The following is a 212,511-nucleotide window of genomic DNA, read 5'->3' on the forward strand; positions in this document are numbered from 1 at the left end:
TCGACCCTCCACACAGTTAAGAAAGCCCACCAACGCCTCTAGTTTCTCAGGATGCTAAGGAAATTTGGCATGTCCGCTTCGCCTCTCACCAACTTTTACAGATGCACCATAGAAAGCACTCTTTCTGGTTGTATCACAGCTTGGTATGGCTCGTGCTCTGTCTAAGACCGCAAGAACCTACAAACATTTGTGAACGAAGCCCAGTCCATCATGTAAATCAGCCTCCCATCCCTTGATTCTGTCTACATTTCAAAGCAAAGCAGCTAGCATAATTAAGGACCCCACGCACCCCGGACATTCTCTCTTCCACCTTCTTCCGCCGGGAAAAAGATACAGAGGTGACACAGTAGCACAGTGGTTAGCACTGCTGCTTCACAGCTCCAAAGACCTGGGTTCAATTTCCGGCTTGGGTCACTGTCTGTGTGGAGTTTGCACATTCTCCTCGTGTAGGTTTCCTCCAGTTTCCTCCCACAGTCCAAAGATATGCGGGTTAGGTTGATTGGCCATGCTAAAATTGCCTTTAGTGTCCTGGGATGCGTAGGTTAGTGGGATTAGTGGGTAAAATATGTAGGGATATGGGGGGTAGGGCCTGGGTGGGATTGTGGTTGATGCAGACTCGATGGGCTGAATGGCCTCTTTCTGTGCTGTAGGGTTTCTAAGATTCTAAGAAGTCTGAGGTCATGTACCAAGTGACTCAAGAACAGCTTCTTCCCTGCTGCTTTGAATGGACCTACATCACATTAAGTTGATCTTTCTCAACACCCTAGCTATGGCTGTAACACTACATTCTGCACTCTCTCCTTTCCTTCTCTATGAACGGCATATTTTGCCTGTATAGCGCGCAAGAAACAATACTTTTTATTGTATACTAATACTTGTGACAATAATAAATCAAATCAAATACCAGAGGTAGTAGTAGAGGCAGGTACAATTTTATCTTTAAAAAGCATTTAGATGGTACGAAGGGTATAGAGGGATATGGGCCAAATACGGGCAATTGGGATTAGTTTAGGGGTTTAAAAAAAAAGGGCGGCATGGAGAAGTTGGGCCGAAGGGCCTGTTTCCATGCTGTAAACCTCTATGACTCTATAAATATGCACACCAGTCAGTACACCAAAGACAATGTCGATTCACTCAACTGCAAGTTTGGGATGGTTCCCATGATGTGCAAGACATGGGTTGGGGGTGGGTGGGACATAACCGGGGTCAAAGGTCACAGGCCTACCCCATTACGTCACCATCCTGTTGACAATCGCTTCCAAAACGTTCGGTTTTGAAACCGGCGCCGGGGGGGGGGGGGGCACCATTGCAAATCAACAGCAAAACATTCATCAGTTAACACCACCTTAAACCCTTTCAGCAAAGGACGGATACTCGATGCGTCCTTTGGATTCCCCCATCACCTTCTGAACGTCGACAACAGTTTTAAATCCAGCGCTGACCAACTACGTCGCTCCTTCGCGACGAAGCTGCAACTTCCCGGCGGGAGGGTGGAGTCCGGTTCGCTGGAACCGAGTGCGCAAGCGTCAATGGGGCGGGGAACGCATGACGTAGACGCCTGAGATAGACAGCCCGCTGATCCAATCGCTTGACGAAAGGCGTCACAGAAGGAGAAGGCGGAACATCCGGGGGCGAGGAAGGCAGGCAGGACTGTGAGGCGGGTGGAACGAAGCCCGGCCGTGACAGCTTCCGGTGTGCGCGCGCGCGGTGGGTTTCAGTTACAGACGGTGCATCAGGTATAGGAGCCGGGTCGGGCAGAGCAGAGTCGAGCAGTGAGGGAGGGGGGGCTTTGCGGAGGGGACACCTTGTCATGGTCTTCCTCTTTAACTCCTTTTCTTTAAAAAAAAGAATCTCTGCGCGTGTTTTTTTTAATGTAGTCCGTTCCTTATTCTTTATTTTCAAAGCACTTCAATGACAGGCTCTCTCTTTTTTTGAAGCTGATGTTTTATAGAAACTCTCTATTCAATGTAAGCAGCGTTTGAGCTCTTTCTGCATCCTGCTGAGTCATAAAGAAAGAGAAGGGGGAAAGAAAAGAGCCCAGTTACTGGCTGACAATTCACTCCACCGGCCCAGGCCTCGACATCACGGCCTATTTAGTCCCAGTCAGACAGTGGGGGGAAGGCTCTTTCTTTTTGTTTAGTTGAAAATCCCTGCCACACTGCTTTGCTCGACAGTGTCGTATCCTTTTGCCCTCGTCTGCTGTAGATGTAAACCACCTCGCGTCCTCCCCTGTTCTAGTAAGTTAGATGGATTTGGTTGCTGTTGTAACAGGCTCCCGGCCAGAGGTGTGGATTTGGTATACGGTGGGGTTATTGTGATTCCTTAGGGTTGAGGAGACCTCCAGATATCTGATGTGTCCTATATTGATTGTGCATATGTGTACAATTCGTATAGCCGACACGGTTGGCATTTAGAATGGCTTCCAGTTCAAATAAAGTGTATTTAAGACCCTGAGAAGAAAATAACTGTTGTGACCCTAATCCAGTGTCTTTCAGTGATTTAGCATGTGTGGTATAATTAAATTAGCATCAGATGTTGTAAATTTGCACTGTCATGCTAAACAATTGTTAGTTTCGTTTTCTGGGTGGGGGACATCATTCCAGTTGACACCACCATTGGGTAGTTTTTTGCTGGTTTAGTGCAAGACATGTAGCTTTGCAAGAGCTGATTTTTGAGGTGTGTTCTTTTATGATCTAGGTTAAAAATATTGATCGTGTTTGATTCATTGGCAATATAATTTCACATATAGGAGCTGTACTTCTGCTAGATGGGATAACGGACAGACATGTTCAGCTTTGAAGGCGAGTTCAAAACGCGGCCCAAGGTATCTCTTGGTGGAGCAAGCAGAAAGGTTAGTAATCGCTTGCTGTTAGGAGGAAGTTTTAACATGTACAATGAATGGATTTAATACAATTTTGAACATGATTTTTTTAAATAAATGCATTACGGTGATCAGATAATCCAAGCCATGGTGTGTTATCAAGTGGTAGCCATGATGTGGAGATGCCGGCGTTGGACTGGGGTGAACACAATAAGAAGTCTCACAACACCAGGTTAAAGTCCAACAGGTTTAAACCTGTTGGACTTTAACCTGGTGTTGTGAGACTTCTTACTGTATTATCAAGTGCCATTTGCATCAATTAATTCAGATGATATAAATAGTGAAGTTTGAGTAGCCCTGAATAATACTTCATGAACTTCCCACCAAAAAAATGAAGTGTATCTAAATAGTGCCTTTCACAAAACTGGGATATCCCAATGAAGTGCTTATTTGGACATCACGGAATCCCTACAGTGCAGAAGGAAGTCATTTGGCCCATCAAGCTTGCACCGACTCTTTGATAGTTTCCCCTGCCCTATGTCCATAACCACCAGGCACATTTACCATAATCTCCCTTAATTCATCTTGGGATACCAAGGGGCAATTTTTGCAAGGTCAATCCACCTAATCGCATCTTTTGGAGAAAACTGGAGCACCCGGCGGAAACCCATGCAGATACAGGGAGAATGTGCAAACTTCAGTCACCCAAGACCAGAATCGAACCAGTGTTTCCTACATTACAGCAGTGCTAACCACTATGCCACCTGCACTGCTGTAATGTAGGAAACACGGCAGCCAATTTCTGCCCAGCAAGCTCCCACAGACAGCTAATTTAATAATGGCCAGCTAATTTGTTTTTGAGATATTGGTTGAGGGATAAATGTTAACCAGGACAGTACATTGGTACCTACACTTTATAATGTGTACAAGAATGCATTTAATTTGAAGATACTTGAATGTGGAGAACAGTTAACTTCACATTTTACTGAATTGTGTACATAATTATTTTCAGTTTTTGTTACTGATTTGAAGAATGTTCAGTAAGTTTTGTTTGTGAAAATTGTAGTATCGTTCTTTCACTGATATCCCAGTTTTGTTGCAATATTCCAACAACTCAAAAACCATGGCTAGGCAAACTGATCTTTGCAAGAAAAACAGAAAATGCTAGAAAATCTCAGCAGGTCTGACAGTATCAGGGGTCAGAGCTCAGCTCTGATGAAGGGTCATCCTGACTCGAAATATTGGCTCTATTCTCTCTCCACAGATGCTGTCAGACCTGCTGAGAGTTTCCAGCATTTTCTGTTTTTGTTTCATATTCCAGCATCTGCAGTATCTTGCTGTGATCTTTGCAAGTGCTCTTTATATCTTTCAAAAATTAGTGTTGTCTCTAATGTGTTATGTGGTGGTAGAATTGTACACTTAAATAATTAGAATATTATGAGATGAGCTTGTTTGCCTAGTTAAGGGGAGAGTAGATGTTACTGTGCGTCAGGAGTATTGGCTAGTCTTTTTGTATGCATTATCCCTTCCACAAGTCACATAGGGCGGTACGATGGCATGGTGGTTAGCACTGCTGCCTCACAGCGCCAGGGACCTGGGTTCGATTCGCAGCTTGGGTCACTGTGTGGAGTCTGCACGTTCTCCCCGTGTCTGCGTCGGTTTCCTCCGGGTGCTCCGGTTTCCTCCCACAGTCTGAAAGACGTGCTGATTAGGTGCATTGACCCGAACAGGCGCCGGAGTGTGACGACTAGGGGAATTTCACAGTAACTTCATTGCAGTGACTTATGACAGACCTACCATCCCAGGAATCAGTCTGGTAAACCTTTGCTGCACTCCCTCTATACCAAGGGTGTCCTTCATCAGATAAGGGCACCAACACAGCATGCAGTATGCCAGGTGTGGCCTTGCCAATGCCCTATACAATTGCAGTAAAACTTCCCTTTTCCGTACTCAAATCCTTTCGCTGTAAAAAGCCAACATACCATTTGCCGCCTTTACTGCTTGCTGTACCTGCATGCTTATTTTCAGTGTCTAATATACAAAGACAACAAGGTCTCGCTGAGTATCCACCTCTCTCAATTTACACCCATTCAAATAATAATCTGTCTTCCTATTATTGCGACCAAAGTGGGTAACCTCACACTTATCCACATTATACTGCATTTGCTATGCGTATGCCCATTCACTCAGCCTATCCAAATCATGCTGAAGCATCTCTGCATCCTCCTCACAGCTCACCCTCCAACCCAACTGTATCATCTGCAAATTTGGAGATAATACATCTAGTTCCCTCTTCCAAATCATTAATATATAATGTTAACAGTTGGGGTCCTAGCACAGATTTCCGTGGTTATAAGACCTGTCTCATTTTAATTATGCTTTAGTTTGTTAATGCCTCATTTCCACCCCCCCCCCCCCCCCCAAATTTAAGATGGTTGCGAGATCTGCTTTGAAACTTTGAACAATTGATCCAAAAAATCAAGTCCAATAAGAATAAAGGTCTCCATTCATTATTAAGTCCTAACTTGAGGTGATTCTCTGCTTTTTCTATCTTTGCAACATATGTAGAGGACTTAGACTCCTCACTACTGGAAAAGGAGCACAAAGTCCTTCAGAACTGATATTTTGCTGTGGAATTTAGGTTTTCTCTTTTGTTTTGGTGGTTTTATTTCTCAAATCAGAATAGAAAATGCTGAAAATATTGAGCAGTGCCAAGCTGATCTCATGCAAGGAGGTGTAAAAGAGCCACTTCTAATGTGTTGTCTTACATTTTTAAGCTGGTGTATGAAGAGTAGGAAGACCGAGCTGGCTAAAGTGAACTGGGAAATTAGGTTAAGGGGTATGTCAGTAGAAAAGTAGTGGCAAACATTTAAGGGGATGTTTCATACAACTCAGCAAAGGTAGATTCCAGAAAGAAAGAAAGACTCCAGAAGGATGTGCCATCCGTGGCGGTGGCACAGCGGCAGGGACCTGGGTTCGATTCCCAGCTTGTGTCACTGTCTGTACTGAGTCTGCACGTTCTCCCCATATCTGCGTTGGTTTCCTCCCACCAGAGATGAGGGGTGTTGATTATGAGGAGAGACTGAGCAGATTGGGTTTGTATTCGTTGGAATTTAGAAGGCTGAGGGGGGATCTTATAGAGACCTATAAGATAATGAAGGGGCTGGATAGGGTAGAGATGGAGAGATTCTTTCCACTTAGAAAGGAAACTAGAACTAGAGGGCACAGCCTTAAAATAAAGGGGGGTCTGTTTAGGACAGAGTTGAGGAGGAACTTCTTCTCTCAGAGGGTGGTGAATCTCTGGAATTCTCCGCCCACTGAAGTGGTGGAGGCTACCTCGTTGAATATGTTTAAATCACGGATAAATGGATTCCTGATCGGTAAGGGAATTAGGGGTTATAGGGATCAGGCGGGTAAGTGGAACTGATCCACTTCAGATCAGCCATGATCTTATTGAATGGCGGGGCAGGCTCGAGGGGCTAGATGGCCTACTCCTGCTCCTATTTCTTATGTTCTTATGTTCTTACAATCCAAAAGATGTGCTGGTTAGGTGCATTGGCCATGCTAAATACGCCCTCTGTGTGCCTGAAAGAAAAAGATTGGACAGAATTTAAAATCCAGCCAAGAGTGGTTAGAAATTGAAGTGTGAGAAAGCGAGCTGGATACGTAGGAACCTTTGTTTAAAAAGAAAAAGAGTTAATAAAGTGAGCATTGGTCCTCCAGAGAGAGAATCTGGAGAATTATTAATGGGAAATAAGGAAATGTTGAACAGATATTTTGTCTATCTACATAGTAGAAGTCACAAATAGCATGCCAGAAGTACTCATAAATCAAGAGATGATCGCGAGGAAGGAACTTCTAATAGCAAATTTAAGCAGCGTCTTTCATAAAAGGAGGCGATAGGGCAGTTAACATAACATCTATCATAAGGAAAATGTGAGAATCGATTGTTAGGAGGCTATAGCAAGGCACTTGGAAAATCTGAATAAAATTAAGACAGTCAGCATGGTTTTGTGATGGGTAAATTATGTTTGACTAATTTATTAGAGTTCTTTAAGAAAATATCAAGCAAAAATGAAGGGGAACCTGTAAATGTAGTGTATTTGGATTTTCAAATGGCATTTGGGGTGGCACAGTGGTTAGCACTGCTGCCTCACAGCACCAGGGACCTGGGTTCAATTCCGGCCTCGGGTCACTGTTTGTGTGGAGTTTGCACATTTTTCCCATGTCCGCGTGGGTTTCCTCTGGTTTCCACCCACAGTCCAAAGATGTGCACATTAGATTGATTGGCCATGGTAAATTGCCCTTTAGTGTCATGGGGATTAGCAGGGTAAATATGTGGGGACACGGGCATAGGGCCTGAGTGGGATTGTTGTCAGTGCAGGGCCAATGGGCCGAATGGCCTCCTGCACTGTAGATATTCTGTGATTCATTTGATAAGGTGCTACATCAAATGTCACTACACAAACTAATAGCTCATGGTGTAGGGGGTAACATATTAGCATGGATAGGGAGTTGGTGAGCTAACACTTATACAACTGTGTTACAGAGGGGACTGGGTATCTTGCTACATGAATGGCAAAAAGTTAGGTTGCAGGTAAAGCAAGTGAGTAGGAAGGCAAATCGAAAGTCGACTTTATTGCAAAGAGAGTGGGATATACAAATAGGCAAGTTTTGCTGCAGTTGTACAGGGCATTGATGAGACCACTCTGGAAGACTGTACAGTTTGGTCTCATTACTTAAGAAAGGATATAATTGCATCAGTTCAGAGAATGTTCACTTGACTTTCTGAGATGAAGGATGAATGTGGTTATCTTATGAGGAAAGCTTGAACAGGTTGGACCTATAGCTGTTGGAGTTTAGCAGAATGAGAGATGATTTTATTGAAACATATAAAATCCTGAGGAGCCTTGACTGGTTGTTTCCCCATGTGGGAAAGACTAGAATTAGGAGGTGTCATTTAAGACACAGATGAGGAGAATTTATTTTCTCTTTAGTGTTGTTAGTCTGTGGAATTCTCTTCCCCCACAGAGCAGTGGAGGTAGGGTCATTGAATATTTTGAAGGCTGAGTTAGATGACAGAGTAGTCAGAGTGTGGGCAGTGGACAGGAGTGTAGAGCTAGGGCCATAATCAGATCAGCCATGATCTTATCAAATGGCAGAGCAGGCGGAATGGCCAACTTCTAATTTATATGTTCATATCTGTGTGTTTAATTCTAAACTAGTTAATTCCAAACTAATTCCTTTTACTGGGCATAAATTTGTGAACTATAGTGATGTTGGATAGTGGGAACATTGTTATGGACAAAACTAATATTTTCTAATTTTTCTGAAGGAAGAGAAAGCTTCACTGCTGCATCGAACGCAGGAAGAAAGGCGGAAACGTGAGGTAAAATAGAAATTTTATTCACGTTGATTTAAAACAAGAAATTGTGCACATTTGGTAATATCTTGTGCAGTGCACTTTTCCTGTTTAATTTTATAAAAGACCCTACTCCCTTAAAGTAACATTTTAGAATTAGTACATAATTTCAGATTTTGCAAAGTAATTTTTGTAATTGTTGTAACTGAGTGCAAAATAAAGTTGCTAAATGAACATTGGCATGGTAGCATTGCTGTGTGGGATTACAGGGTGGGGAGGGCCTGTCAGAGTCAGTGTAGATTCGATGGGCCAAATGGTCTCCTCTGTACTGTAGGGATTCTATGATTTCAAACTGTTTTAATGCAGCACAATATAGTGGGTTGTGCATAATGTAAAACAACTTGAAGCCAAAGGTAGAATAGATATTGTTGGACGTGGTCAATTAATGAATAAAGGCAATAACTTTCTACTTATCAATGTAAAGCCATGCTACTGCTAGGCAACTAAGTGAACCTTTCCAATTTTGACACACCATGCCATTACTGAGAGCTCACAGGTCAGATAGAGGCTGTAGGAAAGCAAGATAAACACTAAAGCACCTGGACTCTGTCCCAATGTGAACTTAACAGAAGCACCCACCCTTAACAGAAGCATACTCCCCCTCCACCCCCTCATTTGCTCATACCAACCACTTTATACTTTTCTTAAACAGTCTGCTCCAAATTATGAGCATTATTTTTGCTGTGGGCCCCACTTTATAAGAACTTTGAGCCAACAGTGGTTCAATCACTTGTCTTAATTTTAAAGGACATTGTGCGATCCAGCCTGACACTTCGGTCTCCCAACAAAAGTTTTAAAAATTTTTTCCCCCAACCCATCAACTCTTGAAAGTGATGGCTCATAGATTTTGGAGATGGCATTGACTCTCCAATACCTACCAGACAAAAGCCTTCTTTGAGTCTAAACTTGAATCGTAAAATAGTATCGATGTTCGCCGGACATTTGATTGAATGAGCAGAACTGGGACTTGATTATATTTCACCTCTGGTTCTTATAAACATTCGTACATTTCCCACCACTTTAGTTTTGGTTCTAAAGAGTGGCCGTGCATGGATAATTTTTTTTGTTTTGCATATCATTTTGTTTGAGTTACTGATTTTAAAATCCAGACACCAGCTTCCAATAAATGAACAGGTTAATGACTATAGCCTTGAGCATCATAAAATGCAGTTTTACGGCACTATTAAAGTGTTTGTCCTTGGTTTACTGAAGTGACCTGTGGCTTTAACGGAGCAATAAAGAGAGTTGCAGTTCCGTGAAGTATTTTTGATATTGTAGAATACAGTTCAGTTAAATAGATTGGCTACATTTTCATTTGCAAGATGTTCAAATCAAACTTTCAGTAGCTGAACCTGCACATTAAGGTGTCCACTTGCATCAGAAAAGCTTACTCGAACTGGCTAAGACTTATGTTTGCAATTGAATTAATAGAAGTTTAAATTATTTTCTTGCATCTTATTAAAATAATTTGTTACCAGTTTTAGCATGCATACCCCCTAACCCAAGTGTCTTATGTGTCTGATTAACATTTCATGAATTGGAAGACAGGTACACAATGGAAGGACAGAATCACAGGAATGTTACATCTCCGAGGAGGCTATTCAGCCCATTGTGTCAACACTGGCTTTCTGAGCAATTCACTTCTGCCATTCCCTGCTTTCTCCCCATAACCCTGCACATTGTTCCTTTTCAAATAACAGTCTAGTTCCCCTTTGAGCGCTTTAGTTGAACCTGCCTCCACTGCACTCTCAGGCAGTGCTTTTCAGACCTTAATCACTTGCTCCATGAAAAGGTTGTCTCTTGTATTGCTTTTGCTTCTTTTGCAAATTACTTGCAATCTGCGCCACCTCGTTTTCAATCACTTCATAAGTGGGAACGGTTTCTCCCTATCTGCTCTGTCTCGACACCTCATGATTTTGAATACCTTTATCAAATCTCCTCTTGGTCTCCTTTTCTTCAAAGCCTTTTTTCCGATTTGTCTTCATAACTGAAGTTGCTGATCCCAGAAACCATTCTCAAAACTTCTGCACTCTTTCCAGTTCCTTCAAATCTTTCCTAAAATGCAGCACCCAGAAGTGAACACCGTACTCCAACTGAGGCTGGACTGGTGCCTTATATAACACACACACACACACAACAAACAAAAACAGAAAATGCTGGGAAATCTCAGCAGGCCTGACAGCATCTGTGGAGAGGTGTCTCATGTAGTTGCCTGTTTCCATCAACTTGTCTTTTTGATGTTTTACATCAGGCTTTTTCAAAGTGGGGATTGCGACCCATGGGTGGGTTGTGGGCAGGTGTGAAATGGTTCGTGGTGTTCCTCAAAGATCGCCTGAGTTGAGTATCAAGAACTGTACATGCTACTCTAAATGCGGCCAAACCCCACTGCCTAAATGTTTTACTCCCTTGGAACAGTAGTCTCTGACCATAAGAGTCAACAGTGAACAGGTCAGTGTGCCTTGAACGTGCACTTGGTGCCAAGCACCCTGCATACACTTTTGGTGCGAATTCACTGGGAAACGAGCTTCTTTCACTTGCGAGCAAGACAAGAGGACTGTGGACATGGATCATTTCATTATGAGAAAGAGACAGCCAGAGACACTAATAAGCAGTGTATCTACTGGCCAGAACCTCACATTGGAATCCGCTGGAGAGAGCTGCTCCAGAGGGTCCACGACAGGACAGAGCAGTGTTACTATTAGCTCTGCACAAAGCGCCAGGGCTTCTGGTGAACAGCCTACAAAGAAGAAACTAAAACAGGGAACAAAGCGGTATAAAGATGATTTCTTGAGGTATGGTTTTGTTAATTGCACCATCGCAAATCAGGATGCAAAGCCCATCTGTGTTATATACAAGGAAATACTGGCGAATGAGAATTTAATACTGCAAAGCCATCTGAAGACTAAAATCGAGGAAAAAACTATTCAGTTTTTTAAAGGATGCAGCAAGAACTGAAATCATCTGCTCAAGTTCTTAGCAGAAATTTAACATTGAATGACAAAGCATGATTAGCCTCTTGCATGGTAGCTTATCGAGTAGCTAAAGAGAAAACGCCCCACACTGTTGCAAAGAGATTAATTCTCCCTGCAGCATTAGACATGGCCCACACGGTCCTAGATGAGAGGTCAGCTGTAAAGCTGAAGTGCATCCCACTAAGTGACAACACAGTGACTCGCTGAATTTGTGATTTGGTGAGAATTTAGAAGTACATCTTATTTCTCGTTTAATGTTAGTACGGGAATTCTCGATACAACTGGATGAAACTACAGACGTTGCAGATTGTGCAACCTTGCTAGTTTACATTAGGTATGTTTGGCTCAATTAATGTGCTGAAGATTTGCTGCGCTGCTTGATATTACCAACCAACACAACTGGCGCACAAATCTTTGTGGGCTCGACTGGGTTTTACTTGCAGAGAAATCACAAGTGATGGGGAGCCAACATGATTGGGAAAAACAGTGGAGTTAAAATAAGGATTAAGGAGGCAGCTGGTCAGGACATTGTTTGGAATCATTGCTTTATTCACTGCGAGGCATTGGCATCAAAAGGAATTACACCCGATCTTGAAGTGGTGTTGAAAGGAATTGTGAAAGTCGGGAATTTCATTAAAGGCAGCATATTCAATACCAGGTTTTTTGAGGCTCTCTGTTCCGAAATGGGGGCTGCACATACCTTCGTCTGGAAGAATAAATGTGTCTGTTGCCTGTTAAGGCGTCAGGTGCTTGGCAGAGTTTGCGAACAGAGGTATGAAAGGCACGCTTTCCTCCTTGAGAAACCATCCCTTCTGGCCGGTTTGTGTGCTGATGAATGTTGGATGCTAACCCTGTCATTTCTTGCAGATATTTTTTCAATTCTAAACAAACTGAACATAAAATTCCAGGGAAAGAATTGGTTTTGGCACTGGGAACAAATAGGTGCTTTCCGAAAGTCATTGAAAGTTTGGCAAATGCGAGTAAAAAGCCAAAACAACTACATATTCCCCACACTACTACAGCACATTGAAGAAAACAATGTTAGTAAAGCAACTGTCAATAGACTGATGAACCTTATTCAGTCACATCTGGTTGTGCTGATCATCAGTTTTTGTCCCTACTTTCCAGAGAAGTTTCAGATTTTAAAAAAGAAGAGGTGGGTGAAAAATCCTTTTGAGTTTGAGAGCCCAGAGTCGCTTATTAATTTACAGCTGACTTCAAATGAGGAGACTGAGCTGCTGCACCTGACTTGTGGCAGCACCTGTTAAGAACATGTTACAAGTCTATGATGTTGTCATCTTTCTGGAATAGCATCTTCCAGGAGTATCCAGTTCTGAGTAAAAGGACCGATTTGTTGCTGTTGTCCTTCATGATGACCTGTATGTGCGAGGTAGGATTTTTCGTTCTCACAAAGGTGAAGACAGCACAAAGAAGCCGGCTGGACTCTACACCTGATGTGCATGTTGTCCCCTCATCCTGTGAACCTGTTTGGAGTGAGATTGTGAGGACCAAGCAGACTCGCCTGTTGCATTAAAGGAAGTGGTGTGGGTCCCGAAGCTTGGCCATTTGGCAAAAGTGGAGGGAAATGTTTGAAAAGCAGTGTTCTACACTATCCTTCTCATAGATCACCAAAGTCTAACTCATTAATAAGGAAAAGCAAGGGTCCAAACACTGACCCCTGGTGAACTCTACTACAAACCTTTCTCCAGCTGAAAAAATCTCCATTAACCATACTCATTGCTTGCTGCCACTCGGTCAGTTCTGTATCCATCTTACTAATGTCCCTTTTATTCCGTGAGCCATAACTTTGCACACAAGTGTGTTGTATATACTATATCAAAGGCCTTTTGGGAATCCATGCACACCGCATCAACAGCATTGCCCTCGTCATACCTCTCTGTTACTTCTTCATAAAAATATTTGTTAAAAAATATGATTTTCCCTTAAATCCATGCTGACTTTAACTAACTAACCCATATTTATCCATGTGACTGTTAATTTTGTCCCGAATTATAGGGGGGTGATTTTCACAAAAGTGCTGAATTGGCAAGAAAGCTGGTCTAGATCATGACTGTTTTTTCAGTGCAGCTTCAGATCCGAATCTCCCCACACTGTGCAATGCAGAGGTCACAACGTGGATATCATTAAAAACCCAGGTGGCTGGGGCCTATTCGCGCCGGAGTTTGACAGCTCTGGAACTCTGCACATGCGCAGTGCCCCCAATCTCAGTCTCCCCGTTTGCTGGCCTCCCTCCAGACCGATCCCCAGGCAGGGTGGCAGCGAAACCCTTCCACTCCCACCAATCGCCACCTTGGCACTGCCTGATGGCCCAGTGAGCAGTGCCAAGGTGCCCCTTTGGCATGGGCACTTTGCCCCTTGAGCAGTGCCAGGGGGCACAGGCTGACATTGCCAGGCTGCCCATGCCCAGGGGGCACCACTCCCCGCACCGCCCAACCCCCTGGAGGCCCCAATTGCCCCCCCCTTCACTCCGGCGGGGTCTCCCGCTAGTTCCCCGAATGTGGGGAGCGACTCTAAACCCCGCCGAAGTGAAGTACTCCTGGTGGGGTGGGAGATGCTCTCAGGCCTTGCAAGTTACGTGCCAGGCCCAATAATGACATTTAAAATAGATTAAAAATACATTTAAAACAGATTAAAATTACTTCCCTGTCTTCCCGCCGGTTTCCAGTGCGGTCCCGATTGCGCTTGTTACCTGGTTCTGGGAGATGCGCATGCGTCGGAAAGCTTGTGCGAATCCCGCAAAATGGTCGACACGCGATTCTCCCGACCCGATCCGCCAGAAAATTTGCGGGTTGCGATGGGAGAATCACCCCTATAGTTTCTAGAAGTTTCCCCACCGCTGAAGTTAAACTGTCTGACCTGTAGTTGTTGGGCTTATTTTCATACCTTTCTTCGAACAAGGGTGTAATATTAGAAATTTTCCAGTCCTCTGAACTACCCCGAAGACTGGAAAGTTAAGGCCAGTGCCTCTGCAATTTCCACTTTCACTTCCCTCTATCCCTTGGATGCATCTCACCTGGTCCAGGTGCCTTATCAACTTAAGTTGAGAGAGTTTAACCAATACCGCCTCATCAGTTTTAAATTCTTCTAATGTCTGAAATACCACTTTTAACATGGCTGGGTAACATCATCTTCCTTGATATAAAGTATTCATTTGATACCTCAGCAATGCCTTCTTCCTTAATGTGTGAATCTTTTTTTTTGTCCCTAATCGACCCTATTTTTCCTTTTGTCACCTTTTTACTATTTATATGACTTTGGGGTCTTTGGGATTCTTTTATATTGGCAGCCAGTCTCTATTCATATTCCCTCTTTGCTTCTCTTATTTGCTTTTTCACCTTCCCTCTGATCTTTCTATATTCAATTGTATCTTTTACCTGACATTGTCATAAGCACAATTTTTCTTCTTTATCTTGGATCTCTTTTTTTGTCATACAGGGAGCTCTAGCTTTGTTTGCGCTAGCCTTTCCCTTCAAGGCACTGTACGTTGACTGCTCGAAATAGCCTATTACATAGTTACTATTTATCCAATAACCTTTGACTCCCAATCATTTTTATCCCATTGCAGTTGGCTTTTCTCCCAGTTAATTATTCTTGCTGTGGATTGTTCTTTGTCCTTTTCCACTATCACCCTAAATCTTGCAATACAATGATCACTGTTTCCTAAATGTTCTCCTTCTGTCACTTGATTCACATGGAACATTTGATTCCCAAGAACCAATGTCATCTTTCACTTTGAACTGTAAGCATACTGCTGTAGAAAACCTTCCTGAACACACTCTCGGAACTCTGCCCCTCTCCACTCTGCCCTTTACACTATCACTATCCCAGTCTATATTTGGATAATGAAAGTCCCTCAATTATTCTATAATTTTTGCACCTCTTAATTTCCTTACAAATTTCCTCTGCCTTATTCCTAATAGTTGGTGGTGTATGGACAATACTGGGCAATGTAAATGTACCTTTTTGTTCCTCAGCTCTAGGAGGTGGGATAGTCCTGAGAACGAAACAGATGAGAGAAAGGTGGTTGGGCAGATAGATCTTGGCCCAGAAAATTGAGATGTAGAATCCGTGTGTTTGGAGCCAAGAACGAACAGAAGGCAGAAAAATCTGCCATGGCTAGTTTATAGGTCTCCTAACAGTCGTCATTATTTTGTACAGTGTATAAGTGAGGAAATTAAGGAGCATATAACAAGGAAATTAAACAATTTTGTGAGACTTTAATCTTCTTATAGATTGGGCAAGCCAAATTGGCAAAAGGGCATGTTCATGGAATACATTTAACAAAAATAGGTTGAAGGACTAAGTTATTTTGGATCTCGTATTGCATAATGAGACATGGTTAACGAGGAACTTTCCTACATTAGATTAGGATTCAGAAGCCAGGCATCTGGCCCGAGTCCATGCAGACATTTCAGCTCCACTTGAGCCACCCCCAACTTTCATCCTCTAAATGCACCATCACAACCATTTATTCTTTGCTCCCTCGTATGCTTGTTCAGTTTCCCCTTAAATGCAACTCTTGTAGCGAGTTCCACATTTTCACCACTCTTTGGTGAAGAAGTTTCTTCTGAATCCCCTATTGGATTTCTTGTTGATAGACTCTGGTTTGCGTGTTCTCCCTGTGTCTGCGGGTTTCCTCCGGGTGCTCTGGGTTTCCTCCCACTGTCCAAAAGATGTGCTGGTTTGGTGCATTGGCCTGCTAGATTCTCCCTCGGTGCACCCAAACAGACACCTGAGTGTGGCGACGAGGGGATTTTCATAATTTCATTGCAATGTTAACTACTTGTGACAATCAGTGAACTTGAGTTCTGCCCTTCCCCACAACAGGAAACATTCTGTCTGTATTGTAAAGGATTCCCTGAGGAAGCGTGGTCATATTATAAGTTTGAGAGAGATGTGGTTAACTTCTGAAACTCAGATCTTTAAATTTTAACAGAGCAACAATGGAGGTAAGGCTCCAGTTGCCCTATGGCAGATTGGGAAATCAGATTGCAAGATATGGTAGATAAGCAATGATGAACATTTAAAGAAATAATTCACAATTTCATATCCATTCCATTGAGAAATAAAAACTCCACTGGAAAATTGATACACCCATGGCTTAATGGAGGTTAAAGATAGTACTAGAATTTAAAAAGGCGTTTTACAAGGTTGCCTGAAATTGAGAGGGTTTTTAAAATCAGTAAAGTTTTTGCAAAGATGTAAAAGGAGGAGATTAGTGAAGGTAAGAATGTCGTGGAGACAGATACGAGAAATTATAATGAGATTAAGAAAACAACAGAAATGTAATGATATATTTTGTGCCTGACATCACAGTGGAAAAACAGAAGTGGATTAGGAATCCATTTTATTGAGAGTACGGACTTTGAATAATTAATAGTTTAAAAGAAAAGTATTGGAAAATTAATGGAACTCCAAACGACAAATCTCCTGGACCTAATGGCCAACACCCTCAGCTTTTATCTGAGATGACTGCAGATAAATACAGTGCACTGGTTTCGATCTTCAGATTCTTGTGCATCACTGGGATATGGGGATGGGATGGGAAAGTAGAGTTGAGGTCGAAATTCGGTCATGATCTCATCGAATGGCAGATGACCGACTCCTCCAATTTACGTTCTTTATGCGAGTTATATTTTTGTTCCCTTTCTCACAATTGTCTCCGAGCTTGAGTAATTTTTAACAGCAAAATAGCAATTAAGTTTGTACTGAGCAAGGTAGGTTGGCCTATCTAGTTTCTTGTTCAGTCGAACTGCTTGCTGTGTGCTGGTGTTGCCAGCATTCGACTTGCAGATTTTGTGTAGCAAGTGGCAACCTAAAAATGAGTTTGGATTCTCAAAGCGCTGTTTGTTGGTGAGGTTCGTCATTATGATGGGGGAACTGGCAAGCTTTTACACCTGGCTGCTGTGTGTGACTTGCATGCTGGAAACCGCAATTGTGCACAACTAAACAGATATAACATCAGCCGCCAGTGGTGCTCTGTTGTAGGGTCCATACTGATCATTGTTTCACTTCAACTCCTTTTTACTTTCACAACTAAGACTTCCCCCAAAGAAGAACCCAATTGCAGTTGGTGAACAGGATTGGAAGTTGAACTCTGTTGGCTGAGTGTTCGTTCTACTTTACATGTGTTCTTTGAATGTTCTATTATAAGTATTTACTTCAGTCCCTAAAGATAATTAAACTGCTTATTGTGTTTGTGCTAGTCCCATGAGAAGTCAGTAGATCTATTCACTTTCTGATAGTTTCCAGGAATGTTTCTGGTAGATGAGAGTTGCTGTGCATTGTGAAAATAAGTTTTAACTGGATGCACTGGAGCACAAGTGAACCCACTACTAATGGAGGGTATGATTCAATATCACCCAAGCAAGAAAAAGGAAGGAAAAATCATGTTGAACTGTAAAACTTGGAGTTCCCAACAGATACTGCATGCAATATGCAGCTCCCCCGTCTCCTCTTGCCCCCAAACAACTAAAAACAATGCAATGAAAATTTTTAGTACATTGTTTTTTACAGCTTTAATCAAGCTGCAAATATATGCGCATGTGTCAATTGAGTTTCTTTCTTTCATTCATTCCAAAAGTGTGATGATTACGTGATGGTGCTCCAGTACTTTAATCACAGGATGTGGTCCCATTTATTTCGATGATGCTTAATCTGTTTTTAAAGAATTGAATGTTGAGAAAATGTAAAGCAGCAAAGTTTCTAGGATGGACTTGTTAAACTTTTATTTGTTTTCTCCAGGAAGAAAGACGAAGGCAGAGGAACGCAGTTATTATTCAGTCCTTCCTAAGGGGATATAGGGACAGGAAACAGCAAGTACGTAGGAGAAAATCATTTTTAAAATAAAATTTGCAAAGATTTGGATAGACGTGAAACTAATGAAGGGGTGCATTGAGAGCATTTACTAATTTTCATAGAGGTACTGCTGATTAAACTTATAATGGGTTTGTGAAGTTGGGCAAGAAAGTAAAATACTTGATTCAACTAGAATTTTTCTTGGAAATATTATTACAGTAAAAAAAGTGTTTGAGTCATCTGACACAAGCAACATACTGTGGATGCTGGAAATTTGAAATAAAATCAGAAAATGCTGGAAATACTCAGCTGGTCCAAAGATGTACAGGTTAGGTGGATTGGCCATGCTAAATTGTCCCTTCGTGTCAAGGGGAAGAGCTAGAGTAAATTCATGAGGTTATGGGGATAGGGCCTGGGTGGGATTGTGGTCGGTGCAAACTCGATAGGCTGAACGGCCTCTTTCTGTACGTAGGGGTTCTATCATTCTATGGTCTGGCAGCATTTGTGGAGAGAGAATAGAGATGGTGTTTTAGATCTGTGACCTTTCACCAGAACTCAGTTTCACTGACTTCTGATGAAAAGTTGCAGGCCTGAAACGTTTTCTCTCCACAGAGGCTGCAAGACCTGCTGAGTATTCCTAGCTTTTATTTTTGCTTTTTTATTGAGTCATCTTTTTCAGTTTAAATTTAAGTTTGTTGCAATAAGTAGCATTTTTACTGTAAGAATTGGCAACCCTCTATCAGGGGTGGCACAGTGTTTAGCACTGCTGCCTCACGTCGCCAGGGACCCAGGTTCAAATCTGGCTTCGGGAGGTTGTCTGTGTGGAGTTTGCACATTCTCCCCGTGTCTGTGTGGGTTTCCTCTGGATGCTCCGGTTTCCTCCCACACTCCAAAGATGTGCTGGTTAGGTTGACTGACCATACTAAATTGCCCCTTGGTGTCATGGTGATTAGCAGGATAGATAGTGGGGTTACGGGAATAGGGTCTGGGTGGCATTGTTGTCGGTGCAGGCTCAATAGGCCGAATGGCCTCCTTCTGTACTGTAGGGATTTTATGATAATAAGGGCTTTGAGTGCTTTTTAAACAAAAATCAAGAGGAGAGTGAATTTTTTCAATGGTTTTAAATAACGTGGAAACCAATTTTAACAAGGGATTTGTAATTGGGTGTGGATATGATCTTTGGATGTTGGAAAGAGGGAATGTATTGGATGTTGATTAGATACACTTGCAAAAAAGAATCCCTCTTATTATTTTAGAAAATTTAATTTTGATTTTTGTTTTATTTCCTTTTACAGCATATGATTCAGCGAAGTGAATTCGATCATTGTGTCTCCTTAGCCCAGCCAGGAGGAAATTTTTCTATCAGTGATGGACATAATTTGACTGTTTTAATAAGAAAACTCCTATTTTTTTACAAACAAAATGAAGATTTGGATAGATTGGTAAGAGAAGAAATTTGCCATTTGCAGTCAATTTCTTGACAGTTCAATTCCAAGTACGTGGAGCAGGACTTGATTTCCAGTCAAAAATGCAAGTTCTACGTCAGCTGTTTTACATGCTGTTCATGGCTATATCATCCCCCTTTGACTGTCCCACTGACTCTCCAAGGAGCAATGCAGGAATGGAGTTTACTACATCAAACAACCATGGCATCCCATTTAACTGAACAGTTCAAACAGGTTAAAAGTTGTTTCAAACCAGAATGCAGGTCACCAAATGTGTGAACCTTTTCCTAAATTGATATTCTCTGCTTGTTTATTAAAATTGTTATCTTTTTGATAAAAATTTGATCAAATTTTGTACTTTCACTCCGTGTAGACAGTGCTGGCGATGGGAAGATTCTTTGATTATCCATGTTCTTATTCAGCAGTCTCATTGGTTTCCTTGCCTGTTGATCTGATGTGCTCTCAATCATCTTTGATGCATTTGCTGGCTCTGAAAGAGCCCGAGCCTGACATAGTTGTAAAGTGAATTGTGTTAAATATCGAAATAAGGCTGTTGTTTTTATAAATTGTTCCATGCAAGATGTAAATTAACTTGAATTTTCCCCCTCTCTTTCAGACATGGATGTGTCAAAATTTGGTTAAGCATAGTGCTCAGTACGTGCAGCAGCTTGCTGATTCTAACAAACAAATATGTTTGTATCAAATAAAACGTTTATTGGGTTTATGTTGCAGGTAAGCAGTTTTTTATTGTATATTCACACTGATATGTGCTGTGAATGACATTAGAATTCGGAGCATGAAGGGGTGACCTTTATAATGGGGCATAGCCAAAGAACACTTTGATGAGCAAACATGCTAAATGGTTTTTTTTTCCTGTTGCTTCCCAATTGAATAGGCATTTTAACATTTATAAGTAGCAGGTAAAGGGTTTTTATATGAATGTGCTAAATGTTTGTATGTCAGTGTCACAGAGCAATTTTAATTACTGCTGTACTGGCTCGACATTGCTGCACTGCAGGACACTCCATGAAATACCAGTCCAGTGGGGACTAGAACTTTGTGCTGCAATTCTTTCCTTATTATGATTGCTTTCTTGTAATTTCTTGCTCTAATTGTAATTTAATCCACTGTTTTACTGATAGAGTAAGCATAAGTTGTTGTATTGCCAGGAAACATTGTCTTTTTAAAAATTGCATTTTAATCTGTCTTTTAAGTTTATTTTTGAGTGCTCTTCTCACCGTGCATTTTCTGACAGTCAAGAAGCCGACAATGTTCCACAACCAGGCTTTTGCTGTTTCCACTGAGTAACTTCATAGGGATAGGGCAGAAATGACCTCTGTTTGGGAAGACTTATCTTTGCTGGTGCTCCTCTTACTCTTTTAATTTGTTTGTCGACAAAAATGAAGAAGCCGCTCCTCCCACAATTAATAGCTACCCGGTGGCTGAACCACAATCAGGAACCTTATTGTGTTGTCATTATTGCAGAAGCACCATGTTGACGTACATTGTGGGAGTTTCAATCGGACCGTTCAACCTTATTTTTTTTTCTGGACAGTCACTTGTGAGTTTTCATGTGTGTTCTAACGTTGAAGCGACAACATTGAGTTTCTGTTCTTTGACCACAAAGATGGTGACCCTGTTGGTACGGTTCCCCAGCTCGGAGGTGGAACAGCCAATTTTTAGGAAGCCTCTTTTAGCCCCCTCCCCATTTATGGTGAGCAAATGGTATCTTGAAGGGGACTTTCAGTCACAGCCACTGCTGCGCAAAGACATCTCCGTTTTAACACAGGTATCCAACAATCTTCATGCATCTGTTGCCTGTGTACAGATTCTTGACAAGAGACCCATGACTTTGTTTAATATGGAGACCTTTGAACACCATCATTGTCCATGATCTTGACAGGTTGGTGGTCAGATTTCAGTGATGTCAAACAATGATGACCAGCACTACCTTGCTGCTGGAGCCTTCTTCCACCTTCGCAACTGGTGAGACATGCAGTCTTCCTTCACCTCTTCTGTTGTGTGAGGATCTTTTGGACCTCACTTTGCCTGGCACCCTCCTCTGACCTTGTTGACGTAGGTGGATCTATTGGGAGCAAGGAGCTCCTGACAACATTGCTCAAGGGATTGTCAGCATGCACAAGCTTCTCCTTGACGCCAAGTTGGTGATCCACAAAGAAAATCATCTAGTAGATCTAGTGCGGGAGACGCAAGGAGCACCATCACTTCCACGCTCCACCATTCTGATTTGGAATCAAATTGCAGCTATATCTTTGTTGTTGGGTCAAAATCCCGGAGCAACCCCCTACAGTTGAGTGGATGTGTCTTCACCATGTGGGCTATAGTGATTCAAGTAGGTGGCTTGCTGCTACCATATCATGCACTATTGGCTGAGCAATATGTGCTGGTCTTGCCAGTGATGCTCATATGCTAAGAACAAATAATAAACTTCAAAATACTGCTTTTTATTCTTGTTATCTCAAAAGGTTTGCTCTATTATTGGCATTATTTTGCCCTAATCCGTCTGGTTATTAAATATTACAAAGGTTGTCAAAATTAATTGATGGGAATGGTGGGGGAGAGCTAGAGGAAAGGGATGATAAATTGAAAGCTTTAAGCAGCATCTATATAGATTACCTGTGACTTCCCAATAATCTGCCAATAGGTGATGGTACTACTCCATGCATCACTAATTCATGTGCTGACCTGAACGTCTCATGTCATGCTGAATTAGTGCCTTTTGAGTTAAAGAGGTGTGAACTTCAGGGATTCTTTCTTCTGTCTCCCAATTTGCATTGATTTTCACAATATGATTGCAGGATGAAAAGAAGATCCAACTCTACATAGTTCGTATAGCTCACTTATACACACCTATCTAAGTTTACACTTGAAGAAAAGCCACTAATGTGAAGGGCTGCTGGTGCCTGGAGAGCTGCCCCTAGCAAAGAGTCAATATCATATGTGGAAAATCTGCTTTACAATTTAAATTATCATATAATTTCCTTCTCAGTTTCAGTATGTTTATTTGATGATGAAGAACTTATAATGCTGAAAATAAATGGTCAGTAATAATGCAAATATTTACAATTAATGTCAATTAATATAGTGAAGAAAGTAATAGCACAAGTTCATAATGGCAATAGGTGAGAACCTTCCGTAACTATACTCTTCAGAGTTGTCTTGATTTTGGGTCCTGTTCCTTTAGATAGGAAAACCTGGGAATCAGACATATGGACATGCCAATTAGGAGCAGGAGTAGGCAACTTAGCCCCTCGAGCCTGCTCCACCATTCAATGTGGTCGTGGCCGATCTGATTGCAACCTCTACCTCACATTCCTACCTACCCTTTCACCCCTTGTTCATTAGTAATCTATCTTGCTCTGGCTTAAAATTATTTAAATACTCTTGTGTTTCAATCCAGTCGCCTCTTACTCTTCTAAACTTGAATGAGTACAAGTTTAACCTTTCCTCGTTAGAGGACCCTCCCTTTCCTGCTATTAGTTCACTAAGCCTTCTTTGAACTGCCAAAGCATTTACACCTTTCCTTAAATAAGGAGACAAATACACATTAACAATCCCTGTGCACCGTACTCAAAATGTGGTCTCACCAATGCCCTGTACAATTGGAGCATAACCTCCTTACTTTTGTAATCCATTCCCCTCTCAATAAACAACATTCTATTAGATCTCCTAGTTAGCTTAACTTCTTTGTCGGGAAACGGCTAGAATGATAATTAAGGATAGGGTAACTGAACACCTTGAAACTATTCAGCTGATCAGAGACAGCAAGCATGAACCTGTAAAGGAAGGGTCATGCACAATGATTGTTTTTTGTGCAGGTGAATAAATTGGTGGACAGGAATGTTTATGGATGTTCTTTATATGGACCTCCTTCGACCAAGTCAAAGCCAAAGTTGAAACTCATGGAATTGAAGGCAAATTATTGACCTGGTTAGGAAGTTAGTTGAGCAGCAGGACACAGTAGGCATAATGGACAGATGTTTGAATTGGTAGATGTGAGAGTAGTGGTGTCCCATAGGGAAGTGGGTTGGTTCCTCAAAAATATTGAGTATATTATTGAAAACTTAAACAGTAGGGTAGAGAACTGCATAACCAAGCTTGCTGATGACACAAAGCCAGGTGATGTAAGCAATTTAGATGAAAGCAGAAAGTGATAGTATGTGAGGTTACCCATTTTGGCAGAAAAAATAGAAAGGCAGCATATTACCTAAATGGAAAGCAGATTCAAAATGGATCTGGGTGTCTATGTTCATGAATCACAGAAAGTCAGCGTGCAGGTGCAGCATGTAATGAAAAAGGCAAATGGCATGTTGGCATTTATTGCAAAGGGACTGGAGGATAAGAGGAGAGAGGTGTTGTTGCAATTGTATAGCGTGTTGGTGAAATCACATCTGGAGTATTGTGTCCAATTTTGGTCTCCTTATTTGAGGAAGGATATGGTGGCATTGGAGGCAGTTCAGAGGAACTGAATCACCAAATTGATTCCAGGGATGAAGGGGTTGACGTGTGTGGAGAGATTAAGCAGTTTGGGCCTATACTCAGTGGAGTTCAGAAGGATGAGAGGGGATCTGATTGAGGTATACAAAATTTTAAAAGGGATTGATAAAGTAAACATATATCAAATGTTTCCTCTTATGGGGCAATCTAGAACAAGAGGTCACAGGTATAGGTTGAGAGGCGATAGACTTAAAACTGAGATGAGGAGGAACTATTACTTGCAGAAGGTGGTGAATTTGTGGAACTCGCTGCCCCATAGCGCGGTGGAGTCTGAATTGTTTAATGGTTTCAAGGAGATAGATAGATATCTAATAAGGAAAGGAATAAAGGGATATGGGGAACAGGTGAGGAGCTGGATTTGAGACCAGGGAGAGATTGAATCAGGTTCGAAGGGCTGAATTTGCCTACTTCTGCTCCCAATTCCTATGTTCCGAAGTGAATGGGCAAAACTATGACCAATCAATTTCAATATAGACAAGTGCAAGGTAATCTATTTTGGATCTAAAAAGAGACATCAGAATGCTTTTGAAATGGTGAAAAGTGAGACAACGTCTAGGTCCAGACACTTGGGCCTCCGCATATGGATCATGAAAATGTCACGAACAGGTACAGAAAGTAATCAAGACAGTGCATGAAACACTGACAATTGCATTGAGAAGGCTGGGATACAACGGTTAGTAGTCATGATGCAACTATACAAAGCCCTGGTTAAGAAGGCTCTAAGCATTGTGATTGGTTCTGGGCAGCACAGCTGAGGAAGGATACATTGCACTTGGAGGAAGTGCAGCATGAATTTATATGAAGAATTATTTGGACTCCCAGTGTTGAGCTCTAAGAAGACAGTACACAAATACGGGTTGTATTCCCTGGAATTTGGTGATTATTTGATTGACGTTTTCCAGACATAAAGGGTAGATAGAGATAAACAAATTATTTATTTTTTAAAAATTTATTCTTTGGGATGTCGACACCAGTGGCGATGCCAGCATTTGTTGCCCATCCCTAATTGCTCTTGAACTGAGTAATTTGCCACACCATTTCAGAGGGCATTTCAGAGTCAACCACCTTGCTATGGATCTGGAGTCGCATGTAAGCAGGACCAGATAAAGATGGCTGATTTCTTTCGCTCGTGAACCAGATTGGTTTTTACCACAATCAGCAATGGTTTCATGGTCCCATTACTTTTCAATTTCAGATTATTGCTTGAATTCAAATTCCATCAGCTGCTGTGGTGGGATTTGTACCCTTCTTCCCTCAGAGCCTTAACTCGGGCCTCTGGATTACTAAATATAGAAATGTAGAAAATAGGAGCTGGAGTAGGCTATTCGGCCCTTCAAGCCTGCTCCATCATATAATGTGATCATGGCTGCTCCTCGGTCTCGATGGCATACTAGTCTAGTGACATCACCACTTCACCACCATATCCACCTTAACTATGGCTTAATTATGCTGGTTTGGTAGTTTAGGATTAGAGACCATAAAAGTTTTAGCCTGACCTTTCAGTTGGTAGTTACAGGTTAGAAACTATTCCACAAATTGGAGTTGATGGTGCATTAATTTTAAATCCGAGTGATTAGATTTCCTTTAACCCAAGATATTGGTGGGGCCATGGTTGGCCCATATAGAGTTAGGATGCCAATCATCTGGGATCTCATTGAGTGGTGAAATAGGCTTAAGGGCTAAATGGTCTACTCCTGTTCCTGTTGTGTCAATATCAGGCATTTTACAGTCTATTTTTTTTCGAGTAACAAACTTAATTTTTGGCTTCATAGGTTACTGAAGAGCTGCAACAATGAAAGTTTGAATGTTACTGTGCCTTTGAGGATGCTGGAGACCTTTTCCTCAGAGAAAACATATTTGCCTGTTGTACAGGATGCTAACATTGTAGCATCATTGGTTGAGCAAATTTTGCACTACATGGTTCAGAAAGGTTAGTGACTTCGAATAACACAAGAAAAATATTTTGGGAGTGCGCTTTAAAAAGTATCTAATAAACCAATGTCCTCTTAAATGTTTGGGTTCAATGTTAAAAATAATGATTGTACCTTTAACTATTTACCAAACCTACTGTGCTATTTTGGGTTCTAACATTTATGCATAGAATATAGCGTTGTCTGCATAATGCTCGGGATTGTTTTGTTGCTGCAGCCACTTAAACCCGGCCTACGGTGGCATGAATTCAGTCTATGATTTGCCTTTGTGTATGTCTATATTATTTTCATATCTTGATGTACCTTTTATACTATTACTGTGTCTTTTTCTTTAAGATCAGTATCGCAATTGTGTCAGGTTTGATGTATCAATGTGCTTCTCCAAAAATTGACTTTCAATTATAAAAAGAAGGCTACATTTATTCTCGATTATTAGAAATCAGAAGTTTACAATGGTCAATATCCAGTAGTGCGCTTTCTATGCACTTGTACAGTAAACCCAAAGTTACATTTTAATGTGCATTATTTTTACTCAACAATGTTCTTTTTGGAAAAGTTACTTTCAATACCATAGGGCAGAAACTCCTGTTGACAAAATTGATGCAAAAATGCTTCAATTGCCCATTATTTTCCTTGTGTGCTTTTCATTTTCTTTTATTAATAAAAATTGCCTTGGGATTAGGCTTGAGTAAACAACCAAAGTGGACATGGAGTACCCATCATGTCATATTACATCAATATCTGTGATCAGCTCTGAGGTCCTATTTGAAATCATAGAAACCCTACAGTGCAGAAGGAGGCCATTCGGCCCATCGAGTCTGCACCGACCACAAGCCCACCCAGGCCCTACCCCCACATATTTACCCGCTAATCCCTCTCACCTACACATCTTAGGACTCTAAGGGGCAATTTTTAACCTGGCCAATCAACCTAACCCACACATCTTTGGACTATGGGAGGAAACCGGAGCACCCGGAGGAAACCCACGCAGACACGAGGAGAATGTGCAAACTCCACACAGACAGTGACCCGAGCTGGGAATCGAACCCGGGACCCTGGAGCTGTGAAGCAGCAGTGCTAACCACTGCGCTACCGTGCTGTAACATTTTAGGGTAGATTTTATAAATGTACACTTCTCGTTTGGAGTTTCACATGCATTTTGGGAAAGAAGCTGATTAATTTTAATGGATTGAATCCATGGTACCATCTCCATTCAATCAGAGTCCACTTGCCAACCAGTCAGCACACTCTTCTCATGCAGTATCAATTGTTGTTCCCCCTTTACTATTGGTAATTTCTTGCAAGCTATCCTGATCTGATTTGATTTGATTTATTATTGTCACATATATTAGTATACAGTGAAAAGTATTGTTTCTTGCATACCGTTCATAGAGAATGAAAGGAGAGGGTGCAGAATGTAGTGTTACAGTTATAGCTAGGGTGTAGAGAAAGGTCAACTTAAGATAAGGTAGGTCCATTCAAAAGTCTGATGGCAGCAAGGAAAAGTCGGTTGGTGCTTGATCTCAGACTTTTGTATCTTTTTCCCAACGGAAGAAGGTGGAAGAGAATATGTCTGGGGGTCCTTGATTATGTTGGCTGCTTTTACGAGGCAGTGGGAAGTGTTAACAGTGTCATGGATGGGAGGCTGGTTTGCATGATGAGTGCAAAATGAAAAGCTTTGATGGCACGTCTCTATTTTTTCAGCAATATTTTACCAAATGTACTACCAAACGACTATTTGAACAACATTTTCCCACATCTGTTAACTGGTTATTTTCTTTTGTTGCAGGTTACTACAAATCACTTTACATGTTAATTAATCATAGGCTTCCATCAAGTTTAGAGTATTCCGATGCTTCACGTATTTCACGTGTTCCCCTTGCAATGACATTATTGGAGAATTTCCTGAAACCACTGCACTTTCAATATGCCTCCTGCCCAGAAGGTTCGAGGTAAGAAGCGCTAACATTTAAATTTCAAGTAAAGAATCAGAGCTTGATGATTACAAGAGATTACTTTTAACGTATTTTCATGCTGTGTTGGAGGCACTTGTCATGGTGCTTCACCTTGTGCTCCAGTGTAGTGTACCATGGTACAAGGGTTGCTGCTGATGAATTTTCTTTTTCCCCTGATGCAGCATAGTTCCTTTTTCAGTTATGGTAATGGGTGCACTGAAGCCAAACTGCATGCTTTTCCATCAGTTTAAGTTTATTTATTAGTGTCACAAGTCAGCTTACATTAACACTGCAATGAAGTTACTGTGAAAATCCTCTCATCGCCACACTCCGGCGCCTATTTGGGTACACTGAGGGAAAATTTAGCATGGCCAATGTACCTCAGCAGCACGTCTTTCAGACTGTGAGGAAACCAGAGCACCTGGAGGAAACCTACGCAGACACTAGAAGAGAATGTGCAGACTCTGCACAGACGGTGACCCAAGCCGGGAATTGAACCCAGGTCTCTGGTGCAGTGAGGCAGCAGTGCTAAGCACTCTGCCACCCATAGAGTCATTACTGATAACAGTTCATTTTCATTTATTTTTTTTATCTGCAATAGCAATAAAATAACTTGATTAGTATCGGCTCACATAATGTTTGACTACATAAAGCTCTCAATTTGAAGGAAACCATTGGCATCAGTTTCTCCATCTATCCACTCCCTACCCATGGCCTGGTGGTTTACTGTGCCTACCCAGTAGTATCACCCAGCAAGATCAAAGTGTGAATTGGTTGGGGAAATTTTAATGCTCATTAGAATTGATCCTTGCACCTCTAGGAAGGACAATTGGTCAGTAAAATTGGAAAAGATAGGACAAAACTAGATAAATATGTTTTCAGATATTTCCATCAGTTATTTAAAAATAAGGGATGGCTCATTTAAGACTCAGATGTGAAGAGCATTTTTCTGAGGATTGAGAGTCTTTGCAACTCTCTTAAAAGGCAGTGGGAGCAGATTCTGAATATTTTCCAAAATAGACGTAAATAGGTTCTTGATAGGGGGTTGGAAGGTTACTGGGTAGCCAGATCAGCTATGATCTTATTGAATGTAAGTGGGCTTGAAGGGCCAATTGGCCTGTTCCTAGTTTGACATTTGTACAACAGCTAGTTTATGCCCAGCATGCATAATGTTGTAGCAGACTCCTACAGTGCGTCTTTTGACTTGCCATGAAGGGTGGCACAGTAGTTAGCACTACTGCCTCAGCGCCAGGGACCTGGATTCGATTCCGGCCTTGGGTCACTGTCTGTGTGGGGTCTGCACGTTCTCCTCCTGTCTGCTTGGGTTCCCTCCGGGTGTTCTGGTTTCCTCCCACGGTCTGAAAGACATGCCAGTTAGGTGCATTGGTCATGCTAAATTCTCCCTCGGTGTACCCGAACAGGTGCTGGAGTGTGACAACTAAGGGATTTTCACAGTAACTTCATTGCAGTGTTAATGTAAACCGACTTGTGACATAAATAAACTTTGAATGAAGCCACAGAGCTCAGCTTATACGGATGTTGTATAAAACATCATATTTACTAATGGCATTAATATTACCAGAAGCATCCGTGGGCACAGCAGAGGCTGAGGGCAGACTTTTGTGTCCAACCATGATGTAGTTGCATTTGAGAGATTCTCCCTTGCCTCATTTGCATATATTTGGGGGGGGGGGGGGGGAAGTCATCAATGTTTTCTTAATTGTAGGTAACCTGTAAAGATTTGGTGTTACTGAATGAGGAGGTAACCCCCAAGGTGCTGAGGACAAATGTTAGCCCTGTGATACATTTGACTGTTTTGTCATTTAATTTTAAAGTAGTCTAGCAGAACTTTACTATTTTTGTTTAAAATTAATCTGGCATTTCTCCTAAAGGCAGTAATTGATGAGCAGGGATCCCCAGTGTGCTTTTAAATGATTCAGGGGCTTTTATTAGCTGAATTTTTTTTTAGACGAACTAAATTAATATTTTATTAGTGCTTTGGTTATTTTTGAAAAGTATTATCAGCTTAAAATTGGATGCAAATTGGAGCACTGTTCCAGTGAGGAAGAATCAGTAGGAGGAATCTTTAAAATTTCTCAGGTGTCAGGGCCAAGTCCAATTGCTGATCTTGCTGGTGTTGGCTGGTGGAACGGTGTTATAATCTTAAGGGAGTTGGCTAATTCAGAGCCCAATCCTGCATTTGCTGCCCAATTTGAGGGTGGTTGGTCACGTGCCCGAGATAGGCCTAATCAAAGGGCCTGCACCCCCACTGGGCGAGGTGGGTGTTGCTGAAACAGGAGTCTGCGAGGGGCAGCTCAAAAGGGAGATGCTGTCGGATGTGTACTGAAAATCTAAGACTAATGAATGCATTGCTGTCAGGGCCGTCATTGTGGAGCAGAACTCCCTCCACAGCTTGTTGTGTTACTCTCACCCCAGTTGCTCCAATTGGGGTTGAGAAGATGCATCAGTGGTCCCCGGGCCTGCCACTGGGACACCATCTCCAAGTAGCCACTGGGCTCATTCCATGTTAAGAAGATGTTGGAAGTGAGACCTTAAAATCATAGAATCCTGACAGTTAAGAAAGAGGTCATTTGGCCCATCGAACCTGCACCGACCATAATCCTACCCAGGCCAGATTCCCATAACCCCACACATTTACCCTGCTAATCCCCCTGACACGAAGGTTAATTTAGCATTCCCAATCAACCTAACCCGCACATCTTTGGATTGTGAGAGGAAACCAGAACACCTGGAGGAAACTCACGCAGGCATGGGGAGAAAGTGCAGACAGTGGCCCGAGGCTGGAATTGAACCTGTATCCCCGATGCTGTGAGGCAACAGTGCTAACCACTGTGCCACCGTGCTGCACCTTATTTGCCCGAATTGGCTGGCTGCCTCCAGCAAGATCCCACGAAGGCAGGAATGTGTTGGGAAGCCAACCTGACGCGCAACTTTCAAAAATTCACCACGTGCTGCCAAGCTCTCCATTGTCTCCGTTGGCCTGAGATTTTGTCCAGTATTTCTCTTTTATGCTGTGGTATGTAAAATAGTTTGTTTTGGGAAACGGCATTTTAACCAAGTGAAATAGAACTTAACAAAATTTTGTATAAAGAGTTTGACAATTTTGTGCCTGTGCTAGCTCTATATTAAAACAATTCAAAAATAATTCCACTGTCTTTCATAACCACTTGGCAGAAGTTTAGTTGTGACGTACAAATTTATCACTCCAAAGAAAAGTGAGAATGAGCAGTTTTAAATCTAAAACGAAGCACTTTACTCGAGGCGGCGTAGTTTCACTGTCGATCCTCTGATACCATGCCCCAGTAGCCAGACTTCTGTCAGTTGAGAGTCTAAACGGTGAGAGTTGAAGAGCCTATTTACGAGTGGGACTATGACAATTACACAGGTCCTATTTCACAACTGGTCTCCAAGCACAGACATTCATATCGTGGGTTAAAGATCAATTCAGGACTAAAGCTCCTTTGAGAGTTCCCTGGGAGTATGGCGATCTGCTGTCTTAATGTGGAGCAGCAGCCTTCCTAGTCTGGCTGATTTTTACATACAAGTTCAATTTCTTCGCTGAGCCATTGGGTAGTTCAGCAGGGTAAAAGCATAAGAGTACTTTTCTATTAAAATAAAAGCAAAATACTGCAGATGCAAGAGATCTGAAATGAAAACAAAGTACTGGAAAATCTCAGGAGCCTGCCAGCATCTGTGGAGAGAGAAACTGTTTTTGAGTTGAATACGACTCTTATTTGGAATACATGTTACTGTAAGTTATGAAAAGGTAGATTTTGTATAACTTGTCATTTTTGCAGTTTGTCGTCAGTGTGGTGAATATTACCTGGCAGATTTCTAAACATCAATATATTTTATCCATGCAGACATCAGGTTTTTGCTGCATTGGCAAAAGAATTTTTCACTGCACCATTCACAGACCAGATCTACAACTTCCTGGTTCCAGCACTGTCTGCAAGAATTTCCTTTCCTTATATACCTTTCTTGAGTGCATTGTTAACACCGAACGCAACCTCTTCAGTAGGACTCACTTTTACCAGGGATATGGCACCTTGGCTTCTGTACTTTGTTCTTGCTGTTGGAGAATCACAGATAGGTATGTAATTTTTCCATTGCTGGTTTATAGAATGCGTTGCAAGAACTATGTTGCAGTCACTTTGTACTGCACTCAATTTAAGTGCCCTAAGTGATTACTCATAAAAAACAAAAAAAAATGCCTCAAGTATGATTTTTTTTTTTGAAAATTCATTTGTGGGAAATGGATGTTGCTGGCTGACCAGCATTTATTGCCCATCCCTAGTTGCCCTTGATTGATGCAACTGAATGGCTTGCTAGGCCATTTCCGAGGACAGTTGAGAGTCAACCACATTGCTGTGGCTCTGGAGTCACATGTAGGCCAGATCAGGTAAGGATGGCAGATTTCCTTCCCTGAAGGGCATTAATGAACTAGGTGGGCTTTTCTGGCAATCGACAATGGTTTCATGGTCATCAGCAGATTCTTAATTCCAGATGCATTTTATTGAATTCAAATTCCACCATCTGCCCTGGCGGGAGTTGAACCCGGGTCCCCAGAGCTGAGTTTCTGGCCTAGCGATAATACCACTCGGTCATCTCATAGGCTATGGTCTTGAGGTTGGATGTCTTGGATTGCAAAATTCAAAAGTAGTTTAAAAAATATTTTTTCTTCATTGCATATTTGAAATGATTGGAATCAGGATCAAGATGTTATCCAAGTGACGTTCATACTGTGTTTTCCTTCTGTGTTGCTTGGCAGAGTAGAGTTATCTGGTGACTGAAGTGATATGTCAGAAGTTAGATAGTCTTATGAGCAACAGTTGTTGAACAGTACAGTTCTTGAGCAAATAATTGTTGCTATATCAAGTATTTAAGCATAGTTTTGCCACCTTATCATGGTGTACTTCTTTGCAAGCTCTGTTGTTACTGCTTTGTTGCTGTTTAATATTGTGTGTGTGTTTGTATAAGTCGACGGCAGTAACCTTTCTTGATTTTTTTTTCATCCCCTCAAAATTAGGGATTTTGTCTGAGGAAGGCATGCTTGTATACCTGAGGATGTTGCAGATTCTTTTGCCACAGTTACCAGTTTCACTAACTGGTTCAAATGGTAGAGAAATTGGTAGCGACTCAGAAAATGAAGAGGAGGAGGAGCACAAAATGTTTACCAGTAAGGTAAGAGAAAAAAACAATTGTTATGATACGTTGGCATACATGATGTGAATTGGTAGGCTATTCAGCCATGATCTTGTTGAATGGCGGGGCAGGCTCGAGGGGCTAGATGGCCTACTCCTGCTCCTATTTCTTATGTTCTTATGTAATCAATTGCAGTGGAAATGGTACCTTAGCCTGATTCTGTGCTAACCCAACATCTACATGGTTTTGCTTTCCAGCAGGGGTTGCTGCATAATGATCAAGCATTTCACCTACTCAAGCCAGTTGGGACAAAGTCTGTTGCATCGACCTAATTACTGCCCCACATGAGTTCTGCTATTTCAGCAGAAAATAAGGGATTGAAACTGTGTCCTTCCCACTGCCAGATAAATGTGCTGATACATAGCAAAGCTATTTGCATAACTGAGTTATACTGTGTCTAAACACCAAATAATTAAGTTTGAAATAGAGGCAGTAAATTACTTTAAGAAGAATTTAGATGCTTGAAGTAGAGGAATATTGAAGGTTACTGTCATGGAGGAGACAATGGCATAGTGATAATGTGACTGGACTCATCCAGAGACCTTGGCTAATGCCCTGGGAACATGAGTTCCAATCCCACCATGGCAATTGGTGGAGTTTGAATTCAATTGATGAATAAAGACTAATTAAAGACTAATCATAGAATCCCTACAGTGCAGGAGGAGGCCATTTGGCCCTTTGAGTCTGCACCGATTCTCTGACAGAGCATTTCACTCAGGCCTCATGCCCGTTGGCCAACATATAGATAGATAGGTTCTTGATTAGTAAGGGGATCAGGCGTTATGGGGAAAGGGCAGGAGAATGGGGATGAGAAAAATATCAGCCATGATTGAATGGTGGAGCAGATTCAATGGGCCGAGTGGCCTAATTCTGCTCCTATGTCTTATGGTCTTATATTTACTTTGCTAATTCCTGCTAACATATACATCTTGGGACACTAAGGGACAATTTATCATTGCCAATCCACCTAACCTACAAACCTTTTGACTGTTGGAGAAAATTGGAGCACCCGGAGGAAACTCACGCAGACACAGTGTGCAAACTTGACACACAGTCATCCAAGGTTGGAATTGAATCTGCGTCCCTGGCGCTGAGGCAGCAGTGCTAACCACTATGCCATTGTGTCACTAATGTCAATAATGATGCTACAAAACTATCATGAATTATCATGAAAGCCCACCTGGGTCACGAATATCCTTTCAGTGAAGGAAAAATCTGCCATCCTTGCATGGTCTGGCCTATATGTGACTCCAGCCCATTGGTTGATTCATAACTGCCTTCTGAAATGGCCTGGCAAGTTACTCCGTTCAAAGGTAATTAGGGATTGGCAACAAATGCTGGCCTTGCCAGCAATGTCCACACCCCATAAACAAATAAAAAACTAACAAAGTATAATTCGACCAGATCTGGCACAAGAGGAGATCGGTTTGTGTCAACATGATGGGCTTAAAGGTCTGTTTCTATGCTACAGCATTCTGATTCCATAAATTCAACTATGTTGGATTGGACCAATATTCAGTACTATGTTTCACTATTGTCAAATAGGCACTACCACTCTGGCTTGAACTTATTAAAAAAATAGTCAGAATTCATACACATGGCATTTAAAATTTTCTATTCGGGAAAATTCTTCAGTTTTAAGTAGCAATTGTTTTCAAGATTGGGCATTTCCCTTTCTTCCCGTTAGTTTAATTAAAAAAAAATGTAGTGTACATGTGTTTTCAAGTTTAACTTTGTTTTAGTAAAAAAAAAGTTCAGCAGGCACCAGACTTAATAGATTTCTTCAAATCCTTGGTCTTTAAATGTATGCAATTTTTCCACCTTGGTTACTTTGCAACAATTTTTACTGCCAACTCTTTTCTTTTCTCTCTCACTGTCAGTCACTTTAGTAACACTTTCAGCACAAACAAAAGTATGTTTTAAAATAAAATGCACTATATCCTGACATTTCTTAAATTTTAATGCTTTTTATTGCGAATGTACAATGTGTTTAATTTAGAATTTATAGAATGTTGATCTGTGCCAGAATTTTTTAAAAAATATTTTATTCTGTTCCAAGGGCGATGGTAGAATTTCTGTAGGTTTAATTACTGCAGAATGTTTGAAGAAACTGGACACTAAACAACAGACAAATGCCTTGCTAAACCTGGTATGGAAGGAATCTGTGAGTGAAGATGTTTTCACAATGATGGCATCCATCTGCCATACACTGATGGTGCAACACAGAATGATGGTTCCGAAAATAAGGTAAAGTGGGTCACCCGTGGGAGGTTTAAACTTGTTTGAGAATGATACTGGAAACTCTTATATACACATTTCCTGATAAGGGACAAATTTTCAGTAATAGTTGGAATAATCTTCAAAAAAGCTCAAATGTTCCCATGCAATAATCCTAGAGGGTGAAAGACAGTCTCTGAGGGCTTTATAAGTCAGGCAGACATATTAATGTATTTCATTAAACTGGCAAACCCTTCACAAAGCGTGACAGTCTAAAATGGTTTAGACATTGTAAACATGCATCGATTCACAATTTCCACTTTGATTTAAAGGTTTAGAAATTAATTTGAATGCTTTTTTTGAGATTCTAATGTTTCATACTGAGTTAAAACAGTTCAGTTATCTTCATAGTCTTCACTTCGAGAATAGTACGAATTAGCGGAAATAGTTAGACTTGGAGGCAGACAAAGCACATACTCGCCTTTATTTTCCCATAGCTTGTTTTCCCGGAACGAGTCGCTAGCCTGAAGCTTGAGGAGTACTCATCATGCATCGAGCATGGCTGACCAGGAGTCTCTCCTGCTCTTACCACTTGCCATAGGCATGTTTGTTAGATATTGCAGGTTGATTAAAGTTAAAATTTATTTATTAGTATCACAAGTAGGCTTATGTTAACACTGCAATGAAGTTACTGTGAAAATCCCTGAGTTGCCACAGTCCAATATCTGTTTGGGTACACTGAGGGAGAATTTAGCATAGTCAGTGCACATCTTTCGGACTGTGAGAGGAAACTGGAGCACCTGGAGGGAACCCATGCAGACATGGGGAGAACATGCAGACAGTGACCCAAGCTGGGAATGGAACCTGGGTCCCTGGTGCTGTGAAGCAGCAGTGCTAACCACTGTGCCACCATGCTGCCCTTTAATAGGCTGTCATATGAATGCCTTCTCTGGCCATAGTTGTACCAATGTTGTTCCTTCTACACAGCAAAAATTTTTGATGGGCTCACAATGTGTACAGTGGAGGTGGGGAAAACACCAACACACTCGCCCTCTGAGTATGAGCAGCTGCATGTCAGCACAATTCAGTGCCAGACCTTGTCTTGAGTTACAGTATCAACCAACCAGATATGAGAAAGATCTTGTCTGTGCATGTATCATATTGAAAGGCAAATTATTATTTCAGCATCATTTCCAAAATTCTGAAATCTCAATGTCGTTGTTCTTACTGTGGAAGAAGCTGGGGTTAAGAATTATTCTCTTGTCGATTTCAAAAGGCAGCTTTAGGGTGTTTTAAGAATAAACTGCCTCTGCCTTTTCTTTCCTGATTTCCATTATAATAAACTGCTTATTTCTGCAGCTTCTTAGTGTTGATCCTGACATTGTTAGCATTGAGAATCAAACCTGCATCCTATGTCTATACAATTTGCACCAAGTACTACTTAAAGTCTAGATACATGAAATTGGTCCTGAATTGAAGCAGAACTGAACTTGTCTTCACTTGAAAAGTAAAAATCTTCTGAAACTATCTACTATAATCCCATTTCCCTGCCCATTGCCATATCTTACTAAAGCTATCTTTAGAAATACTCATCCAATTCTCAACCTTGGTGTCACATTTGACCCTTAGGTAAGCTTCTGACCTTATTCGCACCATCACCAAAACTACCGATTTCCACTCTGATAGCACTGCCCAATTTTGCCCATCTCAGATTATCAGAGGAATTTCACAGTAACTTCATTGCAGTGTTAATGTAAGCCTGACTTGTGACTAATAAATAAACTTTACTTTTTACTTTTTTTTATCTGTTGCTGAAACCTTTAGTTATTGCTTTGTCACCTTCAGACTTGGCTATTGTAGTACAACCTGGCTGGCCTCCAACATTATGCTACCCATTAGTATGAGATCATCCAAAGCTGCTGCTTGTGTCTTAACTTGCACCAAGTGCTGTTCACCTATCGCCACTGTGCTTGCTGTACTACACTGGCTCCTGGTCAAGCTATGCCTTGATTTTAAAATTCTCTTCCTTGTTTTCAAATCCCTCCATGACCTCGCTCTGTCCTATCTGTGTATTCTCCTCCAGCAGAACAATCCTGAGATATCTTCTCTAATTCTGGCCTCCTGAGCATCACTGATTTTAATCTCTTCACTATTGGTGACTATGCCTTCCGTTACCTTGGCCCTAAGCTCTGGAATACCCTCCCTCCACCTTTTGGCATCATCCCTTTGGGACACCACTTAAAACTTTATTCTTTAACCAAAGTTTTGGTCATCTGCCCTAACACCCCTTCATGTGGCTTGCTTTGATTTATAATGCTCCTGTGTAGTGCCTTGGGTCATTTTATCACTTTACAGGCACTATATCAATATACGTTGTTTTGAGACTATTACAATGTTGGTAACCATGTTGTAGAGCATTTCATGTGTAAAGAAAAAATTCTCACTTTTCTGTTTGATCAGCTTTGAAGCTCTCTTCGTCTCGGTCATTGCTGCCACCCCCTGATATTAACTGTTGCCGCTTCTCTATGGGATCTCACTCTGCCACGTGCTGCTGGTAGCAATCTTTGATGGTTTATTAGAAATCCCCAGCACAGCAGTGGAAAATTTTCTAGGAGCTGGGAACAGTTGTGAGGGGGAAACGGGTGGCATTACAATGAATTCATTGCCCACTTCCAGTCTAATGATGTTTTCAAACTAGGCTCAATTTAAACAGTGAGCACTCCTGTCGGAAATAAATAGAAGCCTCATTGCTCTGTGTGGCTAGGATCCCAATACTATTTTGGTTGTCATTAAGACCCAACCCACTTTGGTAAAACTGCCCACTCTTTAATGGGTGCTAATGATGAGCTGGCTCAGAACAGTGTTGGTTAGAGGTTGCTGGAAGCCGATCTGGCAATTTTATCCAATTCATGATCACCTTTAGTTGCTCTCTGTTTTCTTCAAAGTTCATTGTTCTAATTCTCCTTGCCACCTTTTCTTTTAAATGTTCTATTGCAGGCCCATATATTTCAATTGTCTACTACCCTCCCAAAATGGCAAGCTCCCTATTGAGACTCAAAATTTGGAGACAGCTTGTCACGTCCATGTCTATGATGCCTGGTCATTAAAATTCTTGGACCTCTCAAACAATTGCTCTGCGCTCTAACTGCCATAGGGGTGCAGGTTCATAGTTCCCTGAAAGTGGAGTAACAGGTGGACATAATGGTGAAGAAGACATTCGGCATGCTTGGTTTCATTTGTCAGAACATTGAATACAGGAGTTGGGACGTCTTGTTGAAGTTGTACAAGGCATTGGTAAGGCCACACTTGGAATACTATGTACAGTTCTGGTCACCCCATTATAGAAAGGATTTTATTAAACGAGAAATAGTGGAGAAAAGATTTACTAGGATGCTACCGGGACTTAATGGTTTGAGTTATAAGGAGAGGCTGGATGGACTGGGATTTTTTTCCCTGGAGCGTAGGAGGCTTAGGGGTGATCTGAGAGATCTATAAAATAATGATGGGCATAGATTAGGTGATTAGTCAACATCTTTTCCCAAAGGTAGGGGAGTGCAAAGCTAGAGAGCATAGGTTTAAGGTGAGAGGGGAGAGATACAAAAGTGTCCAGAGGGGCAATGTTTTCACACACAGGGTGGTGAATGTCTGAGACGAGCTGCCAGAGGTAGTAGTAGAGGCAGGTACAATTTTGTCTTTTAAAAAGTATTTAGAGAGTTACATGGATAAGATGGGTATAGAGGGATATGGGCCAAACGTGGGCAATTGGGACTAGCTTAATGGTAAAAACTGGGTGGCATGGACAAGTTGGGCCGAAGGGGCTGTTTCCATGCTGTAAACCTCAGTGACTCTATATGTAGGACAAAGGCAAAACTTGAGATATTGATTCTTTTAATGCAATGTTGGGACAGGAATTCATGTTGATGAGGATAATGTGTCAGGGCTGAATAGTGATGCCTGATTCTGGAATGTGCTTGATTACTTTTGATTTCCTTGGGCATAGGGGAAGGGTGTTCTTGCCCAGGACTTTCCTTCAGGATCTTAAATAGGGTTAAGTGTAAAGTACACAGTGTAGTCGAGCTTGATAGGCTGACCCATTTTCATTCCATAGATCTTACACTCAGGGACATAAGTTCACCATAAATAAGTAAATCAACTTGCATAATTTTATTTATTAAGCATGATTATATTCAATATTTCTAAATTAGTGACTTTGAATTTACTATTTCCATATTGCAGATATTCAAAAATTCAACTTCTCATTTCCTGTATCTATCTTAGAAATCTTAGAAATCCTACAGCACAGAAAGAGGCCATTTGGCCCATTGAGTCTGCACCGACCACAATCCCACCCAGGCCCTACCCCCATATATTTACCCGCTAATCCCTCTAACCTACGCATCCCAGGACACTAAGGGCAATTTTTTTTTAGCATGGCCAATCAACCTAACCCGCACATCTTTGGACTGTGGGAGGAAACCGGAGCACCCGGAGAAAACCCAAGCAGACACGAGGAGAATGTGCAAACTCCACACAGACAGTGACCCAAGCCGGGAATCGAACCCAGGTCCCTGGAGCTGAGAGGCAGCAGTGCTAACCACTGTGCTACCGTGCCACTCTAAGATCTGTGCAACAGATTGTAGTTAAGGGTTAGGCGTCCTGGAGCAAATAGAACATAGTTTAAAAAATGCATTTGCAGATGTTTCTTGTCAATGTTGGCTTGGGAGAAATGGTTTCTTTTTGTTTCCCATTGAGGCAGTTGCAGAATTGTTGTCGTAAGCAATTCACCGGTATTTTGCATTGCTACATTTTGTGTAGTTTTGGTGACGTAAAATTTCTCAACTCACTAGTTCAATCTTCAATTAGCATTAGAATGAAACGTTGTACCAAAGTTGATTATATGCATGCTGTACTTATTAATAAAATATCTAGTTTGACTAGCTACTTCACTACTGTCATCAGCTCAGCAGCATTCATGGCTATTGGCTTGAGCTCTTCTCCAGGATTTGAGAATGTAATTTGGTTGAAAGTACAGTACTGGGAAAAAAAAACTGCTTTATTGAATGTGCTGCCTTTCAAATGAGATGTGAAATGGTGGATGTGTTTGTTTATTACAAGTGGTTGTAAAATATTCCATTTCACTGCTCAAAGAGAGGCAGCCTATTCAGGCCTTGTTCTCTCCCCACCCCCACCCATCATCTTGTAGATTGTACACATTCTGTTGCTGTGCGCTGGATGTTTGAGGTGTCAGCCGAGCAGGCGGCTTTGTCTGGGATGATACTGAGCTTCCCGAATGTAATTGTCACTGCGCTCATACAGTCAAGTGGAGAGTTTTCCACTGCACTCCTAACTTTTGCCTGAAAAGATGCTGGGCAGGTTTTGGGAAGTCAGGAGGTGAGTTAGTTGCCTCAAAATTCCCACCCTTAGACCTGTTCTTGTAGCCACAATATTTATAAGGCTAGTCCATTTAAACTTCTGGATAATAATGATCCCCAGCATGTTTGATAGTGTGGGGTTCAGCAATGTTAATGCAATTGGATGTTATGGAGAGGTGGTTAGGTTCTCTCTTGGAGATGGTCATTATCTGGCACTTGGGTGGTGCTAATGTTCCTTACCACTTATAAGTCTGATTGTCCAGGTCTTCCTGCAAGTGGATATGGACTGCTTCATTATATGAGGAGTTGCTAGTGAAACTAAAGGCATTGTAATCATCGGCAAAAATCCCCATTTCTGACCTTCTGATGGAGAAAAGAGAATTTGTGACAGCTGAGGATGGCAAACCCATGGGATGGGATTTTCTAGCCCTTCCCGTTGACTGGATCTTCCAGTCCCGTGGATTCCCTCGAGCAGGGTGGACGAGCTGTGCAAAATGCCATTGGCTATGGCAGGACTGGAAGATTCCACTGGAGGGGGTGGGGGGAAGACACTGCTCGATAGAAATCCTACAGTCCTGTCCTGGAGTTGAGATAATTGGCATCAAACAACCCAAACCATGGCCAGTGGAGAGAGCTTTCTCCCTGATTCCCACTGACTTCAATTTCGCTAGGGCTTCTTGATGCCACGGTCAAATGTTGCCTCGGTGTCAAGGGCAGTAACTGTAACCTCATCTCTGGAATTCAGCTTTTTTTAACCGATGTCTGAGTGGTCCTGGCAGAACTTGGCATCGGTGAGTATGATATTGAGAGTAGGTGCTACTTTATAGTGCTGTCAGTGACACTTTCCTTCACTTTGCTGATAACACTGATTGGGGTGGTAATTGGCCAGATTGGATTTGACTTTTCTGTGGACAGGAAGGGAATGTTTTGAGAGGCTTTTGAAAGTGAGTATGGAGGTGTCAAGGCAGAGAAGAGAATCTGAGAAGGCAGGGACATTGTGGCTGAAAGTACATCTATTGCTGCTGGAGAAAAAAGAGCAAGAATTAGCTGCATACTTTCGTCAGAGGAGTGGAAAGTGTTGGAAGGAGTGTTGATCTGGCGATAATCACTGCGTTAGGATCCAGCTGAAGCCATAGAGGAATTTAAAATCCCGAGCTGGAGAAACTTAAGCATAGTTTGAAACTTTACTAATTAGCAATCTTCATTAACCAAAAAAAAGACATCTTATTGACATGCCATTGTAGCCCTTAGAGTTCATTATTCCCTCATAAAGCAATTTGAATTGAAACTTTCTGCAGCAACGTTTCAGTGGTTAAATAATTACTGATTTAAATAATTACTGATTTTCTTTTGCAATGAGCAATCTTAAAATATTCTAAAGCGCAAATGTTTGCAATAAAAAAGATGTAGCTACTTATTCCGATCTTGTGTTGTACTTCATGCCATTCATTGCAAAACAGCAATGTAAATAATGCACTGAAAGCCTATTAGCTCTGTCTTAGTTTAGGAGTGTTTATAGCTGCCAGAGGAAGTAAGATGTCAGTGAAACTGTCAATGCTCGATTAAGATAATTAGCTTTTTGTGGACTAATTACATCAGGGCAGGATGTGAGGTTTCAGGAACATAGCTGCTGCTGAATTGGGATGTCTGCATTTATTGCTGCAAATAACCTGCCTCCCTGGGTAATAACTACTGATTTTAAATGCATCATCACACTGGTTGCGTTTACTAGTGAACTATTTGTAAAGGTGTTTACTGAAGTGAAGAAAGCAATGCCATGGCTGTAATTGTGTGAGCACAGCTGCCATTTCCTGTGTGGAATGCTTAGCTCTAAATCAGCAATTTTACTGAGATTCAGCACAGCAGAATGTCCTAAAATCATTCGTTAAAAGTTTATTTATTGGCTTTTGTTAATTGGCAGCGCTTCATGACATTTTTCAGGTTTAGACATTTTTTCCTCCTTTATTTGTACATCAAAATGTGTTAGACTTTATACAAATGAAAATCGTTTTTGCTAAGTCGGTCTTTCAGCTTTATTAGAATTGATTTGGCCATTTACTGATGCAGATGTTTCTGGTCCCAGAACAATTTGTCGTCATCTGTGTGATTTAGAAAAAGGACAGGATTTGCTGTGTATGTTTTTCCAGTCAACGTACAGAGTAATGAATAAACCTATGTAGTTCTAATTTATCCGATGGATTCTAATGTTACAGTCGCTAGAGTTGAGAAGGGTGAGAGGTGATCTCATTGAAGCATACAAAATTCTTAAATGCTCAACAGGGTAGATGCAGAAAGGGTGTTTCCCCTGGCTGGGATGGTGGATGGTGCAAGGTGGGTGGGTGGGGAGAGGGGTGGGGGGGTGGCTCTTGAACCAGGGGACACAGTCTCAAAATAGCACTGAGATGAGGAGGAATGTTTTCACTTGAGGAGTGAATCTTTGAAGTTCTCTACCCCAGAGGGTTGTGGAGCTTCAGTGACTGGTTACATTAAATACAGCTGTTGGCCTCCTCTGCATTTTGATGATACCTGCTCAATCCTGGCCTTGTATTGCCTCAACCGCAAGCTCTAGAATTCCCTCCTTGCACTTCTCCGCCTCTCTACCTCACTTTCCTCTTTAAAGGCACTTCTTAAAACCAATTTCTTTGACCAAGCTTTTGGTCTGACCTAATACCTCCTTGCGGTTTTATGTCATACTTTGTCTAATAATGCTTCTGTGAAGTGCTTTGGAATGTTTCTTTATTGTTATCATAGAATCTACGGTGCAGAAGGAGGCCATTTGGCCCATCGACCCTGCAACGACAAGAATCCCACCCAGGTCCCATCCCCATAACCCCATGTATTTGCCCTCCTAATCCCCCTGACACTAAGAGGCAATTTATCATGGCCAATCAACCTAACCTGCACATCTTTGGAGTGTGGGAGGAAACCGGAGCACCCGGAGGAAACCCACGTAGACATGGGGAGAATGTGCAGACTCCACACAGTCACCCAAGGCCAGAATTGAACCCGGGCCCCTGGCGCTGTGAGGCAGCAGTGCTGACCAGTGTGTCACTGTGCTCCCTATTTAAATTCCAGCAACTGCCGTGGTGGGATTTGAACCTGTGTCCATAGATCATTAGCCTGGGCCTCTGGATTACTACTCCAGTGACATAACCACTACACCACCATTTCCCCATTATGTTAAAGTTGCAATGTAAACATAAATTGTTGCGCATTTTAAGAGATCCTAAGGTTGAATTAGAATTTTGTCATTACCACTGAAATCATATTTAAATCCTTTTCAAGTTAAATTTTCCCAATGAACCGATGGGACGAACTTCTGTTTGCATCTTCACACGAGTCTAGGAAAGTATATCAGTGTGGGTAGAGACGAGCTGATTGGGTCAGGATGGGACAGAGAATTTATGCAGTAAAGTGCATCAGAGTCTGGGGTTCATGCAGGGTATAGTACTTTTAAAAGATTCAAGACATTTTATATGAAATTGCAGATACTCTCACAAAGATAGAAGAATTTGTGCCTCAAATAGAGATAAATGGTTTACATTTAATCACTGCTACAATGCCAAGGTTACAAAGTGACCAAGGTTGGGACATAAAGACTCCAGGGTAAACAGAATTTCTAAAAGACAGGCGGAATGGAAAAGAAGCAAGGGTAGTTCTGACCATGAACATTAACAAGCAAGGATCTTGGCTCAATCAGGCAGTAGAGTCAGTATGGGTGGAAATTAAGTATAGCAAGGCTTGGAACACACTGGTAGGAGTTGTTTACAGCCACCTAATGGAGGGCCTAACCTATATTATTGAACAGGGTATCAAACAGATTATTGGAGCTTGTAACAAAGGCAGTGTAATAATTGTGGGGGTTGTGAATCTTCATATAGACTGGACCAACCAAACTGGCAAAGGTATCTGGAAGATGAGGTTGTAGAATTCTTTAGTGATATTACTTCAGGAAGCTATATATTGCAAAAACAAGTAAGGGTAAGGCAAAGACTAATTAGTAATATTGTCGTATAAGATCCAGTGGAAAATGTTACTATCCATCCTTTTACTGTTGTGGTTGTAGAGGTTGATCTGTGAGTAGCAGTACCTACAGCAACTGACGTGGATCAATAATAATATCACAGTGGAAAACATCTTGGTAGTTGCAGTGCAGACTTGCAGTGGACTGAGAAGATTGAGCATGTGGACATTAGGAAAGAGGATGTGTTGGAGCTTTTGAAAAGCATCAAGTTAGATAAATCACCGGGACCCGGATGGGATGTACCCCAGGTTACTGTGGGAGGCGAGGGAAGAGATTGCTGAGCCTCTGGCGATGATCTTTGCGTCATCAATGGAGACGGGAGAGATTCTGGAGGATTGGAGGATTGCGGATGTGGTTCCGTTATTCAAGAAAGGGAGAAGGGATAGCCCAGGAAATTATAGACCAGTGAGTCTAACCTCAGTGGTTGGTAAGTTGATGGAGAAGATCCTGAGAGGCAGGATTTATGAACATCTGGAGAGGAATAGTATGATCAGAAATAGCCAGCACGGCTTTGTCCAAGGCAGATCATGCCGTACGAGCCTAATTGAATTTTTTGAAGATGTAACTAGACACATAGACGAGGGAAGAGCAGTAGATGTAGTTTATATGGATTTCAGCAAGGCGTTTGATGAGGTGCCCCATGCAAGGCTTATTGAGAAAGTGAAGGGGCATGGGATACAAGGGGACATAGCTTTGTGGATTCAGAACTGGCTTGCCCACAGAAGGCAAAGAGTGGTTGTAGATGGGTCTTTTTCAGCATGGAGGTCGGTCACCAGTGGAGTGCCCCAGGGATCTGTTCTGGGACTCTTGCTCTTTGTGATTTTTATAAATGACCTGGATGAGGAAGTGGAAGGATGGGTTGGCAAGTTTGCTGATGACACAAAGGTTGGTGGTGTTGTGGATAGTGTAGAGGGATGTCAGCAGTTGCAATGAGACATAGATAAGATGCAAGATTGGGCGGAGAAGTGGCACATGGACTTCAACCCAGATAAGTGTGTGGTGGTTCATTTTGGCAGGTCGAATGGGATGAAAGAATATAATATTAAGGGTAAGATGCTTGGCAGCGTGGAAGATCAGAAAGATCTTGGGGTCCGGGTTCATAGGACGCTCAAAGCAGCGTCGCAGGTAGAGGCTGTGGTTAAGAAGGCGTATGGAATACTGGCCTTCATTAATAGAGGAATTGAGTTTAGAAATCGGGAGATAATGCTGCAGCTGTATAGGACCCTGGTCAGACCCCACCTGGAGTACTGTGCCCAGTTCTGGTCACCTCATTACAGAAAGGATGTGGAAGCCATAGAAAGGGTGCAGAGGAGATTTGCAAGGATGTTGCCTGGATTAGGTGGCATGCCTTATGAGGATAGGTTGAGAGAGCTAGGTATTTTCTCCTTGGAGAAGCAAAGGATGAGAGGTGACTTGATAGAGATGTATAAGATGTTGAGAGGTATTGATTGATCGAGTGGATTCTCAGAGGCTTTTACCCAGGGCTGAAATGGTTGCCACACGAGGTCACAGGTTTAGGGTGCTGGGGAGTAGGTACAGAGGAGATGTTAGGGTAAGTTTTTCTCTCAGAGAGTGGTGGGTGCATGGAATCGGCTGCAGGTAGTGGTGGTGGCGGATTCGATAGGGTCTTTTAAGAGACTTGTGGAGAAGTTCATGGAAGTTAGTAAGATAGAGGGTTATAGGCAAGCCTAGTAGGTAGGGACAAGTTCGGCGCAACTTGTGGGCCGAAGGGCCTGTTTGTGCTGTAGCTTTTCTATGTTCTAATATTAGCCCAATGTTGACTGACCTTTTTTAAAGAACATGGCTCTTCTCCACATCTGGTTATTTTTTTTGTCCTCTGGTTTTCCAATGCCCTTCCTGCTGAATGTCTCCAGGCATTCTGGTCAACTGTGAAGACTTGCTATGCATCGGCACCAATCACAGACAACTTGAAGTCTTGCTTGCAGACATCCCTGTGCCACAAACATGGGCAACCTCGGCCTCATGCCAATAGGAAGCTCATAATGTGGCCGTCATCCATTTGGCTCTCAATCTGTTGGATCCATGCAACAGGAACTACTGACTGCTTCCATATTTGGCACTGTTACCAGGAGGTGCCCAATATTCATCTGAGGCAGCCAAGGTGATTATAGTATAATTGAATTCCATGTTTTGATCGGGAGGGAAATTTCTCTCCGTCTATTCCGTTCTGCATTCCCATCGAGACCAGATGAAGTTTTCAAAGTTTTAAATCAGCCTTTATTCAAGCTACAGCAGGGAAGTCTGTCTTCCACGAGGTGGTGTACAGACTTTCCGAGTGATTCATGTCATGAGCAATTATACCTTTGGTTATCATGCAAGTAATTTAGCAAGTGGGATTAGGTGGGCAGGTCAGGGTATTTTGTGCATCGGTGCAGACTCGATGGGCCGAAGGGTCTCTTCTGCACAGTAGTATTCTGTGATATACCAATCAGAAGTATCCATTTATTCTGAAGTCATTGATATCCTATTATAGCTAATAGTTCTAATTATTTATGTCAGGTGAATATAGTTAATCAGTTACAGCCTCTATATGTTTGTCTAATTATAATTAATTACTAATGAAGCACGTCTATATAGCTGCACTATCCACACCTGCTGTTATGGCTACCACCTTGTGTTTATCAGAGTTCCCATCCTCTTGCCCCTTGTTCAGCTCATTTGTGCAGCCAATCTGTAAGTGTGGAAACTGCACAGAAACACCAGCTTTCCAGGGAACTTGTTCTGGACTCAATTCACAGGGGAACTCTGCTGCACTGTGACTTCAACCCCTTCAAGTTTAAAAGTGACACCCTCAAATCACAAACAAACACATTAAACTTAAGCAAAGCCAATTGCATGCTTATGGTGGATTTGGTAAATAGACTAACAGGTATGGCGGTATATAAACATTTAAATAAATAATTCAAAATGTTCAGCAAAAATATGTTCCATTGAAAAACAAATTGAGTTTATATTCTTTGGAGTGGGAGACTTCAGTGTCCGGGTAACACCACTACATATCGATCTGGCTGAGTCCTAAAGATATAGCTGTTAGACTGGGTCTTTGGCAGACGGTGAGGGAGCTAACGAGAAGGAAAAACCATACTTAACCTCATCCTCACCAAGGCCCGACCCAACCCGGATTTCTCCTCAGAATTCCTCCAGATGGCCTACTGGTATTATCTCTAGATTATTAATTCAAAAACTCAGCTAATGTTCTGGGGACCTTGGTTCGAATCCTGCCACGGCAGATGGTGGAATTTGAATTCAATAAAAAAAATCTGGAATTAATAATTTACTGATGACCATGAAACCATTGCCGATTGTCAGAAAAAACCATCTGGTTCACTTTAGGGAAGGAAATCTGCTGTCCTTATCTGGTCTGGCCTATATGTGACTCCAGAGCGACAGCAATGTGGTTGACTCTCTCCTGCCCTCCAAGGGCAACTAGGGATGGGCAATAAATGCCCATGTCCCACGAATGAATAAAAATATGAGAGAGTTTCCAAACTCCACCAAACTCCACTTCCAAAACAAGCTTTAAAATCTTTCACAATAATACTTTCCATTAGCAGTTTGCATTCCAAAATCCAGTCTACGTTTTCAAATTGCTCTTTTAAACAAAGCTTCCATTCCACTTTTAACAGTGGATCCAGTAACCAGGTTTTACATCACCCCCTTTAGGATTTCTTTGTCCTGACTACTGTACAAACTATTTACGATTGCTTTACAACTCTCGATTCCCAGACACTCTATTTAAGTTGCATCAGAGGTTTGAGTTACCTCTGAAATCTGTTGTTCCACTTTAAATCTGGTTACTACAATTTGTCGCTTTAACTTGGAACACTTTGTTTACAATTCCTTGAATTCTTCTGAACAATATCTTGGTCTCTGTTTTTTTTAAACTTCAGAATGTCGCAAGACATTCTTTCTATCCCAATTTCCTGGTTATCTGGACAGTAACTGGTTCTTTGGGAAACCTGCCTCTTGTCTGTCTTGTCCAGTCTTTTTTGTGGCAGAGTTGAGAGATATTCGCTCCTTGATGTTTTTCTTAAACTGTAATATATCCAGCTAAAACTAAAACTTAAAAGCTGTTCTAGCTTACAAAGCCCCCAGTTGCTAAGCAATCGCTGCTAGTTTATTTAATCTTCACGCTGTACCCCTTTTACGCACAGTAGAATCACAGTTGGAACTGAACCAATTCCCACACAGGGATACCTTCGTCCAGCATGAATGTAACTGTAGGTTTTACCCTTCTGGGCACAGAAACCTTGAACCAAACTTGCTTAAAAAGGTACCTTATTTCTAATGTTTGACCATACAACAAAAATCCCTTAAAACTACCCCTGTTTTCCTAACACAATATAATAGGCAACGTGTCATTTTGAAAAGGCTAATTAATTGATAATCATCCCTAATCTCTCTCCTCTTGACCATAAGGATGGAGATGGGGGTAGATAGGTAGGAATGTTTGGGTTGGGAAATTTTAACCTGAAAAGAGTACCTTTATCAGGAAAAGAAACTGTTGTAGTTACCCACCTGTCTTTGTATAGTTGACGACGGACCTGTGCATTGCCAGCATTTTCTAATATTCACTCTCGATACATTGTTTTGATTTATTGTGCTGTATATAATACATACCAACTGTATTTTCAACAGTTACTGTTTCCTTTTGTGTTTTCTTGAGAATTGTTGTATGGCGCACAATGGTCTGTACTTTGGAAGTTTTTGTTTGCAACCGTTCTTAGGTTAAAAATTTCCAGCCTAAACCCTCCTGCATAGCCACCTCCCTCTCCATCTTTAAGGCCAAAGGGAGAGAGATTTATTGACCTTTTTCAAGACTACATGATGTCTATTATGTTGAGTTATGTTGAACATGTTAATTTTCAGGAACTAGTCTTGTGCTGTACTCGAGTTTCTTTTTGAAGCAAGGTGTGAAAGTGATATCCATTCAAAGGTCAAATGATTAAAGAATGTCTCTTGATAGGTGAGAAGAATCAAAATAGATGGTGTCTTTTGATGGTCTCTGTTGTTCTTGGCACATATTTATTATTCTAGTGTTAGATTAAAGCTGTTTATATATTGATCATCAGCTTCTGGCTCCCCTTACCGAGGTTTCCGCAACTCTTCGTGTTTGAACAGTAAAACAATCTGATTAGTTTGGCAATTCAGAATTTTCTTTGACAGACAACGCTTTGTTGTTTTAATCTAGTCATGACTATAAGGAGCTGAACAAGTGGTGTCAAGGACATGGTATAGGGTTTAGTGCAGAATGGGTGGTCAAAATCATTCTGCCTGATTTTCTTTTCATAGAGACATAGAAGATAGGAGCAGGATGAGGCCATTTGGCCCTTTGAACTTGTTCTGCCATTCATTACAATCATGGCTGATCATCCAACTGAATAGCCTAATCCTGCTTTTTTCCCATAACCTTTGATCCCATTCGCCCCAATTTGTGGAGATTTGCGGTTGTTTGACTTTAGCTATTATCCAGGACTAATTATACCCTGAAAAACTTTCACAGCAACTGACACTTGACTTCCTCAAACATGGCATGTGGCAGTCAGGTAATGTGAAGAAAGCCTAGTTCACTTTGTATGTTAGAAGATGACATTGTGCCACAACTTGTATTGTGTTTGTGATCTGGTCAATCCGTGTCTCTCGTTACTTTATATTGCACTTTGCACAGAGTGGGATGAGCAACATAACTGAAGTTTAACTTCAGGAGACCGCTGCTTTCTTAAGATCAAGTGTATAAATGTTGCCAAAATGTCTGATTTCAAGAATAAATTAGATTTAGCTCTTGGGGCTAAAGGGATCTAGGAATAGGGAGATGGGGGGCACGGAGGAGGATTGGGATATTGAATTCGATGATTAGCCATGATCAAAATATATGGCGGAGTAGGTTCGGAGGGCCGAATGGCCTACCCCTGCTTCTAATTTCTGTTTCCAAATTGTAAATTTGACTTTTAAGTGCCCTGAAATTGCATGACTGATGTATATTATGTATGCTGATTACATGTGGGTATGCTGTTGCACATCGGCAGACACATGGTTCTTGACAGAGGGTAGGTCGAGTTCCAGTAGCAAGGGAACCTCGACGACTGCGGATCTCCCTACTGGTGCAGCCTTCATCCGCCATCACAGCCATTGATACCGTATGAGTATCTTCTGCCTGATCTGGCATTGAGGACATGTTTTGGATTGTTCCTCCCCTCTGGCATTACCATCATGGGTGACCCTGCCAGGAGTTTAAGGCTCCCAATGGCATTGCTCTCGGGATCAACGGAACATTGAATCCTCTTCAGCACGGCAAGATGACAATCCAAGGAAAGGAAACATGTTAACAAAATGTCCCGCACTAGAGGAAGCTTCTATACAGACAAGCCTTGTGGCATCGGTGAGAGGTGACAGGGACAGGACCCGAGATCTGGAAATCCCTAGCTGTGGACCGGCACAGGCAGTGAAGTTTGATTCGGTCGTCTCACTCTTAGAATAGGAACAGGAATGCATTTTTTGCAGCTTTCTTCATGATTGAGTAGCCTTCTTCAGGATCCACTCTGCTCCCCCCGCGTGGGAAAGGTCTAGAAAGGATGCCCTAAAAACAGTCTGTCCTGTCTTCAATCTGACAGGAAAATTGCATCCAGCAGACTCATCCGCTTGCGGTCAGAAAATCAAAGTTAAACTCCCATTTCCAAACCTGGAATGTACAAACCCTCATGGGTAATAAGCAAAACAATTGACTGGGACGGAGAACTGCCCTTGTTGCAGGTGAACCCAGGCATTTCAACATTGACGTTGCTGTCCTGCAAGTGATCCGAAGGCCAGCTGAGGGAAGATGGCGGTGGTTACACCTTTTGGAGAGGAAAACCCGAGGATCAGCTCACTATCAAGATTGAATTCATCAACCAACTCTCGGAGCTCCCTGTTAGCATGAGTGCCTCGTGACTCTCCATCTACAACTTGCCAAGAATCAGAAGGCATTGGCCATGAGTGCCTATGCCCAACCTTTGATGCCAATAATGAGTCCAAAGGAGGCTTCCAGTCCACCCTGGAGACCATACACTGCAACATTTCCAAGGAAGATAAGATCACCCTCCTTGGCGGGTTTCAACATCAGAGTTGGAAAGGACTCTGAACTCTGGCAAGGAACTATCAGAAAGGAAGGAGTTGGGAATTGAAGTTTATTTTATTAGTGTCACAAGTAGGCTTCATTAGCACTGCAAATAAGTTACTGTGAAAATCCCCTAGTCGCCGCACACTGGCACCTGTTCTGGTACACTGAGGGACAATTTAGCATGGCCAATGTACCTATTCAGCCATCTTTCAGACTGGGAGGAAACTAGACTATTCGGAGGAAACCCATGCAGTCTTGGGGAGAATATGCAGACTCCGCACAGACAGTGACCCAAGCCGGGAATCGAACCCGGGTCCCTGGCACTGAGGGGCACCGTGCCGCCCTATAACTCCAACAGCGTTCTCCTGCTCGCCACTTGTGTGGAATACCATCATTAACACACTGTTCCACCAGAAAGATAAGCTCCAGACTAACTGGAGACATCCACGATCAAAGCATGATCGACTTTGTCATCGTCCGATCCCGAGACCAAATGGATGCCTTCATCACCAAAGCAGTGACCAGTGCGGATGACTGCTGGACAGACCACCTGCTCATCCACTCCTCTGTCCAGCATACACCTCCAGAAGCAGCAGAGGATGAAGAAACAACTCAGAAAAAAATCAACGTTGAGCAGCTTCAAGAGCCAAGCATACTGGTGAACTTCCAATATTGTCTTCTCCAAAATCTCAAGTGTTCATTCTAATGGAGTGGAGAAAAATTGGAAAGAGTTGAAGACAGCCATCATCTCAAGCTGTGTAGAAGCCCATTGGCTACAAGACTAAGAAACACCAAGACTGGTTTGATGAGACCGATCACATTTCGAATTGATTTGATTTATTATTGTCACATATATTAACATACAGTGAAAAGTATTGTTCCTTGCGCGCTATACAGACAAAACATACCATTCATAGAGAAGGAAACCGAGAGAGTGCAGAATGTAGTGTTACAGTCATAGCTAGGGTGTTGAGAAAGATCAACTAGATGCAAGATAAGTCCATTCAAAAGTCTGACGGCAGCAGGGAAGAAGCTGTTCTTGAGTCGGTTGGTACGTGACCTCAGACTTTTGTATCTTTTTCCCGAAGGAAGAAGGTGAAAGAGAGAATGTCCGGGGTGCGTGGGGTCCTTAATTATGCTGGCTGCTTTGCCAAGGCAGCGGGAAGTGTAGACAGAGCCAATGGACGCGAGGCTGGTTTGCGTGATGGATTGGGCTACGTTCACGACCTTTTGTAGATCCTTGCAGTCTTCAGCAGAGCAGGAGCCATACCAAGCTGTGATACAACCAGAAAGAATGCTTTCTATGGTGCATCTGTAAAAGTTGGTGAGTCATAGCTGACATACCAAATTTACTTGGTCTTCTGAGAAGGTAGAAACGTTGGGCTTTCTTAACTATAGAATCGGCATGGGGGGACCAGGACAGGCTATTGGTGAACTGGGCACCTAAAACGTTGAAGCTCTCGACCCTTTCAACTTCGTCCCCATTGATGTATGCAGGGACATGTTCTCCTTTGCACTTCCTGAAGTCGATGACAATCTCCTTCATCCGAGACCTCTTTGACAAGAAGAGGAGAGTTCCCTGTGCTTGGCAAAATGATGTAACCAGCAAAGCAAAGAGGAGAGCTCTCCAATCAGCAAAGGTGGAGGTACAAAGTAGAATGAGGGAAATCAAGAACCAATGGTGCACTGAGAAAGCTAAGGATCTGCAACTCCTCACCGACAAGCACGTCACCACGGGCTGCTTCAGTGCCACCAAGGCAATATCTGGGCCCAACACCCTGAGAACCCTCCTGAGAGACAGAGAAAACATCAGCCTTCGATGGAGAGAACACTTCAAAGAACTCCTAAACCATGATACTATCATAAATGAGGGCATGCTTGAAGAAATCCTCCAACTTCCCATCAGAGATTAACTTGGACTCCCACCAAGCGTGGACGAAGTTGAAACTGCGGTTAAACAGGAAAAATGGAAAATCTGCTGGAGTGAGCGGGATTCCAGCAAAGATTTTCAAACTTGGAGGAGATAAAATCACCCATCATTAGCTGCTCCTGAAAATATGGGGCAGAGAAGAAATTCCTGCTGATCTCAAGGATTCCGTCATCGCCACCATCTTCAAGAAAGCTGTGGGAACTATCAAGGAATCTCCATCATCGGGAAAATCATTGCCCGAGTCCTTTCTAACTGCCTTCATTCAGTCTCCGAACTAATCTTTCTGGAAAGCCAGTGTGACTTCTGACCAAACCGTGGAACAGTGGACATGATTTTCACTGCTCGACAACTTTGAGAAATGCCAGGAGCAGCATCAACCATTGTATATGGACTTCATCTATCTGACCAAGTACTTTGCCTCAGTCAGTCGGGAAGTGCAATGGAAGACCCTGTCAAAGGCTGGCTACCCATAGAAATTCATTTAACATTCTCTGACTCCACGACAAGATGTCTGCAACAGTCCTTCCCAACTGAATTAAGACAAACTCTCGAGGTCAGGGCTGGAGACGAGCAGAAATGTGTCATCACCTCCACCCTTTTCTCCATTTTCATCGCCACCATCCTTCACCTTGTCCAGAACAAACTTCCCAGTGTAGTGAATGTCATCTGCAGGATGGACGGAAAATTTTTCAACTTCAACTGATTTTTAAAAAAAAAATTTGATTTATTATTGTCACATGTATTATCATACAGTGAAAAGTATTGTTTCTTGCGTGCAATACAGATAAAGCCTACTGTTCATAAAGAAGGAAATGAGTGTGTGCAGAATGTAGTGTTACAATCATAGCTAGGGTGTAGAGAAAGATCAACTTAATGCAAGGTAAGTCCATTCAAAAGTCTGACAGCAGCAGGGAAGAAGCTGTTCTTGAGTTGGTTGGTACGTGACCTCAGACTTTTGTATCTTTTTCCTGACGGAAGAAGGTGGAAGAGAGAATGTCTGGGGTGCGTGGGGTCCTTAATTATGCTGGCTGTTTTGCTGAGGCAGCAGGAAGTGTAGACAGAGTCAATGGCTGGGAAGCTGTTTTGCATAATGAATTGGGCTACATTCACGACCTTTTGTAGTTCCTTGTGGTCTTGGGTGGTGCAGGAGCCATACCAAGCTGTGATACAAACGGAAAGATTGCTTTCTAAGGTGCATCTGTAAAAGTTGGTGAGAGTCGTAGCTGACATGCCAAATTTCCTTAGTCTTCTGAGAAAGTAGAGGCGTTGGTAAGCTTTTTAACTATAGTGTCGGCATGGGGGGACCAGGACAGGTTGTTGGTGATCTGGACACCAAAAAACTTGAATCTCTCGACCCTTTCTACTTCGTCCCCATTGATGTAGACAGGGGCATGTTCTCCTTTACGCTTCCTGAAGTCGATGACAATCTCCTTCATTTTGTTGACATTGAGGGAGAGATTATTGTTGCCGCACCAGTTCACTAGATTCTCTTATCTCATTCCTGTACTCTGTCTCGTCATTGTTTGAGATCCGACCCACTACGGTGGTGTAATTGGCAAACTTGAAAATCGAATTGGAGGGGAATTTGGCCACACAGTCATAGGTGTATAAGGAGTATAGTAGGGGGCTGAGAACACAGCCTTGTGGGGCACCGGTGTTGAGGATGATCCCGTACAAGGTGTTGTTGCCTATCCTTACTGATTATGGTCTGTGGCTTAGGAAGTTCAGGATCCAGTCGCAGAGGGAGGTGCCGAGGCACAGGCCACGGAGTTTGGAGATGAGTTTCGTGGGAATAATAGTGTTGAAGACTGAGCTGTAGTCAATAAATAGGAGTCTGATATAAGTAGGAGTCTGGTTGAAATCCAAGAAGAAAACGACATTGACACCGCTCGTGAAACTTCAGTATGTGGATGACATCACCATTTTGGCTCTCAGAAGGGAATCTCCAAGCCATGCTTGATACCTTCTTGGAAGCATACTGAAGAATTGGTCTCGCCCTCAACTTCAAGAAGACTCAAGTTGTTTACCAACCCAGTCCAGGGCAAGATTCAGTCTCTCCCTCCAAGAGCAGTACCATCACCGCTGTCTGAGACGCAATATCTGCAACAGTTGGGAAGACAGGCATACTAACATCAGCGTCCTTGAAGGAGCTAAGAGGCCATGATAATCTGAAACCAACTCTGTTCGACTGGCCACATACTTCGGATGTCAGAGTGTCGACTACCAAAGAAAATCTTTGCCCAGCTCAAGGAAGGCCGCTGAGGAAGAAGAGGACAAAGGAAGCTTTTCAAGGACACCCTGAAGGATTGGGGGCAGCAGGGTGGCACAGTGGTTAGCACTGCTGCCTCACAGCGCCAGGGACTCGGGTTTGATTCCCAGCTTGGGTCACTGACTATGTGGAGTTTGTACATTCTCCCTGTGTCTGCGTGGGTTTCCTCCGGGTGCTCCGGTTTCCTCCCACAGTCGAAAGATGTGTGGGTTAGGTGGGTTGGCCATGCCAAATTGCCCCTTAGTGTCAGGGGGACTAGCTAGGTAAATGCATGGGGTTATGGGGGTAGGGCCAGGGTAGGGTGGGCTTGTGGTCGGTGCAGACTCGATGGGCCGAATGAACTCCTGCACTGTAAGATTCTATGATTACCTCGAAATGCCACAAAGATGTCAATGTCTGGGAGACCCTTGCTCAGAAGAGACTTACTTGGAGGAACCTCCTGATTGAAGGGACACAATTCTTAGAAGGCACATTCTGAGAAAGCAGTATCAGTGATCTGGAGTCAATGGACTGAACCCACCTCATGGAAATACTTGCCAAGTGTGCAGTCAGTGATATGGCTCCAGGACCGGGTACGCAAAGACCCACCGAATCCATGACCAACGACACAGAGTTTCTTTGGTGGACAATGATATTTGTTAGCGAGTGATCATCGAAGAAAATGCTGATTTACAAGTGGTTTTTTTTTTTGAAAAATTGAATTAGATTCCATATAAGAAACAGGGATTTCATTAATCCTCAATGCAATGATTGCTTTTATTAATCTCTTTGTGCACTAATTTATTCTTTATGAATCAATTTGAGAAATTCCTGCAAAGATTGGACTGTTTATAGGTAAGTTATTGAAGCCTTAAAGAAAAATCTTTTTTCCACATTTCACTTAAGCCACCTGTGTTCCAAAGAAGTTTGTACTTTGCCAGCTGATTTTTAAAAGAAAGTTGCTTTCATTGGAGGAAAGGAAAGATTGAAATATTCAAGTGCAAACTGTGGTGAATCTTCCAAGACATTGATCAAGGAAATTTGTTGTTGCTGGCTAATAAAAATAGTGAGAGGAGCAAAATGAGGAAGTACTGAAATTTGTTATCTGAAATGTATGTTTTGGTTACAATGTGATAATGATGCATTTACAAAATGAAATTATAATTGGATGGTTAGGGAAGTCAAGAGGGTTTAAAGAAAACCATGCCATTCATTTCCTTGGGATGTGCCAAAGTGCTTCACAGTTGCTGAATTATTAAAGCTTGTGCTCTTGCATACCCCTCATGAAATTCCAAAGTTTAAATTCAATGCAACAAATACTTGCCAAATTTTATTTTTATTTGTTTTGATCCATTGTAGATTGTGTATTTGAACATTGTACTTTTATTGCCAGAACAATGATTTGCTGTTATCAGCCATTGCGTATTGCAAAGTAGCGTGTTGATAGTGTGCTTGTAAAAAAGGTTTTTAAATTTAGTCATTAAAAAAAAAATTATATGTTTCTTAAAATGTTTTTGGTTGCTTCCAGGCTTTTGTATAGTTTGGCTTTCAATGCAAGATTCATGCGACATCTTTGGAATTTGATCACGTCTGTAACAACCAAAATGATCACAGGGTAAGAACATTAGATATGCAGGTGCTGCTCTCTACATTGTTAAACATTTGCTGTTTATCAGTCATACTGATCAATTATCAGTTACGTCGCACAAGATTAACATGCATTTCTTATTTTGAGAATAGAATGGTTATGAGACTAAATGTATGGCAGTAAACAGTGGAAAACATTTACATTTTAAAATTAAAATTTTATTTATTAGTCACAAGTGTTGTGGGAAAAATCCACCAGTAGTCAGACTTCGAGATTCAGAAAATACGATTTATTAAACGGAGCTCCGTGGAGAAAAGCGCTATGTTCATAGAACACTTTTTTCAATTGTATACCGGGAGCGGTTCAATTTTATACCCTTTACAAAATGGGTAGACCGGTGATTCGAAGATTATCACATTTACAAGTATTTAACATTTCACGAATGGGTACATTTCCCCATATTTACAAGAATACAAACAGGTATAGACATTTAGCATTTTATGAATGGGTCTATCAATGGCTAGTTTCGTCTTGTGCGGGTGCTAATCGGTTCCCTCGCATTCATATTTCCCGCCTTCCTCTAGCATTAATCTAAGCTCTTTGTTTAGGGGTTTCCTTATCTTAAAGATGTTTCGACCCTTGGCTTTGGCTTCCTGAGGTGTTTGTTTGCTATGAATCACTGTCTGTACTTTGTAAGTGGTTTGTCTGTCAGGATTCTGGCTTGACGTTATTTCTGAAAAGCGGGAGCCTGTGGCTGTTTTTCTGGCTTCTTTCCCAGTTAACCCTGTGTGTGCCAGGCAGCCATTTCAGAGTGTGCTTTCTTGTGCTGCCATTTTAAAGTGTGCCCCCCTTGTATTTTCCCCTTACACAAGTAAGGCCTACATTAACACTGCAATGAAGTCACTGTGAAATTCCCCTAGTTGCCACACTCTGGTGCCTGTTCGGGTCAATGCACCCTAACCAGCATGTCTTTCAGAATGTGGGAGGAGACCGGAGGAAACCCACGCAGACACGGGGAGAACATGCAAACTCACACAGACAGTGACCCAAGCCGGGAATCGAACCCGGGTCCCTGGCGCTGTGAAGCAGCAGTGCTAACCACTGTGTTACCATGCCGAAAACTATTTCAAAATTTCCAACCAAAAAAACACAAGAAGAAATATCATTCCATGGCTTAAAACCGGAAAGTTAAGGATTGTATTGGATTAAAAGAAGAGGCTTATAATGTTGCATTGAAGGATAAGAGACTTTTAGAACTGAACAAGTTATGACAAAAAAATTGATGTTAGAATGAGAATAAACTAGCTAAGAATATAAAAAAACAAATTTAACAGCTTTTGCAAGTATATGGCAATGAGACTAACTAGTTATGTAAATGTTGGTCCTTCAGCGGCAGAAGAGAGATTCTTGCAATGAATGAGGAAATAGCAGAGGTATTGAATAAAAATCTAGACTGTTTTCACTGTGGAAGATGAAACAATGCATATCTAGAGGTTAATAAGGGTGAAGAGCTCAAGGTAATAAGATCAGCAATAATGGGGAAACTTAAGGTTCTATAAACAGGCAAATCTCCAGGACCTCATGACCTACATCCAAAGGCTCTGAAGGAGATAACTGCAGAGATAGTGCATGCACTAAATCATAAAATTAATCATGCAATTGTTCGAGGAAAGGGGCAATTTGGCCATTTGTGTCTGTGCTGGGCCTTCTGCAGGAGCAATTCACCTAGTGCCACTCACCTACCATTTCCATGTAGCCCTGCACATTTTTCTTTTTCAGATAATGGTCAAATATCCATTCGAATGCCTCAATTGAACCTCTTCCATAACACTGCATTCCAGATCCTAACCACTTGTTGCACAGTTTTTCCCTCTCGTGTCGTCATTGCTTCTTTTGCCAAGTCTGGGGCCTCTGATCGCGATCCTCCCACCAACGGGGAAGGTTTTTCCCTATCTTCTCTGTCCAGACTCATTGTGATTTTGAATATCTGGATCAAATCTCCTCTCAACCATCTCCTCTTCAAGGAGAATAGCCTGTGCTTTTCCAATCTATCTACTTAACTGTATTTCTTCATTCCTGGCGTTTTCTCTGCACCCTCTCTCATGCCTCCCTAAAGTGCGGTACCCAGATGGCGCCGGAGCAAGACGGCGACTTGCAAACTCTGCCCAGCACACCTTCTAATTCTATCTTTTACTCGTTCTATGCTTCTAAAACTTTATTCTAACTCTTTCTCTACATCCTAGCTACGACTGTAACACTACATTCTGCACTCTCTCCTTCCCTATGTACGGTATGCTTTGTTATCGAGCAAGACACAATACTTTTCACTGTATACTAATATATGTGACAGTAATAAATCAAATCAGGACTGAACACAATATTAGAATTGAAGATGAACTGTAACTTACTTTGTACTCACTGCCCCTATTTATAAAGCCAAGAATAATGTATGTTTTGTTAACTGCTCTCTCAGCCTGTCCTTTGACCGTACATTTTTACACAAAGTCACTCGGGCCCTTCTGCTCCTGAACCCCTTTTAGAATTGTATCTTTTATTTTATTGGGCCTGAGTTTCTACCAGAATGAATCACTGCATTACATTTGGTCTGTCACTTCTCCGCCGTTTCCACCAATTTGTCTATGTCCTTTTGAAGTTCTATGCTATACTCAATTTACAATGTTTTAGAGTTTCACGTTGCCTGCAAATTTTAACCTGTGTACTGTGCATATCAGGAAGAGCAGGTTCCTAATACCAAACCCTAGGGAACTTCTTATAAACTTTTCTCCCAGTCCTAAAAAAACCCAATCCTTTACCACTATTCTTTATTTCACTCGGCTAATTTTGTATCCATGTTACTGCAGTCCCTTTTATTCCTTGCGCAATAACTTTGCTCACAAGTCTGTTGTGTGGCACTTTATCAAAGGTCTTCTGGAAGTCCATGTACACTAGATCTGCATTACTGTCATCAACCCTTACTGTTACCTCATTTAAAAGCTCAAGCAGTTTAGTTAAACATGATTTTCCTTTAAGAAATGGTCATTAACACTTGTGGCTATTAATTTTGTCCTGGGTTATCATCAAAAGCTTTTAGAAATGTTAAACTGGCTTACCTGTAGTTGCTTGGAATTTTTGAACATTTGCAGTTCTCCAGATCTCTGGATCTGAAGAATTACAAATGAGTCTGGGGAAAATAATGACCAGTGGCCCCACACTTAGTTCCCTCAATATTCCTGAATGCATCACACCGATGCTGGTGTCTTACCAACTTTAAGTATAGACAGTCTAACCAATGCCATCTCCATATTTTAAATTCTTCTCGTGAGTGAATTAACACCTTTTTCACCATGGCCTGCATTACATCACCTTCCTTGATGCAAAGTATTCATTTAATATCTCAGTTGTGCCCGCTGCCGAAATGTGTAAATCCTTTTTTTTTTGGGTCCCTAATTTTTCCGACTCCTACCTCTTTTTAAATTATTTATATGCTGAGACTTTTGCATTCTCTCTTATGTTAGCTGTTGATCTGTTTTTATACTCTTTGCTTCTCTCATTTGCTTTTTCATTTTACCTCTGAACTTTTTCTATCAGCCAGGTTCTCGATTGTATTATGCATCTAATATGTCTTGAGTATACGTGATTTGATTTCTTATTGTCACATGTATTAACATAGTGAAAAGTATTGTTTCTTGCGAGCTATACAGACAAAGCATACCGTTCATAGAGAAGGAAAGGAGAGAGTACAGAATGTGGTGTTACAGTCATAGCTAGGATGTAGAGAAAGATCAACTTAATGAAAGATAGGTCCATTCAAAAGCCTGATGGCAGCAGAGTCGTAGCTGACATGCCAAATTTCCTTAGTCTTATGAGAAAGTAGAGTTGTTGGTGGGCTTTCTTAACTACAGTGTCGGCATGGGGGGACCAGGACAGGTTGTTGGTGATCTGGACACCTAAAAACTTGAAGCTTTCGACCCTTTCTACTTTGTCCCCGTTGATGCAGACAGGAGCATGTTCTTTCTCCTTTACGCTTCCTGAAGTCGATGACCATCTCCTTCGTTTTGTTGACATTGAGGGGAAGAGAGTATTGTCGCTGCACAAGTTCACTAGATTCTCTCTCTCATTCCCGTACTCTGTCTCGTCATTGTTTGAGAACCGACCCACTACGGTGGTATCATTGGCAAACTTGAAAATTGAATTGGAGGGGAATTTGACCACACAGTCATAGGTGTATAAGGAGTATAGTAGGGGGCTGAGAACACAGCCTTGTGGGGCACCGGTGTTGAGGATGATCGTGGAGGAGGTGTTGTTGCCTATCGTTACTGATTGTGGTCTATGAGTTAGAAAATTCAGGATCCAGTTGCAGAGGGAGGAGCCGAGGCCCAGGCCATGGAGTTTTCTACTTTTCTACTTCATAATCTATATACCTTTCATCATTCAGATAGCTTTACATTTGTTTGCTCTATCTTTCCTCTTTGTGGGAATATACCTTGACTGTAGTTGAATTATCTCTCCTCTTTAAAGGTTATCTGTTGTTCAATTACAATTTTGCCTGCTAACCTTTGATTCCAATTTATCTGGCCCATGTCCATTATTGCCCTATTGAAGTTGGCTACCGCCACCCACCCCCCACCCCCAAGTTGATTTTCCTTGCTCGTTTCCACAGCCAACCTAAACCTTATGATAGATTGATCATGTGCCCTAAATGCTCCCCTGCTGACGCATGATTTACTTGGCTCATCACACTCTCCAGAGCCAGGTCCAGCAGCGCCTCATTTCTCCTTGGATTGTAGACATGCTCCTGTCGGAAATTCTCCCAACACACTTTCAGAACTCTTGCTCTCTCTCTCCTTTACACTACTGATATCCTAGTCTATATTCAGACAATTAAAGCTTCCCGTTATAACTACTCTTTAATTCTTGCACTTGTCTGTAATTTCCTATCAAATTAGTTTTTCTGCATCTTTCCGTTGCTGGCCTATAGACTAAATCAAACAACTTAAATGCAGCTTTTTTGTTCCTTCGCTGCAGCCAAGTAGCATCTGTCCATGACCGTCAGGGATACTCACTCTCTCTTTTTCTCTCTCTCTCTCTCTCCCCCCCTCTTTCTCTCTCTCTCTCTCTCCCCCCCTCTTTCTCTCTCTCTCTCCCCCTCTTTCTCTCTCTCTCTCTCCCCCTCTTTCTCTCTCTCTCTCTCCCCCTCTTTCTCTCTCTCTCCCCCTCTTTCTCTCTCTCTCTCTCCCCCTCTTTCTCTCTCTCTTTCTCTCTCTCTCTCCCCTCTTTCTCTCTCTCTCTCTCCCCCCTCTTTCTCTCTCTCTCCCCCTCTTTCTCTCTCTCCCCCCTCTCTTTCTCTCTCTCTCTCCCCCTCTTTCTCTCTCTCTCTCCCCCTCTTTCTCTCTCTCTCTCCCCCTCTTTCTCTCTCTCTCTCTCCCCCTCTTTCTCTCTCTCTCTCCCCCTCTTTCTCTCTCTCTCTCCCCCTCTTTCTCTCTCTCTCTTTCTCTCTCTCTCTCCCCCTCTTTCTCTCTCTCTCTCTCTCCCCCTCTTTCTCTCTCTCTTTCTCTCTCTCTCTCCCCTCTTTCTCTCTCTCTCTCTCTCCCCCCTCTTTCTCTCTCTCTCCCCCTCTTTCTCTCTCTCCCCCCTCTTTTTCTCTCTCTCTCTCCCCCTCTTTCTCTCTCTCTCTCCCCCTCTTTCTCTCTCTCTCTCCCCCTCTTTCTCTCTCTCTCTCCCCCTCTTTCTCTCTCTCTCTCTCCCCCTCTTTCTCTCTCTCTCTCCCCCTCTTTCTCTCTCTCTCTCTCTCCCCCTCTTTCTCTCTCTCTCTCCCCCTCTTTCTCTCTCTCTCTCCCCCCTCTTTCTCTCTCTCTCCCCCTCTTTCTCTCCCCCCTCTTTTTCTCTGTCTCTCTCCCCCTCTTTCTCTCTCTCTCCCCCTCTTTCTCTCTCTCTCCTCTTTTTCTCTCTCTCTCTCTCTCTCTCCCCCTCTCTCCCCCTCTTTCTCTCTCTCTCTCCCCCTCTTTCTCTCTCTCTCTCTCTCTCCCCTCTTTCTCTCTCTCCCCCCCCCCCCCCCCTCTCAAGCTCTACAGTGTTTTCCCCAGTCAGTACTGCTAACTGTTTCTCACTTCTTTGCTTTGCTCTGTTTTGTGAACAGCCTCTGTCCAGAAATTTTGAATACCCCGTCTTCTCCTTTTGTGAGCCAGGCCTCCATTATCACCACAATATCATTGCTATCTCACCTTGAACTCTCCATTCTTTGCATCATTCCTCTCATTTACAAAGATGCACTGTAACCCAAATTAAAATTTTATTACTTTCGCTCATATGCTAAACGTACCTAATATTTTACTGTTTCCTATTCTAGTGCTATGTCTCTCTCTCAATATTCTGTGCACTTTGGTATTCCCTTTCATAAGGGAAATAGTGAGGTGCAGACTTTGACCTCTGGAATTTAATGTCATCCAAATATGATCTCAAGTTGCATGAAATTTGTCATCTCTTGCCATATTTGTGAAGCAACGGTTCTGTAAACCTGAATGGCAATGATTCACAAAGCTGTTCAGTTTTTTGGTCTGGATTGAAATTCATCTGGAATTGATCGGACTTTAATACATTCTCATCACTTAAAACTTGGGAGAAAAATGATTCTCTGAAATGCTAAATCATTGCTAACCATTTTAGGGATTCTTATTAAATCATCCACTCGTTGCCTTGGCATGCTCCCAGATTACCACATCTTCTGTTAATGGGAGCTCTGCCCTATTAATTAACATGTAATTTTATTCATTAAAAAATTCTCTGTCAAGTCTTCTGAATTGTATGGCACTGTGGATAAATTTAACTTGTAACCATTCTTTTTGATTGCTGTACATTCTGCCAAAGTTTGTGTCACCAGCCAGCTAGCTCTTTAGCTCTGTGTGCTTCATTTTATCAAGTTTATTTTAGGGATAGACACAAAAATGGGAGGGACTGTTTTCTCAGTGTTTTATAATCAGGTTATTGGCATAATTATTGCTTTCTCTAACAGAATGTGAGTGGATTTCAATATGTATAAGGTACTTAATGGAATTTTTATACTGGGAATGTTTGTGTAAATGGCTGACTTGGCTGAACGATAATTAAATGCCTATTCTGTGGTGTTTCCATATTAGAAGAATTTGAACAAGAATGTTTGGTCAAAACAACTCAAAACTGAAGGAACAAATCTGAGGAGAGAGGTCACATAACACATCTTTGTTGTTGGAAGCCACCTTGAAGAGGTTGAATCTGTATTGATTCCCCACACAATCTCCCCCCCACCCCCAAGCCCACATTTGCATAATCTTCCATTTTAATGAGTATAAAATTCAGCCATCAGTCTTTGGTAGAAATTCTGAAAACACATTTTCTTGGGCACAAAAGTAGTTTGTGTGCCTCACTCTGACCTGTTTATATTTGGTCAAATTATGGGAGATTTATCGCTGAAGTATCATCCACCATTTATTTGATGCAGGTTTATATAAATTGCATGTAAAATACTGAAAAGCGTTTGGCTATTTACTGAAATTACACTATTAATGCTATGTTTCTGTGCATCTAAGGTCTATGGTGTCATTGCTTCAGCTGATATCACGAGGATCTCCAATGTCACTTGAGGACTCGCATCGGATCATACCTCTCTTTTACCTCTTCAGTTCCCTCTTCAGCCATTCTCTTATTTCAGTACATGACAATGAATTCTTTGGAGAACAGACTCAAGGAGGTAACCTCTATAATTGCTGCTTTTTTGTGTTGGATACTCCATGTCTGCTACTTCAGTGCTGAACTGCTATACAAAATATTTTCACAAGTACATTGATATGAACAGATTTTTTTTAGATTAACTTCATAACTACACTGTTTCTTCCTCGTTATTGGTGTCAATTCTGGTGAATATTTGGGAGACACTGAAGCCAATGTTATTTTTAAAAAAAATTAATTAATGGGATGTGGGCATAGTTGGCCAGACCAGCATTTATTGTCCATCCTTAGCTGCCCTTCAGAAGGTGATGGTGAGCTGTCTTCTTGCACTGCTGCTAGTGTTTAATTAAGATCCTTTTAAGATTAAACTGGGGAGTGAACTTCAAACTGTCCCTGGTGGTGGCTGCTGTCAAAGGTGCCTTGGTGAATTGCTGCAATGTATTGCATAGATGGTATGCACACTGCATTGCTGGTTGAGGGTATATATGTTTAAGGAGGTGGATAGAGTGCTAATGACGTGGGCTGCTCTGTCCTGGGTGCTATCAAGCTGCTTGTGTTGTTGGAGCTGCACTCATCCAGGCAACTGGGGAGAATATTCCATCACACATCTAACTTGTGCCTTGTAGATGGTGGACAGAGTTTGTAGAATTGAGGTAGGTTACTCGCTGCAGAATGTCCTGCCTCTGACTTGAGCTCCAAGAAACAGTATTTATATGGCTGGCCCAATTAGGTTTTTGGTCAGTGATGGATTTCCACCACCCTCCCCTCCAGAATCCTGATAGTTGATTCATTGATGGTAATACTTGATGGTGAAGCAATTGAATGTCAGGCGGAGATGGTTAGTTTCTCTTGTTGGACATGGTCCACATCTTATGTGCCATTTATCAGGCCAAGGCCTTTTGCCTAGGTCTTACTGCATGAGGGCACAGAGTGCTATGCTATCTGAGGAGCTGCAATTGGTACTGAAGATTGCACAGGCATCAGTGAGGATCCCTACTCTTGACCTTAGACAACAGCTAATGATGTTTGGGTGTACGTCACTACACCGAAGGGCTCCTCAGTCCTGGGCCTGAGATGCTGGACCTTCAACAATCATAATCATCATCTTTTGTGCTAGATATGACTCCAATCTGTTTTCTCCCTGGAGAGTTTTCGGAGAGCTTTCCTTCCGAATCCCAATTACTTCAGTTTGTCAGGGCTCCCTGATGCTACACGCCGTCAAATCAGGAAAGCGATTTTTCAGGTTATACAAATTGAATTGAATAATTCTGAAAGGAATAAAAAGTGAGAAATATCTGCAGGCAGTTGTCCTAAAAACGTAATTTGAAGTAGGCTTGTTTGCTGAAATCAAAAATGTAGGGATGCTTCACCGTAATTCTGCATTTCTGTCGTCTTAGGTGTGGGTCAGCAACCGCCAACAATGATGCCGTTCACTTTAAGAGAGTTAGTGACGTTATCCCGTTGTCTTCGGGATGCTTGCCTTGGCATAATTCATCTGGCATATCCAGAAACCAAGCCAGAAGTTCGGGAGGAGTACATGGTAGCGTTTAAGAGTATTGGTGTCCGAACCAATACAGAAATGCAACAACGGATAGAATCTGAAAGAAAAAGATGGATTCAGCTTTTTAAGGTAGGGTGTGTTGGGGAGTAGAAATTCATAAACCATACTTCCTACCTGTTTAAATCGCAGTTTTCAGTTTATTCTCAGTCGAATATTAAACCCAACAAATAATTTGAAATTAGCGTTAAAGGGTTTTATTTTGTCTCCGAATGGACTCCTCATGAAATTATTTACTGACGGTACAACTGTTAATATGCTGCACCATTGAATGCTGGTTCTTTACAGTCTCTAATCTGTTGGTATTGTGTCCAAGAGCAAAGTGTCTTCATTCCGAAAGGTGGGGGGGGGGGGGGAAACATAGAAATTGGAAGCAGGCGTAGGCCATTCGGCCCTTCGAGCCTGCTGCGCCATTCATTTTGATCATGGCTGATCATCGAGTTCAATATTGATGAAATTGAAAGGGTGATCTGACTTTTGTTTCTAATTTATATCCTGTGCTAACCAATTACAGAGCAAGATTGGCTGAAGGTGGGAAGTCCCTAATTAAGAAATGAAATATGTTTGTGTGAGATACAGACTTAAACTTTAGGAACAGGTGTTGTCCACTTGCCTATTATGTAATTTGAGTAGATCATGGATACTCTGCATCTTAACTCCATTTACCCACCTTTGTTCCATAAATAGTAATCAACTTTTGAATTGACCCTGAGTGCTATTATTGCATCCATGGTGCATGCATGTTATAGTCGGTGGCACTGAACAATTCTATTTTACTGCCGCAAAATACAATCTATTGAGATTTTATGTTTTGATTTGGAGATTAGAACATGATGGAATATTTAACTATTCATAGTTTGTTTTTCCACCGCTCTATTGGTGCATTCATCAGGTATCGTTATGAAATTGCGTATCACATCCAACCTGTTCAGAAATTCTACACAGTGGTTTATTGACAGCCTGGAGATCAAAAGCTGTGTTCATATTGTAAATTTTAAATTATTTTTTGCACATGTTAAAGAACATTTCTTTTGTGCAATTAACCTTTGTTGGAATAATCTGTTTTCTGTAATATTCATATGATTTTGTGCACTATAGGATAAATCTTCATGATACATAAAAAGTGATAAAATTTAAGCTTCCTACATTTAAACTAAATGTATGAGACTTTAAAATTGAAGAACCTAATTTGAGATTAGGCTTTCTAAAATGTGCATCCACTTGGTGTAGATGAAATAATAATTTAACAGTTGCTTTGCACACAGTCAGACCTCACAAACCACAATGAATGCCTAAATAATCAGTTTTTGGTAGTGGTTATCAAGATAGGAATGTTGGTTACGATATCCCTGAGTTGCTTCAACTCGTCCCTTGGAATCTTTAATTTCCATCAGTCAACAAATCCTTGGTTTGATATATCACCTGGAGAATGACATCTTTGCCAATGTATCGCTTCCTCCGTAGTACACATGTCAACACAGACTGTGTGTTCAAGTTCTGAAATAATATCTATTAATCTTTGCTTCCTTTAAATTAAATTACATTAATATATTTTGATTTTGGGATAAAACCACATATTAGAGTCACAGAGCCATACAGCACGGAAACAGGCCCTTCAGCCCAACCAGTCCATGCCACTCATCGTGCCCTCCTAGCTAGTCCCAAATGCCCACGTTTAGCTCATATCCTCTAATCCTTTCCCATCCATGTACCTATCCAAATACTTTTTAAATGTTGCTATTATACCCGCCTCAATCACTTTCTCTGGCAGCTTATTCCATCGATGCACCACCCTGTTTTTATTCTGCTCATTGTCATAGTTGTTTATGAATGGCAATTTTAAAATTCCTTTTACTTTATATACAAAACACGTTCGCAGCCGTGTTAAATTTGTTGTGATACAAGGAAACAAAAAGGTAGGAAAGAGAAAACCACCACCAAAGCAGATATTGACAACAACCTGTGGAGGAGGCGTGGAACTGACCATGCCCCAACCCAAAGAGCTGAAGTGAGGAGAGAGAGTCTGAAATACAGAAGAACTGAAGTTTGAAGAGAGGGAAAATCTAAAATTGAAATGTTTTAAATATATTATTGGTTTGGCTAATGCTACGCACTAAAGGGCTAGAAATTTTGATATCAGTTCTTAGTTACAGGGCATTGCTCTTGAACCAAAGGGTGGGTCAGGTGAAAACAGATTTTCAGCTGCTACCTGTGGTCTTCACTCGCTTCACTGATGCTGTTTCTGGAATGTTGAGACCAGACAGAATCATTTACCCAGACATGCTTCCAGCGTGTTCCTTTTCAGATTTCCTCTCAATTTTAATGCCAGCAATGCAATATGTAAAGTGTAAACTGGAATGAGACAGGTCTGTGATAGATCCAGTCTGTGGCCATTTGCACAGAATCCCCATTCAAATGTTTTGAGCCACCTCTTTCATCCTGAACCCATTGATGCAGGCAAAATATTGTACAAAACAAACAAATATATAATGACAGAAACATCCTCGGGCATGCCACCCTTCATATAGAAGAATTTCCTGTGTATCTTTATTCTGGATGGCAGTTGCGTTTATTTTGATGACGGTTGTGTTTGTGATAGCTGCAAATCAGGTCATTGTACCTGAGCATCCACTCTTGCCAATGGCTGGATGACTTACTTGCTTTGCTCTTCCAAAACTAACCAGTATTTCCATGGAGGGTTTAAGTTGTAAGGACCCTTGAACACCAAGGAAGCCTCTCTGCTTTGTTACAGATTCTTTTTTGATATTCATTACTGATGAAATACACTTGTCTAAAGTAAATTCAAGAAAAATGATAAGAAAAGTCGCATTAATGAAGGAAGAGGCCTTGAGAGGAAGATTACAATTGATCAAATCCATTGGATTAGGTTGGTCAGTGGATAATATCAGTTAGAACATCAGTGATATCTAGGATAACGTCCCTGGCAGTGTGGACTGATGTGAATACATCATTACCATTGATATTACGCATATGGCGGTGGCTTTCAGGCTGTTTTGCATTGAACCAAGTTCAAATTTCTCTCTGGGTTAACCTGGCTAACAACTGCGAGATTCAATGTCTTTTTTTTCTTAACACATGCTTGAAGAAGATTAAAATAATGCTTCTCCTCCTGCTCTGGTTGAGACCACGTAACTCAACATAGACCAAGGAACATTGCTGGCCCCTGTGTTTCATTCAACTCAGTGCTTGAACTTGTTGATTCACTGTTTGTCTGAGCTTTTTTTCAACTCCATATAAGAGCTGTGATAGAGTAGATCACAAACAAATTGTGTGGCTTGAGTTGAATGAATCATAGTCGCTGAAGTGAGGTAGCAGAAATACTTTCCTATAAGAAATTGAGCACACCCTGCCTTTTAGATACATGTTCTATCTACAAAACAGAATATGCATTTTATAATCTGAATCCAGATTATAAAGAATTATAGAGAATGTTTCAGTTGGATGAGGATTGTAGGATAATCAGTAATTTAATTCAAGAAAAGATGAGTAGTATATAGTAATAAAAGAAGCAGCCACCTCATTGTTGGATTCTATAATGCTAGCTGTAAATGTTACAATAAATGTGTGACTTTTCATTGGAAAGTGCATTGTAAATGACGTGGAGCAGGAAACAGAAAAGTCATCCAAAGCTGTTCGCTTAAAGTAAGCATAAAGGAAATGCATTTCCCAAATTGAATATTAGATTTATAGTTTTATTTCCCAGTGACCCATAACACACTAATGTTCAGTGCAAGTCATCAACTATCTCTCTCTGATTCCTTTATCACTTCTTTTGTCGGATCAGAACAAAGCTATCTATTTAATTGAAAGAAGTTAATTGAATGAAAATGATCAACTAAGCTTGTATTAATATTGCTAATGGAAGATTCTGCTTGGCCATGTTTGGAAAGAGATGTCATGCTGGAGTTTTGCAGGCACCCATTAATGCCTGCACTTAACCTGATGGGCTAATTAAGGAATGCTTATTCATTCTACAAGTCAGGGATAGCTGCTATTCAAACCAATCAGCTTATTCTTTATAATGTATTGCACTTAAAGAAAGCTGTTAGTGCTGGCAGGGATAGTAACTGATGATGTTTTGATTGAGATGAATATAGTGTTAATATATTAGTAAATTAAAAATTATAATTGGGAAAGCTGGTGAATCATTGGCAAAATAACTTCTTGTTTTTGACTAATTTTAGTCAATTTATTTGTAGTAATTAAGTCAGGGTTCAATTTGAATTACAGCTGCTTCTGAACCTAATGCTGCTTTTTGCTCGGGAACAGGTTGTTCTTTTAAATTTTATAATCAGCTTGGAGATCATTTGGACAGGATCCTGGTACTCGCTGTAAATGTGGATCATTCATGTTGTTTTTGCAGAGATGCTGCAATTCACTTGTTAATTGATGTGGTCAGGGCTTTACAGACAATTTGGGACATTTGTCATTTTTAATAAGGTAATATCCAAATCTGAATCAATTAGCGTATTAGTGCATTATTATTCGTTCCATCCAGATTGAAGTACATCTTTTTTTTAAATATAATTATTCTGACCATAACTAGTCCCTGTTTGGCAAGGTATTTGAGTTACCCTTGAAGGAGTTTTAATACAGTGGTTTGTTCTTTAAGAAGAGTTCACAATTGAAATCCTATTAATTTGTGACAGTACTTTTCAAATATGTCACAAATTATCTTTTTGTTGGAAATAGTCAAAACCAACATAGTTTTTGGAAGTTGAAGCCGACATGCTTTCAAGTTTTTTTTTTCATTTTAGGTTGGATTGATCGAATATAATTTTGTTATAATTTAAGCATTCTATTTGTAGTACATGATAATTAATCACGCAAGATGGTCATGAGTACATGATTGGTTCTGTATTTCAATTTCTGCTCAATGCGAGACTGTTGACCTTACTGGAGAAAGAAAACAAGCACCATGTATTTTTAGTTTATTTTGCAGGCCAATTGATGCGTACATTGGCTGACGGGCACCATCTGAACAACTGGAGCTCATTCAGCATTATGCCAGTAAAACTACTCTCCAGCATGATGCTGCATGCTTGCTTAACCCAAAGGTGGTAGCATATTTTTGATGCATACTGTTTTGGGAATGTCGGTGAATGTTACGCACAGAGATATTTTACCAAAAGTGACTGAACTCCTAAATTAAAAGATTGTGTAATCTTTTAATTGTATCAAGAGGATTGAAATACCTTTCTGTAAACAGCACAATTCTACAATCTATGCACAGCAGGCACTGTGGAGCAATTGTTCCCTAATGACTGTGCTGCAGCTTTATGTAAAAAAAATAGATACTCTAGGAGTGAGTGAGATTCAGTGTGCAGGTTTGGATATTTTTTATCAGCAGTGCTCTAATGAATAAAGTAGTAAAATTCTATGTGGGCTTTTAAAACTCTGTCTGTGCTCATCATTAATTGCTACCATCATAGCTTGAATTTTAAAAAAATCTATTTGTGGGACATGGGTGTTGCTGGCTGGCCAGCATTTATTACCCATCCCTAGTTACCCTCAAAGGTGGTGGTGAGCTGCCTTCTTGAAACACTGAGACTTTGTAGCGAGTGGCTTGCTTGGCCATTTCAGAGGGCAGCTGAGATTCAACCACATTGCTGCAACTCTGGAGTCACATGTAGGCCAGACTAGGTAAGGACGGCAGCTTTCCTTCTCGAAAAACCAGATGGGTTTTTCCGACACTTGACAATGGTTTCATGGTCACCAGTAGATTCTTAATTCCAGATAGTTTTAATTGAATTCAAATTCCACCAGCTGCCATGGCGGGATTCAAACCCGGGTCCCCAGAACATTAGCTGGGTTTTCTGGATTAATAGTCCAGCAATAGTACCACTAGGCCATCGCCTCCCTTTTTTTTTTTGCTGCTTTCCCCGACCCTTGCCCTTGGGGCACAAATCTTGGGGTACAGGTCCACAGAGACCAGGAGGCTTTTGGTACTTTGACAAAGTACCTACTTGTCATACCTGAGGCTCGTGTCGTCTGGCTGTTTGTTCACAAAGTAATGCCTTGTCTTGTCCTCACCCGATTCTCCAGCAGGGGTCACTGGATACTAATCAGCAGTGGGAATTTGTTCTTGGGACGTGGATAATGCTGGCAAGGAAGCATTGATTACCAACAGTCTGTCACCCTGCAAAGGTGATGGGCCGCCTTAAACTATTGAAGCCATTGTGCCGCTGATCTTCCCATGATGATGTTTGGGTTTTGACCGTTACTCTGCTTTTTCCCGCTTCCCATTACAGTTTCAGCTTCAGCTTCTGTGATGTCAGTCTAAAATAAACTGATGCTGCATAATCTGTTAATCAAAATAATCGATGTGTTCAAACTTAGCTGTGCTCTTCAGCAAAATATTTTTGTTTTGTGAGTATGTCATGATCTAACTAAAATGCCTTTTCAGCTGCAGCATCAAAAGGACTTAAAGGCCATGTGGGGTACAAACTGTTCATATTTCGTATTTTTCCAGTTTAACTGTGATGAAAAGAACAAAGAAAGTACAGCACAGGAACAAGCTAACCAGTGACAAGCTAACTTTTTGATTTGTTCATTCGTTCTCTTTTAATGTTGGGGTTCTCAGACAATTAATGCAATACCTCTGATACCCCCTTTTTCTAATAAATTGACACTTCTCCAAGCCTGTGCCGATCATGATTTCCTAACTAAACTCAAAAAAAACCTTCTGCCCTTACTTGGTCTGTATCCCTCTATTCCCTCCCTATTCATGTGCCCATTCAGAGGCCTCTTAAAACTAATCATGCTGGCATGTGCCCTAGAATGCCTTGACAAAAATATCAAGAATAGATCTGACCTTGCGAACATCTAACTAACCTTTCATTTTCTATAATAAGTGACTGATGGATTTACCTTGATTATTGTGTTGAAATTACACTTTAGGAATACTACCCAAGTAATATGAGTGCCATATTGCAATATTTACATTGCAAATCTGTTCATTGAGATGGTGGAGCTTAAAATTGATGTAGGGTAGAAACTGCTATGTACAAAAATGACTTTTAAATTAATTTTGAAAGTTACCTACCCTCATGGGTCACCGGACACATGGATTGATACTAAACAATGCACACATTTGAAAATGTCAAGTTTGGTTTCCGGTCTCCGTAAAATTAGAGATCTAAGCCATAGCAGGTTCAACAATTAACCTCAATATTACTTAACTGGATATGCAGAAAATAATTTTTTTTTTGGTTTTTGGGAAGGATGAGTTTGAATATTTGATGATTAGGAACTGTCTTTGGTTGTGATACTTTGGGCAAGGGGGGAGTGTAAGACATGAACGAAAACCATTTGGGTGAGGTACCAGAAGTGGCTGGTGAGTGTTGAATTATTCCTGGCAAGTCTTTTGTAAAAACTGAGAAAAAAGATAATTGATACTGACAAGTTAGCTTGAAGTGATTTTGTGTACAACATAATCTTGGACTACATTGTATTCACAATCAGCCCTCTCAGCACTCTGGTGTTGTCATGCATTCTTAACTTAATTAATTTGTTCCTTGTAATCAGATTTTACTTTTGTGCACTTCATGATGGAAAACACCAGTCATCTGGAGTAATGAGAATTGTGCAAGTGAAATCAGCGTCAAGTTCCCTGTGCACAAAACAGAATACTGCACAATGCTATTACTTAAGTCATGTGTTTGTTTATTTCACTTAGGTGATCTCCAATTTAGTGAAAATGTTAAAGTCAAGGGACACAAGACGGCAGTTTTGTCCTCCTGATCACTGGCTTTCTGACCAAGTTAATATCCGAGCCGATAAGGTGCGTGTTTTTCATCTGAATGTACAAGAGGTGAAGGGACATCCTGGAATACAATTTGAGATTTCTTGTTAAACAGTTCTTATCCATTACTTCAGAGCATAATTAACAATGTATAATCGAGTGATTTCAACACTATCAGCCTGTTGCTTGAAGGTCAAAGTCCGACATCTGTGACTCACGCTTTCTAGTTCTCTAATGGAAACGGTACCTGGTACTGAGGGCTGCAATTCTTCCCACTTGACTCCAGCTAACCTTACAAACCAATGCTTTGATTGGCAGCCTGGTTTTAGCTGCACATTCAATTGCCATTTACTGAGGAGGGTTCCAGACTTCCACCTGTGTTTCTTAATTTCACTCCTGATAAGTTTGGCTCCAAATTTTAGTCATGATGTGGAAATGCCGGCATTGGACTGGGGTAAACACAGTAAAGAGTCTAACAACACCAGGTTAAAGTCCAAAAGAGAGCAGATTTCCACTCCATCTGACGAAGGAGCAGCGCTCCGAAAGCTAGTGGCGTTTGCTACCAAATAAACCTGTTGGACTTTAACCTGGTGTTGTTAGACTCCTTACTGTCCAAATTTTAGACCATTCTCCCAGTCTTGGATCCAGTTAGCTGAAATATTTTCTCTCTCTCGTACCCTATCTAATTCTCTTAATATCTTCATCAAATCACTCTAACTGTTTGAATCGCAGGATGTACAAGTTTGGCTTGTGTAATCTCTCATAATTTAACCCACGAAGTCCAGCTATCATTCTGGTAAATCTGGTGAGAGTGATTATCCTTGACATTAAGGTAGCGTGTGGCATCAAAGAGCATTGGCATAATTAAAGTCAATGGGAATGAGGAGGAAAATGCTCCACTGGTTGGAGTCGTACACATAGGAAGATAGTTGTGATTGTTGGAAGCAAATAATTTCGGCCTGAGGTCATTGCTTCAGGAGTTCCAGTGGTATTCTAGGCCCAACCAATATCAGGTGCTTGATCAATGACTTTCCCTCCATTATAAAATCAGAAGTGGAATGCTTGTTGATGATTTCAGTATTCAGTAACATTTACAGCTACTTGAGTGTGGAAGCAGTCCATGCCAGCATGTGGCAGGGCCTGGACAAATTTCAGACTTGGGCTGATAAGTGGCAAATGACAATGAACAAGTGCGAGACAATAAGTACCTCCAACAAAAGATAATTTAACCATCTCCACTTGACATTCAACACATTATTGTTGCTGAATCACCGATCATGAACATCCCAGGGTTTAGCATTGTCCAAAAACTTAATGGACTAGCAATATAATAACAGTTTCTACAAGAGCAGGTCAGAGGATGAGAATTCTGCAGCGAGTAACTTAGCTCCTGACTCCCCAAAGTCAGCCACCACAAAATAGGCACAATTCGGAAGTATGGTGGAATACTCTATGGTTTCCAGAAGCGACATGCAGGCATCCACTCTCCGCAAATAAAAGGAATATGTTCAAGCCTTGCACCTTTTTTGAATTGACTGATAGCATAAGGAGCCTATAGTTTCCTGTTGCTTTCTCTATGGCAGCGTTTCAGCCAATCAGAGTCAACTTGCCAACCCATCAGCACCCTTTTCTCCTGCAGCATGAACTGCTGTGATCATTTGAAATTTCGCACTTCTGCATTTGTCCTGATGAGTGTAAGAAGAAAAACTTTGGCAACATGTCTCTTTTTCAGTAATATTAAGTTCTGTACTACCAAGCGACAAACATGACTGGTCTTTTTAAAATCAATGGTTGCTGCTTCTAACCATTTAAAAAAAGTTAATTTTAGTGTCTTACTACCATAGATTCAACGTTAACAGGCTTGTAATTAACTTGATTAGTTCTGTTCTTTTTAAAATGGCTAAGACCATAAGAAATAGGAGCAGGAGTAGGCCATTCAGCCCATTGAGACTGCTCCGCCATTTAATGAGCTCATAACTGATTGGTTGTGATGATCCTCAACTCCACTTTTCTGCTTTATCCCTGTAACCCTTGATTTCCTTACTGATTAAAAACCTGTCTATCTCTGCCTTGAGCATACTTAACGACCCAGCCTCTAAAACCCTCTACGGTAAAGAATTCCACAGATTCGCTACCCTCAGACTGGGAAAGTACTACATCTGTCTTAAATGGGTGACCCTTTACTCTTAGATTATGCCCTCTGCTCTTAGACTTTCCAACTAAGGGAAACAACCTCACAGCATATTTCCCCTGTCAAGTCCCCTGAGAATCCTATAGGTCTAAATAAGGTCACCTCTCATTCTTCTAAACTCCACTCAGCACAGGCCCAATCTACTCAACCTCTCATAAAAATCGTACGATGGTTTAATCCACTTTCTAGTTCTCTCACATGTGGATACTTTCAGTATAATTTCAGGAGCCATGACAATTTCCTCTCTCGGGATCAGGATCCAGCCCTTTTGGCTGTGATGCATTGTTTCCACACGTGTTAGCCACTCAGCTGACCAGAAAAGAATGCTACATAGCGAGATCATACTGTGTAATGTAGGTGGAGGTTGCGCAAGCTAAAAAAATCTTAAAATACACTCAAATTAATGCATTACTTACCTTAATTGCTTTCATTTTGCAGTCACTTCAGTTGTCAATACTGAATTGATTATTTGAAGTGCCATTTTGTTCTTATTAGACAAACTGATTTCTTGAAATGCTGTGAGACATTTAAAACATATCAATTGTGAAGTTATTGTTTCAAAATCCACTGAAGTTGGAAGACTGATGGTTACTTATTGTCAGCATCTCTTACTATTAGGTCACACAGCTCTATGTGCCCTCAGCTAGACATGTCTGGAGGATGCGTCGAATGGGAAGGATAGGACCATTGCAATCAACACTAGATGGTAATTGCTTTTCTTTTACTTACGTTAATTTATGTTGTCAGTATCTCCTTTAAATGAAGAAGTTTATTGCAAAATTCACTGTTTAGTCAATGCAAGCCTGCAGCAAATGCTGTCACTTGTTATCAAAAGGAAATGGTGGAGGTGATTGAGTAGGAAATGGCGCAATTCTTTCTGTACAAAATTGAAAGATGACTGACGTGACTTAATCATGAAGGATGTTGAAATAACTAGGCTGAGGTTAAAGGAAGCAAATGGAGCTGCACAAATGTTTGGTCACTACGGAGCACCAGTGAATAATGCAAATACCTTTCCGAACTTTATATCTAAAATGTAACCCGATGGAAACAACAATAATCAAAGAAAATTGTATTTAACTAGTGCTTTGGTCAGACCATACTTTGATGTACAGTAAAGTCCTGCCATTTGCTGGAGTTACTTTCTTGGGAAGCTTCACAAATATGTTTTATAATGACAGTCAATTATATAGGTTCCGTCCATCCCAAAATTTGATGTGTAAAGAATAAAACACAATGAAAACAATGTTTTTAGTAAATATAAAGAGCCCTGTTGTTTAACAAAAAAAGAAATATAAATTAGTCACATTTACCCTTCTAATGCTCTCCACCAAAATGTGGCTTGTTGGTGGAAGTTCACTTGAAGGTGAGGATGGAGGAATGGGTGAGATGGCTGGTTTAAATGTAGAAGTGGCAGCAGATTTTTTTTTTAAAGTGTTAATTTTGACTTTTGGTTTTAAGTTCTCGGGAAGGAACAATAGCAGTGTCAATCACTCTACAAAAGACAGTGCTTCCTTCCATGTTTGCGTCATAGCCCTGTATTCAGTTCTGACTATTGTGACTCAGACATTAAGCTGTGGAGGCAATGCAAAGAAAAATCATGGAATTGGTCCCTATTCTTAGGAGTTAATTAAGATTTGCAAAACTGCGTACTTCAGCCTCCAAAGTATGTAGTTAAGTGAGGAACTTGTGATTGTTTCTAAGATAGTAAATCTGGAAAATTGTCAGGGCCTAACAGGAAGAAAAGAGTGGGTGGTTAAGGTAGCCGAAGACTAATTTATTGTGCTGCTGAACCACCACTCCTGTTTTTGTAGATCGATATTACTCAAACGGAATTTTATAAACTATTCTTAAAACTACTTCTCTATCTTGGCATCCATAATTTTCTGATTATACCTCTGTGGCACTTTGGAATTTCCTTGTACACTCAAAAACACTGTGTATCAATGCAAGCTATTCTTCACATAGCAAGTGATTGGCATATGGAGGGGCTATGGGAATGGAGTTTAAACCTTTGGAATCATGTAGGAGAGAGTTTAATGCTGTAATAGTGGAGCTGCTGAATTTTGCCTCAATGGATAGGTTGTGGGCCAACAGGGTTTCCTTGCCATACTGATTTTTGTTCTTGCTGAGCAAAAATGTCCAGTTTTGATCTGTCCATTTATTATTATAAAGGCCTTCTGATTAGCCTGATTAAAAATTATATCCCTTTGATTTAAAGATACGCAATTAGTGAAATGTAGATAAGCAAAAAAATTCTTGAATTTAATTGCTTTATAATGGACAAAAATATAGTAAATATTAATATTGCCAAACATGAAATAAAAGCAAATTACTGCAGATGCTGGAATCTGAAACCAAATTATTATTATTTTATTATATTACAATTATTAATATTGCCACATATACCTTCAACCAGTACAAATATAGGGCAAAAAAACTTATTTTAAGATGCTAATTGTGTGCCTAATTGTTCTGCAAAATGTTACTCAGTTTTCCTCAAATTTTACTTTCATTTTTAGCTGCATTGGGTAAGTTTCTGTGAGTATACTCCAGATTCTGAAATACTTTTGAGGGTAACTATGCTTTTAATATTAAATGACTTGAATTTTGAATCTAGTTCAGTGAGCAGTACAGTGTGAACCAAGCAGATAACAATGTGTGTATGATTTGTTTAATGCCACTTGACTCCATATGGAATAAACCCAATTAGTGTGAAGGTCCTGTTGAAGCACATATGGCTGTGTTTGTTTGGCCTTTTTCATTTACTTAAATGGCAGCCACTAGAATGATAAATAGACTGCATTGACTAGTGTAGAGCGTATTTCTCGTAAAAGATAGAAACTTGATGGAGAAATGCAGATAAAATTGACTAATTGAGCAGAATAATTGAGCTCTAGTAGCAGGATAGTGGTTTAGCTTTGCTGTACAGGCAATTTTTGTTTAAATGCCTTTAACCCTTTGTGAGAGGACAGCTAAAGTTGGATTAATGAAAAATATCTACCTGCTAACTAATTTTCTGGATTTTGTAATCCATGTCCATATTGTAATTATATCTTTATTCTTACATAGTGCATAGCATCAACTGGAAGGTGTAAGTTTATAAGTTGGGGGCGGTGGGGGGATACAGAATTAAAATATAATTTCTTCTCTTGAAGTAGCTTCCATAGATTTGGCAATACTTTCATACACAAATGGCATTAATGACTCCATGCCTGGCTATAAATCCCTTTATCTGCATCAAGTAATCATGTAAGCCTTTAATTTCCAACTTTTAGGTGAGGAATAGTGGATGATGTGCTTGGCTCTGTATAATGCTATTTTGCTTATTCTCAGTACTGTATATAGAAAATGAAGTTTCTAAGGCAGATTAGTTGCACTATCCTGAAGTGATGGGCCCCCTGAGTTTAGATCCCATTCTTGGCCTGGTCATAATCAAGGACACCACACATCCCGGACATACTTTCTTCCACCACCTTCCGTCGGGAGTAAAATACAAAAATCTGAGATCATGTACCAACTGACTCAAGAACAGCTTCTTCCCTGCTTCATCAGCCTTTTGAATGGATCGACCTTGCATTAAGTTGATCTTTCTCTACACTCTAGCTATGATTGTAATACCACATTCTGCACTCTCTTCTCGATGAATGGTATGCTTTGTATAGCGCGCAAGAAACCATGCTTTTCACTGTGTACTAATACATGTGACAAATCAAATTAAACAATGACATTCTCTGAAGGAAACAGGCTAGGTTGGGGTGTATGTGACTCAGAAAAGTCATTTATTTACCTCCGAATTGTCATTCTTTCCCCTCCAACAACTGCAGACTTTCTTGAAAGCTCCAGACTCAGTCCTGGACCTTTCGTGATTTCAAGACTTCTATTAAATCTCTTCTCAACCTTCTCTTATCCAAGAACAGGAGTCGCAACTTCTCCAGTATTTCTACATTGCGGAAGTTCCTCATCCCTGGGACTGTTCTTGTGAATCTCTCCACTGCTTTTACATCCTTCCGAAAATGTGGTTCCCAGAACTGCCCACTGTTGAGATATACAGCACAGAAACATGCCCTTCGGCTCAACTTGTCCATGCCGACTAGGTTTCCTAAACTGAACTGGTCCCACTTGCCTGTGTTTGGCCCATATCCCTCTAAACTTTTCCTATCCATGTACCTGTCCAAGTGTCTTTTAAATGTTGTAGTGAATAAGGCATATGGCATGCTTGCCTTTATAGGAAGGGGCATAGAGTATAAAAGTTGGGGTCTGATGTTGCAGTTGTATAGAAAGTTGGTTCGGCCGCATTTTGAATACTGCGCCCAGTTCTGGTCGCCACACTACCAGAAGGACATGGAGGCTTTAGAGAGAATGCAGAGGAGGTTACCAGGATGTTGCCTGGTATGGAAGGGCTTAGTTATGAGGAGAGATTGGGTAAACTGGGGTTGTTCTCACTGGAAAGACGGAGGATGAGGGGTGACCTAATAGAGGTGTATAAAATTATGAAAGGCATAGATAGGGTGAACGGTGGGAAGCTTTTTCCCAGGTCGGTGGTGACGTTCACGAGGGGTCATAGGTTCAAGGTGAGGGGGGGGGGGAGGTTTAACACGGATATCAGAAGGATGTATTTTACACAGAGGGTGGTGAGGGCCTGGAATGCGCTGCCGGGCAAGGTGGTGGAGGCAGACACACTGGGAACGTTTAAGACTTATCTAGATAGCCACATGAATGGAGTGGGAATGGAGGGATACAAAAGAATGGTCTAGTTTGGACCAGGGAGCGGCGCGGGCTTGGAGGGCCGAAGGGCCTGTTCCTGTGCTGTATTGTTCTTTGTTCTTTGTTTGTACCTGCCTCTACCACCTCTCCTGGCAGCTCATTCCATATACGCACCAGTCTCTGTGAAAAGGTTGCCCATCAGCTCCCTTTTAAATCTTCCCCTCTCACCGTAAACATATGCCCTCTAGTTTTGGACACTCCTAACCTGGGGAAAAGACTGTGGCTATTCACCTTATCCATGCCCCTCATGATTTTATAAACCTCTGTAAGGTCACCCCTAATCCTCCTACGTTCCAGGGAAAAAGGTTCCAGCCTATCCAGCCTCTCCTTCTAATTCAAATCTTCCAGTCCCAGTAACATCCTTGTAAATCTTTTTTGCACCCTTTCCAGTTTAATAACATCCTTCCTTTAGCGGGGCGACCAGAATTGTACACAGTAGTCCAAATGTGACCGTACCAATGTCTTGTACAGTTGTAACATAATGTCCCAACTCCTGTACTCAATGCTCCAACCAATGAAGGCAAGTGTGCCAAATGCCATCTTCATCATCCTGTCTACCTGTGATGCCATTTTCAAGGAGCTATGTACCTTCACCCTCATTCTCTCTGTTCGACAACACTCCTCAGGGTCCTACCATTAACTGTGTAAGTCCTGCCCAAGATTGTCTTACCAAAATGCAACACCTCACGTTTATCTGAATTAAACGCCACCTGTCATTCCTCAGCCCCACTGGCCCAGTTGATCACGATCCGTTGTAGTTTCAGATAACCTCTTCACTGTCCGCTGACTATTTCTAATCAGTCCTTGCCTTTCCAAATGCATGTAGATCCAGTCTCTCCGAATCCCCTCCAGCAGCTACAGACTTGCTTGAAAGTTCAACATCAGCGTCGGATGTTATTCCAAGAGTCTCAGTAGAAATAAGAAAGACAGTTAGTGTCAGCACTACTTCAGATGCTCTGTAACAACTATTTCTTCTGATGCTGTGGTAATTTCCTTGGATGTGATGTGGCATTTTCTCTTGTACTGCAACATGTTCACTTTTTCTTTTGTACCATTTCTCATGTGTAAATCCCTCTGTGGCTCGAGAGTGCTCTAAATGCTTGTAGCTGGGACTTGAATTCAGTGTTCTCTTAGGTAGTTAGACTTCGACAACTCTGCTCAACTTGAAGCATTTCTAAGGTGCTCTTCAGCCGTAGAAGCTCTGTAGTTTGTGACTCTGTTTCTTTACTGAAATAAATTTGAAATGCTTCTGTGACTTGATGAGATTGAAGTGTGGGTTGCAGCTTACAATTGTGCAAATTAATAACCACTGAACTTCCATTATTGGTTTGATCCAATTTGAAGTTGAGGGTCTCATTCTCCCTGGATAACTTTTTGCTGGCTGCTTGCAGTTGTTTTTGTACATCATTGATGGGCTCAATGGAGTAAATGGACAACCACTTTCTGACATTCTTCAACAAAAGGATGGTTCTCCTCAAAAGAAACAACACAATCATTGACAGTAGAGTCAGAGTGTAGTAAGTTCCAGGATCCTCCTTTTCCAACAGTTCCTCTGCCTCTGCAGGAGCTTTATTCTTTGGCACTCCTGCCTGAAAGAGCAAATTAAAGTCTAGAATCTCATTTAGCAGCTGGTCTCTGCCATTATTAGTTCATCTAGCCTGTCTCCAAGATCTGCAATCTCTTCCAGCGATCCTAGGAATGGTGTTTCTTCAATAAAAACTGGCTCTGAGTAATGAGTCGTATCCAATTTCTGCTGTGGCTGGAGAGAAAAGAGAAGATTCAAAGCTACACATGCTTAACTGTTTAGCAAGGCTATACTGCTGATTTAGATGTACAGAGTGTATCAATGATCTTTCTCCTATTTTAGCAAAGGATGCACTTGGAAGTTGCTTAGAGGAAGGTTGCAGCATTATGTAGTTCAGCCATGAAAATCTGTCAGATAATGCTGAGATGACCACTGGCTATTCATTCCCCACTCACCACCACCAGAATGTTCTACAGCTGCTCTGAGACATCCTTGACTCTAGCGCCATGAAGGCACCATATAATTCCGGAGTCTCATTTGCAGCCACAGAAACATCGATCTTACAATTGAATCCCCTATTAATATTGCATTCCCACACTTCTTAATTCTCCCGTGCAGCAGAGCCAACCATAGTGCAACAAATATGGCTGTTGCTGCTTTCCCCTGAGAGGCCACCTCCACCCCCCCCAACCCCCATCTGGAGTTCCAAGCTGTAAGCCAGCACTTAGTTTTCTCACTGCACCCTCGTACCGGTTTCAATCTCCCAACTGCCCCTCTGCTCGCCCTGTTTTCAATCTTCCAGCTCTGCTCTCAGTCTCACTCTATCTCGCACTCCTTTGTCCTCCTAGCTCCTCTTTCACTCTCCTTGAGGTGCTGCTGATTGCCTGTGCCGATGTCCTTGTCTCGCACTTCCTTCCAAAGGAGGAGGGAAAGAAGCAGCACACCTGTGCACCAATTTCAATTTCCCATCAAGTGCAGCAGCAGATGATCTGATGAAAGCTCCCAATCTGACGAAGGTGACTTCTCCTGAAGAAGGAGCAGTGCTCCGAAAGCTTGTGATTTCAAATCAACCTGCTGGACTATAACCTGGTGTTGTGTGACCTCTCACCTTGTCCACCCCAGTCCAACACCGGCATGTCCACATCATGGCAACCTGAAATGTTAACTCTGCTTTTCTCTCCAGAGATGCTGGCTGATCTGATGAGTTTTTCCAGTAATTTCTATTATCATTTCATACTTTCAGTGTCTACAATATTTTGCTTTTGTGCTGGTACTGGTGGTTGAGTTGATTGGAGGCTTGTGTATGCAATCTACTTAGAATTTTCTGTGAGTAGTTGTTGCATGTTCCTGGTTATCTGATCCGTTGTTTGGGCGAGTTCGAATCTGCTATCTTATCCACTTCAACAAAAAAACCCCTCAAAAACAGTTTCGCGCCTGTCGGGCAAATGGGCAGGGCTTAAATCACCCGAATGCTGGCTGAAAGCAACAGAGGGAGCAATTGTGCATGTGCAGGTCTCTAGCATCAGAGGCCTGTCATTCTGCTGTCAGCCAGCCTCAAGCAACGCCCCCCCCCCCCCCAACTCCCCAGCTATGTGGGGGCCCGCAGCCTATTGAGGACCCCCTCCCCAGCCCAGACCAATCTACCATGGCCAGCCCTGATCACCCCACTACCCTCCTCCCACACATTCCTAATGCAGAGGGGCAGCAGGTCACCCCCCCCCCCCCCCCCCCCCGGCCCCCCACCAACCGGTCACCTTGCTCTGGCCCCTCCTTGCACCTGACCTCCCTAGGGAGCCTCAATGGCTTCCAGTTCTGCTGGCGAGGCCATCACGATAGGTCCCCGTTGCTGGGGACCAGCTATGATTCTCGTCGGAGAGAACCTCTCGCGGCTAGGCCGCAAAAGCAAGTGAACCTGGACGATTCTGTCCCGGGCTCATTAAATCAAAGCTAAATATATTCAAATTTGATGTTTTAAAAAAAAAATTATTCAGCCTCGTGCCGGAAATGGACGCGAGGCTGATTGCGCCGAGTATCTGGTGCCAAAAGATTGCAAGAGGCAAGGATTCGAGCGCGAACCTGATTTCTTGGCTCTCTTGCGAACTTACCAGCTCGCCATGCCCACCGACGGGGTGGGGGTGCAACAGTAAAATCGCCCCCACACAGTCCTATAGCACTTTCCATGACCTCAGCATATCCAAAGTGCTTTACAATGTGAAGAACTTTTATAATCATTGTTATAATGTATGAAGTACAAGTGGGTATGCATGTATAGGTGTGTGATTATGTGCCATGTGGCAGTTGAATATTCCTGCATAACTTGTGTATTGCTTAAAAGGACTTTTTTTTTTGTTGAAGCTTTTCGTCGCAAGAATACAATGCGAGGGAAGTCAGCAAATTTATACTGTATGAGAAGAGTGCTGATTGATTGGTGGAGGTGTTGCAATGTAGAATGCACCGGTTGATGGTGGCTGACTATTAACTGCCAAGAATTGTTTGAAATTTAAGCCAGGCAGCTTGACACTGGTCAAGGTATGGCTCTGAGGAATAATGCCAGCAACTGGTGCTTAAGCAGACCCTGTGTATTAATATGTAGCTTCCAGTACATTCAAATGTGCCATACAGCGAGCCCGATGATGATCTTAAGTTGGTTCCAACGCAATTCTTAGTACACTGAGGATTGCTGAGTAAATGTTGCAGAATCGCAATTCATGTTGGACAATGTGTTTTGAGTTTTGCAGGCACTGACTGATTGGCAGTCTCTACCTTGTCTGTTCATCTCTACCAATCAGAGTCCATTTGCCAAACATTCAGCACTCCCTTCTCGTACTATATAAATGTGTTGATTTCCCTTGCATTGTATTGTTGCGGATGTCCCGATGAGTGCAAGATGAAGAGCTTCAACAAAACATACAGCAATGCTGAAATTCGGTACTACAAACAAGGATTTATTCCTGCATATCTGGCTCCCTCACTGCCAGATTTCTGTGCTACATATTTTGGAATTTAATAATGAAATATTGGCTATTGTCTTTTTTTTCTCTGTATTTTTTCAGTTGGGCAGGAGCCAGCTCAGTTATCAGTATCTGAAGAACGTCATCTTGCCATTCTAACTGAACTGCCTTTTGTCGTTCCGTTTGAAGAACGTGTTAAGGTAAATACTATTCTGCTGCAAAGTCTACCTTCAAGGAACGATAAATATTGTCTATAACTGCCTGATGCATTCATGACATTTTACTAACCACTGTTTTATGCATGCTTATTATTTAAAATCTGTAACGCCCCCACAGTAGTGTAAGAAAGGAGTTGTGTAAGAAAAGGGAGAACCAGCCGTGGATAACGAAGGAAATAAAGGAGAGTATTAAAATAAAAACAGCTGCGTACAGAGTGGCCAAAAATAGTGGAGAAACAAGTGATTGGGAAAAATTTAAGAAACAACAAAGAGAGACTAAGAAAGCGATAAAGAAAGGAAGGATAGACTATGAAGCTAGGCTAGCAATTAATATAAAAAATGATAGTAAAAGTTTTTATAAATATATAAAAAGGAATAGAGTGGCTAGAGTGAATGTTGGACCCTTGGAGGACGAGAGGGGGGAGTTAATAGTGGGAAATGAGGATATGGCTGAGTCTTTAAATAAGTTTTTTGTGTCGGTCTTCACGGTGGAGGACACAAATAGTTTGCCAAATATTAACGATAGAGGGTTGGCAGCAGGAGAAATACTTAATACGATTAATGTTACCAGAGAGGCAGTGCTGGGTAGACTAATGGGACTGAAGGTGGACAAGTCCCCGGGTCCGGATGGAATGCATCCCAGGGTATTGAAAGAAATGTCAGAGGTAATAGTGGATGCGTTAGTGATTATTTATCAAAACTCGTTGCATTCTGGGGTAGTGCCGGTTGATTGGAAAACGGCTAATGTTACGCCGCTGTTTAAAAAAGGAAGGAGACAAAAGGCGGGTAACTATAGGCCGGTCAGCTTAACGTCTGTAGTAGGGAAAATGCTGGAATCCATTATTAAAGAGGAGATAGCAGGGCATCTGGATAGAAATGGTTCGATCAATCAGACGCAGCATGGATTCATGAGGGGAAAGTCGTGCTTGACGAACATGTTGGATTTTTATGAAGATGTGACTAGGGCGGTTGATGGAGGAGAACCGGTGGATGCGGTGTTTTTGGATTTCCAAAAGGCGTTTGATAAGGTGCCCCATAAAAGGCTGCTGAAGAAGATTAGGGCACACGGAGTTGGGGGTAGTGTGTTAAAGTGGATTGGGGACTGGCTATCCGACAGGAAGCAAAGAGTCGGAATAAATGGGTGTTTTTCCGGTTGGAGGAAGGTAACTAGTGGCGTGCCGCAGGGATCGGTACTCGGGCCGCAACTGTTTACCATTTATATAGATGATCTGGAGGAGGGGACGGAGTGTAGGGTAACGAAGTTTGCAGACGACACAAAGATAAGTGGAAAAGTGAATCGTGTGGAGGACGGAGAAGATCTGCAGAGAGATTTGGACAGGCTGAGTGAGTGGGCGAGGATATGGCAAATGGAGTATAACGTTGATAAATGCGAGGTTATACACTTTGGAGGAAATAATAACAAATGGGATTACTATCTCAATGGAAACAAATTAAAACATGCTACCGTGCAAAGGGACCTGGGGGTCCTTGTGCATGAGACGCAAAAGCCCAGTCTGCAGGTACAACAGGTGATCAAGAAGGCAAATGGGATGTTGGCCTATATTGCGAGGGGGATAGAATATAAAAGCAGGGATGTTTTGATGCACCTGTACAGGGCATTGGTGAGGCCGCAGCTGGAATACTGTGTGCAGTTTTGGTCCCCTTATATGAGGAAGGATATATTGGCATTGGAGGGAGTGCAGAGAAGGTTCACCAGGTTGATACCGGAGATGAGGGGTTTGGATTATGAGGAGAGGCTGAGGAGATTGGGTTTGTACTCGTTGGAGTTTAGAAGGATGAGGGGGGATCTTATGGAGACTTATAAGATAATGCGGGGGCTGGATAGGGTGGAGGCGGAGAGATTCTTTCCACTTAGTAAGGAAGTTAAAACTAGAGGACACAGCCTCAAAATAAAGGGGGGTCGGTTTAAGACAGAGTTGAGGAGGAACTTCTTCTCCCAGAGGGTGGTGAATCTCTGGAATTCTCTGCCCACTGAGGTGGTGGAGGCTACCTCGCTGAATATGTTTAAAGCGCGGATGGACGGATTCCTGAGCGGTAAGGGAATTAAGGGTTATGGGGATCAGGCGGGTAAGTGGTACTGATCCACGTCAGATCAGCCATGATCTTATTGAATGGCGGGGCAGGCTCGAGGGGCTAGATGGCCTACTCCTGCTCCTATTTCTTATGTTCTTATGTGTGCAAACAGATGAAACTTACTAATCTGGCAGATGAAACAGATTTGTGGATATTCTTTAGCTCATAAGTCATATATGTTGAAGTTTCTACTGTTACAAAAAGTTATAATAAAAATATGAGCAGTTTAAAGTGAAGTGCTATGTAAGCGTTAATGTCCATTGTTCAGATAAACTCTGATTCTGGAAATGTTGTAAGTTGTGTTATTTCAGCATTAATGTACCGTAGAATCATAGAAACTCTACAGCGTAGAAAGAGGGTATTTGGCCCATCGAGTCTGTACAGACTCTCCAACACAACATTTTACCCAGGCCCATCCCCTTCCCCCTCACCCTAACCCCACACATTTACCCCATTAGTCCTACATACCTTGGGACACTAAAGGGCAAATTAGCACAGCCAATCTGTCTAATCTGCACATTATAGACTGTGGGAGAAGACCAATGCACCTGGAGGAAACCGGAACAGATATGGGGAGAGCATGCAAATTCCACACAGTCAGCCAAGGCTGGAATCGAATCCAGTTCCCTGGCGCTGAGGCAGCAGTGCCAACCACTGTGCGTGCCACTGTGGAAAACTAGATGACCGACTAAATAGTTTAGGAACTTCTGGTTGCATATAAATTATACGGGTAAAATTAATTCAAAAATTAATATGCCAATATTGATTATTTGGCAGTTTTTTTGTCAGTTTGATTTAATCTTACCTACAGTGATTTCTTTTTAAGATCTTCCAAAGATTGATCTTTGCCGACAAACAGGAAGTACAAGGGGAGGGGCCGTTTTTAGATGGAATCAATGTCACAATTCGACGCAACTATATCTATGAAGATGCATATGACAAGCTGTCACCTGAAAATGGTAGGTGATGTGGAGAGTGACACCTTTTTCATTTGCATTTCTATAAAATATATTCAGCTGTCTCTATTTAACTTCAACAATTATTTTTGTCAGAGTTGAATGCACCATGTTGAAAAAGTGCCGCAATTTCCTCTTGTCTTTATTAAATATAAAAATAGTGAACATGATCTGTTGATGTAAGCTTTTGATAACAATTTTATTTTTATTTTTCCAAGGCATTGCAAAATAATTTTTACTTTGTATTAGTTTAAAAAGTACTGGTGCAGGTTAGGTTCTGAGTTGTGCATCCTGTGCAATGCTTTAAGTTACAACCTCATAAGAATAGTTCTGGTCCTAAAGGACATAGCTGTTAGACTGGGTATGTGGCAGATGGTGAGGGGATCAACAAGAGAGAAAGATATTCTTGACCTCATCCTGATCAACTTGCCCTCTGCAGATGCATCTGCTCATGAGTGACCACCATCCAATCCTTGAGACAAAGTCCCACCTTCACATTGAGGATACCCTTCAGTGTGTTGTGTGGCACTACCAACAGGATACACTTCAAACAGAACTAGCAACTCAAGATTGGGAAGCCATGAGGAGGCCCTGACAGTATTCCGGCAATAGTACTGAAAACTTGTGCTCCAGAACTTGCTGCTCCCTTGCCAAGCTGTTCTGTACAACTACAACGCTGGCAATTCGCCAGCAATTTGGACTATATCTATATAGTTCAACACAGCATTAAGCAAGTAATTATTGGAGCTTGTAAGAAAGGCATCTACAGCACTGGCATCTACCTGGCAGTGTAGAAAACCCAGGTATGTCCTGTGTACAAAAGCTGGATAAATATCCTGTATACAAAAAGCCAGATAAATCCAACCTGACCAATCACCACCCCATCAGTCTATTCTTGATCACCAGTAAAGTGAGGGAAGGGGGGTCACCAACAGCGCTATCAAGCGGCACTGGCTTAGCCATAAACTGCTCACTGATACTTAGTTAGGCTTCCATCACAGTCTTTGGGCTCCTAAACTCATTACAGCCCTGGTGCAAACATGGGCAGAAGTGCTGAACTCCAGAAGTGAGAGTGACAAAGAACAAAGAACAGTACAGCACAGGAAACAGGCCCTTCGGCCCTCCAAGCCTGTGCCGCTCCTTGGTCCAACTAGACCAATCGTTTATATCCCTCCATTCCCAGGCTGCTCATGCGACTATCCAGGTAAGTCTTAAACGATGTCAGCGTGCCTGCCTCCACCACCCTACTTGGCAGCGCATTCCAGGCCCCCACCACCCTCTGTGTAAAAAACATCCCTCTAATATCTGAGTTATACTTCGCCCCTCTCACCTTGAGCCCGTGACCCCTCGTGAACATCACTTCTGATCTGGGAAAAAGCTTCCCACCGTTCACCCTATCTATCCCCTTCATAATCTTGTACACCTCTATTAGATCTCCCCTCATTCTCCGTCTTTCCAGGGAGAACAACCCCAGTTTACCCAATCTCTCCTCATAGCTAAGACCCTCCATACCAGGCAACATCCTGGTAAACCTTCTCTGCACTCTCTCTAACGCCTCCACGTCCTTCTGGTAGTGCGGCGACCAGAACTAGACGCAGTACTCCAAATGTGGCCTAACCAGCGTTCTATACAGCTGCATCATCAGACTCCAGCTTTTATACTCTATACCCCGTCCTATAAAGGCAAGCATACCATATGCCTTCTTCACCACCTTCTCCACCTGTGTTGCCACCTTCAAGGATTTGTGGACTTGCACACCTGGATCCCTCCTGATGACTCTGCCATTTATTGTATAACTCCTCCCTACATTATTTCTTCCAAAATGCATCACTTCGCATTTATCCGGATTAAACTCCATCTGCCACCTCTCTGCCCAATTTTCCAGCCTATCTATAATCCTGCTGTATTGCCCGACAATGCTCTTCGCTATGCGCAAGTCCAGCCTTGACTACCCTTGACATCAAGCACATTTGACTGAGTATGGCTTCAAGGAGCCCGAATAAAACTGGAGTCAGTGGGAATCGGGGAAAATTCTGTGCTGGTTGGAGTCATGCCTTACATAAAGTAAGATGGTTATGGTTGTTGGAGGACAATCTCCTCCGTTCCACAGTATTACTGCAGGAGTTCCTGAGGGCAATGTCCTTTAGCTGCTTCATCAATGACCTTTCATCCATCATAAAGTCAGAGGTTAGGATATTTACTGATTGCACAATGTTTACCATTCACAACTTCGTAGATACTGAAGTGGTCCATGTCCAAATGCAGGCTTGGGATGGCAAGTATCATTGGCACCACGCAAGTGCCAGGCAATGACTATCTCCAGCAAAGGATCTAATCATTGCTCCATGACATTCAATGGCATTGCCATCACTGAATCCCCCACGAGCAGCATATGGAGGCTACCATTGATCTGAAATTGAATTGGACTAGCCATAGAAAGACTCTGGCAACAAGAGCAGGTGAGAAGCTAAGAATTCTGCAGTAAGTAACTCATTCCCTGACTCCCGAAAGTCATCTGCATGGGACAAGAGTGTGATGGAATACTCTCCATTTACCTGGATGAGTGCAGCTCCAACAACACTCAAGAAGCTCAACATATCCTGAGCAAAGCAGTCCACTTGATTGGCACCCCATCCATAAACATTCACTCCCTCCACCACTGACAGTGGCAGCAAGATGCACTGCGGGAACTCTCCAAGGCTGCTGAGACAGCAGTTTCCTAACCCATGACTGCTGTAATCTAGAAGGGCGAGGGCAACAGACAAGTAGGAACGCCACTTGAAAATTTCACTCCAAGTCACCCACCATCCTAACTTGGAAATATATCGCTGATCCTTAACCTGGATTTAGCTGGATCAAAATCCTGGAATGGGTGGCACAGTGGTTAGCACTGCTGCCTCACAGTGCCAGGGACCGGGGTTCAATTCTGATCTTGGATGCCTGTATGGAGTTTGCACGTTCTCCCTGTGTCTGCGTGGGTTTCCTCCAAGTGCTCTGGTTTCCTCCCACAATCCAAAGACGTGCATGTTAGGTGGATTGACCATGCTAAATTGTCCCTTAGTGCCCAGAGATGTGCAAGTTAGGTGCATTAGCCATGGTAAATGTGCGAGGTTATGGAGATAGGATGGAGGGGAGACGTTTGGGTGTGATGCTTTTTCAGAGAGTCGGTGTAGACCCATTGGGTCAAATGGCCTCTTCCTGCACAAGAAGGATTCTATAATTAACACCTTCCTAACAGCATGATGGATATACCTACACCACATGGACTCAAGAAAGCAGCTCACCACTACCTTCTCAAGGGCACTAAAGGATGGGCAGTAAATGCTGGCCTAGTGAGCGACGCCCACATCCCATGAATGAATTTTTTAAAAGTTATTGCAATTCCCTGCAAAAACTGCCAAACCGTGGCTCGCTTTGTTTGTTGAACTTGCACGATTAGAAACTCTTTTCAGACACAGCTAGTCCATTTTAAACTCGATGATAGTAATGTATTAATATGACCCTCCTGGTCATGGCAAGATTAGTTTAGACTGAGGAAAATGTCAGCAAATGGCAAGATGACATTAAAGGTGTAGAATGGGCATATGATTGACAAATGAATGTCAACATAAATAAGAGGGAATTACTTTTTGCTGAGGTATTAAGAATCCAAATAGGATAGAGAAGCAAAGGGATCCAGGAGAAAAATATTGAAATCAAAGCAAACGAAGTATGAGGGTTTATTTCTAGAAGGATTAGAATTCAAAAGTAGACAAATTATGCTGAACCTATATCAAACATTCGTCAGTTCTGGTTGCCATATTATACAAAGGAAAGGCTGCAAAAATAGATTTATATGATACCAGAATCATAGAAACCCTACAGTGCAGAAAGAGGCCATTTGGCCCATCGAGTCTGCACCGACCACAATCCCACCCAGGCCCTACCCCCATATCCCTACATATTTACCCACTAATCCCTCTAACCTACACATCTCAGGACATTAAGGGGCAATTTTAGCACAGCCAATCAACCTAACCCGCACATCTTTGGACTGTGGGAGGAAACCGGAGCACCCGGAGGAAACCCACGCAGACACGAGGACAATGTGCAAACTCCACACAGACAGTGACCCAAGCCGGGAATCGAACCCAGGTCCCTGGAGCTGTGAAGCAGCAGTGCTAACCACTGTGCTACCGTACCGCCCACTGTGATGCCTATCAGGAAAGGTTGACAGGCTTGCTCTTTGTCGTGCAAGGAGAAAGCTGAGGGATTACCGAATGGAGACCTTGAAAATTATGGAAAGATTTGATGAGGTACATGCGCGCGCACGCACTTTCTGCTAGTGGCCGTCAGTATATGATAGGGAATAGAATTAGAGGGGGAGGTGGAGCAGTGGAATTGTCACTAGACTACTAATCCAAAGACCCAGGGTAATGTTCTGGGACCCGGGTTACCCAGTGCTGGTAGTCCACAGCAGATGGTGAAATTTAAATTCAATATAACATTAAAATCTGTAATTAAGAGTCTTATCACCACCATGATAGGGCGGCACGGTAGCACAGTGGTTAGCACTGCTGCTTCACAGCTCCAGGGACCTGGGTTCGATTCCCGGCTCGGGTCACTGTCTGTGTGGAGTTTGCACATTCTCCCCGTGTCTGCGTGGGTTTCCTCCAGGTGCTCCGGTTTCCTCCCACAGTCCAAAGATGTGCGGGTTAGGTTGATTGGCCATGCTAAAATTGCCCCTTAGTGTCCCGGGATGCATAGGTTAGAGGGATTAGCGGGTAAAATATGTAGGGATATGGGGGTAGGGCCTGGGTTGCATTGTGGTCGGTGCAGACTCGATGGGCCAAATGGCCTCTTTCTGCACTGTAGGGTTTCTATTCTATGATTCTATGAAACCATTGTTGATTATTGTAAAAACCCATCCGGTTCACTAATGTCCTTTAGGGAAGGAAATGTGCCATCCTTACCTGGTCTGGCCTACAAGTGAATCCAGACCCACAGCAATGTGGTTGACTCCTAAAGGCCCTCTGGAATGGCCCAGCAAGCCATTCAGTTCAAAGGCAATTGGAGATGGGCAATAAATACTTGCCTAACCAATGACGCCCACATCCCATGAAAGAATTTAAAAAAGAATGTTGAGAAGATGGAACTGCAGCACAGATTGTAGTTGAAGGGAAAGGAAAATGCAGTTGAAAGAAATCTAGATCAGATGAGGGAGAAGGGAACCTTCAGTTATGCTGATGTTGCTTAGATAAGGAAAGAGAAGTTTAAGTGGAACATAAATGCTGACATTGGACTAGTTGGGCTGAATGGTTTGTTTCTTTATGACGTGTATTAAAAATAAATTTAATATGATTCCAGATTAATAGGTTTGATCAGCCAGAAAATTAAAATTGCCTCAATTAATCAGCATTGCTTATAAACATGTTTTTGGAACTGTACCCTGAACAGCAGGTTCCTTACTGAAAAGTATTATTAAACTGTTTCGCACCCTTTCTCTTATTGAACCAAATGGTCTGCCGATGATAAATTTGCTTCTGAGCCTGTGGTTTTTGTCTAATGATGTGGCAAAGTTATTTTTAACCCAATTGACTTCTGTACAAATAATTTATTATCATTCACTGACACCTGTACTGCTACTATATAGTTTATGAAAAACGGAGTTGAAAACGTACATTAGTTAAGGTTATGTACAAGGTCCTTGCACACTATTGCCGGAATTCTACTGCCCCGCCCACCACGGAATTGGAGCAGGCGAGGGGCGGACAACGGTAATGTCTGTTGACGTCTGGCGGGAATTTCCGGTTTGGCTCGAGCGAGGCCATAGAATCCCGCCCATATATAGCTCTCATCAGTCAGGTAATTCAGGTCAGCGTGGTTACTGGTACATGTTCAAAAGGGCCTTGCTGAACAATTTAGAACACATTTCTCAAGTAAAAAACTATAGAAATGATCCCTAAAAGCTCATAGCAGCAAAGTTTAGAACTGCTGTAGCCAGTATTCAGACTCAGTTGTTTTGAATTTAATGGAATAAACATTATTTGTAAAATAGAATTATTAAAAGTTTATGTGGCGGCACCCCATCACTGTTTTAACAGATGGTGCATCATGATGGTGATGACTAATAGCCATTTGTAGCATTTTCTAAGTTGCATAATTGAAATAAAATAAGGGCAGTAGACTATTAAACGTAGAAAATGAATGACTTGCTGTGGAGCTAAGAACATAAGAACTCGGAGCAGGAGTAGGCCATCCAGCCCCTCGAGCCTGCTCCGCCATTCAATAAGATCATGGCTGATCTTTTTGTGGACTCAGCTCCACTTACCCGCCCGCTCACCATAACCCTTAATTCCTTTACTGTCCAAAAATTTATCTATCCTTGCCTTAAAAACATTCAATGAGGTAGCCTCAACTGCTTCACTGAGCAGGGAATTCCACAGATTCACAACCCTTTGTGTGAAGAAGTTCCTTCTCAACTCGGTCCTAAATCTGCTTCCCCTTATTTTGAGGCCATGCTCCCTAGTTCTAGTTTCACCCGCCAGTGGAAACAACTTCCCTGCTTCTATCTTATCTATTCCCTTCATAATCTTATATGTTTCTAGAAGATCGTCCCTCATTCTTCTGAATTCCAATGAGTATAGACCCAGTCTACTCAGTCTCTTCTCATAAGCCAATCCCCTCAACTCTGGAATCAACCTAGTGAATCTCCTTTGCATCCCCTCCAGTGCCAGTATATCCTTTCTCAAGTAAGGAGACCAAAACTGTACACAGTACTCCAGGTGTGGCCTCACTAGCATCTTATACAGCTGCAACATAACCTCGCTGTTTTTAAACTCCATCCCTCTAACAATGAAGGACAAAATTCCATTTGCCTTCTTAATTACCTGCTGCATCTGCAAACCAACTGCTTGTGATTCTTGCACAAGGACACCCAGGTCCCTCTGCACAGCAGCATACTGCAATTTTTTGCTATTTAAATAATAGTCCATTTTGCTGTTATTCCGACCAAAATGGATGACCTCACATTTACCAACATTGTACTCCATCTGCCAGACCCTCACCCACTCACTTAGACTATCTATATCCCTTTGCAGACTTTCAGCGTCCTCTGCACACTTTGCTCTGCCACTCAATGTCATCTGCAAATTTTGACACATTACACTTGGTCCCCAACTCCAAATCATCTATGTAAATCGTAAACAATTGCGGTCCCAACACTGATCCCTGAGGCACACCAGATCACTGATCGCCAACCAGAAAAACACCCATTTACCTCCACTCTTTGCTTTCTGTTAGTTATCCAATCCTCTATCCATGCTAATATATTACCCGTAACACCGTGCACCTTTATCTTATGCAGCAGTCTTTGGTGCAACATCTTGTCAAATGCCTTCTGGAAATCCAGATACATCACATCCACAGGTTCCCCATCGTTCACTGCACATGTAATGTTCTCAAAGAATTCCACCAGATTAGTCAAATATGACCTTCCCTTCATGAACCCATGCTGTGTCTTACCAGTGGGACAATTTATATCCGGATGTCTCGCTATTTCTTCCTTGATGATAGATTCAAGCATTTTCCCTTCTACAGAAGCCTATAGTTACCCGCCTTTTGTCTACCTCATTTTTTAAACAGTGGCGTCACATTTGCTGTTTTCCAATCTGTGGGAACCAACCAGAGTCCAGCGAATTTTGGTAAATTACCACTAGTGGCATTTGCTATTTACCCCGCCATCTCTTTTAGTACCCTGGGATGCATTCCATCAGGACCAGGAGACTTGTCTACCTTTAGCCCCATTAGCTTGCCCAACACTACCTCTTTCATGATAATAGTTTCTAGGTCCTCACCTGCCATACCCTTCCTGTCATCAATTTTTGGCATGTTATTTGTGTTTTCCACTGTGAAGACCGACACAAAATACCTGTTCAATGCCTCAGCCATTTTCTCATTTCCAGTTACTGCATCCCTCTTCTCACCCTCTAAAGGACCAATGTTTGCTTTAGCCACTCTTTTTCGTTTTATATATTTGTAGAAACTGATCCATTCAATGGTTTTAATCTTGCAGTAAAGGCCTGATAAGTTTTATGTCATGACAGAATGTCATGGCATAGTGGCACAGTGGTGAGCACTGTTGCCCCACAGCTCCAGGAACCCAGGTTCGATTCCCGGCTTGGGTCACTGTCTGTTTGAAGCCTGCACGTTCTCCCCGTGTCTGTGCGGGTTTCCTCCGGGTGCTCCACTTTCCTCCCACAGACCGAAAGACGCGTTGGTTAGGTGCTAAATTCTCCCTCTCTGTACCTGAACAGGCGCCGGTGTATGGGTGACCAAGGGATTTTCACAGCAGCTTCATTGCAGTGTTAATATAAGCCTACTTGTGACACTGATAAAATAAACTTTAAACTTAAAACTTTATGACAGTCTTTGATAGAAAATGCTTCAGAGTTCTGTTTGAAGCAAAAGTAATATGTTTCAATGGATTCTGTCCCTTTTCTGTCATAGGAACTGCTGTGATTTTATTTATTTTGATACCTTTTACATTTTGGCTGCTGGGCTATTTTTGGTGACACCCAATTTGTGTGGGTGTTTAATTTTGTCCTGGGATGTATGCCATTCCATCTGCATGACATATCCCACTCTTGTTGCTAGTCCTCGCCTTCGAGTTCCTCCATGACCTCCTATTTCCTGTATCTCTGCATGTAACTATTTTTCCTCTATTCCAACTCTGAATACTTTAAATCTTTCCCTCAATGCAGTTTCAGATTCAGCCACTGCCTTGGCCCAATATTTAAACTCTCCCTGTAAGCACCCTTTCCTTCAGGAGGCTGCTTAATAAATGCCTCTTTGATCATGTCCTTTTTTCCAGTTATTGTTGTGTATATGACTCCACTGTTTTGGAGTGCTTTGATAATCAATTTGTACAGTTAAATGAACTAAATAAATCTGAGTTCTTGTACTTTGTACATTTAATGCTGAGTGATACACGTCTTGTGAATTGTGCTTGGTTCATCAGTTCCAGTTGTCCCTATTACTATGTCGGCAATCAGTGATGGACGTAATCTTCACTCTGCTGAAACTGAAATACTCTGTGCTGAAACTGTCCAGATTTTGGTGGACAAACTGCAGTTGTATTGATGGGCATTTTCATTGTATGCAAATTTTACATGGCCACGGTTGTATTCTACAATCCCAGTAGCAATATTGTACAACTAAAGTTATTTAGTATATTTATGTCTATCTCTAGCTTATTCAGAAAGTGTGAAACGTTTTTGAAGTGGGAAATAAGCCAATTATCTCATCAGCTGTTTTCTACAATGTTTTCAAATATAGGTCCTGTGAAGTGTTTGAGATTAGAATTTCAAAATGAAACAGGATAGATGTCAAGAAGGTGTTTTAACTTGCGTGGAGTCCAAAATTAGGAATCATCAATAATAGGATGATTATCAGTAAATCCAGTTAGTAATTCTGGAGAAACCTCTTTATAATCCTTATTGTGGTGAGAACACAAAACCTGCTACCACATGGAATGGTTGAGGTCATTAGCATAGATGCACTTTAGGGCAAGTTCATTAAGTACAGTCCATGAATAGAAAAGACTCAAATGACATGTTGATGAGGTGAGATTAAGGAAGATGGAAGGAGGCTCATGTGGAGCAAAGGCACAAACGTAGACTTAATAAATAAACTGGAAATCATAGAAACCCTACACTGAGGAAGGAGGCCATTTGGCCCATCGAGTCTGCACCAACTCTCTGACAGAGCATCTTGCCTAGGCCCTCTCCCTCACCCTATCCCTGTAACCCCATACATTTACCATGGATAATCCATTCAACCTACACACCTTGAGGCACTAAGGGACAATTTAGAAAGACCAATCCACCTAATCTGCATATATTTGCATTGTGGAAGGAAACCGGAGCACCCGGAGGAAACCCACACAGACACGGGGAGAACATGCAAACTCTGCACAGTCACCCAAGGCCGGAATTGAACCGGGTCTCTAGCGCTGAGGCAGCAGTGCCAACCACTATGCTGCCATGCCGTCCATGCTCAGCAGGTTTGGCAGCACCTGGGGAGAGCAAAACAGACTTGGTATTTCATGTTATTTACCTTTTTTCAGAATTGGGGAAAAATTAGAGATGTAATAGGTTTTTAGCAGGTGTGAGAGAACGAAAGAGAAGCTTTGTAATAGTTGTGAGGCAGGAGGGATTAAATGAGAGAAGAACTGGTGCAAGGCAAAAGGGAATGGGATAAGTGAAGAGACCAGTGAAGTCTAGATGTGAAGGGCAGAATCATGAAGGAAAGAAAATGGGGGCAGACTTGACTTCCTGAAATTGTTGAACTCAATTGAGTCCTGAGGGTGGAACACAGCAGGAGGTGGAGGCCAGACTGAAAATACGGTGAAGAATTCAAATGACCGTCAACTTGAAACTTGGGACCAGGCTTGCTGTTTCTTTGTCTGCAAGTTGCTTGATACACTATGCGTTTCTAGCATTTTCTATTTTTATTTCAGATTTCTGGCATCTACGATATTTTGCTTTTGTGTAGACATAGACCTGTTGGGTCTAATGGCCTAATTCTGTGCTATAAATTCAATGGAATTACAACTGGTTCAGCACTCTTAACCGGTAATCTTGTACCACAAGATCAACAGCTGTGGTGCTCATCTCATATTTACATCTGGGGAAACTTAATTCTATTAAAGAAGTGGGGAGCTTAAAATTAGTGCATTTTATTACTCACTGTTACAGTCTGCTGCTCTAATTTCTCATATCTTTGGAGCAATTCTTAGTTTTCAAGCCAACAACTATTAGTATTCCTTCTTCCTACAATATACTCAACGATGATTGTATATTGGAAGGCAAATGATTTGTGGAAAGTGAGTTTTATTGCGCAGTTTCATTCAGAAAGTAGCACTTTTGCACCCTTTGGGACCTTTTATGCAAAACTCTACTCTGGCAGCAAATCAAACTGTCTGCGCTAAGTAGAAATTCATTGGGTTTGTAGAAAAAAATAAGTGCTGCAAAAGAAATCACTTGCTGTAATCCTAATTGAAATGTGATAGCCAGGATAAGTCAAAAGAATCTGCCCCATGGAGCGAATAAGTGGGGGAAAGAAACGAGAGCAGGAAAATATCCGTCGGCCCATCCTGATAGAATCGTATGCTGATCATGCACTCCCGCCTCATGCATCCTTGATCCTTGCTTAAGAATCACTATTTGCAGTTAATGATTGCAGGAGAGAATTTTTTTAATCAATTATTTTGAATGTGAAATCACAATCGTTTTAAGAGAAATCTACCTGTTTCTAAGTCAGGCTTTCAGAGCAAAGACAATAATGTGCCACCCTCAACACTTTGTCTTTCTGTGCAAATTTAGCTCAACCTGGCCATCAGCCAGATAAACTCGCAGCTAACGGCAATTCATTTTGAAAGGGCCTTTCACAAGCCTCTTTGGTGAACAGTAGCTGATTTCTGAAGGATTTTATTTTGTTTTAAATGAGGCACATTGAACACTTGCTCATGACTTCAACAGAAGAACCTAGCCCAGGTTTTGCAGTCAACCACATTCACCACTGACACCACATAAAGCTGCCCAGCAAGATGTCACGGGCTCTGTGGCATCGATTTTTCCTAATTTCTTCTGGCACCATCCATAGGGAATTTCTTGTGGAAGCAATCAAGCAGGCTGCACAGCCAATCCGATTGAATTCAGATAGTAAACTAAGAACTAAATAGCATTGATTATCATTCACGTTTTAATCATTTTACAGGATGTGCACTAAAGATTAGTGTGCATAAGACTAAGGCAGGTTGAAATAGCCAAAATGTTGAAAAAGGTATTGTTTAATTTTTATTTTAATAATTGGTAGAACATTTTTATCATGGAATGGAGAGCAAAACAGCCCTGCTGCTGCTACACTTGTAGCTGCTCCTACTGCTGTAAGTATGTCATGTCAGTCTGTCTGGGCCACCCTCTCACATCCACTGTTGCTTGTCTACAATGCCGTAACGTCTAGCATCCAACTACGCCTAGATCAATCCCTGCTGCCGTCCACTTTGTCCTCTAGAAAAGATATCTTTAGATTTTCAGCTCTGATAAAATGGCCCAAATGCTGACATTTTCTTTTCTGGATATTACTTTTTAGAGTTATTTTTCTTTTTCAAGCACCCCTTCACTGGTCTTTTGGTCTACGTGTGGAATTTTAAGCATACATCTTCACATCCACATTTCAAAGACTGCCGTCTTTTCTTCCACAGATCTTTACATATTGTCCGGGTTTCTGAGGCATGCAGGAAACTGGAGATAATGTAGCATCTTATGAGTTTTTTCCTTATTACAATCTTGAATTTTCTTTTTAACACATCCTTCATCTTCACAAAATTGCTTCTGGCTACCTCTTCCTTCCTCCTCCTTTTGGCACCGCATTTATCGTCTTCAGTTATCATTTGTCCTAAATAAATAAACTTAACTACTTGTTCCAATATCGCACCCATCCACTTCAATCTTCACTCTTTCTTCTAATGTGTAACTACTATTGTTCTTGGTTTTCATACTCGATCCATATTCTAAACGTCTCGATTTTTATTTGATCTGGGTCTCTTCTGATTCTGCAAGAAGCACTGTGTTGTCAACGTACCACAAGTTTGTTTTTGCCAGTTTTTAATCTCCAGAAGTACATCTAATTGTCTGAATATTTGTTCTGTTTAAGATTGAGTAAATTTGGCAACATATTATTGTACTCCTCTCTTGATCTCTTCTGGTTACTCGAAAAAAGACATCTATCCTTTCACGGACTTGTTTGCAGCAGCAATCAGGCCTGGAAGATATGTCCATTTTGCCATGCCCACAAATAGGGGACTTGCATTTGTCAGATATCAGTCTGAGCTCCACTACAGCCCTTGCTGTCTTGCAGCTCGGAACTCCAAAATCAAGTCTTGCAACCCCACTGGGGTCCAATCCAGAGTTTGGGAAAACTCTGTTCTAACCTGCTGCTTGCTATTTGGTCCCAATATATGTTCTGGATAAATCAACTTTACTGGCAATGGCACATTTCAGCACCACATCTATTAGCTTTTGGTGATTAAAATGAGTGAACACTTTTCATAGTCTTCTAAGAATATGTAAATTTCTTCTAGATATTCTCTTTCATTCTGATTCCAGATCTAAGAACAGACTACGTTTCACCAGTTTCTGCTTCAAATGTGTTGTTTCTTTCTGTTATGATTTTCAAGATCACTTTAATGAGGTGACTTATAGTTCTAAAATGATTACACTCCATTGCTTGAGGTTTCTTAGGTAACTTGATGAATAATGAATGTCTCAAGAAACATGGAATATATTCTTTGTTATTTTTTTAAGAATAAATTTCTGTTATTGCTTCTAATTCTGTTTTTCCAAGGGCTTTTAGATGTTCATTTGTTACTTCATCTCTGCCTGGAGCTTTTCCTCATCAGCTCATTGTGCTCATCAGCTTCAAGGCATTCTTTATCTCTGAAATCATAATGTTTAATCCCTCATTTGACTCTATCTTAAGGACCCCCTCCATTTGAATCATTAGACAATTCACTATATTCTGTCCAGCTTTATGCTACCGCATCCCTTAGTCTGAAAGGCGTGCATTGGCCATGCTAAATTCTCCCTTGGTGTACCCACATAGGTGCCAGAGTGTGGCAACTAGGGGACTTTCACAGTAACTTCAATGCAGCGTTAATGTAAGCCTACTTGTGACAATAATAAATAAACTTTCAAACAATATTTTACCATCCTTGCCTATTATGCATTCATTCTATGCATCTGTTGTTATCGCTTTCTTTCTGTCTGTTAAAAATTTCACCTTCTGGTGCACAACACTCATTTTGTGATTTCTTACTAGTTCCAATAGTTTGTCTCGCATCTCGTTATACTATTTCCCTTTAGCCTGCCTACACAGACTCTTTATTTTCTTTTCAATTTTGGCATACTTAGTTTTTTTTTGCTTTCTCCTTTCTGTCATCATTGCTGGTATCTCATTTTTTTCCTATTTTTTCCCACTTTGGGAATGTTTCCTTTGCAGCATATCGTGAACTCACTTTTATGTTTTCCATTCGCTTTCTAATTCTTGTTCTGAAACTGCTGTTTTTACTGTTTCCTGAAAATTAAGATGAATCTGAAAATATCAAGAAAGGCAAAGATGTGTGACCATTTAGACCTTGACATGAGAACAAGTAGAGAGGCATTCACTTTTAAAATAAAAAATGTGCAGGATTGTGGAAACTGAACAAAGTGGTTTCACAACAAGAAATGGAAAGCCAAGACATTCCAGGCACCTAAACGTAAAGATTGTTCACACAATTATGACATGGGACTTCATTAAAACCCATTTATACCGTACAACATCAGGTTAAAGTCTAACAGGTTTACTTGGAATCACGAGCTTTCAGAGTGCTGCTCCTTCATCAGGTGAGTCCTGGTGTTGCGACTTCTTACTGTGCCCACTCCAGTCCAATGCCGGCATCCCCACATCACATTTGCACCTCTTTCAGCAAAACTTAACTTTTACAATGTATTTTACTGTGAGAAAAGTGTGTAAAAAAAAAAAGTTGAAGTTTACATCTGCAGGTAAAATACCGTGGATGCTGGAATCTGAAACAAAAACAGAAAATGCTCGAGAAACTCAGCAGGTCTGACAGCAACTGTGGAGAGAGAATAGAGCTAATGTTTCGAGTGAAGGATCATCCAGACTCGAAATGTTGGCTCTCTCCACAGATGCTGTCAGACCTGCTGAGTTTGTCCAGCATTTTCTATCTTTGTTGTTGAAGTTTACAACTGATCACTGATTGCAGCTGGGGAGACTGCTTGAATACACCCTGTGGAGAGGCAAGTTATTGCTGACAGCAGCTTCATCATAGTTCTGCATTTAGCTGTGCATGTGCAGACACCAGAAGTTGTCAGTTCTACACAGTGACGACCGTAACCGCTAAAACTGTTGCCTGTGGCCTATGTTCTGCGTTGTAAAAATAACAATTTAGTGCAATATTTGTTGAAAAATAAACTTTTCCCCCTCTTTTCCAGAATCTGACCTGAGAAAAAGAATACGTGTTCACTTATTAAATGCACATGGTTTAGATGAAGCTGGAATTGATGGTGGAGGAATATTCCGCGAATTTCTTAATGAACTGCTCAAGACTGGGTTTAACCCAAACCAGGGATTTTTTAAAACAACAAATGAAGGGCTTCTGTATCCGAATCCTGCAGCAAAAATGTTGGTTGGCGATCACTTCACCAGACATTACTACTTTCTAGGAAGGATGTTGGGAAAGGTGAGAATTGAATTCTTTAAATATCAAATGTCTTGACTAATGAGCATTATGTTCAGAAACAGTTGGAAGAAGGTTAAAAAATACTCTCCTTTATTCAAGCTAGCTTTAAGAAGTGTTTGTTTGCCACAAGGTGTTTGACTTGGAATCCATGCATTGGTGGAGAGGGGAAGCGATGGTACGATAGAGCTGAGTGCCATCAAACTACCTGTGAAAGCTAATGCTGTGCTTTCAGAAGACATTGAGAAATAGGAGGCAGCCAAAAATAGATCCTTGGGGAGCACAGAAAGGGAAGAAGAGTAACAATTGCAAGTGCCACTTTGACTACGGTTAGGTAGGTAGAAATGGGAAGTGCAGTTATAAGTGAATTGGGTAGGTTTTCTTTCGGGGACGGATACGGAAAGAGGTACGTTTGGAACATGGCAGGAGTGGAGAGTGATGCAAGAGAGTGATTAGAAATGGGTTTATCTGTTGTTGATATGATGGGACCAGCAAGACCACGTGAGATGGCATGGTCAAAGGGAAGACCATGAATATGGGCTGGGCGGTTTGTGGAGGTAGAGATATTGGGAGGATGAGAGGACCGTAAACTCGGGAGAGAAAACCGGGTGAGTTGAGCTGGAGGTTGAACTCACTGAAGATAAGTAATTTGGTGCAGAGTCTGAAGGAGGAAAGCACTGAAGATATCTTGGTGAGAGAAGTATTATTGTACTTGGGAGGTCAGTCAAGAATGACGGGTTGGGACAAAGTGGAATGTTTAAAGCAGGAGTAAAGCACCAGAAGTGTAGGGGCTCATTGCTGCTTTGTATAGTTCTCAAATTGGGAAATCTGCAAGGAAATCATTTCCAGGGTTTTCAGTTATCAATTCACAAATCAGTCAGATTCAGTTAGTATGTTTGAATGTGGTACATTTATTACCGTTTGTTGTATTCAGTGACTTGATGCATACACACCAATAGTCAATCTGTTGTCTAATCGATGCAGTATAGTGTGATGACACAACATTTGGTCAACATTGTTCCACTGGAATCTATTTCCTTTCTTTAATTATACATTTTTTCCTGTGTGATCTTACTTTTTGGGCACAAAATGCAATATTTGTCATACTAAATTTCATTCAACTGCTAATTTGTTTGGAATTTTTTGAATAGATTTAATTTTGGCAGAGTAATTTTAGATGTGGATCTAGGATCTGAATCAAAGGGCTACTTTCATAGTATGTCACTGGATAGAATTTATTAGGAAGTGGAGGACATTTTTTTATTCTTTCGTGGGAAATGGGTGTTTCTGGCTGGCCAGCATTTATTGCCCATCCCAAGTTGCGTGAGGGTAGTTGAGAGTCAACCACGTTGCTGTGGCTCTGGAGTCACATGTAGGCCAGACCAGGTAAGGACAGCAGATTTCCTACCCTAAAGGACATTAGTGAACTAGATGGGTTTTTCCGACAATCGATAATGGTTTCATGGTCATCAGTAGATTCTTAATTCCAGATTTTTTTTTACTGAATTCAAATTCCACCATCTGCCGTGGCGGGATTCGAACCCAGGCCCCCAGAAGTTTCTGGATTAATAGTCTAGCGATAATACCACTAGGCCATCACCTCCCCTTAAAGCAGAAGTGTAGTTCATCCTTCTTTCTGGCTAAATAAATCTCATGTAAAATATATTTTGTTGTACGGTGACTTGGATTTTAATGAAGCATCTGTAGTACTTGTGTTTTAATTTTGCTTTCCTTGTTGAAAATGACTGTAGTATGGACCAAGTTAAATGCATACATAGGTGTTAAATGGAATGATCCGAGCATTGTTCAAACAATCTTGAGGCTTGCTGGACCATTCAGGGGGCATTTAAGAGTCAACCACATTTCTGTAGGTCTGGAGTCACATGTAGGCCAGACCAGGTAAGGATGGCAGATTTCCTTCCCTACAGGACATTAGTGAACGAGATCGGTTTTTATGACAATCAACATTGATTTCATGGTCATCAGTAGACTTTTAATTCCAGAATTTTCTTATTGAATTCTAATTCCACCATCTGCTGTGGTGCGATTTGAACCTGGGTGTCCAGAACATTACCCTGGGTCTCTGGATTACTAGTCCAGTGACAATGCTATTATGACACTGCACCCCCGCCCCCACCCCCCAAAAACCTTTGTAACTGAGCCCTATCACACAATCCTTTAACATACAACAAGAACTTATAGTACCTTTTAATGTAAAATATGTTGCAAACTGCTTCATGGAAAAATTCATTCTAGTTTAATTCTCTCATCTTTTTAAAAAAAAGACTGGAATGTTAGCTACATGGTTTGCAAATGTTTCTTTGGTGCTAATGTACTCAAATAAAAAGTGGGGTGAAATCTTACCATTGAATATGTTTGTTCCTAATACAAGATTAGTATTGAGGTGTAGCTTCCATCTGTAGAAAATATCACGATGAATGGGCTGAATGGCCTCCTTCTTTACTCCCTTATTGTACATGAATATATACAGTCCGAGATGCAAGCGTTTTATGAAGTACTTGTTTTGAGGCAAAGATGATTAGTTTTGTAAACTGTTTATTGAATTGTCACATTTTAAGGTGGCCAATGCAGCATCCAAGCATTTTATGTTTAGCTTTACGAGATTGAACCCTGTCTGCATCACATTTTCATTCTATCAGTAATGCCTGATTTATTTCCAAGTATTTACTTAGCCAGCTGCTTTAAAGCTGTGACAGGCAGCAAGTTGCAAAGTCATCTATAACAGAACTAATTATGTTTTGATTACAATTGTAAATGGGATGTGGCTAGCAAATACTGTACATATTCTTAAGTCTACGGCCAAAAAATGCCTTTTAGGGAGATATTGATTGCTATCTATATTTATTGGGGCATAATGAATTCAAATTTTCTTTAATGTCTGTGTAGTGATTGTTTAGTGTGATTCAGTGCTCTAAGGTCTTTATAGCCATCTTAACAGAAGGGATTACCTCATGTCGCTGGTCACTTCTCAATTAAACTTTCCATTAGGAGATGATTCTTGATTCTGTTTGTGTAGTGATTGCATTTTGTTGGCTTTAAATCAAGCAGCCAGACAGAGCATAAATAAGCAGTCAAAATATGTGGTAATGGCATTTTGATCTGTTTCACAGTTAGAGAGAACTTAAGGTTATCTCAGTTGATTTATCTTGTAATACTTATTAAGGTAAACTCCACTTTTGCATGTGGCTCATCTTTGTAATGCCTAATCAGCTTGTTTTAATACAAGTTTCTAATGAGCTTGCATTTGTATTCATTGACCTTATTGTAGGATATAGCATCAAAGCAAAGAAAATGACTTGCGTGTATTCTATGCCTTTCACCACTGCCGGAAGTCCCGAAGTGGTTCACAGCCATTGAACAACTTTTGAATTTTATTCATTTCTTGCAATGTAGCACCAATTAGAGACAAGCTTGATTTTCTAAGATGCAGATATGAAAATATTCAATTGTTGCTGCTAATGTAAGGTTGTCTTTCTGCAAATTGTGTAAATTATGGAGAACAAAAAATGAATTTTGGACTATGCTTTTTGTTTTTCCATGCGAGGAAATGGGAATGGGTAAACCTTTAGTCCAATATTTTTAATGCAAACCCGGCGTCCATAAATTACTTCTGAAAATTATCAGGTTTTTTTGTGATTTAGCAATCTCTGCTACCTCATCTCCTGGTGTCACCTCGAGCTGATCTTCTCTCTTGTGATTATTCTCTGATTGTTGCCAGTCTGATTAGTGCCCATGCTTCAGCTCCCCTTGCAGCACTCCGCAGTGTAAAGGCTGCAGCACTGCGCTGATCCAGAGAGAGATCACTGCAGAAAATAGGCAGTTGTCAAAAATGGCTGGAGTGAAAGAAAAGCACTTGGAACATCAAGAGAATAATGAAGTGCAAGAAAAAGTATGAAAGTGAAGTCAGAAGACTTGAGGCAATGGAATAAGTTAAGAGAAAACAGAGAGGCAACAGATGGAAGCATAATGTAACATAGAAATTGGGAATGAGCACACAATGTGAACGTATCCTCTGACGGGGAAGAATAACAGCAAAACAGTAACTGATGCTGAGGAACAAAATCAGAGTAACAAACGCTAAGAATAACGGAGACATCGGGTGGGGGGGGGCATGGGGGAACAACAATCAGTCATCAGTTAATTGGTGCATTCTCCATAGCAACGCTTCTGCCATTTAGAGTCCACTTGACAACCAGTTGGCACACTCTTCTCATGAAATTTCCTTTATATTTGTGAATTATCCTGATGGGTGCAAGACGAAAAGCTTCAACAATACTTTCAGTAATACTCAAGTTCTGTACTACCAAACAATTACATTCTTCCTTGGGTACTCTGGCACACGTACACGCTAGGTGAGACAGATTACAGTCAGACTTGGTAACCCTGTTTCACCAACAAGCCAGGTGATCAGCCCTAGTTCAATGAAGAGTATACTGGGTGTTGTAAGCATATGTTGGAAAGAAGACCCAACCCAATGAAGCTACAATGGGGCTACGAGTAGTCTGAGCACCAAAAGTGTAGGCTCTAAACTGATCTAAGTGCTCCCATGATCAGCAGATCAGACCAAGCTTTGTTCTGTGTCATATCCAGTTTTTTTTCCTACTTAGTGTTTCAAGAATATGCTTCTTGTATTTTCTCGTTTCTTTTCTCTTCATACATTTTCCTTTTGTGTCTCACATTTACAGGCGACACATCAGTACAAGTTGCATGATATTTTTAACTTGTCTTTGCCCTGTCTCCTTCTATAGAATGAAGACACCCTTTTTTCCCATGCTGACTATAGTCCAAGAACAGGATTATCAAATCAGTATTGCATATTTAAGGGACAGGAATCTGTTGAGGATTCACTCCTGCTACAATGGAAACTGATGCAATTCACCCTATTCTACAGGGATTCCTCTATTTATTTTTGAGGCTTAACGTGGGTTATGTGAAATGAGAGCAGGTGTAGGCCATTCGGCCCATTGAGCTTGCTCCGCCATTCATTTATACCATGGCGGATGTGTCTGTTTCAAATTCCACATTCCCATCTACTCCAATAACCTTACATTCTTGATGAACAAGGGAATCAATCTACCTCTGCCTTAAAAGTATTTCATGACCTTGCCTCCTCCATCTTCTGATTCTCCTCCATTCTCCTAATTTCTGGCCTAAAAGGATGACCCCTAATTTTAAAACAATGCACCCTAAACAATGCCTTCTGGAAAACATAGACTGCAGTGATTGAAGAATGCAGCCCACCACCACTTTGGGGCAATTCCAGTCTAATGGAATTGTTCCAGAATCCAGCAAATTATGGAAAACTAACACCAATGCATCTACTACCTCATTAACCATCTCTTTCTAGACCTTAGGATGAAGTCCATCAATACCCAGAGACTTGTTAGCCTGCAGCTCCACTAGCTTGCTCAGTACAACTCTCTAGTAATTGTAATTTCATCAAGTTCCTTGGTCCTTTCTACCTTCTAATTTATAACTATTACTGGGATTTTTTTGTACCCACTTATTGCAATGGCAGAAGCAAAATATTTGTTCATTTCATATGCCAATTCCTTATTATCTGCTATTAGCCTCCACTGAGTGGACCACACAGTTGCACAACGGCCTCGGGCAAGACTAGGGGAGGTAGGATCTTCTAATTCGGGTCCCTGGTGCTATGAGGCAGCAGTGCTTGCCACTGTGCTGTCCCTGGGTTGCTTTGGTGTCCAAAAGCCCCCATATCCCACAGCTGCAAATAATACCTGTCCTGCCATTCTGTTACTTAGTTAACTCAATTTAATTTACTTAATTAACTTAGAATAATTCTGTGTATGTTACAGTTTACTGTGCTTTTTGAATGCAAGTACCACTGACATCAAAAATAATTTGCCTCAAATTAGTTTGTTATTTTTAATTATAGATCTACTTTAACTCCCATTCCAAAGCTGGTTATTAAGAGCTTACACTGCGTGCTTACTGGCCAGTCAATTTACTAGTTTCCTTTCACAGTTGTTTCTTCATTGCTGACTCACAGCAGCTGAAATGGTACGCTGCTCAACTCCCGGCTCTCACAGGTCTGCTCCGACTCCCAGGAAGGTAGGCTTCACTCAAACCCACCCACCTCCCCCTGAGCTTTATTTACAGGCATTTCTCGGCTCCGGACTGTCTCCTGCAAGTCTTTTCCGACTTCCAGGAAGAAATGTAATAGTGAAGGATGCAAACTGATGATGGGGGGAAGATATTGAGGGTGGGTGGGTATGAGGACCTCTGAAATTCCGACTAGGTCATCAATGGCCATGGGTCAAAGCTGAAGCTACTCCGTGGACGGTTCTGTTTAAAATCAACATTACTTGCCTGAATTTCACATCTTGTCCAAGAGATGGCATCTCCTCAATAGTGTGCTGAACTGCTGGTTTATGTGATTCCGAATCCAGAGGCATGTACTATCAGTGAACTAAGCTGAGGCACCACAAACAATGGATTGAAGAATGAGCCTCCTGGTGTGTGACTGCTACTGATTCAAGCATTGCGGGAGCTTCCCATAGGGATAATTTTGAAAGTTTTTATATATAGCTGGACACACAGCCATTCTAAAGACATTCCTCAAAAAGCTGATGTATGATGTAACATGGTTCCAAAATGGATTGGCACTAAATTACAGATTTGTAATTTGCAATATTGATTTGTTTCTCAAAAATTCAAATTTCCAGCTATCAAGGTTAAAAGCATTTGCGTGTATTGACGTAAAAACTCATCATGGAAATCAAATGTCCAAACTATGAAAGGTTGAAAATGGTAATCAGTGCATGAAGTAATATATCAAAGGCTTTTTATTGCAGACATTTAGTTTATAAATATCTCAAATTCAGAATCCAGAAGTGACTCCCCCAGAAGATTATTAACACATGGCATTTATTATTGAACCCTATACTTATTTCTCAATCTGGCCCTTTTGTGTTTGTGAAGATTGTCCATTTCTGAATCCACATTTTCATAATGCATAAGTATGCAATCAGTGGGGTTCTGGGCCATTCTTTAAGTTTATTTATTAGTGTCACAAGTAGGCTTACATTAACACTGCAATTGTGTCTGCGTGGGTTTCCTCCGGGTGCTCCGGTTTCCTCTCGCATTCTGAAAGACGTGCTGGTTAGGTGCATTGACCCAAACAGGCGCCGGACTGTGGTGACTAGGGGAATTTCATAGTAACTTAATTGCAGTGTTAATGTAAGCCTTCCTTGTGACTAGTAAATAAACTTTAACTTTTAAGTTACTGTGAAAATCCCTAGTCGCCACATACTGGTGCCTGTTCGGGCACACTGTGGGAGAATTTAGCACGGCCAATGCAGCTAATCAGCACGTCCTTCAGACTGTGGGAGGAAACCGGAGCACCCAGAGGAAACCCACACAGACACTAGGAGAACGTGCAGACCCCACACAGACAGTGACCCAAGCCGGGAATTGATCCGGGTCCCTGACGCTGTGTGCCACCCCTTTAGAAAGAATGAACAACTGAGAAGGAAGAAGCTGTTGGTCCTCAGTCTCTCAAAGCTCTTCATGCATTGAATTATTTGTTGGATAACACTGTTACACAGGCAAATGCCAGTAACTCGACAATGAGACGTGGTTATGGGAATGAACTAGTAACCCAAAGGTTGTAAGTTGCAATTTCATAAGAACAAGTAGGTTAAATCTAGTATTAGACTTTCTTTCAGGGAAGGTATCCCACCACCTCTGTTTGTCTGATCTGTGCTGGACTCTACGTGGTTGAATTCTAATGCTCCCGAAAGTGACCTGGACAGTCACTCAGTGGGAGTAGGATGAGCAATAAATTTAACCTTGTTGGTATTGCCCATCTCCCATGAACAAATAAATAAATGACACAATATTAATTAAACACCTACCGTCAACCAGCATAGCATAACTCACTGCTTTATTTGAAAAAGAACAAAGAATAATACAGCACAGGAACAGGCCCTTCGGCCCTCCAAGCCTGCGCCGCTCCCTGGTCCAAACTAGACATTCTTTTGTATCTCTCCATTCCCACTCCGTTCATATGGCTAAAAGTGGGGCTCGTCCGGGATCTACTGCTTGTAGACATTTAACCAGGACGACCTGTTTACTTATTCTATTGGTGATATGGCAGTAACAGACACATCCACGTACTCTGGTGATTACTCTTAGGACCAAAGGGTATGGCGAGAAAGCGGGAGTGGGATACTGAAAGTGCACAATCAGCCATGATCATGTTGAATGGTGGTGCAGGCTTGAATGGCCGACTCCAGCACCTATTTTTTATGTTTCTATCACTACTCTTGTGCAAGCAAAAACAGCTATTTAAATGGCCAGTTTGCAAAAAGACCAGTGGCATATTAGAAAAGTAAAGGTTGGTGTGGCACTCTTAATCTAGATTATAAAATCATGCCCTGGTGAGTTAAAAGCCACAATTTTCTGCTTTAGATGCAAGGTGTTGCCACCTGACCAAAATTGATAGCATTGAAACAACTCAGTTTGTGTAGGAGTGAGCGCTGATGCTGGTTTCTGTCAGCATTGCCTCAGGAATTACAGAACTGAATGGAAGATCTCTCTCGGTAGTCACAGTTGTACAGATCAGAAAAGGTCAATCGGCCCATCAAGTCTGCACCAACAGTAGCTGCCATTAAAGCCACACTAATCTCATTTTCAGCCCTTGTCCCATATCCTTGAATGTTATGACACTCTGGAGTGAACATCTCTGCCAGAAGAAAGACTGAACAGGGCAAGGGAGCAACAAAGAGTTAGACACAGTCCAGATAACCAGGAAATTGGGACATAAAGAATGTATGAAGAGAGAACAGACACCAAGGTATTATTCAGGAGAATTCAAGGGGAAAAGTAAAAGATGTTCTGAGTTAGAGACAGCTGCAGTAACCAGATTTAAAGTGGTAAAGCAGACTTCAGAGCCAAATCAAAAGTTTGCCATCTTAATAGAGTCTGGGAATTGATGGTTGAAGCAATTATAAGCAGTTTGTACAACACTCAAGACACACAAATCCTAAACCTGGGTACTGGATTCATTATTAAAAGTGGCGCAGAAGCTTTGTTTAAAAGAACCATTTGAAAATCCTGGACTGGATTTTCAGAATGCAAACCGCTCGTTGAAAGCATGATTGTGTGTATTTATTAAGGAAAGGGGGAGTAAAGGAGTATTGCATCATTATTCAATTTTTCCATGTTTTAATAAATATTTTTCCGTGTTAAAATTAATTAGCAGTCCTGTGACCCTTTTCCACGTTTTCTAACATAAAGTAGAGGTTATGGTCTTTTGAATCAGGATTTCATTTTGGGATCTTCCCGTCCAGTTATAATACCAATTGGGAGCGTAACATCTTGAAATTCTCTGGGGATCAAGGGATAAGATGGGGGGAGGTGGGATCAGGGTATTCAATTTGATGATCAGCCATGATCATACTGGATGGCGGAGCAGGCTAATAAGGGCTGAATGGCCGACTCCTTCTATTTTCTATGCATGTAACACATACATAGAAACATGTCTGTTGCTGTAGATCGGAGACTGATCATGTGATTCTTAGTGATGTGTAAGGTTTTCTTTTGTATTAAATTGCTAGGTATGTACAGTGACTTTTGCTATATTGCTCTTTTCCCCCTTATGCTTGTGTTCTTTGGTGTCTCACTGTGCTTTTAGATTTCTAAGATGGCAGCTGATGGGAGATATTTTATTTTCCTTTCACTCCCTGTGAGGAAGCACCTGCTGTCTGCCTGGCAGCACCCCGTCAAAACACATTTCAAAAATCACTTTGCATGGAATTTTCCTGTTTATAATAAAACCACTTTTATGTACTCGCCTGCCACAGTTGCTTCATGCTCAGTAACCCATGTTCAGCAATCTAATGTAGGTTTGAAATTTCAAATTCAAAGTAATCATCTTTGAATCTTATTCTCCCCTTTCAGCTACTATCGTAACATTGAAAATATGGCTGATATGAAACCATTGCATCCTCATTCACTCTTACTCTGAGCTGCTAAATTGATTCATAGGAATTAAAGATCCCATTTCATGTAAAATGTGAGCTTTCTGTAGTCAGTTTGCTGCCATAGAGTCTGAGGTTTACAGCATGGAAACAGGCCCATTGGCCCAACTTGTCCATGCCGCCCTTTTTTTTAAAACCCCGAAGCTAGTCCCAATTGTCCGTATTTGGCCCATATCTCTCTATACCCAGAATATTACCTTTGCTTCGAAATTTTTTTGGTGAGAATAATTCCAACTCCATTCTATTCTCATAGTGAAGTCTCCACACGAGTTACATAATTCCTATTTTAAAAACACAGGCCTTAAATAAAAAAGAGTGGCACAGTGGTTAGCACTGTTGCCTCACAGCATCAGGGATCCAGGTTTAATTTCGGCCTTGGTGACTGCGTGGAGTTTGCACGTTCTCCCTGTGTCTGTAGGGTTTCCTCCCACAGTCCAAAGATGTGTGGACTAGGTTGATTGTGCTAAATTGCCCCTTACTGTCAAGGGAATTAGCAAGGCTAATACGTGGGGTTACGGGGATAGAGCCTGGGTGGGATTGTTGTCAGTGCAGGCTTGATGAGCTGAATGGTCTCCTTCTGCACTGTAGGGATTCTATGGAACTATTCAATTTTTTAAAAATATTTTGTTACATATGTTTTTATTTAAAAATCTTGCCACCATTCTTATCTGCATTTAATGCATTTCTTTCAAGGTTATACCAGCTTCTCTTCACCTGTATTTGACTCTTTGAGAACAATTTATCGTTTCCTGCACAAACAGGTTACCCAATAACTTTCTCCTGTTTAAGTCAAAGTATTCATTTGGCAGCGGTATTATATTTTATAGCATGTGTTGTGAAGGTGAGTGTTTATGCAAAGTATAGTTCCGATTGATGACCAACGAAAAGTAGGCATTTGGTTCTTTATTGATTCTTGATGCCATAAGTTACTAAATCTATTTGGCAGCTTTTGATATTGTTCACATTTATTTTCCAGATTGCGCCGCCATTTGCATTAATTGCACAGCACTTACTTGTATTAAAAAGGTTTCCTGCATAATGAATCAATTTTAGCTCAATCATTTTGGCATAATTTTGGGCAGTAAATATACCCGTAAAACACAGATCCTTGAAATATATCTTGAAGCTTTCCTTAACATTGGTGCAGCTTCATAACTGGATTAGGTCAAAGAATTTGCATATTCAGTAAGTCAATTTGCATCATGCAAAAAGACCTATCAACATTATATTTGTTGATTAATTTATACAAGCCTTGATATATAAGGTGACATGGATAACCTAAAATACATTTTAAATTATATTCAAATACGTGTACCGCGTTTAAATTATTTGTAGTGCAGGCAGGGGTGGTGATGCAAAAGTAACAACTCAAAATTAAAAGTAAATTAGAATTTGGTTTTCCTGATTTGATTTATTATTGTCATGTGTATTAGTATGCAGTGAAAAGTATTGTTTCTTGTGAGCTATACTGACAAAGCATACCCTACATAGAGAAGGAAAGGAGAAGGTGCAGAATGTAGTGTTACAGTCATAGCTAGGGTGTAGAGAAAGATCAACTTAATACAAGGTAGGCCCATTCAAAAGTCAAATGGCAGCAGGGAAGAAGCTGTTCTTGAGTTGATTGGTATGTGACCTCAGACTTTTGTATCTTTTTCCTACTTGTTTTAAGTGTGATAAATTGCATTTCATATGATTTTGGCCTATTGGTGTGCATTACAAATTGCTCTAAGGAGTGCAGGGAAATGAGAAATTAATGAATTTCTGATTTTAAAAAAAAAGACTGCAGAACATGGTTATATTTGGTTCAGTGCAAACATTTGCTCTTATACGTGGTCTAAGAATTTTTTTTTTAGGAGAGTTGACCATTAACTGCCTCAGGTATACATGTATGGTAACATAACCTGTGGGTGTAACAGCGGTATCCCTTTGTGATCTGGCCCAGATAGTCATGAACGTGTACCTCCACTTCATCTGGAGTGTCTGCTTACATTACGTGTGCTGGGATGGTGCATAAACCCTTGACTTTCTGACAGACATGGTGTTACTACTGAGCCAAGGTTGGCACTTGTGATTAGGAAAGTCAATTTTAGACCACACTTTTAAGCATGCTACATTCAAAGGAATGTGAATATAAAGATGGACTCAAACAATTAGAATGGCTTTGGAGCGCTAACATCTTTGTTTTAACTCAGTTCAAGTAACATTTTATTTAATAAATCAAAGTTTTATGAATGCTTGAGTTTCTGACATGTGGAAATGTTCATAATATTGGAAAAAAGTATACATTTAAAATTACATGGGTGCGTTAAATTGGTCAAACCTACTTTATGGGTGGCACTGCTCCCTCACAGCACCAGGGACCTGGGTTCAATTCCGCCTTTGGTAACTGTGCGGAGTTTGCACGTTTGCCCTGTGGGTTCTCCTGTGTGGGTTTCCTCTGGGTGCTCCACACTCCAAAGATGTGCGGGTTAGGTTAATTGCCCCTTAGTGTCAGGGTGTCAGCAGGGTAAATTCGTGGGGTTACTGGGATAGGGCCTGGGTGGGATTGTTGCCGGTGCAGGCTCGATGGACTGAATGGCCTCCTTTTGCACTGCACGGATCCTATGCGCAGCATTTGTATTCAAGTTTTTTTACAATATAAGCTTATAGTATTAAATCATTCAATTTGCTCTTTGACAGTGTACCATCCAGTTAATGGAGAGCACTATTCCATGAGTAGTCTTTATAACTCTTGTCTCGACTGTTCTGCATTCTGGTTGTTGTCTGCACCTGCATCGCTGGCACTTGCATCATTGTGCAACATGCCTTGCACTTCTTAGTCACTTTAGCCACCAGTCTTATCTGTATACGTTTTATTGTCTTTGGTTTGTGTCACAATTTAATTTTTTAACACAGAGTGTTTCAGTCAGCGAGATATATGTGAGAGTGTAACTAGCTTCATGTTATAGGGAAATTGTTTTTAAAATATTTTGATCCACTGATATTTAAGTGAAATTGTACTATAAAATTGGAAGTCTGGGTATTGGTTTTCATCATACGTGTAACATTGTCAGATAAAACTTTAGCTTCAGTTTTGGTCTCATGACCTCTGTGATGCACCCCAGTGCAAAAGAAGATTGAATATAAGAGTGGAAGCGAGTTATTTCTAATGCTCCATTGAGAATCAAAGGAAAGTCGATTTATTGCCTAATTCTCTGCTGTTTATTGCAGGCCCTATATGAAAACATGTTGGTCGAACTTCCTTTTGCCAGTTTCTTCCTGTCCAAGCTCTTGGGCACGAGTGCTGATGTTGACATTCATCACCTTGCTTCATTGGATCCTGAAATGTACAAAAATCTGCTCTTTCTAAAGAGCTACGAAGGTGATGTTGAAGAACTTGGACTCAATTTCACAGTGGTAAACAATGAGCTTGGAGAGGCACAGGTTGGTCCTGCAGGTTTTCTGAATCGCAGTTAATAATTAATTGAATGATCTGATTGCCGGATAGATTAAACAGATATAGCACACTTGTGGCAGTGATCTTTGTACAATTCTTTGCTGGACACACAGTTTTATTGACCATTTCAGTTGTATGAGGTGTGAATGAAAGGGTTGTATATCTGACCCAGTGTAACTGTGTACGAAACATAGCAATTAACTATTTCTATCTTTTTCTAGTTTTATTGGGGTCCTTTTCCACTGTCATAAAGGCTGTTAATTTCAGTCTTGGCTATGTTGTTTGAATTGAGGGCTGTGTTTCCTTAGTATGGTTGTAACCTGTTTATTACCATACCTGTTTGCTTAGCTCTATCTATGTTATTAACTTCTCTTTATATATGTTTTATGAAGTCATTTTAACATTATTTAAAAATAATAATTTGAGCACAGAATGATTGCCATTTACACTGTGGTGTTAGTCGATCATAAGTTGGCATAAAGCAAGCTTCAGTATCCTAGACCTAGGTACCTCTTGAATCAAGAATAAAACAAATGATTTCAACTTCGTGACATCAACATTTTGTCTTTCTTTCCCTTGGCTTCAAATAAAATCATTATTTCACTGGTATTGTCCTAACATCCGTAATAAAAACAGCTAACCTTTCAACTAGTTTCCACAGGCAGTGTTTAACACAGCAATATGAGGCTTTACTGTTTGAATAGATCTGTAATTACTGTGGCACTGACCTTTGACATTTGCAATTTGTAATTCGCAGTGTATGTGTTGAGTGAAGGATATTATGGTCAGAGATTTTCTTCACGACTTCCAAGTAAACATGCCTGCTGAATTTAACAGAGGAAAAAACTGAAATTCCTGAATCCAACTTCTATTGATGTAGATTTTAAATTGAAACTAAATGAATGCTGTTCAGCATTATTGTTATTGCTATACACAATTATTACTATAACTGTAGCCGTGGATGGCATGGTAACACAGTGATTAGCACTGCTGCCTCACAGTGCCAGGGACCTGAGTTCGATTCCTGGCTTGGGTCACTGTCTATGCAGAGTCTGCACGTTCTCCCCGTGTCTGCGCGGGTTTCCTCCGGGTGCTCCTGTTTCCTCCCACAGTCCGAGCGACGTGCTGGTTAGGTTCATAGGCCATGCTAAAGTCTCCTTCAGTGTACCCGAACAGGTGCTGGAGTGTGGTGACTCAGGGATTTTCACAATAACTTCATTGCAGTGTTAATGTAAGCCTAATGTGACATTAATAAAATAAATTTTAAACTTTAAATAGGGCATTTTAAATATGTACTTTAATGCAAAAATGTAATCCCCCTTGCAAAATGTTTTATTGCAACTGCTGGCACTTATAAAGACAATTAAAAACAGCACCTTAATAAAATATAACTATTTCCTAATTGATTATTGTGCTCTTTCAAGGCAACTGAAAATCTTTATTGGTTACTTCTTTTAGGCTAGATGAGTTATTCCTCCATCGTTCCCATGTGCATTCCCATACGCAGCCAATAATACTTTAAAGAAAATGTTGGAAAATCTCAGCAGGTCTGACAGCATTTGTGGAGAGAGAATAGAACCAATGTTTCAAGTCTGGATGACCCTTCCTCTGAGCTCTGACGATGGGTCATCCAGACTTGCAATGTTGGCCCTATTCTCTCTCTGCAGATGCCGTCAGACCTGCTGAGTCTCCCCAGCATTTTCTTTGAGTCCAGCATCCACATTTTGATTGTGTGTGCTCCCATACTTGCTTTTACTTGCAAAATATGTTGTTTCAAACTTGCATTAATTTGAATTTGCTACTGTTCATCATTACATTGATCTATTTGTGTAGTCTTAGTTTTTTACAATCATCTTGGTTGCATTCCAAATCCTCTACTTTTCTTTCATCAGTCCATTTCAAAGTGCTCTTCTTGCCATTGCTTTGTCATTCCCTCCCTTTCTGACTATAGTGTTGTCCCAGCATTAAGAGATTACTAACTCAAAATTATTTATTTTGCAGAACAATGATACAAAAAGTAGACAATTTAAAACGCAAGATTCATATTTGACAATTTAAGTGAAATTTAAGTATCTTATATCAATCAAATGAATAGGGTAAATTAATCTTTCAAAATAAATTACATCAGTACCACTGTGTTCTTCCATAAGCATTCCTATCACAAGTTATTTAAGTATGTATCAAGGGAGATTTTTCTCTCCAGCATATGGAGCAAATGTTTGACCTGTAAAATGACTTTTAATTATTCTTTGTGCGATAATAGGAGACAGGAATCTTTTTGAATCATGGGTGTTTGCAATGTGTCTTTCACGCAGCCGAGTATAGATACGTTTAGGGATGCTTCTTCTGAAAGAAGCCTAGTTACCACCCCCTGCTGGTCTGGTCTACGTATGTCCCATACTACGTTGCTGACTCCCTCTGACCCTCCACCATGATATCTTAGAGAAACTAGCAATATCCCCAGGCAGAGGCATGTAAAATAGATGCAGTAAGTAGTCTCACAATACCAGGTTGAAGTCCAACAGATTTATTTGGTAGCATGAGCTTTCGGAGCATTGCCCCTTCATCAGGTGAGTCAAAAATAGATGAGTCTGTAAAATAGATGATTAGTGAATTGCTGGAATTTTCTATCCCAGAGCGCCGTGGAAGTTCTGTCATTGAAAATATTCAAGTCCCATCGATAGATTTATAGGTATTCATTACATCAGGGGATATGGGGATAGCATGGGAAAATATTGAGGTAGACAATCAGCCATGATCTAGTGGCAGGCTTGAGGGGCTGAATGGTCTATTCCTGCTACTATGTTCCTAAGCTCTGCACCACCCCAATTTTTAACTGCATAGAATTTTTAATTTTACTCGTCTTCTGAGATGATAGTTAACTTGATATTAAAACTGCTATCAAGGGAGATAATTGGCCTTGATGGCTGCCAGAAACATTGTTTCAATAATTGAATGTTTCTACTTAAAGTTGAGATTTTGTTATGCAAAATTTCCTAGGAAAATATTTTTCAAATGTGTGCGCACAGGTAATTTCTCTGTCCCAATCAAAGGGAAAAATGAAGCTTTCATGATATTTTTTGTGATAACATTTGACATACTTTAACCCTCCACTGAGGCCTTTGTATAGCAGGAAAGATTAAATGTCAGAATTCTGTGGAGGGGCTTGAGAGAGCTGGTGTTAAGGTAGAGCTGGGTGGTGTTAGCGTACATGTTAAAATTGACGGTGTATTTTCAGGTGGTTACTGGGCGTAGGAGACAGCCAAGTATAAATCTTTGCGGGAACACCAGGGGTAAGGATGTGCGAGTGAGAAGAGAAGTCATGCAGGTGACTCTCCTGTTATGACTGGATGGCTAAGAATGGAAACAGGAGTACAATACCACCTAGTTGAACAATACTGGGAAGGTATTGGAGAAGGGAGCGGAGGTAAACTGTTCTGTCAAAGGCAGCGGATTGGTTGTGAAGGCTGACGAGGGAAAGTTTACTTAGTTGTGGAAGATTCCATTTGTGCCTTTGACATTGACTTGGATAAGAGCCATTTCATAGAGTCATAGAGGTTTACAGCATGGAAACAGGCCCATCAGCCCAACTTGTCCATGCCGCCCTTTTTTTTTAAACCCCTAAACTAATCCCAATTGTCCGCATTTGGCCCATATCCCTCTATACCCATCTTACCCATGTAACTGTCTAAACGCTTTTTAAAAGACAAAATTGTACCTGCCTCTACTACTACCTCTGGCAGCTTGTTCCAGACACTCATCACCCTATGAAAAAATTGCCCCTCTGAACCCTTTTGCATCTCTCCCCTCTCACCTTAAACCTATGCCCTCTAGTTTTAGACTCCCCTACCTTTGGGAAAAGATATTGACTATATGGATGATCTATGTTCCTCATTATTTTATAATCCTCTAAGATCACCCCTCAGCCTTCTATGCTCCAGAGAAGAAAGTTCCAGCCTCTCCTTCTTCTAACTCAAACCATCAAGCCCTGGTAGCATCCTAGTAAATCTCTTCTCCACTCTTTCTCATTTAATAATATTTCTATAATAGTGACCAGAACTGTACACGGTATTCCAAGTGTGACCTTACCAATGTTTTATACAACTTCAACAAAACGTCCCAGCTTCTGTATTCAATGTTCTGACCAATGAAACCAAGCATACTGAATGCCTTCTTCACCACTCTGTCTACCTGTGACTCCACTTTCAAGGAACTATGAACATATACCCCTAGATCTCTTTGTTCTGTAACTCTCCCAAACGCCCTACCATTAACTAAGTTCTGTCCTGATTCAATCTACCAAAATGAATCACCTCGCATTTATCTAAATTAAATCTAATCTGCCATTTCAGTACTGTAAGGAAGGAAGGGAAAACCTGATTGGAACGTTTCAATCGTGGAACTGGGAAAGACTAAGGGAAACTGTTGCTGCAAACTTCAATGTCCCTGGGTGAAAATCCTGGAGCTCCCTTCCTAATAGCATTGTGGGTGTTCCTACAGCATATGGACTGTAGTGTTTAAGAAGATGGCTCACCACCACCTTCTCTACCGCAATTAGTGATGGGCAATAAAATGCTGGCCTACCAAGGGACGTGCAAATAAAAAAAACATTTAACAAATGGGTACGATAGATATTGGACAATTTGAGATTGATGTTAAAAAAATTAAGTTTATTTATTAGTCACGAGTAGGCCTACATTAACACTGCAATGAAGTTACTGTGAAAATCCCCTAGTCGCCACACTCTGGCACCTATTTGTGTACACGGAGGGAGAATTTGGCATGGCCTAACGTGCACATCTTTGGACGGTGGGAGGAAACCGGGGGAAACATGAAGGAAACCCTGGCAGACACGGGGAGAACGTGCCAACTCCACACACACTGACCCAAGCCAGGAATTGAACCCGGGTCCCTGGTGCTGTGAGGCAGCAGCGCTAACCACTGTGCCACCCGAGATTTCCAGATATTGGAGATCAGAGGGACTCCAGTGGTAACTTCTGCGACTATTTGTTCCTAAAATGTTTATTGAGTCAGTTAAAACATTGCTTCAGTATTCTGACGGAGAACCTTTTGTATGTTAGGTGGTGGAGCTGAAGCTCGGTGGAAAGGATATTCCCGTTACCAGCGCAAACAGGATAGCTTACATCCATCTTGTTGCGGACTACAGGCTTAACAAGCAGATCCGACCACACTGCCTTGCATTCCGACAAGGTGTGGCTAATGTTGTGAACCTGGAGTGGCTGAGGATGTTTGACCAACAAGAGCTTCAGGTAAACCAACCACAACCTTTCTGTCGTTCGGTAACTTTGTCTTGTCTTTTTACCTACTGTTACAGGTCAGGTTGGATACTTCAAGGTGTTCTGTGAAGCTCGCCTGACCTGTAACATTTTGAATTTGGCTAGGATGAGCACAAGAGGTTACACTTCAGGTGTGATTCAACTGACCCACAAGGAGCTTTCATCAAAAACAAAGTTTAATTATTAATATTGTTGACATGTATAGTAAGACAGTTAGCAAGAACTTTTAACAATTACAAACAAGAAGCATAACAATCACAATAATGTATAACTCTTAAGGAAATATCTCTAATGTGTTCCAACCAAACCAACATCCAATACACAAAACCCTCCAAATAAGCACAATATAGCATAGGTTAATGCCCACTTGTTACAGGAATCCAACCTCCTGGGTTGAATGCTAAAAAGCCATTGTGAAGAAACTCAGAAGAGGTTGTAGCCTAATCTGTTTCCCAAAACATAGCTTCCTTCAGGCAGGATGGCAAAAAGCCTCTCCTTCAGCTAACTGATAGCTTCAGAACCAAACAAAGAGAAGAACAGAGGGAGAGAGAAACTGCTTCTTAGCTTGTTGCTAAACTGCTTCCAAACTGAAAACCCCAAAGGAAATAAACCCTATCACCTGACTGCCACAAATGAAACTGAAAGCCCTGTCACCTGACTGCCACAGCTTAGCTCCACCCCAATGACATTGCTGAAGCTGTAAGCTGCATGATTTTAAAAAAACCTTTCTTAAAAGTACACTCACATGACACCACACCACCAGAAATATGTTTTTTTTATCAAATGCACATTCACTTATGATGGACGGAACTTGTCTGTGTATTTCATTATAGGTTTTAGGAAATAAAAAACATCTTGATAAGAATAAAAAATTTAGCCTGATAACTTTCCTTTGTGATCCAAGCTTCTAAGTATCAGCTCAGTTGGCAGCACACTTGCGGCCTGAGTCACAAGGTTCTGAGTTCAAGTACCACTCCAGGACTTGAGCATAAAAGTCAAGGCTGATAGGCCAGTGCAGTACTGGAGGAGTGCTGCACTGTTTAAGGTGTAGACTTTCAGAGGAGATTAAATACCCATGTCCTGACTGCCCCATTGGATGAATCTAAAAGATCCCCTGACACTACTCAAAGACAATCAGGGGAGCTATCCTCAGTACTCTGGTCGATGTTCTCCCCGAACCAACATCACAAAAACAGATTATCTGGTCATTATCACATTGCTCTCTGAGAGCTTCCTGTGTACAAATTGGCTGCTGCATTCCTACAAGTGTTCCTACTTCAAAAGCACTCCATTAGCTGTAAAATGCTTTGAGATGTTTGGTCGTCAGGTGAAACGCTGTATAACTTAGAAAGTTAGAAACCCTACAGCACAGAAAGAGGCCATTCGGCCCATCGAGTCTGCACCGACCACAATCCCACCCTGGCCTTCCCCCATATCCCTACATATTTACCCACTAATCCCTCTAACCTACGCATCCCAGGACACTACGGGCAATTTTAGCATGGCCAATCAACCTAACCCGCACATCTTTGGACCAGTCATTTCCAGTAAATTCCATTTCCAGTAAAATCCAGTCATTTTACCTAATCTAAAATCCAACAACACTGTGGAAGATTGATTACTTGTGTAGAAATAATTCCACAGCATCATTACTTTAGTTACACTTTTACAACTACTGAAGTGCTAAAGTGTAATCGCATTTACAGTTTCAGAATTGTGTTCAGCAGCTTTCCAAAGGTTTAACCTTTGAGAGGGGTAATGTTTTTCCCCAGCTCCAGTAGATTATTTTTAGCATCAGTGGGACACTTCATAAATTATTTCCAACAGTTCCATATAGGAGTTTCTCAATTTCCTGGCAATATCTAACATTGAATGGCATTGCTTTAACTTGACTACATTAGTTAATAACTATTTGCGAAACATCTCATAGAGGGGAGGAAAGTGAGAGCTGATTCAATAGAGGTGTTCACAAGCATGCATGGTTTTGATGGAGCAAATTAGAAGAAATTCTTTCCAGTGGTAAAAGGGCCAACAACATGGGTTAGCAAGGTGACACTCTTCACGCAGCAGGTTGCTATAATCTGGACTGCAAAATAGTAAGATTAAACAAAATGGATTATTTGAAGAGAGATTTTCAAGGCTAGTGGGAAAGGATTAATTGGGTACCATAGCCAAATACCTGACGCTGGAAAGCAGGCCTGAATGACCTCCTGTGCTATTTTTGCTGTGATTCTATGAGTAAAGGCTGGTAAACATTTTGGAATAACACTACATGTTCTTTTGCACTTAATATTTTAATATGCTAGTCAGGGTATATGCATTTCATAACTACAAGTAAAGGTTCAGTTTCTTTTGATAAATTTTTAAAATCTTCTATGGCTCACTGAGCAATGGCAATGTGTGGTGTGAAATTGAGCACAAAGGCGATGAGGCAGCGTAAACAGATGCCATTTGGTCCATCAAGTTTGTACTGGCTGTTTGAAACAGCTATCCAAATAGTCCCACTTTCCCAAAAGACAGGCAAATTTTTCCTTTACCAGCATCTCTATCTAATTTCCTTTTGAAAGTTGCACTTGAATCTGCTTCCACCACCCTTCACTCCAGTTCTGTAATCAGAGGTGATGTGGTGCGGGGTGGAGTCATAGCAATTGGTCTCAGATTCTAGGATAGGTGCGGTGGGTAAAATGAACTAGGAGTTTTGGGAAATCCTCGATGAAGCTTGGAAGATATCGTGCTCATTTTCACATTGGATATTACACCTATCAGCAGAACCATCATGGGTGCTGAATATGAACTTTTAGATGGGTTTTAACCAAGTCTAATTAATTAATATATAAAGTCTGCCTTTTCATTGGATGTGAGTGGCATGATTGGGAAATTTGCAGATGACACACACATTGCCTGTATAATTGATAGTGGAGAGGATAGCTGTCAACTCCAGAATTATATAAATTGTTTGATTGAGAAATGGAATACAATCTGGAAAAGTGTGAGGTAATGCATTTGGGGAGGGCCAACAAAATGAGGGAATGTTCAATAAAAGGGAAGGTATTGGGAGGGGTTGAGGAAGTGAGAGACCTTGGAGAGCATGTCCACAAGTCCTTGAAGATGATAGGACAGGTGGACAAGGTGGTCGAGGAAGTCTAATGATCATGAAACCAGTGTCAATTATCATAAAAGCACATCTGGTTCACTAATGTCCTTTAGGGAAGGAAATCTGGCTAAAAGTTTGTGTACAGTTCTGGTCATATTACAGAAAGGAAATAATTGCCCTGGAAGAGTTCAGAGGCGGTTTACATGAATGTTGCCAGAGCTTGAAAATGACATCATGAGGAGGGATTGGATAGCCCAGGGTTGTCTTCCTTGGAACAAAGGAGGCTAATGGGTGACCTAATTGAGGTGTACAAAAATATGAGGGGCCTCGACAGGGTAGACTTATTTCCTCTAGAATATGGGTCAATTACCAGTGGGCATAGATTTAAGGTGATTGGTACAAGGATTAAAGGGGACATAAGAGCTAGGAGCAGGAGTAGGCCATCTGGCCCCTTGAGCCTGCTCCGCCATTCAATAAGATCATGGCTGATCTTTTCGTGGACTCAGCTCCACTTACCCACCCGCTCACTGTAACCCTTAATTCCTTTACTATTCATGGAACCTTTCCCACCCAGAGGGTGGTGGGCATCTGGAATCACCGCCTAAGTTGGCGGTTCAGGTGAAAATGCTCAATTCATTGAAGGTACCTGGATCTACATCTAAAGTGCTGTAACATGCAAGGCTATGGACTAGGTGCTGGAAATGGTATCGAAATGAGCATCTTGTTTCTTCTCTTTCTGACCAGTGCAGACACAATGGACTGAATGGCCTCTTTCTACATCATGAATTTTCTATAGTCCACTGATAACCTATCACAAGAATGTAAGCTTTTTAATTAGGTGCCTGTAACACATTTAATTTGGTATGGTTTTGTAAATGAATATTTCCAGATTCTTTTTCTGGTACTTACAGGTTTGAGTTGAGTTATTTTATGGTTAAGGATTATTATTGCTCAGAAAAGAGACATGCTGGTGACAGTTTTGATGTACTCTACAGGACAGAGGCAAGAATGTTAAATTTCAAAGGGAACAATTAATCATTACAAATTGCCACTTACTTTCAAATTTGAGATTCTTGCATCAGTCCCGATGAGTGCAAGGTGAAAAGTTTCAGCATACTCCGTACAACCAGGCAGCATATTACAGGCACTAAAAATTTCAATAATATACCTGATCGCTGCAACTTAGTTTTGTCCAACGCTTCTATTGTAAAGTAAGACGTCTCAAGCACTTTAATTAATGACCAAGAGGGAGGAAGAGAAATTGGGCAATTCTAATTCTACCATTCATTTCATAGAAAGATGCCATTCGGCCTATCAAGTCTGTGCTGGCTGAAAAAGAGCCATTCAGTCTTGTTCACCTTTCAGCTCCAGGTCTGTAGCCTGTAGATTATGGTATTTACAGTACATATTCAAGTGTTTTTTAAAGGCAATGACCCTTTAATAACATGGCAGGGAAGTTAAGAGTTTATTACAAAGCTATTTAAATTTTCAAGTTTTTTTTAACTGTTTACTTAATCACCATATTTTTCTGTCACCAGGTTCTGATATCTGGAGCACAGATACCAATAGATCTGGAGGATCTCAAAAACTTCACAAATTATTCAGGTATGAATATTTTTTATCTGGGGCAGAACATCGCTCCTGGTGAATCAGAGGATGTACTGAAGTGCCTGTGTAATAGATGAGTGTCAGAAACCAATTGTAGTACTTATGGGAAACATATTGTTTTCTTTTATTGGATGTTCGAGTCAGGATTATACAGAATCACAACTGTTAAGACACTGAGGGAGGCCATTCGGCCCATCATTTCTACACTGGTTCTGAGTGAGCAATTCGTTTGATGCCATTCTCCCACCTTGTCTCCATAACTCTGCACATTGTTCCTTATCAAACAACAACCTAGTTCCCTTTTGAATGATGCAATTGAACCTGCCTTCACTGCGCACTCAGGCAATGCATTCCAAAACTTAACTACTTGTTGCGTTAAAGTGTTTTTGTCTCATATTGCTTTTGTAAATTACTTAAAATTTCTGCTCCCTTGTTCTTGATCAGTTCACAAGTTGGAACAGTTTCTCCCTATCTACTCTGTCCAGACCCCCTCATGATTTTGAATACTTGTTATAAAATCTTCTCTCCTGCCTTCTTTTCTCTGAGGAGAACAGTTTTTTTCCAATCTGTTCATAACTGAAGTTCCTCATTCCTGGAAACATTCTCGTAAATCACACCTTCACTCTCCAGTGCCTTCAAATATTTCCTAAAGTAAAACTGGACACAGTATTCCAACTGAGACCGTACTGGTGCCTTTTACAAGTTCAACATAATCTTGCAAGGACTGCAGATTTCCTTCCTTAAAGGACCTTAGTGAATCAGATGGCGTTTTATGATAATTGACACTGATTTCATGGTCATCATTAGACTTGTAGTTCCAGATTTTTTAATTTAATTCACATTTCTCCATGTGTTGTGATGGAATTCGAACCCAGGTCCCCAGAGCATTACCCTGGGTCTTTGGATTGCTAGTCCAGTGACAATACCACTATGTCACTGCCTCCCCCATTTCCTTTAGAGTTGTACCCTTTGTTTTATATTGTCGCTCCATGTTCTTCCTCCCAAAATGGTCACTTCACATTTATCACAGTTGTGCCCTGTGCACCCAGGTTTAAGTCATAAATATACATCAGAAAAAGCAAGGATTCCAGCACAGACCCCTGGGAAACTCCACCAAATACCTTCTTCCAGATTGATAAATATCCATTAACCACGACTCTGTTTCCTGTCATTCAGCCAATCTCATTTCCATTTTGCTACTTGGTCTTTTATTCCATGAACCTTAACTTTGCTCGCAAGCCTAGTCAATTCCGTCCCATGTATACCACATTGACATCATCGCCCTCATCAGCCCCTCATGTTTTGGAGTTCAAAAAACCTAGCAAGTTAGTTAAACACGATATTCCTTTAGGAATCCACGCTTGCTTATTTAACCCACATTTGTCCATGTGACTGTTAATTTTCTTCCTACGTTTCCCCAAGACTGATGTTAACCTGACTGGCCTGTAGTTGCTAGGTTAATCTTTACACCCTGTTTTTGAACAAGGATGTAGCATTTCCAATTCTACATTCCTCGGGCACCATCCCATAATCGAAAGAAGGTTGAAAAATTTCTTCCAATTCTTGCCAATGGGCAGCATGTAGTTGGGGAAATGGAGTGGGCCAAGTACAATTCCATCATAATGACTCAAGTGATTCATGAAATAGGGGCAAGCACCTTTGTGCAGAAACCAGGGCTGGGCAGTAAATCTGGTCTTGCCAGCATCAACATCCCAAGAACAAAAACAAAGTAAAATAAATCCCTCTGAAGCATCATGCTCATTATGAAGTTCTGCTCAGAATCTCTCATCATCATACAGTACAGTCCTAGAAAGATTATGTCAAACAACTGGGGACAGTTGTGGGGGGCAGCACGGTGGCACAGTGGTTAGCACTGCTGCCTCACAGCACCAGCGATCTGGGTTCGATTCCCGGCTTGGGTTACTGTCTGTGTGGAGTCTTCATGTTCTCCCAGTGTCTGTGTGGGTTTCCTCTGGGTGCTCCGGTTTCCTCCCACGGTCCATAAGATGTGCTGTTTAGGTCCATTGGCCATGTTAAATTCTTCCTCAGTGTACCCGAATAGGCTCCGGAGTGTGGTGACTGGACGTTTTCACAGTAACTTCATTGCAGCGTTAATGTAAGCCTACTGGTAACACTGTTTACTTTTTACAAATAGACGGGATGACCCATCTGTATTTGACCCGTACAGTAAAACCAAAATACTGTGAATTTTTGAAATGTGAAACAACAGAAAATACTGAAAATGCTCAGCAGGTTAGGAAGTATTAACGGAGAGAGAGCATTTTGGGTCAATGACCTTTCACCAGAATTGGAAGGAATTAGAGATTTAACCATTTTTAAGCAAGTCATGGCTGGCAAATAAGTAAGAGGAAAAAAGCTTTGTAAACTTAAAACTTAATTTTACCTCACCTAAAGAGACTCTTTCAACAGGTTGAATGCTTTCAGTGTGACTGATTAGCTTCTGGCTTTATATTGTTCAATAAAATATATAGGCTTTGCCAATAGATTCCTCAAGCCTTAGAGCTAACACTACTGCTTTTGATTGTAACAAAGCAAATAGCCTTGGTGCTTCAAGTTTCTATTTAATTTTGTAATGAAAAATGTGTTTATAGATCAGTTGTCAGTTAATTATCATAATTTGTGATTATACACATTTATTATGTTGCGCTGTCTGATTTGATGGTAGATTTTTTAAAGATTTGTTTTAGTTCTATAATTGCCTTCATGTTTGTTCAACTCATTGTTAAAGAATAAGAAACCTTCAGGTGATTTATGCCCATGGATTAAGTGTCAGGGTTAAAATAACTGTCTCAACCATTTTGAAATCCATTTTTATGGCAAGTCTGACGAGGGTTTATTCATTGGTCAGCTAAGCCTTGCATTGGTCTTGTTTGCAGCCACGCTTTTGTTATCATTAATCTGCAAGGTTCTGTTACTGTGTGTGTTGTAATGATGAATAAAAAAGGAAAATGTTGGGGGGGAAATCGAAGTTAGTTGTAACATTCAGTGAAACAATATCTAAGCTTGTATGGCTACACTGTGCCATTTTTTAATATGTATACATAATTAGAGTCATGGGTTGTAATTTTACCATCCTGCCCGCCACGGGAATCGAAGCGGGCGAGGGGCGGACAATGGGAAGATCCGTTGACCTTGGGGCAGGATTTTGCGTTTTCGGGATGAGCGAGGCCATAAAATCCCGCCCATAGAATCATAGAACAATACAGCACGGAAACAGACCCTTCGGCCCAACCAGTCCATGCTGACCATGGTTACCTCCCAGCTAGTCCCAATTGCCTGCATTTGGTCTATATCCCTCTAATCCTTTCCCATCCATGTATTTATCCAAATGCTTTTTAAATGTTGCTACTGAACCAGACTCTGCTTCCTTAACCTTTTCAGGAAGAGAGTTCCAAAGACTGAGAGAGAGAATTTCCCCTCGTATCTATTTTAAATGGACAACTCCTTTTTTTAAAACAGTGACCCTTTGTTTTAGATTCTCCCACAAGAAGAAACATCCTCTCCACACCCACCCTGCCAAGACCTTGGGATTTTGTGTTTCAGTCAAGTCAACTTTTACTCTTTTAATTACAGAGGCTGCAAGCCTAGCCTGTCTAACCTTTCTTCATAAGGCAACCCTCCATTCCAGGTATTAGTCTGGAAAAACCTTCTCTGAACTGCTTCTAATGCATTTGCAACCTTCCTTTAATAACATGATCAATATTGTACTCAGTACTCCAAATGTGATCTTACTAGTAACCTGTACAACTGAAGCGTAACCTCCTTACTTTAGTATTCAGTGTCCCTTTCAACATGAGATATGAAAATAATTCCCAATTACTTGTTGTACCTCCACATTAGCCTCTTGTGATTCATGCACTAGGGGCACCTGGATCCCTCTGCACTTCCGAACTCTGCAATCTCTCACCATTTAGATAATGTGTTTTAAAAAAATTTTCATGGCAAAATGGAGAAGTTCACATTTTTTCACATTGTGGCCTCCTTATGCCCTCCTCACAACTTATTTTCCTCTTTATCTTTGTGTCATCAGCAAATTTGGCAACCATCCCTTCAATCCCTTCAAGCCATTTATATAAATTTTAAACAGTTGAAGTCCAAGCACTAATCCCTGTGGTATGTCACTTGTTACATCTTGCCAACCTGAAAAAGACCCATTTATGCCTTTCCTGTTAGCTAGCCAATCATTTATACATGCGAATATGTTACCTCTATAACATGAACTTTTACTTTCCGCAGTAACCTTTGATGTGGCATTTTATCAAAATGTTCTGATTTATCCCTCCTATTTTGTGGTTTGGTCTTCAGATGTTGGTTAATGCTTTGGTGTGTGGGTAGACATCTTTGTAACATGGTACTAAATGGAGTCCACAGACATTTTTAATAATTTCAAAAATATGGCTGATTTCTATTACAATATAAATGCACTTTTCTGAATTACACTCAAATCTCTTCCTTTGGTCACTTGTATTCGCTGCCAAATCTGTATATAATGTAAATGGATCAGACTGAATTGTAATCAATCACAGGTTGAAATGATTCCTATCTTCCGTGTCATTAACATTAATACCCTTCTGTCAGTGTTCTTCCACATCAAAGGTATAATAAGATCATAACGCAAGAACATGAGGACTCGGTGCATGTGGCCCCTCGAGCCTGCTCTGCCATTCGCTATATTCATGGCTGATCATGTCTCAACTCAACTTTTGTGTCCAGTCTACACATCCTTTCGTTAGCCTAAGGACAAAAAAATCTACCTCTTATATACTAAAATGTGGAGCATCTATCCTCTCAGGTTGATATTTCACAACTCTTTGAGTGAAGAAATGTCTCCTAATCTCAGTCCTAAATGATCAACCCTTTATTCTGGTGTTGTGCCTCCATGTTTTACATTTCCCAACCAAGGAAAACAACCTCTCAGTTTCTGCTCTGTCAAGCTCCCTCTGAATCTTTTGTTTCAGTGAGATTACCCCTCATTCTTCTCAACTCAAAAGATCTCGGCCCAATTTACTCAGCCTCTTATTGTAAAACTACCTCCTCAGCCCTGGGACCAATCCAGCGAATCTTCACTGTACTGCTTCCAAATCATGTACATCCTTCCTTGGATGTGGGGACAAAACTGCACATAATCCTCCAGGTATCATGTCACCAAAGCTTGATACAACTGTAACAAGATTTCTTTATTTCTGTACTCCAATCTGATTGCAATAAAGGCCACAGTGCCATCTGCCTCTTTAATTGCTTGCTGTACCTGCATGGAAACCCTGTTATTAATGCACAGCAGTCCCCATATCTCTGAATCCCAACATTTGCTAATCTTTCACCTTTTAGAAGTTATTCTGTTTTTTCCATTCTTCCTATCAAAGTAGGTCATTTTCTCCACGTTATTGTCCATCTGCTATCCAAGTACTTAACTAATCTTATCCTATGCAGCCTCTTTACGTCACCTCACAGCTTATGTGGATTTATTACAATGAATCATGGATATAGAATATTAGTAGCTGAGGCCCAACCACTGATCTTTGTGGCACTCCAGTAGCTAACCCAAAAATAAGCTGCTTTTTCTACTGTGTTTTGTCTGTTAAATAGACCCCCTGTCTGTGCTAATATCTGAACAAAACGTGACATCATTATGAGGGCAGAGATCAGAACTCCCCACCCTCAGTGTGGTACTTCTCCTCTCCATTTAGTTTCTTGTTTTGTAAGCAAAAATTCAAACTCGTAGCAACCCTAATGAGGACTGAAGCCAACTGTTTTTAATCGGCCTGATGAGTGATAGCATCTTCAGGAGAGGTGGAATATTGGGGAGAGAATCGAATAAGAATGCCTTGGGGGTGGGGAGAAAATAATTCTCCAGGCAATGACATCACCAACAAGAGAGAATCTAACCATGGCCCCTTGACATTCAGTGGTATTACCACTGCTGAATCCCCATTATCAACATCCTGAGGGTTACTATTGACTGGAACCCGAACTGGACTAGCCATATAAATGCTGTGGAGGTCAGAGGGTAGGAATCCTGCAGTGAGCAATTCACCACCTGACTCCCCAAAACCTGCCCACCATCTAAGAGGCACAAGTCAGGAATATGATGGAATACTCTCCCCTTGCCTGGACGAGTGCAGCTCCAGCCACACTCTGGAAGCTTGACACCATCCAGGACAAAGCAGCCCACTTGGTTGGCATCCCAATCCACAAACATTCAATCTCTCCACCACAGACGCTCAATAGCAGCAGTGTGTACCATCTACAAGATGCACTGCAGGATCTTGCCAATTCTCAGTAGATAGCAACTTCCAAACATATGAACACACTTGCCCATCTAGAAGGGCGAGGGCAGTGGATATATGGAAACACCACTACCTGCAAGTTCCCCAGCATGCTCACTTGGAAATATATCACCGTTGCTGGGTCAAAATCCTGGAACTCCCTTCCTAACAGCACTGAGAGTGTATCCACACTACATGGACTTCAGTGATTCAAGAAGGCAGTTCACCACCACCTTCTCGAGGGGAATTTGGAATGCTGACTAGCCAGTGAAGTCCGCATCCCATGAACAAATTTATTTTTTGTAAAGGTGTCCATCTCTCAGCTGACACCAATGTACCTGGTCTCCTTCATAGATCAGGAGGAAGTGAATGTTGAAGGTGGTGAATGAACTGCCAATCAAGCGGGCTGCTTTGTCCTGAGAAATGATAATATTTTGAAGCCTGTGTCTTGGCCAATATTTATCTCTTGATCAGTATCACAGAAACAGTATCTGGTCATTATCACGTTGTTTCTCGGAGCTTGCTGTATGTGAATTGGCTGCTGCGTTTCCTACATTACAACAGTGATTGCACTCCAAAATATTTCATTGGTTGTAAAGTGCTTTGAGATATTGGTGGCTGTGAAAGCCACCATATTTAAGTGTGAACGTTTCTTTCCTTATCAAGCATTCAATTTTCAAAGTAAAATGTTTTGTTCCTCACCATTCACAATCATATCCTAAACCTGAGCTTAACATCAAGGCATTGCTTATTCTCCATTTTCCCCCCCACAGGGCAGTGGACTGCAACACTGTCTCAGCCACCCGTGCGCATTCAGACATCTGTCTGAATCTTTGTTAGCATCATGATGGGACCTCATGTAAGGCCTGTGGCCAAATGTTGACATACATGTTGACACGAATGCCTTACCACATGGTATATGGGATGCTGCTTCAGGGACTCGGAAATTTCCAGGCATTCACCTTTCAAAATAACGTTTCTGAGGATTACATTAAATCGATGATGTATCCCTGCACATTATTGCTGCTTTTCAGCATAAATGCCAATATTTCCTAGATTTTCATTCTGTTTGCTCTTCAAACCTGTTATCTGTTGAAATTAAACATTGGTACATCTTCCATTTCCTCGTTTGTTTGTGTCTATTTATACCTGAGGTGGTTATCTTAGCCCACAATGTTGTATTTAGCTAACGATTTCCATTGATAATATTTCAGTGTCTGTGAATTAGTGCTTTCATTTTTAGCTAACATCATTCCGAAGATTCAAAAGTGCAGTCAATAGGAGATGCCTGCTGCTATGCTTGTATGTTTGACACCCTAAACATTGTGTATCCAGCAATGATTGGAGTCAGCCATGGGTCACGAGCTACTTACGCTCCTCTTGCATCAGTGAAAGTACAGATCACTATTTGCTTGTGGAAATGCATGGATATTGTCCTGCTTGGGGTTGAGTGGTGATGGTTGTGACTACTATAATATAAATCAGTACAAAGGGAAGGTTGCAGTCAGAGTACTTTTTTAAAGGTGCTTAGCATGCAAGAGAGCTTTGGAAATTTGCTTTTGTATTTTAAGTACCCATTGTTGGTGGCAAGCAGTTCCTGGATATTTGTAACATAGACTGGTGCAGAATAATATTCCAACAATTCTCCCTCAAAAATGTGTAAACCTCAAAGGAACATTTTCAACGGCCTTTTTAACCTGGAAGGAAAACACACCAACACTTGAAGTCAGACTTGCGTTTCCTTGTAAACCAATTCGTTTGTCTGGAGTTTCGTCCCCAAGTGCACCCTAAAAATGTGTTGTGCCTATTTTACCGAGGACGCTTGGGTGAACCAAGTATCAATCCCATCAGAATACACGGAGTTAAAATTGATGCAGTCAGTATAAACAGATGTGGAAGGGCCAATGAAAGCGCTGAAACCTAACTACAAATTTTCAATTTTGAAGAGATATCAGTTTCACTCCTTTAGCAGTAATTTATGTACATCGGACGCAGTTTGTTTAAGAATCTATTGGGAAAGCTTTTCAAATTTTAACATGACTTCTGTAAAATATAATAAGAAACAGAAAAAACTCAGCATGTCACAGTGAGGGTTAAGCAATTTAAAATTTTCAGTTAAAAGATGAGCAAAATGACTCTTCCTTTTGTAAAGTTGCTCGCAATGTTGAGAAGCCTTGAAGACGTGGAATTGATGGATACTCAGATTTGAGAGTAGAGGTCACGGACAATTTTGTGGGTTTAGATCGTTTAGACTTGAGTATTGTGGTTACATTTCTGAATCTATTAAACCACATAATTTGTTTGCATCCAGGTTATGGTTGCATCTAGGAGTGAATACAGATGAAACTCCAGATCTTTATATTTTGCATTGTGTAGTCCTTATTGAACACCACATCCTTTTCCTTAACATGGACAGTGTCCTGACGGTGATTCTGACTGTTTCCACAAAATAAGCTCTTCACTGCCATGTATGCTTTGGCATTTATCAAGCGATATTCAAATTTGGGCAGTTTGCAAAATCTAATGTGATGGTTCATAATTTTAAATGTGCCTCTGAGGAATGACTCTGCTTTCCTTCCCATTTTAGGTGGTTATTCAGCAGATCATGCGGTCATTAAAATATTCTGGAATGTGGTAGAAAGTTTCACTAATGATGAAAAGCGCAAATTGCTGAAGTTTGTCACCAGTTGTTCTCGACCACCTCTGCTGGGATTTAAGGTACAGAATCAAGACTTCTTATCAATATTCCACACACATCTATTTGTAAATACTTAGATGGGATCTAAATCCTATATTTTTAAAATTTTTAGCAGTGTAACAAATATTTGTTTTTCTTCACAAGTTATTAAGTTCCAAATTTGTTTGAAGTGCAACTTTCAAATACAGATAGTACAATTACAATGTCTAAGCATGTAAGAACAGCCTCAATTCAATTAGAAATTCTGCATCATGATTAGAAATTGTCTCTATGTTCCTAGGCGTCTATTGCCTTGTGTTGCCTTTGAAACTAGAAGCACCTGTGTATGTGCAGTGATGCATCAGCTCTGCACCTGTTAATGTGCATTTCTGTGCGTATGATGCTGGGAATGTTGAATTCAGAAACAACATAACTAGGGCCTTGGATATTACATCCATTCACAATCTATGAACCAACAGGGCCATATACCAATTTCTTAAAATTGTTAATTTGATGTTGCACCCCTTGGTTCCTGCTGTTTGGAATGATTGAATGGTTGCCATTCGGCTCATTAAGCCTGTGACGGTGCTCTGCTGGACCAATTTGACTAGTTCTTCTCTCCTGCCCTTTCTCTGCAGTGTTGTAAATTCTTTCCCTTCCCTTTTGAAAGCTACAATTGGATCTGCCTCCACCACTTGTTCAGGAAATATATTCTCGATGCTTACCACTTGCTGCATTAAAAAAATGCTATTCCTCATGTTGTCATTGGTCCTTTTGCCAATCATCATAAATGAGTGTCCTCTGGTTCTCGATGTTTCTGTCACTGGAGACATTTGAACACCATATCACTTTGAAAACTTCTATCAATCTCCTTTCTAACACCTCTTTTCCAAGAATGGCATGACGGCGCAGTGGATAGCACTGCTGCCTCAGTGCCAGGGACTCAGGTTCAATTCCAGCATCGGGTCGCTGTCAGTGTGGAGTTTGCATGTTCCCCCCATGTCTGCGTGTTTTTCCATGGGTGCTCTAGTTTCCTCCCACAGTCCAACGATGTACAGGTTAGGCGGATTGGCCTAAACTGTCCATTGGTGTCCAAAGATGTGTAGGTTAGATACAGGGATGGAGCAGGGGTGGGCGTGGGGTAAGATGCTCTTTCAGACAGCCAGTGCAGACTCGATGGGCTGAATGTCCTTCCTCTGCAGGAAGGGATTCCATTGTTTTTGGATCATCTGCAAATTTAGCTCCCTTTAAGTCACTGATGTAAATTGTAAAGAGTTTAGGCCACAGCACAGACCCCTGCGGGACTCCACTTGTTACATTCTGCTAATCAGACAAAGGCTCATACATGTATAAGCTTGTTTTTTGCCAACCAGCCAATCTTCTATCCATGTTAATAGATTACTCCCTACACCATGAGCTTTATTTTCCACAATAACCTTCGTAGCATTTTATCAAATGACTTCTGGAAATTAAAGTACATATCTACAGGATTCCTTTATCCACAGCGCATGTAACTCTTTCAAACAACTCCAATAAATTGTTTAAAAATGATTTCCTTTTCACAAAACCATATTGACTCTTTAAAGTTTATTTATTAGTGTCACAAGTCGGCTTACATTAACACTGCAATGAAGTTACTGTGAAAATCCCCTAGTTGCCACACTTCAGCGCCTGTTCGGGTGCACTGAGGGAGAATTTAGCATGGCCAATGCACCTAACCTGCACATCGTTTGGACTGTGGGAGGAAACTGGAGCACCCGGAGGAAACCCACGCAGACACTGGAGGGTTAGTGCAGACTCCGCAGATAGTGACCCAAGCTGGGAATCGAACCCGGGTCCCTGGCACTGAGGCAGAAGTACTAACCACTGTGCCACCCTCTTCCTGATTACCTTGAGTTTTTCTAAATGCCCAGTTATAACCTCTTTAATGATTGATTATAATATCTTCCCCATGATAGACATCAAACTAATTGGCTATTAGTTTCCTGTTTTCTGCCTCCCTCCCTTCCTGAATAGAGGGGCTATATTTGCTAGTTTCCAAAATCTAGGGAATTTTGGAGAAATATCACCAATACAGCTACGACCTCATTAGCCACCTCTTTCAAGACCCAAGTATGAAATCACCTGGATCTAGTGCCACTCAACTCCAGGGATCCAGGTTTGATTCCAGCCTTGAGTGACTGTCTGTGTGGAGTTTGCATGTTCTCCCCATGTCTGCGTGTGTTTCCTCCCACAGTCCAAAATTGCAGGTTAGGTGGATTGGGCATGCTAAATTGCCTCTTGGTGACAGAGGGACTAGCAGCATAAATACGTGGGGTTACGGAAGATAGGCAGGCGAGAGGGCCTGGGTAAGATACTCTATCTTACTCTACATAGATAAGCTGCAGTGCTGGGCTGAGAGGTGGCAAATGGAGTTCAATGCGGAAAAGTGTGAGGTGATTCACTTTGGAAGGAGTAACAGGATTACAGAGTACTGGGCTAACGGTAAGATACTTGGTAGTGTGGATGAACAGAGAGATCTGGGTGTCCATGTGCATAGATCCCTGAAAGTTGGCACCCAGGTTTCTAGGGTTGTTAAGGCTTACGGAGTGTTAGCTTTTATTGGTAGAGGGATTGAGTTTTGGAGCCATGAGGTCATGTTGCAGCTGTACAAAACTTTGGTGCGGCCGCACTTGGAGTATTGCGTACAGTTCTGGTCGCCGCATTATAGGAAGGATGTGGAAGCATTGGAAAGGGTGCAGAGGAGATTTACTAGGATGTTGCCTGGTATGGTGGGAAGGTCTTATGAGGAAAGGCTGAGGGACTTGAGGTTGTTTTTGTTAGAGAGAAGAAAGTTTAAGAGGTGACTTAATAGAGGCATACAAGATGATCAGAGGATTAGATAGGGTGCATAGTGAGAGTCCTTTTCCTCGGATGGTGATGGCTAGCACGAGGGGATATAGCTTTAAATTGAGGGGTGATAGATATAGGACAGATGTTAGAGGTAGGTTCTTCACTCAGAGAGTAGTAAGGGCTTGGAATGCCCTGCCTGCAGCAGTAGTGGACTTGCCAACATTAAGGGCATTTAAATGGTCATTGGATAAACATATGGATGATATTGGAATAGTGTAGGTTAGATGGGCTTTAGTTGGTTTCACTGTTCGGCGCAACATCGAGGGCCGAAGGCCCTGTACTGCGCTGTTATGTTCTATGCTCTATCAGAGAGTCAGTGCAGACTCAGTGGGCCGAATGGCCTCTTCTGCACTGTCGGGATTCTACGCTAACTTTTGGTAAACCAATTGTACTGCTACATTCTGTGAAGTAAGCTTAACGTTAAAGCCCAACATGAACTGATTAAAGCTTGACAATTACATTTTACTCTGAATATGTGGCTATATTCTCCCTTTTTTTGAATGTAAATTGTGTGTCAGTTCATACAGATGCATCAGGTGTCATGTAGTCAATTATCTGTTATATCCAGTATGATTTGACCCCATCATGAATCACTAGACTATATTATTTGCAGTAACAGCATTCTACTAGATTATTATAACCTTTAGATGGTGTCAATTCGCATTCACTTTAACTGTCAGTGGTGTAATTAAGGGAAAATGTAACTGTGGGGCCAAGTACCTCGAATATGAAGCACTTGTATGTGTCATGTGGTGAATTCTTGCAACTTTACAAAATAAAATTTAAGGTCTTTTCTGCCGAACCCAGGAAATGGTATTATTCAAATAATTGCAAAATTATTGCTGAGATTTCAATGAAGTGTACCAACCAGCTTGTGAAATTTTGACACACCATTCCTGGAGTCCCTCAGTAGTATTTCAGTCGAGATGAATTATTACACAAAGGTTTTATAATAAGTCCACTCAAATGGTGAAAAATATCCAGCAGTACAGAATCTGGCTTTTGTCCTTACCAACTTAAACTGTGAGTCATACAGCACTCGGTGGTCAATGACAGTTTTGGGGCAATTTGGGGATAATGAATTTAAGACCATTGTACAACTTTAAACTATATTGACTTGAATATAATTTTACTTATAGTGCATTGCTACCAGTTGCACCAGAAAAAAAGCGTTGAAACACGTACTGTAATGTTGAATTAAGGTATCCGTGGAAAGCCATTATTGATTTCTACAGCCTGTCTAAAGCAATAGTTCTATTTGGATGTAGTTTCTGATTCCTAATGACTGACACATTTAAGTAGATGTTCCTATATACCTAGAATGTATCCCTCTTTGTTTGCACCAGATACTGGAACAATATAAATTAACTGAAAGCTTGTTTGAATGCACGTTCAGTATGGAGCATTTATTACATTTATTGCCCAGCCCTAATGGCCCTTGAATTGAATGGGTTACGTGGCCATTTCAGAGGGCATTTAAGAGTTAACCACCTAGCTGTGGATCTGGAATCACATGTAGGCCAGACCAGGTAAGGACAGCAGATTTCCTTCCCTAAAGGGCATTAGTGAACCAGATGGACTTTTACAACAATCCATTTGCACTGTAGGGATTCTGTGATGATGATGATGATGACAATGGTTTCATGGTCGTCATCAGATTTTCAATTCCAGATTTTGTTTTTATTGAATTCCAATTTCACCATCCACTGGTGGGATTCGAACCTGGGTTCCCAGAGCAATATGCTGGGTCTCTGCATTGCTAGTCCAGTGACAATGTCACTGCACCATTGTCTCCCCCTGGGGAGAGAACGAGAGTCTCCATCTGAAATTTCAGCAGAAATGGTTTCACATGGGTTGTACTGTTTAAAGGACTAGATCCTCGTTCTTACACGTATATTATATTAACTCGCCTCCAATGTGACCAGCTTCAATAGCTTTGCCTTAGAAATATAAAGATGAGGCAATCCCAATTAAAGATATCTGGACCAAAAATCTGGTGTCTGCAACAATGACTGGATTATACAAAAAAAAAACCCAATGAGTCCGCTTATTTTTTTAGGGAGGGAAACTTGGGCTGGCTTGTGTGCGATTCCAGACAACAATGTTAACTGCACTCCAATGGCCTTGCAATCCATCAAAACTGCTGTGAGAACCTACAACCCGCATGGCCCATGGTGATTCAAGGAGCTGGTTCACCACCGCTTTCTCTGGCAAAATTATCGATAGGCAATAAATGCTGGGCCTGACATTTGCTCGACCTTCAGGTCCTTCCTAAATTGTGGAGCCCTGAATTGGACACAATACTCCATTTGGGGCCAACCTTGTATTTTATATAGGTTTGGTGTAATTTCCTGCGTTTGTATTCCCAAGTTCATGGTGCCACTGTTGGCTCAGCTGTGTGTTGGGGCACAAAGAAGGCTGGAAAAGCAGTCGTACTAACAGATTTGATAGGGAGGACTGATGTTTCTTTGACCGCAAACATAAATCCAGGATGTTGCGTTGCTTGCCTGCTATCTAAGCGACTGAAGAACATCCTGAGGGGGAGGTTGAACGGGCCATGGGTACAACTGACATAGGGAGAAAGAGGGGTGCGTTCTGGCAGTCAGAATTTAGGGAGTTAGGTAGGAAATTAGCAAGCAGGACCCTCAAAAATAGTAATCTCCAGATTACTCCCAGTACCATGTGCAATTGAGCATAGAAGTAGGAAGATAGATGAATGTGTGTCTGGTGACTTGGCGTAGGAGGGAGTGCTTTAGATTCTTTGGACTTTAGGATCAGTTATTGGGAGAGGTGGTGCAGTTGCAGGATGGGCAGGTTGCACCTAAACAAAGCTGCTATCAATTTCCTTGCGGGGTAATTTGCTCTTGCTATTGAGGAGGATTTAAACTAACTTGGCAAGAGTATGGGAATCAGGTGGAAATACTGGAAAGCAATTCTAAGGTACAAAGCATGTTGGGAGAGACAGATAGTGCTAGGAAATGTAAGGTATTAGGTGGGTTTGTCATATGAGAGAAAGTAATAAAGTCTAAATTGGAGTTATAGTGCATGTGTGGTAAACAAGATTGGCGAATTGCAGGCGAAGATAGCCATGTGGGGATATGATAGGATAGAGGATCAGTCATGAGCATATGGAAGGAGGACCGTAGGGCTGAATGACCTACACTTGCCCCTATTTTCTATGTTGTTGCGCTAACTGAGACCTGCCTGAAAGAAGGGCAGAACTGGGTATTAAATATTCCTGGATTCAAGGTGTTCTGCAAAGATAGGAAAGAAAGGTATTGATTAAGGAAAGCATTGTAGTAGTGGACATCAAGAATGTCCCAGAGGGGCCATGGTCAGGATCTATTTGACTAGAGCTAAGAAATAACGGTGCAATTGCTCCGAATAGTCGATAGGAAACCAACTAGTGGAGAAGGTTTAGAGGAACAAATTTGCAAGGGATTTACAGAGAAATGCAAGAATTAAGGTGTAATCATAATTACTCCATAATTATCTGAATATTTAGACTAGGAATCCTGCGGCGACTAATTCACCTCCTGACTCCCCAAAGCCTATCCACCATCTACAAGACACAAGTCAGGAGTGTGATGGAATACTCCCCACTTGCCTGGATGAGTGCAGCTCCACCAACACTATCCAGGACAAAGCAGTCTGCTTGATTGGCACCAGGTTGGTGAGGATGAGGTCAAATATGTTTTTTTTCCCTCTTTTTGATTCCCTCACCAATTTCCGCAGACCTCGTCCGTGTAGCTGTGACTTTTTTTTTTAAACTGTGAATTACTTGCTGCTTCTGTGTTGCAGTGTATAGTCGAGCAGCTGTCTCCTTTAGAACGTGGTGAGCTTGGTCTGTGGTGGTGCTACTGAGCCACTCTTTGTGATGGACTTTGCTGGCTGCACTCTGTTCTTTCTCCAAGTGGTGGTCAACAAGGCTGATGAATCAGTACACCTCGAGGAGTTGCTGTACATGGTAAATCAGCCGGAGGTTTCCTTGCCCATGTTTGACCTGATGCCAAAAGAGTTTGTACAGTCCAGAATCAATGTTGAGAACTCCCAGGACCTCTGCTGGGTCTGCCAGTGAGACAGAAGATATCCAGGGAAGGTTATGGTGGCATTTGGTATGATTCTGTAATTATGACTATGTCAGGCTTGACTAGACTGTGAGGCCACTCCCTCAATTTTTGCACAAGCCCCTGGATATTAGTAAGGAGGACTTTGAAGTGTTGACAGGGCTGAGTTTGCCGTGTTTGTTTACGGTGCCTAGGTCAATGCTGGGTGTCCTGTGAGACCTTTTAGCAGTTTGATACAACTGAATGCCTTGCTGGTCAGCCACATTGCTGTGGCTCTGGAGCCACATATAGGCCTGACCAGGTAAGGATGGCAGATTTCCTTCCCCAAAGGAGATTAGTGAATCAGATGGGTTTTATGACAATCAACAATGATTTCAACTTTGAATTCCAGATTTTTACTTGAATTCAAATTCCATTATCTCCATGATTCAAACCTGAGTCTCTGGATTACTAGTTCAGTGACATTACGACTACCTCCCCAGAGATTAAATGATGAAAATACAGCTTTGGGGCGTTCTTTGCAGTGAATTCACTCTTGGCACAGTAGGTTTTTGGCATTGTTCCTGGTGAAGCTGTAATCGAGCTCCTGTGGCAGAAATCTGGCTTGGTTCTGCAAGCCAGTCGGTAAAAGTCCCACTTCTCTGCCTGTTGAGGGATTTTAGGCAGGGTCCTTAGTTTGCTGGACAGAATCTCTCTCTTCTGTGGGAAACTTAGCCTCCTAGACCAACTGACTTGAACTGCTTTCAAGATCTGTGTTAAGAAATGTTTGTCACAAGTTGGTTTGTGTCAGGTGACCATAGTGACAGCATTTCCATTATCCACACAAATGACCCCTGCAACATCTGTATTGACATCATGAGGCTTTGAATCTTGGCCTGTGGCACCTCCTCGTGATGGTGTTTTTTCCATCATATCTATTCTGTGGAATTTCTTTGAGGTTTGAGTGGTCATTTTGCATCAGTTTGTGGAAACATTAGGCAAGAGTAGCTGTTAGCTGTATATGGGAGAGATCGGTAACGTTTTTAATGTATTAATTGAATGTCCCAGAAATGTCATCTACATTTTAATGTCCCAACTAGAGAAGTGGGCCACTTCCTGCCTTGAGCAGTTTCATATATATTTGCAGAAGAGGGAGGCCACCTCACCACCCCCCCACCCCCCCCATTAATTCCATCTTGTAACAAGGCAGATAGTTCATTCTCCATATTGATTTAGAGAAAATAGTCTTCATTTTTCATATATCTGTAGATATACTTGCAAGATGTGCCAAACAGTAATGGTGAGCGATTGCTTTTCAGATTGAAGTAAAGTTTATAGTGAAGGGGTCGGTGTTTGGATCCTGCTCTTCCTGATGCACTGGGACCGTGGTAGATGCAGGGAGGATATTCCCGATGGTGGGGGAGTCCAGAACCAGGGGTCACAGTCTGAGGATTCAGGGTAGACCATTTAGGACGGAGATGAGAAGACATTTCTTCACCCAAAGACTGGTGAGCCTGTGGAATTCATTACCACAGGAAGTAGTTGATACCAAAACATTGAGTGTATTCAAGAGGCAGCTGGATATAGCACTTAAGGCAAATGGGATCAAAGGTTATGGGGAAAAAGCAGGATTAGGCTATTGAGTTGGATGATCAGCCATGATCGTAATGAACGGCGGAGCAGCCTCGAAGGGCCAAATACAGTAAATAGGAGCCTCTTGCTCCTATCTTCTATGTTTCTATGGTGTACGTAGCACAATTTCAAAATGTGTGGATAATACAAAACCTTGTTTATTGTGAGGACGTTGGTGCAGAACTTCAAAAGGGCATAAGTTGGTTAAAGGATGGATAAACAGTAGATGAAATTGAATGCAGAACAGTAAATTGATTCATTTTGATCAGAAATATTTGCAGGGCTATTGGGAAAAGGCAGGGGAATGGCGCTAAGTGAATTGCTTCTTTGGAGGGTCACACAGTGGGCACTTGGCCACCTCCTCCTGTGCTATGACCATTCTATGATTCTCCTTGTCTTGTTTCATAAAGGGCAGCATGGTGGCACAGTGGTTAGCACTGCTGCCCCTCAGTGGCAGGGACCCGGGTTCAGTTCCCGGCTTGGATCACTGTCTGTGTGGAATTTGCACATTCTCCCCGTGTCTGCATGGGCTTCCACCGGGTGCTCTGGTTTCCTTCCACAGTCCGGAAGATGTGCTGGTTAGGTGCATTGGCCATGCTAAATTCTCCCTCAGTGTACCCGAACAGGTGCCAGAGTGTGGCCACTAGGGGATTTTCACAGTAACTTCATTGCAGTGTTAATGTAAGCCTTACTTGTGACACTAATAAATAAACTTTAAACCATGTGTCTTGTCAATTCCACCAGCCTGTCTGTCCACTGTGCTTCCAAGATTTTTGCAAATTTTGAAATTTTAACCTGTACCTAAACCATTAACATACATTAAAAGCTTACTTTATGTTTACCATTTGGCATGAATGTAGCACTTTTTGTATTTCTAAGTGAAATAAATAGTATATGAGAAATGTGAGCTAAGTTGAGTCCTATGTAATATCGATGGGTGATTTGAAATGCATATTGTGAATTGTTCTTGAGCATTTGTATTTTTACAATACAGCGTTGTGCATATCTTTATCTATGTATTCAGAGCATGATAACATACAAAAACTGAGCTGTAAAAGTCTCCCTCACTGTGGTACTGATGTTATAGGCCTTCTAATTAATACCCACCGATCAATAAAACAGGATGAATTTGCCAGATAGTAATCACTTAATGCGAGAAGAATAAATAGCTGTCATTAAGAAGGATTTGACTAATCACTTCCAAATAACTACCAGATAAAAGTATCCAAATTGTCCTTATCTAATGTGTGTGTTGTGCTGACTGAGTTGATCCTTGTTGACCTTTACAGTTCTTGACCCTTCACTGCATGTTGTGATGAGAGGCTTCGGTCATGCTTGCTTGCAATTCTGACTGGCTGAATATTTGAGAACCAGAAGTGGAAGTCAGTTTTCCAATAATACCTAGTTGCGTACCAAGTATGTTTTTATTAAGCTGAGTTTGCATCCATCTGGCTGTTGTAATTGAAACACTTACAATCTGGCCCCTATTGCAGTGAGTTTCATCTCTTTTGTCTCCCTATATTTCTACAAGCTTTCAGTGTCGCATAAAATTTAATCTAAACCAGAAAGTATCACATAAATTAGAATGTTCTGATTTATGACACATTTCAGTATCCTATGAAATGGTAATCCCATGACTCTTGATTTAAAAAATGTTTTAGATGTGCTGCATTAATGGAGATGTTAAAGGTTATATTAAAAACATCAAATGTGAGGAAAGAACACTACATTCTTCTGCATTCAGCAATTTGTATGCTTTTTCTTTTTTTATATTAACCTCCCCTGCTGAGATCAGTTAATTCAGTAAGCTGCAACTTTCCTACATAATTTAGTTCAGTTAGGCTGTTTTAACTGTGATGTTTCACAGCTGAAATCGTGAGAGGAAAAATGTGAGGCTGTAATTCTGCTGTTAGTGTAAGGCTGCTAGTTTTATCACGACTGTCCCATTGCCTAAACATGAGAAATGTCAGAATTAGAGTTGTTTTGTATAAACCTGTTGAGAGCCATGGGGTGGTGCTTGTTTTTCCTTTTGTCAAGCCAAGTTTCACCATTCTCAATCTGAAGTAAATTAACAGAAGCACTTTCAAGATGAGTCGACAGTATACATGGACTGTGCAACCCTCGAATATGGCAGAAGCACAGATAGATGGACATGTGTAATATAAGCAGGCAGATTTATATATCCACTGAGGAGACTGAAGTGCCCAGAGTAATGTAATGTGAATCAGAACACAATCTGCCAAGCGTATAAAGCTTCTAAGCCATCCATTTTCAGCTGTTACTGCTTTGCATTTATTTTCACTAGCAGTTTCATTTCTTGATAAGCATTCTGCTCAGAGGTTGCACTTTGACTCTGCCCTGTACTAATGCTGCCTTATCTTTAATTAAGTGCAATAAATGTCCAGAAATTCATTAGAAAAGAAATAGCACTGTCAACGCTAATCCATTTTAGAAGATGATTGAAATCTTTTTCAGAAAATCATCTGTTCCAGAATAACACATCCTGCAGGCAATGATGGTTTAATAAGTTAATAGGCAGAAAAATGGGTTGTTGTTGAGAAAGTTCAAGAGGGCATTTCACCACAGCTTTAAATTGCTAAGTCTCTGTTGTACATTAGGATCACAGAATAAATTGACAATACCCCTGCCAACTGCAAATTTTTGCAAAGTATCATTTAATTTTACATAAGGGTTTTATGATCCTTTTTACAAGAATTAAGATGCTATTTGAGCGGGAGTCACGACTGTTTTAAAGACTAAGGAGCGACGAGATGATATGGAAAATCCAGAATCCCTAATTAATGCAGTATGTCTCTGCATTGTTCATTTCCGATTTCTGCCGTACCAATTCTATTATAATAATCATAAAGTTTTGAGTTTGATGAATTAATACGCCAGCCTATTTAACTAGATAAACAGGAGATTGATATCACCAAATGAGAGGCCACCAAGGCACATGTATTTATAGATGTCTTTAGGGAAGGAAATCTGCCCGTCCTTACCTGGCTTGGCCTACATGTGACTCCAGAGCCACAGCAATGTGGTTGACTTTCAACTGCCCTCTGAACAAGAGCAACTAGGGATTGCAATAAATGCCGGCCAGCCAGCGACGCCCATCTCCCATGAATGACTAAATTCCTCATCTAGAAATAGTTATATGCATAGCTAAATAAGCAACTTGTGCGGTAACGCAAAAGTCTTGTTTAATCACTGCAACCGGTTCTTCTCAAGATTTGAGAAGAAACTGAATACTGGGATAGTGGAAGCAAAACATTTTAAATTTGAGGTTTTTAAAATGTTGCTGTAGTAAATAGGAAAGGCTCTGGGAAGTCAGTGATTATGGAGTTTTAAATTTAAAATTATCAGCAAGAATATGAAGAAAAGATAAGAGGTTTCTTTGTGCAGCGAATTAATTGAGCATCTAGCACTTTATTGCTTCAAATATCTTTGAAGCACGGGAAGATACAGGGCCAGAGAGAAAAGCCTAGAGCAGAGGACTTTATTTTCAGTAGCTCTTTATTTTCAGGAGCTCTGAGGGTGTCGGTACAAGATAGGCCTTTTCCTATACTGTAATAATTTAAGGTCCAATTACTAACCCTCAAAAAACTCTCTGCTCTCTGGCATAAGAAACCTCTGATGAAAGTCCTTTCAAGGCTGTTGTCTCGTTGCCCTCCAGCACCACTGTTGTGTTTTTACCTTGTTATATTTTCTTCTTTAAACCAGAATTTTAAATCCATCGGGTGGTTATTTAACACTACCACTTTTTGTCAACTGGCTAACCACTGTAAGCCAGTAATTTTTTGAGGATTTTACATCAAGAGGTGGAATTCATGATGGGACAGATTGACATTTCATCTGGAAGGAGTTGATTTGATGGGTGAATGGCATCTCATTCCATGCTATTTGAGATGTCTTTTCAGCTTTCCAGAAATCTCCCACAACTTCACTGACAAAAAAGGAGCAATTAATTGTGTATGAAAAGATGTGCTATACATAAACACCATCTATTACGAGTTCTTGTCAGATCACATTTTGAGTAATATCCATTCTGATCAATGAAACATTCAGGCCTTGGAGGCAGTTCAAAGAATAACCATTCAGTTAACACCCAACGTCTGAGAACTATATGCTGAGGAAAGGCTGCGAAAGCTTGTTTTTTCCATAAAAGAAGGAACTTGTAACAGATCTTGGAGAGGTTTATGTAATAGAAAACAATGAGCAAAGGTTGAATTTAGAACACTACAAACCAAGCAGTATAACCAGAATTAATAAGTTGTTTCTTGTACACAATGTAATCAACACAAGGATGAACTTCTAGCTAATGTGAGCAAAAAGCTAGAATCATTGACATAGTATTCCTTCATTAGGTGAGGGGGTGAACTAGAGTGGACCAAATGGCCTTCGTCATCCATACCTTCATGTTAAAGTAATCATTTGCTTTAACTTCAGTCGTTTGGAAATGTCCAAATTGGATTCTTGTAAATAACTGCTTCCAAGACAGTTGAAGCTGAAGTAACAAAGTTATTTAAACTGGTATCTCTAAAATTTTACTTGGCTATGCAACTTGTATGAAAATTTGTTCAAAATGTTCTAAGGACTCTGATGAAAGGTCATTCAGATTAGAAACATTGGCTGTATTCTCTCTCCACAGGTGCTATCAGACCTTCTAATATTTTCCAGCATTTTCTGGTTTTGTTTCAGATTCCAGCATCCGCAGTATTTTGCTTTTGTTCTAAATATGTAATAGGCTTTGAAATTTAATTTCTGAATTTTTAGTGGTTCGTGGAATCATAGAATCTACAATGCAGAAGGAGGCCATTTGGCCCATCGAGCCTGTACCAACAATCCCACCCAGGTCCTGTCTTTGTCATCCCATATATTGACCCTCCCAATCCCCCTGACATTAAGGGGCAATTTATCATGGCCAATTAACCGAACCTGCACATATTTGGAATGTGGGGGAAAACCAGAGAACCTGGAGGAAACCCACACAGACAAGGGGAGAATGTGCAAACTCCACACAGACAGTGACCTGAGGCTGGAATTGAACGCGTGTCCCTGGCGCTGTGAGGTGGTAGTGCTTGCCACCGTGCTGCCCAGTGTTGGAACATTCCCTGAGAATGTTGGAATGTTTTTTGATTGCGTTTACATTATAATCTTGATTCCTAATGTACTCTACACCTAAGAGGAATGTTTTTTGGGGTGAGATTTGAAGGCAAACCAGCTACGGTTGATCTTCTTAAATAAGTCAACTATAATTGCTTATTTGTAAATGGATAACATTGTTTGCTTTGTAGAAAAATAGTCTAACCTCATTTTTATGTCGTCTTTAGGAACTGTATCCAGCATTTTGTATACACAATGGAGGCACTGACCTGGAGCGATTGCCCACAGCCAGTACTTGCATGAACCTTCTCAAGCTTCCAGAGTTTTATGATGAAAATCTCATGAGGAGTAAATTACTTTATGCAGTTGAATCAGCAGCAGGCTTTGAGCTAAGCTGAAGTAAAAATGGGATTGCTGATAGCTGTGAGAATGATGGATAGTGCTTAAGACATGTACCAACAATCAAAGTTCGCAAAATGGACTTGTATTGAAATTGTGTAGAATCAAAAAGAGGTTTTAATGAAGTGCACTGCAAAGATAAGGCTTCTTTTAATCATATGTTTGTAGCTCAGATGGATAAATGATCAGTCTGGTTACAAGTTGGGAGATTTTACTGCTTAAAAAATGGAGACTACATACTGGGCAAGAGGCCGCTTAGATGTGATGATCAAATCATCACTATACATTAACAGAAAAATAAGCCTGTGCTGGGTGACATTAACCAAAGATTCAGCAAATGTGTGTTGGTCGAAACAGGCAATAAAGCAAGCCATAATAATGGAAGATATTTACATTTAAAATGGGCCTCTCCTCATCGGGAGCCTGTCTTTATAAGCAAAATGTGGCTGATATTGTTTTTTTTAAACTTCATACTGGTTTCTTGCATTTAACATCATGGTTAGGTGGAAGCACATAGACCATGTAATACTGCTGCATTTTACATTTCTTTTTAAAAGTTGCACACTTCTTACAAATCTTTGTTTTAAATCACAATTATGTCCCAGTATGGAACCCAATAAAACATAGTTGCAATTTAAAGCCTAGATTAAAATTGTATGGTGTGACATTATGTGCTATTAATTATATGGCCCTTCTGCATAACTGTGGTGTGGTTTCTGAATAAGAAGTGTTAAGTGGATGAGATATTATGTGGACAGGAGATTACTTTTCTTGGTCGCAATAAGATTCGGCTTGCTCATAAAAATTGCTCCATTAGGCCATGGTAAACATTTTTGAGACCAGGATTTAGTCAGTTTCTGTAAACAGAGATGTGAATACGTATATGTTTTTTCTGCATCTGTGAATACTGTTTTTGTTCTGTATCTGTACAGTTTTTCCCTTGTGCATTTATCTTCTGTGGTATCAGAATGGTCCTTACTGTTAAATGAGTTATAAGTTTAACAGCTATTAAACAAAACTTGAATAATGGAACTGGTGTGTATCAGATATTTGCATACTTGTATTCCATAAAGATAATTATTACAGATTGCATGTAAAAATAGGGTTTAAAGAAAACAAAGATTCTCCTCTTGGGTAGTGGTTTCCTTTTGTGAACAAATTTGTTTGATGCTAACAGTATTTTAACACTAATTATGGTTAATTACCAAATATCTTTATAAATTTATGATTTTGCCTTTATTCAATAAAAGGATTTTATGGGGAAAAATGCTGAAGAAGCATAAGGTATGGTCTTTATTTTGAATAGTCCAGAGTTCTGAAGAATACACAGTAAGATTAACAGTTTGGGGTAGACTCCTCATTCGAGTATGCCCAAGCTGTAAATGATTTCATTGTTTTCTGCAGATTCTCTCATGGCCGAAAGGTCTGATGTGGGATTGGCATGACTTGGCAATTCATATTGACGTTGTTGGTGCTTGGGGGAACTTCTACAGCTGTGCCACCTCTGTCCTTCCTCTGGGCACGCCGGATGTTGCAAGTTTGATATAGATGGTCCTCAACATGCTGAACCCAAATTTCAGTGCTTGCCTTCACTTGGGACTGCTGGCTGCAATGTTTTCCCAAGAGATTGGTCTGCAATGCAGAAGCTTAAGGATCTTTTTTAGCCCTTGTCTTGACCACCTTTATTTTATTTGCCCAGGGACAATTCCCCATAGATCTGCTTGAGGTGATGTAATCATCCATTCAGTAGACATGGCCTATCCATCTAAGTTGAATTTTCTGGAGGGCAGTTTCCATGTTGGGCCCAGAGGAGGAAGGACCTTGTTTGTGCCATTAAATTTTCATGTTGGACCTTGGATATCTTTGGAAGTTGTTTGTGATGCCATTAGCAGACTCAGGATTGTACGTCATGGAGCAGGGGTTGCAAGGCCAGTGGCTGGCAGAGTGAGTTCCATTCACAGCTTAATGCTGCCACACAATCTAGTTGTCCATTAACAGAACTTGCTTTATTGGTGTGTGTACGGATACAATAGTGGCATCCTTATCAATCACATGACCAACTTATGAGAATTTCTCTACAGCTTTGAGACTTGAGCCACCAGTGGTTATGTCTGTTGCTTCATAATGTGTCCCTCGTGCTGGCCTAACATCTGTCATTCAGTAAATGTTAGAATCCATTGTTAATGAGGTAATAGTAGGACATAATACTAACAGGCAGAGTCAACATGGTTTTGTGAAAGGAAAATTGTGTTTGACAAATTCATTAGAGTTCTTTGTGGATGTAAAAAGCAGGGTGGCTGAAGGGAAACCTGTAGATGTAGGGCATTTGGATTTCAAAAAAGGCATTTGATAAAGTGCCACATAATAGGTTACTACAGTGCAGAAGAAGACCATTCAGCCCATCGAGCCTGCACTGACAACCATTTCACTCAGACCTGTCCGATCCCCACATATTTACCCTTATCCTGATGCCAATGGTCAATTTAGCATAGCCAATCAACCTTGCCCGCACATGTTTGGAGTGTAGGAGCAAACCAGAGCACCCAGAGGAAACCCACACAGACATGGGGAGAACGTGTAAACTCCAACAATGACCCATAGGTTAAGTGAATGGACAAAAATTTGACAGATGGGAGTGTAATGTGGGAAAATGTGAGTTTATCCACTTTGACAAGAAAAGCAAAGCAATTACTATTAAAATGGAGAGAGATTCTGAGTGTTCCTTGTACATGAATCTCAAAAAAAATTAGCAGGTAGGTACAAGGATAGGGAAACTAACCAAATGTTGTTTATTGCAAGGAGGTGGAGTATAAAAGTAGAAAATCTTGCTACAACTTTACAGGATGTTGGAGACCACACCTAGACTGTGTACAGTTTCAGCCTCCTTACTTGAGAAGGAATATACTTGCATTGAAAGCAGTTCTGAGGAGGTTCATAGAAGTCATAGAAACCCTACAGTGCAGAAGGAGGCCATTCGGCCCATCGAGTCTGCACCGACCACAATCCCACCCAGGCCCTACCCCACATATTTTACCCGCTAATCCCTCTAACCTACACATCTCAGGACACTAAGGGGCAATTTTTAACCTGGCCAATCAACCTAACCCGCACATCTTTGGACTGTGGGAGGAAACCGGAGAACCTGGGGGAAACCCACGCAGACACGAGGAGAATGTGCAAACTCCACACAGACAGTGACCCAAGCCGGGAATCGAACCCAGGTCCCTGGAGCTGTGAAGCAGCAGTGCTAACCACTGTGCTACCGTGCTACCGTTCACTAGGCTCATTCATTGGTATGAAGGGGGAATGGCTTATGAGGAAAGACTGAGCAGTCCGAGTCTGTATTCATTCAGACATAATTTTCTTGAAACATAAGATTCTGAGGGGACTTGATCAGGCTGGATGCTGGGGGGATGTTTCCCCTCGGGGGAAATCCAGAACTGGGGCAGTTTAAAAATAAGGGTGGGGTTTCATTTAAGATGGAGATGAGGAGCTTCTTCTCTTAATGGTCTTTAGAATTCTCATGACAGTGCAATGGAGGCTGGGTCATTGAAAATGTTCAAGGCTGAGTTAGACCATTTATTGAACTACAAGGGTAGTTCAAGGGAGGAATGTGCGGTTGAAGCCCCAATCAGATTAGCCATCATATTGAATGGATGAGCAAGGTTGATGAGCCAAATGGGCCTACTACTCCTTATAACCTCGCTCTTGGAGACACCGAGTTGGAGACCAGCATTCAATGTCTTCTATGTGGGCAGCTAGGGCGCAGTTAGCTGCATACAGATGTCCTCTAACGTTGGCGGAGACATGATTGAAGAACTTCTCTGAATGGAACCTAATGATGCCTGCAGGCATATCTGGTGGCTCTATTAGCACTGCAACAAACAAGAGGTTGAAAATTTGAAGAGCCATGATGCATCCTTGCTTTATGCTGCTGGTTACTGAAAAAGCAATGGACACCTCACTATAGGCACAAACATGTCGAACTGTCCCATCGTACAATAGTTGTGGGGTGTTGACAAACTTGTTCGTTAACATCCTAGCTTGGAGAACAAATGCCATAGACCAGGCTGACACTCTCTGTCAATGGATACTGAATTCAAATGCGGTCTCATAAATTATTTACCAGAATTCTTCTCATCCAGTGAATGTGTTTATAATGTCAGTTATCAATCATCTTTGCATTCTGAAACATTTATTACACCAGCTAATTGAGATAGAAGCTAACTTTTTAAGTGGTTGGAATACAGATAATTGCTGTTGTACGGAGCATCCACAACACTGCATTCAGCGTCTGCCCTCAGGAAATGTGGTGGTCTTGGAGGGAGTAGAGAGAAGATATAAAAAGTTAAATTGGAGATGGATTGCATCAATTTGGTTTACATTCCCTTAACTTCACAAGTTGATCAATTCAATGTTTGAAATAATGAGATCACAGAATCCATCGAATCCCCACAGTTCAGGAGGCCATTTGGCCCATTGAGTCTACACCAATCACAATACCACCCAAGCCTTGTTCCTGTAGTCCCACATATTTACCCTGCTAATCCCCTGACATGAGGGTCAATTAGCATAGCCAATCCACCTAACCCACACATCTTTGGACTGTGGGAGGAAACTCACGCAGACACGAGGAGAATGTGCAAACTCCACACACACACTGACCTGAGGCTGGAATTGAACCCAGGTCCCTGGTGGTGTGAGGCAGCAGTGCTAACCATTGTGCCACTGGATCTTGCTGTTTTTGTTTTGTTTTTGTTGGTTTTTTTCTCTTTTTCTCATTCTTGTTTTTTTCATCCCATCACTTGCTTTTGGACAGCTGCTACCCAGCCATTCAAACCTCACCTGGACGCATCTTTTGTCGTTGGTCCCTCAAAAAGAGGATGTTGTCTTCCAGGTATCACACTTTGTGTCCCCTTGGATGAATCAGTTGGCCAATTCTGCAGCCATAGGTCTTTAGCTAGAGAGGCCACAAGTTGCTCTGAGGAAGGGAGGTTCTCAAGTCGGGGTTCTCCTCTCTTTCCTTTCACGTTTGTGGTTTCTCTGCAGCAGAGCTTGTGTTCGGTACTTTACCCACTACCACTCCCTTTGGCTTTTGTACCATGAGACATTTAGTCATTTAATTTCTTGCCCTCCACCTCATCATAGACCTTGCCTTTTGTTCTCTTTCCCCCCCCCCGCAACCGAACCCCAACACACACACCATTTGCGGAAAACCTACTGCTATATGTCTTTGTTCTATCTTTCATCCATTCTAATGAAGGGTCATCAACCTGAAATGTTAACTGTTTCTCTCTATAGATGCTGCCTGATTTGCTCAGTTTTTATACCACTTTGTTTTCATTAGTGTAGATTGTATATGTGTGTAAAGACATCTTTAATGCTGTGGATGAATTTGAATTATCATCTGCTGTACTATTGGTGATCAGTATTGTGCCCTGTTTATTTATTGTACAAAGGAAAGGACAAGGATCTTAAAATGCAAGGAACTTGCAAATTGGAAGGAAAATTATATGGTCAGTTGGAATGTGGAGAAAAGATAGAATCAAAGCGCCAAGACGAGGAAAGACTGGAGGATTTTAATTTTTTTAACTTCTCCCATCTTCTGCATGATGCATCACAAAACACACCATTTCTTCCCCTCCCTTTCAGCATTGCAAAGGAGCCATTTCCTTGGCAATACCCTGGTCCACTGATCAGACACATCTCCATGTCGCCTATGCCACTTTGCTATTCAAGCAACAGGAGATGCAACACTTTTTTTTACCTCCTCCCTGCTCACCGTCCAAAGCTCTCCTTGAAGATAATGCTGCAATTTACTGATTTTGTATACTTTATTCACTAATCTCAATGCGATCTCTACAATGGTGTGACCAAAAGCAGATTGAGATTGCTTTGCAGAACACCTCCATTCAGTCCTCCAGTTGCCTATCATTTTAGTTCTGCACCTTTCTCCCACTTTGGCCTTTTTGTCCTTGGGTTGCTGCGTTGTTCCAATGAAGTTCAATACCGGCTCAAGGGACAGCATCTTATCTTTCAACTGGCTGCTTTACAGCTTTCTGGTTGCAATGTTGAGTTCAGCAACTTTAAATTGTGTGCTGTGCCCGATTTAGTTTCATTTTTATTTGCTGGTTTATTCTTATTCACCAGTTTCTCTTTTCATCATTTTGCTTTCTTTTCTTTATTCATTTACGGAATGTGGGCTTTGCTGGACAGACGCGTATTTGTTGCCCTTGAGAAGGTGGTGGTGAGTTGCCTTCTTGAACCGCTGCAGTCCTTGAGGTATAAGTACACCTTGGAGTGTTGTTAGGAGGGGAATTCTAGGATTTGGATCCAGCAACAGTGAAGGAGCATCAATATATTTCAAATGGCAGCTATTCAGGATTCCCTGTCATTCACCACCTCTAGACACATCTCTATTTTAACTTGTCCCATTACAGTTTATTTTAGCCTAGCACAGTTAAACCTCTGGTCATTCAATCTTTCTTGCTATCTGCTCTAACACACAGCTTTTGTTCTTCCCACCCTTCCCACTTTAACTCATTTAAATCCCAAGAATAAATAAAAAAGTTTATTGAGAAGGTGGTGGTGAGGTGTACACATTTTTGTAGCGGTTTGACACGACTGAACACCATTTCAGAAAGTAGTTTAGAGTGAACCAAATTGCTGTGGATCTGGAGTCACGTGGTAGGTTGGACTGGGTAAGGATGGCAGATTTCCTCCTGTGAAGGTCATTAATGAAGCAGATGTTTTTTTTACAACAATCTGACAGTTTCATGAACATTATTAATGACACGAACATCTTATTCCAGATTTAGTAATTAAATTTATGTTCACCCAGCTGCCATGGTGCGATTTGAACTTCACCTCGGGACCATTAGGCTGGGCTTTTAGATTACTAGTCTAGTAACATTACAACTATGCTGCTACCCCTCGACTGGAAGCTTCTCAGTTCTGATGAAAAGTCACAGAGCTGAAACGTTAACTCTCCCACATATGCTGTTGAACCTGCTGAATGTTTCCAGCACCTTTTTTTATTTCAGATTTCCAATTTCCAGAAGCCACACATTTTGCTTCCAACTATTCATTTGGCACCAAAATAATGGTTTAATCAGCAAAATATGAGGGTACGAAAGCAATGTCACCAACTTTTGCACTAAATGATGCCTACCATCTGCTACGTGGGCATTTCTGGAGGTGCAGCAGGAGTACAATGCAGAGGGAGAACAGTCCTTAGAGGAGGAGCAGCACTCTGAGCAAGTAACATCGCACGACCCATGGCCACCCTCCTCCATTGCAAATACATACAGCGGTAAGTCATCAGTCACTTCCTGTGAGCCAGAGCATTTGCTGGAGGCATTGGCAATTGTGTAGAGCCCCCCACTGCAGAACTCAGGACATGTTCATCCATGCTCACCTGTACACAGATGCTCCGCCTCTAGGATTATGGTGAGCGGGCGGGTAAGTGGAGCGGAGTCCATGAAAAGATCAGCCATGATCTTATTGAATGGCGGAGCAGGCTCGAGGGGCCGGATGGCCTCCTCCTGCTCCTAGTTCTTATGTCATACATGGAGTGGCTACTTGTGGAGCAGCAAAGGGAAATGTGTGGCCATTGTTACAATTATGAGCTTTATCAGATTATTATATGCTGGAACAGTGGCTTTAAATTTGGGGTAAATGAAGGTCATATGACCTGTTCTGAAGTCTACATGCTAGTAAGCCTTGGTGGTATTATTGCCCAAGATCAATAGAATGCTTACATTGTTTACTAAGAAGGCGGTACAAGGTATTTACCGTTGGAGACATTGGCAGCAATCTCTGGGTATTCAAGGAGTAGAGGCGGAGTCTCCCTAAGTCCCAAAAAGGTGGTATTGGTATTGAGTTGTAAAAACATTGTGTTGTAAATTGTTCATTTATGTCTAAAATGAAAGGGAATTGGGATCAAAGGTAGCTAAGTAGTATTTGCATCCAGGTAGATGTGTTTAACATTGCCAAGGGAAAAGGACATAGAAACCCATTTTTGAGATCAGATTACATGCTTCCCTACAAATCAATGAATATCACAGCCAATTTCTGTGTGATTATGTGGATAGAAAAAAAATGGTGAAGACAAATGTAGGTCCCTTACAGTCAGAAACAGGGGAATTTATAATGGGGAACAAAGGAATGCCTGACCAACTAAATACATACGTTGGTTCTGTATTCACAAAGGAGGACACAAATAACATACCAGAAATGTTGGGGAACAGAGTTTAATGAGAGGGAGGAATTGAACGAAATCATTATTAGTAGATAAATGGTGCTGGGAAATTGATGGGGTTGAAGGCCGATAAATCCTCAGGGCCTGATCATCTACATCCCAGAGTTCTTAAGGATGTGTCCCTCATAACAGTGGATGCATTGGTGGTTATCTTCCAAGATTCTATAGACTCTGTAAACAGTTCCTACAGATTAGAGGGTAGCTAATGTAACCCCACTATTTAAAAAGGGAAGTAGAGATAATACAAGGAAGTATAGACCAGTCAGTCTGATGTCGGTAATGGGAAAAATTCTAGGGTCCATTATCAAAGATTTTATAGCAGAGCACTTGGAAAACAGTGGTAGAATCTGACAGAGTCAGCATGGATTTATGAAGGGAAAATCATGCTTGACAAATTGACTGGAATTCTTTGAGGATGTACCTGGTAGAGTTGACAAGGGGGAGCCAGTGGATGTGGTTTATTTGGACTTTCAGAAGGCTTTCGACAAAGTCCAAATAAGAGATGAGAGTGTTAAATTAAAGCACGTGGGATTGGGGGTAATGTATTGAGATGGATAGAAAACTGGTTGACAGATAGGAAACAAAGAGTAGGAATAAATGGGTCTTTTCCGAATGGCAGGCAGTGACTAGTGCAGTACTGCAGGATTTGGTGCTAGGACCCCAGCTATTTATAATATATATTAATGATTTGGGATTTAAGATGAGGGAAGTAAATGTAATATCACCAAATTTACAGATAACATAAAGCTGGGTGGGTGGGTGAGATGTGAGGATGCAGAAATGCTTCAGTGTGATTTAGACAAGTTGAATGAGTGTGCAAATACATGGCAGTCGCAGTATAATGGCGGATGCAGTGTAATGGCAGATGCAGTATAATGTGGATAAAAGAAAAAGGAGGCTTATGTTCGGATGAGACGTGAGCACTAGGGTAGTGCACTAGAAAGCTTTAGATTGGCTAAGAGGGAGTTGAAGAGCGAGCTTAGAAGGGCTAAAAGGGGACATGAGAAGACTTTGGCGGATAGGGTTAAAGAGAATCCTAAGGCGTTCTATAGGTATGTCAAGAACAGAAGGTTGGTTAGGGCAAGTTTAGGGCCAGTTATAGATGGCAGAGGGAAGTTATGTGTGGAACCGGAGGAGATTGGTGAAGCATTGAACCAATATTTCTCTTCGGTGTTCACGCAAGGGGACATGAATATAGCTGAGGAGGACACTGGGTTGCAAGGGAGTAGAATAGACAGTATTACAGTTGATAAGGAGGATGTGCAGGATATTCTGGAGGGTCTGAAAATAGATAAATCCCCTGGTCCGGATGGGATTTATCCAAGGATTCTCTGGGAGGCAAGAGAAGTGATTGCAGAGCCTCTGGCTCTGATCTTCAGGTCGTCGTTGGCCTCTGGTATAGTACCAGAAGATTGGAGGTTAGCGAATGTTGTCCCATTGTTTAAGAAGGGGAACAGAGACTTCCCCGGGAATTATAGACCGGTGAGTCTCACTTCTGTTGTCGGCAAGATGTTGGAAAAAATTATAAGGGATAGGATTTATAGTTATTTGGAGAGTAATGAATTGATAGGTGATAGTCAGCATGGTTTTGTGGCAGGTAGGTCGTGCCTTACTAACCTTATTGAGTTTTTTGAGAAAGTGACCAAGGAGGTGGATGGGGGCAAGGCAGTGGACGTGGTATATATGGATTTTAGTAAGGCGTTTGATAAGGTTCACCATGGTAGGCTTCTGCAGAAAATGCAGATGTATGGGATTGGGGGTGATCTAGGAAATTGGATCAGGAATTGGCTAGCGGATAGGAAACAGAGGGTGGTGGTTGATAGTAAATATTCATCATGGAGTGCGGTTACAAGTGGTGTACCTCAGGGATCTGTTTTGGGGCCACTGCTGTTTGTAATATTTATTAATGATCTGGATGAGGGTATAGTTGGGTGGATTAGCAAATTTGCTGATGACACCAAAGTCGGTGGTGTGGTAGACAGTGAGGAAGGGTGTCGTAGTTTGCAGGAAGACTTAGACAGGTTGCAAAGTTGGGCCGAGAGGTGGCGGATGGAGTTTAATGCGGAGAAGTGTGAGGTAATTCACTTTGGTAGGAATAACAGATGTGTTGAGTATAGGGCTAACGGGAGGACTTTGAATAGTGTGGAGGAGCAGAGGGATCTAGGTGTATGTGTGCATAGATCCCTGAAAGTTGGGAATCAAGTAGATAAGGTTGTTAAGAAGGCATATGGTGTCTTGGCGTTTATTGGTAGGGGGATTGAATTTAGGAGTCGTAGCGTTATGTTGCAACTGTACACAACTCTGGTGCGGCCGCACTTGGAGTACTGTGTGCAGTTCTGGTCCCCACATTACAGGAAGGATGTGGAGGCTTTGGAGAGGGTGCAGAGGAGGTTTACCAGGATGTTGCCTGGTATGGAGGGGAGATCCTATGAGGAGAGGCTGAGGGATTTGGGATTGTTTTCGCTGGAAAGGCGGCGGCTAAGAGGGGATCTTATTGAAACATATAAGATGATTAGAGGTTTAGATAGGGTGGATAGTGATAGCCTTTTTCCTCTGATGGAGAAATCCAGCACGAGGGGGCATGGCTTTAAATTGAGGGGGGGTAGTTATAGAACCGATGTCAGGGGTAGGTTCTTTACCCAGAGGGTGGTGAGGGATTGGAATGCCCTGCCAGCATCAGTAGTAAATGCGCCTAGTTTGGGGGCGTTTAAGAGATCCGTAGATAGGTTCATGGACGAAAAGAAATTGGTTTAGGTTGGAGGGTCACAGTTTTTTTTTTTTTTAACTGGTCGGTGCAACATCGTGGGCCGAAGGGCCTGTTCTGCGCTGTAATGTTCTATGTTCTATGTTCTAAATGTGAGGTTATCCACTTTGGTAGCAAAAACAGGAAGACAGATTATTATCTGAATGACTATAAATTGAGAGAGGGGAATAAGCAAAGAAACCTGGGTGTCCTCGTACACCAGGCACAGCATGTGGTAAAGAAGTCAAGAGAGATAATGATGCGAGAGCTTTCCACGAGGCACCAGCAGTCACAGGGTATAGTCCCTTGCCCTCTGACTCACAGCCCGCATCCTGTCCTCATTGCCGAAGCTGCCCTTGCACAGATGCATGTCAGACATTTGGTGCTGAGTCAGTCACCTGTACTGTGACCCATGGAATGTTTGGCACAGTCATCTCATTTGTCTGAGCAAGGAAATGAGAAGGCTGTCTCCAGCTCTGTTCCAGCTAAAGAGGTAGCACCACCAGAAACATGAGAAAGAGATTTCAGACATTGTCTTAGTTGCACAGTGGAAATCATTTTACATACTGTTATGTTATTGTGACTTGTGTAATGTTTATTTCAATGAAGTCAGTTCTTGTTGCCATTTCCTGTGTCTAGTAGTTTTCTGTGGTCCAGTGCTGAATGGCCATCGGGAGATAAAAGTAAATTCGGTCAATTAGTGTAGATTGAGGGAGGTACGGTGGTAACTCTTTTTGAAGTTTAAAGATGTGGTTGCTGAGAGGATCTTGAGTATATAGCCGATTGAAGACACATGGATCAACAGTGCAGTGCTGCATGTATTGCATTGGAACTATGGACTGGCATGTTCCTCCAGTTGCTGGTCATCTTCCTCGAAACATCAAGTTGTCCACCACAATGCGAGAGACCCTTGACAGTTCATATTGGAGGATACCCCTACTGGGGTTGCCTAATGGGGTGAAGAGTTAGGGCACCTGAGCATACCTCCATATGACAGTGTCATGTTAGCCACCCAGAAATCTAGTACACACTTGCATAATCCTTTTGCTGTGTTCGCACATTGAATGAGAAGCATTCTTATTCAGGGATATGATAGCATGGTGGTAATGTTAATGGACTTGTAATGCAGAGGGCCAGGCTAATGCCCTGGAACATGGGTTCAAATCCCACCATGGAAGCTGGTAAAATTAAAATTAGTTAATAAATCTAGAGGTAAAACTAATATCAGTAACTATTACAGGAAGTATAGCGGTGGGCGGTACAGTGGTTAGCACTGCTGCCTCACAGCGCTAGGGACCCGAGTTCAATTCCCGGCTTGGGTCACTGTTTGTGTGGAGTTCTCCTCGTGTCTACATGGGTTTCCTCCGGGTGCTCCGGTTTCCTCCCACAGTCCAAAAGACGTGTTGGGCAGGTGCACTGGCCATGCTAAATTCTCCCTCAGTGTACCCGAACAGGCGCCGGAGTGTGGCGACTAGGGGATTTTCACAGTAACTTCATTGCAGTGTTAATGTAAGTCTACTTGTGACACAAATACTTAAACTAAATTATTAATTTATTGTTGTAAAGGGCATTAGTGAACCAGAAGGGCTTTTAAGGAAGGAAATTTGTCATTCTTACCTATTCTGGCTATATATTACTCTAGCGCTACAACAATGTGGTTGATTCTTAACTATCTTCTGAAATGGCCCAGTATGTCAATATTCAAAGGCAGTGAGGGATGAGCAACAAACATTGACTGACTCAGTCAAAACACACTCCAGAAAATAATACATTTTTAAAAAATCCTTTTTATTGACAAATTCACATGGCTATGCTTGAGGGAGCTTTGACATTTTACAGTCTTTCATACTTTGCACCCCAGGGAATCCTGCTTGGGAGGTGACAGCTTTCTGTCCTTGGCTGGTAACATCCATCTCAAACCTGATGTTGTCTAAAGCCTTTCCAGAGGCCGGTAATTTTTTGGTGGGTCGGGCCGGGAGAATTGTGCGTGCGCTGATTCGTGGGATTCGCGCAGGCATTCCTGACCCACGCGTATCTCCCAGCGATGGATATCCGACACAGTCAGGACCACACAGGAAATTAGCGGGAACACCAGGTAAGTTATTTTAATCTCATTTGAATATCATTTAAATGTCATTATCGGGCCCGATGGCATCGCCACCCCGCCAGTACAATTTCAATCTGGCGGTGTTTAGAGTAGCTCCCCACTTTCGGGGAACTAGTGGGAGACCCCACTGGAGTGAAGGGGGGCAATCAGGGCCCTTGGGAGGTCGGGTAGCAGGGGGTGGTGGCCCCTGGGCATGGACACCCTGGCAGTGCCCAAGGCGAAAAGTGCCCATGCCCAGGGGGCACCTTGGCACTGCCCACCAGGCATGGGGTGGGGCCTAGGAGTTAGGGCCTAGGAGAGGTCCTGCTGCCACTCTGCCACTGGGATCGGTCGGGACTGGAGGGAGGCCAGCGATCGGGGCAGGCTGGGGAGGATCTTGCGGTGGGGGGGGGGGTCTGCCTCCCCTGGGGGGTGGGGTCTGTCTTTCGGGGTGGGGGGGGTCTGCTGGGGATTGTCACTGCTAGGAGGGGGTTGGAGATCTGGGCACTCCTGGACAGGGGAGATGTTGGGGCTGGCCCGGAAATGCTCGTGGGAGCCGAGATCGGGCCGTGGGGGAGGGCGGTGGGGATGGCTAGGGGGGCAGCACTGCGAGGGTCCCGGGCTGGCCAGCGATCGAGCTGGCCAGCAAACTGCAGGCCATTGCGCATGTCAGAGTTCCGGAACTCCAGCGTGAATAGGCCCTGCCCCTGAGCTTTTAATGATATTCACGATTGTGACCTCTGAATTGCAGAGTGTGTGGGAGATTCGAGTCTGAACTCCCACTGAAATTACATCAGTTTTCCCGCGAATTCAGCACTTAAAACTTTTTTGGGAGAATCGCCCCCAGAATCTCTGAAGGAGGAAGATGACAAGTGCTTGGAGGACCATGCCAATGCAGAAGTTCCAATAATGCCCGTTCCCAACGAAATGCATGCCAGAAAAGCCTGTGAAACATTCATCCAGGCATGCTTCACCTGAGAGTGCTGCATGCAGCGCTGCGCTCTTGACCCATGTGTCTTCTATTGTGTTTACACTCAAGATCCTCTCAACAGCCACGTCTTCAAAGAGAGCTACTGCCAACCATCAAGTCTGAGCTGCTGTTTGTGAAATTCTGCATATATGTCAGTTGCATCCTCTGGAATGATCTTGAAGCAAAGAAACTTTTAAGTGCCTCGTTCACTTTGGCCACCATTTACAAGTGGTGTCCACCTACGCTCCTGGCCTCAGATTTTCCTCTAGGATGGCAATTGTGTCTGTGACCAACTGTCTCAAGAGCTGGAGCCTGTGGAAGCACTGTTGCTTGGAGAGATCCAAAAAGCTGACTCGTGGCTTGTAGAAACTGTGTTGAGGATTGCGCCTTCTGCTATGCCCTGCAGCCATCCCCTGTTGTTCTATCCATGTGTGCTGCACCACATGCTCCAGCTGCTGCTCCTTCTGCAGTTGTTGGCCTTCCCCCTGTGGCTGCTGAGGTTCATGACATTGCTGCTCCTCCTCAGTGGCCCATTCTAACTTGGAATAGGTGGACCACATATCCCTGCGGTATCTCATAGGCACAGTGGTCAGTTGCCCCATTGAAGTGTCCTAAGGGAAGAGGACAACAGCCTGCTTACACTGTAGAAAATGAGAAATACCATCTGCACCTGTCAGCTCAAACCTCTCTCTGTGCTGATCTCAGGTTTGCTGCTATAAGAACATAAGAAATAGGAGCAGGAGTATGCCATCTAGCCCCTCAAGCCTGCTCCGCCATTCAATAAGATCATGGCTGATCTGATAGTGGTTTAGTTCCACTTACCCGTCCGCTCCCCATAACCCTTAATTCCCTTAATGGTTAAAAATCTATCTATCTGTGACTTAAACACATTTAACGAGGTAGCCTCTACTGCTTCATTGGGCAGAGAATTCCAAAGATTCACTACCCTCTGGGAGAAGAAGTTCCTCCTCAACTCTTCTAAATTGACTCCCCCGTATTTTGAGGCTATGCCCCCTAGTTCTTGTTTCCATTCTAAGTGGAAATAACCTCGCTGCTTCTACCCTGTCTAGCCCCTTCATTATCTTATATGTCTCTATAAGATCTCCCCTCAACCTTCTAAACTCCAATGAGTACAGGCCCAGTCTACTCAATCTCTCCTCATAAGCTAACCCCCTCATCTCTGGAATCAACCTGGTGAACCTTCTCTGTACCCCGTCCAAAGCTAATATATCCTTTCTTAAATAAGGGGACCAAAGTTGTACACAGTACTCTAGGTGCAGCCCCACCAGTACCCTGTACAGTTGCAGCATGACCTCCCTGCTTTTATACTCCATCCCTCTCGCGATAAAGGCCAGCATTCCATTTGTCTTCTTGATTACCTGCTGCACCTGTAAACTGAGTTTTTGTGATTCATGCACAAGGACCCCCAGGTCCCTCTGCACAGTAGCATGTTGTAATTTTTCACCGTTTAAATAATAGTCCATTTTATTATTATTCCTTCCAAAGTGGATAACCTCACACTTATCAACGTTATACTCCATCTGCCAGATCCTTGCCCACTCACTTAGCCTATCCAAATCTCTCTGCAGACTCTCTGTGTCCTCCACGCAATTTGCTTTCCCACTCATCTTTGTGTCATCCTTTTATGCTACGGCCCTTTTACAATGCAAAGTTCTGCTTACTTTTAGCCCTCAGTGAATAACCTCAGTTCACTTGTTTCTGCTAAGCTGTTGAGTTGTAAACACAGCAATCTTTGGTTAAAAGGCCATTCTGGCCTCGGGTCAGGCCATTGAGTGTCCTTAAGACAGAGATAGATAGGTTATTGATTAATAACAGGATCAGCGGTTATGGGGAAAAGGCAGGAGGATGGAGATGAGAAAACTATCAGCCATGATTGAATGGCGGAGCAGACTCGATGGGTCGAGTGGCCTAATTCTGCTCCTATGTCTTATGGTCGACTATGTGGAGTTTGCACTTTCTCCCCATGTCTGCGTGGGTTTCCTCTGGGTGCTCTGGTTTCCTCGCATGCACAAAATGGCTCCTATGAGGTTGCTAAATTACTTTAATTGACTTACTGCCTCAGTCACAGGCGATCGTGACTTCTCTCCTAACACACCCCTGGCAAATTTGAAAGGAGGTGAGATGCTAACCTGGTGCAGCTTCTGCGATTTTCCAGGCCTCTGGCCTCCAAGCTATCACTGGCCTAGGAAAATTTCCCAATTTTTCAAAATTGTAAAACCAAAAACATGGATTACCATGAAATTCTCACAAGTCTAAAATGTTTCCTGTGGTTATTTAGATAGAAATTGTAAATACACCAAATTCACACACAAAAATTGATCGAAATTTTCTTCTGAACCAATGCACATCATATCCAGTCTGCCAGATGGGGGCCTTTAACTTATTTTAACTCAGAGCTGGAACTCATTATAAACTTTTAACACCACGGTAATATACAGCTGGATTTGAAGCAATTTCAAGCTTGAAGTTTTACCTCATTGTGGATTCTATATCTTATTTGCAATGAATGGAGCCAAGTGTTTGACATGCTTAGGGCATGTTCTTTGCATTGTCAATTACAGTTATTTGCACTTTAACTTGCAATGAAGAATCTGTGAGATCATCAGCATGAGCCAATTGAACTGAAATCTTAAAAGAACAGGAATGCGTATAATGATTGAATCATAGAATCCCTACACTACAAAAAGAGGCCATTTGGCTCATCGAGTCTGTACCGACCACAATCCAACCCAGGCCCTATTGATGTAACCCCACACATTCACTTGCTTATCCCTCTGACACTGGGGTCAATTTAGCATGGCCAATCCACCTAACCCACACATCTTTGGACCATGGGAGGAAACCGGGGCACCCGGAGGAAACCCTCGCAGACACGGGGAGAAAGTGCAAACTCCACACAGACAGTCACCCATAAGACCATAAGACATAGGAGCAGAATTAGGCCACTCGGCCCATCAAGTCTGCTCCGCCATTCAATCATGGCTGATATTTTTCTCATCCCCATTCTCCTGCCTTTTCCACATAACCCCTGATCCCCTTATTAATCAAGACCTATCTATCTCTGTCTTAAAGACACTCAATGATCTGACCCGAGGCCAGAATTGAACCTGGGTCCCTGGCGCTGTGAGGCAGCAGTGCTAACCACTGTGCCACCGTGCCGCCAAATTAGACAATGATAGCTGCAGTGTAAGTTAAAAATAACTCATGTTTGCATTACAAAAGTGGAGGTACATTTTACGGGAGCAACTGAGCATATTATTAGAAGCTTTTGACTGGAAACAAGTAAATAAACAGCTGAGTACAGCTGGGGGACACAGTTAAAAATACCAAACTCTTTTGAAAGAGACAGGAGGGGTAGTTGTGGCAAAACAAATGATAATATTGGTGACAGCTTCAGGCTCTGGGATTAGGTCTTTAGCTGTACAAGAGTCATTCTCTCCTTGAAGAAACTTTCGCTAACTATCTACATGAACCAAAAAACCCCTGATTATTATAAGTCTTTAACACCTTCACAAACTATGACATGCACCAAATTTCCTGCCTTCTCCCAGTCCCAACCGCTGTCTCAGATTGAACCATACTGTTCACATTTTCAGTGCCCTATTTAACACTGAGCTAAACTTCTAATCCCATAATCTCGATCACAAAGACTGCCTACTTCTTCCCCTAAAATACTATTCTTACCTCAGCTCACCTGATGCTGAAATTTCATCCATGCCTTTGTTATCACCAGACTTGACTATTCATATGATTCTCTGGTCAGTCTCCCATCTTCCATATACATCAGCTACCCAAACGTTGCTGACAGTATTCTGACCCATACCAGGTTTTGCTTATCCATTGTTCCTGTGTAATCTGACTCTTGATCCACTAATTTTAAATCCTCTTTGAGTTCAAATCCCTTTCTAACTTCCTCCAGTCCTACAAGCCAGGCATCTAATATTGACCAAGCTTTTTAGTTACAGTGTCAATCATTGTTTCAGTAAAAACCTGTGAAGTGACCTGAGACATATTTCTACATTAAAAATAGTACATAAATACAATTTGTTGTTGAAATCCCACTATGCCTAAATTATGATTAAATAAGTTTTTAAAAAATTCATTTATAGGACATGGGCGTCGCTGGCTGGCCAGCATTTATTGCCCATCCCTAGATGCCAGAAGGCAGTTGAGAGTCACCACATTGCTGTGGCTCTGGAGTCACCTGTAGGCCAGACTAGGTAAGGATGGCAGATTTCCTTCCCTAAAGGACATGAGTGAACCAGATGGGGTTTTATGACCATTGACAATGGTTTCATGGTCATCAGTAGATTCTTAATTCCAGATATTTTTATTGAATTATAGAGCAGTGCAGCAGGCTGGGAGAATCAGCCCCAAGATCCTAATCTACTGTCTGAAGTGTGATGAAGGCTTGTTCAAGCGAAGCATTCAAAAGGGCCTTTGACAGTTATTTAAAAGGAAGAATGTACAGGGTTACAGAGAGAAGGTGGGAGAATGGCACTAAGTGAATTGCTCATTTAGACTGCTAGTACATACATGCTGGGCTGAATGGTCTCCTTCTGCACTGTAATAATTCTGTAATTCTGTGATCTTCCAACTAGTATTTACTCACATTTATTGGTCAGGAGCAGGGGATTTAGAATGTCTATATTTATGTTCCTTCCACCTACTGGCTTTTAAAACCCAAGTTTGATATAGAATCCTTACAATGCAGAAGGAGGCCATTCGGCCCATCAAATCCGCACTGACAACAATCCCACCCAGGCCCTATCCCCGTATCCCCACATATTTATCCCGCTAATTCCTCTAACCTACGCATCCCAGGACATTAAGGGGCAATTTAACATGGCCAATACACCTAACCCGCACATCTTTGGACTGTGGGAGGAAACCGGAGCGCCCAGAGGAAACCCACGCAGACACGGGGAGAACATGCAAACTCCGCACAGACACTGGCCCAAGCCGGGAATTGAACCTGGGTTTCTGGCACTGTGAGGCAGCAGTGCTAACCACTGTGCCACCGTGCCGTCTTGTGACCAAATGATTACTTCCTGATTAGCTTTGAATTTTTCCTCCTTTTAAACCTTGGTTTAAAAAGCTTGGTCTTTGCGCTGCAGGTTTATTCTAAAAATATTACTTAATCCAGCTAGCACTTGGAAATATATTGTATCCTTCCCTTTACATCAATGTTGTTGACCTTTAAAATCCTTAATAAATGATAGAACCAGGTTTTCCATCATACCCTGACTGCTTGATGGGTAGATGTTTGCTACTTAGCCATACTGACCAACATACAATTATGGCTAGCAATATCTTAGTTTCAACATCCAGCCATTTTTTTCAGCTGAAGTTAATAAGATAGAAAAAAGATCAGTTAATCTATCACGCAGCTCCACGTCATAATGGTTTGAGCATAACAAAATAATCCTTTATCATCCCCATGTAATCTGGCAGAGGCAAAATTCCAGCTCAAAAACAAATATCTGGACAATTCCTCTCCACCTCCTTCAGGTGATCAAGACATATCCATGAGATCACATAAACCAAGTGTTAACGGGCGACATGGTGGCACAGTGGTTAGCACTGCTGCCTCACAGCGCCAGGGACCCAGGTTCAATTCCGGCCTCGGCCACTGTCTGTGTGGAGTTTGCACTTTCTCCCCCGTGTCTGCGTGGGTTTCCTCCCACAGTCCAAAGATGTGTGGATAAGGTTGATTGGCCATGCTGGTGCCAGGGGAATTAGGGGGTAAATATGTGAGGTTGCGGGACTGGGGCCTGGGTGGGATTGTGGTCGGTAGACTCCATGGGCCGAATGGTCTCCTTCTGTATTGTAGGGATTATATAAAGGTACTTATCCTTTATATGATTCATCACAATGAGTTTAAGTTTATTTATTAGTGTCACTAGTAATCTTACATGAAGTTACTGTGAAAATCCCCTAGTCACCACACTCCGGTGCCTGTTCGGGTACACCGAGGGAGAATTTAGCATGGCCAATGCACCCAACCAGCACGTCTTTCAGACTGTGGATGGAAACTGGAGCATCCGGAGGAAATCCACGCAGACACAGGGAAAACATGCAGACTCCGCACAGACAGCGACCCAAGCCGAGAATCGAACCAGGGTTCCTGGCACTGTGCGGCAGCTGTGCTAATCATAGTGCTGCCCCTTGGCATAGAGAGCAACACTTGAGCATGGCATCAATGGGGTAAGAAAGACAAAATCAGCCCAAGTTCACACACTTTATCACTCATTTGTAAGAGCGCTGGTGTTGTTGAAAGATTAAGTGCTCAAGGTGCAAGCCTGAATATTTTTTTCCCAGCCAATCATTTCTATCTGTACAATACTCAGAGGACTTTCCCTCTGTAAGGAGCTCTCTCTCGGGTTATGAAATTACCCCCATACCCAACTCTTCCAATGGCCTTGATGGATTTGTTGTGCTATCAGTCAAATTCTCCCTTGTCTCTCTGCTGATACTGAATCATTTGTAGCACTCATCCCCAATCTTTTTTACGGAACCCTGTGGCAAAATTCATTAAAAAATCATGCAAGGCAGAAATTAACTCCATTGCTTACTGATTGCTATTAAATTATTGAAATAAACAGAGCATTACTGATCTCTAACAATGTGTGCTATGACCTTTACTACTAAAAAGGTCTCAAAGACTGTGCAAATGTTCTTTATATAAACTGTGGCTGCCCTCTAGTGGACCCATGTTCCTGTCATGATAACAAGAAGTGCTTTCTGTGAAAGGTAAAAATTATGTGTTAGATTTCAATGCAATAAAAGTGAAGGTCTTCCAAAATGAAAAGATAGAAGGGAACTCATATTCCCAATTTACTTGTTTGGTTGTTATTAAGCATTTGCAGGTCATCCAGATTAGCATCTACAGCTTTTTTAAGTGCATTTATTAGTGTCACAAATAGGCTTACATTAACACTGCAATGAAGTTACTGTGAAAATCTCCTCGTCGCCACACTCTGGCGCCTGTTCGGGTACACTGAGGGAGCATTTAGCTTGACCAATGCACCTAACCAGCATGTCTTTTGGATTGTGGGAGGAAACCAGAGCACCTGGAGGAAATTCACGCAGACATGGGGAGAACGTGCAGACTCCGCACAGTGACCCAAGCTGGGAATCGAACCTGGGTCCCTGGTGCTGTGAAGCAGCAGTGCTAACCACTGTGACGCCCACGCTTAGATCTTAATAAAATAGGAATGGAAAGAACTAGTATTTCAGCAACCTTTCTTTCAGCCTCAGGGTCTTAAAAATGTTTACAGGCAATAAATTATTTTTGAAGTGCAGGCAATATTGCTACATAGGCTAGCATGACAGCAGGTTTGTATGCAGCAAGTTGCACCAACAACAAATGACTGAATGAGTAGAAAATCTGTTTCGGTGGTTTTAGTTGCGGGAATAATGGTGGGCAAGACATTGGGCAAACACTCTGCTTTTTCAGATTTTCAAATATAGTATCAACCATGATCATACTGAATGACAGAGCAGGCTTGAAGGGTTGGCTGACCTACTCTTGCTCCTTTGTTTTTATGTTCTCAATCTGCAATGTTTTAAATTCATATTTGCAGGGCCTAGGTTCAACGCCTCATTTGAACAACAGCACCTTGGATAATGAAGTGCTACTTCAGTGCTGCACTGAGTTGTCAGTCCAGATGATCTGCTGAACCATAGACTCGAATCATATTGCACAGAACTCAGCTGTTGGGCCCGATTTTACTATTGCGTTGCACCCGTTTTCGGGCGCGAAAACTTGGTGAAGTCGGGGGTGAGGCGAGTAGCGCGTTCCGCGCCCGCCTCCACGCCGGTTCCCCCTTTACCAAGGCCTGAAAAAGGCTACGATCGGGACCACGCCCGAAATGGGCGTGACAGCCATTTAAAAGCATTTGCATGCGTTTAAATTTACTTAATGGGCTGCACATCTAACCTTACCGGCACTTCCCCTTTATCACCACATTCACCCATCCAGAATTGGCACAAAACAGACATGCTCTACAAAGGTCTGATTCAGGCTCTCCAGTTAGTGAGGAGGTAAGTGCTGAGCGTCCGATGGCTCTCTGCTCGAGATCGGTGGGCGGGGGGAGGGGGAGAAGGTGGAGTCCACTGCCACTCTGCAGTGAGGGGGAAGGGGGGTCCACTGCCACTCTGCCTGTGATCAGTGAGGGGGGAGGGGGGTTGTCCACTGCCACCCTGCCTGTAATCAGTGAGGGGGAAGGGGTATCCGCTGCCACTCTGCCTGTGATCAGTGAGGGGGAAGGGGTATCCGCTGCCACTCTGCCTGTGATCAGTGAGGGGAAGGGGTGTCCACTGCCACTCTGCCTGTGATCAGTGAGGGGGAAGGGGGGAGAGGCCCACGATCGGTCTGGGTGGCGGAGGGGGTGGGGGATAAGGGGGCCAGTAATGTTGTGCGGGTGGGGCAATGTCTGTGGGGGCTGGGTGAGGCATTATCCAGCCCGGGAGGGATGTGGCAGGGGAGCCGCATTCTATCATTTTTTTCTTCTGCGCATGCGCAGTTGGAGACGGCGATTGGAGCGGCAGGAGTTCGGGTGTGTTAAGCCCCGCCCACAGGCTTCTGCAGCGCGATTCAGAATTGCTGATATTTTTTCAGGCAGAGTGCGTATGGGGGCGCCTGAGAACGGATCTAAAAGTCGGATCTGAAACACTCCCAGTTTGAAGTCTGACCCACACTTTGAGTCAAAATGGTAAAATAGGGCCTGTTGTGTCAGTGCTGATTCTTTGAAAGAGTTTTCCAATTAGTCTCATTTTCCTACTCTTACCCTACAGCCATATAAATTTACTCCATTTTAAAACAAAATAGATTGTTTGCAGAATGTGGGAAACGTTGGCAAGGGAGTATGAGCCTTGAATGCATTGTAAAGAGCTATATCAATTAAGTTGGTCTGAATATATACAAATAGATGAAATAAAGCCATTAAGCCTAGGCCATTCTGTCAACCATGCACCTTGTATGCAATTCACTCACCCACTAAACATGCAATTTCCTGGAAGAGGTAAACCCAGGGGGAGAAAAAAGGGAAATTCATTTAAAAAACTCTGGCAAATTTGTCTAAAGTAATCAGGACACCATGAAGGCCCATAACTTTGTAGAATCCTGACTAATTGCACAGAAACTTACCATGTAGCTCACTCAGAAGCTTGTTCCGTTTCCTGCCATAGCAATGTCTATCACAGCACATTAGGAATGCATTCATGTTGGCTCCCCGTGAAAAGAAATACTTTTCGGTGTCTAATCTCTTTGACCAAGGCATTTTAGAGGCATAAGTTCTGGTACTACTACATTACAAGGGAATCCAAAATAAGAATAAAAGATTCAGGCAACACACAAGACGAAATTTTCACATTTAAAAAAATTTCTGCCTTATAGTTAACATATGTATTTTCATTTGTGTCACCCTTAATTTTTCCTCAGTAATACTTCTTTCAGAAATTAGCAAAATTTCAGACAGCTTTTTAAAATAAATAACAGTAGAACTTCACATAATAAATATTCTTCCAACAAAAGAAGTTTTGAGGCTTTTAAAAATAGTAAGAATTCCTACCCATTCCAACTTAAATAACAAATCTAGTTAGATTTCATTAAATACCATCATTATTTTAAAAATCTTGATCATATCCTAATTTCTTTAAGGCAAATAGCTCTAACTCTTGGAACCTTTCCTCATGATCAATAGCTTCAATAGGTAATAGGGGTGTCTTGACAAATACATGGACAGGATGGGAATAGAGGGATATAGTCCCAGGAAGGGTAGGGGATTTTAGTTTGGTCGGCAGCATGGTCGGTGCAGGCTTGGAGGGCTGAAGGGCCTGTTCCTGTGCTGTAATTTTCTTTGTTCTTTGTAATTTCATTATGGTCATCCAGTTTCCAAAACAACGATGTTAACTGCATATAATACTCCCAAGTGCACTAGAACTTTAAGTTGTACATTTTGTACTGGATAGTCTTAGCAATACAGTCTAAATTCGTATTTGTTATTTCCTATTGTCATTCATGCAGCTTGTGTGCTTTTAATGAGCGATGAACTATTACTCCTTAATCTGTCACAGTTACTGTAGAGTAGGAATATGGATTTATAACATCTAAGCAGTGGAAATATAATATACAGTTTGCATAAAATGCATAATTATCTTATTAGGAGGATGATTGGGCGAGTGGCGAAATGGGTTTCTTCAATGTTGGCTCTGCCTTTTCTCTTTGATTAAGTTACGTCCTTGGATACTTGGCACTTTGCAATATTGTTTGTGCTTGGAAGTCTGCTACAAGAGTACGTACCATCATGAACACATGTCCTACAATTGTATTTGATGTTATGGGGCTAAGCAGTGAAATGGGGCAGGATTTTGCTTTTGGCTTGGGATCCTAGCATTGGAACCATTTCTGGATCCTCATCCTGCTCTCAGGAGGAGGTAGTTAAAGCTCACAATTTTGCCTGATTTGGCAGCTAATTGGCTGGAGGTCAGGTAGGATGGTCAGTGCAACGGTGGTCAAAGGATGGAGGTGGGATTCCGAAAGTCTGGGTCTAATTTAAAAGCATGGTGGCAGTCATTATAGTGACAGCCAAATTGCATATCAATGAAAGGCAGAAAGAAGTCATTAAGAGAGTCAAAGGCATGGCAGCCGTAGCAGTAGCAGGGCTGTCAGATAAGTCAGAGATGAGGGGTCTTGTTCACGGAGGGGGATACCCAACAAGTTTGGCTGGTGCTGGTCGAATACATGAGCAGCCATACTCAAATAAGAGACTGTTACACCACCTCCTGGAATGTGCCTTTGCAAGGATGGTCTGGAGAGAGATGTAGTGGTTTTTGTTGAGGTTAATCCTGAGTCACTCGGTGAGGTAGGACTTTACAGGCTGTTCCCACAACACAAAGCGAGATAACAACAAATGCAGGTGGAGGACCACCAACGAGACGAAAGATACTCTTTGACCTGAAACTTGCTCATCTTCCAGCTCTCGACTCAGTGTTGCAGACTGGCACATTCCAGGGTTACACAGGAAAGCTTGGGGAACTGCCACAGAGGTGCAGTGAGGAAAGGTTGCTATCCAAGACCTTTCTGCCATTGTACATTTGAGGGGGTTGGAAACTGTGTAGAACCTCTCAGGCTGTATGCCTGACATGAAAAATATGTTGTGAATATCAGGAGTATTGAAAAAAATATTGAGGCATCTCAAAGTGGAATATGCCCGATGGAAAAAATGTGACTACTTCCTACAACATTCATAGGAAAAATTTTGTAATGTACTTGTCCATTTTTTTATGAATAAAGTATATTTATGGAAGATAAGAATATGTCAGTAACCATGTTCTGGAGGACCTGGGTGCAGCTATGCAAAAGGTTTAATGGCCTTCTTTGTTCTGGCAAGGTAAGTTCCAGCCTGAGGGCTCACAGTTCTCCTGATCATGGGAGAGATGTGCACCCAGGTTAATTGCTGACATGCTAACGGTTCAGAGCCCTAGAGCTGTTGAAAACTTGACAGCACTGATACTTCCAGCTGTTTATTTAAATGAGCCACTGGAATTGGCGAGAGGCCAGCATTGCCTTATCTCTCTTTTGTCCTTGCTTAAGTAAGGAGCTAGAATGCAAGGGAGAGCGCACGCACAGGAGGAACTTCCCCATCCTCACAGCTATGGTGGAAGACAAAATGGATATTGTAAGGGTGGTGCTGCATAAAAGAAAAGAGGATGATGGAGAGTGTGCCTCCCTGCATGAAAGAATGCCAAAGCTTCAATTAAATTGGAAATTCCGCTCTCTGCAGAGCCACCTACTATGAAAGGTGAATTCTCACATACTGTAGGGCCATTTGTGGACGGACACATGTCAGTGCTGCTGCTGCAGTATCACTGCGGATCTTGGATAAGAGGGAACTAACAGACCATGATGCAACTTTAGCACATCTTCCACCAGTGTGGATAAATTCACGTCAATGGGTGCTTGTGCGTGAAAAGCACGTCATGAGGGAGCATGAGGAGAGGACAGTGGCTGAGGCAGCTGTGGATAGTCCCTCTTGGAGGACAGACACAATCATGTTCAGCCAGATGCTGATTCAGGGCCTCGGGATTCACAAGCAGGGCAGCTCGACTTTGACTAGCAGTGAATTCTCTGAGTCAGTGTGGAGTTGAGCTGAAAACAAAGGAGACCATTGATTCTATGTGCACCATGGTTCAGAGTTTTGACTGCATAAACTCCTCCACTGAGAGATTCACCAACTTAAGGAGAGCCATCTGCAGCAGCACTGAGAGCAAACTGGTCATGGCACAGTGATTTACTTGGGTTAATGTCAATTGTGATTGTCCACTTTGTAATTTAGCATTAGAAATGCTGAATCATGATCCCAGGTTTGTTAATAGCAAGATTGGCCAAAAGGGAAGAACTGGATATGGAAGCAGTAGTCTTTGAATTGAGATCCCGAGGGAAAAGTATACTATGCACTGTCACTAAGAAAGCATTTATTCAAGGTTATGTGCTAAATAGATGTGTTCTCACAGGCAAATCAAAGTGAATGGCAGAACATGCAGTCCACATAACAAAAAGCACTAAAGTTAAATGTGCCTGGATTGGAAGTACCCTGGTGTTTACGCATCCTGATGAGAAGTTTGACTCTTGAGCTGATCGCAGCCAACTTCCTTTGCACAGCATGAGCACAGTTCCGCTCTGTATCTTCCTTCTCTTCCTTAGATGAACCATGTTAATTCAGAGTTTTACCTTCTTCAAGGTCCATGCCTCTCACCATGTTATAGAGATGTGATGCATGAGACCATTACAAGATGGCAGGATTGATATATGAGGAGAGATTGACTAGGTTTGGATTGTTTTTGCTGGAGTTCAGATGAATGAGGTGGGATCTCATGGAGACTTATAAAATTCTAGCAGGACTCAAAAGGGTCGATGCAGGGAGAATATTCCTGATGGTGGGGGAGTCCAGAACCAGGGGTCACAGTCACAGATTCAGGGTAGACCATTTAGGACGGAGGTGAGGAGACATTTTTTCACCCAAAGAGTGGTGAGCCTGTGGAATTCATTACCACAGGAAGTATTTGATGCCAAAACATTGAATATATTCAAAAGGCAGCTGGATATAGCACTTGGGGCGAATGGGATCAAAGGTTATGGGGAAAAAGCAGGATTAGGAGTTGGATGATCAGCCATGATCGTAATGAATGCATGTAGGGCCAAATGGCCTCCTTCTGCTCCTATCTTCTACGTTTCTATGCAAGAGCATACTGCAGCTCACCGCATGACCTTTATAGGAACCTTGAAGAAATGGGTTAACAGAAGAAATTGATGATGGCAGGAGACTATTGTTTTCCCACACAGTTATACTGGAAACAGGAGATAAATGATAGAACACAGTATACAAGGAAAAACTAGACCAGATACTGGAGGCTGTGAGGGTTGTAGTGGCTCAGAAGCCACTTGAGTGAAAAGTGGCTGAGATCAGACAGGCTGGTTGAAAGGAATCATGATAGGATCATGATAGAACGCAAGAGCGTTAAAGGAGCTGAAGCCAGGCCAGTAGAGTTAGAAGAGGTAAAGGAAGGAGTGACACAGAAATTGGGTTGGTAGGCACTTTCTTTTCAGAGTTAAACAGGGCCAGGCAAGTTCCAAAGTAGACAAACTTAGGAAAGAACAAAGGTGGAGGGCAATGGTGAATAACCTTTCACCTTGGCTAGCAGAGAGGTTAGAACCTTGCAGTGAAGCAAGGGTCCTAGAGAAAGACAGCACTGATTTTCATGAGTTCCCAGTTAGCATCACACAGGCTTCCACCAAAAATGAATGGATTTGCAGAGATATTCCATGACTTTTACTGTTCAGACCCAAGAGGAGGATGAGGATGATAGCATTGGAGATCATCAGCAATTAGTGCAAGCTGATTCGGCCTCCTCCACCATCATCACCCATGATGTTTATCCCAACCCTATAGAAGATTACCTTTACCCAGATGAGAGTATAACATACATTCGAGTTAAATCATTGTTAAAACAGGGAATTGTTCGCAAACAAAAACTCAGATTTGGTTTAAGAAAATAAAAAGTCTGGATCTAATTGACAATAATCTAATAGTTGTTGGGTAGTATAGAACTTAAGTATTCCTAAAAAGATAAATCTTCTGTCAAAGTTTTTCCGTCTTGCACTCCTCGGTATATTCGCAACAATACAATGCAAGGGAAATCAACAAATTGATACTGTATGAGAAGAAAGTGCTGATTGGTTGGCAAGTGGACTCTGATTGGTAGAGTCATTGCCATGGAAAATGCATCAATTGATGGTGACTGACAGTTAACTGCCAAACATTGTTTGAAATTTAAACCAGGCAGCTTGACTTTGATTAGTCAAGGCACTGCCCAGAGAAATGAACCAGCAAATTGAAGACTTAGAAGATGCAGGAGGGACTTTGAGAAGTTAATTCGGCAGCAAAATGTCTCCTTCCCCGAAGCAGACCACTCCCCATATTCTGCTAAAGAAAAACAAATCCAGAATCAACTCAAGCTTAGGAAAGAACAAAGGTGAATAACCTTCCATCTTGGCTAGCAGAGAGGTTATTTTGTTTAGCTGAAACAGATGAAATGCGTGTACCTGTTCTTTCTGACTGCGAAGAACAGGGCTTTGTTTGTATTTTCCATTACATGGAAAAGTGCCACATTGGATTCCAACTTTTAAGTTTATTTATTAATGTCATAAGTAGGCTTACATTAACACTGCAATGAAGTTACTGTGAAAATCCCCTAGTCGCCATATTCCAGCACCTGTTGGGTACAAGGGAGGGAGAATTTAGCATAGCCAATGCACCTAACCAGCATGTCTTTCAGATTATGGGAGGAAACCCACGCAGACACAGGGAGAAAGACCCAGCTGGGAATCGAACCCAGGTCCCTGGTGCTGTGAGGCAGGAGTGCTAACCACTGTGCCACCAATCTTAAATTGGTTGTCAGTGTAATTTTTAGCACACTGAGGATTATTAGCAAATCTCCAATCACGGAATCATATCTAATAGTGGACAGTGTGTGTTGAGTTTTCAAGCACAGGCTGGCTGGATATGGTTTGTACCTTGCCTGTTGTGAATAGCAGAATGGACATGCTGTTTGATACGATCTACCAGTCTTTGGTATGTACGGCCTGCATACCTAGCATCATACATGGCGCTGAAATTCATTTACCACATTACTCATTTGTGATTAGATCATTCCGTGATGTATATCACACAAACTCATGAACAGGCCGAAAGCCTCACTTTCAGAACTGAAAGGTGCCCACTCTACCTCAAGTTACTTTGGAAGAGCAAGGTCTCTCAAATATTTGAGCAACAGGTGAAGCTAGCTGTTTCATACTGCTACAATGCAGTAGCAACACAAGTGGTATTCACCATTAACAGGATGCTGTAGTCAAACCAATAAGACCTTCAGCCTACCACACAATGAGTAATGTGGTAATTTCTGTGTGATGTTAGATATGTAAGCCGTACATCCCAGAGACTGGTGGATCATATCAAACAGTATGTTCCAGTTGCTGTTTGCAATGGCCAAGATATAGATTAACCCAACCGGCCTGTACTTGCAAAACTCAAAACAGAGGGTCCAACATTTGATGTGATTCCACGATTGGACAACATTTGCTAAATAATACACTGTGCTAAAAATTATGCTGACAACCAATTTAAGATTCTCAGTTGGTCTTGCACTATGGCACATTTGTGTGTACTGGAAGCTACATATATTGATACACAAGGCCCTATTCTTTCCATATGGAAGAACATGTACACACATTGCACCTGTTTCAGCTAAACCATACAAGTGACTGCCATTTACTGGTTCATTCCTCAGGGCAATGCCTTTATCAATCAGAGACAAGCTGCCTAATTTAAATTTCAAACAATTTTTAGCAGTTAATTGTTAGTCACCATCAATTGGTGCATTCTCCATGGCAACACCTCTACCCAAAGTCCACTTGTCAACCAATCAGCACTCTCCTCACACAGCATGAATTTGTTGATATCCCTTCCATTGGATTCTTTGGAATGTCCTGATGAGCACAACATGAAAAGTTTTGATAAAAATATCTATTTTTTTCAGCAAGACATTAATTTAAAATGCAGTGAGTTTCTGTGCTGAGAAAAGATGAGCATAAAGTGACTGGGTGGAAGTATTAAAGATTTTTTAAAATGTATTTGTATAGTTGTGAAAGGGCTCTACCCAAGTCTTGCAGAAATCTAATTTGAATTTTTAATATTTATACCAGAGTTAAAGAAGAACTGCAAAAATTCAAATTACAGACACTTTTTGTTTCCTTTAAATGTGGTTAAATAGCAAACACAAGCACTTGATTACTGTTGCAAAGGAGAAAAAGGATAGAGTAAAGAGATAGGAAATATTATTTTGCTTTTCTACACTTTGTTTGTAAAATTGTAATGTTGTCTGTCTCCCTCTAACTCTTTTGGTCTTATAATATTGGTTGTACCAAATATATCTTGGACAGGAAACATATTACAAAATGCTAAAAGGTTTTGAAACAATTGCAATTTAATCAACATTCTGGACAGTCGAAAAAATGTAATAAAAGAAGTTTCAAAAAGCAAAAATGGAATTTGGCTTTTTGATTAGGAAGTTTTTTAAAAAAAACGTAAAGTGATGCGATTGCTTCGTGGGGGAGTGTCCCATGAGTGGTCCCCATTGGGAACATCCTGGGGACTTGATTAGTTGGGATTAGGGGGTCTGGAGAGAGAGAGAGAAAAAGAGTGTATGGGGGGGAAGGGGTGTGTCTTTTTGCGGGGCTCTGTCTGGGAGCTTAAAATAGTTATATTGAAGTGGTTTTATTTCTTCTAACTTTTTTAGAGTAACCATTGGTGTAAAACTGGCAAAACTATCCAAAGTTACAGACTTAAATCGCTTTATCGGGAAGTTAGTCCTTCAGGACAATTGCCAAGTAAGCCTTTACCTGGGAACCTCTGAGAGGGATTTCCCCAGCGCATCTTTCGGGTACCACCACCCCCCGCCCCCATCCCCTCCCCCCAAATTCGACACTGGGCAGCCAGGAAGTTATGGGCCAAAGTGTTTCAGTATGGGATATAGGGAACTTACCTCTAAACTCTTTCCAATTTCTCTGTCTTTGATATAAAACCACCAATCCTAATTATAATTGTTTCTAAAATTGGAATGGATAGCATAACTTGATCTGAATTGCTATTTTAAGCATTCAAAGGGAAATTTACCTAAAGGGGGTAAACTAATTTTATTTTGCAGAAAAACAAATGGAAAAACCTCCCAAGTGGTTTCTTGGTATCAAGAAAGTAAGTTTATTTCAACAAAAAAGTTAAAAGAAGTAAGTTTTGTTAAAATAAAAGGATGGAAGAAGTAAGTTGAACACGAACAAAACCTGTCAGCCTATCAACACTGCTATTTGAACTTGGGATAATTTTAAAATAAAAAATGTCAGGCACATACTAACAGGTTACTTCTGAAAAAAATTAAAATGTTGTTTAAAAGTACGAGCAAGCAAAATATACTAATGCCTGGAATCAAGTGGTAATGTTTAATTTCTGTTTTCAAGATATTACGGAAGCATTTTATTGGACTGCAAAGTTTCTCGAGTGCTCATAAATAAGATTGTAACTATTGCATATGTGAAATGGTATGAGGAAGAGATTGGGGGTAGGAGATAAAGTTAGGGCGAAAGGACACCACACCAAAATGGGACCTGGAATAACTCACCTTGGGTGTTGTGCAACTGAGCATATCAATTTGGTATTGATATACATTCCAGTGAAAGAAAAGTGTAGATGAGACCACAGAATTCTTAGAATGCAGAATGAGGCCATCTAGCCCATTGAGTCCGCACCGAGTCTCAGAAAGAGCAGCCCACCCAGGACCGCTCCTCCATCCTATCCCCATAACCCCATGCATTTACCACGGCTAATCCACCTAACATCTTTGGACACTAAGGAGCAATTTAGCATTGCCAATCGATCAAACCCGCACATCTTTGGACTGTGGTAGGAATCCGAAGCACCTGGAGCAAATCCACATAGACACAGAGTGAACATGCAAACTCCACAGTCACCCAAAGACGGAATTAAACCTGAGACCCTGGCGCTGTGAAGCACAGAAACTAGAAGCAGGCATAGGCCATTCGGCCCTTCGAGCCTGTTCCACTATTTATTTTGATCATGGAATTCAATATCCTGATCCCCCTTCCCCCCATATCCCTTTAGCCCTAAGAGCTATATCTAATTTTTTCTTGAAATCAGACAATGTTTTGGCTTCAATTACATTTGGTGGTAGTGAATTCTACATTCACCACACTCTGGGTGAAGAAATTTCTCCTCATCTCAGTTCTAAAAGGTTTACCCCTTAGCCTCAAACTATGACCCCTGTCTGGACTCCCCCACCATTGGGAATATTCTTTCTGAATCTACCCTGTCTAACACTGTTAGAATTTTATACATTTCTATGAGATCCCTCTCACTCTTCTAAACTCCAGTGAATATAATCCTAACTGACTTAGTCTCTCTTCATATGACAGACCTGCCATCCCAGGAATCTGCCTGGTAAACCTTTGCTGTACTCCCTCTGTAGCAAGGACATCCTTCCTCCTACAAGAACTCCAGATGTGGCCTCACCAACACCCTATACAATTGCAGCAAAACATCCCTATCCCTGTACTCAAATCCTCTCGCTATGAAGGCCAACATACCATTTGCCTTCTTTACTGCCTGCTGTACCTGCGCGCTTAGTTTCAGCAACTGATGCATGAGGACACCAAGGTCTCACTGAGTATCCACCCTCTTAATTTACACCCATTCAAGTAATAATGTGTCTTCCTATTATTGCTACCAAAGTGGATAACCTCACACTTATCCACATTATACTGCATCTGCTGTGCATATGCCCACACATTCAGCCTGTCCAAATCACGCTGAAGCGTGTCTGTATCCTCCTCACAGCTCACCCTCCCACACAACTTTGTATCATCTGTAAATTTGGAGATAATACATTCAGTTTCCCTCTTCCAAATCATAAATCTACAATGTAAACTGTTAGGGTCCTACCACAGAGCCCTGTGGAACCCCACTAGTCACTGACTGCCAGTCAGAAAAAGACCCATTTATGCCAACTCTTTGCTTCCTATCTGCTGACCAGCTTTCTATCCATCTCAAGACATCACCTGCACTCCCATGTGCTTCAACTTTACATAGTAGTCTGTTATGTGAGACCTTGTGAGCAGTGCTAATCACTGTGCCATCGTGCCAGGAGCCAAATAAGTTGACAGCTTCTCTTGGAGATACTTTCCGTCCTTGCCTATGAATCTTTTAAGAACTGAATTTGATTGTCCAGTCACCATTGAGACCATGCAGGGATAAGCAAAGATCTTGAGACAGAGACCTCCTTTGATCTTTCGAGAATAATTTCTGTGTAAAGCGGATGAAGAAGTTGATTGGCAGGATACACAGCACTATACTTGTGGACCTGAAAAACCTTTAACAAATGCAAAAGGAGGATTTGAAAGGGCAGAAAGATTATCATGCATGATGGGTGAAAGAGAGCTATTCAAATCAAAGCTTTTGGGGGTGGGGGGGGGGGGGGGACAAAACAATGAAGACCATGTCCAATAGTTTGGGAAATGTGTGAAGTTAACTTAGACATGTGAAATTTCAACAGGCATTAAAGAAGGAATTAGGACACAGGTGTGACCGTGCAGAAGTTATTTGTTACATATGTGGTAACTAACAAGTGCTACTGCATAGTGAAGCTGCACTGAAGAATGGATCCCAGATATGCTCAGCTGCCTGACAAACAGCATGACATGAAATGGTTAATATGGCCTGAAGAGTAAGAAAATATTTAAGTAATCACACAGAGAAACTGACTTCAAGAAAATTAAGATGGAGTCAGAGGGAGTGAAATTAAAGTAAAAGGAATTTTGGTTTGGACAATTGAAGGCTAATGAAAAAATACCTATTAAGAATTTTCCACATGGTAGGTAGGTACAGATGAAGCTCATGCATAATCTGCTATACTCCAACACTCCGTCGACTATGGCAAGGTCTGCAAGACATAACAGGCTACAAGGTGAAGGCATATAAAATCGCCGGCTCCAACGCACTCCTCCCTGATGAGCTCAATGCATTGAGCAAGAGGTCAGCGAGAGCATGCCCTCCACCCTGGAAGAACCTCTATCTGGGGCCACCACTGCAGATGTCGGAGCAGCTTTCTTGAAGGTCAATCTATGGAAAGCAACTGGCCCGGATGGGGTACCCGGATGTGCACTCAGATCCTGCGTGGATCAGTTGGCAGAGGTATTCACAGACATCTTCAACCTCTCTTTACAACAATCTGAGGTCCCTATCTGCTTCAAGAAGACGCTCATCATCCCGGTACCGAAGAAAAACTAAGCAGCGTGCCTTAATGACTATCGGCTGGTGGCTCTGACATCCATCATTATGAAGTGCTTCAAATGATTAGTCATGGCACGAATCAATTCCAGCCTCCCAGATGATCTGGATCCACTACAGTTTGCCTACCGCCGCAACAGGTCCACAGCAGACGCCATTCCCCTGGCCCTGCACTCAAACCTGGAAAACGTAGATAACAAGGACACCTATGTCAGACTCCTATTTATTGACTACAGCTCAGTCTTCAACACTATTATTCCCACGAAACACATCTCCAAACTCCGTGGCCTGGGCCTTGGCTCCTCCCTCTGTGACTGGATCCTGAACTTCCTCACAGACCACAATCAGCAAGGATAGACAACACCTCCTCCATGATCATCCTCAACACCAGTGCCCCACAAGGCTGGGTTCTCAGCCCCCTACTATATTCCTTATACACCTATGACTGTGTGGCCAAATTCCCCTCCAATTCGATTTTCAAGTTTGCTGACAACACCACCGTAGTGGGTCGGCTCTCAAACAATGACGAGACAGAGTACAGGAATGAGATAGAGAATCTGGTGAACTGGTGCGGCAACAATAATCTCTCCCTCAATGTCAACAAAATGAAGGAGATTGTCATCGACTTCAGGAAGCGTAAAGGAGAACATGCCCCTGTCTACGTCAATGGGGATGAAGTAGAAAGGGTTGAGAGCTTCAGGTTTTTAGGTGTCCAGATCACCAATAACCTGTCCTGGTCCCCCCAATGCCGACACTATAGTTAAGAAAGCCCACCAACGTCTCTGCTTTCTCAGAAGACTAAGGAAATTTGGCATGTCAGCTACGACTCTCACCAGCTTTTACAGATGCACCATAGAAAGCATTCTTTCTGGTTGTATCACAGCTTGGTATGGCTCCTGCTCTGCCCAAGACTGCAAGGAACTACAAAAGGTCATGAATGTAGCCCAATCCATCACGCAAACCAGCCTCCCATCCATTGACTCTGTCTACACTTCCCGCTGCCTCAGCAAAGCAGCCATAGAACCATAGAAAATTACAGCTCAGGAACAGGCCTTTTGGCCCTTCTTATCTGTGCCGAACCATTTTTTGCCTGGTCCCACTGACCTGCACTTGGACCATATCCCTCCACACCCCTCTCATCCATGAACCTGTCCAAGTTTTTCTTAAATGTTATTTACCACTGCATTTACCACTTTATCCGGCAGCTCATTCCACACTCCCACCACTCTCTGCGTGAAGAAGCCCCCCTAATATTCCCTTTAAACTTTTCTCCTTTCACCCTTAACCCATGCCCTCTGGTTTTTTTCTCCCCTAGACTCAGCGGAAAAAGCCTGCTTGCATTCACTCTATCTATACCCATCAAAATCTTATACACCTCTATCAAATCTCCCCTCAATCTTCTACACTCCAGGGAATAAAGTCCCAACCTATTCAATCTCTCTCTGTAACTCAGCTTCTCAAGTCCCGGCAACATCCTTGTGAACGTTTCTCTGCACTCTTTCAATCTTATTTACATCCTTCCTGTAACTAGGTGACCAAAACTGAACACAATACTCCAAATTCGGCCTCACCAATGCCTTATATAACCTTACCATAACACTCCAACTTTTATACTCGATACTCCGATTTATAAAGGCCAATGTACCAAAGGCACTCTTTACGACCCTATCCACCTGTGACGTCACTTTTAGGGAATTCTGTACCTGTATTCCCAGATCCCTCTGTTCAACTGCACTCTTCAGAGTCCTACCATTTACCCTGTACGTTCTACTTTGGTTTGTCCTTCCAATGTGCAATATCTCACACTTGTCTGCGTTAAATTCCATTTGCCATTTTTCAGCCCATTTTTCTAGTTGGTCCAAATCCCTCTGCAAGCTTTGAAAACCTTCCTCACTGTCCACTACACCTCCATTCTTTGTATCATCAGCAAACTTGCTGATCCAATTTACCACATTATCATCCAGATCATTGATATAGAAGACAAACAACAATGGACCCAACACCGATCCCTGCGGCACACCACTTTCGGAGCTGTGCTCCGAAAGCTTATGGTATTTGCTACCAAATAAACCTGTTGGACTTTAACCTGGTGTTGTGAGACTTCTTACTGTGCTTACCCCAGTCCAACGCCGGCATCTCCACATCATGCACACCACTAGTCACAGGCCTCCGCTCAGAGAAGCAATCCTCCACAACCACACTCTGGCTTCTTCCATTGAACCAGTGTCTAATCCAATTTACTACCTCCCCATGTATACCCAGCGACTGAACCTTCCTAACTAACCTCCCATGAGGGACCTTGTCAAAGGCCTTGCTGAACTCCAGGTAGACAACATCCACCGCCTTCCCTTCATCCACTTTCCTGGTAACCTCCTCAAAAAACTCGAATAGATTGGTCAAACATGACCTACCACGCACAAAGCCATGTTGACTCTCCCTAATAAGTCCCTGTCTATCCAAATATTTGTAGATCCTATCCCTTATCACACCTTTCAATAACTTGCCCACCACCGACGTCAAACTTACTGGCCTATAATTTCCCGGATTTCTTTTGGAACCTTTTTTAAACAACGGAACAACATGAGCCACCCTCCAATCATCCGGCACCTCCCCCGTGAATACTGACATTTTAAATATGTCTGCCAGGGCCCCTGCAAGTTCAACACTAGCTTCCCTCAAGGTCCATGGGAATACCCTGTCCGGTCCTGGGGATTTATCCACTCTGATTTGCCTCAAGACAGCGAGCACCTCCTCCCCTTTAATCTGTAAAGGTTCCATGACCTCCCTACCTGTTTGCCCTATTTCCGTAGACTCCATGCCCGTCTCCTCAGTAAATACGGATGCAAAAAAACCATTTAGTATCTCTCCCATCTCTTTTGGTTCCATACACAGTCTACCACTCTGGTCTTCAAGAGGACCAGTTTTATCCCTCACTATCCTTTTGCTCCTAACATACCTATAGAAGCTCTTTGGATTTTCCTTCACTTTGTTTGCCAAAGCAACCTCATGTCTTCTTTTAGCCCTCCTGATTTCCCTCTTAAGTAGCTTCTTGCACTTTATAATCCTCGAGCATCTGATCTGTTCCTTGCTGCCTGTACATTTCATACAACTCTCTCTTCCTCTTAATCAGTGTTACAATCTCCCTCGAGAACCAAGGTTCCTTATTCCTATTTACTTTGCCTTTAATCCTGACAGGAACATACAAACTCTGCACTCTCAAAATTTCTCCTTTGAAGGCCACCCACTTTCCATTTACATCCTTACCAGAGAACAGCCTGTGCCAATCCACACTTCCCAGATCCCTTCTCATTTCATCAAATTTGGCCTTTTTCCAGTTCAGAACTTCAACCCGAGGACCAGATCTATCCTTATCCATGATCAGGTTGAAACTAATGGCATTATGATCACTGGATCCAAAGTGTTCCCTCACACTCACATCCATCACCTGCCCCAACTCATTTCCCAATAGGAGATCCAATATCGCATCCTCTCTAGTTGGCACCTCTATATACTGATGTAGAAAATTCTCCTGAACACATTTTACAAACTCTACCCCGTCTAAACTTTTAACAGTATGCGAGTCCCAATCTATATGTGGAAAATTAAATTAAATTAGTAATAGTATTAGTAGTATTAGTAGTATTATTAGTAGTAAATTAAATTAAATTAAAGCCAGCATAATTAAGGGCCCCACGCACCCCGGACATTCTCTTTTCCACCTTCTTCCGTCGGGAAAAAGATACAAAAGTCTGAGGTCACGTACCAACTGACTCAAGAACAGCTTCTTCCCTGCTGCTGTCAGACTTTTGAATGGACTTACCTTGCATTAAGTTGATCTTTCTCTACACTCTAGCTATGACTGTGACACTACATTCTGCACTCTCTCGTTTCCTTCTCTATGAACAGTATGCTTTGTCTGTACAGCGCGCAAGAAACAATACTTTTCACTATGTTAATACATGTGACAATAATAAATCAAATCAAGTACTTGCCTGTTAAGATCTGCTTAGATAGTTGCAATCTCCTGTGGTATTCTCTGACTTTTCCAGGTAACTTCTTCAATGGTACACTCGATGTTGAGGGTACGGTCTCTATTGCCTTCTGGCCCTGAATTCCCCTCATGTCCAGGTCTCTGCATGTGCTCCCGAGGATGTTGGTCCTCATTGCTACCATTTCCTATCTCCAAGTACCTTAATCCCATGCCCAGCTGTTGCCCTTCCTGCTGTCAGCTGCACTCACAATGCTTACTCTACTCTTCCTCCTGTGGGCCCAGCATTCCTGGAGCATTAAGACTTGCTCAACTGATCGAGCACGCACTAACCCTGCTCACCTTCTTGCAATAAGTGCCAACGGATGAGTAACCATCTCAACCTTGCATCCTTTTATGGATGCCCTAATTGAATGGTGTATTCATGACTAGGTCCTGACTATGTTGTCACCTCTTACTCCAGATCTATCATGTCACACATCGCTACAAAGCAGAACAAAGCCTTTCAGCCCATCATGTCTGCACAGGCTCTCCAAATGGGCAATTCACTTTGTGCCATTTTTTCATTTTTTCCCCCTGAAATCCTGCACATTCTTCCTTTTCAGGTAGTCCTTTTCAGTCTAATTCCCTTTTGGACACTTCGATTGAACCAGCCTCCATCACACTCAGACGGTGTAATCCAAACCTTAACCACTCAAGAGTAAAATGTTTTTTCCCCATACTGCTTCTGCTTCTCTTGCCAATTACTTTAAATCTGCGCCCTCTCATTCTCAATCTTTTCATGTGTTGGAAATTTCTCTGTATCTACTTTCCGAGACTCCTTACGATTTTGAATCCTCTATCAAGACTCCTCTCAGCCTTCTTTTCTCCAAGGAAGTCAGTCCTAACTTCTCCAACCTATCTTCATAACGGAAGTTCCTCATCCATGTGGTCATTCTAATGAATCTTTTCTGCAGTCTCTCCAATGCCTTCACATCCTTCCTGAAGTGCAGAGTCCAGAACTGGATGCAATACTCCCTCTGAGGCTGAACTCTGATTTGATTTATTATTGTCACATGTATTAGTATACAGTGAAAAGTATTGTTTCTTGTGCACTATACAGACAAAGCATACCGAACATTGAGAAGGAAAGGAGAGGGTACAGAATGTAGTGTTACAGTTATAGCCAGGGTGTAGAGAAAGATCAACTTAATATGAAGTAGATCCATTCAAAGTCTGATGGCAGCAGGGAAGAAGCTGTTCTTGAATTGGTTGGTACATGACCTGACTTTTGTATTTTTCCTGACAAATGAAGATGGAAGAGAGTATGTCCGGGGTGCGTGGGATCCTTGATTATGCTGACTGCTTTGCCAAGGCAGTGGGAAGTGTAAAGTGTCAATGGATGGGAAGCTGGTTTGCGTGACAGACTGGGCTTTGTTCATAACCCTTTGTAATTCCTTGCGGTCTTGGACAGAACAGGAGCCAAACCAGGCAGTGATACAAGAACGCATTCTAGGTGCATTTGTAAAAGTGAGTGTCGTAGTGGACATGCCAAATTTCCTTAGCCTCCTGAGAAAGTAGAGGCATTGGTAGGCTTTCTTTACTATAGCATTGGCGTGGAGGCACTAAGACAGGTTGTTGGTGATCTGGACACCTAGGAACTTGAAGCTCTTGACAATTTCCACTTCATCACTGGTTAATGTAGACATAACATTTCAGGTACAAGGAGGCAGCATAAGGACAGAAGGAAAGGGCTGCCATTGGGACCATGGCCACATGTAGCAGCAGATACTGCTGGGGAAGGTGGCAGGGTTTATATAACTTCTGACTGTTTTGAGCCTTCCACAAGAAATATAGAGATTTGGAAAACAGGGGACCTTTAAATTTGCAGCTGTGACTAACGTCTTGTTCATGCTGCATAATGTCCCAGCATAGACTCCTGACAGAGCACAGTCACCTTCCCACATGTGGCAGCTGCTAATTGCCCATCTGCACTTGCTTCACCGAGCTGAGACGATGGGAAGCAGGAGAGAGTGGACCACTCAGTTCCCATTGTGCCTCTCTCATCCTGCCGAAAACCATTAAATTCGGCCCCTCTCATTCTGTGAGCATATTCCCAAAGGCAATTAAATGATGAAAGTTCTAACAATTTATTTTACTAAAATAGGAAACTTTCTATGAAATGTTCTTAGCTTATGAAAGAAACCTCTCCATGAGTTTCTGTTCACTCTCATACAAACATGTCACTGAAGGACACTATTCATTTAACAACTAGACAGATTGACAAAACAAAAAATAATTGGTGCAGTTGCACACAGCTCACTGTGAGAAGTAATCAGAGAAAGTCCTTTCAGATAAGCGGAGATACCAATCACCTATCCAAACTGAATAGATCTGTCATTTTAAAGGTCAACTGACAGATACTGTAAAACTTAGCAAAAAGTTACTAAACCTTTGGATTGTTTCAAGTGTACAATAACTTTATTTCAATTCCATGAATGCCAACAGCTCCAAGTTCTTTAAATAGAATTGAAGGGCTTTTGCAGACTAGCACAATTCTGTATTCATCAAAACACCTTCCAGTAAGAGTCATGGATAGTGCAATCAAAAGTGAAAAAACAGCTTGGTATGGCTCCTGCTCTGCCCAAGGCCGCGAGAAACTACAAAAGGTCATGAATGTAGCCCAATCCATCACGCAAACCAGCCTTCCATCCATTGACTCTGTCTACACTTCCCACTGCCTCGGCAAAGCAGCCAGCATGATTAGGGAATCCACGCACCCTGGACATTCTCCCTTCCACCTTCTTTCATCGGGAAAAAGTCCGAGGTCACGTACCAACCGACTCAAGAACAGCTTCTTCCCTGCTGCTGACAAACTTTTGAACGGATCTACCTTGCATAAAGTTGATCTTTTGCTACACCCTAGCTATGACTGTAACACTGCATTCTGCACTCTCTCGTTTCCTACGCTATGAACGGTATGCTTTGTCTGTATAGCGCGCAAAAAACAATACTTTTCACTGCATACTAACACATGACGATAATAAATCAAATCAAAATCAAAAATTGAAAAGAACGAGCAGAATTTTCCATTCCCTGCATCTTCATTGAAATGTCTAAGGTGGAGGAGGGTCAGCTACTGAGAATTGGGGTTCACAGTAACTAGAGGTGAAAGGTGTTTCAACACATTACCCTGAAGCCATTTTTTCATTACATTATGCAGTACAAAATGTCTATATCTGTACAGATATCTCCAGCAGCACAAAAATGGTAGCCAAGTGGTTTTGTGAGTAGAGCAATACAGCAAAGGTCTGGACCACTGATCAAGAAACTTCCACACCATAATAGCTGTGGAATTAAAATAAATTGGGAATATGATTTAAGTTTGTCATGCTGATCATGAACATATGAATTAGGAGCAGGACACTTGGTCCTTTGAACCTGCTCCACCATTCAATAAAATCATAGTTGATCTGACTTTAACCTCAACTCTACATTCCCGCCTAGAGTCATAGAGTCAGAGGTTTACAGCATGGAAACAGGCCCTTCGGCCCAACTTGTCCATGCTGCCCTTTTTTTTAAAACCTCTAAGCTAATCCCAATTGCCCGCATTTGGCCCATATCCCTCTATACCCATCGTACCCATGTAACTATCTAAATGCTTTTTAAAAGATAAAATTGTACCCACCTCTGGCAGCTTGTTCCAGACACTCACCACCCTCTGTGTGAAAAAATTGCCTCTCTGGACACTTTTGTATGTCTCCCCTCTCACCTTAAACCTATGCCCTCTAGTTTTAGACTCCCCTACCTTTGGGAAAAGATATTGACTATCTAGCTGATCTACGGCCCTCGTTATTTTACAGACCACCCCTCAGCCTCCTACACTCCAGAGAAAAAAGTCCCAGTCTATTCAGCCTCTCCTTATAACTCAATCCATCAAGTCCTGGTAGCATCCTAGTAAATCTTTTCTGCACTCTTTCTAGTTTAATAATATCCTTTCTATAATAGGGTGACCAGAATTGCACACAGTATTCCAAGTGTGGCCTTACCAATGTCTTGTACAACTTCAACAAGACGTCCCAACTCCTGTATTCAATGTTCTGACCGATGAAACCAAGCATGCTGAATGCCTTCTTCACCACTCTGTCCACCTGTGACTCCACTTTCAAGGAGCTATGAACATGTACCCCTAGATCTCTTTGTTCTGTAACTCTCCCCAACGCCCTGGTTCAATCTACCAAAATGCATCACCTCGCATTTGTCTAAATTAAACTCCATCTGCCATTCGTCAGCCCACTGGCCCAATTGATCAAGATCCCGTTGCAATTGGAGATAACTTTCCTCACTGTCCACTATACCACCAATCTTGGTGTCATCTGCAAACTTACTAACCATGCCCCCTATATTCTCATCCAAATCATTAATATAAATGACAAATAACAGTGGGCCCAGCACTGATCCCTGAGGCACACCACTGGTCACAGGCCTCCAGTTTGAAAAACAACTCTCTACAACCACCCTCTGGCTTCTGTCAAGAAGTCAATTTTGTATCCATTTAGATACCTCACCCTGGATCCCGTGAGATTTAACTTTATGCAACAACCTACCATGCGGTACCTTGTCAAAGGCCCTGCTAAAGTTGATAACCTTTCACTCCCTTGCCTGTCAAGAATCTATCTCAGCCCTGCGGGTGGGTGACATCCCATGGTGGGGATGGTAGGTGGGCAGAGGGGAAAGTGTCCCCTGAGGAGGTTGATCTGGATCTTTACAATCGTTACTTTAAATTGGAAGAGGTTTTAATTCTAATATTTTCTGAGTAACTATTGGTGTAATCCTGTCAGAACTAATGCAAAGTTAATAATTCAATTTGCATTTTTGGATGGTTCAGTGCGCAGAGCAATTGCCCAGGGGAAGTTTGCACTTCTAGGTAAGTGCTGTGCAAAAGCTTACCTGTGAAGTTAGGAGATGGATTCCCCAGCACATTTTTAGGGTATCCCCTCAATCTGATGCTGGGGAGCTTGGAAGTTTGGGCCAATAGTCCAAATTTTTGATCTTTGTGCAATTATATGCCTTTTTTAAAACTTTGATACTTTTTAGTTAATCACGGATGGTTATCTCCTTGTAATTATTTCTTATGATTGAAATACATCTATTCTGCGTATTTTGAAATATTCCCTTAAATGACGGCCACTCCGTCTCTAATCACCTATCCCTTAACCTAATTTGTTAGTTCACATTACATAGCACTTGCGGACAATGCGCAATAGAAGAATTTCTTCAAGTTCACTTCTTCCGCAGGCCTTTAAATAATGCTAGTTCTTGGGTCCTCTTACAGCTGAAATGCTTCATCTTTGATTTATATGGTGTTTCTGATTAACCTGTTTGGTCCAAATTGGGACAATGAGCGTCACATCACCCAGTGGGGTAGCACAGGTCCAAATGTTTCTGGGTTCTGTCAGGGATGTTTGTGTGAGCACTTTTTTCAGCATAGGCTGCTGTGCCAGAAGCGATTGGCAGTGCAACCCATATGCTCAGGTGGGTAATCAGCTTCCATAGCCCCACAATGGATAGCAATTTTGCATCCAAACTCTTTAAGGCTACAATGTCTAATTGCTGCAATAATCACAGCTTGAATTACTTCAGTACTACTTTGTTGTTTCGTTAAGGAACATTTTATAGACTGGAAAATGCTTACGAAGAATTTTGTGTAAATACTTCATAATTTCAACAGCATTTATCCATTTCCCATATTGCCTCAATTCTATTCCAGCTGCCTGCCTACCAGGGAAGACAATCGCTTCCTGTTCCCTGCCAACCAAAGGAACCATTAGAGTTGATTTCTGTGTACTGCTGTGATTCAGTCCTGCATGATTAAGTGCAAAGATAAATCTGGCTAGATTTATAGCATGCAATTTTCTTGTATCAACTCTGTAAATGATTATTTATAGCTCAAGTGCAGACTTGGACATATGCGAGGAATTAGCATTATGGTGGGACTGGAAAACTCTGTGTGGGCAAGATTTAAAAGAAATCAAAAACACAATAGGGAAAGAAATATTCTTGCAGCTTTTGGAAAGCTCCAAAATGCAGTATTAAGGGGAGGTGCAGGAATTGGTTTTCATTAATTACACCTATGGCTGTGCCTCAAACACACTGAGAAATGTGAAATTCTACCAAGTTGCTATTAGCTTCTATGTTCATTTGTACTGGATGCAGTAACTTCATTTAATCTATTGCCCTGTTTTTCCCCAATCTCAGAGTCCAGCTTGATATGTTTAAAATGACATAACATGATATGTTTTAATCTTCACAAGGTTTTTCATAAAAGAACAATTATATTAAAAACAGTTGTTGCAAATCATTTTTGTGAAAGATGTTGGTTGATCAATTGCTCTACAATCAAGCAAAATTTAGCATTTTGTATTCTTTTCAATGCAGGGTGGAATATAAAATGAAGAGCAAATTGTAAATGTCTGTTGCAAGAATCCACTAGAGGGCACCAAATATACAATCTCAAATCATTGTAACAAAAACACTCAAACTATTTACATACATGGCATAATAAAGCTTTTAAAACCCAGCGCCTACATCCAGATTTATCTGGGGTCGATCCGTCTAATTAATCAGAATGTCCTGACTTTAAAATAGCAATGTTAAGAAATGCAGCACAAGCATGAAAATGGCAGCAACATTGGCCAGTTTTTTTAAGATGGCAGGCCTTCTTGTCATCCGAGGAGTCAGCAGGATACTGCCTGCCCCAGAGCCATTTAACTCTCCACAAGCATTAATTGGCTGGAAGCACAGGACTTCCGCCCCTCACCTTGGGAGGAAGTCTCCTCCAGACAGCTGCTGGCCAATCTGATTGGGATGGGGGCTGCAAACAGGACCCAGAGCCAGAGTCCGGGATCAGGTAAGTTTTGGGGGTCTCAGAGTGAGATGGAAAGTCAAGGCCCAGGGGGATGGGCAGAAGAGGGTGAGTATTGGTGGAGAGTTCATCACAGGCAGGGTGGTGACATTTTTGACAGGTACCTGATGTTCAAATGAGGCTGCTGATGGAGATGCATGCCACCCCTCACTCCCAAGGTCAGGACAGTGTCACTTTTGGGGCATCTCTCCTGCCCCTGAACTTCTCCCACCAGCCTCGAAAATTGAGGTTGGGTGGAAAACAGCCCTCAAGTGGTCATTAATTGATCACTTAAGGGCTTCAATTGGTGAAAAGCCAGGCAGGTCAACCTAGACCTCACCCATTCCAGGGTAAAACTGCAGCAAGTTTGGGGTTGGCAGGAACCTGGTGGAAGACCATCCACGGGGATAACATAAAATTTTGCCCATCGACTCAGATTTCCCTCGTCAGAAGCTTCTTGTCCTCAACATGGACCTGAATGGAACCCTTTCAATGCAATTTTCAAACTTGCTGATGGGTCATATACTGGCATTTAAGCTAACATTCCAATCTAACCCACCTGGTACAAACAAGCAGGTGGGTAGTTAAAATGGTAAGCAGGAAGCCTATGCAAGACTTCTGGAAAAAGTGAGAGGGCATGGGATCCAAGGGGCTGCTGCCCGGTGGATCCAGAACTGGCTTGCCCAAAGGAGGCAGAGAGTGGGTATAGATGGGTCTTTTTCTAAATGGAGGTCGGTCACCAGTGGTGTGCCCCAGGGATCTGTTCTGGGACCCTTGCTGTTTGTCATTTTCATAAATGACCTGGATGAGGAAGCAGAGGGATAGGTTGGTAAGTTTGCCGACGACACGAAGGTTGGTGGGGTTGTGGATAGTCTGGAGGGATGTCAGAAGTTACAGAGGGACATAGATAGGATGCAAGACTGGGCGGAGAAGTGGCAGATGGACTTCAACCCAGATAAATGCGTCGTGGTCCATTTTGGTAGGTCAAATGTGATGAAGGAGTACAATATAAAGGGAAAGACTCTTAGTACTGTAGAGGATCAGAAGGACCTTGGGGTCCGGGTCCATAGGACTCTGAAATCGGACCGGCAGGTGGAGGAGGTGGTGAAGAAGGCGTATGGTGTGCTGACCTTTATCAATCGAGGGATTGAGTTTAGGAGTCCGGGGATAATGATGCAGCTATATAAGACCCTTGTCAGACCCCACTTGGAGTACTGTGCTCAGTTCTGGTCGCCTCACTATAGGAAGGATGTGGAAAAGATTGAAAGGGTGCAGAGGAGATTTAGAAGGATGTTGCCTGGATTGAGTGGCATGCCTTATGAGGATAGGCTGAGGGAGCTCGGTCTTTTCTCCTTGGAGTGACAAAGGATGAGAGGAGACCTAATAGAGGTGTATAAGATGTTGAGAGGCATAGATCGGGTGGACTCTCAGAGGCTTTTTCCCAGGGTGGAAATGTTTGCTACGAGAGGACACAGGTTTAAGGTGCTGGGGGGTAGGTACAGGGGAGATGTTAGAACATAGAACAGTATAGCACAGAACAGGCCCTTCAGCCCACGATGTTGTGCCGAGCTTTGTCTGAAACCCAGATCAAGCTATTTCCTCCCTATCATCCCAAAGTACTCCATGTGCCTATCCAATAGCTTCTTAAATGTTCCTAAAGTTTCTGACTCCACTATCCCTGCTGGCAGTCCATTCCACACCCCAACCACTCTCTGCGTAAAGAACCTACCTCGGACATCCTTCCTATATCTCCCACCATGAACCCTATAGTTATGCCCCCTAGTTACCACTCCATTCACCCGAGGATATAGTCTTTGAACGTTCACTCTATCTATCCCACTCATCATCTTATAAACCTCTATCAAGTCTCCTCTCAACCTCCTCCGCTCCAAAGAGAAAAGCCCAAGTTCCCTCAACCTTTCCTCATAAGACCTACTCTCCAAATCAGGCAGCATCCTGGTAAATCTCCTTTGCACTCTTTCCAGTGTCTCCACATCCTTCTTGTAGTGAGGTGACCAGAACTGCACACAATATTCCAAATGCAGTCTCACCAAGGTCCTGTACAGTTGCAGCATAACCCCACAGCTCTTAAACTCAAACCCCCTGTTAATGAACGCCAACACACTATAGGCCTTCTTCACGGCTCTATCCACTTGAGTGGCAACCTTCAGAGATCTATGGATATGAACCCCAAGATCTCTCTGTTCCTCCACATTCTTCAGAACCCTACCTTTGACCCTGTAATCCACATTTAAATTTGCCCTACCAAAATGAATCACCTCGCATTTGTCAGGGTTAAACTCCATTTGCCATTTTTCAGCCCAGCTCTGCATCCTATCTATATCTCTTTGCAGCCTACATCAGCCCTCCACCTCATCCACTACTCCACCAATCTTGGTGTCATCAGCAAATTTACTGATCCACCCTTCAGCCCCCTCCTCCAAGTCATTTATAAAAATTACAAATAGCAGAGGACCAAGCACTGATCCCTGTGGCACTCCGCTGGTAACCGGTTTCCAGTCCGAAAATTTTCCATCCACCACCACCCTCTGTCTTCTGTTAGATAGCCAGTTACCTATCCAATCGGCCAAACTTCCCTCTATCCCACACATCCTTACTTCCTTCATAAGCCGACCGTGGAGGACTTTATCAAACGCCTTACTAAAATCCATGTATATGACATCAACTGCACTACCTTCATCTACACACTTAGTTACCTCCTCAAAAAATTCTATCAAATTTGTGAGGCAAGACTTGCCCTTCACAAATCCGTGCAGACTATCCCGGATTAAGCTGCATCTTTCTAAATGGTCGTAAATCCTATCCCTAAGGACCTTTTCCATCAACCTACCGACCACCGAAGTAAGACTAACCGGGGTACGTTTTTCACACAGAGGGTGGTGGGCGAGTGGAATCGACTGCCGTCAGTGGTGGTGGAGGCGAACTCAATAGGGTCTTTTAAGAGACTCCTGGATGAGTACATGGAGCTTAATAGGATGGAGGGTTATAGGTAGGTCTAGAAGGTAGGGATGTGTTCGGCACAACTTGTGGACTGAAGGGCCTGTTTGTGCTGTAGTTTTTCTATGTTTCTATGAAAATTCACAGCAGAATAATTGGAATCATCACTACACGAAAGTTGGTGACGGAGGTGTGCCAAACAAGGGTCGCGGCCACCAGATGTCAGAGATTCTGGGGAAAACAACTTCAATAAGAATTTCGCCGTGTGCCCGACCCGAAAATATCTGTAACAGTGTCTGGGAGCACTGTGAGTAGCCAGTACCCTGCAACAGCAAATTTAGAGCGGGGGGGGGGTTGCAAAACATAATAGAAAACAGGCTGAGCTCAGGTTTACCGTGTTTTGTGAAGTAAGGAAGCTAGGTAAATGCTGAAAATTATGTGGCACATTGTGGTCACCATAGTAAAAACGGAGGGCATTTTTAGTGCCATTGAACTGTTTGATGAGAATACAAAGCGTTGGACCTCATATACAGAGAGATTCAATTTGTCCAAGCGAACATGATAGCCACCGATATAGTAGTCCCAGCTTTCCTGAGCATACCAAGGGGAAAACATTTCACCTCCTGAGAAGTCTGGCACAGCCAGAAAAGCTAGGCACAAATTCTACGATTATATAATGGAAACATTGCAGGACCACTGTTCACCAAAACCTTTAGTTATCGCAGAAAGGTTTAGGTTCCATAACCGTGACCAACAAGATGCTGAATCAATCATACAGTTTGTAGCTGCCTTGAAGAGACTAGCTGAACACTGAATTTGGGGATTTGCGCACATGATTGTGAGACAGCCTGAGTGAGGCAGCCAGAATAGGATTGAAATTTGGTAATTTGGAGCAGTGTGTTAATTTGGTGCAGAGTGGGAGGAGGTGCTTTGTCCCTTTTTGTTTTGTTTTCTTTCTTCTTGCTTTGTAACTGTTAAGTTACAGGGAGCGATCCAGAGAGCATTCTGGGAAAGTAAGAGATATAAAGACTTACCTTGGGTATCTGCAGTGATAAGTGAAGGTAAGAGTTTAATAAATTTTCTTAAATAATTTAATTGGCAATAGAAATGTTGGTCAGTGGGGTTAAGTGAGATGTGGGAGATCCATGATGCTTCCAGCGTCTCAGACGATTACATCTGCAGGAAGTGCACCCAATTGCAGCTCCTCACAGACCGCATGGATAGGTTGGAGCAACAGTTGGATGCGCTTCGGAGCATGAAGGTGGTGGAAAGCGTCATAGACGCCTTAGTGATGTGGTGATACCCAAGGTACAGGCAGATAGATGGGTGACTGCTAGAAGGGGCAGGCAGTCAGTGCAGGGATCCCCTGTGATCGTCCCCCTCTCTAACAAGTATACCGTTTTGGATACTTTGCGGGGGGGGGGGGGGAATGGCCTATCAGGGGATAACAGCAGCAGCAGCCAGAGCAGTGGCACCACGACTGGCTCTGTTGTAAAGTAAGGAGGGACAAAGTGCACCAGAGCAATAGTTATCAGGGACTCTACAGTTCGGGGTACAGATAGACGCTTCTGTGGATGTGAAAGAGACTCTATGTTGCCCCTCTGGTGCCAGGGTACAGGATGTCTCTGAACAGGCAGAAAGCATTCTGAAGGGAGAGGATGAACAGCCAGAGGTTGTGGCACATATTGGTACTAATGACATAGGTAGGAAGAGTGACGAGCTCCTGCAGCAGTTTAGGGAGTTAGGTAGAAAGTTAAAAAGCAGGACCTCTAAGGTTGTAATCTCAGGATTACTCCCTGTGCCACGTGCCAGTGAGGCTAGAAATAGGAAGATAGTCCAGATCAACACATGGCTAAACAGCTGGTGTAGGAGGGAGGGATTCAGATGTCTGGATCATTGGGATCTCTTCCAGGGCAGGTGGGACCAGTACAAGGAGGACGGGTTGCATCTAAACTGGAAGGGCATAAATATTTAGGTGGGGAGGTTTGCTAGTGTTACATGGGAGGATTTAAACTAGTTTGGCAGGGGGGTGGGAACCAAAGCAAAGGTGAATTAACTGAAGGGGAACTAGAGAGTAGGGCCAATAAGACTCTGAGGGAGAGCAAGCAGGGTGTGGTTGCTGATCAAAGAGGATCTGGTGAACTGAAGTGCATTTGTTTCAATGCGAGAAGTGTAACAGGTAAGGCAGATGAATTTAGAGCTTGGATTAATACTTGGAACTATGATTTTGTTGCCATTACAGAGACTTGGTTAAGGGAAGGATTGGCAGCTTAATGTTCCAGGATACAGGTGTTTCAGGCAGTATAGAGGGGGTTGTAAAAGGGGTGGGGGAGTTCCACTACTGGTTAAGGAGAATATCACAGCTGTGCTGTGGCAGGACAACTCAGAGGGCTCATACAGCAAGGCGATATGGAGCTCAGAAATAGGAATGGTGTAGTCAATGTTAGGGGTTTACTATAGACCTCCCAAAATCCAGCGGGAGATAGAGGAACAGATATGAAGGCAGATTTTGGCAAGGTGTAAAAGTAACAGGGTTGTTGTGGTGGGTGATTTTAACTTCCCCTATATTGACTGGGACTCACTTAGTGCTAGGGGCATGGCAGACTTTGTAAGGAGCATCCAGGAGGGCTTCTTGATACAGTATGTAGATAGTCCAACAAGGGGAGGGGCCATACTAGATCTGGTATTGGGGAATGAGCCCAGCCAGGTGGCCGATGTTTCAGTAGGGGAGCAGTTTGGGAACAGTGACCACAATTCAGTAAGCTTGAAGGTACTGATGGATAAAGATAAGTGTAGTCCTCAGGTGAAGGTGCTAAATTAGGGGCAGGCTAATTACAACAATATTAGGCAGGAGCTGAAGAATGTAGATTGGGGGCAAATCAACATCTGGCATGTGGGAGGCTTTCAAGTGTAAGTTGATAGGAATTCAGGACCGGCACATTCATGCAAGGATGAAGGATAAGTATGGCAAGTTTCAGGAACCCTGGATAACGAAAGATTGTGAGCCTCTTCAAAAAGAAAAAGGAAGCATTTGTTAAGGCTAGGAGACTGGGAACACACAAAGCAAGTACGGAATACAAGTAAAGTAGAAAGAAACTTAAGCAAGGAGTCAGGAGGGCTAAATGACGTCACAAAAAGTAATTGGCCAGCAGGATTAAGGAAAATCCCAAGACTTTTTATACATATATAAAGAGCAAGAGGGTAGCCATGGAGAGGGTTGGCCCACTCAAGGACAGGTGAGGGAATCTATGCGTGGAGCCAGAGGAAATGGGAGAGGTATTAAATAAGTACTTTGCGTCAATAATCACCAAAGAGAAGGACTTGCTGGATGATAAGTATGGGGAAAGGTGTGCAGATAGTTTGGGTCATGTTGAGATCAAAAAGGAGGTGGTATTGTGGGTCTTCAAAAAAAATTAAGGAAGACAACTCCAGAATACAGAGAAAGGCAGGGGAGGAAATTGCTGGGGCCTTGACAGAAATCTTTGTATCCTCACTGGCTACATAGAACATAGAACATAGAACATTACAGCGCAGAACAGGCCCTTCGGCCCACGATGTTGCACCGACCAGTTAAAAAAAAAAAAAAACTGTGACCCTCCAACCTAAACCAATTTCTTTTCGTCCATGAACCTATCTACGGATCTCTTAAACACCCCCAAACTAGGCGCATTTACTACTGATGCTGGCAGGGCATTCCAATCCCTCACCACCCTCTGGGTAAAGAACCTACCCCTGACATCGGTTCTATAACTACCCCCCCTCAATTTAAAGCCATGCCCCCTCGTGCTGGATTTCTCCATCAGAGGAAAAAGGCTATCACTATCCACCCTATCTAAACCTCTAATCATCTTATATGTTTCAATAAGATCCCCTCTTAGCCGCCGCCTTTCCAGCGAAAACAATCCCAAATCCCTCAGCCTCTCCTCATAGGATCTCCCCTCCATACCAGGCAACATCCTGGTAAACCTCCTCTGCACCCTCTCCAAAGCCTCCACATCCTTCCTGTAATGTGGGGACCAGAACTGCACACAGTACTCCAAGTGCGGCCGCACCAGAGTTGTGTACAGTTGCAACATAACGCTACGACTCCTAAATTCAATCCCCCTGCCAATAAACGCCAAGACACCATATGCCTTCTTAACAACCTTATCTACTTGATTCCCAACTTTCAGGGATCTATGCACACATACACCTAGATCCCTCTGCTCCTCCACACTATTCAAAGTCCTCCCGTTAGCCCTATACTCAACACATCTGTTATTCCTACCAAAGTGAATTACCTCACACTTCTCCGCATTAAACTCCATCCGCCACCTCTCGGCCCAACTTTGCAACCTGTCTAAGTCTTCCTGCAAACTACGACACCCTTCCTCACTGTCTACCACACCACCGACTTTGGTGTCATCAGCAAATTTGCTAATCCACCCAACTATACCCTCATCCAGATCATTAATAAATATTACAAACAGCAGTGGCCCCAAAACAGATCCCTGAGGTACACCACTTGTAACCGCACTCCATGATGAATATTTACTATCAACCACCACCCTCTGTTTCCTATCCGCTAGCCAATTCCTGATCCAATTTCCTAGAGGGGAGGTTCCAGAGGATTGGAGAACAGCCAATGTTGTTCCTTTGTTTAAGAAGGGTAGCATGGATAATGGAGGTAATTACAGGCTGGTGAGCCTTACGTCAGTGGTAGGGAAACTATTGGAAAGAATTCTTTGAGACAGGATTTACTCCCACTTGGAAGTAGTGGACGCGTTAGCGACGCAACATGCTTTTGTGAAGGGGAGGTCGTGTCTCACTAACTTGATTGAGTTTTTCGAGAAGTGACGAAGATGGTTGATGAGGGTAGGGTAGTGGATGTTGTCTACATGGATTTCAGTAAGGCCTTTAAAAAGGCCTCTCATGGCAGACTGGTACAGAAGGTGAAATCGCATGGGATCAGAGGTGAGCTGGCAAGGTGGATACAGAACTGGCTCGGTCATAGAAGACAGAGGGAGCAGTGGAAGGGTATATATATATATAAAAAATGATTTGGAGGAAATGCAACTGGTTTGATTAGTAAGTTTGCGGACGACACAAAGGTTGGTGGAATTGCGGACAGCGATGAGGATTGTCAGAGGATACAGCAAGATATAGATCAGTTGGAGACTTGGGTGGAGAGATGGCAGATGGAGTTTAATCTGGACAAATGTGAGGTAATACATTTTGGAAGGTCTAATACAGATGGGAAATATACAGTAAATGGCAGAACCCTTAAGAGTATTGATAGGCAGAGGAATCTGGGTGCACCGGTACACAGGTCATTGAAAGTGGCAACACAGGTGGAGAAGGTAGTCAAGAAGGCATACAGCATGGTTGCCTTCATCAGCCAGGGTATTGAGTTTAAAAATTGGCAAGTCATGTTGCAGCTTTATAGAACCTTAGTTAGGCCGCACTTGGAATATAGTGTTCAATTCTGGCTGCCACATTACCAGAAGGATGTGGAGGCTTTGGAGAGGGTACAGAAAAGATTTACCAGGATGTTGCTTGGTATGGAGGGCATCAGCTATGAGGAGAGGTTGGAGAAACTTGGTTTGTTCTCACTGGAACAGCGGAGGTTGAGGGGTGACCTGATAGAAGTCTACAAAATTATGAGGGGCATGGACAGATTGGATAGTCAGAAGCTTTTTCCCAGGGTGGAAGAGTCAGTTACTAGGGGGCATAGGTTTAAGGTGCAAGGGGCAAGGGTTAAAAGGTGATGTACGAGGCAAGTTTTTTTTTATTACACAGAGGGTGGTGGGTGCCTGGAACTCGCTGCCGAGGGAGATAGTGGAAGCAGATATGATAGTGACTTTTAAGGGGCAACTGGACAAATACATGAATAGGATGGGAATAGAGGGATATGGTCCCCGGAAGGGTATGGGGTTTTAGTTCACATGGGCAGCATGGTCAGTGCAGGCTTGGAAGGCCAAAACATAGAACATAGAACATAGAACATTACAGCGCAGAACAGGCCCTTCGGCCCACGATGTTGCACCGACCAGTTAAAAAAAAAACTGTGACCCTCCAACCTAAACCAATTTCTTTTCGTCCATGAACCTATCTACGGATCTCTTAAACGCCCCCAAACTAGGCGCATTTACTACTGATGCTGGCAGGGCATTCCAATCCCTCACCACCCTCTGGGTAAAGAACCTACCCCTGACATCGGTTCTATAACTACCCCCCCTCAATTTAAAGCCATGCCCCCTCGTGCTGGATTTCTCCATCAGAGGAAAAGGGCCTGTGCTGTAATTTTCTTTGTTCTCTTGATGTCTTGAATGACAACATTAGAGATAGATTAGTCAGTGGCTGAAGGAGTGAGTAGTTCAAAAGTGGTTAACAGAAAGCAACCCAATTCTAAAGAAAGCTTTGGAAGTTGCTGCTGTATCCATGGAATTAGCAGCCAAACAAACTCAGCTGTTGAGTTTGAGCACAAAAATTCATAACATGTCAGCCGATAGCTGAACACAGACACAAACTCGCAATTTTGATCGGTGTGCAAAAACCAGCACTCAGCAGCAGATTGTTGGTGCAAAGACATCCTGTGCAGGAATTGTGGCCACATTGAACATGCTTATTGGAAAAAGAAAATTTTCAGGCCAGAATTACAAAAGCTGAATGCATGAAATGTAATGCTGAATAAGGGGAAAGTATCCAATGGTACAAAAGGGTCACGATAAAGGATTCGAGTCACAGTCTGAAGAGAACTCTCATTAAATGCACTGGCTATTGTTGATACAACAAACCGCTACTGGGTCATTCTTTTACTGGACAGTCAGTGAAAATGGAGGTGGACACTGCAGCCGCAGTTTTGTTGGTACCAGAAACTGTTCCAAGAAAAGCTTTGATATATTGCCTCAACACCCTTGAAGATAATGTTAAAAAAACTATACTGGAAAAGTGGTTCCGTTGAGGGACCATATTGATGTAACTATGAAGTTGAATGGACAGTCTGCTGACTTGTCTGTGCACGTAGTTAAAGGAAACTATTCAGCATTCATAGAAGGAACCTGGCTGGAAAAAAATCAGATTAAATTAGGCTGAGGTAAATCTCATGACAGGTTCTGAAGCAGGCCCAACCAAAAGCCTAAAGGAACAGAAAGTAACAGCTGCTGAAAAAGCTTTAGAAGTAAATTACTGCGGATGCTGGACTCGAAACGTCAGCTCTTTTCTCTCCTTATAGATGCTGCCAGACCTGCTGAGATTTTCGAGCATTTTCTCTTTTCAGTTGTTGACAGGGCCCTCAACAGCATGAGGTTCATCTCCTGCGCCACGACCCTCACCCCCTCCCTTGCAGAACAAGGATAGAGTCCCCCTTATTCTTATATTTAGCATCACGAAACACAACCAACTTCATGTCTTCTGGTTCTCCTAGTGCTGGGAATTTAATTATACATTCCTCCAATTTTAGCTTTATTTGCCTGCAAGATCTCTGAGGCGTGCCTCAACATATTACTTAGCTCTAGGATATTATAGCTCCCATCTGGTCTTGTCTGTGTGCATAGCCAATTTAGCTGTCCTATCATTCTCCTCAACAATTCTGTTTCTTTTCCGTTGGCCGGTTCCTCTTTTTCCATCGACCTTTCTCTTGTGATGGATCAATGCTATTTAGATATCCATGTTGACTCATCGGAACCCCAGATTTACTTTGTTTGATATCAAGACCAAGATATCAAAAGCACCAGCTGCTTGGCTCCCTATTTTAAATCCTGTCTTTAGCTTCTCAATTATCCATTTTTCAAACTCTTCTGTGCCCCCCCCCATAGGAAATCATCAACACGCATCACGAAAATACCAGCTAATTTTTCTTCAGCCTTCGAGTAGAACATAGTTGGATCTGCTTTTCACTGGACACAACCAGTCTTCGGTAATACAGAATGTACAGAGAAATACCAAACTCTTGATGCATCACTTAATCCATATACTCCTCCAGTTTGGGTTGAACTTCACTGGAACATTGCAGCAAGCCAATATAGAGGAGACCACATTCGGAGCAACGAATGCAATACACCAAATTGAAAGAGATGCAAGTGGAACACTGCTTTACCAGGAATGAATGTTTTGAACCTTGGTTGGTGACCATAGAAGAGGTAAAGGGACAGGTGTTACACCTTCTGCAATTGCATGGGAAAGTGCCATGAGTGATGGGAGAGGTGTTGGGTACAGTGGAGGAGTGGACTAGGTTATCCTGGAGGGAACGGTCTCCGTGGAATGCTGACAGGGGAAATGAAGGGAAGATGTGTTAGGTGGTGGCATCACGCTGGAGTTGGCGAAAATGGCAGAGGATTATGCTTTTGCATGTGGAGGCTGGTGGGGTGAAATGTGAGAACAAAGGGGACTCTATCCTTATTCTGGAAAGGAGGGGAGGGTGTGAGAGTCATGGTGCGGGAGATGGACTGCACGCTGTTGAGGGTCCTGTTGACAACTGTAGATGGGAATTCACGGTTGAGGAAAAAGGAGCACATATTAGAAGCACCACTTTGGAAAGTGCCATCATCGGAACAAATGCGACAGCGGTGAAGGAGCTGAGAGAAAGGGATGGAGTCCTTACAGGATGTGTGTGTGAAGTGCTGTAGTCTAGATAGCTGTGGGAGTCAGTGAGCTTGAAATGGATATTGGTAGATAGTGCTACGCTTGTCTGTTCATGGGGAACTCATCCCACTTTCTCCAAATCAAAGGAGTAGCAATGGGTATCCGCATGGGTCCTAGCTACGCTTGTTTTTTTATGGGGTACGTGGAACATTCCTTGTTCCAGGCCTACCCAGGTCGATGACAATTTTAGTGCTGCTTCATGCTCCCATCCAGACCTCGAAAAATTCATCAACTTCTCATCTCATCTTTCGGCTAGGCACTTTACAGCCTTCTGGTCTCAACATCGAATTCAACAAATTCAGATTATTTGCTTTACCCCACCTCGGCCCCCTTTGTTTTCATTCTATTTTATTTAATTTTTTACTGTTCTCTACTTTTTATTTCTTTATTGTCTTCCTTCATTTTTCTTCCCCCCCCCACTCTTTCCCCCACTTCATTCCCCTTCCCTTTTCTCCCCCGCTTCCCCTTTTCTACATTTTAGCTCTGTCCCATCTCTCTCCCCCCCCCCCCCGCCCCCGTAACATCTTCATTTGTCACAGCTTACAGTTCCTCTGCCATTGGCCATTCACACCCTTTATTCTCTCTGTGGACAGCCATTAGCAGTCTTATTCCCTGGTTTCTACGACTATGACTCATCGTTTATTCCTCACCCTGCAGTTTAAATAGCTCCCACGTTCTATGCCTTTTAACTTTGACAAAGGGTCGTCTGGAGGCGAAACGTCAGCTCTTTTCTCTCCTTCCAGATGCTGCCAGACCTGCTGCGATTTTCCAGCGTTTTCTCTTTTGGTTTTGGATGGACCTACCTTATATTAAGTTGATCTTTCTCTACACCCTAGCTAGGACTCTAACACCACATATTGCACATTCTCCTTTCCTTCTCTATGTACGGTATGAATCATAAAATCCCTACAGTGCAGAAGGGGGCCATTCGGCCCATCGAGTCTGCACCAACAACAATCCCTCATAGGACCTATCCCCGTGCCCCACATATTTACCCCGCTAATCAACATCTGGCACAAGGGAGGCTTTCAAGTATAAGTTGATAGGAATTCATTGATTGGAAGGTCTAATACAGATGGGAACTATCCAATAAATGGCAGAATATTGATATGATGTGGAGATGCCGGCGTTGGACTGGGGTAAACACAGTAAGAAGTTTAACAACACCAGGTTAAAGTCCAACAGGTTTATTTGGTCGCAAAAGCCACACAAGCTTTCGAAGCTCTAAGCCCCTTCTTCAGGTGAGTGGGAATTCTGTTCACAAACAGAGTTTATAAAGACACAGACTCAATTTACATGAATAATGGTTGGAATGCGAATACTTACAACTAATCAAGTCTTTAAGAAACAAAACAATGGGAGTGGAGAGAGCATCAAGACAGGCTAAAAAGATGTGTATTGTCTCCAGACAAGACAGCCAGTGAAACTCTGCAGGTCCACGCAACTGTGGGCGTTACAAATAGTGTGACATGAACCCAATATCCCGGTTGAGGCCGTCCGCGTGTGTGCGGAACTTGGCTATCAGTTTCTGCTCAGCGACTCTGCGCTGTCGTGTGTCGCGAAGGCCGCCTTGGAGAACGCTTACCCGAATATCAGAGGCCGAATGCCCGTGACCGCTGAAGTGCTCCCCAACAGGAAGAGAACAGTCTTGCCTGGTGATTGTCGAGCGGTGTTCATTCATCCGTTGTCGCAGCGTCTGCATAGTTTCCCCAATGTACCATGCCTCGGGACATCCTTTCTTGCAGCGTATCAGGTTCAACAAGTTCCATCCCACCATCAGGCTCACCATAGACTACTCTCCGGAATCGGTTGCATTCTTGGACACGCGCATCTCCATTAAGGGCGGTCACCTCAGCACCTCACTGTACCGCAAGCCCACGGATAACCTCACGATGATCCACTTCTCCAGCTTCCACCCTAAACACGTTAAAGAAGCCATCCCCTACGGACAAGCCCTCCGTATACACAGGATCTGCTCGGATGAGGAGGATCGCAACAGACACCTCCAGACGCTGAAAGGTGCCCTCATAAGAACAGGATATGGCGCTAGACTCATTGATCAACAGTTCCAACGCGCCACAGCGAAAAACCGCACCGACCTCCTCAGAAGACAAACACGGGACACAGTGGACAGAGTACCCTTCGTTGTCCAGTACTTCCCCGGAGCGGAGAAGCTACGGCATCTCCTCCGGAGCCTTCAACATGTCATTGATGAAGACGAACATCTCGCCAAGGCCATCCCCACACCCCCACTTCTTGCCTTCAAACAACCGCACAACCTCAAACAGACCATTGTCCGCAGCAAACTACCCAGCCTTCAGGAGAACAGTGACCAAGACACCACACAACCCTGCCACAGCAACCTCTGTAAGACGTGCCGGATCATCGACACAGATGCCATCATCTCACGTGAGAACACCATCCACCAGGTACACGGTACATACTCTTGCAACTCGGCCAACGTTGTCTACCTGATACGCTGCAAGAAAGGATGTCCCAAGGCATGGTACATTGGGGAAATTATGCAGACGCTGCGACAACGGATGAATGAACACCGCTCGACAATCACCAGGCAAGACTGTTCTCTTCCTGTTGGGGAGCACTTCAGCGGTCACGGGCATTCGGCCTCTGATATTCGGGTAAGCGCTCTCCAAGGCGGCCTTCGCGACACACGACAGCGCAGAGTCGCTGAGCAGAAACTGATAGCCAAGTTCCGCACACACGCGGACGGCCTCAACCGGGATATTGGGTTCATGTCACACTATTTGTAACGCCCACAGTTGCGTGGACCTGCAGAGTTTCACTGGCTGTCTTGTCTGGAGACAATACACATCTTTTTAGCCTGTCTTGATGCTCTCTCCACTCCCATTGTTTTGTTTCTTAAAGACTTGATTAGTTGTAAGTATTCGCATTCCAACCATTATTCATGTAAATTGAGTCTGTGTCTTTATAAACTCTGTTTGTGAACGGAATTCCCACTCACCTGAAGAAGGGGCTTAGAGCTTCGAAAGCTTGTGTGGCTTTTGCTACCAAATAAACCTGTTGGACTTTAACCTAGTGTTGTTAAACTTCTTACTGAGAATATTGATAGGCAGAGGTATCTGGGTGTACAGGTACACAGGTCACTGAAAGTGGCAATGCAAGTGGAGAAGGCTGTCAAGAAGGCATACGGCATGCTTGCCTTCATCGCCAGGGCATTGATTTAAAAATTGGCAAGTCATGTTGCAGCTTTATAGAACCTTAGTTCGGCCACACTTGGAGTACAGCGTTCAATTCTGGTCACCACACTACCAGAAAGATGTTGAGGCTTTGGAGAGGGTACAGAAGAGGTTTACCAGGATGTTTCCTGGTATGGAGGGCATTAGCTATGAGAGGTTGGAGAAACTTGGTTTGTTCTCACCGGAACGATGGAGGTTGGGGGGGGCGGGGGCGACCTGATAGAACTCTACAAAATTATGAAGGGCATGGACAGAGTGGATAGTCAGAAGCTTTTTCCCCAGGGTGGAAGAATCAATTAATGGAGGGCATAGGTTTAAGGTGGGAGGGGCAAGGTTTAAAGGAGATGTCCGAGGCAAGTGTTTTACACAGAGGATGGTGGGTGCCTGGAATTCATTGCCGGGGGAAGTAGTGGAAGCGGATACGATAGTGCCTTTTAAGGGGCGTCTTGACAAATACACGAATAGGATGGGAATAGAGGGATTTGGTCCCTGGAAGGGTAAGGGGTTTTAGTTCAATCGGACAGCATGGTCGGTGGAGGCTTGGAGGGCCGAAGGACCTGTTCCTGTGCTGTAATTTGTTTTGTTCTTCGTAATGCCCCTAACAGGGAGGGGGAATTTAACACGGCCAGTCCACCTAACCCGCTCGTCTTTGGACTGTGGGAGGAAACCGGAGCACCCAGAGAAAACCCACACCGACACGGGGAGAACGTGCAGACCCCACGAGGAGTTTGTCTGTACAGCGCACAAGAAATAATACTTTTCACCGCATACTAATACATCTGACAATAATAAATTCAACCAAACCAAACCAAACCATGCTGATGGAGAGCGAGCAGCAGCAGCCGCATCGCCTTTTTGCCACTTCGGCTTTTCCAGAAGCTTCTGGCGTGACGTCACAGAGGCAGTGGCGTCGGCCTGACGTCACGGCGACGCAACAAGGGGCGGACGGATGTGACGCAGACGGTTTCTCGGTTGTGCAGCCGGTGGATGTTTCTAGATCAGGGCCGGGGGGGAAAACTACAGCTCAACCAAGTCAGCGGCGGCGAAACAGGCCGAAGGTGAGAGTGCGGCGGCAGAGGAGGCGAATGCTTGGTCAGAGCCGCGCTGAAAGAGGGAAGAGATGCACCCACCGCTGATGTTGGGGGAGCAAACAAAATGGGGGAAAAGCGTCGCTGCTGTGAAGAGAGAGAGAGAGAGAGGGGGGATTTCAATCGGAATTGGGTTCCTTT

At 42.2% G+C, this 212,511-nt stretch overlaps 2 protein-coding genes across 15 annotated transcripts in view; both read left to right on the forward strand.

Annotated features, from left to right (window-relative positions):
- The first annotated feature begins 1,660 nt into the window (after positions 1–1,660).
- On the forward strand, positions 1,661–152,143 carry ube3c (ubiquitin protein ligase E3C). Of its 4 annotated transcripts, none has more exons than XM_078232394.1 (24): positions 1,661–1,736; positions 2,750–2,851; positions 8,157–8,210; positions 17,981–18,055; positions 19,330–19,476; positions 20,096–20,211; positions 25,770–25,927; positions 27,718–27,880; positions 31,768–31,997; positions 32,934–33,088; positions 35,169–35,356; positions 57,546–57,632; positions 65,168–65,328; positions 66,704–66,936; positions 74,564–74,668; positions 77,439–77,526; positions 86,166–86,263; positions 89,202–89,334; positions 104,370–104,617; positions 117,853–118,065; positions 123,160–123,348; positions 128,008–128,074; positions 136,952–137,082; positions 150,945–152,143. In XM_078232394.1, the coding sequence occupies exons 2-24, from the start codon at positions 2,786–2,788 to the stop codon at positions 151,113–151,115; spliced, it is 3,276 nt and encodes a 1,091-aa protein (XP_078088520.1). In that variant the 5' UTR covers positions 1,661–1,736; positions 2,750–2,785; the 3' UTR covers positions 151,116–152,143. The 4 variants fall into 4 exon arrangements, with proteins under 4 accessions (XP_078088520.1, XP_078088510.1, XP_078088527.1 ...); XM_078232384.1 differs by lacking the exon at positions 1,661–1,736 and adding an exon at positions 1,757–1,967; XM_078232401.1 differs by lacking the exon at positions 1,661–1,736 and adding an exon at positions 2,013–2,236.
- A 60,036-nt stretch (positions 152,144–212,179) lies between these two features.
- The window catches only part of dnajb6b (DnaJ heat shock protein family (Hsp40) member B6b), a 163,698-nt gene continuing 163,366 nt past the window's right edge, over positions 212,180–212,511 (forward strand). For 3 of the 11 annotated variants that reach the window (XM_078232431.1, XM_078232506.1, XM_078232496.1), the window contains exon 1: positions 212,214–212,340. The gene's annotated coding sequence lies outside the window, so the exon portion shown is untranslated. Of the gene's footprint in view, positions 212,375–212,511 lie in introns of all 11 variants that reach the window. The other 8 variants (XM_078232477.1, XM_078232468.1, XM_078232459.1 and 5 more) reach the window with 7 other exon arrangements.

Source organism: Mustelus asterias, chromosome 2 (genome assembly GCF_964213995.1).
Source record: "Mustelus asterias chromosome 2, sMusAst1.hap1.1, whole genome shotgun sequence".
NCBI classification, from domain to species: Eukaryota; Metazoa; Chordata; class Chondrichthyes; order Carcharhiniformes; family Triakidae; genus Mustelus; species Mustelus asterias.

Bases quoted from the DNA above. Each gene is read 5' to 3' on its own strand.
- ube3c (XM_078232394.1), top strand. From the start codon at position 2,786: ATGTTCAGCTTTGAAGGCGAGTTCAAAACGCGGCCCAAGGTATCTCTT. The intron at 20,212-25,769 runs GTAAGCAGTTTT...TTGGCTTCATAG, and splicing joins TTATTGGGTTTATGTTGCAG to GTTACTGAAGAGCTGCAACA. The intron at 74,669-77,438 runs GTGCGTGTTTTT...TCTTACTATTAG, and splicing joins TTAATATCCGAGCCGATAAG to GTCACACAGCTCTATGTGCC.